General features: G+C 43.3%; 6 protein-coding genes across 10 annotated transcripts in view; 1 reads left to right on the top strand and 5 right to left on the bottom strand.

Moving 5' to 3' along the window:
- LOC106587536 (tubby protein homolog) overlaps positions 1-109,374 on the bottom strand; it is a 127,977-nt gene extending 18,603 nt beyond the window's left edge. Inside the window, exons 1-4 of one of the 2 annotated variants that reach the window (XM_045708687.2) lie at positions 109,104-109,374; positions 18,540-18,591; positions 10,921-11,083; positions 5,809-5,946 (exon numbers count right to left, since the gene is read on the bottom strand). In XM_045708687.2, coding sequence (XP_045564643.1) covers positions 5,809-5,946; positions 10,921-11,083; positions 18,540-18,591; positions 109,104-109,159 — 409 coding nt within the window. In that variant the 5' untranslated portion in view covers positions 109,160-109,374. Of the gene's footprint in view, positions 1-5,808; positions 5,947-10,920; positions 11,084-18,539; positions 18,592-32,814; positions 33,462-109,103 lie in introns of those variants that run through there. The other variant, XM_014176002.3, reaches the window with a different exon arrangement.
- Positions 109,375-113,910: 4,536 nt separating this feature from the next.
- Positions 113,911-159,765, bottom strand: rras2 (RAS related 2). 2 transcript variants are annotated; one of them, XM_014176001.3, is made up of 6 exons: positions 159,405-159,765; positions 124,073-124,160; positions 123,781-123,883; positions 119,488-119,596; positions 118,077-118,118; positions 113,911-116,141 (listed from the first exon to the last, which is right to left on the bottom strand). In XM_014176001.3, exons 1-6 carry the CDS (start codon positions 159,504-159,506, stop codon positions 115,995-115,997), a joined length of 591 nt encoding a protein of 196 aa, XP_014031476.1. In that variant the 5' UTR covers positions 159,507-159,765; the 3' UTR covers positions 113,911-115,994. The 2 variants fall into 2 exon arrangements, with proteins under 2 accessions (XP_014031476.1, XP_014031475.1); XM_014176000.3 differs by having other exon boundaries at positions 118,000-118,118; positions 159,405-159,762.
- A 3,392-nt stretch (positions 159,766-163,157) lies between these two features.
- On the bottom strand, positions 163,158-170,438 carry LOC106587500 (coatomer subunit beta). 3 transcript variants are annotated; one of them, XM_014175941.3, is made up of 22 exons: positions 170,245-170,438; positions 169,596-169,734; positions 169,237-169,466; positions 168,932-169,101; positions 168,715-168,829; positions 168,533-168,625; positions 167,894-168,031; positions 167,677-167,796; positions 167,450-167,557; positions 167,189-167,335; positions 166,949-167,094; positions 166,745-166,841; positions 166,489-166,649; positions 166,255-166,375; positions 165,906-166,133; positions 165,538-165,717; positions 164,994-165,138; positions 164,738-164,857; positions 164,486-164,631; positions 164,306-164,395; positions 163,713-163,868; positions 163,158-163,504 (listed from the first exon to the last, which is right to left on the bottom strand). In XM_014175941.3, exons 2-22 carry the CDS (start codon positions 169,684-169,686, stop codon positions 163,445-163,447), a joined length of 2,862 nt encoding a protein of 953 aa, XP_014031416.2. In that variant the 5' UTR covers positions 169,687-169,734; positions 170,245-170,438; the 3' UTR covers positions 163,158-163,444. The 3 variants fall into 3 exon arrangements, with proteins under 3 accessions (XP_014031416.2, XP_045564159.1, XP_045564160.1); XM_045708203.2 differs by having other exon boundaries at positions 169,596-169,749; positions 170,245-170,428; XM_045708204.2 differs by having other exon boundaries at positions 170,355-170,414.
- A 512-nt stretch (positions 170,439-170,950) lies between these two features.
- LOC106587501 (proteasome subunit alpha type-1) lies at positions 170,951-175,114 on the bottom strand. Its single transcript, XM_014175942.3, has 10 exons — positions 174,995-175,114; positions 174,246-174,290; positions 174,052-174,153; positions 173,844-173,947; positions 173,650-173,738; positions 173,461-173,531; positions 173,248-173,377; positions 173,097-173,176; positions 171,381-171,485; positions 170,951-171,223 (listed from the first exon to the last, which is right to left on the bottom strand). The coding sequence occupies exons 1-10, from the start codon at positions 174,995-174,997 to the stop codon at positions 171,164-171,166; spliced, it is 789 nt and encodes a 262-aa protein (XP_014031417.1). The 5' UTR covers positions 174,998-175,114; the 3' UTR covers positions 170,951-171,163.
- A 1,023-nt stretch (positions 175,115-176,137) lies between these two features.
- LOC106587530 (cGMP-inhibited 3',5'-cyclic phosphodiesterase 3B) lies at positions 176,138-268,559 on the top strand. Its single transcript, XM_045708936.2, has 16 exons — positions 176,138-177,208; positions 249,308-249,358; positions 251,607-251,855; positions 252,178-252,326; positions 254,732-254,835; positions 254,969-255,182; positions 255,328-255,425; positions 255,647-255,804; positions 256,891-257,019; positions 258,180-258,291; positions 259,141-259,254; positions 262,052-262,251; positions 263,440-263,643; positions 263,867-264,028; positions 265,294-265,534; positions 265,719-268,559. Exons 1-16 carry the CDS (start codon positions 176,318-176,320, stop codon positions 265,925-265,927), a joined length of 3,285 nt encoding a protein of 1,094 aa, XP_045564892.2. The 5' UTR covers positions 176,138-176,317; the 3' UTR covers positions 265,928-268,559.
- Positions 268,560-269,336: 777 nt separating this feature from the next.
- Positions 269,337-283,331, bottom strand: LOC106587531 (vitamin D 25-hydroxylase). The gene is made up of 5 exons (XM_014175997.3): positions 282,916-283,331; positions 281,949-282,090; positions 281,088-281,720; positions 271,745-272,074; positions 269,337-270,450 (listed from the first exon to the last, which is right to left on the bottom strand). Exons 1-5 carry the CDS (start codon positions 283,153-283,155, stop codon positions 270,269-270,271), a joined length of 1,527 nt encoding a protein of 508 aa, XP_014031472.1. The 5' UTR covers positions 283,156-283,331; the 3' UTR covers positions 269,337-270,268.
- Between the last annotated feature and the right edge of the window lie 5,027 nt (positions 283,332-288,358).

The raw sequence follows: 288,358 nt of genomic DNA, 5'->3' as shown, positions 1-288,358 counted from the left end.
TGTGGGAAGCTTGTGGAAGGCTACCCGAAACGTTTGACCCAAGTTAAACAATTTAAAGGCAATGCTACCAAATACTAATTGATGCTATGTAAACTTCTGACCCACTGGGAATGTGATGAAAGAAATAAAAGCTGAAAGAAATAATTCTCTCTACTATTATTCAGACATTTCACATTCTTAAAATAAATGTGGTGATCCTAACTGACCTAAGACAGGGAATTTTTACTAGGATTAAATGTCAGGAATTGTGAAAAACTAGGTTTAAATGCATTTGGCTAAGGTGTATGGCTAAGACTTCAACTGTATGTTAAACTGCAATCAAGATTAAAGACTAGTAAACTGAGGAACATTTTCTCTCTCGTGTCTCTCCGGCGCACAATGTCCATCTCTTAGCCTACCCACACCAGTGATAAACACACCACCACAATATGGGAGTGGTTCAATCCTATCAGATTTTGGAACCATTCCTATTGGACTCCTAAAGGATTCTATCCTATAGGATCCTACAGGATGGAACCCCCCCCCCCCCCAAAAAAACGATCATATTTTAGAACCCGTCCTATCGGATAAAATCCTCTAGGATAGGACCTATAGAATAAAATCCAATAGGGTAGATTCCAAAATGATTTTCTATTGGATAATAATATCTTTTTTAAAATTGGATTTGGGGGATTTTTGGACTGGGGTAGCCTTTTCAGAAATGACGCACAGATATTTAGTGTCAAATTTACACAACGGTTATAAATGAGGCCCCCTGGTCATTACTGCTTCAAAGCCACTGACATACTGTTTTTCCTCATCCTCTTCTGTCTCACCACCATAGCAGTGCAACAAGCGATTAAATGAGATGAGCCAGATGAAATCACGGCCGGTAAAACGCACATTCTGAAAGAGTGTTTTATTGCTCCCAACTGAATAAGTTACTGTCTTTTTAACACTGTGATTACACAAGAATTACTGCTGCTTTCAGAGGGAGATTGCAGCCCTTTGTTAGTGTGGTGTTAGCGACGAAGCTAACCCTCGTTTCAGAGAGCAGCTGAGTGTGTGTATGTGTGTGTGTGTGACGAGGTAAGCCATCATTCCGTAAGAAGAAAGGGGCCATATCGGTGTTGAATGACGTCGTGACTCTGGTCTGAATAATCACTAGCCCTAAGTGAATCACATTGGAGGACAAAACAATAACATTGAACAGATGAGTAAGGATTACAAAAGCATCCTGAGATGACTAACAGCCATGTTACCTACACTACCATTCAAAAGTTTGCGGTCACTTAGAAATGTCGCTGTTTTTGAAAGAAAAGCACATTTTGTGTTATTTTTAAAATATTGTCAAATTGATCAGAAATACAGTGTAGACATTGTTAATGTTGTAAATGACTATTGTAGCTGGAAACGGAAGATTTTTTTATAGAATATCTAATACCACAGTTGTCTACATCCCTCCACAAACCAACACCACTTTGGCACTCAACGAACTGTATGCTGCCATAAACAAACAAGAAACCACTCACCCAGAGACAGCGTTTCTGGTGGGCGGAGACTTTAACGCAGGGAGACAAAACAGTTCTACTTAGGGTTGCAAAATTCTGAAAACTTTCAGTAAATTCACTGTTTTTCCCCGAAATTCTTGTTGGAGGATTGTGGATTTCCTGCTTATTCCCTCCTGATTCCGGGAAACCTGAGCTACCGCTTACAAGGAATGGGACACATACATGGACGCATACAAGAAAGCCCGGTATGACCTCGGACGAGACATTGAACATGCAAAAGGACAATATAGGAGAATGGTGGAATTCTATTACACCGACTTCAACGCTTGTCGTATGTGGCAGGGCTTACAGACGATAACATATTACAAAGGGAAACCCAGTGAGATGCCCAGTGATGCAGAATGCCCAAACGAGCTAAATGCTTTTTATGCACACTTCGAAGAATACAACACTAAGTCTTGTGTGAAAATCCCAGTACTGAGTCGATGTGCAATAGTACAGGGTAATTGAGGTAAATGTACATATAGGTAGGGATAAAGGTACTAGGCAACAAGATAGATAATAAACAGTAGCAGCAGCGTTGTGATGAGTCAAAAGAGAGTGCAAAAAGGGTTCCAATCTCAATTACACTTCACAATGCCCTATCCTACCTGGACAAGAGGGAAAATAACTATGTGAGAATGCTGTTCATCGACTACAGCTCAGCGTTCAACATTATATTCCCCTCCAAGCTCATCACCAAGCTGGGAACCCTGGGACTGAACACCTCCATCTGCAACTGGATCCTGGAATTCCTGACGGGCCGGCCCCAGGTGGTGTGGGTAGGCAACAACACCTCCGCCACGTTGACCCTCAACACGGGGGCCCCTTAGGGGTGTGCACTTAGTCCCCTCCTATACTCCCTGTTCACCCTCGACTGCGTGGCCACGCACGACTCCAACACCATCATCAGGTTCGCTGACGACACAACGGTGATAGACCTAATCAGCCTACAGGGAGGTCAGACTTAGCAGTATGGTTCCAGAACAACAACCTCTCCTTCAACGTCAGTAAGACCAAGGAGCTGATCATGAACTACAGGACAGAGGTGAAAGCACACCCCCATCCACATCGACGAGGCTGTAATGTAGCAGGTTGAGAGCTTCATGTTCCTTGGCGTCCACATCACTAAGGACTTACCATGGTCCCACACACCCGCACATTTGTGAAGAGGGCATAACAATGCCTCTTCCCACTCAGGAAGCTAAAAAGATTTGGTATGGGCCCTCAGATCTTCAAGAAGTTCTATAGTTGCATCATCAAGAGCATCTTGACTGGCTGCATCACTGCTTGGTATGGCAAATGCACTGCCTTCGACCGCGAAGTGCTACAGAGGGTGGTGCTTATACCCCAGTACATCACTGGGGCTTAGCTCTCTGCCATCCAGGACCTCTATATCAGGCGGTGTGCGAGGAAAGCCCGAAAAATTGCCAAAGACTCCAGCTACCTTAGCCATAGACTGTTCACTCTGCCACCGTCTGGCAAACGGTACCAAAGCATCAGCTCTCAGACCAACAGGCTCTGAGACAACTTCTACCCCCAAGCCATAAGACTGCTAAATAGGCATAAGACTGCTAAATAGTTTATTAAATCGTTGCCCGGAATATCTGCTCTGACCCCATCCTGCACTGACTCTATGCACTCTCACATCTATGTACTGTATACACACTATATTCACGCTCACACACACTACACTGACACTCTCACACAAAACCCACACACATACACACACTTTTACACTCATCATATGCTGCTGCTACTCTGTTCTCTATTTTACTCTTATCTATCTGGATGACTAGTCACTTTATCCTGCCTTAATGTACATATTGACTTAAAATACCTCGTACCTCTCTGCACATTGATCTGGTACTTGTACTCCCTGTATATAAATTCTGCAAAAAAAAGAAACGTCCTCTCAAGTTCCCAGACATTTCTGGGGGGGAATAGCCCGAACCCTCACCCTCTGATCCAACAAGTCCCAGACATGCTCAATGGGACTGAGATCCGGGCTCTTCGCTGGCCATGGCAGAACACTGACATTCCTGTGTTGCAAGAAATTATGCACAGAACGAGCAGTATGGCTGGTGGCATTGTCATGTTGGAGGGTCATGTCAGGATGAGCCTGCAGGAAGGGTACCACATGAGGGAGGAGGAGGTCATCCCTGTAACGCAACAGCATTTAGATTGCCTGCAATGACAACAAGCTCAGTCCGATGATGCTGTGACACACCGCCCTAGACCATGACGGACCCTCCACCTCCAAATCGATCCCGCTCCAGAGTACAGGCCTCGGTGTAACGCTCAATCCTTCGACGATAAACGCGAATCCGACCATTACCCCTGGTGAGACAAAACCACGACTCGTCAGTGAAGAGCATTTTTGCCAGTCCTGTCTGGTCCAGCGACAGTGGGTTTGTGCCCATAGGTGACGTTGTTGCCGGTGATGTCTACTGAGGACCTGCCTTACATCAGGCCTACAAGCCCTCAGTCCAGCCTATTGCGGACAATCTGAGCACTGATGGAGGAATTGTGCGTTCCTGGTGTAACTCGGGCAGTTGTTGTTGCCATCCTGTACCTGTCCCACAGGTGTGATGTTTGGATGTACCGATCCTGTGCAGGTGTTGTTACACGTGGTCTGCCTCTGTGAGGACGATCAGCTGTCCATCCTGTCTCCCTGTAGCGCTGTCTTAGGCGTCTCACAGTACGGACATTGCAATTTATTGCCCTGGCCACATCTGCAGTCGCCATGCCTCCTTGCAGCATGCCTAAGGCATGTTCACACAGATGAGCAGGGACCCTGGGCATCTTTTTTTTGTGTTTTTCAGAGTCAGTAGAAAGGCCTCTTTAGTGTCCTAAGTTTTCATAACTGTGACCTTAAATTGCCTACCGTCCGTAAGCTGGTAGTGTCTTGACGGCCATCCACAGGTGCATGTCCATTAATTGTTTATGGTTCATTGAACAAGCATGGGAAACAGTGTTTAAACCCTTTACAATGAAGATCTGTGAGGTTATTTGGATTTTTACGAATTATCTTTGAAAGACAAGGTCCTGAAAAAGGGACATTTCTTTTTTTGCTGAGTTTAGCTCCATTATTGTGTATACTTATTCATCTTGTGTTACTATTTTTTTTTTTATAATAATATTTTAAAATATGTATTGTTGGGAATGGCTCATAAACAAGCATTTCAGACAGCCACTGGCAATTTATGTTATTTTTAAATTGTTTTTAAATTTAACTTGGCAAGTCAGTTAAGAACAAATTCGTATTTACAATGACGGCCTACACCGGTCAAACCCGGACAATGTTGGGCCAATTGTGTGCCACACTATGGGGCTCCCAATCACGGCTGGTTCTGATACAGCCTGGAATCAAACCAGGGTGTCTGTAGTGACGCCACAAGCACTGAGATGCAGTGCCTTAGACCGCTGCGCCACTCGGGAGCCCCGAAATACAGAAACTCAGAAGCTGAGAGAGACATCAAAGTGAGAGAGAGAGCACAATTTCACACTTCCATTTCAATTCATGCTGCTTACGTATGAAGTCTGTATCAAGGACAAGGAGCGTTTCAACAGCCGCTAAGGTGTTTATTTGGCAGGCAGAGAGGACCGACTTCTCTAACATCATTACTCAGATTAGATTTTGGACAGACTTAGCACCTGAGTGCACGCTTCACTTCTCTGTAAGGGCAGCTTGATTAGCTTTAGAATGCCACTATGTGCCACCAGAGACAGAAACATGAACAGAACCGAGTCCAATCCAGCTTGAGGAGGTTTGAAAGGATGAGTGTGTGAATGAGAGAGACGCATACAGCCAGGTACCTGATGGAGCATGGGGAAGAGGCATCTTAACATTGACTTTTTAGAGCTCAACTCGTTAAGACAATACAGCAATATAATACAGCTATCAAAGGAGATCAATTGGGAGACAAATACGTAGTCTGGTGGCCATGCAACTCATTTTACATGCAATCTGTTTTACTCTACATGATACAAAAGTGGTATCTCTTGCTCTGCACAACACTCTCACATGGTGCATTTCATTCTGGCACAAAAGATGAAACTTCCTCCTCATTGAAAACCTGAGGATTTCAATTGGATCGTTTCATTTCCATCACGGTAGGATACAGAGCTGAGCCAGACGGAGACGTGCTGTACGGTTGGCCAACAGACAGAGAGAGAGGACCATGCATGCTGCTGTAGCCCGTCTGTCTCTCTGTCTGTCTCTCTGTCTCTCTGTCTGTCTCTCTGTCTGTCTGGAGGCAGCAACAGCAAGCCTGACCTTTGTGCTTCCCCTTCCTCTCCTTCTTGCCGCTGCCTGTCTGCGGGGTGGAGCTGGTCGATGCCTTGCCCTTTTTGGCTGAGCGAGGAGCCTGGTTGTCCGCTACCACCTTCACCTCCTCATGTTCAGCTTCTTGCACTACGCACGGCACGGCAGGAGCCAGCGGACAGAGGACAGAGGGAGTTAGCAGGCAGGTGGGGGGAAATGATGAAGATACAAATGAAGCAAGAGACTACACAGAAGGGTACTGTCAGTTAAGGTTAGCCTATAGGGAAAGAGAAAGAACAGGTAAAGACAGAGTTAGCAGAGGACACTTTGCAAGGTTATAGGAAGCAGACACACAGCAGAGGCCTTTTTCTTGCCTGGGAGAGAACACTGTTTATCGCCTCATGTCAAACAGGTCATGAATGTGCTCGCTCTGTGAAAATTGCAAATGCACAGCGCATGCTCCTCCCAGCAACAACATGTTCCAGGATTAGATAATAACAAATGCATACTGTAGCTACAGTCCCTTGAAATTGGCACTTTGATTCTAACATGCTTATCTTAATTCTATCATCTGCTTGGTTGCCTTAGTATTTCCCCTACAGCCTCCTCTGTTTTGCAGTGTCAATGAATATCCAGTGGTGTGTCTCTATTCTCGTAAAAATTCAGAGCCTAGACCCGTCACCGCGGAGACATTCACAGTCTCATTGTGGGAACCCATTTCTCTTCCAATTATTCCAAACAGCTTCAAGGGGAATAATAGAGCAAATGCTTCAAAAGCTCAGAGCAGAGAGGGATGGAGAGACCTGTATTCTTGACCTAAAGTTACTGTTAGCATATATGGAAACTAACAACTGGTAGGTCTACATACTCTGTTTCAGATAAGCATGAGCCTGAAGTCAGTTTCTGAACTAGTTCAATTAAATCGGTTTAGTGCATTTAAATTATTCTGTTAACAATGTCACTCTATATTTGCGGCGGTCAATAATATACAAATATTTTCCAGGTTTTTCTGCTTTATGATTTATCTACTGGATGCTAATCTTATTTATAGCAGAAGAAACATGCTATTTACAGTGTCAAGAAAAAGTATGTGAACCATTTGGAATTACCTGGATTTCTGCATAAAATTGTCATAAAATGTTATCTGAGCTTCATCTAAGCCACAACAATAGACAAACACAGCCTGCTTAAACTAATAACACACAAACAATATGTTTTCATGTCTTTATTGAACACCCCATGTAAACATTCACAGTGCAGGATGGGAAAAGTATGTGAACCCTTGAATTTAATAACTGGTTGACCCTCCTTTTTGCAGCAATAATCTCAACAAAACATTTTCTGTAGTTGCGGATCAGACCTGCACAACGGTCAGGAGGAATTTTGGACCATTCCTCTTTACAAAACTATATCAGTTCGGCAATATTTTTGGGATGTCTGGTGTGAACCGCTCTCTCTCGAGGTCATGCCACAGCATCTCAAATCAGTGGTTGAGGTCAGGACTCTGACTGGGCCACTCCAGAAGGCGTATTTTCTTCTGTTGAAGCCATTCTGCTGTTGATTTAGTTGTGTTTTTAATCATTGTCCTGTTGCATCACGCAACTTTGGTTGAGCTTCAATTGGCGGACAGATAGCCTTACATTCTCCTGCAAAATGTCTTGATAAAACGTGGGAGTTCATTTTTCTGTCGATGATAGCAAGTTGTTCAGGCAGCAAAGGAGCCACAAACCATGATGCTCCCGCCACCATACTTTACAGTGGGGATGAGGTTTTGATGTTGGTGTGCTGTGCCTTTCTTTCTCCACACATAGGGTTGTGTGTTCCTCCCAAACAACTCGACTTTAGTTTCATCTGTCCACATAATATTTTGCCAGTAGCGCTGTGGAACATCCCAGACGTGCAGTAATGTTTTTTTTGAACAGCAGTGGCTTCTTCCGTGGTGTCCTCCCATGAACATCATTCTTGTTTAGTGTTTAACGTATCGTAGACTCGTCAACAGAGATGTTAGCATGTTCCAGAGATTTCTGTAAGTCTGACACTAGGATTCTTCTTAACCTCATTGAGCATTCTGCGCTGTGCTCTTGCAGTCATCTTTGCAGGACGGCCACTCCTAGGGAGAGTAGCAACAGTGCTGAACTTTTTCCAGTGGACTGATGAACGTCAAGGCTTTTAGAGATACTTTTGTAACTATTTCCAGCTTTATACAGGTCAACAATTCTTAATCTTAGGTCTATTGAGATCTCTTTAGTTCAAGGCATGGTTCACATCAGGCAATGCTTCTTGTGAATAGCAAACTCAAATGTTGTGTTTTTTATAGGGCAGGGCAGCTCTAACCAACATCTCCAATCTCGTCTCATTGATTGGACTCAAGGTTAGCTGACTCCTGACTCCAATTAGCTTTTGGAGAAGTCATTAGCCTAGGGGTTCACATACTTTTTCCAACCTACACTGTGAAAGTTTAAATGATGTATTCAATATAGACAAGAAAAATACAATAATTTCTGTGTTATTAGTTTAAGCACACTGTTTGTCTATGGTTGTGAGATCAGATCAAATTGTATGACCAATTTATGCTGAAATCCAGGTAATTCCAAAGGGTTCACATACTTTGTCTTGCCACTATACATGGTGTACTTTGAAATTACATACTACAGTACTTCTTAGAAAATTCCAGAAAGTACCACTTATAGTATAAGTACAATATGATTTTTCAATGAATCCAGATAGGGTACGTAAATAAAAGCTGGAATAGGACTGTATGAAACAGCATTTCCACTTAATACTGAACTTAACCTTTCATGGATATTATCTGAAGGATATACTGTAGATGCGGAAATGCATTCAGTTTAAGGTTAATCAGATGGAAATACGAAAGGTATAGAGAACACGTAATCCCTCTTAGTGAGTGCTGAATTGATTCTTAAAATAGAGCCAAGAAAACGTGAGTTCTAAAGCAAGAAAAGACAGGGATTAATCTAAGGATAGTGAAAAATAAGGACAGGAGAGAGAGGGGGGGGTTCTATTTTTATCAAGACCAAACAGTGCGTATGCTTCCTTCACTAACAGCGTAGTGCCATCTGTGTGTTGTTAAGCATAAGGTATGAATCAAGGGACTCTCTCCATATGTTTGCTGCTGTACTGAATGAGCTCAAAGGGATCTTTTTGGACATCTTTGGAAGGATGTGGCTGAGATTGCAACAGGAAATATTCGGAGAAGTTCAAAGCTTCCGTGTCTTCTGTGTATAGCAGGGGCTGTTTGACTAGTGTCAGAGGGGAATATTTTCATCAGGATGTACACTCACTGAAGGAAGATGAAACATATACTTTGTATTGACGTCACTCCACTCATATGCACTGAGCTGTTTCTGAAGCTTTCATATACAGTCATCTCCAAAATGATTGGCACCCTTTATAAAGATGAGGAAAAAAGACTATGAAATAAATACAAATACTGAGCTTTATTGTATGCAAAATAAGTTATTTAATAATAATACAATTGCTCAGAGAAAAATATTTTGTTTAACAAGTAATAAAAAAAATCTTAAAAAGATAGGGGTCGAAATTATTGGCACCACCTGTTTTCAATACTTTGCGAGGATAATGGCACTGAGCTTTCTTCTTTAATGTTTTATGAGATTGGAGAACATATTGGGAGGGATCTTAGACCATTCCTCCATACAGAATGTTTTCAGATCCTTGATATCCTTCGGTCTGTGCTTATGGACTGCTCTCTTCAATTCAAACCACAGGTTTTCAATGGGGTTCAAGTCACATCCCCATAACATCAAAGATCCACTACCATATTTTACAATAAGTATGAGGTTATTTTCTGCATACCTCTAGTGTGTGTGGCCAAAGAGCTCCTTCGTCTCATCTGACCATAGCACCTGGTTCCAATCCAAGTGGCAATGCCTTTAGCAAACTCCAGGCATTTGCATTTGTTGGTTGCTCTCAATAAAGGAATTTTTATGGCAACTCTTCCATATGGCCTATTGGCATGGAGGTGGCATCTAATTGTAGATTTGGAGACCCCAATATCCGACCAAGTTCTGTAATTGTCCAACTGTGACCCTTGGACTTTTCTGCCTACCGAACCGTCTTCCTCACTGTGCGTGGGGACAAGCTACACATTTCCTCTACCAGGCAAGTTTACCACAGTTCCAATGGTTTTAAACTTCTTAATTGTTGCCCTAATAGTGGTTAATGGTATATTTGGATTTTCAGTCATTTTTGTTGTACCCATTGCCTGATTTATGTTGTGTTGGGCATGGTCTTCCTCTACAGCAGCCAGCCATCCAGGGTGTGCTGTTTGGATGCATGGTCTGGAGCCCAGACTCAGTCACTCTGAGTCAGGGATTAAGACAGCAGCTAAAGTCCCTAGGTGGAGATAAGTGGCCCAATTGCCACAGCACTAACACCATCTCTGCTCTATCTGGAAGGACTACTGCAGAGCTCTGGCCACTAGAGTTTTATAGTTGAAAGGCATGTATTGGTTAATCCTGGAGTCTCTCTCACACAAAGACACAAAGTTATTTCATGAATAAAGTATTACATGTTTCTTTTGCCAACCTTGACATGGTATTAATAGATATCTCAGTATTGTACCTATGCAGAGCAGAAAGTAACACGAAAAAAGTCACTACAGTAGAAAAGTTTTCCTTTGGCCCAGGAACTAAGAATCAATAGACAAACTTGATCAAACAGTGAGCGGCACATAAGGACAAGAACATGGATACAGTAATTCAATCCGCCATCTTTCACAAGCACTCTATGTGAGTAACCTGGATCAATACCATCCTGTCATGGCTGTGAATAGCCCTTGAAAGGGCCCCCACGCCGGAGCGTTACTGGACATCTCTGTAATTGCCCGGCACCAATGGAGCAGCTTCCTCAGAGATGAAAGGAAGCAGGTTCCTATGGTAAACAGCTGTTGATAGGGTCCTGGGTTTCCAAAATGGCATCCTATTCCCTATATAGTGCACTATTTTTGGACAGAGCATATATAGTAGTAGTATACAGAGCCTAGCCAAAAGTAGTGCACTATATAGGGAATAGGGTGCCATTTGAGACACAGCCCTGGTAATAGGGTCCTGGTGGTGAAAGGATCCTGGCTGTCGCTCTTACCGTGGTAGATTGTGCTCCTGTTGCTGCTGAGGTAAGACTCTACCAGGGGAGCCTGCTCCTCACACTGCTTGGTCCTGCGGGCACGAGACCGCCCGTCCACGTTGGACTGCACCATCAGAGGCTCCTGCCGCTTCTTCTTCTGCTTTTGCTCTAGGAGAGCTCGCTGAAACACACACACCACACAGATTCTTCAATGGTGTTCAATTATTTTGGTATTATTGACACATGCACACACATATCTTCTAATATTGTGTCATATATAATACATTAACATGGATAGATATTTTCTAACACTGTTTTACCTTACACACACACACACACACACACACTTTTTCAACTAACCTTGCGGGGACACAAAATTCCATCCCATTCAAAATCCATTTTTCCCTAACCCCTAACCCTAACCTTAACCCTACCCCTAGCTCCTAAACTTAAATCCCCTAGAAATAGAATTTGACCTTGTGGGGAATAACAAAATGTCCCCAGATGGTCAATTCGTTCACCTGTAGGTGGGTGATTGCCTTCATTTGTTTTTGTTTTACCATTTCCTGAAGAGGAACCAGACTAGTTGACAGACGTGTCTTATAACAGTTCTATTTAAACGTTTACATGCTTTGCAAGAAGAAATGATTTCCCTAATAATCTTGTTTACCTGATGGGATTTTGATAAACACACAAAATCACCTTTCAAAATAAACATTCTACCACAGCAACCATGTTATTTTTGGGAAGCCTATTTGATTTTGAATTCGGACATATAAAGTTTGTGTGAAACTGAAACTACGCATCTTATAAATAGTTTTTCCGAACTCATTTTACTCATGCATTCGCATAGAGGGAGGCTTGGGCTGGTGAAACATGCACAGATCCAATACACCACTGCAGTTACATTTTAGTCATTTAGCAGACGCTCTTATCCAGAGCGACTTATAGTAGTGAGTGCATACATTTCATACATTTTTTCCCGTACTGGTCCCCCGTGGGAATTGAACCCACAACCCTGGCATTGCAAACACCATGCTCTACCAACTGAGCTACACAGACATAGCTGACATCGCCTCGCAAGCCAATCATAGAATGTGAAAACAAAACTGAAGTAAATCGTACAATCTGGCCAGGTGGAAGTCAGTGGTGGAAAAAGTGCCCAATTGTCATATTTGAGTAAAAGTAAAGATAACTTAATAGACAATTACTCAAGTTAAAGTCACCCAGTAAAATACTACTTCAGTAAGTCTTAAGTATATTTAAAACCAAATACTTTAAGTATCAAAAGTAAATGTAATTGCTAAAATACACTTAAGTATCAAAAGTAAAAGTATAAATCATTTCAAATTCCTTATATTAAGCAAACCAGATGGCATGATTTTCTTGTATTTTGAATTTACGTATAGCCAGGGGCACACCAACACTCAGACATAATTTACAAATGAAGCATTTGTGTTTAGTGAGTCCACCAGATCAGAGGCAGTAGGGATGACCAGGGATGTTCTCTTGAAGTGTGTAAGTGGGACCATTTTCCTGTCCTGCTAAGAATTCAAAATGTAACGAGTACTTTTGGGTGTCAGGGAAAATGTATGGAGTAAAAAGTACATTATTTTCTTTAGGAATGTAGTGGAGTAAAAGTTGTCAAAAATACAAACAGTAAAGTACAGATACCTAAAAAACAACTTAAGTAGTACTTTAAAGTATTTACTTATGTACTTTACACCACTGGTGGATATCAAGATTTTTATTTGGTAACGTCGCACAGTGTGACACGTAATATTCGTAAAAGACTGACTCCTATGTCCAGTGTGGGAAGGCCTTTAATCACACAACTGACCAAAGATAAGCCTGAACCTTCAGCTGCAGAAGTGACCAGTATATGAACTCTAACATCATTCACACACTGACACATACAAACCAAAAATTCATATCACACCTCTTCTTTTCTCACACAAATCCTTTATCCTTATCCGGTAGCTCAGTAGAATCTGTGTCATTGCACAGATTCATTATCCTACTTTCACACTAAATAATTACTTTCCTTTTCCCACATGAGCCAATTCAATTTACGTCATAATCCTAGTTGAGCAGTCACAAACCTTTTAACTTCCTGTAAAATTCAGCTCTCCTGAGGGCACAGAGTGTTAGACCTCCACACCCTCAGTTCAAAATATAGAAAGCTAGAGCAAAAAGACTTGCTTCAAACCTCCGCATAGCACCGTTTCAGAAACACCTCAGAGCCTGAAAAATAGAATGTCTTCTGCTTCTGTAATTAATGTTTCAGGACCACTGCCCCAATCCGTGTCTCCTCAGCTCTATCCCCCCTCTCTGGCAATGTGGAAATCTACATTAAGTATTACTACAGCTTTGGTATCCCTTCCATCCTGCTGCAGTCAGCAGTCATCTGAGATTATGCAAGCTTACAAACAGAGGGAGATCCCAAGGCTGGAAGCTCATCAAATATTGAGAGAATCTCTGATGAAGCAGGAACACCACTAGACTGTACTCTGCTGTACTGTTGTCTGCTGTACCAGTACAGAGTTCCCTTAATCTAAACCCATGGCTGTGTCCCACTTGTCCACCCCTTTCCCTAAGTGGGCACTTGCACACTTTCTGTAATGAATCTTAAAGTATTTGAATGGTGTTATCGTTGCTAGAGGGAGTTTCCATAATAGGAAGTGTGCAAGTGCACACTTTGGGAAAAGGGTGGAGAATTAGGATTGTGTCATTTAGCCCATCACTTCAGCCATGACCAGAACACAACATCTCAACACACTCTAGCAGTGAGTGTGGAGGAGGAGGAAGCCTGAACTAAGTTAACCAGGAGGAACAATGGAGGAGCTCTATGGCTGCCCAAAACATCACCAGTCACTGTACAGTGAAATAACCAACTAATAAGTTCTCTCTTTTTCCAACTCTGCCTCCTCTCTCTCCTCTAACAAGATGTCGTCCATGCCTGACAATGTGTGTACAGCCAGGAGGTTACCAAGCAATTCACAAGGTCACGTGTGGCTCAGTTGGTAGAGCATGGTGTTTGCAACGCCAGGGTTGTGGGTTCGATTCCCACGGGCGACCAGTACGGGAAACAAATGTATGAAATGTATGCATTCACTACTGTAAGTCGCTCTGGATAAGAGCGTCTACTAAAATGTAAATGTAAAAATGCATGTGAGGTGAATAACCAACATTGCATGTGCTACCTTTTGGACCTAAAAAAAATAATCGCTACACCATCAGGATTGGTTATGCAACTTGCTACAGTAACTCCTGACATTTCGATGAACAGACTTTTCAGGGTTGAAGCTGGATGTGAATGCTGCTTGGGTACCTGTCTCAGTAATACAGTATGAATATCCATACCCACTTTGATATTCAAATAGTGGCTTGTTCAGCAGGGACACCACACTAGGTGAAGAAAAAAAGAGAAAGTGTCTCTTTCTTTTGCATAGAATATCTTTATGATTTTTTTATGGTCTTTTGTGGAAAAGCAGTACATTTAATATTATGCTCTTTAACAAACAATTCCTTTAAAACAGATCTACTCTGAGAATAAAATGCAAAAGTGGTGTGGTTACAGCAGATGGACGGTTGGTTTGAGCTTTCCTTCAGTCTTCAGTGTTTGCCAAATTGATGCAATCACAGGCTCCTTAAGTACTATAGCAAGAAGACATGATGGACATGTCATGCTGAACAACCTTACAATGCATTTCCACATGACACAATAGGGCCGATGAAACAACAGAGCCCCATTCATTTTCAATGGAGGGAAGTGAAGTGGACGAGGGGAACGTTGGGCGATGCGAGCATGGGCGAGGGAGCATGAAGAGGGCGGGACCAAAGTTGGAGAAAGCTGAACTTTATGCAAATACTCTGTGATATCGCGACACTATGAACCAATCAAAGCTCACTATAGCTTCCAGCCCCTACTGGATTGGCTGTTGATACCTAGCACTACCTCGCCTGCTTGCTAGCACCCACATGAGGGAGAAGCTAGAGTAGATATCCAAATTATTGTGTTATGCGGAAATCCCCTCTTAGCCTCAGATCCTTCTGTCTTCATATGCAAAGCAGCTGAGCAATAATGGTAATTCTGTCCTCAGCTATTGAGTGACCAAGCCATGGCAGTTTCATGGATAATAGACTCGCAGTAAAGACAACCACATAACCAAAACCTCAAACTCAAGGCTCAAACCAATGCAACCGAAATCTATTTGACCAGTATGTCCCATTACTGTAACATGACAAATGGTTTTGCAAGAGGGACTTGGTCAATTCTGCAGAAAATCTACAGAGATACACAGACAAACAGAACCGTCTGCAGCACACCAGACCCCTGGTTCAGACTATAATACTGTCTCATCTCCTCTGTCACTAAAATCACACTGTGTGAACCCAACAGGAGCTCCCTGAGTGAATACCAGCAGGCCACTGCAGCGCTGCGGTGATCAGGATGGTTCTTACAAAGCTACAAATGCCCGGCCGTCCCGTCTTCAGTCAGCTGTTCATTCCACCCAAAAAAATAGAATACAATTTTTGGGACGGTTTTGAAGGTTATTTTATTTTCATGATGGTCTTCAGCCATAACTGTCAGTCACACAGTTTTACAGTAATTATGCCAGCCCTAAGCACAATACGGTATGAAAGTGATGCATAGTTTTCCAGGAAGTTGTTTTTGAACGGTGTTCAATGGGTAAAAACGTAGCACAATGGTCTTCAGCGCAAAAACATCATAAAAGGCCTCTCGCAGAAGTAAATTAATCCACAAACAGAAATATAACTTGATATACAGTGAGCTCCAAAATAATTGGTACAGTGTCAATTGTTGTTGTTGTTTGGCTCTGTACTCCATCCCTTTGGATTTGAAATGATACAATGACTATGAGGTTAACCTAGGTTCAAGTGCAGACTGTCAGCTTTAATTTGAGGGTATTTGCATCCATATCGGATGAACCGTTAAGAAATTACATAACTTTTTGTACATAGTCCCCCCATTTTAGGGGACCCAAAGTATTGAGACCTGAATGAATCACGAATAATTATGAGTGAGAAAGTTAGACGCACAATTTGCGTATCTGTAATTACCTCACTCATCATTATTCACGATTCATTCAGGATTATCCACAATCATGGTAGCATCCAGATTAATGTCTAAGTTTTTAGAAACATATTCTGTTCTTATTTACAATAAAAGTGACTCCAAAATGACACTACTTTATTTACCATTCATTTCTATTGGGCACAAAATAATCTGAAACACAACCAAAACAAACAGCAAATGCATCAACAAGTTTGTAGCGTCACAAGTTTAATGTAGTCATTGTGGGCTATGAAAATGGGACCAAATACTAAACGTTCTACTACTTTAATACACATAAGTGAATATGTCCCAATAATGTACAAAAAGTGGCGTAATTTATAAACGGTTCACACGATATGGATGAAAATACCCTCAAATTAATGCTGACAGTCTGCAGTTTAACCGCATAGTCATTGTATCATTTCAAATCCAAAGTGCTGGAGTACAAAACAACAAAAAATGTGTCCTTTTCACTCTATATCTGTTTTCACGAATTTGATGACATAATCAAACCCATTGAAGGATTAGGAGATAGGACCCGGAAGAATGACGTCGGATGACATAACTTGCACATCATATAGGTGAGAGAGTTTTGCAATGTTCATTAAAACCACTCCCATGTTTATCAGATCACTTAACAATTAGCATCTCCAACCATTTCCTGACTTTTAATCCTCTGAAAGTATTGCAGATTGATTTGTATAAGCAGTGTGGAGTAGTGTTATCTTAAATGCTTGAAAGTCTCTGCTGATTTGGTTTATGTTAATGTAGTATCGTAAACCCTAATCCTCTGTCGATCCTTTTAATCCACTACGATTAGCCTCAGATCATCATTTGGAAAATAATCTCCTGCAATTTGTTCCTACATTACATTTCAGGAAATGCAATAAATGTAATGTGTAAGGAGAGGTTGCTGATGTAACCCAGGGGTTGCTGATGTAACCCAGTATCTTGATGGAATTACACAGGGCTGATGAAAATGTTAATCAATGAGTCTCTTGAGTGTGTCTGTCACGGTTGTTGAAAGGAGGAGCGGACCAAAGTGCAGTGTGTGTGTCGTTCCACATTTTATTTACACTGTGAAACTATGCAATACATAAATAAACTGAATAACAAAAACAACAAACCGTGACGCAGAGGTGAAACATACACTGACTCAAAGATAATCTCCCACAAACCCAGGTGGAAAAAAAAACCCTACTTAAGTATGATCTCCAATTAGAGACAACGAGGACCAGCTGCCTCTAATTGGAGATCATCCCAAACAAAACCCCACATAGAAATGCAAAACTAGAACATGAACATAGAAATAGAAAACATAGAAAAACACCCCCTGTCACGCCCTGACCTACTCTACCATAGAAAATAACATCTTACTATGGTCAGGACGTGACAGTGTCACTGCTGTCGACGCCATTTTCTACGCTGGTCAGGTCTGAGACATCACTTTGCTAAACATCTTTATCATGTATCATGGACAGCAAAACAGCACACAAATGACAAAGGCTGATTGGCATAATACACTTCTGATAGCGCATTATTACACATTATGCACTGGGTGGTTTGAGCCCTGAATGCTGATTGGCTGAAAGCCATAGTATATCAGACCCTATACCACGGGTATGAAAAAAATATTGTTTACTGTTCTAATTACGTTGGTAACCAGTTTATAATAGCAATAAGGCACCTCGGGGGTTTGTGGTATATGGCCAATATACCACAGCTAATAGCTGTATACCACACCTCCTCTGGCCTTATTGCTTAAGTATAACACTGATCTCCTTAAAAAACAATTAGCCAGATTAGCTGGCTTTGATCCCTGCCTAATGTTTTAAAAAATATATATTTCACCATTATTTAACCAGGTAGGCCAGTTGAGAACAAGTTCTCATTTACAACTGCGACCTGGCCAAGATAAAGCAAACCCGTGCGACAAAAACAACAACACAGAGTTACACATAAACAAACGTATAGTCAATAACACAATAGAAAAATATATGTACAGTGTGTGCAAATGTAGAAGAGTAGGGAGGTAAGGCAATAAATAGGCCATCGAGGCGAAATAATTACAATTTAGTATTAACACTGGAGTGATAGATGTGCAGATGATGATGTGTAAGTAGAGATACTGGGGTGCAAAAGAGCAAGAGGATAAGTAACAATATGGGGATGAGGTACTTGGGTGTGCTATTTACAGATTGGCTGTGTACCGGTACAGTGATCGGTAAGCTGCTCTGACAGCTGATGCTTAAAGTTAGAGTGGGAGATATAAGACTCCAGCTTCAGTGATTTTTGCAATTCGTTCCAGTCATTGGGAGCAGAGAACTGGAAGGAAAGGAATAATCAGAGAGAGATGGAATTATTTTCTACCATGAAAATCAGGTGTGAACTTTCTAGTTCACAGAAATTGAGCAATTATTGTGCAACCCTGCTGTAGAGTATATTTTTCCTCACACTACAGTCTCCTCTACCAGCCAAGAAACAACAGAAGAGGTTCATATCAATAAGTGGCTGAGCTGCTCTACTCTGGTACAGTACAGGGACATGGGAGACTTACCTGTCTGTCTAGCTTCTGTTGGCGGAGGTTGCTGCCCTCATCGTCCAAGGTACTGCAGAGAGCAAGAGAGAAACACAGAGAGAGAGAGAAACAGAGAGAGAGAGAGAGAGAGAGAGAGAGAGAGAGAGAGAGAGGGCGAGAGAAACAGAGAGAAACAGAGAGAGAAACAGAGAGAGAAACAGAGAGAGAGAGAGAGAGAGAGAGAGAGAGAGAGAGAGAGAGAGAGAGAGAGAGAGAGAGAGAGAGGGGTTAAAACAAAGGCTCTTTCCATTTCTTTGACATTCTACAGAACAGACACACACTCCAGATAGGAAAAACATGAGTTTCCTCTCCTGTTTGATACACTGCGAGAACCACTTGGAAATGATGGGAAAAGGTGATACATTAATCTCTCTCATGAAGCTTTCCTGTGAAGCAGAAAACAACAGGTGATCTCTTGAAAATGCAGTGTCTGTCACTGGAGGAGACGCAGGAGTTATTGGGAGTGACATGTCATGTAGCCTACGGAGTGACACATAACTCTTAAGATTACATTACAAAATGTGTAGAATGACATCATACAGAAATCAGTCAAAACAGCATGTATATAAAGTACTAGGGAAAATTCAAATCATAATCGCAATTGGAAATTGATCTAACGTTTTTATCCTGTGTGATCGGACTATAAAGGCAATGGTAACGCTCTGTCTCAGCCAGTCGCCATCTTTCCCATCCCTCCCACCCCCAAACACACACAACCTCTAAATCAGCAATGACACACTCCCTGATTGCCCATTCACTCTGTGTTGCTTGGCATTGCCCAGACCATTTAAACGAAAGGGTTCTTCATTAAAGATAATAAGAGGAAGGGGAACAGTGCTTCCTTCAGTTGGGGGGGGGGTGGAGCAGAACCAGGGGGGTTCAATAATATGTCTGTTTGTGGTTAGTGTGTGTGTGTGTGCCACATCTCCCTTTCTGAAACACACATAGAAAAACACTCACTAGCGACAGTCAGCAATCAAGTGTGTGAATGTGTTTCAGACAGGTAGATAATGACATAAACAGAGCTGTTAAAATGAGGGTCAACTACCGCATTACAATAGAGAAGATATGTTAATTGGTCTGGATCAGTGGTAAGCTAGAATGTGCATTAGACACCTCCACTCTTATTGCCCCCACCCACCCCCATTGATGTCAATAACAACGTAGTCTGAATAGTACCCATTGACCCCCCAACAATCATGTATTAATGCTGTCCCTATTGGAAACACAGTGCTGGTGAAGTGCCTAGTGAGTGTTTTATGTGTTTTACCTGCAGTGCTGAGGGATGTCTTAGCAGATATTCTATTTTGATGTTCCCTCCACAGAATAGAGTTAGAATGTTGTGCTGTCTACCAGCATCACATGAATAATCAATGAGGGTTGTCGCCGTAAAGAAAACAATTAGCTCAAATGCCTTACATTACGTTTTACATAATAAAACAGGGACATATTTTTCACTGGGACATATTTTTCACACTCTTGACTAATAAACTCAATATGATACAGGTTTTCAATGGCATTTCTCTGAAATCATGCCAATTACACAATTTCTGTTGCCAAGTCCTTGATGCAATTTATGCTGTTTTTTCCTTCGTTTAAATATCGAACATTTTCATAGAAATTGGTGATGTATGATTGTTGTGCAAGCACTTGCACTATATTCAAGAAGCCTGTGTGTGTACAGTATGCGTATACATGTCTCTTAGTATGCACAATACAGTACGTGGCCCACATTTAAAGTTTGTGTACTTTAAAGTGTTAGGCACTTTTTACAGTAGGTAGATATGTAATTGTTAGCTTCTGTGCACAGTAGGAACAGTATAGGTAGCCTGGCATCCCTCCCTGGCAGTGCTGTGTGTAGTGCTATGTGTGTTTGGCTGTGACCTGCCGGAGCCAGAGTGAGTCTGATAGTCTGGGCTGGCTCAGAGCTCGCTCACATGGGATTAAATGAGAGGCCACAGAGGTGCAGCTGAGTCCCCGGGTCGCCTCCCCTTGTCTCGCCACCAGGCCCCATACATACATTTTTCATGGAAGGCACCAGGCAGGCTCCATCTGATGGGAGTAACTGCTTATCGCTCTGAGAAACCATCCATGAAGGGCTGGCCAGGCCTCTAAGTTGAGAGGAACACCCGCTCTCTGCCTGTTCCCCCCTCAGCTCCCCTCCCATATCAATCTCCCACAGGTAAGCAATGTGATTCCGTGGCAGTGCCAGAGCATGTCAGTGTAGTGTGTTGTTTAAGGGCTCTTGTCCCTGAGGACAGTTATTGAAGAGGACACTGCGTCACCTAATATGTCATCCTGTCTATTACCTTTAACACCTAGGCCTACAACATCAATATTGCCTTTACTATCTACATTACTAATGTCATTGACTAATGCCATATCACTCTTATCATCCTAATCACATCTTAATATAGCAAATATATAACAAACAGATTTTTTGATGAGTTCTCTTCACACAGTCATGTCATAGAGCACTTAACGATGAACACGCTTAACAAGAAACTACACAGAAAAAAGTTAAAATACAAAAGCTAATTTAATTTAATTTTCAATTATTATTTCTATGAGGATATTTTATTTAATGAAAGGAACTTATTAGTTCCCTAGATTGACTGAAATGATAACAGATATTTTGAACGAATGTTCCTGGTAGGCTCATATTGAACCAATCCCTATGGTTGCTCTTCCTAGACCCTGCCAAATACAACTCCAGGACACTCAAGCGTATGTGTTTAATATTGGTGTGTGTCTGTGTGTGCGCGCATTCTTAGAAGCAGCAACATGAGTACGTGTACGTACACACAGATCTATCACTACCTTTATTGCTCCATTATAGGAGGCCAGCTCTCTTGACGCAATCTCTCAATGAGATTCATGGCAAGACAGCTCCGTAACTTATAGCAACGAGGAGCCAATAGGAGCAGAGGAAGCCGTGCAACCATGGCAATGGAGCTTCTCTTGGAGGCAACAGCAGCAGCAGTAGCAACAGCAGCAGTAGTAATGCCATCGAGAGCAGACAAAAGTCTTTATTTCACCCCAAAAAAAGCTAACTGATAAATAACACTGACATTATTAACAATTCGGGGTAGATTGTGACTCGAGAATGCCGATAATCAGAAGAATGCATTACCAATGTATGGGGAGAAACATGCAGGGGTCACACAGAGTTTAAGGTTATAAAAAAAAGTGGGTCAATAAATACACTACAAAGACAGGTCCAAAATATTTTCACATGAATAACCAGTCATAACTACTACAGTTATTATAAAGCACGAAGAGATACAGTGAGGCTGTCATCATTATTGAAAGACAAAACCAAAGAAACATCAATTAGATCCTACCACACACCAATGACCTACGCTAAGCCCTGCCCCCCTTGGTTACTGTTGCAACCTCAGACATCATTTTCCAGGGAAGCCCAATTCCCCCTTCTAACCACTGGTGAAATCCCCTAACAATGATCTCAAACTGTGTTTTTAATACCCAATGAAATTAAACACAGACTACTACCCTTTACTAACCAGGAAACTCTGGTATGTTGTGGTAGATTGTCATTACAATTGCTTCATGGGAACCTGATAAAATTATGTTTAAAACGTGGCTAGCCACTGAATGGCTCTGAATTAAAGAGATTCTCCGGTACACTAGTATATTTTTAGCCAGTAGTTCACGAGCAGTGGCGACACCTTCACCCCAAAAAATTTAAAAATGTATTACTAAACTCAGCAAAAAAAAGAAACGTCTTCTCACTGTCAACTACGTTTATTTTCAGCAAACTTAACATGTGTAAACATTTGTATGAACATAACAAGATTCAACAATTGAGACATAACCTGAACACATTCCACAGACATGTGACTAACAGAAATGGAATAATGTGTCCCTGAACAAAGGGGGGGTCAAAATCAAAAGTAACAGTCAGTATCTGGTGTGACCACCAACTGCATTAAGTACTGCAGTGCATCTCCTCCTCATGGACTGTACCAGATTTTCCAGTTCTTGCTGTGAAATGTTACCCCATTCTTCCACCAAGGCACCTGCAAGTTCCCGGACATTTCTGGGGGGGAATGGCCATAGCCCTCACCTTCTGATCCAACAGGTCCCAGACGTGCTCAATGGGATTGAGATCCAGGGTCTTCACTGGCCATGGTAGAACACTGACATTTCTCTATTGCAGGAAATCACGCACAGAACGAGCAGTATGGCTGGTGGCATTGTCATGCTGGAGGGTCATGTCAGGATGAGCCTGCAGGAAAGGTACCACATGAGGGAGGAGGAGGTCTTCCCTGTAACGCACAGCATTGAGATTGCCTGCAATGAAAACAAGCTCAGTCCGATGATGCTGTGACACACCGCCCTAGACCATGAGGGACCCTCCACCTCCAAATCAATCCCGCTCCAGAGTACAGGCCTCGGTGTAACGCTCATTCCTTCGACAATAAACGCCAATCCGACCATCACCCCTGGTGAGACAAGACTGCGACTCGTCAGTGAAGAGACCTTTTTGCCAGTCCTGTCTGGTCCAGTGACGGTGGGTTTGTTCCCATATGCGACGTTGTTGCCGGTGATGTCTTGTGAGGACCTGCCTTACATCAGGCCTACAAGCCCCCAGTCCAGCCTCTCTCAGCCTATTGTGGACAGTCTGAGCACTGATGGAGGAATTGTGCGTTCCTGGTGTAACTCAGGCAGTTGTTGTTGCCATCCTGTACCTGTCCCGCAGGTGTGATGTTTCAATGTACCGATCCTGTGCAGGTGTTGTTACACGCGGACTGCCACTGAGAGGATGCTCAGCTGTCCGTCCTGTCTCCCTGTAGTGCTGTCTTAGGCGTCTCACAGTATGGACATTGCAATTTATTGCCCTGGCCACATCTGCAGTCCTCATGCCTCCTTGCAGCGTGCCTAAGGCACATTCACGCAGATTCTTTGGTGTTTTTCAAAGTCAGTAGAAAGGCCTCTTCAGTGTCCTAAGTTTTCATAACTGTAACCTTAATTACCTACTGTCTGTAAACTGTTAGTGTCTCAACGACCATTCCACAGGTGCATGTTCATTAATTGTTTATGGTTCATTGAACAAGCATGGGAAACAGTGTTTAAACCCTTTACAATGAAGATCTGTGAAGTTATTTGGGTCCTGAAAAAGGGACTTTTCTTTTTTGCTGAGTTTATATATACACACACTACATGGAGACAGGAAGGACAGCTGATCGTCCTCGCAGTGGCAGACCACGTGTAACAACACCTGCACAGGATCGGCACATCTGAACATCACACCTGCGGGACAGGTACAGGATGGCAACAAACACTGCCTGAGTTAAGCAAGGAACGCACAATCCCTCCATCAGTGCTCAGACTGTCCGCAATAGGCTGAGAGAGGCTGGACTGAGGGCTTGAGGACAATGACACATCAGGCCTACACCAGACATCACCGGCAACAACGTTGACTACGGGCACAAACCCTCCGTCGCTGGACCAGACAGGACTGGCAAAAAGAGCTCTTCACTGACGAGTCGCGGTCTTGTCTCACCAGGGGCGACGGTCAGATTCGCGTTTATCGTAGATGGAATGAGCGTTACACCGAGGCCTGTACTCTGGAGTGGGATTGATTTGGAGGTGGAGGGTCCGTCATGTTCTGGGGCGGTGTGTCACAGCATCATCGGACTGAGCTTGTCATTGCAGGCAATCTCAACGCTGTGCGTTACAGAGAAGACATCCTCCTCCTTCATGTGGTACCCTTCCTGCAGGCTCATCCTTACATTACCATCCAGCATGACAATGCCACCAGCCATGCTACTCGTTCTGTACGTGATTTCCTCCAAGACAGGAATGTCAGTGTTCTGTCATGGCCAGCGAAGAGCCCGGATCTCAATCCCATTGAGCACGTCTGGGACCTGTTGGATCGGAGGGTGAGGGCTATGGCCATTCCCACCAGAAATGTCCAGGAACTTGCAGGTGCCTTGGTGGAAGAGTAACGTAACATCTCACAGCAAGAACTGGCAAATCTGGTGCAGTTCATGAGGAGGGGATGCACTGCAGAACTTAATGCAGCTGGTGGTCACACCACACTGTTACTTTTGACTTTGACCCCCCCCCCCCCCCCCCCCGTTCAGGGACACATTATTCCATTTCTGTCAGTCACATGTCCTGCAGCACTAATTGCAAAAAGTTCTGGGACACTGTAAAGTCCATGGAGAATAAGAGTACCTCCTTCCAGCTGCCCACTGCACTGAGACTAGGAAACACTGTCACCACTGATAAATCCACAATAATTGACAATTTCAAGAAGCATTTCTCTACTGCTGGCCATGCATTCCACCTGGCTACCCCATCCCCAGCCAACAGCTCTGCACCCCCTGCAGCAACTGGCCTAAGCCCCCCCGCCCCGCTTCTCCTTCACCCAAATCCAGACAGCTGATGTTCTGAAAGAGCTGCAAAATCTGGATCCCTACAAATCGGCTGGGCTAGACAATCTGGACACTCTCTTCCTAAAATTATCCGCCGCTATTCTTGCAACCCCTATTACTAGTCTGTTCAACCTCTCTTTCGTATCGTCTGAGATTCCTAAAGATTGGAAAGCAGCCACAGTCATCCCCCTCTTCAAAGGGGGAGACACTCTAGACCCAAACTGCTACAGACCTATATCCATCCTGCCTTTCTAAAGTCTTCGAAAGCCAAGTGAACAAACAGATCACCAACAATTTCGAATCCCATCGTACCTTCTCCGCTATGCAATCTGGTTTCTGAGCTGGTCACGGGTGCACCTCAGCCACGCTCAAGGTCCTAAACGATATCATAACCGCCATCGATAAAAGACAGTACTGTGCAGCAGTCTTCATCGACCTGGCCAAGGCTTTCGACTCTGTCAATCACCATGTTCTTATCGGCAGACTCAACAGCCTTGGTTTCTCTAATGACTGCCTCGCCTGGTTCACTAACTACTTTTCAGAGAGTTCAGTGAGTCAAATCGGAGGGCCTGTTGTCCGGAACTCTGGCAGTCTCTGGGGGTGCCACAGGGTTCAATTCTCGGGGCGACTCTTTTCTCTTTATATGTCAATGATGTCGCTCTTGCTGCGGGTGATTCTTTGATCCACCTCTACACAGACGAGATCATTCTGTATACATCTGGTCCTTCTTTGGACACTGTGTTAACAAACCTCTAAACGAGCCTCAACGCCATACAACACATCCTCCCGTGGCCACCAACTGCTCTTAAATGCTAGTAAAACTAAATGCATGCTCTTCAACCGATCGATGCCCGCAACCGCCTGCCCGACTAGCATCACTACTCTGGACGGTTCTGACTTAGAATATGTGGACAACTATAAATACCTAGATGTCTGGCTAGACTGTAAACTCTCCTTCCAGACTCACATTAAGCATCTCCAATCCAAAATTAAATCTAGAATCGGCTTCCTATTTCGCAACAAAGCCTCCTTCACTCATGCTGCCAAACATACCCTCGTAAAACTGACTATCCTATCAATCCTTGATTTCGGCGATGTGATTTACAAAATAGCCTCCAACACTCTACTCAGTGAATTGGATGTGGTCTATCACAGTGCCATCCGTTTTGTCACCAAAGCCCCATATACTACCCACCACTGTGACCTGTATGCTCTCGTTGGCTGGTCCTCGCTACATATTCGTCGCCAAACCCACTGGCTCCAGGTCATCTATAACTCCTTGCTAGGTAAAGCTCCGCCTTATCTCAGCTCATTGGTCACCATAGCAAGACCCGCCCGTAGCACACGCTCCAGCAGGTATATTTCACTGGTCATCCCCAAAGCCAACACCTCCTTTGGCTGCCTTTCCTTCCAATTATCTGCTGCCAATGACTGGAACGAATTGCAAAAATCACTGAAGCTGGAGACTTATATCTCCCTCACTAACTTTAAGCGTCAGCTGTCAGAGCAGCTTACCGATCGCTGCAGCTGTACCCAGCCCATTTGTAAATAGTCCATCCATCCAACCAACTTCCTACCTCATCCCCATATTTGTTTTTGTTTTTCTGCTCTTTTGCACACCAGTATTTCTACCAGTATTTCTACTTGCACATCCTCATCTGCACATATCACTCCGGTGTAAATTGCTAAATTGTAATTACTTCGCCACTGTTGGCCTATTTATTGCCTTACCTCCGTACTTCATTTACACACACTGTATACAGATTTTTTTATTGTGTTATTGACTGTACGATTGTTTATCCCATGTGTAACTCTGTTGTTTTTGTCGCACTGCTTTTCTTTATCTTGGCCAGGTCGCAGTTGTAAATGAGAACTTGTTCCCAACTGGCCTACCTGGTTAAATAAAGGTGAAATTAAATAAAATGTCTGTGGAACTTGTTCAGTTTATGTCTCAGTTGTTGAATCTTGTTATGTTCATACAAATATTTACACATTTTAAGTTTGCTGAAAATAAATGCAGTTGACAGTGAGAGGATGTTTCTTTTTTTGCTGAGTTTAAAGTAAAAGTTTATGAATAGATGTAAATTCAGAAGTTTTTCTCTAAATTGTAAAAGTATTTTGTGTTTTTTTCACCTTCCTCCAACCATCTCCTTCTTGATCTTACAAATTCCCCTTTTGCTCTCTCTTCATACATTCGGTCCATTTCTAGTAGTAAAGAAAATAACTGACCCTTTCCTTCTTCATCAAGGTCCTCCATAGAGATTAGTGAAAGTATTTCCTTAACAAGTTTATCTTCACTCAATCTTGAAGTTCAGCAATTTCTTCACCGCTCTTCATGGATGTTTGTTTTATTTCATACTTCATTAATTCACAATATTTTCCATAAGACTTAAATAGTTGGGGTTTCCTCCCATTTTCTTGTATAATATCTTTGGCATCCATCTTGAAATGATCAACTTCCAACAGTCTACTATAGAGTTTCCAATAACTCTGATTCGGTTTATTAACTTCAGATCCATTAATATTTAAAGATAAGAATATAACTTTATGATCAGTAGGAATTGATGGTTCAATGGATACCTTGACTACAGTATTATCTAATGAATTAGAAATCAACCAGAAGTCAATTCTTGACTGTCTGGAAATGTCCTTGTTACTCCAAGGGAAGTCCTTTTTAATCAGGATATTTAGATCTCCAAATATCGACTAATCCAAGACCAAGACATAGGTTATTAAACTCAGGATTAACAATGCTGGATCTGTTAGGAGAGGGATATCTGTCAATCACATTAGATACAAAATTAAAATCTCCACATAAGATAATTTTGATATCCTGAAATACACCTTTAACTTTATTAATCTCTTCAAATTCTTAAAATAATATCCTGTTGTTTTGTTTGTTGTTGGATCCATAAATATTCCCTAATAAAAACATTTCACTGTTGAAATTCACGGTTAAAATTAACCAACGTCCAGAGTCTTACTACTGATGCACCTGCTACAGCAACAGAGTGGTTGTTGCCATATGATAACCAGATATTGTTACCCCATTGATTTTTCCATAAAGCTAAATCGGAAGAACAAGCATGAGTCTCTTGTAGAAAGAACCGTTTGCAATACAGGAAAATAGCCATACATTTGAGTAAATTACGAATACCCCTGACATTAATTGAACAAAGAGATAGACAAACTTCAACCAACAACCTTGTTATGCTAATATGAGCTTTTCCTAAGGATATGTAACTCAAAAGGATTTCCATCCCATTATTAACCTCTCCAACAAAAAAACAAACAAATACTGGTCATAAAGTTACCAAAGTATTCTTACTCCCACAAGGGGGAGAAACTGTGTAGACTTTACAATAAGCAGTTACTCACCCAGAGTTAGTGTTTAGTTTACCAGTTCTCAAGTCAGCCTTTTCTCATTCAAGTGTTTGTGTACATTTTTATATTAAAAGCCTGCTTTTCACCTAGAAATTAGGCCGTTTTTAGGCCTACCAGTTCTGTCTGACTGACTCTCTTTCAAATGTTCTGATTTGGCTGCATTTCTTTCCCATCGATGATCACTCTTGCACCAACAAAAAAATTACGTTCTCTCTGCCTTTCGAGCTGCAGCCACCATCGACCACAGTTTCTCTCATGTCACTTTGTCCGCTGAGGTCAGATCCTCAGTGAACCTCATTTTTTGCTTGATGAGGAACTCACAATTCTTTGCTCGCCTCCAGAGATGATCCCGTGTAGATCTGTTGGTGAATCGGATGATGGTTGTCCTCGGTCTCTTGTCTTGATTCTTGAGTCTTCCCAAACAATGAACGATGTCCACATTTTCCTGAAGTTTGGCTTTTGATTCGGGAATGACAGCTCCACAGATGTCAACAACTCTGCATTTGATGTCCTCACCCGCTTGCTCTGGAATTCCATGGAGCCTCAGGTTCCACCTGCGCTGGCATCTCTCCGCCTCATTCACCTTTTGCTCGAGTTCAGCCACCTTCTTTTCATTTTCCTGGCAGATAACTTTCCCTTTCTGGAGCAGTCAATTGGAGGTGTACCTGTGGATGTATTTCAAGACCTACCTTCAAACTCAGTGCCTCTTTGCTTGACATCATGGGAAAATCAAAAGAAATCAGACAAGACCTCAGAAAAAAAAATTGTAGACCTTCACAAGTCTGGTTCCTCCTTGGGAGCAATTTTCCAAATGCCTGAAGGTACCATGTTCATCTGTACAAACAATAGTACGCAAGTATAAACACCACGGGACCACGCACCCGTCATACCGCTCAGGAAGGAGACGCGTTCTGTCTCCTAGAGATGAATGTACTTGCAAAAAGTTCAAATCAATCCCAGAACAACAGCAAAGGACCTTGTGAAGATGCTGGAGGAAACAGGTACAAAAATATCTATATCCACAGTAAAACGAGTCCTATATCGACATAACCTGAAAGGCCGCTCAGCAAGGAAGAATCCACTGCTCCAAAACTGCCATAAAAAAGCCAGACTACGGTTTGCAACTGCATATGGGGACAAAGATTGTACTTTTTGGAGAAATGTCCTCTGGTCTGCTGAAACAAAAATGGAACTGTTTGGCCATAATGACCATCGTTATGTTTGGAGGAAAAAGGGGGAGACTTCCAAGCCGAAGAACACCATCCCAACCGTGAAGCACAGGGGTGAAATTAACCCAACTTATTGTGGGAAGCTTGTGGAAGGCTACCAGAAACGTTTAAATAGTTTGAGGCATTGCTACCAAATACTAATTGAGTGTATGTAAACTTCTGACCCACTGGGAATGCGATGAAAGAAAAAAAAACTGAAATAAATCACTCTCTCTACTATTACTCTGACAGTTCACATTCTTAAAATAAAGTGGTGATCCTAACTGACCTAAGACAGGGAATTTTTACTCGAGTGTTGCTTTAGCAGTATTTGTCCTGCTGGAAGGTGAACCTCCGTCCCAGTTGCAAATCTCTGGAAGACAAACAGGTTTCCTTCAAGAATTTCCCTGTATTTAGTGCCATCCATCATTCCTTCAATTCTGACCAGTTTCCCAGTCCCTGCCAATGAAAAACATCCCCACAGCATGATGCTGCCACCACCATGCTTCACTGTGGGGATAGTGTTCTTGGGGTGATGAGAGGTGTTGGGTTTGTGCCAGACATAGCGTTTTCCTTGATTGCTAAAAAGTACCTTCTTCCATATGTTTAGGGAGTCTCCCACATGCCTTTTGGCGAACACCAAATGTGTTTGCTTATTTTTTTCTTTAAGTAATGGCTTTTTTCTGGCCACTCTTCTGTAAAGCCCAGCTCTGTGGAGAGTACGGCTTAAAGTGGTCCTATGGACAGATACTCCAATCTCCGCTGTGGAGCTTTGCAGCTCCTTCAGGGTTATCTTGGTCTCTTTGTTGCCTCTGATTAATGCCCTCCTTGCCTGGTCTGTGAGTTTTGGTGGGCGGCCCTCTCTTGGCAGGTTTGTTGTGGTGCCATATTCTTTCAATTTTTTAATAATGGATTTAATGGTGCTCCGTGGGATGTTCAAAGTTTCAGATATTTTTTATAACCCAACCCTGATCTGTATTTCTACACAACTTTGTCCCTGACCTGTTTGGAGAGCTCATTGGTCTTCATGGTGCCCCTTGCTTAGTGGTGTTGCAGACTCTGGGGCCTTTCAGAATAAGTGTATATCTACTGAGATCATGTGACAGATCATGTGACACAGATTGCACACAGGTGGACTTTATTTAATAAATGATGTGACTTCTGAAGGTAATTGGTTGCACCAGATCTTATTTAGGGGCTTCATAGCAAAGGGGGTGAATACATATGCACGCACCACTTTTCCATATTTTCTTTTTTGTTGCATTTTTTGAAACAAGTTCTTTTTTTCCATTTCACTTCACCAATTTGGACTATTTTGTGTATGTCCATTACATGAAATCCAAATACAAATCTATTTAAATTAGAGGTTGTAATGCAACAAAATAGGAAAAAACGCCAAGGGGGTGAATACTTTTACAAGGCACTGTATCTACCTCAAATATCTCATACCGGTGCACCTGGCACCTACTACCATACCCCATTCAAAGGCACTTTAATATTTTGTCTTGCCCATTCACCCTCAATGACACACATACACAATCCATGTTTCAATTTTCTAAGGGCTTAAAAATCCTTCTTTAACCTGTCTCCTTCCCTTCATCTACACTGATTGAAGTGGATTTAATAAGTGACATCAATAAGAGATCATAGCTTTCCCCTAGATTCACCTGATCAGTCTATGTCTTGGAAAGAGCAGGTGTTTTTAATGTTTTGTATACTCAGTGTAATTTAGGCTTGCCAAACAAAACTGCTCAATTTTCTATGCACATTGGCACATCCAGCCCAAAGCAGTCGGTTTAAAAATACTTAATAGTTGCCAAAGTTCCAGAGCAAGTCTTTAACTGTCAGCATGCAGTCAAAGCTACTAGCTAACAACTTTTGGCAAGTATGGGTAGCTGCAGCCCAATATGGCGACCAGAGTATAGGCGAGTTGTTGTGTCGAAAGTAGTGGGTGTATGGAAAGCAAATCAGGTAATTGGGCAGATTTGTTGCCACTCAAGACCATGTTGCATGGCTGATTGGACTGTACCACGTGTTGATAACCGCCGGCGGTAGCTAACCTGGCCATTTTTTTCTCTCACATGATTTTATATCAATTAGGATAGCAGCCTATATTGATAACCATCTAGATACATACATAATGTACATACAGTCTACTACTCAATGGGGAGGGCATGAACGGCAACACCAGGACACAGTGCCCTTTGCTCCCGCTTGACAAGCACTACTGTCCGGCAACAGGGTGTGAAGTAGCTAACTAGTAGCCAATATCAGGGTGACAGTCATAGGAAGCACATACATACAACGCATGAAGCAACAGTACAACCATCATCAATACATTTAATCAAAAATAAACAATCATCAGTTTTATAACTGAAAATGTACAACTATTTGTATAAAATTTACAGTGAAATATGACTCAGGTTAATCCTCTGGCTTAAAAACAAAAGTCCAAACTATCGCGGTACGGTAGCTCAACATGCGGTAATTGTATGAAAAAAAAAAAAAAACTCACTACCAATCAAAACCGTCTAACCTATAGCAGAGCGCTTTCGACACACCCACTCCTTTCCACACGTCCACTACATTCCCTTCGACTCACCCACTCGCCCATACTCTGGACCACATATTGGGATGCAGGTCACTTTTGGAGCTAAACTAGCTAGTGCTCTCAAATCGTATCCTGATGTTGATTGCAGTTGGGAGTTGTATTAACAACATGGCTAACTTTGCTAGCTAACATACATTTAGAGAAAACAAGTTATATTAAGTGGCTAGCTAGTTAGCGTTAGCAATATTTTGTGGTCAATGAGACATAACTAACCAGCTAAGCAAGCAAACAAATAATTTCAGATTCGAAAAATACTCCATCAAGAGGCTCTGCATTTCAGGAATCATAGTAGCTAGTACTATCCCTTGTGCACTGTTCAATTATTTAAACATTTAAACAATTTATATGTGAAAGAAAACTATTTTTCCTGTGAGCTTGACTGAGGTGTCAGACTCAAGGAGAGTTGCTATGCATTGGAGCACTGCGATTGGTTGCCCAAAATTCTGAGGCGGGTCTTAGCGAAGGGTCAATCGATGTCAACAATCTAAACTTCGAAGCACGCACCCAAGTGTTATCCTTAATTCTCTCTATCCTTAATAGTGCTGGAACATGCATAGCTATTCACACTTGTACACACAAACATCCACATACTCCCTTCTCTTGTGGTCTGTGGAGTCTTGACTGGCACCCAGAGGACTGTACTGTACCTGTAGGGGATCCAGTCGGAAGAGTGCTTGGAGCTCATCTCTCTACCACTGACTGCTGATGTCCTCCGAGTGCTGGGCTGAGGGGGGGCCTGCGATAGCAGCCGAGCGAGGCAGAGGCAGCTGAGGGGTCTGGCGACAGCGATCACGGCGACAGAGCCCACGCAGCCAGCACATCCTCTGCACAGCCCTCTCAAAGTCCACCAGCCTCTGTCTGTCCCTGTGTTCCTCAGTCAGTACAGCCTATGGAGCACAGAGCCCAGCTCTGGGGCTGGAGATGACTAACGATCCAGGCAGGAAGGCTTCTCAGTCATGCACACGAGCAGCACACATAAAACAACCCCCTTCTCTCAGTCTCCTCTCCTTCATGTGCGCGTTCTCTCTGGTTCTCGTGCTCTCTTGCTCACACCCTGCTCTGCTCTCACTCCCGCTCTCAGTGCTCTCTCACTTCTCTCCTCCACCTCTCTATCGCTCTCTCTATCCCTCGCACTCTGGCTCTCTCACACTATCTCTCCGTGAGCATCAGTTAAGAGTGGGATCGAGCACCAAGCCGCAAAGCAGAGGAAACAGGTACCAGAGATTCTCTTTTGTCTTGCTGCTTTAATGTTTCAGCCATAGTGTTCCAGTCCGGTCCCCCCTCCCACACACACACACTCCTAGCTGCTAAAGCATGGACTCAGATGTGTTTTCTGAGACATGATTTATTCATTCTCTGAGAGTGAATGTCATTAACATATGATTGTACATAGTAGTTGTAATAGTCATTTAACATGCTCCGGACAGACACACGGTCTGTCTGTGATAATGACTGCCTCAGTCTCTCTCTCTCCCGCTCTCACTCACACACACACACACACACACACACACACACACACACACACACACACACACACACACACACACACACACACACACACACACACACACACACACACACACACACACACACACACACACACACACATCTGCTGGCCCCCATCCCACCCACCCCTGGTGTGATCTGATGGTTATTACTAAACATTAAATCAATCAAATATATTTCCCTTAAAACTGCTTATTGATGCAATTCCATGTTGGCTTAATCAGCAATCTGAAAAATGTATTTAAAAAAATGTAAATCAGATGTGTTTAATAAACATTTAATTTCAAAATAGAATATATAAACTATTAATCTGGTCCACCAGCCTGCTCTCTCTGTCAAACCTATACTGAGTGTAGAACACCTGCCATTTCCATGACAGAGACTGACCAGGTGAATATTCGGTTTTATATGGTTAAAAAATGCCCTTCCGTATACTGTATTTTCACAACAACATCCCCAGGTTTTAACTGTATTTCATCATGGGGATGTTGTGCTCTTTCCTGCTCATCTCTATCACGGTCACATTCAGTCACTTTTATTTAGTGTACATTCAGTGAACCTGGCCATTGTTTCTAATATTCAGCACCGCTGACAGACATTTTGCTGAACCACTCAGCACACACACACCATCTTAGGGATGTGTTATGCTGAGGCATGTGTGATGCTTGGGGAAACATGCATGTATTTTCCCCAACAAGGTCAGAGCGCTGCAGATGAGACTGTTGTTTTGATACAGATACCGTGCACATAAATTATGGCATGATATACTGTCATCTGCTTTCTTTTCACTGCATATTATTCACGATAGCACACAATGCTAGTCAAATAAAAGTCACTGGAGTCATGTGACAGATTAACACGTCAGAGGCGGTGCAGGCAGTATTGAGGGCGCTTCAGCATTTTCTCTCAATTATTTACGGTATGCCTCAACGACAGGCATCACTGATCTGCAGGTTACTGTTCATTGGTACACTGGTGTATTGGGAAACACAGAACTGACAACACATCCAGGCTTCAGCAACAAATATAAAACGGAGGTAAATAACAGTCATGGTAAAATAAATTCAGTGAAATAAGCCGATCCAGAGAAATCCTGGGCCCTGGGGGAGTTAGGACCAGCATATTGTCAGTGAAATGCCTTTCTTGCAGCTCTAACCCCAACAATGCAGTAATCAACAACAGTGTAATACTAAAAATAACAAGGTAGAACAAAAACACGAGATATAAAAATAAGAACACGATAAATTACGTAAGCATACTATGGTGGATACAGGGTCAGTTCCAGAACCCTATTTATAATGTGCAGGGATACTAAGTAAGTACATGTTCTGTCTCTCCTGTACTGTATAGCATGAGATCCACATACTCTGATCTTCTGTGGGCTTGGCTGCTCCATATGACAACTCTCGCTAGGCAACAGCGCTAATAAGAAAGGTGCCTCTGACATATTGGCTCGTTGAAAATAAGCTAAATCTTCATCTCCACTATCATCACCATCCTCACAGTTATCACATTATCATCATCAAGCTCAGCCATAATAGTCTGTCTGCACCACTGGACTGTAATTCAACACTAAACATAGGCTAAGAAATCTGCAGCACAGTGATAAAACACTGTGAACACATTTCTAAATGCATGACAGTAAAGTGGGACTGTCATAGTAAGCCTTGACATTACTATCAGTCCACCAGAGTGAGAGCTGTTCTTTATTAGTGTGTGATGTCTGAGAGCACAGACAGACGAGTTACTCTCCTCTCGTCTTCTCAGAGCAGGTGTAAGCACAGCAGGCTGGTAAATATTTGATGGCAGAGGGGGAGCCCTTTGAAGTTGGTGCTGATCTGGTCAGGTAGATGACAGACAGCAGGGTGCCCCTTTAGTTCCATCATCATCCTCACTGTGCCTCCTGTACCAGACTCCCTCCCTGGTCTCTCCCTCCCTCTCTCTCTGATTGCCCTCCCTCCCTGATCAACCTCCCTCCCTCCCTGATTGCCCTCCATCCCTGATTGCCCTCCATCCCTGCTAGCCATCACATCATCATCATAATTCTCACTGTGCCCCTGCTACCAGACTCCCTTCCCTTCTTGTTTACCCTCACATACACTTTCCATGGACTGAAATGTAATATACTGCAGTATATGGCCAACAAGCCCTGGACAGAATCAATTAAATGAAAAAAAGTTTCAGGCACTGTCTCATATCATGGTTATATCATTAAAGGACTAACACTATAAACTACCCAGAGCAATTAGATTGTTCCAAAACAGACCTGTGTGAGAGGCTTGTCCAGAGGCATTGTGGAAACTGGAGGATGGCAGGATCAGTGATTGTGATAATGGTCCTGTGCCCTGGACCCTTGCTGATGTGATTTCCTTTGAAAATGGGTAAAACATGCATGGTCTCTTAAAATATCTGGTCCAGTCAGACAGTCAGTGTGATGCACAGCTGCAGAGCTTAGTTCTGGAGCAGAGGAGCCACACTGTTAATAATACATCTGTCTGATCAGGCATGCAGGACATGCCATGCACGCTCTCTGATGAACCACTTTTACCATTGTCAATGTGTCTGTGCGCACACACGTGTGTGTGTTTGTTTTGTTGTGTAATTGGAAAACAGCATGTGACCAACCTGTTTATCCAACTGATTGAAGAATAAGACATTTCAAAATCTAACTAATTAATCTTGCTAAGAGAGACAAGTATTACACTACTCTGAAGGAATTAGACACAAAGCTTGTTGATAATACCTTTTCACACCTGGAAAACACAATAGCATTATGTTTCTGAAGACACAGCCTCTTAAAATCCCACTGATTACATTACGTATTCCAACCAGAGCTGTCGACCCGCCACCGTCTGCTTTAAAACAAATCCCTGGATTTCTGTCTCAATCAGGTATCAATTGATTGTTCAGTTCTGCCCAGCACCAACCAGCCAGGACAAGGCCCTTTAATGGGTCCAGGGATTACTTTAGAACTAAAAACATCCCTATATACCGGTCATAGAATTAGCCCCCCACTAATATATGTAGAATTAAACACAAACACAGCTAATGGCCACAGAAATGCTCTCAGGCTTGAGTACTTGGTCTTGAATCATTGATTAAGTAAGATAAGTATTATGATCATCCTGATATCAGTCTGCATACCCCCTGCACAGTTTTCATATTTTTCTGCCATCTAAGAAGGGATTAAATTGGATTCAAAGTTAGAAAATTGTAAATGAACCAAAAATTATATATAACATTTTCCAAACTAATAAAATGTAGATATATTGATTGCATATGTATTCACACCCCAGTTAATACTTGGTGGAAGCACCTTTGGCAGTCATTACAGCTGTGAATAACTTTTAATAACTTTGAATAAGATTCTACCAATATTGCAAAACTTTTAGAGCAAGAAATATCCATTGTTTTTGTAAAAATTGCTCAAGCTCAGTAAATTTGATTGGGAATCATTGATGTACAGCAATATTCAAACCTTGTCTGATTTTCAAGCAGATTTAAGTCAGGACTGTGACTGAACCATTCAGGAACACTCAACACCTTTTGGCAAGCCATTCTGGTGTGTCTTTGGCATTAAAATGTCTGTAATTGCACCCCTGAAAAAAATGAACTATCCCAGGGTTAAGTACTCAGAAGACTACAGTATGGCAGGTCTAACTTTTTACTTGGACTTTGCTCTTTTTATATTTATTTTGATCTTGACAAAACACTCCAGTCCCTGCCGGTGACAAGTATGCACATAACATGATGCTGCCACCACAATACTTGAAAATACAGGAGGGTTTGACAACATTATATTCACGCCACATTACCGGCCTGAATGACAAAATGAAAGGAAGAAAGCATGTGTTACCAAATCCATTCTAAATCATCCATTACGTTTTCAACAAGGCCCTTAATTAATACTGCAAGACAATAAGGCAAAGAAATGTAATTTTCGTCTTAAATTAAAAACTTCCTGTTTTGGTCAAATCCAATACATCACAGATTGCAACCCTCTATTTTCAGGTATTTTGGTGGCAGCATCATGTTATGGGTATGTATTTTTTGTCAACAGCATCATGTTATGGGTATATTTGTTGCTGGCAGGGGTTGTAACCTAAATTATTGTCCAATCATTTTGTTCTGAACAGAACCATTATTTTTTTTGTTCCGCTCCACTGTTCCGACCAGCAAAATAAAGTTTTGAACTGGTTCGAACCAAATAAAGTACAGATTTATGTCGTTCTTTTCTGTTCCTTTTTAAACCTCTGAAATCATAATTTCAAAAAAATACATTTAGCTCAACATTAAATTACTTCACCAATCAGTGCGGATAAAGCAGCTTGCTATGGAGCGGGTTAGCAATTTAATCTGTGTAGGAAAGTCGTTAACAGCAAATTGTATTTTTCAGTAACAGCGTGGTTTAACCATAATGAAAGACAAAACACACACAGTGTCAAAGTGTAGAGTGTGAGATGCAACTGACATTTTGAAGGGGAGGAAATAAGATGGAAGAAGCTTGCCTTGAAGCGCTGGGAATCTTGTTATGACATGTATTATCTGAATTTGGCCCACAGAATTATACCAACAGAGGAGCGGCTTCTATGAAGGAACTTTGAATGTCTTTGAACTTCTGAGTTGGTTTATGTTGGACCAGAGAAAATGTTGGGTAACTAGCTAGCTAGCGAAAAAGTGTGTGTGTGCAGAGCAGTGTATGTGAGCAGAGTTGAGCATTGCTCATGGAGCTCTGCTTCAGCTCCAGCACTCCACCTCCTTTCCAACGGCTTCACTAAAAACCACTCCGCACTCACAATTTAACCAACACCCATCCATTGTTGTGACTACCTGGACCTACCATTTTGTTTTGAAGTATAGAAACCAAACCATATGATTTGAATGATATGTATTTTAATAAACATTAATAGGTAAATGTAAAGAAGCACTCATTATTTCAAATAGGCAAAAGTCATATTAAACAGCATATAAACACTAAATAGGTCAGGAGCCAGACAGAGAGCCTAAGAAAATTAATTATTTAGGCTATATTATTTCAATTATAGCCTACAAAGTAATACATTGTGAAGCATTTGCGAGTGCGACACACAAGGCTGGTAGGGAGTCAGGGATGTTAAGCGCTCAGCAATTAAACATATCGTTGTATTAAATCATTATAGTCTATAAACTGCGCCTATATGCTGGGAGACTTACAGTACTTAGAAATAAATACAAATTTAACAAAAAATGCCTTATTAGGCTAAGACTACAGTGCCTTTGAAATAATTTTTAGAAACGAGTTTGGACAAAGTCTGTGGCTTCAGGCTCATGTGATGGTGCCTAGAGAGCAGGCCAGCAACGGAGAATATCCTCTCCGCGCTTGCAGAGCTACTGGGCATACTAAACACCGTTTGGCCACTCTTGTCAGGGATGCAGAGATTTTGTTTTGTTCTACAGTTAGGCCTAAAGAGTGAGGGCTTTTCATAGGCGCTTTGTTGCGATTCTTGTGGGACTGGAAAGAAATGTCCGGAGCATAAAATAACGTTATTAACCGGTTCCCATGCTTTTAAAACAAAGGTTCTGTTCCGGAACAGTATAGATCACTTTCGTTTCTGGTTTGGTTTCTGTACCTCAAATAATTTAGTTATTTTCCGGTTTTCGATTCTGTTCCCTGAACCGGTTTCATCCCTTGGTCACTGGCAGTTTGTCAGGATCAAAATAAATATGAATGTAGCAAAGCCCAGGTAAAAAGTTAGAGGAAAACCTGTTGTAGTCATCTGAATACCTAACCGAATAGAGTTCTATTTTTCAACCAGACAATTACACATATTTTTATGCCAAAGACACCAGAATGGCTTTCCAAGCAGTGTTAAGTGTTCCTGAGGGGTCCAGTCTCAGTCCTACTTGAAAATTAGAGACAAGGTTTGAATATTGCTGTCCATCAACAATTTCCAACCAAATTTACTGAGCTTGAGCAATTTTGATAAAAACAATGCATATACAGTATGTTGCCCTAAGAGTGGTGCAAAGTTGGCAGTATTAGTCAAAGTATTCACAGTTGTAATCACTGTCAAAGGTGCTTCAACCAAGTACTAATGCAATCAAGACATCATCGTTTCTATTTTTAATTCATTTAGAAAATGTTCTATTATCTTTATTTTAAAATGTGGAGTAGGTTATGTAGATCTGTTGAAAAAAAATCAAATTAAATCCCGTTTTAAATGTAATTTTAAGGCAGCAAAATGTGAAAACTGTGCAACGGGTGTGTAGACTTTCACTAGGCACTGTAGCTAGATGTCATATGCCTCTAATTACCACCAAGTACAGCAGCCAGAGGAGGATTCAGCTGGATTCTGCATGCGCGTTCATTAGAACATATATTGTACATGCAAATATTATCCAGCAGAAATCGAATCGGCAGTGATGGGGTGGTGGCAGAGACCCAAGAGGCAGTTTCAGAGTGTGCCTGTGAGAGATTTGTACAAACAGAGGCTTCCTTATTTCAGGCTGAGTACTACATCTCTCAGCTTTACAACAGTGTGTGTGTGTGTGTGTGTGTGTGTGTGTGTGTGAGTTCTACAGGAAGTGAATGGGGGCATTGGCTGCTTCCCAGTATTGATTGGGTCTAATGTGACTGTGTTCAGTTCGAGGACTGACATTCAAATCTCATTCACACTTTTATGGTGCACTCCTCAAAGGGGGGAGAATGGCAGGGGGGGGGGGGGGGGGGCACACGCATAAAAAGTCCACAAAGCTTCTACTGTGTGACACAAACGTCTGTGTGCTTTTTACTGAAACTGACTGTTATGTCTTGACTTATACATCTGCAGTCTATTTGCACCCAGCCCTGTCCTCCACTTCTCATCAGATAGCATCTGCCAAAAGGAACAAATGAGGTCAAGGAAACTGTAGTAATGTCTGTTCATCAACACAAGGTGTTTGTCATCACAGCCAAGAGTAGGATTTAGTTCGGGTTTGTGTGGGGCTTCATAGATCAAGACGTGACAGACTAGTGTCATTCAGCTACATAAGGCGTTGCAACAAATCAAATCACATTTTATTGGTCACATACACGTGTTTAGCAGATGTTATTGTGGGTGTAGCGAAATGTTTGTGTTTCTAGTGCCGACAGAGCAGTAATAGCTAACAAGTAATATCTAACAATTTCACAACATACACCCAATACACAAACATCTAAGTAAAGGAATGGCATTAAGAATATAAATTCAGCAAAAAAATAAACGTCCTCACTGTCAACTGCGTTTATTTTCAGCAAACGTGTAAATATTTGTATGAACATAACAAGATTCAACAACTGAGACATAAACTGAAGAAGTTCCACAGACATGTAACAGTCAGTATCTGGTGTGGCCACCAGCTGCATTAAGTACTGCAGTGCATCTCCTCCTCATGGACTGTACCAGATTTGCCAGTTCTTGCTGTGAAATGTTACCCCACTCTTCCTCCAAGGCACCTGCAAGTTCCCGGACATTTCTGGGGGGAATGGCCCTAGCCCTCACCCTCCGATCCAACAGGTCCCAGACGTGCTCAATGGGATTGAGATCTGGGCTCTTCGCTGGCCGTGGCAGAACACTGACATTACTTTCTTGCAGGAAATCACGCACAGAACGAGCAGTATGGCTGGTGGCATTGTCATGCTGGAGGGTAATGTCAGGATGAGCCTGCAGGAAGGGTACCACATGAGGGAGGAGGATGTCTTCTCTGTAACGCACAGCATTGAGATTGCCTGCAATGACAAGCTCAGTCCGATGATGCTGTCACACACCACCCCAGACCATGACGGACCCTCCACCTCGATCCTGCTCCAGAGTACAGGCCTCGGTGTAATGCTCATTCCTTCAACGATAAACGTGAATACAGTCATCACCTCTGGTGAGACAAAACCGCGACTAGTCAGTGAAGAGCACTTTTGACCAGTCCTGTCATGTCTAGCAATGGTGGGTTTGTGCCCATTGGTGACGTTGTTGCCGGTGATGTCTGATGAGGACAATGACTTACATCAGGCCTACATGCCCTCAGTCCAGCCTCTCTCAGCCTATTGCGGACAGTCTGAGCACTGATGGAGGGATTGTGCGTTCCTGGTTTAACTCAGGCAGTTGTTTTTGCCATCCTGTACCTTTCCTGCAGGTGTGATGTTCGGATGTACCGATCCTGTGCAGGTGTTGTTTCACGTGGTCTGCCACTGCGAGGACAATCAGCTGGCCGTCCTGTCTCCCTGTAGCACTGTCTTAGGCGTCTCACAGTATGGACATTGCAATTTATTGCCCTGGCCACATCTGCAGCCCTCATGGCTCCTTGCAGCATGCCTAAAGCACGTTCACGCAGATGAGCAGGGACCCTGGGCATCTTTCTTTTGGTGTTTTTCAGAGTCAGTAGTAAGGCCTCTTCAGTGTCCTAAGTGACATCTCTAGGAGACAGAACGTGTCTCCTTCCTAAGAGGTATGACGGCTGCGTGGTCCCATGGTGTTTATACTTATGTACTATTGTTTGTACAGATGAACATGGTACCTTCAGGCGTTTGGAAATTGCTCCCAAGGATGAACCAGAATTATGGAGGTCTACAATTTCTGAGGTCTTGGTTGATTTCTTTTGATTTTCCCATGTCAAGCAGAGGCACTGAGTTTGAAGGTAGGTCTTGAAATACATCCACAGGTACACCTCCAAATGACTCAAACGATGTCAATTAGCCTATCAGAAGCTTCTAAAGCCATGACATTTTCTGGAATTTTCCAAGCTGTTTAAAAGGCACAGTCCACTTAGTGTATGTAAACTTTTGACCCACTGGAATTGTGAAACAGTGATTTATAAGTGAAATAATCTCTCTGTAAACAATTGTTGGAAAGATTACTTGTGTCATGCACAAAGTAGATGTTCTAACCAACTTGCCAAAACTATAGTTTGTTAACAAGAAATTTGTGGAGTGGTTGAACGAGTTTTAATGACTCCAACATAAGTGTATGTAAACTTCCAACTTCAACTGTAGGTAGCAGCCTATATGTGTTAGTGATGGCTGTTAAACGGTCTGATGGCCTTGCGATAGAAGCTGTTTTTCAGTCTCTCTGTCCCAGCTGTACTGACCTCACCTTCTGGATGCTAGCTGAGTGAACAAGCAGTGGCTTGGGTGGTTTTTGGGCTTCCTGTGACATCGGGTGCTGTAGGTGTCCTGGAGGGCAGGTAGTTTGCCCCCGGAGATGCGTTTCCTGAAGTTCACGATCATCTCCTTTGTTTTGTTGACGTTGAGTGAGAGGTTATTTTCCTGGTACCACATTCCCAGAGCCCTCACCTCCTCCCTGTAGTCTGACTCGTCATTGTTGGTAATAAAGTCTACTACTGTTGTGTCATCTGCAAACTTGATGATTGAGTTGGTGGCGTGCCTGGTCACTCAGTCATGGGTGAACAGTGAGTACAGGAGGGGAATGAGCACACACCCTTGTGGGGCCCCAGTGTTGAGGATAAGCAAAGTGGAGGTGTTGTTTCCTACCTTCACTACCTGGGGGCGGCCCATCAGGAAGTCCAGGACCCAGTTGCAAAGGGTTGGGTTCAGACCCAGGCCCTCGAACTTGATGATGACCTTGGAGGGTACTATGGTGTTGAATGCCGAGCTATAGTCAATGAACACCATTCTTACATAGGTATTCCGCTTATCCAGATGGGATAGGGCAGTGTGCAGTGTTATGCGACTGCATCGTCTGTGGATCTATTGGGGCGGTAAGCAAATTGAAGAGGGTCTAGGGTGACAGGTAAGGTAGAGGGTGATATGATCCTTAACTAGTCTCTCAAATCACTTCATGATGACAGAAGTGAGTGCTACGGGGCGATAGTCAATTAGTTCAGTTACCTTTGCTTTCTTGGGTACAGGAACAATGGTGGCCATCTTGAAGCATGTGGGGACAGCAGACTGGGATAGGGAAGAGATTGAATACGTCTGTAAACACACCAGCTCGCTGATCTGCGCATGCTCTGAGGACACGGCTAGGGATGCCGTCTGGGCCGGCAGCCTCACGAGAGGGTTAACGCACTTAAACGTCTTACTCACGTCGGACACGGAGAAGGAGAGCCCACAGTCCTTGATAGCGGGCCGCGTTGGTGGCACTGTGTTATCCTCAAAATTATCTTGGGAGATAATACGGTCGGCATTTGATTTTGAGGTATTCTAGGTCGGGTGAACAAAAGGACTTGAGTTCCTGTATGTTATCACAATTAGACCATGAGTCATTAATCATGAAACATACACCCCCACCCTCCTTCTTCCCGGAGAGATATTTATTCCTGTCTGCGTGATGAACTGAGAACCTAACTGGCTTGACGGACTCAGACAGTATATCCCGAGAGAGCCATGTTTCTGTGAAACAGAGTATGTTACAATCCCTGATGTCTTTCTGGAAAGAAGCCCTCGCCCTGAGATCGTCAACTTTATTATCCAGAGACTGAACATTTGCGAGTAATATACTCGGAAGCGATGGGTGGTGTGTGCGCCTCCTAAGTAAGACTAGAGGACTGCTCTTAGTAACTCTCCTTCGCCGGCATGGTTTTGGGTCGGCTTCTGGAATCAGTTCAATCACCCTGGGGGTGCGAACAAAGGATTTTCTTCAGGAAATTCGTATTCCTGGTCATAATGCTGGTAGTGCTGGTGAGTTACCGCCGCTCTGATATCCAATAGTTCTTCCTGGCTGTATGTAATAACATCAAAAAAGTTCTGGGCTAACAATGTAATATATAAAAAAACAAAACTGCAAAGTTTCCTAAGAGCGATAAGCGAGGCAGCCCTCTCTGTCAGCACCATTCCATGTGTGATGTCAAGGCTAGTATTATTGATTTCTACCACTACACAATGGTCACAAACCATACTGCTCTATAATGATATACTGTGGTCTACACTGCTGTATGTTGACATGGTGGCATTAACCTGTTAGGTCTAGGGGGCAGTATTGACACGGCCGGATAAAAACCGTACCCGATTTAATCTGGTTACTACTCCTGCCCAGTAACTAGAATATGCATATAATTATTGGCTTTGGATAGAAAACACCCTAAAGTTTCTAAAACTGTTTGAATGGTGTCTGTGAGTATAACAGAACTCATATGGCAGGCAAAAACCTGAGAAGATTCCAAACAGGATGTTGTTCATCTTGGCTCTTTTTATTGAAGACTGAGGATCTTTGCCGTAACGTGACACTTCCTACGGCTCCCATAGGCTCTCAGAACCCGGGAAAAAGCTGAATGATATCGAGGCAGCCTCTGGCTGAAACACATTATCGCGTTTGGATAGTGGCTGGTCAGAGTACTCTGAGACTCACGCTCGTGCACGAGATGTATTTATTTTCTCTCTCTTTGTACGTATACAGGCTTTCCCGGTCGGAATATTATCGCTTTTTTACGAGAAAAATAGCATAAAAATTGATTTTAAACAGTGGTTGACATGCTTCGAAGTACGGTAATGGAATATTTAGAAATTTTTTGTCACGAAATGCGCCATGCTCGTCACCCTTATTTACCCTTTCGGATAGTGTCTTGAACGCACGAACAAAACGCCGCTATTTGGACATAACAATGGATTATTTGGGACCAAACCAACATTTTTTATTGAAGTAGAAGTCCTGGGAGTGCATTCTGACGAAGAACAGCAAAGGTAATAACATTTTTCTTATAGTAAATCTGACTTTGGTGAGTGCTAAACTTGCTGGGTGTCTAAATAGCTAGCCCTGTGATGCCGGGCTATCTACTGAGAATATAGCAAAATGTGCTTCCACCGAAAAGCTATTTTAAAATCGGACATATCGAGTGCATAGAGGAGTTCTGTATCTATAATTCTTAAAATAATTGTTATGTTTTTTGTGAATGTTTATCGTGAGTAATTTAGTAAATTCACCGGCAGTGTTCGGTGGGAATGCTAGTCACATGCTAGTTACATGCTAATGTAAAAAGCTGGTTTTTGATATAAATATGAACTTGATTGAACAAAACATGCATGTATTGTATAACATAATGTCCTAGGGTTGTCATCTGATGAAGATCATCAAAGGTTAGTGCTGCATTTAGCTGTGGTTTGGGTTTATGTGACATTATATGCTAGCTTGAAAAATGGGTGTCTGATTATTTCTGGCTGGGTACTCTGCTGACATAATCTAATGTTTTGCTTTCGTTGTAAAGCCTTTTTGAAATCGGACAGTGAGGTTAGATTAACGAGAGTCTTGTCTTTAAAATGGTGTAAAATAGTCATATGTTTGAAAAATTGAAGTTTTTGCATTTTTGAGGTATTTGAATATCGTGCCACGGGATTACACTGGCTGTTGAGTAGGTGGGACGCAAGCGTCCCACCTAGCCCATAGAAGTTAATAGAATTAATCCATCAGAATCAATGGTGTTTTCAACCACATGGGCTAAATGAGCACACTCGGAAAAGCTAAATCTGTTTGTATGTTTTTTAATGGAGGTGTCATGTAGGAGCTAAGCAACCGCTTCAACAATATAGGATCAGCTTGGTCAGTCAATCCCACCCCATTGTGATGGGGGGCTATTGCTTTTTATAGATTGCTTTTTACTCTACAACACAGAATCCAATGTAATCCCTTTATAGATTTAATTTTAAGGCAGCAAAATGTGAAAACTGTGCAAGGGGTGTGTAGACATTCACTAGGCACTGTAGCTAGATGTCATAATCCTCTACCACTAAGTACAGCAGCCGGAGGAGTATTCAGCTGGATTCTGCATGCGCTTTCATTAGAACAGGAATTGTACATGCAAATATTATCCAGCAGAAACCTAAATTGGCAGTGATGGGGTGGTGGCGGAGACACAAGAGGCAGTTTCAGAGTGTGCCTGTGAGGGATTTGTACAAACAGAGGCTTCCTTATTTCAAGCTGAGTACTACATCTCCGAGCTTTACAACTGTGTGTGTGTGTGTGTGTGTGTGTCACTTTCAATACGAAGACAAATGGGAGTGTTGGCTGCTACCGAGTATTGATTGTGTCTGATGGGGGGAGGGGGCACAGAGGCAGGCACACGCATGAAAAGTCCAAAAAGCTTCTACAGTGGCTTGCGAATGTATTCACCTCCCTTGGCAATTTTCCTATTTCGGTGCCTTACACCGAAATAGGGGGGGTTTGTATTATTTTATTTACACAACATGCCTACCACTTTAAAGATTCAAAATAGAGAAATAAGACAAAAAAAAAGAAAACTTGAGCGTGCATAACTCTTCACCCCCCGAAGTCAATACTTTGTGGAGCCACCTTTTGCAGCAATTACAGCTGCAAGTCTCTTGTGGTATGTCTCTATAAACTTTCTCTCAAGAATTTCCCTGTATTTAGCGCCATCCATCGTTCCTTCAATTCTGACCAGTTTCCCAGTCCCTGCCGATGGAAAAACATCCCCACAGCATGATGCTGCCACCACCATGCTTCACTGTGGGGATGGTGTACTCGGGGTGATGAGAGGTGTTGGGTTTGCACCAGACAGCGGTTTCCTTGATGGCCAAAAAGCTCAATTTTAGTCTCATCTGACCAGAGTACCTTCTTCCATATGTTTGGGGAGTCTTCCACATGCCTTTTGGCGAACACCAAATGTGTTTGCTTATTTTTTCTTTCATCAATGGCTTTTTTCTGGCCACTCTTCCGTAAAGCCCAGTTCTGTGGAGTGTACGGCTTAAAGTGGTCCTGTGGACAGATACTCCAATCTCCGCTTTGGAGATTGCAACTCCTTCAGGGTTATCTTTGCTCTCTTTGTTGCCTCTCTGATTAATGCCCTCCTTGCCTGGTACGTGAGTGGCCCTCTCTTGGCAGGTTTGTTGTGGTGCCATATTCTTAAAAATATATTTAATCAAGGATTTAATTGGTGCTCTGTGGGATGTTCAAAGTTTCAGATATTTTTTTATAACCGAACCCTGATCTGTACTTCTCTACAACTTTGTCCCTGACCTGTTTGGAGAGCTCATTGGTCTTCATGGTGCCGCTTGCTTAGTGGTGTTGCCCCTTGCTTAGTGGTGTTGCAGACTCTGGGGCCTTTCAGAACAGGTGTATATATACACTGAGATCATGTGACAGATCATGTGACACTTAAATAAAGTCCACCTGTGTGCAATCTAACTAATTATGTGACTTCTGAAGGTAATTGGTTGTACCAGATCTTATTTAGGGGCTTCATAGCAAAGGGGGTGAATACATATGCACGCACCGCACCACTTTTCCGTTTTTTTTTATATATATAATTTTTTTAAATAAGTTATTTTTTTCATTTCACTTCACCAATTTGGACTATTTTGTTTATGTCCATTACATGAAATCCAAATAAAAATCAATTTAAACTACAAGTTGTAATGCAACAAAATAGGAAAAACCCATGGGGATGAATACTTTTCCAAGGAACTGTATCTTGGTATTAAAATGAGCAAAGATCAGAAAGGGCCAACTTAAAATTTCTCTCCTATTGTAGAGAAAATTGGAAAGAGATTTCACTCCTGGTTATTAAGAGATCTTTCTTTATCTGGATGTGTACTTTTGTCAAAATCTGAAGGTCTGTCCAGATTAGTTTATACCTCCCTTGCCTTGGATGTTCCTTTGTCAGTAACTAAAATGGTTGATACTAAATTATTTAACTTCATATGGAGGAATAAACCTAATTATTTAAGAAAAGCGGTAATATGTAGCACCCAAAGTGAGGGAGGGTTGAATGCTCTGGATTTTAAAACCTCTAATATAATCTTTAAGATCAAATGGATACTAAACTATTTAAGAAATAAGGATTGCATTTAGAATATAATCCCTAATTTAATATTCCAACAGATTGGTGGTCTAGAATTCTTACTCAAATGCAACTTTGATTTTGGTAAAATCCCTATTAAGCTTGCTGACTTTCATAAACAAGTACTTATAACTTAGAACCTCATGTACAAACACAATTTTTCCACACATAGGTATACAATCTGGAATAATTGTATATCTAATAAGGTGAAAGAAGTATCATACAAACTCATTCATAGAATCTACCCTGTAAAGACCTTTATTATACACAGATTTAAAATAGCTATTGATTACAAATGTGTATTTTGTGGTTGTGACCCAGAAACTCTTGATCATATGTTTTGGGACTGTTCTTATGTCAGAAGATTGGAGTGAGTTAGAAGATTTTATTTGAAAAGAAACTACTATTAATGTTAATCTGAGAGACTCTGATATTATGTTTTATTTTGATCCAAATGATATGGACCCTGATTTAACTTTCATTGTTAATTTTTTTATTTTTCATGGAATATTCTTTATCCATAAAATGAAGTGGGCAGAGAACAAACCCCTCTTCACATTATTTAAGATAGAATTTAAATATTAAAAACAAAAAAGCAAACCGCACCATGAAACTTTTTGACAAATTGAAAATGTATTTGATATGTAATAGGTTTATGTACTCTTGTTTGTATATTTCTGTTTTTGTATTTGTTCATAATAAAATGTATGTATGTATGTATGTATGTATGTATGTATGTATGTATGTATGTATGTATGTATGTATGTATGTATGTATGTATGTGTGTGTGTTTGTGTTGTGTGTGCGTATGATGTGACTGTGCGTGGGTTTTGTGTTGGAGTGTAAATGTAGTGCGTGTGAGTGAGTGTATGAGTGTACATATAGTCTAGTGAGTGAGCAGAGTCAGTACAAGATGGAGTCAGTGCAGTTCGGGTGCCATTGATTGACTATTTAGCAGTCATGGCTTGGGGGCAGAAGCTATCTTGGAGCCTGTTGATCCGAGAGCCGATGCTCTGATACCGTTTGCCGGACGGTATTAGAGTGAACAATCCATGGCGTGAGTGGCTGCAGTCTTTTTCGGGCATTCCTCTGACATCGCCTGATATAGAAGTCCTGGATGGCAGGGAGCTCGGCCCAAGTAATGCACTGGGCTGTCAGCCCCACCTTCTGTAGCGCCTTGCGGTCGAGGGTGGTGCATTTGCCATACCAAGCAGTGATGCAGCCAGTCAATATGCTCTCGATGGTGCAGCTGTAGAACTTTTTGAGGATCTGAGGGACCATGACAAATCTTTTCAGCCGCCGTGCCCTCTTCAAAACTGTGTGGGTGTGTGTGGACCATGTTAAGTCCTTATGTGGATGCCAAGGAACTTGAAGCTCTCGACCCGCTCCACATCAGTCCTGTCAATGTGGATAGGGGAATGCTCTCCCTTCTTTCTCCTATAGTTCACGATTAGGTCCTTGGCCTTACTGACATTGAGGGAGAGGTTGTTGTCCCTTGCACCACACTGCTAAGTCTCTGACCTACTCCCTGTAGGATGACTCGTCGTGTCATCAGCAAACTTGATGATGGTGTTGGAGTCGTGCGTGGCCGCACAGTCATGGATGAACAGGGAGTACTAAGCACACACCCCTGAGGTGAATAATTTAAGAAGGGACTAAGCACACACCCCTGAGAGGCACCTGTGTTGAGGGTCAGCGTGGCGGAGGTGTTGTTGCCTAACCTCACCACCTGGGGCCGGCATATCAGGAAGTCCAGTTGCAGAGGGAAGGGTTCAGTCCCAAGGTCTCTAGTTTGGTCATGAGCTTGGAGGGGACTATGGTGTTGAAAGTAGTGATGCACCGATATGACGTTTTTGCCCAATACCGATATTTTCCTTGCCCCCCCCAAAAAACAGATACCGATAACCGATATTTAAAATTTGAGCTGCATTTTAAGCATTCTAGTACAGTTAAATAGTTAACACACACACGGACGCAGCGGTCTAATGCACTGCATCTCAGTGCAAGAGGCATCACTACAATCCCTGGTTAGAATCCAGGCTGTATCACATCCGGCTGTGATTGGGAGTCCCATAGGGCAGCGCACAATTGGCCCAGCGTCGTCTGGGTTTGGCCGGGGTAGATTGTCATTGTAAATAAGAATTTGTTCTTCACTGACTTGCCTAGTTAAATAACACACACACACACACACACCACTCTGACCAAAAAGTTATTTTGTTGGCATTTACATATGTCCCCATTACCAGTAAAACATAATCAAAACCTATTTCTTTCACTTGCTGTGCTGTTTCGTTTTTCATTTCTTCAGTCGTTTCATTCTCAACCAGGATTTCTATGGAGCGCTGTATGTGTCGTTGCGTGTCAAAAAAGATACTATTTGACGTGTCAAATAAGCTTGTTGACCAATCAGGACCTGAATATGACTGCACGTCACATAATCATTTAACGCGTTCATACATTTTTTCCGTAGTTATTACACATTGATTATACTATCACTCGTATTTCATATAACACAACGATTCATCGATACGTATGCTATGATGCAGGTAAAGTTGTCTCGTGCACCTACAGTGCTGGTCATAAAAGAAGCTAGCTAGCTCATGGTTAGCTAGCTAACTATATAGCTAGGTGTCATAATCTAAAATAAACCTAATTTACAAGACAGTTCTTTTTTGATTAATGGTGGTCGGACCCATCTATGTGAAGCTAGCCACAATAAGGATTAGCCACAATAGTGGACTTTGCGGTTACCCTTCAAAATAAAAGTATGGCATAATTCTACTATTTGTATTAATTTGCATCACTGTCAAATACATACTTTTATTTTGAAGGCAAACCGCGAATTCCACTATTGTGCCTAATCCTTATTGTGGCTAGCTTCACAACACATAAACGGTCTGGTCGAGCCTCACTAACCAGATGAAGCTAGCTTGCTGCTTATAACGTTAGCTTTGGGCAACAGGGTTAAGTAGCTGGCTAGCTATTTATTTTCATGAACTAAAATTCAATTTCAATAGGCGAACAACAATACTAACTCACAAGGATTCCTAAATCTTTGCTAAGAATAATGAAAATGACTGCTGTTTTTACTGGTCATTGTTTTCAGGCTGGTTGTATTGGTGCTAGCTAGGTACCAAGCTAAAGCTAGCTACCCCAGAAGTTGCAGTCGAACAAATTATGCTTTATTACCAACACGGTATTGTAAACACATCGTTCGTGGCCGGTGTTTGCTTGTTTGCTGACATTTTTGTACAGCAAAGACACAAACAGCGTTCCATAGTATGTATGTCGTGAAGCTAATAGCAGTGACGCTATTACTGTGTAACTCCGGTAGGGCAACATCGGAAAAATAGTGCACTTGGTAGTGTTAACCAGTGCTTGACCAGTTGGCGAAAGCCAACATCACCCACGTCAGAGAACAGTTGATTGTCAAGAGCAATGAATTCCATTATCTTGGCTTTAATGGTTTTAGCCTTAAAATTGTCTCGTTGAAATTTTGTTACTCTTTCAAATGACTGCTTGACTTGTTGACTGCTCGATCCACACAGCAGACATTGTGGGCTAGTTTAGGAGTGCTGTGTTGCACATATAGCGCAACATTTTACGTGGCGTCATTACGTCATGTACCTTCGTTATATAGGTATGCAGGTCAGCTTTGACATCAGTTTTGCACATTGGGCATTAAACTAGACATCGGCCGATACAGAAGTTGGCATTTTTAGCTAATATAGTCCGATATGTTCACCAAAATATTGTGCATCCATACTATTTACCAAGAGAGTTTTCATCTATATTTTTCGTAGCTGTCTATTTACCACCACATACCGATGCTGGCACTAAGACCGCACTCAACGAGCTGTATAAGGCCATAAGCGAACAAAAAATGCTCATCCAGAGGCGGAAATCCTAGTGGACGGGGACTTTAATGCAGGGAAACTTAAATCCGTTTGTCATTTCTACCAGCATGTTACATGTGCAACCAGAGGTAAAAAAGACCACCTTTACTCCATGCACAGAGATGTGTACAAAGCTCTCCTTCGTGCTCCATTTGGCAAATCTGACCATATTTCTATCCTCCTGATTCCTGCTTCCAAGCAAAAACAAAAAAAACTGTAGCCATGAAGTGCTTTGAAAGGCTGGTCATGGCTCACATCAACACCATCATCCCAGAAACCCTAGACCCACTCCAATTTGCATACCGCCTCAACAGATCCACAGATGATGCAATCTCTATTGCACTCCACACTGCCCTTTCCCACCTGGACAAAAGGAACACCTATGTGAGAATGCTATTCATTGACTACAGCTCAGCATCCAACACCTCAAAGATCATCACTAAGCCCTGGGACTAAAGGCCTCCCTCTGCAACTGGATCCTGGACTTCCTGACAGGCCGCCCACAGGTGGTAAGTGTAGGCAACGCATCTACCACGCTGATCCTCAACAAGGGGGCTACTCAGGGGTGCGTGCTTAGTCCCCTAGTGTACTCCCTCTTCACCCATGACTGCGTGGCCAAGCACGACTCCAACACCATCAATAAGTTTGCAGACAACAACGGTTGTAGGCCTGAACACCGACAACGATGAGACAGCCTATAGGGAGGTCAGAGACCTTTCAGTGTGGTACCAGGACAACAACCTCTCTCTCAACGTGTTCAAGACAAAGGAGATGATCGTGGACTACAGGAAAAGGAAGGCTAAGCACACCCCCATTCTCATCGACAGGGCTGTAGTGGAGCAGGTTGAGAGGTTCAAGTTCTTTGGTGTCCACATCACCAACAAACTCATAGTCCAAACACCAAAACAGTCGTGAAGAGGGCACAACGCCTATTCCCATTCAGGAGACAGTTATACAGCTGCACCATCGAGAGCATCCTGACTGGCTGCCTCACCGCCTGGCATGGCAACTGCACGGCCTCCGACTGTAAGGCACTACAGAGGGTTGTGCGTACGGCCAGTACATCACTGGGACCAAGCTTCCTGCCATCCAGGACCTCTACACCAGGCAGTGTCAGAGTAAGGCCCTGAAAATTGCCAAAGACTCCAGCCACCCTATTCATAGACTGTGATCTCTGCTACCACAAGCGGTACCGGAGTGCCAAGTCTAGGCCCAAAGGATTTTAAACAGCTTCTACCCCCAAGCCATAAGACTGCAAATGGCTACCCTGACGATTTGCATTGACCCCTTTTTTATTTGCACCGGCTCCACACACACACACACACACACACACACACACACACACACACACCACACACACACACACACACACACACACACACACACACACACACACACACCCCCCCCCCCCCCCCCGGGACAGGGCTAATATGTAAGCATTTTACAGTAAAGTCTACACCTGTTGTATTCGGCGCATGTGACAAATAAAATGTGATTTGAAGTCGGTGCACCAAATGTCAAGGCTGGCATTATTGCTTCCCACCACAACACAATGGCCACAAACTATACTGCTTTGTAGTGATGTACTATACTGTGGTCTGTAGTATGTTTCATGGAGCCATTAATTCATCAGAATCAATGGTGTTTTCACTCACATGGGCTAAATGAGCACACTAGGAAGAGCTAAATCTGTTTGTCTATTTTTGAATGGAGTGGTCATGTCAGAGCTAAGGAACCTTTTCAACAATATAGGACCAGCTTGATCAGTCAATCCCACCCAATGGTGATGTATGGTTATTGCTATTTATAGACTTCTTTTTACTCTGCAACACAGATCAATGCAATGGTAACACTAATAACATCCTTCCTATCTCCCTCTTCCCTAGATAGAACTAGGCTGGGGCTGTGTGTGTCACAGCTCACATGCACAACCTCCCTTCTATTCATATGCAAAAAATGCTTCAGGATAATGCATCTGAAAATAGCAATGTGTTCCATGGTTGTTACAGCAGGACAACCCCCCCCCCCCCCCCCCATCTCCCTCCCTGGGTGTTCACACTGTGTGCTGCCTGGGATAAACAGACTTGTGTGTTTGGGGTTCCAGCCCAGCGGTAGGTTAGGATAGGTTCTGTCCCTGTTTGGGTCTCACTGTCCCTTCTCCCAGTCCCCTATGGGGAATACTGCAGGCCAGGGTGAAGGAGAATCAGCCTGCCCAGAGCAGGTGTGTGTGTGTGTGTGTGTGTGTGTGTGTGTGGGGGGGGGGGGGGGGTATGGCAGGGATGCTGCTGCATCAGTGGAGTGTAACAGGACACCTGTGAAGGTCACAGAGATCCCCGGTAATGGCAACACACGCCTGCCAGCCGGCCAGCCAGCCTGCTGAGGTGTAGGGCAGCCATGTGGTACCAAGCCAGCTGGACCTCTGCATGCCAGGTCCTCCCCAGGAACACACAGCAGGAGAGAGAGATATATATATACAGAGAAAGGGATTAAGTGAGCACTCACACTTCACTCTTCTTTGTTGATAACCCCCCCTCAGCTCCAAACTCCACAGAGCAGGCTTTTACTGGGGCTTTGCATGAGACCATAACAGATGTACTGTCACAATGTGTGGGTGATACTGTAGATGAACAGAGTCCTACAGCAAAGAATATTTCTCCATCATCAGAGTAATGCCAATACGACCCCATCACCTGCAGAAAACATGTAGAAAATCTATCAATTACTGTAGCCAACCACATCTCCCTGTACTAACACTGATCAGCATGTTGCAGCGTGTGGTGTGAGTGTGTCGGCCTTTGTGCTCTCTCAGCCACTAAGCAGCATGGGAGCAGGCAGCCCAACCAGCAGGCTAGGCCTGAACGACAGTGTGTTTAGCAGGCCTGCGTGGGCAGAGTGGAGACATGGAGCGGAGAGATGCTCACTCTTATTAGAGGACGTTTTAACAGTCAGAACCTGGGCCTGCAGACCACACACACACACACACACACACACACACACACACACACACACACACACACACACACACACACACACCACACACACACATATATATAAAATGCGCACACCCACACTGGACGCCCTATATCAACACAGCCCCCCTACCTCATCTCTCAGTGCCAAACAGAAACATGCATAAAACATGATTTGGATTAGGAAATGTCAGGCTGGATGAAACAGTGTCCCCACATCCCAGTGAGGCTGGAGATGGACTGCCTCTCTACTCCAACGGTCCCCTGGATCATTCCAGAGATATTTGTATTTATTATGGATCAAACAGACAGCTCGGTGCATTCAACATGTCAATACCTCTCATAAATACAAGCAGTGATGAAGTCAATCTCTCCTCCACTTTGAGCCAGGAGAGATTGACATACATATTATTAACATTAGCTCTCTGTGTACATCCAAGGGCCAGCCGTGCTGCCCTGTTCTGAACCAATTGCAATTTTCCTAAGTCCTTTTTTGCAGCACCTGACCACACGACTGAACAGTAGTCCAGGTGTGACAAAACTAGGGCCTGTAGGACCTGCCTTGTTGACAGTGCTGTCAAGAAGGTAGAGCAGCGCCTTATCATAGACATACTTCTCCCCATCTTAGCTACTGTTGTATCAATATGTTTTGACCATGACAGTTTACAATCCAGGGTTACTCCAAGCAGTTTAGTCACCTCAACTTGCTCAATTTCCACATTATTCATTACAAGATTTAGTTGAGGTTTAGGGTTTAGCGAATGATTTGTCCCAAATAGTTTTAGAAATATTTAGGACTAACTAATTCCTTGCCACCCACTCTGAAACTAACTGCAACTCTTTGTTAAGTGTTGCAGTCATTTCAGTCGCTGTAGTAGCTGACATGTATCATGTTGATTCATCCGCATACATAGACACTCTGGCTTTCCTCAAAGCCAGTGGCAATTCATTAGTAAAGATTGAAAAAAGTAAATGGGCCTAGACAGCTGCCTTGGGGAATTCCTGATTCTACCTGGATTATGTTGGAGAGGCTTCCATTAAAGAACACGCTCTGTGTTCTGTTAGACAGGTAACTCTTTATCCAGAGGGTAAAGCCATAACACATAAGTTTTGCCAGCAGCAGACAATGATCGATAATGTCAAAGGCCACACTGAAGTCTAACAAAACAGCCCCCCCAATATTTTTATCATCAATTTCTCTCAGCCAATCATCAGTAATTTGTGTAAGTGCTGTGCTTTTTGAAAGTGCTTTTTATAAGCATGCTGAAAATTTGTTGTCAATTTGTTTACTGTAAAATAGCATTGTATCTGGTCAAACACTATTCTTAGGTAGCGGAATGACTTTTGCTTCCCTCCAAGCCTTAGGGCACAGACTTTCTAGTAGGCTTAAAATGAAGATGTGGCAAATTGGAGTGGCAATATCATCCGCTATTATCCTCAGTAATTTTCCATCCAAGTTGTCAGACCCCGGTGGCTTGTCATTGTTGATAGACAACAATAATTTTTTTCACTACTTCCACACTAACTTTACAGAATTTAAAATTACAATGCTTGTCTTCATTTTGTCAGATATACTTGGATGTGTAGTGTCAACATTTGTTGCTGACATGTTATGCCTAAATGTGCTAATCTTGCTGCCAATGAAAAAATCATTAAAGTAGTTAGCAGTATCAGTTGGTTTTGTGATGAACGAGCCATCTGTTTAAATGAATGATGAAGCTGAGTTTGCCTTTTTTACTAGAATTTAATTTAAGGTGCTCCAAAGCTTTTTACGATCATTCTAAATTTAATTTATCTTGGTTTCATAGTGTAGTTTCTTCTTCTTTTTATTCAGTTTAGTCACATGATTTCTCAATTTGCAATACGTTTGCCAATCGTTTGTGCAGCCAGACATATTTGCCATTCCTTTTGCCTCATCCCTCTCAACCATACAATTTTTAAATTCCTCATCAATCCCCCGGGATTTAACAGTTTTTAGTCATTTTCTTAATGGGTGCATGCTTATTAACAACTGGAATAAGCAATTTCATAAATGTGTCAAGTGCAGTGTCTGTTTGCTCATTACACAACACGGGCCAACAGATATTCTTTACATCAATAACATAGGAATCACTTCAAAACTTCTTGCATGACCTCTTATACACTATATTAGTGAAGATATTTACTGCAATAGGATAAATAATAACAGGGATATACAGAGAAAACCAAGGATGTGGAGCAAACAACAAGCTACAGGTAATGTTGCTACGGCTTGCTAAGGATGGCAGGTGCATACATTTGATTCCTCAATTTGTTGGGTTCTGCAGCTTAGCTGAAGCAGGTACAAAAGGTGGATTCTCACGGTTCATTTCTGGGTTGTTTTTGACACTAGTTTATGAGTAGATCAAGCAGTCTGTTTTCAGAGACAAGGTGCAGCTAGTTCTCTTATCACCAGCTGCCATCTCAGCCACTCAGGGGGTGCATCTCAAGCGCTGACAGACAGATTGCTGCTCCAGATCACACTCACACCTCTCGCCCTGCAGACAGACAGACGAGGGGTGTAAAAACTGAGGGTGCCATTTTGACAAGTGGTATACAGTATCTCTGCCCTATGTTTATCTTTAGAGGGCATTACACGAACGTCGCACACTTTCTCAGCTGATCCAGACAATTTTATTCCCACTGTTTCATCGTCGTGGTTTCCAATTTCCCTCTAATCTTTCTCCAGAACTGAACCGGTCTACAGTCTACATCACATTCTAAATGGCAAATCTACTAATGTCTGGGGAACCAACAGGGAAGAAACACCACAAATGACATGGATGTCGACTGACCACCATCTTGTTTCTCAGATGGGAGAGAAAAAGGCAAAACTGTGTATATGGCGGAGTATTTTACTTTCCTTATTTTGTAATTATCAATATTTTTTGTTTAAGTCTACAAAAGAGTGAACAGTACATCTTCCACTTGGTGAATAAAATGTTTTTGATGCATGTATTTCTGTTGTAACTGTTCATGTTATCTCATGTCAACACACCCTTGCTGAACGTGTATTCAGATATGTAAACAAAGCATTCATTGTTTATAAAGTTCTAACTTTCCGTTGGAGAGCATTACGCACAAGATGCTTTTTCCTAGATATGTGGCAGCAGTTTCCATGGTAGCAAACAAAGTTGCATGGTTGTTAAGGCAATGTCATTAAATATGAGACACCCATAGATAATATGAAGATAAATACTTAATTCTACTCTCTCACAGACTATCAAATCGTGACCGTCTTACATTAGGCCAAATGACGCTCTCTATTTAGTAAGACTGAAGGAATAGTGTGAGTACCAGTGAAATGTATGTTGTTAGTCATAATGTCCTTCTTTTCGTCATTATGAATTCCAGTGCTGTTAGAAATGTAGAAATTATAAAATTGGGAGGCATATTTCCATTAAGGTAACATCAGTTCAGAAAACCTGCCTGCAGCAAAACCTCTCCACACCTCTAACACCATCTAGTGAAAAACTACAGTGTCAACTCCAACAGAAAAGGACAGACCCTAGGAGATTCTCAATTTGGTTTTCCTATCTCATCCGTCCTCTGTCCTCCCCTCTGCTCTTTTTGAAAAAGGTCATAGGTAATCGAGGAGAGGAGCAGAGAAAACGTGGAAACAAATGCGTTTGCAGGAAATTAGACTCCTCCACTCGCGCGTAATCATACAAATGACGTTTACAGTGGTGGAATCCAACAATAAATGTGTAAAGTAATAAAAATAAATGTGCAAGACATTTTATAGATAAAATGATAAGAAGCATAACGATTTTAAATGTTTGCATACGTTTCTCCTTTGAGAAAACAACAGCTGATTCAAAGGGGGTGTGGTGGATTATGAAACACATCGGCACTGCCTGCCAGGAGGATACTCTTGTGCATCCTCTGTCAAAGTACAGTGGCTTGTGAAAGTTTTCACCCCCCTTGGGATTTTTCCATTTTGTTGCCTTACAACCTGGAATTAAAATAGATTTTTTTGGGGGGGGTTGTATCACTTGATTTACACAACATGCCTACCACTTTGAAGAAACAAAGTATTTCTTATTGTGAAACAAACAAGAAATAAGACAAAAAAACTGAAAACATAACTATTCACCCCCCTAAAGTCAACACTTTGTAGAGCCACCTGTTGCAGCAATTACAGATGCACGTCTCTTGGGGTATGTCTCTATAAGCTTGGCACATCTAGCCACTGGGATTTTTGCCCAGTCTTCAAATCAAAACTGCTCCATCTCCTTCAAGTTGGATGGGTTCCGCTGGTGTACAGCAATCTTTAAGTCAGACCTCTGGCAGTCTCTATGGGGGTGCCACAGGGTTCAGTTCTTGGGCCGACTCTTTTGTCTGTATACATCAATGATGTCGCTCTTGCTGCTGGTGAGTCTCTGCGCAGACAACACCATTCTGTATATTTCTGGCCCTTCTTTGGACACTGTGCTAACAACCCTCCAGACAAGCTTCAATGCATTTACATTTTAGTCATTTTAGGCATTTACATTTTAGTCATTTAGCAGATGCTCTTATCCAGAGCGACTTACAGTAGTGAATGCATACATTTCATAATTTTTTCCCCCCATACTGGTCCCCCGTGGGAATCGAACCCACAACCCTGGTGTTGCAAACACCATGCTCTACCAACTGCGTTGCAAACACCATGCTCTACCAACTGAGCCACACGGGGCCATACAACTCTCCTTCCGTGGCCTCCAACTGCTCTTAAAGGCAAGTAAAACTAAATGCATGCTCTTCAACCGATCGCTGCCTGCACCCGCACGCTCGTACAGCATCACTATCTGGACGGTTCTGACTTAGAATATGTGGACAACTACAAATACCTAGGTGTCTGGTTAGACTGTAAACTCTCCTTCCAGACTCACATCTCCAATCCAAAGTTAAATCTAGAATTGGCATCCTATTTCGCAACAAAGCATCCTTCACTCATGCTGCCAAACATACCCTCGTAAAACTAACCATCCTACCGATCCTCGACTTCGGCGATGTCATTTACAAAATAGCCTCCAATACCCTACTCAATAAATTGGATGCAGTCTATCACAGTGCCATCCGTTTTGTCGCCAAAGCCCCATATACTACCCACCACTGCGACCTGTACGCTCTCGTTGGCTGGCCCTCGCTTCATACTCGTCGTCAAACCCACTGGCTCCAGGTCATCTGCAAGACCCTGCTAAGTAAAGTCCCCCGATATCTCAGCTCGCTGGTCACCATAGCAGCACCCACCTGTAGCACACGCTCCAGCAGGTATATCTCACTGGTCACCCCCAAAGCCAATTCCTCCTTCGGCCACCTCTCCTTCCAGTTCTCTGCTGCCAATGACTGGAACGAACTACACAAATCTCTGAAACGGGAAACACTTATCTCCCTCACTAGCTTTAAGCACCAGCTGTCAGAACAGCTCACAGATTACTGCACCTGTACATAGCCCATCTATAATTTAGCCCAAACAACTACCTCTTCCCCTACTGTATTTATTTTGCTCCTTTGCACCCCATTATTTCTATTTCTACTTTGCACTTTCTTCCACTGCAAATCTACCATTCCAGTGTTTAACTTGCTATATTGTATGTACTTCACCACCATGGCCTTTTTTTGCCTTTACCTCCCTTATCTCACCTCATTTGCTCACATTGTATATAGACTTATTTTTCAACTGTATTATTGACAGTATGTTTGTTTTACTCCATGTGTAACTCTGTGTTGTTGTATGTGTCAAACTGCTTTGCTTTATGTTGGCCAGGTCGCAATTGTAAATGAGAACTTGTTCTCAACTTGCCTACCTGGTTAAATAAAGGTGAAATAAAATAAAAAGTCACACCACAGATTCTCAATTGGATTGAGGTCTGGGCTTTTGTCACGTCCTGGCCAGTATAAGGTTAATTGTTTTTGTAGTTTGGTCAGGACGTGGCAATTTGTTTTATGTGGTTCGGGGTGGTGTGTTTGTGTAAAGGGTGTTTGATTTAGTATTTCCGGGTTTTTGGTTGATGGTCTATGTGTTTGTATTCTATGGTTAGTCTGGTGTGTGTGTTTCTATGTTTGGTTAATTGGGGTTGGGACTCTCAGTTGAAGGCAGGTGTTGTCTATCTGCCTTTGATTGAGAGTCCCATATATTAGGGTGTGTTTGTGTGTGTGATTTGTGGGTGATTGTTCTGTGTTGAGCTTTGCTTTGCCAGACTGTTTGTTAGTTGTTCGTTTTTCGGTTTTGTTATTTTGTATGTTCATTTTTGAAGATAATTAAAAATCAAGATGAGCATTCACGTACCTGCTGCGTTTTGGTCCTCATTCACCGACAACAACCGTGACAGAATCACCCACCACTCAAGGACCAAGCAGCAGAAGAAGGAGCAGAGGGAATTCGAGTTGGACTGGCGGGAGAAATGGACCTGGGAGGAAGTTCTGGACGGGGCCGGACCTTGGCACCAGGCTGGGGATTATCGACGCCCGCAGTGGGAAATTGAGGCAGCCAAGGCAGAGAGGCGGTGGTACGAGGCCAAGTACGCGCTGAAGGAGAAGCACGAGAGGCACCCCCAAGAAAATTTTTTGGGGGGGGCACACGGGTAGTTTGGCTAGGCGTAAGAAGAGCCGGAAGCCAGCTACCCGTGGTTATATGGAGGAGCGTATGGGGTGGAGAGCGCTATGTTTCGCTGAGGAGCGCACTCTCACCCATACGCACGCACAGTCCGGTGCGCGTTATTCCAGCCCCTCGCAGGTGCCGTGCTAGAGCGGGCATCCAGCCTGGTAGGAGGATGCCTGCGCAGCGCATCTGGTCGCCGGTACGCCTCCGAGGACCAGGCTACCCAACTCCCGCTCTACGCACGGCTACCATCAGGCCCCTGCACAGCCCAGTCTGCCCTGTACGAGCACCCCGCTCGTACAGGGCTACTAGTTCCATCCAGCCAAGACGGGTTGTGCAGGAGGTAAGATCGAGACCGACTGTGCGCCTCCATAGCCCTGGGTTTCCAGCTCCTGTCTCTCGTGCGGACCCGGAAGTGCGTCAACCCAGTCCGACTCGTCCTGTTCCCGCTCCCCGCACTAGCCTGGAGGTGCGTGTACATAATCTGGTAAGCCCAGTACCAGCACCACGCACCAGGCTACAAGTGCGTCAACCCAGCCACGCCAGTCAACAGTCACCAGAGCTGCCCGCCAGTCAACAGTCGTCACCAGAGCTGCCCGCCAGTCAACAGACGTCACCAGAGCTGCCCGCCAGTCAACAGTCGTCACCAGAGCTGCCCGCCAGTCAACAGTCGTCACCAGAGCTGCCCGCCAGTCAACAGTCGTCACCAGAGCTGCCCGCCAGTCAACAGTCGTCACCAGAGCTGCCCGCCAGTCAACAGTCGTCACCAGAGCTGCCCGCCAGTCAACAGTCGTCACCAGAGCTGCCCGCCAGTCAACAGTCGTCAGAGCTGCCCGCCAGTCAACAGTCGCCAGAGTGGCCAGACTGCGCTGAACTGCCGGAGTGGCCAGACTGCGCTGAACTGCCGGAGTGGCCAGACTGCGCTGAACTGCCGGAGTGGCCAGACTGCGCTGAACTGCCGGAGTGGCCAGACTGCGCTGAACTGCCGGAGTGGCCAGACTGCGCTGAACTGCCCGAGTTGCCAGACTGCCCAGACTGTCCCGAGTGGCCAGACTGTCCCGAGTGGCCAGACTGTCCCGAACTGCCAGACTGCCCAGACTGTCCCGAACTGCCAGACTGCCCAGACTGTCCCGAACTGCCAGACTGCCCAGACTGTCCCGAACTGCCAGACTGCCCAGACTGTCCCCCGGCGATGCCAGACTGGCCCAGACTGTCCCCCGGCGATGCCAGACTGGCCCGACTGCCCCCCGGCGATGCCAGACTGGCCCGACTGCCCCTCGGCGATGCCAGAGTGGCCCGACAGCCTGGAACGGCCGGAACCAGAGCCACCTCCAGAAATAGGTGGGTTGGGGAGGGGGGGGTGTAGCACAGTGCCGTCGTTGACGGCAGCCACCCTCCCTTCCCTCCCTTTAGAAAAGGGGAATTTTTTTTGGTGTTGCTTGGGGTTATTTTTTAAGGTGCTTCTGGGGTAGCACCTTTAAGGGGGGGTACTGTCATGTCCTGGCCAGTATAAGGTTAATTGTTTTTGTAGTTTGGTCAGGACGTGGCAATTTGTTTTATGTGGTTCGGGGTGGTGTGTTTGTGTAAAGGGTGTTTGATTTAGTATTTCCGGGTTTTTGGTTGATGGTCTATGTGTTTGTATTCTATGGTTAGTCTGGTGTGTGTGTTTCTATGTTTGGTTAATTGGGGTTGGGACTCTCAGTTGAAGGCAGGTGTTGTCTATCTGCCTTTGATTGAGAGTCCCATATATTAGGGTGTGTTTGTGTGTGTGATTTGTGGGTGATTGTTCTGTGTTGAGCTTTGCTTTGCCAGACTGTTTGTTAGTTGTTAGTTTTTCGGTTTTGGTATTTTGTATGTTCATTTTTGAAGATAATTAAAAATCAAGATGAGCATTCACGTACCTGCTGCGTTTTGGTCCTCATTCACCGACAACAACCGTGACAGCTTTAACTAGGCCATTCCAAGATATTTAAATGTTTCCCCTTAAACCACTCGAGCGTTGCTTTAGCAGTATGCTTAGGGTCATTGTCCTGCTGGAAGGTGAACCTCCATCCCAGTTTCAAATCTTTGGAAGACTGAAACAGCTTTCCCTCAAGAATTTCCCTGTATTTAGCGTCATCTATCATTCCTTCAATTCTGACCAGTTTCCCAGTCCCTGCCGAGGAAAAACATGGATGGTGGTCTCGGGGTGATGAGAGATGTTGGGTTTGCTCCAGACATATCATGTTCCTTGATGGCCAAAAAGCTCCATTTTAGTCTCATCTGACCAGAGTACCTTCTTCCATATGTTTGGGGAGTCTTCCACATGCCTTTTGGCAAACACCAAACGTGTTTGCTTATTTTTTTCTTTCAGCAATGGCTGCTTATTTCTGGCCACTCTTCCGTAAATTTCAGCTCTGTGGAGTGTATGGCTTAAAGTGGTCCTAAGGACAGAAACTCCAATCTCCGCTGTGGAGCTTTGCAGCTCCATCAGGGTTATCTTTGATCTCTTTGTTGCCTCTCTGATTAATGCCCTCCTTGCCTGGTCCATGAGTTTCGGTGGGCGGCCCTCGCATGGCAGGTTTGTTGTGGTGCCATATTCTTTCCATTCTTTAATAATGGATTTAAATGGTGCTCTGTGGGATGTTCATGTTTTTTTATAACCCAACTCTGATCTGTACTTCTCCAAAACTTTGTCCCTGACCTGTTTGGAGAGCTCCTTGGTCTTCATGGTGCCCCTTGCTTAGTGGTATTGCAGACTCCGGGGCCATTCAGAACAGGTGTATATATACTGAGATCATGTGACAGATCAAGTGACACTTAAATAAAAAAATCCACCTGTTCTAACTATTTATATGACTTATGAAGGTAATTGGTTGCACCAGATCTTATTAAGGGGCTTCATAGATAAGGGGGTGAATACATATGCACTCACCACTTTTCTGTTTTTTAATTTTTGTAAATTTTTTGAATCAAGTAATTTTTTTCATTTCACTTCACCAAATAGGAAAACACGCCAAGGGGGATGAATACTTTTGCAAGGCACAGTAGATAATCAAGGAGGGGCGCAGCCTGCTTCATTCGCCTACTAACAAATTAACACTCTCATCGACCACTTATCGGTTTCCGAGTCACGGAGGGGAGAGGACAAGAGGACAGTATTTAGTCCAAATCTGAATCTCCCCCTGGCTGTGTCTCTGTCCTTCGCTCCATGATCATCACTGATCTGGCAGGACACGACAGGAAACAAAATAAAGGAAACCAACTATGAGCGTGTGTTTATGCGTGCATGCAATCATCCCATACATCATTTAATTAAAAGGGCAGTAAATTAACGTACGTCTTATCTCCATGTCTTTAGACAGCATAGCTGCGCTGGGTTGCTCGTGACCATGGCAACCACAGACTACCCTGACACCTAGTGGTAGTCCGCCCAAAACAGATACTGCACCAAGCAATATGTCAACCGCACACATCACATAATACCATGACCTAAGTGATTGATTACATCTTATTCATGTTATGATGTTTAAGACTGAAATATAATCGAAAGGAGGCTGGTGATGGGAAGAGGTCTCATAGAAATGACTGGAATTAAGTGAATGTAATAGTATCAAACAGAAGGAAACCATGTGTTTGATGTTGACACCATTCCATTCATTCTGTTCCATTCTCCCCTATTAAAAGGTTCCACCAGCCGCCTGTGAGAGACTGACATACAAGCAATATCTCGTAGGCTACTTTGCTGCAATTTAAGATGAACTGAGGGAAAGATTAGGGTAAGATTATTTATTTTCTTGACTACTAGCAGGTGATCATAAATTAAACTCACTCAGGTTCACACTGTAGAGTCTATATGAGTTCTATCATAATTTACATTTCTATGGTAAGAATATCCTCCTACCCATGATAGTGTAGATAACTGCTTTACTCAGCATTCTACCCTGACACCTAGTGGTAGTCCAGAAACACAACGTTTATGACCACTATACTACCAAATTTAACTTGTACATGTGCTTATTCCCTTCAACCACAGGAGGGAACACAAACACCAGGAAGTTAGAGAATCATGTGATCCACTCCAGACATTGTTCCATCATCACATGGTGGTGCTGTTCAGGATCAGATATGACCAGAGATGTACAGTAGTACTCCCTCAATCATTGAGCTTTTGAACAACCACATGTGGTATCCTTCACTAGAATCTGGGAGACTTTCACCACCATTTCAGGGGATGTACAGTATGTATCAAGCATCTCAGAACAGGAGTGCTGATCTGGGATGACCATATAACATTTTTTATTGTGATCTAAAAAGCTAAACTGATATACAAATCAGCACTCGTCACTCTGATACACACGGTCTCTGTCTCTTAGAAGTGTTCTGTACAAAAGTCAATTAGCATGCTCTGATCAGAATGACATAACATATACTGTATGGTGAAGGATGATAACTCTATGCAACATCATGAGTCTATCATTGTACTCTTTAAAATTCCCTCCCACTACCCTCTAAGTTAATCAGTTCCTTTCAATGTAATCACTGTCTTCTAGTCCATAACACATCAGCTGTCTCAATGATTACACAAATGCATGTTTACATGTGATTATACAAGGCCACAAGACAGTAGTCATGGACATGCTTGGACTGCTTGGACATTTTAGTCATTTATCAGATGTTCATATCCAGAGAAACTTACAGTCATTGCATTTAACTGAGGTAGTCGGTATGACAAACACATATCACAACCATTTCAAGTAAAACCGTCCTCAAAAACAGCAGCTATCACAACATCTTTCACACAGCCATTTCAGATGAAGAATAAGTGATGTATTTTACTGTCAATGCTGTTAAGTAATGCATCTACAGTGAGGGGAAAAAAGTATTTGATCCCCTGCTGATTTTGTACGTTTGCCCACTGACAAAGAAATTATCGGTCTATAATTTTAATGGTAGGTTTATTTGAACAGTGAGAGACAGAATAACTACCAAAAAAATCGAGAAAAACACATGTCAAAAATGTTATAAAATGATTTGCATTTTAATGAGGGAAATAAGTATTTGACCCCTCTGCAAAACATGACTTAGTACTTGGTGGCAAAATCCTTGTTGGCAATCACAGAGGTCAGACGTTTCTTGTAGTTGGCCACCAGGTTTGCACACATCTCAAGAGGGATTTTGTCCCACTCCTCTTTGCAGATCTTCTCCAAGTCAGTAAGGTTTCGAGGCTGACGTTTGGCAACTCGACCTTCAGCTCCCTCCACAGATTTTCTATGGGATTAAGGTCTGGAGACTGGCTAGGCCACTCCAGTACCTTAATGTGCTTCTTCTTGAGCCACTCCTTTGTTGCCTTGGCCATGTGTTTTGGGTCATTGTCATGCTGGAATACCCATCCACGACCCATTTTCAATGTCCTGGCTGAGGGAAGGAGGTTTTCACCCAAGATTTGACAGTACATGGCCCCGTCCATCGTCCCTTTGATGCGGTGAAGTTGTCCTGTCACCTTAGCAGAAAAACACCCCCAAAGCATAATGTTTCCACCTCCATGTTTGACGGTGGGGATGGTGTTCTTGGGGTCATAGGCAGCATTCCTCCTCCTCCAAACACGGCGAGTTGAGTTGATGCCAAAGAGCTCCATTTTGGTCTCATCTGACCACAACACTTTCACCAGTTGTCCTCTGAGTCATTCAGATGTTCATTGGCAAACTTCAGACGGGCATGTATATGTGCTTTCTTGAGCAGGGGGACCTTGCGGGCGCTGCAGGATTTCAGTCCTTCACGGCGTAGTGTTACACCAGTTGTTTTCTTGGTGACTATGGTCCCAGCTGCCTTGAGATCATTGACAAGATCCTCCCATGTAGTTCTGGGCTGATTCCTCACCGTTCTCATGATCATTGCAACTCCACGAGGTGAGATCTTGCATGGAGCCCCAGGCCGAGGGAGATTGACAGTTCTTTTGTGTTTCTTCCATTTGCGAATAGTCGCACCAACTGTTGTCACCTTCTCACCAAGCTGCTTGGTGTCATGACGTTGCCCTCTTTGGGTTTTCTATGTACCATCCCCCTACCTCCCCCGACTCAGGCCCTGTTTGAGCGGTCGTAAATTCCTAAGAAAATGTCCTGCCTCATGGCCACAGTTTAAAGAGACAGAGTGTTTTCATAGAGAGACAAAGGAATTCTTCCACCTCACAGAATTGGAGGACCGAACGACATTTATGTTCTGGAGAAGGTATAAAGGTCAGTGAAGAATCCAGCTACGAACTAGTCCGTTTGGTACAATTTTGTGAAACTCATGAGAGACAATACGGCCATATTACCATAATAATGTTTATATACTAGCCTCAGCTATGAGACTTACATCTAAATGGTTGTATAAAATTAATGAATAAGGATAGAAATGTTTGTGATATTGTGCAATGTGATTTTTGACTGTTAATGAAGGAAACTCCAATTCCCTTTGGAGTCTTAGCTAAGTCATCGGCACGCCCCCAGGGACACAGACAGGACCTGGCGTCATGTGACAGCCTTTTATACGTTCAGTATATAAACCCCCACCCAGGGTTTCTTTCCTTAGACCAGGCCTCCACTCCATTACGAGTTGGCTAATAGGTTTGACCATGCATCCCTGTACTGAACTTTAACCATACTACGTGGTTAAACTATTAGACTATCGATACAGAATAAGAACAAGTCTTTGATATTAATTACTAGTCTGCAGCTTGGAATTCGGTATCATTGAACACGAAGACCTACGAAACATCCATTCTATAACGACATGAATGAATGTCACTCTGAACTATCCATCCTAACCACGAGAGAGAGAGAGCGCGGAAAACTCTCCAACAGAAAGAACTTTTCAACAAAGATCCCGACGACACACTGAGCGTAAATATATATTGATTGCAATTGTTCCCGAATGAGTGAGCGTTCATGTGCAAAGGTTTAGCATTTCAATTGTTAATATTTATCAACTCTGTAGCGCCTTCTCAGCTGACCAACACTCCCCTTTTGTCTAACAAGCCGCCATGCCGGTTTAGCCCACTAGGGCACATTCCTCTACCATTGCTTTGTAACGATACCTACTGTTTTGTATGCCTTTCTGTGAATTACTTAGTTTAGTAAATAAATGATTTTAAGACAATTGACGTATGGATGACTCACAGTGAAGACTGGGTTCGTGCAGATAACCAACAATTTACGACGTTTGGAATGAGACTGACGAGGTAAAAATACATCATTAAATCAGAAGACTAATCGATCAGATATTATAATATCTGAAAGTTATATTAGGAAAATTATAACTTTGTAATCTGAATATTTTCCTTGGTGCCCCGACCTCCTAGTTAATTACAGTTACACGATTAATCAGTTAATCGCATAATAATAATTACAGAGAGTTATTTGATAAACATGTCTTCAGTTTAATGATGCCAAAGACACGACATTGGCGATGGTCTTGTAGCCAATCCCAGCCTTGTGTAGGTCTACAATCTTGTCCCTGACATCCTTGGAGAGCTCTTTGGTCTTGGCCATGGTGGAGAGTTTGGAATCTGATTGATTGCTTCTGTGGACAGGTGTCTTTTATACAGGTAACGAGCTGAGATTAGGAGCACACTCTTAAAGGGAGTGCTCCTAATCCCAGCTCGTTACCTGTATAAAAGACACCTGGGAGCCATAAATCTTTCTGATTGAGAGGGGGTCAAATACTTATTTCCCTCATTAAAATGCAAATCAATTTATAACATTTTTGACATGCGTTTTTCTGGATTATTTTGTTGTTAATCTGTCTCTCACTGTTGAAATAAACCTACCATTAAAATTATGCACTGATCATTTCTTTGTCAGTGGGCAAACTTACAAAATCAGCAGCGGATCAAATACTTTTTTCCCTCACTGTATTAACTAAACACATTTGGAACAGGAAAGTCCTCTGTGATAACTAATCATGGCCATTATCAAAATAGGTGATTTTGAATATTACTGGTCGTCTCTTCAGATCGTTGGCTCTCTCACACTGCCATATGAATTATTAATAGTAAATGCAGCATGAAATCATGCTGCTATAGATTCCAGACACAGCATGCAGACAGAGGTATAGAGTATCCATCTCATTATTTTCATGTGATAGAGAGAGAGAGTCAGGAACAGTAAGAGGTAAGAGAGCGAGAAGGAGAGAGAAGGAGAGGGCTTAGCAAGTTTCCACATCCAGTCTGCTCTCCTCTTCAAAAAGAAGACGCGGGAAGTAATTATGCAGCACATACAATCTGATGTCAGTGGATCCTCCTGTCAGTTCCCCTATTCCAGTATCACTGTTCACCATAGCAACAGGCTCCATGACTACCAGTAGGTTACCCCCCCCCCCCCCCCCCCCCAACACACACAGGTGTGATGATGGGAAGGAGGGTCCAGGAGGAGGTAGAAAGTAGAAGAGGGCAGTAGGAAGAGGAGAACAAAGACAGTACAGTATGAAGGCAGACTCTCAGATCACACTTGTAGATGACATCATGGCGACGTTGGCTAGCTACGCTCATGCACAGAAACACGTCATCGGGTCTAACGGCCGTGTTGCGCCGAACTGCGCAGGAGCAGGCCATCAAATGACAGGCACTCCAACATAAAGTTGTTTTTGACAAAAATGAAAACATGTCAGTTTGTCGCTTTCACGAAGTTGAAAGTAATGACAGGTTCAGCTACTTAAGACATTGGCTCAAATCTAGGTTTTGCCTTTAGAATTCAAGAAAATTAACAACTAAGGATACATTTTTCACTTTTCCCAGTGACTTCCCAAACCCCAGTCTGGTCTGTCGAGTTTGCTTCGCGACGCATTCCTGGAATTATTGAGATGTTGCGCTCTGGGTTTGAAAACTCTGTGAGGAGGAGGAGGAAGTGGAAGAGATGGAGGTGGAGTAATATGGAGTAGGAGAGATGATATTTACCACCTAGGGTTAGAGGACTACCACCCAGGGTTAGGGTGGACTGCCACGCAGTGCTAGGGTTAGGGTGGACTGCCACGCAGTGCTAGGGTTAGGGTGGACTGCCACGCAGTGCTAGGGTTAGAGAGGACTGCCACGCAGTGCTAGGGTTAGAGAGGACTGCCACGCAGTGCTAGGGTTAGAGAGGACTGCCACCCAGTGCTAGACAGGTCTACCACCCAGGGCTAGACAGGTCTACCACCCGGGGATAGACAGGTCTACCACCCGGGGCTAGACAGGTCTACCACCCGGGGCTAGACAGGTCTACCACCCGGGGCTAGACAGGTCTACCACCCGGGGATAGACAGGTCTACCACCCGGGGCTAGACAAGTCTACCACCCGGGGCTAGACAGGTCTACCACCCGGGGCTAGACAGGTCTACCACCCGGGGTTAGACAGGTCCACCACCCGGGGTTAGACAGGTCCACCACCCGGGGTTAGACAGGTCCACCACCCGGGGTTAGACAGGTCCACCACCCGGGGTTAGACAGGTCTACCACCCGGGGTTAGACAGGTCTACCACCCGGGGTTAGACAGGTCTACCACCCGGGGTTAGACAGGTCTACCACCCGGGGTTAGACAGGTCTACCACCCGGCGTTAGGGTTAGAGAGGTCTACAGTTCAGTAACAGGTTCTGAATTGGTATATGTCTGCTCCTGCCCCCCTGAAGTCTCTCATGAGGAATACCTGATGACTGATTAAGTGTGGTAGGCTGGTAGCACATAGCAGTGTGTGTGTGTGTGTGTGTGTGTGTGTGTGTGTGTGTGCGCGCACATGGTCTGTGTGTGCATCAGGTAGCATGCGTCAGCTACAGCAGCCAGTACCACTAACTCACACTCTCTATCACTCATCTCCAGTCAGATAGGGTAAATAGAGCACATCACATGCTGTGTTGTTGGGAGAATAAGGGAGAGCAACAGATGGCTGCTTTGTGATTCTTCAGATGCAGAAGAAGAGAAGATTGGGTCTTAGCTCAGAGCTTCAGACTACAGGGGGCAGAGAGACGTGTCAACCACACAAATTGACCTTTGAAACACAAGCTCTTCACTTTTATTAGAGAAGGCCATGTATCGAGTGTATTGAGCAGGTGAAAAGGTTTGTCTTTTATACTACCTTGTGAAAGTGTGTTCTAGGCTTGAACAATGAGAACTCTATCCCTCAGCATCTTCACCACTTACAGTGATTCAATTCCCACTTTTACTGAGGTGAGAGTTCTGTTGTTCTCTGTTTATCTACACTGGCTGCACACCTCTGGAGTTCTCTACTGTTGCACTGGGGAACCAGTGACTGTGTCAAAAGATAGCATGTAGTGTTGTCACAGTGGGGAAAGAACCTTTTATACAAACACGCTCTCTCACGCACTCATACTCACATAAATGACAGACAATGCTGAAGAAAAGATACTAAGTCCACTGAGAAATCTGCTTCTTTGCTTCACTCCATTTCCTAAAATTCCTCATGCCAGACTGTGAAGTCTACCACTAATGTTGTTATAGGGGAGATGAGGAAACCTATTAAATAAGGAGATACTATTTGATAAGGTTGCACCAACACAGTTAACTTCATCTTCATTTAAATACCTCCATGTCTACTGTGTGTCTCAGACCATTTCCTCCCTCGGGGACATTAAAGCCCCTATTCTAGAAAGGGAAGAAACCAAGACAAAAGGTGAACACAGGAAACCACACACCCTCAGGGAGGGGACCAACAGGCGCTCTCTCTCTCTGGTGTCAGTCAGAGTCCCTCTGAGACAGAGTGTGATGTAAATCTGTCCTCCTGAAAAGGCCTCATCTCATGTCTGTCAGCCATAGATGTCAGGCTGCTGTAGGACTAAATCTCAGCAGACCCAGGGAGGCAATAATGTAGGCACGACAGATTTACTGTTATCACGCTAAATACTTACCCACCGCATGAGAGAGGTGAATAACTCAGAAAGACAGAGGTTGTGATAGATTTGGACATCTGCCATTTGTATTACTTTTATGAATGCAATAAATAGATTTAAAGCTAACATGCTATAACACAAGGGAATGGATGCAACCAGCTGCAATTTATGCATCTAAGATACTGAACAAAGCATCATGTATTTTCTTTTTTTATTGAAATAAAATGGGCATGAAATAGAATGTTGTAATTTTGAATATTCTTCCACTACCAACCATTACTGCTGACCTGCATGTTCTGTAGTACCAGGGGATAGCACACAGGATCATCAGGGCACAGCTGGGTTGTCATGTGTGCACTCTGCATCAAAGTCCTCCTACACCTGGTAGTATGACAGTACACTGTGGGCTATCTGACAGTAATGTGTTGTTACGTGGTGGCTAACCTACTACCTCACTTGGTTTAAGACAGGCATGTGCAGCTCAGGCTTTCAAATAGGGCCTCTGGGACATCCTCATAGGGGTGGCAGGTAGCCTAATGGTTAGAGCATTGGGCCAGTAACCAAAAGGTTGTTGGAGCGAATCCCCGAGCTGACGAGGTAAAAATCTGTTGTTCTGCTCCTGAGCAAGGCAGTTAACCCACTGTTGCCCGGGCGCCGAAGACGTGGATGTCGATTAAGGCAGCCCCCCGCACCTCTCTGATTCAGCAGGGTTGGGTTAAATGTGGAAGACACATATCAGTTGAATGCATTCAGTTGTATAACTGACTAGGTATCCCCCCTTTCCCTCCACAGTACTCCTCCTTCAGTCCCATTTCTGTCCACTTCTTTCAACTGTTGTGATAATAGCCACGCATTCAATAATTACACGACGATGCGATGGCACACTGATTGCAATCTGCTGTTGTCCTGAGTGATTCACTGCTGATTCAAGCGTTGTTACTCAATGCTGGTGTGTCACTGAGATGATGATTTTTCTCTAAAGCCTTCATTTAACTATAATTTCCCAAGATAATAAGAAAAATATAAAAACACAGTTTAGTAGGACTAAGCACATATTCTACCTAGATATAATGTTACCAAACGGGGAGGGAGGCGATGCAACCGTAACAGTGCAGGGACAGAACAAATGTAAGAAATAAAACATACTTTTATGTTTTCGTAACATCTAGGAAAAACACTTGCACATCTGAGGTTGCTTGTTGCAGGTGCATGGGAATAAAAATAACATTTAAGATAACATTCAACTACAAGTATGTAGGAGGACAGCCTTAACAATCTGTTTGCTTCATTGAGGAGTAATTTATCATTATCCCTGAGCCAGTGTCACAATGGCCATGCTCACCTTGAGGCATCATCAGCCAAGTCTGCTGATACATTCCTGAAAAACCCCAGGCTGCCTGCTGCTGGACTGATGATCTATTTACTTTCTTATTACTTTTTCTGCTGAAACTTGTCAATAAAGTGATTCATTACATCCAGGAGAAATGGCTCAGAGAGAGCGAGAGAGAGAGAGAAAAAGAGCATCCAGCTAGATGATCTGTGGTCCATAGCGTGATGAGATAATGTGGTATCCATCCCACACAATGGCCTACTCCATGTCAACTAGGAGCCTGCAATCAGCCAGCCAGTTTAATGAATGGTTTCCCATGGACTCCCGTCTGTGGACGTTGAGCTCGTCTACAGCTATATGACTAATCCAGTCCATAGGGCTTTGTTCTCTCCAACCTCTCCCACCTCCAGAGTAGAGGAGTCAGAGTGCCTCATTGACTCAACACTGCATTCAGCTGTGCAGAGCGAGGAGCAGCAGCACATGTTTTTTAATTGCCGTGAGCATTTCCAAGAATGTCCACATGAAAGAAACATGTCAAAGGCTGAAGTATTAAGACAGTTAATCAGTGTGTGATCAATGTAAGGACCAATGATTTATATATACACTAGATGACTGGCAAGGGGCGCTGTTTTGAAGCAACACGACTCCATCTTGGCACTCCCCACCATTGTAAACAATATTTTGGAAGCTGTAGAAATTAATTTACTAATGTGAACATTTGTTTTTGCTATGTTTATTCTCTTACAGTCACCTTAATGCATACATTTAAATTATATTATGTGAGCTAAACAGAAAAACATAACATTTTCCTTAGAGTATAATTTCAAAAGTATTAATGTTACTGTCCCCACTAAAACAAAATAATACATTTTAATTTGTCCTTAAAACATTTGAATTAAATGCTTTTCTGAGGAGTGCCAATATGCCCGACGGGTGACTTGAAAGCCTCTCCATGGCCAAAACATAGCATCAGCTATGCAGGGTTTATATACGTCATTGGTAAGGACCTTGGACAGTTCCCCTGTCTATGATGTGGGAGATTGCCACTGACCGCTTACTCTGGCCATTGGCCAGCGTACTGGAACAAAGAGGCCTCACTCTGTGAAAAGAGTGGGATGGTTGGGGTCTTTCCTTACATATCAGATATGTTCAAAACGCCTTCAGAGACCACACAGTAATTATCAGAGAATTTACTGGTTGTATTCTGTTGTTCTGCTCATTCACAAGCAGAGCGGAGCATGATGACTGATAGAAAATTATAAGACAAAAGAATACTCTGGGTGTTCCCTGCATGGCCAATCTACAGTACCTGTCCACTGTATACCTCTACAGACACTAAGCACTCCATTTCATGGTTAGAGGGTCAGCAAAAAACATCTATTGAGAGGTACCTCCAACTCCAACATCATTTATAATACCGATACTATGTAGAATCATACACTAAGTGTACAAGACATTAGGAAGAGCTTCTTAATATTGAGCTGCACCCCCTTTTGCCCTCAGAACAGCTTCAATTCTACAAGGTGTCCAAAGTGTTTGACAGGGATGCTGGCCCATGTTGACTCCAATGCCTTCCACAGTGTCAAGTTGGCTGGTGGACCATTCTTGATACACATGGGAAACTGTTGAAAATGAAAAACCCAGTAGTGTTGCAGTTCTAGACAGACTCAAACTGGTGCTCCTGGCACCTACTACCATACCCCGTTCAAAGGCACTAAAATATTTTGTCTTGCCCATTCACACTCTGAATGGCACACACACAATCCATGTCTCAATTGTCTCAAGGCTTAACAATCCTTCTTTAACCTGTCTCCTCCCCTTCATCTACACTGATTGAAGTGGATTTAACAAGTGACATCAATCAGGGATCACATCTTTCATCTGGATTCAACCTGGTCAGTCTATGTCATGGAAAGAGCAGGTGTCCTTATGTGTTGTACACACAGTGTATAAAGGCCTAACCATAACTACTGGTAATTGCCCATTTTCCCTTCAATGCAGAACCATCTATTCATCACAACACAAGGCTTCTTTACACAAACACAAGCCCCTTCCATACCTACAAAACATAAGCAGTGAAATTGGCTATTTACTTATCCAGCTCAGATATTCTTTAGAGTCTAGCTATATCATTATATATGTTGCATTCACTGTGATTGTCTGTCGCAGGCAGGCAGCTACCAACTCTAATTGCTGTCTTTGCAGTTGACCCAGCACACTTTGGCTTTGACAAGAGGTGCTTCACACTTCCCGTAATTATCTCTACAGCACAGGCAGTGCACGTGATGCAGTCCTCCACTATTAATTCAGCACTGCAGAGCTCTCCCTATCCTATCCTATGCCGTGCCTTGATTGTATTACTGTTGATGCTATCTGGAGATGTGCATGTACACCCTGGCTCATCTACTGTTGCTAGCCCCAATTCTTACTTGTGCTCCGATTATCTGCTTCACTGATTTCGGCTCTCATAAAAGCCTGGGTTTTCTGCACGTTAACACGAGAAGCTTATTATCTGTAACGTCTTGTCTGTAGTGTGGCGGAAAGAAGCGCAGGAAGCAGCGAACACTGTGTGGTAATTTTAATGGAACCACCTGTACAAAATAAAAGGTCTCCCAACAACAGGGAAAAATACAATAGACAAGCACAGTCGAACAAACGCAGTCGACGCACAGAAAAACAATCCCGCACAATAGGGTGCGGGCCAGCTGAACTAAATAGCCCTCTTAATTGCCTAACTCAGGGCAGGTGAGAAAACATAAAAAAAGGGAAAAACAAAAAGGGAATCGGTGGTAGCTAATAGGCCGGTGACGACGACCGCCGAGCGCCACCCGAGCAGGAGGGGGCGCCACCGTCGGTAGGAATCGTGACAGTACCCCCCTCCTGACGCGCGGCCCCTGCAGCGCGCCGACACCGGCCTCGAGGCCGACCCGGAGGACGAGGCGCAGGGCGATCCGGACGGAGGCGGTGGAACTCCTTCAACATGGATGGGTCCAAGACGTCCTCCGCCGGCACCCAGCACCTCTCCTCCGGACCGTACCCCTCCCAGTCCACAAGGTACTGCAGGCCCCCCGCCCGGCGTCTCGAGTCCAGAATGGCCCTTACGCTGTACGCCGGGGACCCCCCGATGTCCAGGGGGGGTGGAGGGACCTCCGGCACCTCATCTTCTTGTAGGGGACCAGCCACCACCGGCCTGAGGAGAGACACATGAAACGAGGGGTTAATACGGTAATAGGAAGGGAGTTGCAACCGATAACACACCTCGTTTATCCTCCTCAGGACTTTGAAGGGCCCCACACACTGCGGCCCCAGCTTCCGGCAGGGCACGCGGAGAGACAGGTTCCGGGTCGAGAGCCAGACCCTGTCACCCGGTGCGAACACCGGCGCCTCACTGCGGTGGCGGTCAGCACTCCTTTTCTGCCTAGCACTGGCCTCCTTCAGTGAGTCCTGTACTGCTTTCCAGGTCTCCTTGGAGTGCTGAACCCAGTCCTCCACCGCAGGAGCCTCGGTCTGGCTCTGGTGCCATGGGGCCAGGACCGGCTGGTACCCTAGCACACACTGGAAGGGTGACATGTTAGTAGAGGAGTGGCGAAGTGAGTTCTGGGCTAACTCTGCCCAAGGAATATACCTCGCCCACTCCCCTGGCTGGTCCCGGCAATACGACCTCAGGAACCTGCCCACCTCCTGGTTCACCCTCTCCGCCTGCCCATTGCTCTCGGGGTGATAACCGGAGGTTAAACTGACCGAGACCCCCAGCCGCTCCATAAACGCCTTCCAGACCCTGGATGTGAACTGGGAACCCCGATCAGAGACAATATCCTCCGGCACCCCGTAGTGCCGGAAGACGTGGGTAAATAGGGCCTCCGCAGTCTGCAGGGCCGTAGGGAGACCGGGCAAGGGGAGGAGACGGCAGGACTTAGAAAACCGATCCACAACCACCAGAATCGCAGTGTTCCCCTGAGAGGGGGGAAGATCTGTCAGGAAGTCGATAGACAGGTGCGACCATGGCCGTTGCGGAACGGGGAGGGGCTGTAACTTCCCTCTCGGTAAATGCCTAGGAGCCTTACTCTGGGCACAGACCGAACAGGAAGAGACATATGACCTCACGTCCTTAGCCAAGGTGGGCCACCAATACTTCCCCCTTAGACTCCGCCCTGTCCTCTCTACACCAGGATGACCCGCCGCAGGTAGCGTGTGCGCCCACCGAATCAACCGATCGCGAACATCGAGCGGCACATACATGCGCCCCACGGGCACCTGCGCTGGCGCAGGATCCAACACCAGTGCCCGCTCGATGTCCGCGTCCACCTCCCACACCACTGGTGCCACCAGCCTAGACGCTGGAATGATGGGAGTTGGATCGATGGGGCGGTCATCCGTGTCATACAGACGGGACAGCGCGTCGGCTTTAGTATTAAGGGAACCCGGTCTATATGAGATGGTAAACCTAAACCGGGCGAAGAACATGGCCCACCTTGCCTGACGTGGATTCAGTCTCCTCGCTGCCCGGATGTACTCCAGGTTTCGGTGGTCGGTCCAGATGAGAAAGGGGTGCTTAGCCCCCTCAAGCCAGTGTCGCCACACCCTCAAGGCTTTGACTACCGCTAGCAACTCCCTGTCCCCCACATCGTAGTTACGCTCCGCCGAACTGAGCTTCCCTGAGAAGAAAGCGCAGGGGCGGAGTTTCGGTGGCGCACCCGAGCGCTGTGATAGCACGGCACCCACCCCAGCCTCGGATGCGTCCACCTCTACTACGAACGCTAAAGACGGGTCCGGGTGCGCCAACACGGGCGCGTCGGTGAACAGGGTCTTCAACTTCTTGAAGGCTCCGTCCGCCTCCGTCGACCATCTCAAACGCGCCGGCCCCCCCTTCAGCAGTGAGGTAATGGGAGCCGCTACCTGGCCAAACCCCCGGATAAACCTCCGGTAGTAGTTGGCAAAGCCCAAGAACCGCTGCACTTCCTTCACCGTGGTTGGAGTCGGCCAATTACGCACGGCCTTAACGCGGTCACACTCCATCACCACCCCCGTGGTGGAAATGCGATAACCCAGAAAGGAGACGGCTCGTTTGAAAAACTCACACTTCTCAGCCTTAACGTATAGGTCATGCTCCAGCAGTCTACCAAGCACCCTGCGCACCAGGGACACATGCGCGGAGCGGGTGGCGGAATATATCAGAATGTCATCGATATAGACAATCACGCCCTGCCCGTGCAGGTCCCTGAGAATCTCGTCAACAAAGGATTGAAAGACGGCTGGAGCATTTTTCAACCCATACGGCATGACGAGGTACTCATAATGGCCTGATGTGGTACTAAAGGCGGTTTTCCACTCATCTCCCTTCTTGATACGCACCAGGTTATACGCGCTCCTGAGATCCAATTTTGTGAAGAACTGTGCTCCGTGAAATGATTCCACCGCCGTAGCGATAAGAGGTAGTGGGTAACTAAACCCCACCGTGATCGCGTTTAGACCTCTATAATCAATGCACGGACGCAGACCTCCCTCCTTTTTCTTCACAAAAAAGAAACTCGAGGAAGCGGGTGAGATGGAGGGCCGAATGTACCCCTGTCCCAAGGATTCCGTGACGTATGTCTCCATAGCCGCCGTCTCCTCTTGTGACAAGGGGTACACGTGACTCCTGGGAAGCGCAGCGTTAACCTGGAGATCTATCGCACAATCCCCTTGTCGATGAGGTGGTAATTTAGTCGCTCTCTTTTTACAAAAAGCGGTCGCCAAATCGGTGTATTCAGGGGGAATGCGCACGGTGGACACCTGGTCTGGACTCTCCACCGACGTGGCACCTATGGAAACTCCTAGACACCTCCCTGAACACTCCTCCGACCACCCCTGGAGAACCCCCTGTTTCCATGAAATGAGGGGATTGTGACCAGCCAGCCAGGGGACCCCCAGCACCACTGGAAGCGCAGGTGAATCAATAAGGAAAAAGTTAATGCTTTCCTTATGATTCCCCAGCGTTACCATGTCCAGCGGCACCGTAGACTCCCTGACTAGCCCTGACCCTAATGGTCGGCTATCTAAGGAGTGCACGGGGAAGGGGGAATCTATCGGCACCCGTGGAATGCCCAGCTTAATGGCAAGTCCACGGTCCATAAAGTTCCCAGCTGCGCCTGAATCGACTAGCGCCCTATGCTGGGAAGAGGGAAAAAATTTAGAAAATGAAACAGGCAAAAACACATGACCAACAGGGGGTTCTGGGCGAATCTGGTGCTGACTCACCTGAGGTGACCGAGAAGTGTTCTGCCTGCCTTCTCGACTCCCAGACTGGCTCCTCCAGCACCGGTCGGCCGTGTGTCCTCTCCGACCACAGCTGGTGCAGGAGGAGCCACCTCCTCCGGTGCCCCTTGGCACGGCCCCCCCTACCTCCATAGGGGTAGGGGCGGGGGTGCACGGGGGTGGAACGGGCAGGACCCTCTCCGAACGCCCGCGGGCAGCCAGCAAATTGTCCAACCGTATGGACATGTCAATGAGTTCGTCCAGGGATAGATTGGTGTCCCTACAGGCCAGCTCCCTGCGGACGTCCGCCCGGAGACTACACCGGTAGTGGTCTATGAGGGCCCTGTCATTCCACCCCGCTCCAGCAGCCAAGGTCCTAAACTCCAGCGCGAAGTCTTGAGCGCTCCTCGTCTCCTGCCTGAGGTGGAACAGCCGTTCACCCGCCGCTTTACCTTCGGGGGGGGTGGTCGAAAACAGCCCGAAAGCGGCGGGTGAATTCTGGGTAGTGGTCCCTCGCCGAGTCTGGAGCGTTCCAGACCGCATTAGCCCACTCCAGAGCTCGGCCCGTCAGGCAGGAAACGAGGGCACTTACGCTCTCCTCTCCTGTAGGAGCAGGTCTGACGGTGGCCAGGTACAACTCTAGCTGGAGAAGAAACCCCTTGCACCCAGCCGCCGTCCCATCGTACTCCCTCGGGAGTGCCAGGCGAAGCGCGCCAGAGCCAGACGTCGTAGGAGGAGGAGATGGTTGTATCGGGGGGGGTGTAGGTGGAGAGAGGATACCACTCCTCTCCCATCGGTCCATCCTCTCCATCATCTGGTCCATGGCGGATCCGATGCGATGCAGGACCGATGTATTGTGCTGGACACGTTCCTCCATTGAGGGTAGTGGAGTGCCCGCTGCTCCCGCTGATTCCATGCTCCTTCTGGTGGTGCGGGATTCTGTAACGTCTTGTCTGTAGTGTGGCGGAAAGAAGCGCAGGAAGCAGCGAACACTGTGTGGTAATTTTAATGGAACCACCTGTACAAAATAAAAGGTCTCCCAACAACAGGGAAAAATACAATAGACAAGCACAGTCGAACAAACGCAGTCGACACACAGAAAAACAATCCCGCACAATAGGGTGCGGGCCAGCTGAACTAAATAGCCCTCTTAATTGCCTAACTCAGGGCAGGTGAGAAAACATAAAAAAAGGGAAAAACAAAAAGGGAATCGGTGGTAGCTAATAGGCCGGTGACGACGACCGCCGAGCGCCACCCGAGCAGGAGGGGGCGCCACCGTCGGTAGGAATCGTGACATTATCTAAAATGGATCAATTGAAAGTGTGGGTTCACAGCTCCAATCCACATGTGTTGGTCATTACTGAGACGTGGTTAAGGAAGAGTGTTTTGAATACTGATGTTATCCTTTCTGGTTATAACGTTTTTTTGGCATGACAGATCTTCCAAAGGTGGGGGAGTGGCAATCTTTACCAAGGATCACCTTCACTGCTCTGTTGCCTCCACCAAGTCTGTCCCCAAACAATTTGATTTGCTGGTTTTAAGCATTACATTTTCAAATGGATCTTTGTTGACTGTTGCTGGGTGCTATCGTCCTCCATCAGCACCAGCCTGTACCCTACCTGCCCTAAAATCTCTCCTGGCCCCTTACACTAAGTCTGAATTTGTCATGCTAGGTGACCTAAACTTGGAAATGCTTGAACCACCTGACCAAGTACTAAAGCAAGGGGACTCCCTAAATATTTCTCAGATTATTACCAATCCCACAAGGTATGACTCCAAACACCCAGAAAAGGCTACTCTCCTCTATGTTATCCTCACAAATAATACTGATAGGTATCAGTCTGGTGTTTTCTTTAATGACCTTAATGATCACTGTTTTACAGCCTGTGTTCGTAATGGCTGCTCAATGAAACGACCTGTCCTTAATTTGTCATAGATGCTTGCTAAAAAACTTGAATGAGCAAGCCTTCCTTCATGAACTAGCCTCCGTAAAATGGCACAGAATCAGCCTGATCCCCTCTGTTGAAGACGATTGGACCTTCTTTTTTGATATTTTCAGTGGTATTGTTAACAAACACGCCCCCATGAAGAAAATGAGAATTAAAAACAGGTTCAGCCCCTGGTTCGACCGTGATCTTGCAGAGTTACTCCACCTCAAGAATTGCATTTGGTGAAAGGCTCGGCACACGTATACTCAGGATGACTGGCTATCGTTCAGGCAAATGAGAAATAAGTGCACTCAGGCTATCTGCAAGGCCAAAGTTAGTTACTTTAAGGAGCAGTTCTCTCTCAGTGGGTCTAACCTCAAGATGTTCTGGAAAACGGTTAAAGACTGTAGTGTGAGGAGAATAAACCCTCCTCACAGCTGCCCATGTCCTTAATGTTGATGATGTGGTTGTTACTGAGAAGAAGCACATGGCTGAGCTCTTTAATCACCACTTCATTAAATCAGGATTCCTATTTGACTCCTTGCCCATCCAACATGTCCTCATCTCCCACCCCTTCTAATGCGACTATCCCTGATGCTTCTCCCTCTTTTTCACCTGCCCTGCTACAAAGTCTCTCCCTGCAGGCAGTCACTGAGTTCGAGGTGCTAAAAGAGCTCCTTAAACTTGACCCCAAAAAAATCATTAGGGTCAGATGGTTTTGACCCTTTCTTCTTTAAGATTTCTGCCCCTATCATCGCCAAGCCTGTCTCTCCTTTTTTGGAAGGCAGCCACAGTTCGTCCTTTATTTAAAGGGGGAGATCAAGCTGATCCTAACTGTTATAGGCCTATTTCTATTTTTCCCTGTTTATTAAAATTGTTGGAAAAACTTGTCAATAATCAACTGACTGGCTTTCTTGATGTCTATAGTATTCTCTCAGGTATGCAATCTGGTTTCCGCTCAGGTTATGGATGTGTCACAGCAACCTTAAAGGTCCTCAATGATGTCACCATTGCCCTTGATTCTAAGCAATATTGTGCTGCTATTTTTATTGACTTGGCCAAAGCTTTTAATAGGGTAGACCATTCCATTCTTGTGGGCCGGCTAAGGAGTATTGGTGTCTCCAAGGGGTCTTTGGCCTGGTTTGCTAACTACCTCTCTCAAAGAGTGCGGTGTATAAAGTCAGAAAATCTGCTGTCTCAGCCATTGCCTGTCACCAAGGGAGTACCCTAAGGCTCGATCCTAGGCCCCACGCTCTTCTCAATTTACATCAACAACATGTCTCAGGCAGTAGGAAGCTCTCTCATCCATTTATATGGAGATGATACAGTCTTATACTCAGCTGGCCCCTCCCTGGATTTTGTGCTAAATGCTCTACAACAAAGCTTTCTTAGTATCCAAAAAGCTTTCTCTACCCTTAACCTTGTTCTGAACACCTCCAAAACAAAGGTCATATGGTTTGGTAAGAAGAATGCCCCTCTTCCCAAAGGAGTTATTACTACCTCTGAGGGTTTAGAGCTGACAGTGCACTGTGACACGATCATGACATCACAACATATAAACACTGAGTATAGCAGTGTAGGAGAGTTAGACTCAGTCACTGCCACTCTCACAGTCAGTGGTCCGCAATACTCCCATACAGTAATACCAACATGTCTCAATGAATAAGACACAGTATAGTCATCATTTTTAAACTTGGACCAGAATCTCGCCCAATAATGAACCAAATGAAATTGACAATGAAACCTGCTGTAGAGCCAGTAGAGACATCTCATGCATTATTCTGGCCGTGAATTATAGATACGGTAGTTTCCAACAGACAGTCAGCGCGCCGAGGGTTATAATAATAATCACATTTATTTCTACAGTAAGAAAACCCTATCAACACTGAAAAAGAGTCTGACTGTCTCCATAGTACCCACTATTACCAGTGTTTGACTTGGACTGAAATAGGGTCCGGTTCTCATTTTGGGTGCCGGTACTGTTTATATTTATGTGCAGGAGCTCCACAATACTTTTGATCTAACATTCTATAAGAGGAACAGGAGCTCAAGCAGTAGAAGATTTGAGGTGCCAGTACTCAGATCCAGTGAGCTCCTGCCCAAGTCAAGCACTGACTATTACTTTAAAATATGATTAGCATTCCACACAGCATACCAGAGGTCAACCTTCTCTGCGTAAGATCAATTATTTAAAAGAGAGGTTTAGCATACAGTTAACTGAGAGACCAGTCTATGTCTCTTAATCTGAACTCAGGAAAGAATATGTAGTGCACTACTTTTGACCAGGAACAATAGGGTGTCATTTAGGATGCATTTGGGACGCAAACCCGAGTGTACATTTCTGTCTAAATACAGGCCAGAATAGAGATTGCCTCATCTTCTTTGTTGATATTGAAAATCCATTTCAGTTACAGAAACATTCCATTTCGAATGACATAAGCAGCCACTTGTATTTTCATGGTATTTTCATTGGAAAATGTAATTACATTTTCTTTGCATACTGCACAATTATGCTTTGAAAAGAAGATTGTTTACCAATTAAATAAGCTCTCCATTGTGACGAAACTCAATATTCTTCAGCAGTGCAGCTTCTGATCATTAAATAGCAGCCTGTTTGGAAGTGGATGTGAACACGTGGATGAGAACACTGTAATAACATCTCCATATACTGTACACCAGCCCAGTCACAGCCAAGGGGTAGGATACAGTACATCCTCCATAATCCTAACAACACACACTCTCAAGTGCTCAAAAGCTGCAGGTGGGCTACCACACCAGTGTGATGTTTTCACATGGAGAGACTTGGGAACCAGCACAGCGCAGCACAGCGTCATAACCTATGGATCACAAGGAACAAGTGAAAATAAATCCAGATGAGGCTTTCAAATCAAAACAAAGTGTATTGGTTGCATACAGAGTTTTGCAGGTGTTATCACAGATGCAGCGAAATGCTTGTGTTTCCAGCTCCAACAGTGCAGTAATATCTAGCAATACAATAACAATACACATCCAAAATATAATAATAAATAAATATCAGAACGAGCAATGTCAGAGTCCGGAATACAAACACAGTCTAGATGGATATACAGTTGAAGTCGGAAGTTTACATACACTTAGGTTGGAGTCATGAAAACTTGTTTTTCAACCACTCCACAAATTTCTTGTTAACAAAGTATAGTTTTAGCAAGTCGGTTAGGACATCTACTTTGTGCATGACACAAGTAATTTTTCCAACAATTGTTTACAGACAGATTATTTCACTGTATCACAATTCCAGTGGGTGAGAAGTTTACATACACTAAGTTGACTGTGCTTTTAAACAGCTTGGAAAATTCATGGCTTTAGAAGCTTCTGATAGGCTAATTGACATCATTTGAGTCAATTGGAGGTGTACCTGTGGATGTATTTCAAGGCCTACCTTCAAACTCAGTGCCTCTTTGCTTGACATCATGGGAAAATCAAAAGAAACCAGCCAAGACCGCAGAAAAAATTGTAGACCTCCACAAGTCTGGTTCATCCTTGGGAGCAATTTCCAAATGCCTGAAGGTACCACGTTCACCTGTACAAACAATACTATTGTTGTGTGAATTTCATTATCAATGGTTCATAAACTTCAATTCATCTACTCAGTCTGCAACCCAGAGTTTGTAAGATTCTGGTTGAATGAAACAGATGAGAGTCCCAGTTTACAATACACAAAATGTTTATTCACGAGGGTACTCTGAAGTCCATAATACAAAGACATCCATTTCATAGTTCACTCCTTACTTACACACATACATCCACACAAACAGTAGATATCCGACGCACATACATACACACACACGAAGAGTAGGTGGGTTGTGTCCCTCTCCAGAGTTCTCACCACTGTTTATCACGACCCAGCGCTGTCCGTTCCATTCCCCCGAGATTAGAGAAACCTTGAGAAGTACTCCCTGTCCTATCATAAGTTTCTCAGAGTTCTAGCTAGGTCGAGTCAAACACAGTTTTAATTGTTCTCTGTATTTTCTTCGGCACACACATTTATCTCCTTCCCAGTCCAACCTAGTTGGACTTATGTTTAATACTTTAATTATTCCTTATACATGCTACATAAACTATAATCCCTAATGGTTACGTTTCAGGGTAGAATTATTTAATCATTATCTTTAAACATATATATTATTTTATCAACTACGCAAGTATAAACACCACGGGACCACGCAGCCGTCATACCGCTCAGGAAGGAGAGGTGTTCTGTCTCCTAGAGATGAACGTACTTTGGTGCGAATAGTGCAAATCAATCCCAGAACAACAGCAAAGGACCTTGTGAAGATGCTGGAGGAAGCAGGTACAAAAGTATCTATATCCACAATAAAACGAGTCCTATATCAACATAACCTGAAAGGCCGCTCAGCAAGGAAGAAGCCACTGCTCCAAAACCGCCATAAAAAAGCCAGACTACGGTTTGCAACTGCACATGGGGACAAAGATTGTACTTTTTGGAGAAATGTCCTCTGGTCTGATGAAACAAAAATAGAACTGTTTGGCCATAATGACCATCGTTATCTTTGGAGGAAGAAGGGGGATGCTTGCAAGCTGAAGAACACCATCCCAACCGTGAAGCACGGGGTGGCAGCATCATGTTGTGGGGTTGCTTTGCTGCAGGTGGGACTGGTGCACTTCACAAAATAGATGGCATCATGAGGTAGGACAAATTATGTGGATATATTGAAGCAACATCTCAAGACATCAGTCAGGAAGTTAAAGCTCGGTCACAAATGGGTCTTCCAAATGGACAATGACCCCAAGCATACTTCCAAAGTTGTGGCAAAATGGCTTAAGGACAACAAAGTCAAGGTATTGGAGTGGCCATCACAAAGCCCTGACCTCAATCCTAGAGAACGATTTGTGGGAAGAACTGAAAAAGCGTGTGCGAGCAAGGAGGCCTACAAACCTGATTCAGTTACATCAGCTCTGTCAGGGGGAATGGGCCAAAATTCACCCAATTTATTATGGGAAGCTTGTGGAAGGCTACCCGAAACGTTTGACCCAAGTTAAACAATTTAAAGGCAATGCTACCAAATACTAATTGAGTGTATGTAAACTTCTGACCCACTGGGAATGTGATGAAAGAAATAAAAGCTGAAATAAATCTCTCTCTAATATTATTCTGACATTTCACATTCTTAAAATAAAGTGGTGATCCTAAATGACCTATGACAGGGTATTTTTTACTAGGATTAAATGTCAGGGATTGTGAAAAACTGAGTTTAAATGTATTTGGCTAAGGTGTATGTAAACTTCCGACTTCAACTGTGTATGTATGTATGTATGTATGTATGTATGTATGTATGTATGTATGTATGTATGTATGTATGTATGTATGTATGTATGTATGTATGTATGTATGTATGTATGTATGCATGCATGCATGCATGCATGCATATATGTATGACACACACTCACACACCTTCATCATCATGTTCAACCTCCTTATGTCCTTATTTTTTAAAGAAAAGTACATTTCTTTTGTCCATTAAAATAACATCAAATTGATCAGAAATACAGTGTAGACATTAACAACATTAACAATGACTATTGTAGATGGAAATGGCTGATTTTCAATGGAATATCTACAAAGGCGTATAGAGGCCCATTATCAGCAACAATCGCTCCTGTGTTCCAATGGCACGTTGTGTTAGCTAATCCAAGTTTATCAGTTTTCGCACAGCTGAAAACTGTTGCGACTCTGGGATGCTGAGGCGACTCCGGGATGCTGGCCCTCTAGGCAGAGTTCCTCTGTCCAGTGTCTGTGTTCTTTTGCCCATCTTAATTTTTTATTGGCCAGTCTGAGATTTGTCTTTTTCTTTGCAACTCTACCTAGAAGGCCAGCATCCCGGAGTCGCCTCGTCACTGTTGACGTTGAGACTGGTGTTTTGTGGGTACTATTTAATGAAGCTGCCAGTTGAGGACTTGTGAGGCGTCGGTTTCTCAAACTAGACACTCTAATGTACTTGTCCTCTTGCTCAGTTGTGTACCGGGGCCTCCCACTCCTCTTTCTATTCTGGTTAGAGCCAGTTCTGGTTAGAGCCCTTCTGTGAAGGGAGTAGTACACAGCGTTGTACAGTTTTATTGCTTCTTTAAATCAGGACAACCGTTTTCAGCTGTGCTAACATAATTGCAAAAGGGTTTTCTAATGATCAATTAGACTTTTAAAATGATAAACTTGGATTAGCTAACACAACGTGCCATTAGAACACAGGGTTAATGGGTGCTGATAATGGGCCTCTGTACGCCAATGTAGATAGTCAGTTTCTGGCTACATTAGTCATTAACAACATTAACAATGTCTACACTGTATTTCTGATCAATTTGATGTTATTTTAATTGACTTTTTTTTGTTTCTTTTCTTTCAAAAACAACAAACACATTTCTAAGTGACCCCAAACTTTTGAACGGTAGTGTATATTGCAGTCAATGCACATCATTCAAACACTTGCATTCAGCTGATAAGTAATAATAAAACTATAATCATGTGATATACAGTAGCCAGATTCTAGGTGATAGCACCTATTGAACACAGTCTGGGGCACTTTAAAGGGAATAGGGTTCCATTAGGAACACAACTAGGACATCTCAAGTAGAGGTCGACCGATTAATCGGAATGGCCAATTAAATAAGGCCGATTTCAAGTTTTCATAACAATCGGTAATCGGTATTTTTGGCCACCGATTTGCCGATTTTTTTCTTATTTATTTTTGTATTTTCTTTTACACCTTTATTTAACTAGGCAAGTCAGATTAAGAACACATTCTTATTTTCAATGACGGCCTAGGAACGGGGGTTAACTGCCTTGTTCAGGGGGGATTCGGGGATTCGTTATTGCAACCTTCCGGTTACTAGTCCAACGCTCTAACCACCTGCCTTGCATTGCACTCCACGAGGAGCCTGCATGGCAGGCTGACTACCTGTTACGCGAGGGCAGCAAGAAGCCAAGGTAAGTTGCTAGCTAGCATTAAACTTATCTTATAAAAAACTATCAATCTTAACATAATCACTAGTTAACTACACATGGTTGATGATATTACTAGTTTATCTAACGTGTCCTTCGTTGCATATAATCGATGCGGTGCCTGTTAATTTCTCATCAAATCACAGCCTACTTCGACAAACGGGTGATGACTTAACAAGCGCATTTGTAAAAAAAGCACTGTCGTTGCACCAATGTACCTAACCATAAACATCAATGCCATTCTTTAAAATCAATACACAAGTAAATATTTTTAAACCTGCATATTGAGTTAATATTGCCGGCTAACATGAAATTGTGTCACATCTCTAGCGTTCATTGCACGCAGAGTTAGGGTATATGCAACAGTTTGGGCTGCCTGGCTCGTTGCGAACTAATTTGCCAGAATTTTACATAATTATGACATAACATTGAAGGTTGTGCAATGTAACAGGAATATTTAGACTTAGGGATGCCACCGTTAGATAAAATACGGAACGGTTCCGTACTTCACTGAAAGAAAAAACGAGATGATAGTTTCCGGTTTGAGATGATAGTTTCCGATTGAACCATATTAATGACCTAAGGCTCGTATTTCTGTGTGTTTATTATATTATAATTAAGTCTATGATTTGATAGAGCAGTCTGACTGACTGGTGGTAGGCACCAGCAGGCTCGTAAGCATTCATTCAAACAGCACTTTCGTGCGTTTTTCCAGCAGCTCTTCGCTGTGCTTCAAGCATTGCGCTGTTTATGACTTCAAGCCTATCAAACATAATTTAATATAATTTGTGGAACGTTTCAACAGGAATCTATTACAAAAACGTCGTAAATAACAAGATTGCCAAAAAGCAACGCATACAAAGTTGAATAGCGGCAGAATAAGATACCGGGTAGGGAGTGGTCTATTTCATTGCGTTTTTCACTCATCACTCATCGTCTATTGCGAAAAATGTCTGTCCTCACTCTGGTTGCCTATGGACAAACATTAAGAATAAGCTACGTGGTGAGTTGATGCCTATTCGGCAGCTAGTTAGCTAGTATGCGTTGCTACTTTGTATGCGTTGTTGGTTGGCAACCTTTTACTTCACATTTTTTGGAACAGATTCCTGTTGGAACGTTCCACAAATTATACCCACCCCTTCAAGCCTATCAACTCCCAAGATTAGGCTGGTGTAACCGATGTGAAATGGCTAGCTAGTTAGCGGGTGCGCACTAATAGCGTTTCAAACGTCACTCGCTCTGAGACTTGGAGTAGTTGTTCACCTTGCTCTGCATGGGTAACACTGCTTCGAGGGTGGCTGTTGTCGATGTGTTCCTGGTTCGAGCCCAGGTAGGAGCGAGGAGAGGGACGGAAGCTATACTGTTACACTGGCAATACTAAAGTGCCTATAAGAACATCCAATAGTCAAAGGTATATGAAATACAAATCGTATAGAGAGAAATAGTCCTATAATTCCTATAATAACTACAACCTAAAACTTCTTACCTGGGAATATTGAAGACTCATGTTAAAAGGAACCACCAGCTTTCATATGTTCCCATGTTCTGAGCAAGGAACTTAAACGTTAGCTTTCTTACATGGCACATATTGCACTTTTACTTTCTTCTCCAACACTTTGTTTTCCATTATTTAAACCAAATTGAACATGTTTCATTATTTATTTGAGGCTAAATTGTCACGTCCTGGCCAGTATATAAGGTTAATTGTTTTGTAGTTTGGTCAGGGCGTGGCAGGGGGTATTTGTTTTCTGTGGTTCGGGGTGGTGTGTTTTGTGTAAAGGGTGTTTGATTTAGTAATTCCGGGTTTTGGTTTATGTTTAGTAATTCTATGGTTAGTCTAGGTTGTGTGTTTCTATGTTTGGTTGATTGGGGTTGGGACTCTCAGTTGAAGGCAGGTGTTGTCTATCTGCCTTTGATTGAGAGTTCCATATATTAGGGTGTGTTTGTATGTGTGAGGTGTGGGTGATTGTTCTGTGTTTCGCCTTGTGCCTTACCAGACTGTTTTTGTTGATCGTTCGTGTTTTTGTTATTTTGTATGTTCGTTTTGAAAGATAATTAAAAATCAAGATGAGCATTCACGTACCTGCTGCGTTTTGGTCCTCATTCACCGACAACAATCATGACAGAATCACCCACCACCAAAGGACCAAGCAGCAGAGGAAGGAGCAGACGGAGTTCGAGTTGGACTGGCGGGAGAAGTGGACTTGGGAGGAAGGTCTGGACGGGGCCGGACCCTGGCATCAGGCTGGGGATTATCGACGCCCGCAGGGGGAAATTGAGGCAGCCAAGGCAGAGAGGCGGTGGTACGAGGCCAAGTACGCGCTGAAGGAGAAGCACGAGAGGCACCCCCAAGAAAATTTTGGGGGGGGGCACACGGGTAGTTTGGCTAGGCGTAAGAAGAGCCGGAAGCCAGCTACTCGTGGTTATATGGAGGAGCGTATGGGGTGGAGAGCGCTATGTTTCGCTGAGGAGCGCACTATCTCACCCATACGCACGCACAGTCCGGTGCGCGTTATTCCAGCCCCTCGCAGGTGCCGTGCTAGAGCGGGCATCCAGCCTGGTAGGAGGATGCCTGCGCAGCGCATCTGGTCGCCGGTACGCCTCCGAGGACCAGGCTACCCAACTCCCGCTCTACGCACGGCTACCATCAGGCCCCTGCACAGCCCAGTCTGCCCTGTACGAGCACCCCGCTCGTACAGGGCTACTAGTTCCATCCAGCCAAGGCGGGTTGTGCAGGAGGTAAGATCTAGACCGGCTGTGCGCCTCCATAGCCCTGGGTTTCCAGCTCCTGTCTCTCGTGCGGACCCGGAAGTGCGTCAACCCAGTCCGACTCGTCCTGTTCCCGCTCCCCGCACTAGCCTGGAGGTGCGTGTACATAATCTGGTAATCCCAGTACCAGCACCACGCACCAGGCTACAAGTGCGTCAACCCAGCCTCGCCAGTCAACAGTCATCATCAGAGCTGCCCGCCAGTCAACAGTCATCGTCAGAGCTGCCCGCCAGTCAACAGTCATCGTCAGAGCTGCCCGCCAGTCAACAGTCATCGTCAGAGCTGCCCGCCAGTCAACAGTCATCGTCAGAGCTGCCCGCCAGTCAACAGTCATCGTCAGAGCTGCCCGCCAGTCAACAGTCATCGTCAGAGCTGCCCGCCAGTCAACAGTCATCGTCAGAGCTGCCCGCCAGTCAACAGTCATCGTCAGAGCTGCCCGCCAGTCAACAGTCATCGTCAGAGCTGCCCGCCAGTCAACAGTCATCGTCAGAGCTGCCCGCCAGTCAACAGTCATCGTCAGAGCTGCCCGCCAGTCAACAGTCATCGTCAGAACTGCCCGCCAGTCAACAGTCATCGTCAGAGCTGCCCGCCAGTCAACAGTCATCGTCAGAGCTGCCCGCCAGTCAACAGTCATCGTCAGAGCTGCCCGCCAGTCAACAGTCATCGTCAGAGCTGCCCGCCGGCCAACAGTCATCGTCAGAGCTGCCCGCCAGTCAACAGTCGCCAGAGAGGCCAGACTGCCCCGAACTGCCGGAGTGGCCAGACTGCCCCGAACTGCCGGAGTGGCCAGACTGCCCCGAACTGCCGGAGTGGCCAGACTGCCCCGAACTGCCGGAGTGGCCAGACTGCCCCGAACTGCCGGAGTGGCCAGACTGCCCCGAACTGCCGGAGTGGCCAGACTGCCCCGAACTGCCGGAGTGGCCAGACTGCCCCGAACTGCCGGAGTGGCCAGACTGCCCCGAACTGCCGGAGTGGCCAGACTGCCCCGAACTGCCGGAGTGGCCAGACTGCCCCGAACTGCCGGAGTGGCCAGACTGCCCCGAACTGCCGGAGTGGCCAGACTGCCCCGAACTGCCGGAGTGGCCAGACTGCCCCGAACGGCCGGACTGCCCCGACAGCCTGGAACGGCCGGAGCCAGAGCCACCTCCAGAAATAGGTGGGTTGGGGAGGGGGGGTGTAGCACAGTGCCGTCGTTGACGGCAGCCACCCTCCCTTCCCTCCCTTTAGAAAAGGGGACTTTTTGTTGGTGTTGCTTGGGGTTATTTTTTGTTAAGGTGCTTCTGGGGTAGCACCTTTAAGGGGGGGGTACTGTCACGTCCTGGCCAGTATATAAGGTTAATTGTTTTGTAGTTTGGTCAGGGCGTGGCAGGGGGTATTTGTTTTCTGTGGTTCGGGGTGGTGTGTTTTGTGTAAAGGGTGTTTGATTTAGTAATTCCGGGTTTTGGTTTATGTTTAGTAATTCTATGGTTAGTCTAGGTTGTGTGTTTCTATGTTTGGTTGATTGGGGTTGGGACTCTCAGTTGAAGGCAGGTGTTGTCTATCTGCCTTTGATTGAGAGTTCCATATATTAGGGTGTGTTTGTATGTGTGAGGTGTGGGTGATTGTTCTGTGTTTCGCCTTGTGCCTTACCAGACTGTTTTTGTTGATCGTTCGTGTTTTTGTTATTTTGTATGTTCGTTTTGAAAGATAATTAAAAATCAAGATGAGCATTCACGTACCTGCTGCGTTTTGGTCCTCCTTCACCGACAACAATCATGACATAAATTGATTTTATTGATGCATTATATTAAATTAAAATAAGTGTTAATTCAGTATTGTTGTAATTGTCATTATTACAAATAAATAAATAAATAAAATAAACAAAAATAGGCCGATTAATCGGTATCGGCTTTTTTTGGTCCTCCAATTATCGGTATTGGCGTTGAAAAATCATAATCGGTCGACCTCTAATCTCAAGTAAAGGACCAAACAGAACAATGACTTCCTTTCTACCATGCCACCAGATTGATATCAATGTATGTTTTGAGGTTGGGAAAGTGAGATAGTGTATGAGAGTATGAGACTATAAGCGTATGAGAGTATCACAATACAGTCAGATGGAGGATGATTGGGAAACATTCAAACCCTGTGGAAAGATCCTAGAAAACAGACATACATTCATCTCCTAAAGCACATCAGCCCTTCAGTCGTGGTCATAGTCCTGTCACACAGGTAAGATATGAAGGTCTGTCAGACTGTCCTTGTCTCGGCCTGCTTCTCCTGCCGGCAGCATCTTAGAGCTGCTAGGGAAACGGAGTTAAGCATCACTTAAATCCCACTCCTCTTAGAGGCTGACACATAAAAACACATACAGCTACCCAGGAATTCTAATATATTTTGATAGCTGCTGGCAAGATGCTGCATTTAAAAAACATTCATCATATGAATGTACTGCCAACCAGACCAGTCTGGAGCTGTGCTCTACAGCCAGCTGGGTGAATCTTCATCTTAGACTGTAAAATTAGGTTGTGAGGATAGAAACATTACTGTAGTTTTGCATGTAAAAGATAAATAGGATATTTCAGACCTTATTGATAAACCATAGTTTAAACTGAAATACAGTGCCGTTTTATAAAAGCCAAAGGCAAAGTCTGTGAACATGGTTGTCTCCAGCTGCTTATTAGATCCACATTTGAATATTTAATTAATCTAATATATGCAGTGTTCCTCCCTAAACAATACATTGGTAAAAAGCATTTCCACTTCAACCACCACTATCTGATTGGGAGATATAGTTACTGATAGTTACTGTAGCGCACTCCTCAGAGCATAGCAGCAGTTCCCAGAACAGTCTCAGTGGTAATGCTTCTTATTCACACTAGCTATCTAGTAGAAAGACAGGTGATAGCAGACAGCTGCTCACCTCAGTGGTATCTTGGTCTCAAAATTCATTACTTCCGGAACAATAACTTTGCTGACGACAAGCCCTCTCTCCCCTTCCAATAGATTCATCAGACGGGATCCAATTAGAGGTAATAGAGGGTAGGAGGATAGGCTTCAATTAACTACTGATAGACAATGACCCAAACATTATACAGCTTTATGCTCTGAGGAAATCATATCCAAACCTCATGGACTTTGTGTTAACCCAACTAAACTCAGAAAGCATATGGTTACAGGAGCTTAAAACTATACATTCCTGGGGGGCTGTGTTTTGAAGCCTTGAAGATTGCAACTGGAAATGATTGATCATCAATGCTATGACCCTTGATGTGAAGCCTCAGGGAACTGGATTAAGACCTATTGAGTGCTCTATATACTGCTAGGGCCAGTTACTGGAACAGTTCTCAACATAGGACCTACATTGAGACATTGATATTACAACCACCAGATATTATCCATCAGTGATGTGTTTGCAATCAAAACCCTAGCTAATGGCCCCAGCAGAGCCCTGACCTCACTCTCACAAACAGACACACAATACTCGGGCCGACTCTTTTCTCTGTATACATCAATGATGTCGCTCTTGCTGCTGCTGCTGATTCTCTGATCCACCTCTATGCAGACGACACCATTCTGTATACTTCTGGCCCTTCTTTGGACACTGTGTTACCAAACCTCCAGATGAGCTTCAATGCCATACAACTTTCCTTCCGTGGCCTTTAACTGCTCTTAAATGCAAGTAAAACTAAATGCATGCTCTTCAACCGATCGCTGCCCGCACCTGCCCGCCCATCCAGCATCACTACTCTGGACGGTTCTGACTTAGAATATGTGGACAACTACAAATACCTAGGTGTCTGGTTAGACTGTAAACTCTCCTTTCAGACTCACATTAAGCATCTACAATCCAAAATTAAATCTAGAATCAGATTCCTATTTCGCAACAAAGCATCTTTCACTCATGCTGCCAAACATACCCTCGCAAAACTGACTATCCTACCGATCCTTGACTTCGGCGATGTCATTTACAAAATAGCCTCCAACACTCTACTCAGCAAATTGGATGCAGTCTATCACAGTGCCATCCGTTTTGTCACCAAAGCCCCATATACCATCCACCACTGCGACCTGTATGCTCTCGTTGGCTGGCCCTCGCTTCATATTCGTCGCCAAACACACTGGCTCCAGATCATCTATAAGTCTTTGCTAGGTAAAGCCCCGCCTTATCTCAGCTCACTGGTCATCATAGCAGCACCCACCCGTAGCACACGCTCCAGCAGGTATATTTCACTGCTCACCCCCAAAGCCAACTCCTCCTTTGGCTGCCTTTCCTTCCAGTTCTCTGCTGCCAATGACTGGAACGAATTGCAAAAATCTGTGAAGCTGGAGACTCATATCGCCCTCACTAACTTTAAGCATCAGCTGTCAGAGCAGCTTACAGATCATTGCACCTGTACATAGCCAATCTGTAAATAGCTCCTTTGCACGCCAGTATCTCTACTTGCACATTCATCTTCTGCACATCTATCACTCCAGTGTTTAATTGCTAAATTGTAATTATTTTGCCACTATGGCCTATTTATTGCCTTACCTCCCTAATCTTACTTAATTTGCACACACTGTATATAAACTTTTCTATTGTGTTATTGACTGTACGTTTGTTTATTCCATGTGTAACTCTGTGTTGTTGTTTGTGTCGCATTGCTTTGCTTTATCTTGGCCAGGTCGCAGTTGTAAATGAGAACTTGTTCTCAAATGGCCTACCTGGTTAAATAAAGGTGAAATAAAAAAAATACAATAATAACACACACCGACCTGTGTATGGCACTGACAGAGCAGAATTCAGTCTGGGCCTTGCAGCAGCAGCAGAGGGAATATTTTGAAAACAGTCTCTAATATGTAACCCCTATAAATCTGCCCGCTTGTGTCCAAACCCAGCCCCTTCTATCTCCCTCACTCTCTGTTCAACCCATGCCCCCTCTCTCCGACCTAGGCCGCCTCTCTCCCTAACCCAGGCCCACTGTCTCCAACCCAGGCCCCCTCTCTCCGACCTAGGCCGCCTCTCTCCCTAACCCAGGCCCACTGTCTCCAACCCAGGCCCCCTCTCTCCGACCTAGGCCACCTCCCTCCCTAACCCAGGCCCACTCTCTCCAACCCAGGCCCCCTCAAAATTCAATTCAAGGGGCTTTATTGGCATGGGAAACATATGTTAACATTGCCAAAGCAAGTAAAGTAGAAAATATACAAGAGTGAAATAAACAAAAATGAACAGTAAACATTACACTCACAGAAGTTCCAAAATAATAAAAGACATTACAAATGTCATATTATGTATATATACAGTGTTGTAACGATGTACAAATGGTTAAAGTACAAAAGGGAAAATAAATAAGCATAAATATGGGTTGTATTTACAATGATGTTTGTTCTTCACTGGTTGACCTTATCTTGTGGCAACACATCTTGCTGCTGTGATGGCACACTGTGGTATTTCACCCAGTAGATATGGGAGTTCATCAAAATTGGATTTGTTGTTTTTGAATTCTTTGTGGATCTGTGTAATCTGAGAGAAATAAGGGTCTCTAATATGGTCATACATTAGACATGAGGTTAGGAAGTGCAGCTCAGTTTCCACCTCATTTTGTGGGCAGTGTGCACATAGCCTGTCTTCTCTTGAGAGCCAGGTCTGCCTACGGCGACCGTTCTCAATAGCAAGGCTATGCTCACTGAGTCTGTACAAGGTCAAAGCGTTCATTAAGTTTGGGTCAGTCACAGGGGTCAGGTATTCTGCCACTGTGTACTCTCTGTTTATGGCCAAATAGCATTCTAGTTTGCTGTTCTTTTGTTAATTCATTCCAATGTGTCAAGTAATTATCTTTTTGTTTTCTCATTATTTGGTTGGGTCTAATTGTGTTGCTGTCCTGGGGCTCTGTTTGTGTTTGTGAACAGAGCCCCAGGACCAGCTTGCTTAGGGGACTCTTCTCCAGGTTCATCTCTCTGTAGGTGATGGCTTTGTTATGGAAGGTTTGGGAATCGCTTCCTTTTAGGTGGATGTAGAATTTAACGGCTCTTTTCTGGATTTTGATAATTAGCGGGAATCGGCCTAATTCTGCTCTGCATGCATTATTTGGTGTTCTACATTGTACACGGAGGATATTTTTACAGAATTCTGCATGCAATTTGGTGTTTGTCCCATTTTGTGAATTCTTAGTTGGTGAGCGGACCCCAGACCTCATAACCATAAATGGCAATGGCTTCTATAACTGATTCAAGTAGTTTTAGCAAGATCCTAATTGGTATGTCGAATTTTATGTTCCTTTTGATGGCATAGAATGCCCTTCTTGCCTTGTCTCTCAGATCGTTCACAGCTTTGTGGAAGTTACCTGTGGCGCTGATGTTTAGTCCAAGATATGCATAGTTTTTTGTGTGCTCTAGGGCAACGGTGTCTAGATGGAATTTGTATTTGTGGTCCTGGCGACTGAACCTTTTTTGGAACACCATTACTTTGGTCTTAGAGATTTACTGTCAGGACCCAGGTCTGACAGAATCTGTGCAGAAGATCTAGGTGCTGCTATAGGCCCTCTTTGGTTGGTGACAGAAGCACCAGATGATCAGCAAACAGTAGACATTTTACTTCAGATTCTAGTAGGGTGAGGCCGGGTGCTGCAGATTTTTCTAGTGCCCTCGTCAATTAATTGATATACATGTTGAAGAGGGTGGGGCTTAAGCTGCATCCCTGTCTCACCCTAAGGCCCTGTGGGAAGAAATGTTTGTGTTTTTTGCCTATTTTAACCGCACACTTGTTTGTGTACATGGATTTTATAATGGTGTATGTTTTTCCCCCAACACCACTTTCCATCAATTTGAATAGCAGACCCTCATGCCAAATTGAGTTGAAGGCTTTTTTGAAATTGTAACGGCTGTCTTCTGTGGAAATGGACCAAGGCGCAGCAGGTATGTGAATACTCATCTTTAATAAAAATAAAGGAGTAGAGCATCCACTTAACAATACAAACAAAATATAAGACAGGAACAGTTTTGCAGGCACATAACACGCAGTGCAAAAACAACTACCCACCAAACCAAGTGACAAACATACTCCTACATATATGACTCCCAATCAGGAACAACGATCCCCAGCTGTTCCTGATCAGGAGTCACAAGACCAACACAGAACAATCACACACACAAGACTGCCACGTCCTGACCCCAAAACTACAACAACAGCTCCATCTGCTGGTCAGGACGTGACAGAAATCAACAAAGCATGAGAAGACTTTGCCTTTGTTTTGGTTTGTTTGTTTGTCAATTAGGGTGTGCAGGGCGAATACATGGTCTGTCGTACGATAATTTAGTAAAAAGCAAATTTGACATTTGCTCAGTACATTGTTTTCACTGAGGAAATGTACGAGTCTGCTGTTAATGATAATGCAGAGGATTTTCCCAAGGTTGCTGTTGACGCATAGCCAACTGTAGTTATTGGGGTCAAATGTGTCTCCACTTTTGTGGATTGGGGTGATCAGTCCCTTGGTTCCAAATATTGGGGAAGATGCCAGAGCTAAGGATGATGTTAGAGTTTTAGTATAGCCAATTGGAATTTGTTGTCTGTATATTTGATAATTTCATTGAGGATACCATCAACACCACAGGCCTTTTTGGGTTGGAGGGTTTTTTATTTTGTCCTGTAGTTCATTCAAGGTAATTTGAGAATTTAAGGTAATTGGATTAGTCTTTAATAGTTGATTCTAAGATTTGTATTTGATCATGTATATGTTTTTGCTGTTTGTTCTTAGTTATAGAGCCAAAAAGATTGGAGAAGTGGTTTACCCATACATCTCCATTTTGGATAGATAATTATTTGTGTTGTTGTTTGTTTAGTGTTTTCCAATTTTCCCAGAAGTGGATAGAGTCTATGGATTCTTCAATTTACATTGAGCTGATTTCTGACGTGATGTTCCTTCTTTTTTCCGTAGTGTATTTCTGCATTGTTTTAGTGATTCACCATAGGCCCCCTCTCTCCCCAACCCAGGCACCCCTCTCTTCCCAACCCAGGCACCCCTCTCTCCCCAACCCAGGCACCCCTCTCTCCCCAACCCAGGCACCCCTCTCTCCCCCTCTGCCTCTTATCGACTCAGAGTGGAACAGACAGACACTTATTTACTTAGACGCATATAAATTCAGCGATAGGGAGGAGGACGTGGAAGATAAACTGTCGACCTTCGCAGGTGATCCATAGTGTCAAAACTCACATCTGATACAGCAGAGGCCTCTAATTACTTGTGGGCAATTCCACTGTAACTACATTTTTCACTTAAAATGTATGCCAAAACAAACCATTGATTTAAAAGTTTAAACCATACACCTCTATGCACAATGACTACTTTGACCAATTTACACTGAACATTTTACAAAAACGAATTTAGTGAAAGAACTGTGCAGATAGAAAGTTTCAGTAAATTCTCTAAAAGTTTATGTCCACGTTAGTTAAATATCTGCTCCAAATGATTCAACATGTCTGCAGATAGAATGGTGTCAGCTATGACATCACACATTGGCTTTAAAAAAATCTATTTTGGTTATTGTACTACAGTAAGTGAAGTGGATTTACATCTGGTACTGGAATTGCAGTAACAGAATTTCATCATTGGTCCCTGATCTGTACGACACAGAAATGCATAATTATGGCTATGAATGTTATTCTCTTCATGGTGATCTATCCTAAATAGGTACATTTTACATTACATTTTAGTCATTTAGCAGACGCTCTTATCCAGAGCGACTTACAGTAGTGAATGCATACATTTAATTTCATGCATTTTTTTTGGTTTTGTTTTGTACTGGCCCCCCGTGGGAATCGAGCCCACAACTCTGGCGTTGCACACACCATGCTGGCGTTGCAAACACCATGCTCTACCAACTGAGCCACAGGGAAGACAGGTAGACAAAATGTATAAATAAATATACAATATCCTCCTTTGCATATTTGGGTATTATTCTACACACTGGCTATTATTTTAACAAGCTCTGCCCCCAAACAAGACCAAATTTGGTTGGTCCGGACCAAATCTGAACCAATCCTAGATATCTATGTTTCACAAGTTTGGACATCAAGTACATCACAGTAGAGCTCAGAAGAGTACAATAGAGTACAGCACAGCAGAGTAGAGTTCAGTACAGTTCAGTATAATAGTGTACTGAACTCTAGTTAATCTACTGTGTACTGTACTAAACTCTACAGTACTGTACTTTTATTTTCTGAACTGTCCAAACTAGAGGTCGACCGATTATGATTTTTTTCAACGCCGATACCAACCAAAAAAAGCTGGTACCGATTAAATCGGACGATTTTTATATATTTGTAATAAATGACAATTACAACAACACTGAATTAACAATGAACGCTTATTTTAACTTAATATAATACATAAAGAAAATCAATTTAGTCTCAAATAAATAATGAAACATGTTCAATTTGGTTTAAATAATGCAAAAACACACTGTTGGAGAAGAAAGTAAACGTGCAATGTGTGCCATGTAAAAAAGCTAACATTTAAGATCCTTGCTCAGAACATGAGAACATATGAAAGCTGGTGGTTCCTTTTAACATGAGTCTTCAATATTCCCAGTTAAGAAGTTGTAGGTTGTAGTTATTATAGGACTATTTCTCTCTATACCATTTGTATTTCATATACGTTTGAGTATTGGATGTTCTTATAAGCACTTTGGTATTGCCAGCCTAATCTCAGGGGTTGATAGGCTTGAGCTCGCGCTGGCACCCGCTGCAGGCTGCGGAGAGCTCGGCCTGCTGCGCCACCCCGCTCAGCAGACTGCCATCACGACTTAATTATAATACAATAAACACACAGAAATACAAGCCTTTGGTCATTAATATGGTCAAATCCGTAAACTATAGTTTCGAAAACAAAACGTTTATTCTTTCAGTGAAATACGGAACCGTTACGTATTTTATCTAACGGGTGGCCTCCCTAAGTCTAAATATTGCTGTTACATTGCACAACCTACAATGTGATGTCATAATTATGTAAAATTCTGGCAAATTAATTACAGTCTTTGTTAGGAATAAATGGCCTTTCAACAGTTGGCAACGAGTCAGGCAGCCCAAACTGCTGCATATAGCCTGACTCTGCTTGCACTGAACGCAAGAGAAGTGACACAATTTCCCTAGTTAATATTGCCTGCTAACATGAATTTCTTTTAACTACATATGCAGGTTTAAAAAATATATACTTGTGTATTGATTTTAAGACAGGCATTGATGTTTATGGTTGGGTACATTATTGCAACAATTGTGCTTTATTTCGCAAATGCGCTTTTGTTAAATCATCAAGTTGAAGAAGGCTGTGATTCGATGATAAATTAACAGGCACCACATTGATTATATGCAATGCAGAACAAGCTAGTTAACCTAGCAATATCATCAACCATGTGTAGTTAACTAGTGATTATGTGAAGATTGATTGATTGTTTTTTTTATAAGATAAGTTCAATGCTAGCTAGCAACTTACCTTGGCTCCTTGCATCCACAAGGTCCTTTTGATGCTGCACTCGCGTAACAGGTGGTCAGCCTGCCATGCAGTCTCCTAGTGGATTGCAATGTAATCGGCGTCCAAAAAGGCCGATTACCGATTGTTATGAAAACTTGAAATCGGCCGAATAAAAATATATATATAATAAAAAATATATATAAAAAAAAAAGAAAAAAGAAAATCGGACATCGGTCAACCTCTAGTCCAAACTTGTGAACCCAACTGTGGTTTATGACTACTATGATTTCCCATTGTAGTCAATTCAATCCGATTTGGTAACTAAATTGAGTTTTAATCACTTAATAATTCAGAAACAAAATTGATATCAGTAAAAACACTATCTAATTGATAGGTCTACCTTTACTTCTGTGAACTTTCATTATCATCCCTCCTCATGATGGAGAGAAATTAGAAAATATCTTAAAGATACCAAAAACCCACATGCTGTAATGGAATTTCAAGCCACAAGGCAAAGTTTCTTAAACTTACAGAAGGCAGAAAAATGTATCCAACATTAAATATGTGTTGATATTAGTTGGTAAGGGTCTTTGATATATTTGGTAAAACCTTTTAGGACTTTTTCTGGTAGATGTATTCTAAGACCCCTTCTCCATCTGTTTGACCAGAAATCAAAGCCTTTGCTTATTCCAAATTTTTAGGATGAAAAAAGGGTTGAAAGATTCAAGTAAATGGTGCTTCCGGTCTTTAGATCAGTCTCGACATAGCATATGAACTTGTACCAAAGTGTATATGTTAGTACACACAGTAATATGTATGTGCATGTGTTTGTGTATTTAATGTACTATGCACAGTAAGTCATTATTGACGTTACAACATATAACTTATGGCTGTTAATATTTTATGTCTGCCTAGCCTAGTGCCCACAGTGTCTCTCTCTGTGTGTGTGTGTGTGTGTGTGTGTGTGTGTGTGTGTGTGGTGTGTGTGTGTGTGTTTATCCTTCCCCTCCACTACACAGCTTATGGATGTGAGATCTCACACATTGGTACCCCGTGTCATCACCCATTCATCTGTGACGCAGGAGCAGGTGTGCAGCGTGGACCATCCATTCTCCAACAGTGCATTAACCCCCAGAGATGTTCTCAGAAATACAATGGCAGCACACACAGAAAATGGCCACTCTCACCAACACTACTCACTAACCCAAAAAACATAAAATGATTACTTAAAGTTTGCCCCTGCAGTAATGCACTTTATTGCAGTCCTGGCTTCATTATTGGATTAAATAATTGATATGTAATTGCTTCCTTCTGTAAAGAAGGAATTGTTAGAGGTCCATAAAGAAGTGCTGTAAAACTGCAATGTACCATGTGAGGCGATACCAAATCAGAGACTAATGAGATCTCCTGGCATTTATGTAGATTATTTCAACAGACACACAATAATTATTAAAACACGATCTGTGAGAATGTGATCCCCTCCTCTCGTTGAATATTATCTCTCTATGTCTCTGTGGTTGCTGTGTTTACTGGCTGCCTGGCCTGTTGAACTAACACAATGTGAGTGCACTGCTCCTACCTTCGCAGGCACAGCCATGAATTACAATGCCTGAACAAACACACACCTGGTCCATGAGCAGAGCATATTCAAACCATAGTAGCACCTTCGAGTCTGCATGAGGCCCAGAAACATTTTCTAATGAACCTGAGACCAGCCGGAGGGAACTCATAAATTGGAATGAAAAATGTAAGCATTTTGAATCGGGACCAAATTCTCTCCTAACAGTGAGAGATGCACTGCATAGAAGCTGGAGCAATCATTACTTACATATAACATACCATACCCATAGTATCGTAGCCAGAATAAATTCACATTCAATCTACTGTACATACAAGAGCTGCTGTTTAGTTTGTAAGTGGGTTATTAACTGTGGATGTTGATGTTTGTTGTTTGTGTCAGCTGCTTTTTTATGACTGTATCGCAAGTGTCAAACTCGTGTGACACATGTCTGTATGGAGTGCCATTTCATGTGTACTGCATACAGATATCACTAGCGTGTCAAACATGGATCAAGCACTACAGTAATGAATGGCTTCTGGCATCTCTCCACACAACAAACCATTACATCTCTCTGTCACATTTTAGGAGCAGAGCAACCTGCCTCTATTCCTTTGCATGTCATTACAGTACCTACTCATTCAAAGGTTTTTATTTATTTGTACTATTTTCTACATTGTAGAATAATAGTGATGACATCAAAACTATGAAATAACACATGGAATCATGTAACCAAAAATGGATTAAACAAATCAAAATATAATAGCCCTTACACAGCCTGGAGGTGTGTGTTGGGTCATTGTCCAGTTGAAAAACAAATGGTAGTCCCACTAAACCCAAACCAGATGGGATGGCGCATCGCTGCAGAATGCTGTGGTAGCCATGCTGGTTAAGTGTGCCTTGAATTCTAAATAAATCAGACAGTGTCACCAGCAAAGCACCCCCACACCATCACACTTCCTCCTCCATGCTTCATGGTGGGAACCACACATGTGGAGATCATCTGTTCACCTACTCTGCGTCTCACAAAGACACGGCAGTTGGAACCAAAAATCTCACATTTGGACTCATCAGACCAAAGAACAGATTTCCATCGGCCTGATGTCCATTGCTCGTGTTTCTTGGCCCAAGCAAGTTTCTTCTTATTATTGGTATCCTTTAGTAGTGGTTTCTTAGCAGTAATTCGACCATGAAGGCCTGATTCACGCAGTCTCCTCTGAACAGGTGATGTTGATGTGTTGATGTGATGTGATGTGATGTCTGTTACTTGAACTCTGTGAAGCATTTATTTAATAAACTTATCCTCTGTAGCAGAGGTAACTCTGGGTCTTCCTTTACTGTGGCGGTCCTCATGAGAGCCTGTTTCATCATCGCGCTTGATGGTTTCTGCGACTGCACTTGAAGAAACATTCAAAGTTCTTGACATTTTCCACATTGACTGACCTTCATGTCTTAAAGTATCTCTTAAGGATCTGCCCCTTTTTTTAAATTTTCGCCTAAAATGATATACGCAAATCTAACTGCCTGTAGCTCAGGCCCTGAAGCAAGGATATGCATTTTATTGGTACCATTTGAAAGAAAACACTTTGAAGTTTGTGGAAATGTTCAAGGAATGTAGGAGAATAAACACATTAGATCTGGTAAAAGATAATACAAAGGGGGAAAAAAACTTTTTTTTTGTACCATCATCTTTGAAATGCAAGAGAAAGGCCATAATGTATTATTTCAGCCCAGGCACAATTTAGACTTTGGCCACTAGATTCCAGCAGTGTATGTGCAACTTTTTGACTGATCCAATGAACCATTGCATTTCTGTTAAAAATTTGTATGAAGACTGCCCAATGTGCCTAATTTGTTTATTAATAACTTTCTGTTCAAAATTGTGCACTCTCCTCAAACAATAGCATGGTATTATTTCCCTGTAATAGCTACTGTAAATTGGACAGTGCAGTTAGATTAACAAGAATTTAAGCTTTCTGACAATATCTGATATGTCTGTGTCCTGGGAAATGTTCTTGTTACTTACAACCTCATGCTAATCGCATTAGCCTACGTTAGCTCAACCGTCCAGTGGAAGGGACACCGATCCCGAAGAAGGTTTACAATAATGATGGACTGTCATTTCTCTTTGATTTTTTGAGCTGTTCTTGCCATAATATGGACTTGGTCTTTTACTAAATAGAGCTATCTTCTGTATACCCCCTACCCTGTGACAACACAACTGATTGGCTCAAATGAACTTTTAATAAGCCACACCTGTTAATTGAAATGCATTCCAGGTGACTACCTCATGAAGCTGGTTGAGAGAATGCCAAGAGTGTGCAAAGCTGTCATCATGGAAAAGGGTGGCTACTTTGAAGAATCTCAAATATAAAATAGAATTTTGATTTGGTTAACACTTTTTGGGTTACCACATGATTCCATATGTGTGATTTCATAGTTTTGATGTGTTCATTATTATTCTACAATGTAGAAAATAGTACAACTAAAGAAAATAAAAAACCTGGAATGAGTAGGTGTGTCCAAACTTTTGACTGGTATTGTATATCATGAACACAAAAACATCAAACATCAAGAATGTGTTACTGCCTAGGAGACGTGCTGAGAGGCTTCATCTCCCCCCAGCACAGCGCTGAGAGAAATTGTATGAAGATCTACGAGACCCAGAAGCTCTCGCTGCAATCTCAGCGCAGTTACGGTGTCTAGAAAACAAATCACACTGTAAGAGCTTATGAGAACCTGGCCACAAGGATCCCACTGTGCACAGACGTAAATTCAACGTCTATTCCATGTTGGTTGAACATCATTTCATTGAAATGGAAACAATGTTGATATAACCAGTGTGTGCCCAGTGGGATGTTGCTTACTGACTGACTGTGTGTGCTCATGTCTGCTGACCAATAAGGAAAGACCTTATAGTCAGAACATAAAGACTAGCAAGCATTGCTCTGTACTGTAGTTGGTTGATGCAGAAATTAAACGAGAAGCTATTTCCCCACTTACTGTACGAGTGCTGATAAAGCGTACTACAACTCAAATACACTGAAATCTGTTTCATCTGACCACAGTTAAAAAAGGAAAATAAAAAACAGAAAATGTAAGTTACAGAATGTACAGCCTTCTAGGATCCTTCACACTGTATTCGTTTCAGGAAATCAACATTGACCGGAAGCAATATTGTTGTAGTATCACAGACAAATCACTGCTTCGACACACACACACACACACATACACACACCAGGGGCGGAAATCCCGGGGGGGACGGGGGGGACACGACCCCCCCATCCTGGGAAAAATATGATTTGTCCCCCCCAATATATCACTGAAACATAACTATGTAATTTAAATAATATTAATAATACGCAATGAAAGCAATTGTGCTGATTATAGACACTTAATAGCGCGTTTTTAAGTTTCAAAAGATTGCAACCCCCCCACCCTTTGCCTCACAATGGTTTGATCCACTGCCAGTTCCTTAGCTTGCTAGGTAACAGAGAGGTCGTATCTACTGTCTGAAAGGCACTCAATGCACGTAACTGATGTGAGGTTAATCCAGTCAATCGCGCACACACACTAGCTGAATATGCAGAGCTAGCGCGCAAATATTAACTATTAAGCTAGCTAGTACCTATTCCATTTATGTGGCGTCGTCAAAGATGGAATCAGCATGCAGATGATGTCAGTTAGTGCTTCAAAGTCCCTGTGATAAGGTTAGCGATAAACTGAAATCCAAACTGAACAGAACTACACTCTCTTCTACCATTGTCTTAAATATATTTAATGGTCTCGTTGCAAAAGCTAAATTGTCGCAAGGGAACTTTTATTTATTTATTTTATTTCACCTTTATTTAACCCGGGTAGCAAAGATTATAGCAAACACCACTGAAACTGAATTGGTGCTCGCTAGCTTTGCAAATTCAGCTATTGTTGGAAGCCAGCCAATATGAAACAAACTATTAAAATTACAAAAGGTTGCAGCATATGTTGTGTAAATGGTGAACTCATACAGCTGTCAACTCTTGTCATTTTAATCCGTTTCACATTTGCTAGCTACCTTTTACATCGAAGCCCAACTAGAATGATTGAAGATGATAGAAGCCCATCTCCTACTGTAAATAACCTACACACTGTGTGTGTAGCCAGCCAGCCAGCCAGACAGCCAGGTAGAAAAATGGCAGAAAAATAATAGACGGACATCAGAGTATTTTTCAATACACCAAAACGCATAGTAAAAACCCTAGTAGCCTAATATCTCAAAGACTAGTTGATAAAATGTTCATAAGAAAGAAATTAAATTCTAATGGAAATGTTTCACAATGATGTCATTAGGCAGAGCAGGCAACAGATGGCACACAGACAGCAGAGTTGGGGACAGATATGCAGGGACAGACTGGCAGAGACAGGGAGTCTCAGGTAAGTTTGTTGAGTCTTTGTTTGGCAACATTATGAAAGGTTCTCAATTTTTTTGACTTGTAAAATAGGAACATAATTGGGAAATGCCATGGATACCCCCACTCTCAACTTAAACTGGTGACTGAACTAAGATTTGTTAAAGGCAATGGTATTGCTGTTGTGATTAGTTGTGTAGTTTTGGGTACCGGTAGTTAGGAGTACGGCAAACACCTTATTTCTTTGGTTCCTCAATATACATTTACCATATTACAATGTAGGCTATGTGTTACAGCACTACTTTTGGTGTCCCCCTCAGGAATTGCTCTTGAGAAAATTTCATGTAATTGTCCCCTCCAAAGTTGATATCAGATTTTCGCCCCTGACACACACACACACACACACACACACACACACACACACACTTATCTAAGTCAAATTAATTTGTCATGCCAATGTCAAAATGCCTCATGATGACAACTGATTTACAGTGTAGAGTGCATGACAGCCTGATACATATTCTATCAATATTAGGATGGCACCCAATTACAGCGCCTGCCAATTTATTTATACATATGTCTAGACTAGGCTACTGTATTTAATTGGTTCTGTAGGTTGGTTAATCAATCACAACCAACTTCTGATTAGATATGACAATAGTAGCCTACTAAACAAAGGCAAAGGAGCGGTTCTGCTAGCAAGTTGGTGATATCAGCTCGCATAACAAGGTAAATGTTGACAAATGATAAGCGCTTACCTGTCATAACTCCATCGACTGTATGACATGCTCCTGTTGCTGCTGACTCCTTCCATGACTTCTACGGGGTGTTGCTAAATAGGGTTCAACGTGACACGAAAATAAAACCTGGGTTTAGATGCCACGACGATATTTCCCACCAGTTCTAGCATTTACTCCTCGAACGAATGGGAGTTGAGATGTGGTGCACATCGATTCAGGGACTCACTTTCTATAGCCTATACCATTTGGAATGTGAAGGGAAAAAATCAGTGCGCGCAAATTGACTGGTTTGTCAATAATTTCACGAATGCATGGGTTGCTCCATTGGTTGCGCGCACGCAGCCATGTATTTAGATTAAATACATCATCGCGTAATTTTCACATCACAACGAGCAAAAACATCAAATTTTATGAAAATATGTATAATCTCCACCCTCTGTAACAGTGTCCCCCAGATTGTAACGCCCGTTGGTCTCATCTGGTGATGATGTTGGAAAGGTGTAGCATTGTAATTTGAATTATTAAATCCATTTGTTGGCATGCCATTTATACCATCATTATTTAATTATTAATGGATAGTATTGAACTCTATCTCCTTGGGCATGATAGATAGCCTACACATGCTTACATATTCATGTTTTTTGTCTGGTTGCACTGTGAATGAAATATCATTTTCAGGCATATACAAGCAGACAGAGCTACCTGTTGTTGTTTCTTGGCCTTGTATACCTATGTATTCTGGGGAGACATACCTTTTGTAAAACTGTCTTTGCTTCAGAAAATCAACATTGACCAAAAGCAATGCCTTAATAACACAGAGAAATCACTGCTTCTGTACGTACACACACACACACACACACACACACACACACACACACACACACACACACACACACACACACACACACACACACACACACACACACACACACACACACACACACACACACACACACACACACACACACTGTTCTAGCAAAATCAAATATATTTATTAACACTGATTGACAACATAAACCAATTACAGAAAGCATGGGTTTAATCTTTTTGGGTTGCGTCTGGAGGTGTTTGTCACATAGGCTTATTATTGCCTTTAATACAACCTGTTGACCCTGAATCCCTTAAACTCTCCTTGACAGCTCAGAGGGGGAGAGAGAGAGAGAGATGTGATGAATGCCTGACAGCCAATGTCCCTTAGGATTGGCCTTGAAGGTCGCTAAGCAAAGGCATTTACAAAGCAGATTGACAGCTGAGAATTCGTAGCAGTCATATAGTTCAAACTAGAACATAATTATACTGAACAAAAATATAAATGCAACATGCAGCAATTTCAAAGATTTTACTGAGTTACAGTTCATATAAGGAAATCATTCAATTGAAATAAATTCATTAGGCCTTAATCTATGTATTTCACATAAATGGGCAGCCAATCAGAATTAGTTTTTCCCCACAAAAGGGCTTTATTACAGGCAGACATTCTCCTCAACATTTCTAACAGCACAGCAGGATTGAAAGAGAGTGTGCGGATGAATAAAGGGGTCCCTCATTATGAGGTACATTGAAAGTTCACACAAAAATCTGTGTCAGTGACAAGAATGTGGTAAACACATATAATTGTCATCAGATTTTCTAAAGCAGCTGGTTTGGATACCTGCCTTCCGGACTGTGACTTTGAGCCAAATGCAAAGGGAGCTCTTTCATTGGGACATTGAGAGGGATTCGCCTAGGAAGTGTGGATGAGTGGGCACACTCCCTCCCTTTCTCCTGCCAAACCCCAGTGTCAATGGATAGACGCTATGAGGGGGTGGCGGTGGACCTTGGCAGTCTCAATAGGGGTCCCTCAGAGGCATGTTGAATCCGACCCAAGCTCAATAGAAAAGGGGTTGACTCCCTGACAACTGGGACAGGCAGCTCAGATAAACCGTGAGAGTTTGGGGATGTGCAGTAGCCCACTGAGTCATGACTTTAAAAAACACGAGCCAGCTGGGAAATTGTGTCCCAGTGAACAGTTGAGATTATACAATGCCATGTAACAATTATACAATGTCTTGTAACCTTTCCAAATAAATCTCCCACTCCCTCCAGAGAAACTCAGCATGACTGCTGATTGATGATGGTGCTGGCGAACGAGGAACAGAATTCCCTTTGATTTAATTAGGTGATTTGCAGTAATAAAGGGTGCCATTGAAATCCTTGTCCTTATTAGTGCCCACATTTTAGGCTTTTGAATACAGTAGAGTGAGTCAGCAAAACACAGGTGGAGGATATGAAACCAAGTGGTAACCAAGGGGATGCAGAAATCCATTAAGAGAGTCACTCAAACATAAAATACCTACAACAACATGATATTTGTGTATTTTGTTGCCAGTTGATGTGTGGTCTTTCATTACTATTCAATTCTGAGTTTTCAAGTTTCAACCATGTTAAAAGACAAGGAATATCCTCCACCATCATCATTGATACATCCAATCGACAGTTTTACGACTTTAAGAGGCACTGCACTACCCAACATATATCCTATCTCAGCTCCTTCTAGTGTAGACAGTGAGAGAGAACAAATTAAGGAACAGTAGAGAGGGAGAGAGATGACGTGCCATAAGGTAATAGTGGTAAGTTCATCTCTCTCTAAAAAAGCTCTGAAGAAACCACAAAGCTCATATGTATGAGATGACTACCACCAAGCTTAAACTCTCAGTGAAAGGATGGTAATATCCTGGTATTTTAACAGAGAAGGAATAATGAAAATTCATTACAGCGCGTAAGGGAATTGTGCCCTCCCAACACTTAATATTTTCTCTGTATCCCATTCCCTTAATCTGAAATGAGAAACTGTAGTATAGTTATGCTCCGACCCTCTCACCTTTCATGGAGCTGATAATCCCTGCAGCAGATAGTAGCTGGACACCACTGAGCACACACACAACTGTCAGTGTCACACCTTCCGATGATCCCTATGAATGTGTGTGCATAAGCACAGTGCTAGCAGTTGTGTGTCCATGTAGGAGAGATGCAGCATAGGTCACTGTGTGTTCATCTCTACAATGGAACCCCTGAGGGAAAAACAGACTGTAATGTCCGTGATACTTCGGTGAGAAGAACTGGAGTTATTCACCCAGAATTGCTGCATTGTCAGAGATCTCTACTCCTCTTCCTACTTCAGTATTGCACCCTCAGAGCCCTGTACATCCTCTTCTCTGAGTACATTACCTGTGTGCCTCTGACTGGAGTATAAATGTGGTTGAGAGAGAAGCTAGGTGGATGTAGTATACTGTACAGTAGTATGCATCAGGAGGGTCCATCTCTCTGTGCATCCATAGCGGCTCTGTATCAAAGTAACAAGGATACTGTTGTATGGTCTCCCTTCCTTCCCTCTGTGTATTTTGATTAAAAGCCTGCAGTTGATTGGAGGTCTATAGCCAACTGAGACATATCTCCAGACACAGTCTTTAATGCATTATTTATCTGAGAATTAAGGAGGAAATGTCTCGTGAGCCCAACTGCTGCCATGGTGCCTGGTCAAAGCCTTGCTTTCATTTCTGCCAGCAGAAATCTAGTTGATGGAAATAATGTCCTCTTCGTGACTTTTTAGGAGCCATTACAGATCAAACCTAACTCCACAAATATCACCGGAGCTTATATCTGAGAAATGATTTGACAGCGGTGGGGTACAGAGGCCCAGCAGTGACACATTTGTGTCCCCTGTGTCTTTCTAGGTACAGAAGCCCTGGCCTGCAGTGACAAAACTGTCTCTGACTTGTGTAGTGACAGTAGATTGCTACAGCTGTAATGAATGAGTCCAAGCATAATGTGATTGGATTGCCAAAGCCATCTGTTCCCCAGTCAATACAATTATTTAGATAATGTAGAACCAGTCAAAGGACTTACTACTACAGCTCATCTTGATTTCCAGTAGCCTACACAGTAGACGTTCAGAGGCTATGTATTCAGACTCATGCACCACATCACGTAAGGATTTCTCCAGTAAACAGCCGTAGCAGTCAATGATACATTGTACGGTTATTTGCTGACAAAGCCAGGTAGAATGGTAATAGCATTTAAATGACTGTGCTTGACTTGAGTGCACTACACAGGGTATTGTTTCCAGCCCAGCAACACCATGCAGATGACTCAGAGTCAAGGCCACCGAGAACACACAGCCAATAGTAGGAATTATCTTCAAGGGTTCTTTTCAAACCAAATCTCAGTGATCCTCTGTTGATTTATGAGACATTTGTGCAGGGTGCTATGGCAACCATGGCCCTGTCCTGCTATCTCCACTCCAGAGTTGTGTTCTACAGTCTGGAGACGGCCAATCAGATGTGAAGAACTGAAGTGCTGCCTGGCGTCTGACCCCATATTTCTGCTGTGATGATGGATATGACTGGAATAACATGACCATCAGCCATAGGTGAGCCACACGGGTACACTTACCCTCCATACAAGAACACATTTGTTCCTGTAAGACAGATTTATCCAGCTGGAAGACAATAAGCTATAGTAGAATGAGTTACATCGCTAATAAGACAGACGTTTTCACGCAGACAGTTCAGAGGTGGTGTCAATGTTGGAATGTTATTAGTGAAGACAGTGGTCCATCCTCATTATGACAACAGGTGTTCAGTGGGTATAAAATAATGGAATCTTCTCATCTTATTCCTCTTTGATTGATACATCCATTTTCTCAAAGCAAAAATCTCAAAGCAATATCTGTCAACACAACTGTTATTGTTCCACCTCACTTCACAATACAAGGTCAACAAAATATGAAGTTCACCAAATACAGGACTTCTCAAAAAAAAGAAAAACAAAAGGAATATTCTCTATATAGTTGGCTGAATGACAGATTTTATTATAGCACCAGAAGCTATACATGGGGCAAGGGGCATGGACGTGAAAAGAAAAAAATATATGTGAATTGAATGTACTGTACATAAAGTTTGCCAAAAGAGAGGAGGTGGTACTTACAGACTCCACCATTGAGCAGAACACATGAATCTGTGACCCAAACCTTGACCTAGAGAACAGTGAAGAGAAGAGTGAACGGCCTACCCACAATCCACCCTGCTAGTAGGTCAGGTGGGCTGAGTGGAGGCGCTCAACCAACACATTGGTTGACATTTGCAGTATAGGCATTGGGCAAGGTAGTGGGGAATGGTCAAGGAAAATGTGTCACCGACACCAAGAACTCTTGGAAGATTTGTCCAAATGAGAACTAATCAAATCAAATCAAAACCACAAGAGGAGGAAAGGTCCTGGACCACAGGTTGATCAAGAACCAATGTAGGCCTACAGTCTTCTTCAGTTCAAAACCAGCTAAGGGAATTATACATTCCTCTTTACATATACACACAGCTGAGCTGTGAGAGCATATTCACTTACAAACATATAAAAATACTTGTCAACTAGTTTGATAAGAAAATAATGTATAAAAGTATAAAGTAAAAACATTTAATCAAGTCCATCAAATAATCACTTTCATGTTTCTTTTTGTCTTATATTACATGATGATATAACAACACTACAATAGTTGGTTTCTATTAAGCAGAAATACAGATCATATTGAAAAGGATGACAAGACAACAGAATGTGTGAATTGTCTTGATGTTAACTTTAAAGGTGAGAGGTCAATGATGGCAATGATGTAACCTCCATGTGACTGTGGGAGTCATGGAAACAGCTCCATCCTGGCCCAGAGTCACATCAATAACCTTGGAGAGAACATGAACACATCTCCAAGAATAATTGAAGGTGGTGTGTAACAAACAACCATGTCATTGAAATGAAGTTACAGTTTGTTTATGAGTGAGCTTCAACAGCTCAATACCTCTGTCTACTTTAAGTAATAACTACGTCCCAAAAGAGAGCCAAATAGATGGTACAAAAATCAATGTTCAAACTGAAAGGGATTGATTTTAAAAGATATGTCAGAGAGGAGCATTTCTGAAACTGGTCTGCTATTAACATCATCATTATCAGTGAGGTACATAAATACTACCCATGGTCTCTTCTGCACTGCTTGTCAAAGATTACAAATATAAAGAGTTTAAAATATTTAATTCTGATTAGGCCAACCTGACTCTGAGATAGTCAACAACAACAGGTAAGAGTCAGAGAAGAGTTGTACAACTAAATAAATAAAACAGGTTTGATATCATGTTATTAGAAGCCTAAAGTCAATGACCCTTACAATGCAAATACAGTAAACATTCCATATTTGGCCAGTGAGATGAGTGCAGAATCCATAGACATAGAAATGGATCCGCTGACCACGCTGGAAAGTGAAGTTGTCATAATAACTTTAGGGCTATCTAGGTTTATACTGTACAGCGTACATACTTGTATACATGTTATGTTCATAGAAGTCAAACCAAACTCATCAACCTTACACGCTGTACTGTGGCGATTTAATAAGTCATTAGAAATGCGCTTTCAAAATCACAACAAATTTCACTTATGTACAGTAGCGGATTAGCACATGGAAGTAAAAACGGATATGGCATGACATACACAAAGCTTCATAAGATCATCTCTCTATTCTGATGAGAAACTGGTAACTAAAACCTCTCATTGACATTCTGCATATATATATATATATATATTTCTCATTCAATCTCGGCAAAAAGTACAAATGTCACTGCAAGGCAAGAAAAAGTCCTTCAGAATACAAAAAATGATATTGTTTAGCTGATTTAAGAGGCAATGTTTAGTGTTAGGACTTTCTCATATGAATTTGATTATTGTTGAAGGTCAAGAGGAGTTTAACATTTGGCGTTGTCAGTTTCTTCTAGAAGTGAAGTCTGGGGGCGAGGGGGGGAGGGGGCAGCAGTTCCTGGTAGCTACCACAGGAACCTCTGGTGAAGTCATGCACGTGGAGAAGGCAGCGCTCAGTCATCCATACAGGATGTCATGTCAGGCAGGAGGCGGGGACTGGTGACAGCAGCTGGGTGACTGACAGTGATAAGGCCCACTCAGACGATCACACAATGGCAGCCACTCTTGTCCTTTTCTTTCCGCGTGGGTTCTGGCGAAGGCGGGCATTCCTGTTCCTGGAATTTCCTGTGAGGAGAAAGTGCATTATTACGTTATGAGTAAGCAGAGATAGGATTCTAACAAAATAATCTGACTCATTCAAGCAACAATTGTTTTGTTCTGGCTTTGACTGTAGATGAGATCACATCCTGTAGTTGTCTTCATAGAAATGGCATTCCTTTACTTCTACAGATATATCATTGACATTAGGGCATTCTCACATATGAAATTCAGTACCCTGGTTCAGTTTTCTGGAGCGTTTGTGAAAATTCCACAGAATACATTTTGATTTCACAAGACCTGAAAATAACAGTTTCAGGGTGCAATTAGCAAGACACACATTCTACATCATTGTTTTCCAACTCTGGTCCTCCAGTACCCCCAACAGTACACATTGTTATTGTAACCCTGGAAAGCACACCTGATTCAACTTGTTAACTAATCATCAAGCCCTCAATGAGTTGAATGAGGTGTGTTTGTCCAGGGCTACAATGAAACGGTGTAATGTTGGGGGTACTGGAGGACCAGGGTTGGGAAACACTGTTGTACATGACGTTAGCAAGCTAGCTTGTTCACATGGGCAAAAATGTTCCACGCATCTCGCACTGCCACGTCAATACTTGGTACTCTAGTCCTAGATCTTGAACCCGCTACTCACGCAGGACCAGGATTCGTTTCAGCTAGGGTTCGTTTATGTTTAAACATGCTTTTGTCACACCCTGATCTGTTTCACCTGTCCTCGTGATTGTCTCCACCCCTTCCAGGTGTCGCTTATTTTCCCTGGTGTATTTATCTCTGTGTTTCCTGTCTCTCTGTGCCAGTTCGTCTTGTATGTCTTTCAAGTCAACCAGCATGTTTTCCCATACTCCTGCTTCTATTCTCTTTTTGCTAATCCTCCTGCCTGTTTTCTGGACTCTGTACCCACCTGCCTGACCATTCTGCCTGCCCTGACCTCGAGCCTGCCTGCCACTCTGTACCTCCTGGACTCTGAACTGGTTTTGACCTTTTGCCTGTCCACGACCATTCTCTTGCCTTCTCCTTTTGGATTATTAATAAATATCAAAGACTCAAACCATCTGCCTCCCGTGTCTGCATCTGGGTCTCGCCTTGTGCCATTACAGCTTTATAGCTCAGATCAGGGTACCACATGGTCCAGATCATAAGGGGATATGTGAAAGTGCCCTTAGTGACATCCCAAGTGGAAGTATTGCATAAAGCACCTTTCAAATGTACTTGAGAAAGACAGACTAGTGCCAGTGAAGGAACAAAAGTTGGAACTACTTCTTTCCCTCAACCCATTGCCACTGTATTCAGGGAGGTATAGTGGGGTTGTGGTGCCACCCACCTGATTACTCTAACCAACTCTACAGTCAGTAATGAATCCACCCACCTGACTACTCTAACCAACTCTACAGTCAGTAATGAATCCACACACCTGATTACTCTAACCAACTCTACAGTCAGTAATGAATCCACCCACCTGATTACTCTAACCAACTCTACAGTCAGTAATGAATCCACCCACCTGACTACTCTAACCAACTCTACAGTCAGTAATGAATCCACACACCTGATTACTCTAACCAACTCTACAGTCAGTAATGAATCCACCCACCTGATTACTCTAACCAACTCTACAGTCAGTAATGAATCCACCCACCTGATTACTCTAACCAACTCTACAGTCAGTAATGAATCCACCCACCTGATTACTCTAACCAACTCTACAGTCAGTAATGAATCCACCCACCTGACTACTCTAACCAACTCTACAGTCAGTAATGAATCCACACACCTGATTACTCTAACCAACTCTACAGTCAGTAATGAATCCACCCACCTGATTACTCTAACCAACTCTACAGTCAGTAATGAATCCACCCACCTGATTACTCTAACCAGCTCGTGGAAAGCCTGGTCTACATTCATACGGATTTTGGCTGAGGCCTCCATATACGTCACCTTGAGTTGTCTGGCCAGCTGCTGGCCCTCCTCCTGGGTCACCTGAAGGGATGAAACAGGGATAGATCTTAGATAAATAGCAAGTGCTCTTTTGCATCACCCTGTGCCCTAGCTGGGTGAAGATTTCACTTTAGGACCAATTGAACGGTTTCAAATGATCAAACTCTGCCCACCAGGCAATCCAAAACAAAAGCACCCATACATTTTATCACACAGTCGCAGAGAGAGCGAGAACCACCCTGTAACACATGACCATTGATAAAGCACAAGAATCAGGAAACTAGTGACATCTGCTGGTGAGGTTGAGAAACACATGGTTCAGAGGGTTCACATCCAAGAGTTACATTTTTTTATTTAGTCTTTATTTAACTAGGCAAGTCAGTTAAGAACAAATTCTTATTTTCAATGACGGCCTAGGAACAGTGGGTTAACTGCCTTGTTTAGGGGGAGAACGACAGATTTGTACCTTGTCAGCTCGGGGATTTGAACGTGTAACCTTTCAGTTGCTAGTCCAACACTCTAACCACTAGGCTACGCTGCCGCCCCAGCATGTAAACAATACAGCAAATTACATTTTACATTCAAATAGCACCTGATTTCTATGTGCTTAGCTAGAATACTGTTGCTTCCTGTCCATCTTAAACTATTACAACAAGATTAGAGACCAGGCCCCGTATACACAAAGTGTCTCTGTGTAGGAGTGCAGATCTAGGATCAGTTTTGCCTTTTAGTTCATAATAAATAAGATTGTATGGACAGATCCTAGATTAGCACTCCTACTCTAAGACACTTTGTGGATACGGGCCCAGACCTCATTGCAAAATCATATATTCTACTGTCCTAAAACAGCTGAACCCATTGAGTTGGCTGTAATGGGTAGAATTGAATCATACTCCTCAACCAATTTGTTAAATCCCACATTTAGACTAATTAATTTGGATGAATCATATTGAGTTATCAATTCTAACAGAGGCCCCACATTATATTCAGCTAATTAAAATAATTATAACAGTAATTGATGTGATAAATGCATTTACATTTGATCAGATGAGAGAATGTGTTTTATTGCAGCAGATGACAGTGTGGAATCATGTGGGAAAGTGAACTGCAGCTGAATGCCAATAAAGGCCACGGAATGAGCCCTCTCCTTATCATACCCTCCCTCCCTCCTCTTTTCCTCTGTCCCACAATGTTTTTGTTGGTCATATTTTCTTTCTCTCTTTTTCTCACTCCCTTTTTGTCTACCCAAATAGCTCCCGCCACCACTATCCATTTTCACATTTAAAAATATAAATTAGAAATTACACATTTTTAAAGATTGTTGCTTTATATTTACTTTCCTCACATCACCCTAACATGTATGTGTATTTGAGCTGTAGGCCTCTGGGCCATTAGGAGGACTGCTACTCACCTGTCTCTGAAGCTCCAGGTCTGCTTTATTGCCTACAAGGATCATGGGAAATTCATCCCGGTCTTTGACTCTGAGGATCTGTCTTTGAAATTTGTAGATTTCTTCAAAGCTGTGAAACATAAAGCACACAACATCACTCGATGCCCCCAGTAAAGCTCAGACATAAAGATAAAGCTAAGATAAAGCTGGTGCCTCTGTGGACCTCCCAGGAATGTTGTCTCACAGACACAAAAATTAACCCCCCTGCCCTCCCTTCCCCCACGGCACCCAGGCAGATGGGATTGGCGTCTCTATCAAAATCAAATAAAATCTTATTTGTCACATACACATGGTTAGCAGATGTTAATGCGAGTGTAGCGACTTCTAGTTCCGACAGTGCAGTAATATCTAACAAGTAATCTAACTATTCCCCAACAACAACCTAATACATACAAATCTAAAGGGGTGAATGAGAATATGTACATATAAGTATATGGATGAGCGATGGCCCGAGCGGCATAGGCAAGGAGCGATAGATGGTATAAATACAGTATACACATGTGGTATGAGTAATGTAAGATATGTAAACATTATTTAGAGTGGCATTATTGAGAGTGGCATTGTATAAAGTGACTAGTGATCCATTTATTATAGTGGCCAGTGATTGGGTCTCAAAGTAGGCAGCAGCCTCTCTGATTTAGTGATTGCTGTTTAACAGTCTGATGGCCTTGAGATAGAAGCTGTTTTTGAGTCTCTCGGTCCCAGCTTTGATGTACCTGTACTGACCTCAAATTTCTTCAGCCTCCTGAGGTTGAAGAGGCGCTGTTGTGCCTTCTTCACGACACTGTATGTGTGGGTGGACCATCTCAGTTTGTCTGTGATGTGTACGCCTAGGAATTTAAAACTTTCCACCTTCTCCACTGCTGTCCCGTCGATGTGGATAGGGGGGTGCTCCCTCTTCTGTTTCCTGAAGTCCACAATAATTTCCTTTGTTTTGTTGATGTTGACTGAGAGGTTGTTTCCTGACACCACCTCCTCCCTGTAGGCTGTCTCGTCGTTGTTGGTAATCAAGCCCACTACTGTTGTGTCATGTGCAAACTTGATGATTGAGTTGGAGGCGTGCATGGCCACGCAGTCGTGGGTGAACAGGGAGTACAGGAGGGGGCTGAGCACGCACCCTTGTGGGGCCCCAGTGTTGAGGGTTAGCGAAATGGAGATGTTGTTTCCTACCTTCACCACCTGGGGTCAGCCCGTCAAAGTCCAGGACCTAATTGCACAGGGCAGTGTTGAGACCCAGGGCCTCCAGCTTGATGATGAGCTTGGAGGGTATTATGGTGTTGAATGCTGAGCTGTAGTCAATGAACAGCATTCTTACATAGGTATTCCTTTTGTCCAGATGGGATAGGGCAGTGTGCAGTGTGATGTCGATTGCATCATCTGTGGACCTGTTGGGGCAGTATGCAAACTGAAGTGGGTCTAGAGCGGCCGGTAATGTGGAGGTGATATGATCCTTTACTAGGTCTCTCAAAGCACTTCATGATGACAGAAGTGAGTGCTACGGGGCGGTAGTCATTTAGTTCAGTTATCTTTGCCTTCTTTGGTACAGGAACAATGGTAGCCATCTTGAAGCATGTGGGGACAACAGACTGGAATAGGGAGCGATTGAATATGTCCATAAACACACCAGCCAGCTGGTCTACGCATGCTCTGAGGACGAGGCTAGGGATGCCGTCTGGGCGAGCAGCCTTGCGAGGGTTAACACGTTTAAATGTTTTACTCACGTCAGCCATGGAGAAGAAGGGGGGCACAGTCCTTGTTAGCGGACCGCAACGGTGGCACTGTATTATCCCCAAAGCGGGCAAAGAAGGTGTTTAGTTTGTCTGGAAGCGTGACATCGGTGTCCGTGACGTGGCTGGTTTTCTTTTTGTAGTCTGTGATTTCCTGTAGACCCTGCCACGTACGTCTCGTGTCTGAGCCGTTGAATTGCGACTCCACCTTGGCCCTGTACTGGCATTTCGCTTGTTTGATTGCCTTGCAGAGGGAATAACTACACTGTTTATATTCAGTCATATTCCCAGACCTCTTTCCATGGTTAAATGCGGTGGATCGCGCTTTCAGTTGTGTGCGAATGCATCCACGGTTTCTGGTTAGGGTAGGTTTTAATAGTCACAGTGGGTACACCATCTCCAATGCACTTCTTTATAAACGCACTCACCGAGTCAGCGTATAGGTCGATGTTGTTCTCTGAGGCAGACCGGAACATATTCCAGTCCGTGTGATCAAAACAATCTTGAAGCATGGCTTCTGATTGTTCGGACCAGCGTTGAATGGTTCTAGTCACTGGTACATCCTGTTTGAGCTTCTGCCTATAGGACGGTAGGAGCAAGATGGCACCGTGGTTGGATTTGCCGAAGGGAGGGCGGGGGAGGGCTTTGTATGCATCGCGGAAGTTAGAGTAGCAGTGGTCGAGGGTCTTGCCCATGCGTGTAGTGCAATCAATATGCTGGTAAAATTTAGGTAGCCTTGTTCTCAAATTTGCTTTGTTAAAATCCCCAGCTACAATAAATGCAGCCTCAGGATATATGGTTTCCAGTTTGCATATAGTCCAGTGAAGTTCCTTGATGGCCGTCTTGGTGTCTGCTTGAGGGGGAATGTACACAGCTGTGACTATAACTGACGAGAATTCTCTTAGTAGGTAAAATGGCCTGCAATTGATTGTAAGGAATTCTAGGTCGGGTGAGCAGAATGACTTGAGTTCCTGTATGTTCTTATGATTACACCATGAGACATTAATCATGAAGCATACACCCCCGCCCTTCCTCTTCCCAGTCAGGGGTTTATCTCTGTCGGTGCGATGCATGGAGAAGCCCAGTGGCTGAACCGATTCCCATAACTTATGCAGAGAGAGCCATGTTTCCATGAAACAGGGAATGTTACAATCTCTGATGTCTCTCTGGAAGGCAACCCTTGCTTGAATTTCGTCTACCTTGTTGTCAAGAGACTGGACATTGGCTAGTAGTATACTCGGGAGCGGTGGGCGATGTGCACGTCTACGAAGTCTGACTAGATGAAAACTTTGTCTGCCCCTTCTGCGGCGCCGTTGTTTTGGGTCGACTACTGGAATTAGATCCATTGTCCTGGGTGGTGGTCGTATTCCTGGTCGTAATGTTGGTAAGTTGACGTATCCAATAGTTCTTCCCGGCTGTATGTAGTAAGACTTAAGATTTCCTGGGGTAACAATGTGAGAAATAATACATAAAAAAGACAAAATACTGCATAGTTTCCTAAGAACTCTAAGTGAGTCGGCGCCATCATTTGTGAATCAGACAGGGTGGGTGAAGGGTGAAGGGTGAAGGTGGGTACTCCAGAGCAGACAGAGAAGTCAATGAACTCCTGTGGTACTGCATGCCTCAATGTTCCAGAAATGTTTCCTTGAGCATTGCAGTAAAGCCTTGGTGAACTTGTGAGCAGCCTCAGTACAGGCTTGCCTGCTTTCCATTGACCAGGGAGGGGTAGCCCTAAGCAGGTCTGTCCCTTTAACCAGAGCTTTGCTCCCCGTTGACTTGAAAGGCTTTTAGTGTAATACAAATATCATGCTAACTGTTTGAACCAAACAGCATACATAAAAATATCCCCCAGAGAGAAAGGGAAACAGAATGTAACCACAAACCCAGGAGTGCATTCTAGTGAATGGCCGCCGGCGGGCAGCTTAACGAGCGCATAGTAAATCTGGAGAGCCTTGACTCACGTAAACGGAGGAAGGAAAGACTGTTTACAGCATACACACAGGGAGAGAGGGGACTCTGAGGGGTGGGTTGAGACACGTCACCACCACATTGCTGTACAGCGACCAGAGGGGTGACAAGGGCCCAAAGACTGCCCACCACAGCACTACAGGACAGCACATATAGAGGGGATGCATTCATTCTTATGCAGGTGATTTAATGCAGGGTTTTTACACAAAAAACCAAAGCCTTTGTAAAGAGGTGGATGTTGAAAGAGAGGTATATGAGAGAGGAAGAAGAGGAGAACAAAAGAGAATGACAACACAGGTTGGCGAGAACGGAAGTGTGGGAGAACAAGAGAGCGTGAGTGAGAGAGATGTATGTGTTTAGCATGAGAGGAGAGAGAAGCAGGCAGACAGAGGGAGAAAAAAAGATAGAGAGAGAGAAGCGCAGACCAAGATAGGCACAGATAGAGAGACGCGCAGAGAGAGAGTGAGAGAGAGAAAAGCGCAAACAGAGATTGGTGCAGACAGAGAGAGGCACAGACAGATAGAGAGGCAGCGTGGGGGCGACACGGGTTGTCACTCACCTTCCTCTGTCAGTGACTGAGAAGACAAGCAGGAAGCCCTCCCCTGTCCTCATGTATTGTTCTCTCATGGCTCCAAACTCTTCCTGTCCGGCCGTGTCCAGGACTAACAAACACAGGCACAGACACGTTAGACACACACACACAGTAGCACCTCTCCTGAAAAAGGTGCTGTACAAAACTAAACCCTCCAATAAGAACAGTAATCTCCTGTGAAGGCTGGAATTTCTCAATGAACATTAGTGTTGTGGTCAGATTTCTCCTGTTTGTTTACAGGCTGAGGGTCTATACTTACTGTCAAGCCGGGCCGCCCTCTCGTCAATGACACACTGCTTCGTATACGAGTCTTCAATCGTGGGATCATAGTCAGTGACAAAGTAGGACTGGAGAGAGAAAGAGGGAGAGAGAAAGAGGGAGAGTGAACATGGTGTACAGTAAGGACTGAGGGGACATACAGCAGAGAAGGCATTGAGATAAACATCCGGCTTTGGCTCGGTCTTCTAGAGAGTAAACACTCCATCCACTTGTGTTGTTGAGTAACTCGTTGACCTCTACACTACTATGCAGCATGCAGGAGGTAAACACATAATCCTGACCCGTGTGTTGTGAAAGCCAGGGTAAATATGGACTCACATAACATAACCACTCCACTGTTTCTGAGGGCCACAGGAAAACGAGGTCATCTGGAGTGTTCATGACCAAAACACTGCTAATGTCACTGGCACTTCTGTCGCCACTATTCCAACAATGACACTAATTAGCCATCTTCCAGAGGCTGGTAATGAAGCAGTGACTGGGACTGCCTGTCTGTCTCCAATGTGAGCAGGATGCTCGGAGTAGGTAGAGACGAGGCTTGAAGCTGTGCATTTTATTACATTTTCTCTGCATGTTTTGTAGGCCTCTCCTGTGGGACTAGTTAAGTGACAGCTGAGAACGACATACAAAGCATGTCCTATATCAGAGTGGAACACAGTGCACTGACTCCATGTGGACAGGAGGGGTGGACTCACCGCTGAGCATAACATTATGTCACTACAGGTAAAAATACATTTACATTTGAGTCATTTAGCAGACGCTCTTATCTAGAGAAACTTACAGGAGCAATTAGGGTTAAGTGCCTTGCTCAAGGGCACATCAACAGATTTTTCACCTAGTCGGCTCAGGGATTCGAACGACAGACCTTTCGGTTACTGGCCCAACAGTCTTAACCGCTAGGTTACCATGAATAAAACAGTCTAAGTGTGTTTCAATGCATGAATCATCTTTCCATTTTCCTTTTAAACAAATGATTGTGCAGGAGTGGATCTAATCTGGTACTGGATTAAATCAGTGTATGTGTATTGATTCATGGCCACCTGTTTGACTGTTAAAATATGCATTGTCTTTTTCAGTTAATCCACCGACGCAGATGGAAATATACTGCCTTCTCTCCCTCAATATACCCCTCTTTCTTACTACCTACTCCACACACTCTCCAACTCTCTCACACTTGCATTATTTCATACAAATTCCCTTTTCTCTCCATATTTCTCTGTTGCACATATAAATGCGCACCTTCCCATACTATCTCTCTCCCTCACCTGAGCTCGTTCCTTCTCTCTCCCCATGCCTCTCCCTTTCTCCCCATGCCTCTCCCTTTCTCCCCATGCCTCTCCCTCTCTCCCCATGCCTCTCCCTCTCTCCCCATGCCTCTCCCTCTCTCCCCATGCCTCTCCCTCTCTCCCCATGCCTCTCCCTTTCTCCCCATGCCTCTCTCCCCATGCCTCTCCCTTTCTCCACATGCCTCTCCCTTTCTCCCCATGCCTCTCCCTCTCTCCCCATGCCTCTCCCTTTCTCCACATGCCTCTCCCTCTCTCCCCATGCCTCTCCCTCTCTCCCCATGCCTCTCCCTCTCTCCCCATGCCTCTCCCTTTCTCCCCATGCCTCTCCCTCTCTCCCCATGCCTCTCCCTTTCTCCCCATGCCTCTCCCTCTCTCCCCATGCCTCTCCCTTTCTCCCCATGCCTCTCTCCCCATGCCTCTCCCTCTCTCCCCATGCCTCTCCCTTTCTCCCCATGCCTCTCTCCCCATGCCTCTCCCTTTCTCCCCATGCCTCTCCCTCTCTCCCCATGCCTCTCCCTTTCTCCCCATGCCTCTCTCCCCATGCCTCTCCCTCTCTCCCCATGCCTCTCCCTTTCTCCCCATGCCTCTCTCCCCATGCCTCTCCCTCTCTCCCCATGCCTCTCCCTCTCTCCCCATGCCTCTCCCTCTCTCCCCATGCCTCTCCCTCTCTCCCCATGCCTCTCCCTCTCTCCCCATGCCTCTCCCTCTCTCCCCATGCCTCTCCCTTTCTCCCCATGCCTCTCCCTTTCTCCCCATGCCTCTCCCTTTCTCCCCATGCCTCTCCCTTTCTCCCCATGCCTCTCCCTTTCTCCCCATGCCTCTCCCTCTCTCCCCATGCCTCTCTCCCCATGCCTCTCCCTCTCTCCCCATGCCTCTCCCTCTCTCCCCATGCCTCTCCCTCTCTCCCCATGCCTCTCCCTCTCTCCCCATGCCTCTCTCCCCATGCCTCTCCCTTTCTCCCCATGCCTCTCCCTTTCTCCCCATGCCTCTCCCTCTCTCCCCATGCCTCTCCCTCTCTCCCCATGCCTCTCTCCCCATGCCTCTCCCTTTCTCCCCATGCCTCTCCCTTTCTCCCCATGCCTCTCCCTCTCTCCCCATGCCTCTCCCTCTCTCCCCATGCCTCTCCCTCTCTCCCCATGCCTCTCTCCCCATGCCTCTCCCTTTCTCCCCATGCCTCTCCCTCTCTCCCCATGCCTCTCTCCCCATGCCTCTCCCTTTCTCCCCATGCCTCTCCCTCTCTCCCCATGCCTCTCCCTCTCTCCCCATGCCTCTCCCTCTCTCCCCATGCCTCTCCCTTTCTCCCCATGCCTCTCCCTCTCTCCCCATGCCTCTCCCTTTCTCCCCATGCCTCTCCCTTTCTCCCCATGCCTCTCCCTTTCTCCCCATGCCTCTCCCTCTCTCCCCATGCCTCTCCCTTTCTCCCCATGCCTCTCCCTTTCTCCCCATGCCTCTCCCTCTCTCCCCATGCCTCTCCCTCTCTCCCCATGCCTCTCCCTTTCTCCCCATGCCTCTCCCTCTCTCCCCATGCCTCTCCCTTTCTCCCCATGCCTCTCCCTTTCTCCCCATGCCTCTCCCTTTCTCCCCATGCCTCTCCCTTTCTCCCCATGCCTCTCCCTTTCTCCCCATGCCTCTCCCTCTCTCCCCATGCCTCTCCCTCTCTCCCCATGCCTCTCTCCCCATGCCTCTCCCTTTCTCCCCATGCCTCTCCCTCTCTCCCCATGCCTCTCCCTCTCTCCCCATGCCTCTCCCTCTCTCCCCATGCCTCTCCCTCTCTCCCCATGCCTCTCTCCCCATGCCTCTCCCTTTCTCCCCATGCCTCTCCCTTTCTCCCCATGCCTCTCCCTTTCTCCCCATGCCTCTCCCTCTCTCCCCATGCCTCTCCCTCTCTCCCCATGCCTCTCCCTCTCTCCCCATGCCTCTCCCTCTCTCCCCATGCCTCTCCCTTTCTCCCCATGCCTCTCCCTTTCTCCCCATGCCTCTCCCTCTCTCCCCATGCCTCTCCCTCTCTCCCCATGCCTCTCCCTCTCTCCCCATGCCTCTCCCTCTCTCCCCATGCCTCTCTCCCCATGCCTCTCCCTCTCTCCCCATGCCTCTCCCTTTCTCCCCATGCCTCTCCCTTTCTCCCCATGCCTCTCCCTCTCTCCCCATGCCTCTCCCTCTCTCCCCATGCCTCTCTCCCCATGCCTCTCCCTCTCTCCCCATGCCTCTCCCTCTCTCCCCATGCCTCTCTCCACATGCCTCTCCCTCTCTCCCCATGCCTCTCCCTTTCTCCCAATGCCTCTCTCCCCATGCCTCTCCCTCTCTCCCCATGCCTCTCCCTCTCTCCCCATGCCTCTCCCTCTCTCCCCATGCCTCTCTCCACATGCCTCTCCCTCTCTCCCCATGCCTCTCCCTTTCTCCCAATGCCTCTCTCCCCATGCCTCTCCCTCTCTCCCCATGCCTCTCCCTTTCTCCCCATGCCTCTCTCCCCATGCCTCTCCCTCTCTCCCCATGCCTCTCCCTCTCTCCCCATGCCTCTCCCTCTCTCCCCATGCCTCTCTGTATGCGCTGCATGCATGCCGACATCACGTCCACTTGGCACTGTTCAATAATTCATCAGCGGTCCTGCATATGTATGCAGCCTGCTCTGCTGCTCCACTGCACTGCACTACACTGCACTACACTACTACACGACACTGCTGACCATGTGCCTGCAGAGAGAGCGAGAGAGAGAGAAGAGTCTACTTACTGCTCACACTGTCTCATTTCTAACCTCCAGAACTTGAGGTTCATGCTCTCTAGTCTCCACAGCCTCAGCTATAACATCAGAGTCCCTCTCTCTCTCAGTCTCCAAGAGCTCTACTCTCAGTGAGCCTGTTAACCAGCAGAGACTGACTGTTGCTCTGCCGCTCTCTCCGTGCTGGTTCCCCTGATTGATGAGGCTGCAGTACAGTGAAGTGCAGGCTGAGAGAGAGAGAGAGAGAGAAATAGAGAGAGAGAGAGAGAGAGAGAAATAGAGAGAGAAATAGAAAGAGAAATAGAGAGAGAAAGAGAGAGAGAGAAATAGAGAGAGAGAGAGAGAGAGAGAGAGAGAGAGAGAGAGAGAGAGAGAGAGAGAGAGAGAGAGAGAGAAATAGAGAGAGAGAGAGAGAGTGTATATCCAGAAACAGCCCTGGCTGTGTCCAATAATATATGTGATGGATCCTCATATGGCTCATTGGGTACATCACCATTAACTCCATATTCAACACAGGATGACTCCCACTGTGGGGTGGCTGACTAACTGGGACAACACAACCACAACAGCCTCCCAGGGTGGGAAGGAGCTTAGCTCACTGTTCTTCCCAGCACCATTCAGTCTTCACTGTATGTACAATTGTGTTTGTGCTATCATGCCAACTCCTTGTCACTCCTTGTCATGCTTGGTTTAACAAGGACAGCAATTGAGTTGGCAAGAGCACAAACAGATCTGGGACCAGGCTACTGAACTTCTATTGTGCAGCCTCACACCACCGTCTCCATGACAACACTGGACAGCCATCACTGCACAGACAGCTGATCCTGTCCAGAGTCCAGACTGACTAGTCGCTCAATCTGCAGGGGGTCTAAAGTCTGGTCTGCTTGTACCCCCTCCCCACACACACCTAGCCACCGACCCCCCCACACAGTGGACTCTCTTTGCACGGTGAAGTGTCCTGACCTTCAGTCGCACCTTAACACAGATGCCAGTGGGAACTGGAAAAAAACACTCCCTGTTCAAACACTCCTGAAATGCAAATATTCTCCTCTCAAGTGAATTAACCAATTGCTGCAATGGTAGCTGAGCCTTTTTCATAGAATTACATTTCATTTGAATTAAAAGCAGCTCTGCAGCAGTAACTTGGAGAGCAGCTGAGGTTAAATCCCTCTTTAACAAAACAGAGTGCTCCTGTAGTCTGACAGAGTTCAGCCAACCTTTCCATAAATTACCTCTGTTCCTGTGTGCACCAATTAGACAGCCTTAGACACACATCCATATGAGCACCAGTGTGTGTGTGTGTGTGTGTGTGTGTGTGTGTGTGTGTGTGTGTGTGTATTGTGTAGAGCAGAGTATAGTGTAGAGCAGAGTATAGTGTAGAGCAGAGTATAGAGCATGGTGTAGAGTAAAGTATAGAGTGGAGCAGTATAGAGCAGAGTACAGAGTAGAGTATAGGGTATAGAGTAGAGTATAGAGTAGAGCAGAGTATAGAGCAGAGTATAAAGTAGAGCATAGAGTAGAGTATAGAGTAGTGCTGAGTATAGAGCAGAGTATAAAGTAGAGCAGAGTATAGAGCAGAGTATAAAGTAGAGCAGAGTATAAAGTAGTGCAGAGTATAGAGCAGAGTATAAAGTAGAGCAGAGTATAGAGCAGAGTATAAAGTAGAGCAGAGTATAGAGCAGAGTATAAAGTAGAGCAGAGTATAGAGCGGAGTATAAAGTACTGCAGAATATAGAGCAGAGTTTAGAGCAGTGGAGAGTATAGGGAGAGTATAGAGTAGAACAGAGTATAGAGTAGAGCAGAGTATAGAGTAGAACATAGTATAAAGTATATAGTAAAGTATAGAGTAAAGCGGTGTATAGAGTAGAACATAGTATATAGTAGAGTATAGAGGTGTATAGAGTAGAACATAGTATAGAGTATATAGTAGAGCGGTGTATAGAGTATAGCAGGGTATAGAGCAGAGCAGAGTATAGAGTAGAGTATAGAGCAGAGTACAGAGTAGAGCAGAGTATAGAGCAGAGCATAACATTTTATTTTATTTGTGTATATAGTAGAGTATAGAGTATATAGTATAGAGTAGAGCGGTGTATAAAGTAGAGTAGAGAAAAGCATAGAGTAGAGCAGAGTATAGAGTAGAGTGGTATATAGAGTATAGCAGAGTATAAAGCAGAACATAGTATAGAGTAGAGTATAGAGCAGAGTATAGAGTAGAGCAGAGTATAGAGCAGAGTATAGAGTAGAGCAGAGTATAGAGCAAAGTATAACATTTGATTTAATTTGAGTATACAGTAGAGTATAGAGTAGAGTATATACAGTTGAAGTCGGAAGTTTAAACTCAGTTTTTCACATTCCCTGACATTTAATCCTAGTAACAATTCCCTGTCAGTTAGGATCACCACTTTATTTTAAGAATGTGAAATGTCAGAATAATAGTAGAGAATTATTTATTTCAGCTTTTATTTCTTTCATCACATTCCCAGTGGGTCAGACGTTTACATACACTCAATTAGTATTTCGTAGCATTGCCTTTAAATTGTTTAACTTGGGTCAAACGTTTTGGGTAGCCTTCCACAAGCTTCCCACAATAAATTGGGTGAATTTTGGCCCATTCCTCCTGACAGAGCTGGTGTAACTGATTCAGGTTTTTAGGCCTCCTTGCTCGAACACGTTTTTTTCAGTTCTGCCCACAAATGTTCTATAGGATTGAGGTCAGGGCTTTGTGATGGCCACTCCAATACCTTGACTTTGTTGTCCTTAAGCCATTTTGCCACAACTTTGGAAGTATGCTTGGGGTCATTGTCCATTTGGAAGACCCATTTGCAACCAAACTTTAACTTCCTGACTGATGTTGCTTCAATATATCCACATAATTTTCCTCCCTCATGATGCCATCTATTTTGTGAAGTGCACCAGTCCCTCCTGCAGCAAAGCACCCCCACAACATGATGCTGCCACCCCCGTGCTTCAGGGTTGGGATGGTGTTCTTCGGCTTGCAAGCCTCCCCCTTTTTCCTCCAAACATAACGATGGTCATTATGGCCAAAAAGTTATATTTTTGTTTCATCAGACCAGAGGACATTTCTCCAAAAAGTATGATCTTTGTCCCCATGTGCAGTTGCAAACCATAGTCTGGCTTTTTTATGACGGTTTTGGAGCAGTGGCTTCTTCCTTGCTGAGCGGCCTTTCAGGTTATGTCGATATAGGACTCGTTTTACTGTGGATATAGAAACTTTCTACATGTTTCCTCCAGCATCTTCACAAGGTCCTTTGCTGTTGTTCTGGGATTGATTTGCACTTTTCGCACCAAAGTATGTTCATCTCTAGGAGACAGAACACCTCTCCTTCCTTAGCGGTATGACAGCTGCGTGGTACCATGGTGTTTATACTTGCGTACTATTGTTTGTACAGATGAACGTGGTACCTTCAGGCGTTTGGAAATTGCTCCCAAGGATGTACCAGACTTGTGGAGGTCCACAAAATTTTTTTCTGAGGTTTCGGCTGATTTCTTTTGATTTTTCCATGATGTCAAGCAAAGAAGCACTGAGTTTGAAGGTATACCTTGAAATACATCCACAGGTACACCTCCAATTGACTCAAATGATGTCAATTAGCCTATCAGAAGCTTCTAAAGCCATGACACAATTTTCTGGAATTTTCCAAGCTGTTTAAAGGCACAGTCAACTTAGTGTATGTAAACTTCTGACCCACTGGAATTGTGATACAGTGAATTATAAGTGAAATAATCTGTCTGTAAACAATTGTTGGAAAAGTTACTTGTGTCATGCACAAAGTAGATGTCCTAACCGACTTGCCAAAACTATAGTTTGTTAACAAGAAATTTGTGGAGTGGTTGAAAAACGAGTTTTAATGACTCCAACCTAAGTGTATGTAAACTTCCGACTTCAACTGCAGTAGAGTATAGAGTAGAGCGGTGTATAGAGTATATAGTAGAGCGGTATATAGAGTAGAGTAGAGCAGAGTATAAAGTAGAGCAGAGTATAGAGTAGAGTATAGAGTAGAGCAGAGTATAGAGTATATAATACAGTATAGAGTAGAGTGGTGTATAGAGTAGAGTATACAGTAGAGTATAGAGTATAGGGGTGTATAGAGTAGAGTAGAGCAGATTAGAGTAGAGTATAGAGCAGAGAAGAGTATAGAGTAGAGCATACGGTAGAGCATAGCAAAGCAGAGCAGTGTATAGAGTAGAGTAGAGCAGAGTACAGAGTAGTGTAGAGCAGAGTATAGAGTAGAGCAGAGTAAAGAGGAGTATAGAGTAGAGTGGAGTATAGAGTAGAGCAGAGAGCAGAGTAAAGAGTAGAGTAGAGCGGAGTATTGAGTAGAGCAGAGTAAAGCATAGAGCCGAGTAGAGCGGAGTATTGAGTTGAGTAGAGTAAAGCATAGAGCAGAGTAGAGCCGAGTATAGAGTAGAGTAGAGTGGAGTATAGAGTAGAGTGGAGTGGAGTATAGAGTAGAGCAGTGCAGAGTGGAGTAGAGAGTAGAGCAGAGCCCTCCACTCCACTCAGCCCCAGCCACTCAGCCAGAGGGAAGGAAACTAAACCTACACACCAGAACAGCCGGCCCAGGCCAGCAAAGCCCTCTGATGTCACAGAGGAGATGTTCCCCAATCCCCACCTACCTACCCACCCACTAACCCACCCATCCACCCACCCACCGCCACTCATTTCCACTGCTGCCTTTCAGCTCCACCACCCCACCCACTCCACACCATGACAACATTAGCAGTCTGTTCACCATGAAAAGAGGGTCAGTGGATCCAGTCTCTCTCTCAGCTGCAGCCTCTGTACAGATTTAGTTAGCCTACATTGTGCTGCAGCCTCTGTACTGATTTAGTTAGCCTACATTGTGCTGCAGCCTCTGTACTGATTTAGTTAGCCTACATTGTGCTGCAGCCTCTGTACTGATTTAGTTAGCCTACATTGTGCTGCAGCCTCTGTACTGATTTAGTTAGCCTACATTGTGCTGCAGCCTCTGTACTGATTTAGTTAGCCTACATTGTGCGGCAGCCTCTGTACTGATTTAGTTAGCCTACATTGTGCTGCAGCCTCTGTACTGATTTAGTTAGCCTACATTGTGCTGCAGCTCTGAGGAGTCGTCTCCCTAGTCGGCAGCTGCTATACTAACCCTGTCTGTCTCTGACTCTCTGATAGACAATCTAACAGATCCTGTATTACGACTGCTGGCTGCCAGCTTCATCTCCACCAACGGGAAAACAAGGATACGTGGAGGCGTGCAATAAACGCCATGCACCCACAAATGCACCCACTTCCTCACCACACAAACAGCTTACCGTGCTATATATAGATACACTCCTTTCTATCTGAGACAGCCATCCCACTCGTTTGGGTAGCAGGAGTCTCACGTAGATTACCGTTATAGCTGATCCAGCATGAAGATAAACAGCCAGAGTAGATCTCAGCAATGGATTCACCAACCAGTTCTGTGGATGGAGGGAGGCCAGAGATTTCTCTCCAAAATACTCTAGGCGATTAATTAACAAAAACACAAATTTTTGAGGAAAATGGTATGCCTGCCTACTGGATCATAATAAGTGTGAACACAGCAGACTAAGAGGAAACGGCAGAGTTAATTGCCTTCCATACGTGCCCATAATGCCCTATGAGGATTCAGAGACCTTGACTTCCAAATCAAGAGCTTGAGCTTCTCTAATGACAAAATGTAGATTAAATGGTAGGAAAACTTAGAAAAATGATGCAAATATCTGCAACTTCATAATATCCCCCAATCCCAATACAGCTCCCCTCTCAGCCAAGCCTGACCAATTCCAGCACCTGGTTGCGCTGACACAGCGTTAGAGAGACACATACTACGGCTGGGCCCAAGGTAGGGTAGGACCGGGACACTGTGGAGGAGAGGTCCAGTAAGGGGTAGGGGGTAGTAGGGGTAGGGAAGTACGGGACAGGGTAGGGGGGTAGTAGAGTCCCAGGTCCAAGTGCAGCCATTTCAATTAACAATACCGTTAAACTCAGGCCAGACCACCTACTGTAGACTCTAGAAATAACCAAGTACCACCCTGTCAGTGGTCAACACCCCAGTCCTGCCTGCCAACCCTTGATAAAGATGTATGAACCAGCCACCACCACAACTTTACCTTAATTTACAGTACCTGCACAACAGCAGTCAGCCATAACACAAATAACTGCTAATCTTACATGTTTTGGAAGTATGCAGGACTTGATGACTGCATACAAATACAGGTGATGAACTGAACTGCCTTTTCATGTGCATTGATTTATGGGAGAGTTGAACCAGTGCCAGCTCAAAGCAGATCCCAGTGAGGCCCGGTGCTTTAACTCCAGACCTGCTTAAGCCCTCTCATTTGTTTCTAGAAGTGCAGCAACAGAACTCCACCCTTGAAGTAGAGCTGTTCCGGGGATTTGCATAGTCAGGCTTTCCCTAGATTCTCCTTCATTCCCCAGCTTATCATGGATGTGAATGTGGAACTGGACTGGCCCATTATACTGGCTGTTATAGGGGTAGTCTACACTATCATACTGGTCACTGCTTCGATTATTGGTGTTAGGTACAGTCATGTTGAGAGTTCACTAGGATGAGAGTCACTAGCCACAGTTGGGCATTCAAAAAAATGGGCCCACAAACATCCAGCTTTGTTGTCTCTTCAGGGTCAAAGTCCATTGATAAGGTTGTGTGTAAAGCACATGGTGTACTTTTCAGAATATAGTCCATCTGAGTTCATCTTATCTCTGTCCCCAACCAAAGTTTTTACACTGAGCCGTCCTCTAAAACAGCCTCACTTCTGGAACTGCTCAGAGTAAATAAACACCTGTGAACATTGAGTTTCATTTGTGTCAGTCAGGCAGCTGTATAAATAAATACCTTGAGGAAAATATTTCAGAGGCGTGCAGTTAATGTTTACTGACCGTTAAGACTTAAAAAAGCTGCTTAAAAACGTTATTGGCAAACGAACCGTATACTCTTTTTTGATACATTATGAATATGGTATTCAGGTGAGGTTGTCTATGAGATTATGTGTTTACTGTTGTGCGCATTAGCCATCCCCTTCCTGTTCCCCTGCCCTCCCTTGTCCTACAGAGTTAACCTCTGCTGAACCTGGGGGACTGTCCAGGAGCCGTCTGGCCTCCAGCAGCCGTCAGTAATCAACCATCACCCAGCACAAATAGCCACCATTAAGGGTTAACATGAAGCAGATGGGGGCGTAGGGGTTCTGCTTGTCCAATACTAGCGTCTGCTCTACTCCATCCCTCTCCTCACCTTCAATATGTGACTTCATCCCACTGGAGAGTTCCAGCCAAGAACACAATTACAATTTGTTGTGTGTGGGAGTAAATGAGAGAAAGAGAAGGAGAGAGGGAGAGAGAGAAAGAGAGGGAGATAGAGAGGGAGAGGTATAGAGAAAGAGAGCGAGAGAGCGAGAGTGAGCACAAGAGAAAGAGAGTGAAAGGCCTCCACTTCCTGGGGAAAAACCCACTTGTCCCATGAGCTCATGCAAACCAGAAAGGTCAAATATTCAATAACTAATACACATGAAGAGGGAGAGCACAGCAGCACACAATGGGTCCACCGCCTTAAAAGGGCGCCAGGGACCTCACCCCTCAGGCTGAAGGAAGCCTCTATCACTCTACTGTAAATGCTATTACACTGCTTCAATAGAATAAAACATCACGTTGAAATCTTTTAGGTGTACTGAAAACGCTTCTACTATTCCTCATAAATAATCATCACATCTCACCACATTTGAGGTGGTGGCTAGGGCTTTAGCATCTGAATTTATTTCATCTGATTGAATTCTTCCATGGTCTCAGTGAGCAGAAACTAGTGCCAATGTCCAGCATTACCTGTTGTTTTATCATATCTCAAAACTCATATCTAACCCGACTGAGCAAAGAGAGGAAAGGTCCAGAATGATTCTGAACAAATGAAGCGATGAAATGAAGTATCCTCAACACCCCCAGCCTGTCATCCTCCCAATGGCCAGATAGAACAGATCGCCTGGCCCCGGCCCCTGCCAGAGCCTCTCATTCAGCCGCCCACACCCATGCCCCACCCCAGCAGAGGAGCCCTCCACCTCAGATACCAAAATCTATTTAGCTCCCAAATAGATGTTCTCACTGCACTGGAGCCAGGGCTCAGCCATGGGCCATGGTACAAAACATCACCAGGGAACGACTAGCTAGCTGGCTCTCCATAGTTAGAGCCTTCTTCACCCCTCTGCTCAGGTCTCATACTGTGTACATATACAATTACACAGCAGCCCTCTGTCAGTCTACTGAAGCCTCTGCTCTGGTCTCACCCCGCAAACAGCTCTGGACTGGATAATAGTGAGGTTACCATCAATTAGAGAATCATCTTAGATTAGCTTCATTTAGAGTCTGAGAGGCTGAATGGCCTCCTGTAGGCCAGGACTAGGTCAGGTTGCCTGGGGGCTCTCTGGAACAGGAGTCATGACTTTTCACCAAACGGAAAAGAACACAGACACACACAAACACACATGCCACAGCAGTAGCAACGTTTCACCTCAAACATGAGACAGAGTAGCTTTATGGCATGAAACTACATGGGTAACAAAATCATATGTTCTGGCCTTGATCTGAAAGTCCTATTTGGTCCTGGTACTGTACACCATAAAGAGCATAGCAACAAGGAGAGTGTTCCTGCTGAGTTTAAAGCAGGGAGGGAAATGTTGATCAAGTCCGCTGAGCCAACCAGGCGCTCCCCTGCCCTCCGTGGCATTATAACTTCAATCGGCAGGCTAAATATCACTGTGTGCTGGACTTTCACTGCTTTTGAACCCACTCAAAGGGCGCCATCAAAGAGGAGCCAGTAAAAGGTCTTTCTTCCCCGGCTGGTCACCAGAGCTCAAAGCATCCAGAACCCGCAGCCAACTTAACATGCTCACTGGGACCAGACCACACCACTACCTCATCTCTTTCTTAACCCCAGTTTCTGGTCATGTCTTCTCATCACATGGCACCATTTTAGATACAGTAGAAAGCCACAGAGTTATTCGAGCAGACAGTGTGCAGTAAAATAGCTGTGTGAACGAGCCTAGTTTCTGTTCCAGCAGGTCATGTGATGTTACCAATGTCCCCTTCCCCCCATTAAGCTAGCTTTAAGCCTAACCATTGTGGTGATGTTGATGTAGCCTTCTCTGTGGCCTTCGGTAGTTTGCTATGAGGGGCAGAAAAAACTAATTGATATTTGTGCATCTGTAACTTTCTCACTCATCATTATTCACGATTCATTCAGGATTATCCGTAATCATGGTAGCATCCACATTAATGTAGAAGTTTTTAGAAACATGTTCTATTCTTATTTACAATGAAACTAATGCCAAAGTGGCACAATACATTATTTACCATTATTTTCTGTTGGGCACAAAATAATCTGAAACACAACCAAAACAAACAGCAAATGCATCAAACAAGTTTGTAGAGTCATAAGCTTGATGTAATCATTGCGTGCTAGGAATATGGGACCAAATACTCAACTTGACTACTTTAATACACATAAGTGGATTTGTCCCAATACTTTTACAAAAAGTGCTGTAATTTCTAAACGGTTAACCTGATATGGATGAAAATACCCTCAAATTAAAGTGGACAGTCTGCACTTTAACCTGTATCATTTCAAATCCACAGTTCTGGAGTACAGAGCCAAAACAACAACAAACTGTCACTGTCCCAATACTTTTAGAGATCACTGTATGTGGTGGCTGAAACAAAGCACTAACAGAAGAGAGTGGGGTGATAGCTGGCTCTGAAGTTAGAGCAACTCGGCGAGAGATGGCCACGATAGGCTATTGTTGTCTCTATGAAGAACCTGTACCACAGTTCTGCCACAGGTCTGGTATGAGATGAGGACACTAGGGAAAGAAAAGGGGGATACAACTGAATGCCTTCAACTGAAATGTGTCTTCCGCATTTAACCCAACCCCCCTGACTAGGCCTGTTTATTATGAGTGAGATATGGGTCCAGAGATTTGAGATGGGTACATAATACTGATAAGCCCTCATAAAGCTGCATCTGATAGGACAGAGGGTTGTTTTCCCACTACAGGAAGTAGGACAGTCTATGAGCTTAAGCGTTGCTGTAGAAGAGATGCACAGAGAGTCAGGGGTCAGTTATGGCCAGTCAGCCATGTCGTGAGTAAAAACCATGACTGGGACGCAGGACAGGGCCTCTCCTGACCACCCCAGATCAAACACACATCGCCTCCTGTGTCCTCCACCTAGCACCTAACCACCCACGTTGTTCTTATTCCACTTTCATTTACTAGTAGTAATAGCATGTATGACATGTATCCGACTTTACAGTACACCTCATTACAGATTCATCTCCCTCCATCTGCTGTAGTAGCACTCCATGTATTTGCATTAGTGGTGTTTCTCCAGATGGTAAGCTTTGCAGAGGGTGATATGTCAGAAGGAATAAGGCCTCTCCTTGGCAGCGTGTCAGAAACGCAGCACCATTACCGTTTTAGGCCACCAGTCACACAACACAGACAGTGGAAATGTTATTACCTCAGCAGGCAGCTCCTCATAAATAAGAGCTAATGGACGTCACTCTCCTGCTCCCAGCCCCAAGGCCCAGGGCAGACAGACAGGCAGGCCTCCCCGCATACACCTAGCCCAGCCGCCCACCGGCCTCACAAGCCCTTACGTAAAACATGATAAATATAGGTGATATATTTCACTTCCACAAACCGTTCCCAGTGAGGGAAGTGGATATGGCTTGAGCTAAATCAAACAAAGAAGTGAGGCCCTCAAGTCCCTTTTAGCCATGTTTAAATCCAGAAACAATTAGCTTGATTGCCATCAGGGCTGTTTGTTGTAGTAAGACTAAGACTCTCAGGTCTTCAACTTAGCCACTTTAAATTGCGTCTGGAGTCAGGTTGAGGGCAGGATAAAGGAACATGTTGCGGTTACACATACCAAACATTTATGAAACACACTTGTTAGACGGCTGTTAACTTGGTGTGCGCTTGCTTGTGCCAACTAAACATTCTCGTTAATTTGTGTTCGTTGAGACCAACTGGTGCTGAGTACATATTAGGAGCCATAACCAGTGATCCTGTCTCTCTTAGCAGCCACAGAGCAGCAGCTGAGCCTCCCACTAGCCCCCACTGCCATTTCTTTCTATCTACCCCTTGGAAACTGATTACAGATCAGCTCTCCATATCCCATCTGGAACCTTAACCATTAACCTAAACCACAAGATAGGCCCAGGACCAGTTGTTTGTTAGGGGCATAATGAGGCCACACGCCTGCTCACCCACTGTCATCAGCACAGATGGGGAGTCATTCATGCTGCACTCCTCACCTGTTGAGGGGTTGTTCCATTCCCGTCCCCTCCCCTTCCCTTCCCTCTCTCCTCTCCTCTCCTCTCTCCCCCTGTTGGACAGCAGGTGCCCAGCAGTAATGAGTCAGTCTCAGCTCAGCCTCTGCTGTCTGCAGACAGCAAGCAGCCTGCCCAGACAGTGCCAACTGTCAGCCAGCCCAGAGCCTGCCTAAGCCTAGCCAAGGCCCCAGGGTAGAGCAGCCAGTGACGGGACGTCCCAGAACCAGGCTCTCAGTGACACACCATCAGTCTGCCTGGCCGTCCCCATCCCCCTAGGAACAGATTCAGAGGTTTTAGTTCCAGGAGTGGACAGACACGTTCTAACAGACAAGCCTTTGGTTTGGTCAGCTAGCTGCATTCTGTCTGACACAGCTCCTCACTTCTCTAGCTCTACACAGACATTGATTTTCTAACACCCACATGGGAAACGGACTGTAGAGAGGCACGGTGAAATCACTCTCTCTACAATGTCTAGATGGGAAATAACAGTGATGCAGGAGTGACATGGCACTCTCTCTACAATACCCACAGTGACAAATAACTTCTATAGAGACATGATAATGAGGACAAATGGCACGTGGATTCTGAGAAACAATACCTAAACAAATTGACTAAGGAGTATCCTCTGTGCCTAGTATAAAAGCCTTTTAGTCAGATTGGCTGCATGGGGTTGAGAGATATGGGGGCATGAGCTTCACAGCATGGCATTTTCCCATAGTCATCTTGTTGTTATATGAATCTCCGATGCGAGGAATGATACGGTCACAGTGAAACAGGCCTCAGCAGTGGAATGAATAGAGAAGGAGATTATCAAAGACAACACGCACAGCTTCCCAAGTACCCCCACTTCCCTTCTCTCTGTCAGTCTCTCTCACCTGGGTGACAGGCAGCCTGCAGGGACAGCCTGAGATGATCTGTGATTCAGACAGGAGGTGCATTTGACAAGCCTAACTCAATGTGATAAGCAAACTATTAATAATTCAATTAACAGATCCTCTGACTGCACGAGAGTCGGGAAGAGGGCTGTCTGGAGTGAGGAGTGATTTGAGTAAACACTTGTTTCGATTTTAGTCAAATTGCAGTGTTGGGCTGGAGGGAGTATGTTTCAGCATGCTCTGCAGTATTGCCTCTGACACTGCAGCAGACATTACATTAGTTCTCAACAGCACACATAAAGCAAGCAAACATCAGAAGGAATGCTAGGAATTCCTCCTATTGTGATCAATGAGTATCATGATTAGCCCTGTCCACATTTGTTCGGATAGGGACCGATCCAATTATTGTTTTGACGATTGCTGTGCCTTTTTAATGCCCATTTGGGATTGTATCAGTAATGCAAACCGTTACTCATATATTGGGGGACCAAACTGAACAACCCTACATCAAGGCTCTAGCATCTTTTATTTTGTAAACAACAAAGAGAGCTTGCTCCGGTGAATTCCTGAAACAGTCATTATGCCTAATCCACGGTGACATTGTCCCAGAGAGACAGAGTACAGCAGAGGTTGGGGAGAGAAAATGAAATCAAAACAAACAGGAGGGATAATAGATGCTGTGGGTTCTTCTCCTTTCTCTAACTGCCACTGCTGTTTGTTGTTGGAGCCATGCGTTACACGATGTCTCCAGGCCACTGTTGTCTCAGACACTCAGTAACACAGTCAGTCATGAATAGGATGCCATTTGGGACCCAGATCAGATCTATCCAAATCAAACAAACAGAACCAGTATAACGTGCTGTGGTGAGATCAGGGACCAGACTGACTGGAATGCTGTGGTACTGTTGACACAAGGCATTTTAGGCAGATCAGATCATGATTTTGCAAGATGATAGTCAAATGTTATGGCAACAATAGCCTGTGGCTAGTGTGGACAACTATGGCCTGTACGGACAGATTTGAGAAGAAAACAAAAGCCATGTCTAATTTAATGTTTCTTAGAACCAACCCACTCAGGGCATCCCCAGTGAGCGCAAATTAAACGTGTCAATATATCATATAACTAAACGAATGGACTGCAGTAGCTGCAGTATAGCCTACCAAACAGCCTGGCAGATCTGACACTAAATCTTTGTTGAGAGTAAATAAAAGGGAGAGACATACAGGGAGACAGACAGACAAATATTTGATGCTCTAACAGATCAGGGGGGGGGGGGGGGGGGGGTGAGACCAGTTGCCTCTCTCTGGATCAGGCAGAAGCCATGGGCTCTACGTCATACCATAGAGTCTAGACCAGGGATGGGCAACTCCAGTCCTCTGAGGCCTGATTGGTGTCACACTTTTGCCCCAGTCCCAGCTAACACACCCAGTTCCAATAATCAACTAATCATTATCTTCAGATTACAACGCAATTAGTTTAAATCAGATGTGTTTGCTAGGGATGGGGGAAAAGTGTGACACAACTCCGGCCCCCGGGGACTGACATAGACAGCCATTGAATCAGCCACTCAACAACACACAGACAGACCCCAGACCTATCACTATATCTAACACATGCTCTAGATTTGGTCTTTTTTTCACCTTTATTTAACCAGGTAGACCAGTTGAGAACAAGTTCTCATTTACAACTGCGACCTGGCCAAGATAAAGCAAAGCAGTGCGACACAAACAACACAGTTACACATGGAATAAACAAACATACAGTCAATAATACAGTAGAAAAAGTCTATATACAGTGTGTGCAAATGAGGTAAGATAAGGGAGGTAAGGAAATAAATAGGCCATGGTGGTGAAGTAATTACAATATACCAATTAAACACTGGAGTGATAGATATGCAGAAGATGAATGTGCAAGTAGAGATACTGGGGTGCAAAGGTGCAAGATAAATAAATAAAGACAGTATGGGGATGAGGTAGTTGTATGGGATATTTACAGATGGGCTATGTACAGGTGCAGTGATCTGTGAGCTGCTCTGACAGCTGGTGCTTAAAGCTAGTGAGGGAGATATGAGTCTCCAGCTTCAGGATTTTTTCAGTTCGTTCCAGTCATTGGCAGCAGAGAACTGGAAGGAAAGGCGGCCGGAGGATCAGTAGATCAGTGGTTCCCAAACTTCTTATAGTCCCGTACCCCTTCAAACATTCCTCCAGCTGTGTACCTCCTCTAGCACCAGGGTCAGCGCACTCTCAAATGTTGTTTTTTGCCATCATTGTAAGCCTGCCACACACACACACTATACGATACATATATTAAACATAAGAATGAGTGTGAGTTTTTGTCACAACCTGGCTCGTGGGAAGTAACAAAGAGCTCTTACAGGACCAGGGCATAAATAATAATAATCAATAATTTTGCTCTTTATTTAACCATCTTACATATAAAACCTTATTTGCTCATCGAAAATTGTGAATAACTCACCACAGGTTAATAAGAAGGGTGTGCTTGAAAGGATACACAGAACTCTGCAATGTTGGGTTGTATTTAAGTCTCAGTCTTAAATCATTTTCCACACACAGTCTGCGCCAGTATTTAGTTTTCATGCTAGTGAGGGCCGAGAATCCACTCTCACATAGGTACATGGCATCAGTGTCTTAATAGTGCGATTTGCCAAGGCAGGATACTCTGAGCGCAGCCCAATCCAGAAATCTGGCAGTGGCTTCTGATTAAATAAAATTTTCACAGAACCGCTTGTTGCACTTTCGATGAGGCTCTCTTGTTCAGATATTGGTATGTGGACTGGAGGCAGGGCATGAAAGGGATAACAAATCCAGTTGTTTGTGTCGTCCGTTTCTGGAAAGTACCTGCGTAATGCGCACCCAGCTCACTCAGGTGCTTCGCTATATCACATTTGACGTTGTTCGTAAGCTTGAGTTTATTTGCACACAAATTATGGAAATGATGGAAAGACCTATGTGTTGTCCTTGTGCAGACAGAGAAGAGCTCAAACTTCTTAATCATTGCCTCAATTTTATCCTGCACATTGAATATAGTTGAGAGTCCCTGTAATCCTAGATTCAGATCATTCAGGCGAGAAAAACATCACCCAGATAGGCCAGTCGTGTGAGAAACCAGTCATCATGCAAGCGTCAGACAAGTGAAAATTATGATCAGTAAAGAAAACTTTAAGCGTGTCTCTCAATTCAAAAAAACGCGTCAATACTTTGCCCCTTGATAACCAGCGCAATTCTGTATGCTGTAAAAGCGTTACATGGTCGCTGCCCATATCATTTCATAATGCAGAAAATACACAAGAGTTCAGGGGCCTTGCTTTAACAAAGGTAACCATTTTCACTGTAGTGTCCAAAACGTCTTTCAAGCTGTCAGGCATTCCCTTGGCAGCAAGAGCCTCTCGGTGGATGCTGCAGTGTACCCAAGTGGTGTCGGGAGCAACTGCTTGCACCCACGTTACCACTCCACTATGTCTCCCTGTCATGGCTTTTGCGCCATCAGTACAGATACCAGCATGAGCAGCCACTACGTTCAGCTATAAATATAAATGGACTGTTTAAAAATGTGAATCACATTTTATTTAGCGTAAACCCGACGCCATGGCGCATACCCCAGTTTGGGAATACCTGCTCTAGATAGCTAATGTCCTAGGAGGGGTTGCTGCTGAGAAATCATTTTAAACCAATGCCTGTCTGGGGAAGTGCTGTGTCACACATGATCACACACCCACAGCCTCATCATGTCATATACTGAACAAAAATATAAAAATGCAACATGCAACAGTTACAGTTCATATAAGGAAATCAGTCAATTGAAATCAATTCATTAGGACCTAATCTATGGATTTCACATGACTGGGCAGGGGCGCAGCCATGGGTGGGCCTGGGAGGGCATAGGCCCACCCACTGGGGAGCCAGGCCCAGCCAATCAGAATGAGTTTTTCCCCACTAAAGGGCTTTATTACTGACAGAAATACTCCTCAGTTTCATCCAATGTCCGGGTGGCTGGTCTCAGACGATCCAGCAGGTGAAGAAGCCTGATTTGGAGGTCCTGGGCTGAAGTGGTTACACGTGGTCTGTGGTTGTGAGGCCGGTTGGACGTACTGACAAATTCTCTAAAATTATGTTGGAGGCAGCTTATGGTAGAGAAATTAACATTCAATTCTCTGGCATCAGGTTTGGTGGACATTCCTGCAGTCAGCATGCCCATTGCACGCTCCCTCAAAACTTGGGACATCTGTGGCATTGTAGCATCTGTGGCACTGCATATTTTAGAGTGGCCTTTTATTGTCATCAGCACAAGGTGCATCTGTGTAATGATCATGCTGTTTAATCAGCTACTTGATTTACCACACCTGTCAAGTGGATGGATTATCTTGCCAAAGGAGAAATGCTCTCTAACAGGGATGTAAACAAATTTGTGCACCCAAATTGAGAGAAATAAGCTTTTTGTGTGTATGGGAAATTTCTGGGATCTTTTATTTCAGATTATGAAACATGGGACCAACACTCTACATGCTGCGTTGATATTTGTGTTCAGTATTGATCAGGGGTAGACAACCCTGGTCCTGGAGGACCACAGGAACTTCATGTATTTGATTTAATTGACCTGGAAAACTAGGTGTGTTGAATTTAGGCACTGAACTGTTTAATTAGCTTAGTTGGTCAGGTGTGGTGCCTAGTTGGAACAATATCTTGCCGTACCTGCGGGACTACAGGAACAGGGCTGTAGATGTCATAGATGATAGAGGTCTGAGAGGGGCCCATGCCTCCATATCTTATGTGAACAGTCAACCAAGTCAAAGCTCAATATGTGAGAAAGTTACAGTTACAGACCAAATTTCACACAAAGCAGATCATGTTAAAGATGATGTGACACGTTACTTTTCCTCTTGTCACTCTTTGATATTCCCTGTTTCAATGTGACTCTATGGATCGGGCCAAATGAGGGGAGGCTGGTAAGCATAAGCGACAGATCCTCCAGCAGATGTCATTTGTGTGAGCTTGAAGATGGGAGGCATATGTTCCCTGTGTCCGTGCAGACCATGAACATTTACACAGCCCCAGGCCAGGCAGACGTATTCTAATCTGTTCCTGTTCATGGTAGGAAGTGATTATCTGAACAGAAACACATGCACTCTCTGGATCCTCTCCCCTGCTGTCCCTGTGAACATAGAGAATCACAGTCACTGCATGCTAAACCCACAGATGAATTGGAAATTGTTTTTTTTACTGTGACTGCATGAAAAAGGGGATAGAAATAGAAACTGAATTCTACCCGAAGAAATTCAGTGGCTTAGTGGAAACAACAACTCTTATCCTCTGCAAGGTGAGAGGTAGAATCCATTGTTGTGGGGTTTTTGACTAACTGTCAGCCCAGCCTTGTTTTCTTGTGTGTGTTAGTGTGTGTGTGTGTGTGTGTGTGTGTGTGTGTGTGTGTGTGTGTGTGTGTGTGTGTGTGTGTGTGTGTGTGTGTGTGTGTGTGTGTGTGTGTGTGTGTGTGTGTGTGTGTGTGTGTGTCAGCTCATGCCCTGCCAGACATGGTTTCTACAAGCAGTTGATTCAGGTAAACAGGATACCTAAAGTAGAGGCAGGGCCTTTGAAAAGCCACAGGAGTAAATACATGCCCTGATGTGAGACCAAAGGGGGGAGAGAGAGAGAGAGAGAGAGAGAGAGAGAGAGAGAGAGAGAGAGAGAGAGAGAGAGAGAGAGAGAGAGAGAGACAGAGAGAGAGAGGAGGCCCTGTGGTGAATCGAGGGGGGAGGGGTAAAAACATACCTACTGCTTTTCTCTAACCATCACTTGTTTCCCTCAACACCTGTCTATCATCTCCTCTCCTCTATGATTAGCCATGACCCTGTTAGAGCAACAACAAAAACCCTTTGCTGTGGCACTCAAGTATAGTGAAACTCAACAGGGAGGAACATTCCACCTGACCATACATTATCAACATTAATATCCATCAAATATACAGGAATAACACAGTAGTAAGCTCTCTGATTGGTGGTAGCATTTCTACATGGGGGGGCAATCAGTGTCACCGACTCCCCCTGTCTCTAGTCTCTGTCTGTCTAAGACTCAGGCTCAATTAGACACTGATAATAGTAGTGATGGGAAGATTTGCCTTCAGTGGAAGCCTTCAGTAATGCAGTTTATTCACTAGGAGCCAATGGAAAGGCCTGCCCTCAGTGAACGTGGACCACACCACCCACTAGAGGTATTCACGGGTCACGGGTCCATCCCAACCTGAATACCGAGACCCTAACCTGAATACCCGAGACCCGACCAGGTCCAAAGTTCTAACCTTTCCCTCGGGTGGGTCCTGTTTGATTGTCAGTGGGTCTCAGGTCTATGTTACTACAGCTGATAGACCAGACTACACCAGACCACTGCTTTGCATAGGCTATAGCATATTTATTTTACGCTAATAAAGGTGAATTTGTTAACTTATAGAAGGCCTAGCCAAAATTTAAAGATGTATTTGTTAATCAGAAGAGCAATTTGGCAAAACATTTTGTCACTCGGTTCCAATCGGGTCTGGTCTAGACCCGGACCTGTTAAGGTACGAATTGGGTCTAGGTCTTTTTGTCATCGGGTCCATTCGGGTTTGGGTATGCTTGTTCTCGGGTCTGTTCTGGTCCGGGCCCAAAAAGATCTCTTCTACCCACTGCATGCAGATGCGCAGGGGTGTCCTGTCCATTCAAATCCCAGTCCCATTATAATTTTTTATTTATCTTTACATTTTTGTCGTTTAGCAGACTTACAGACTTAAAATTAATGCATTAATCTTAAACCTAAAATCACCAACAGGGGTCAAAAACATTATCTATTTTGTATACTAGTGGTGCATGGCTAAGCTGAAAATGTGGACTCAATCGTAAAATTTGTGATAAAAGCACCAATTTTGGCACAGGTGTAGATGTATGTACCCTGAAAAGATATACAGTGCATTTGGAAAGCATTTGGAAAGTATTCAGACTCCTTGACTTTTTCCACATTTTGTTACGTTACAGCCTTATTCTAAATTGTATTAAATCCTATTTTTTCTCATCAATCTACACACAATGCACCATAATGACAAAGCAATAACAGTACATTTTTTCTTTTTGCAAATGTATAAAATACAAAAAAATTAAATGTCACATTTACATAAGTATTCTGACCCTTTACTCAGTACTTTGTTGAAGCACCTTGGGCAGTGATTATAGCCTCAAGTCTTGTTGGGTATGACTCTACAAGCTTGGCACACCTGTATTTGGGGAATTTCTCCCATTCTTCTCTGCAGATCCTCTTAAGCTCTGTCAGGTTGGATGGGGAGTGTCGCTGCACAGCTATTTTCAGGTCTCTCCAGAGATGTTCGATCGGGTTCAAGTCCGGGCTCTGCCTGGGTCACTCAAGGACATTCAGAGACTTGTCCCAAAGCCACTCCTGCGTTGTCTTGGCTGTGTGCTTAGGGTCGTTGTCCTGTTGGAAGGTGAACATTTGCCCCTGTCTGAGGTCCTGAGCGCTCTGGAACAGGTTTTCATCAAGGATCTCGCTGTACTTTGCTCCGTTCATCTTTCCTTCGATCCTGTCTAGTCTCCCAGTCCCTGCTGCTGAAAAACATCCCCACAGCATGATGCTGCCACCACCATGCTTCACCGTAGAGACGGTGCCAGGTTTCCTCCAGATGTGACGCTTGGCATTCAGGCCAAAGAGTTCAATCTTTGTTTTATCAGACCAAAGAAACTTGTTTCTCATGTTCTGAGAGTCTTTTAGCTGTCATTTGGCAAACTCCAAGCGGGCTGTCATGTGCCTTTTACTGAGGAGTGGCTTCCATCTTGCCACTTTACCATAAATGCCTGATTGGTGGAGTACTGCAGAGATGGTTGTCCTTCTGGAAGGTTCTCCCATCTCCACAGAGGAACTCTGGAGTTCTGTCAGAGTGACCATCGGTTGTTGGTCACCTACCTGACCAAGGCCTTTCTCCCCCATTGTTCAGTTTGGCCAGGCGGCCAGCTCTAGAAGATTCTTGGTGGTTCCAAACTTCTTCCATTTAAGAATGATGGAGGCCACTGTGTTCTTGGGGACCTTCAATGCTGCAGAAATGTTTTGGTGCCCTGCACCAGATCTGTGCCGACACAATTTTGTCTCAGAGCTCTACGGACAGTTCGTTCATCCTCATGGCTTGGTTTTTGCTCTGACATGCACTGTCAACTGTGGGACCTTATATAGACAGGTGTGTGCCATTCCAAATCATGTCCAATCAATTGAATTTACCACAGGTGGACTCCAAACATGTTGCAGAAACATCTCAAGGATGATCAATGGAAACAGGATGCACCTGAGTTCAATTTCAAGTCTCATAGCAAAGGGTCTGAAAACTTATGTAAATAAGGTATTTCTAAAAAACTGTTTTCGCTTTGTAAATATGGGGTATTGTTTGTAGATTGATGAGGAAAAAAAATATTAAATCAATTTTAGAATAAGGCTGTAACGTAACAAAATGTGGAAAAAGTCAAGGGGTCTGAATACTTTCTGAATGCACTGTAGATATGAGGCCACCGCAGATGTGGTCCCTGGGGGGTGTGGCAGCCAGTAAAACAAATAAATAAACATTTAATTACATTTAGATTCCAGTCAATGTCTCTATATCAACTTGAGAGTCATCTTTCAGATGCAATTGGAAATGTGTTTATAGCCCACAGCGTTCCAAAGTTAGACCTAAAAGTCTGATGACTCCTGTGACCATATCGCCTATAACACCCATCTCGGTGGCTATCTTAGGTCATACCGGTATGTCAGATTACCAGTCACATTCTGTTAACCTCTTATGGCTAGGGGGCAGTATTTTCACAGCTGGATAAAAAACGTACCCGATTTAATCTGGTTACTAATCCTACCCAGTAACTAGAATATGCATATACTTATTATATATGGATAGAAAACACCCTAAAGTTTCTAAAACTGTTTGAATGGTGTCTGTGAGTATAACAGAACTCAAATGGCAGGTCAAAACCTGAGAGATTCCTTTACAGGAAGTGGCCTGTCTGACCATTTCTGGAACTTCTTTGCCATCTCTATCTTTTACTAAGGATCTCTGCTCTAACGTGACACTTCCTACGTCGTCCATAGGCGCTCAGAGCCCGGGAAAAACCTGAATGTCGTCATCCCAGCCCCAGGCTGAAACACATTATCGCCTTTCTCAAGTGGCCGATCAAGGGACTGTGAGCTTAGGCGCGTGACCTGACCCCGTCTTTGTGATTTTTTTCCTCTGTTTGCCGAAAAGGAGATTCCCGGTCGGAATATTATCGCTTTTCTACGAGAAAAATGGCATAAAAATTGATTTTAAACAGCGGTTGACATGCTTCGAAGTACGGTAATGGAATATTTAGAATTTTTTTGTCACGAATTGCGCCATGCGCGCGACCCTTCTTTACCATTTCGGATAGTGTCTGGAACGCACAAACAAAACGCCGCTATTCGGATATAACGATGGATTATTTTGGACCAAACCAACATTTGTTATTGAAGTAGCAGTCCTGGGAGTGCATTCTGACGAAGACAACAAAGGTAATGAAACTTTAGTAATAGTAAATCGGAGTTTGATCAGGGCTAAACTTGGTCGGTGTCTAAATGGCTAGCCGTGATGGCTGGGCTATCTACTGAGAATATTGCAAAATGTGCTTTCACCGAAAAGCTATTTTAAAATCGGACATATCGAGTGCATAGAGAGTTCTGTATCTATAATTCTTAAAATAATTGTTATGTTTTTTGTGAACGTTTATCGTGAGTAATTTAGTAAATTCACCGGATGTTTGCGGGGGTTATGCTAGTTCTGAACGTCACATGCTAATGTAAAAAGCTGGTTTTTGATATAAATATGAACTTGATTGAACAAAACATGCATCCATTGTATAACATAATGTCCTAGGGTTGTCATCTGATGAAGATCATCAAAGGTTAGTGCTGTATTTAGCTGTGGTTTTGTTTTTTTGTGACATTATATGCTAGCTTGAAAAATGGGTGTCTGATTATTTCTGGTTTGGTACTCTGCTGACATAATCTAATGTTTTGCTTTCGCTGTAAAGCCTTTTTGAAATCGGACAGTGTGGTTAGATAAAGGAGAGTCTTGTCTTTAAAATGCTGTGAAATAGTCATATGTTTGAAAAATTGAAGTTTTTGTATTTTTGAGGAATTTGTAATTCGCGCCACGCCTATCATTGGATATTGGAGCAGGTGTTCCGCTAGCGGAACGTCTAGATGTAAGAGGTTAAGGTCCCCAAAGCACACACATCCCTGGGTCGCTCGTCTTTTCAGTTCGCTGCAGCTAGCGACTGGAAAGAGCTGCAACAAAACACTCAAACTGGACAGTTTTATCTCAACATCTTCATTCAAAGACTCAATCGTGGACAGTCTTACTGACAGTTGTGGCTGCTTTGTGTGATGTATTGTTGTATCTACCTTCTTCTACCTTCGGGGTGGCAGGTAGCCTAGTGGTTAGAGCGTTGGACTTGTAACTGAAAGGTTGCAAGATCGAATCCCCAAGCTGACAAAGTAAAAATCAGTCATTCTGCCCCTGAACAAGGCAGTTAACCCACTGTTCCTAGGACGTCAAATAAGAATTTGTTCTTAACTGACTTGCCTAGTTAAATAAAGGTAAAAAATAAATAAAAATGATTGCCCTTTGTGCTGTTGTCTGTTCCTAACAATGTTTCTGAGTATCACAGAAACACCACACTTTGAATTAATAACTTGACTAGAAATGTGTGAAAGTTTAAAAATATATGCTTATTTTGGGGCATTTAAACCATTTACTTGTGTTAGAAAAGGTTAATAAAATAAGGAGTGTTACTGTTTGACAGAAAGTGTCATTTTGCCATCATTTCCAATTGTGTAAAAAAATTACTCCTTTTGGTGCTTTTAGGGGTCGAAATACATTATGTTGGTGCTTTTAGTGTGAGCTAGACGAGACAACCACATATCACAGTCATGGCAAGTACATTTTCCCTCAATAAAGCAGTTATCAGCAAAGTCCGTGCTAGTCGACACCCTGCTCAGGGAGTGAGAATTGTTGTTGGTCTGACCCATGGCACTATGCCAGGTTCTGGTCTGTTACCCAGGCAACAAGGAAGTGGTCCTCTATAAACTTTTTAAAAGAGCATAGTCAGAGTTGGTCTCCTGCCTTATTCTTTACCACAGGGACCACGGACAGTGAGTTTATCTTTGATCTGATCTTATTGAAATGTACTATGTTATGATCAGCACTACTATGTAACCATGTTCTGCCTATTGAGGTACAAATGTTAGATGTTTGGACAGAAAACAAAGATAGTAGAGAAACCTGACTCCACCCAGTCTAATGATACATCAATAATAAACCTGATCTTTGCTCAGAATAACATCACATCAGTCTCTGGGTACACAGACACCAACTGCAAGACCTGCTGAATGGGTTTTATTGTGATTAGATCCCCATAGGGTTTTTATTCAGACTCAATCTAATATCAAGTTACAGACTGGTATTACATCATTCCTTATTCTTTAGGGCAGGGATCTCAAATAGGCGGACCGCGGGCCAAATACGGACGATTTTATTTGGCCCCCTAAGTTCTGAGCAAAGAATAAACACATTACTGTAAAATCACCAGGAAATCAGCTCAAAGTGATTTTAAATGATTTATAATGATGTTCCGGCCCCCCAACCCTCCACTCAAGAACAAAATAGGCCCACGGCTGAATCTAATTGGGAACCCCTGCTTTAGGGTAAGAGACCATCACAGACTTGTGTCATTGAAAACCAAAATAATTTCAACGTTATCTCTTAACCCTTGAGTCGAAGCCTTTAAGAACTAAACATGATTACAATGTTGCGCAAACATTGTGCTGCATCATGCACTCAAAACTATCATACAAATACATTCATAGGAATGTGTATGGTCATTATAACATGTTCATCAAATTATAACATTTAGGTTAAAGGGAAATGTATGAATTTCTGACAACACCCATATGGAATTGGAAAAATGACTTCTACAGGACTTTTTTGCTCCGTAAGCAGGAGAGTTGTTGTTTTAATAGCTCAGAATGAAGTGCTGTGAAAATTACTTCCCTGCTATGAGCTCAGAGTGGTTCACTTCACAGGAACGCTCAGTCAATGTGTCACGTCCTGACCATAGTAAGAGGTTATTTTCTATGGTAGAGTAGGTCAGGGCGTGACAGGGGATGTTTTGTGTTTTTCTGTTTTAGTTGTAGTTTTTCTATTTCTATGTTTTTTGGGGGGAGGTTGATCTCCAATTGGAGGCAGCTGGTCCTCGTTACCTCTGATTGGAGATCATATTTAAGTAGGGGTTTTTCTTCCTGGGTTTTGTGGGTGATTATATTTTGAGTAGTGTTTGTTTCTCCTCTGCTTCACGGTTTGTTGTTTTGTCAAATTCAGTTATTTATGTTTTGAAAGGTTTCACGGATTTAATAAAATGTGGAACTACAAACACGCTGCACCTTGGTCCGCTCCTTTTGACAGCCGTGACAGAATCACCCACCAAAAAAGGACCAAGCAGCGTGCCCAGGAGGAGCAGGGATCCTGGGCTCGGGAGAAGAGGGAATGGAGGACGTCCTGGACCTGGGAGGAGGTAATGGCAGGGGACAAGACCCTGCCATGGAAGCAGGTGGAAACGGCGCAAGCGGAACGGCGATGCTATGAGGAGCTAGCCCAACGACGGAAGCCCGAGAGGCACCCCCCAAAAAAATTGGGGGGGGGGGGCACACAGGGAGTTTGGCAGAGTCAGGGTGGAGACCTGAGCCAACTCCCCGTGCTTACCGTAGGGAGCAAGTGACGGGGCAAGCACCGTGTTATGCGGTGATGCGCACTGTGTCGTCAGGGCGCACTCACAGGCCGGTGCGATCTGTGCCCGCGCCTTGCAGTTGTCAAGCTGGGTTGAGCATCCAGCAAAGACGGGTTGTGCCAGCCATAAGCTCCAGACCTCCAGTGCGCCTCCACGGCCCAGTATATCCTGTGCCTCCTCTCCGCACTCGCCCTGAGGTACGTGTCATCAGCCCGGTGCCACCTGTATCGGTCCCACGCATCAGACCTCCAGTGCGCCTCCACAGCCCAGTACGTCCTGTGCCTCCTCCCCGCACTCGACCTGAGGTGCGTGTTACCAGTCTGGCGCCACCTATGCCAACCCACACATCAGACCTCCAGCGACGCTCCCCAGTCCAGAGCCTCCAGCGATGGCCTACAGTCCGGAACCTCCTGAGAAGTTCCCCTGCCCGGTACCTCCAGCGGCGGCCTGCAGCCCAGAACCTCCAGCAATGATCTACAGTCCAGAGTTACTGTCACGTCCTGACCATAGTAAGAGGTTATTTTCTATGGTAGAGTAGGTCAGGGTGTGACAGGGGGTGTTTTGTGTTTTTCTATGTTTTAGTTCTAGTTTTTCTATTTCAGTTTTTTTGGGGGTTGATCTCCAATTGGAGGCAGCTGGTCCTCGTTACCTCTGATTGGAGATCATATTTAAGTAAGGGTTTTTCTTCCTGGGTTTTGTGGGTGATTATATTTGGAGTAGTGTTTGTTTCTCCTCTGCTTCACGGTTTGTTGTTTTGTCAAATTCAGTTATTTATGTTTTGAAAGGTTTCACGGATTTAATAAAATGTGGAACTACAAACACCCTGCACCTTGGTCCGCTCCTTTTGACAGCCGTGACACAATGAGCCAGCTCTGTGAGAAATCAACAGGTGACCCTCCTGGAGAACAAAACCAACAATGTTCCCTCATCACCCACCATGGCAGCACTACCACACACACACACAGCTGAATGTGTGGGGTTACCAACTCCCTCAAAAGAATTTAAAAACCAGCTCAAACCAAAATGAATCAGTGGTAAATGGTATGTGATGTATCACCAAGCTAGATAGAATGCTACAACACTGACTATGTCCAAAAATAGTTTTAAAGTGTGCTGGTCGTGGTCAGTTTCCACACCGCCTGGTACTCAGCCACCTTGCCCTGGGTGTGTGGGAATTGCACACCCCCATCACCACTGCTGCAACACTTTACTTAGCCCGCTGCGTCTATTTCAGAAAAATGTGCATGAAACAATCCCCCAACCCCCATCTCTCACACACACACCTTGCCTGCAAATGCCCAGGAAAGAACGCCTACATGCTTAATCTGTATTTATTCAATTAGAACCCAGAGCAGCAGCATTTCTCCTAAATGACCTCATCTCAGTAATCAAAACCGTGCTCAGAATGTAAGAGAGGAGAGAGGGGGTAGAGAGGGCAAAAAAGAAAGAGCACTTAAGTACTCACTGTTTAGGTGTCTTTAACCTCTGATCATACTGGTCTGTATCTAATCCTTCATGACTCTATCAGGCTGGATACCGTGCTCTCCCACTGAATCACACAGCAGGGAGTCAACTCCAGCAGAAATGAAAGAGTCAGTGATAAGGGCTAATATTAGCAGCTGTGTGTTCATGCAACACCATGCTTTACTACTGTCATCCAGTCTGGCGAGAAGATAACATTTCACTCCCACAGGTGCCATGGTTGCTAATGATAACTTCCACAAAGGAACCATAGCAGAAATGTTGTTCATACCATCGGCCAAACAAATGAGTGACATTAGATATGAGATCAAATGGCTCGAACCCCACCACCCCACATTGAGTCATGTTTTCCATCTGTTGAATAACACTCTGTGTCCCAAAACTTGTCAGATGACTCAATGTTATGTCACCTTTCTGCCATTCTACTCACTGGCTTGGCTTGGCTGTGTCTTTACTTCAACTACTCCCAGTGATGATGACCTGTTATTGTAGAGAGTGACATCATCCTCCCTGCACTGTAAAAGGACCCTCACTTCAGCCATTGTGTGACTAGTCTAGTATACACTACAACGGTTTCAGTAACTAGGTTTCCATCCAATTGGTGACAGATTTTCATGAGAATATTCTAAAGTACAGTGGTGTGTTTCCACCAAATTGACTTGTTTCAGATAAAATCAGTGCGTGATGACATAGTGCACGCTTAAGTTTTCATGTACCGAATAGAAATCTAAATGTTTGCATCACATTTTCAACTCTACCTATAGTTTTGTCACAAAAAAACGATTGTGTTAAATTCAAAAATGTGTCTACTCTGGTCTTGACATGTGCGCTCTATCCAACAGCTCACAGATACAGTACGGGTAGACTGTGCAGGGGGGCTAGTCTATATGATGAGATTATTATGGATAAGAGCGGGAATGTTTGTATTGTCAAAACGGCAGTCAAGCATCGATCACCAGAATCAGACCCTCGATATTTATTGGAAAGGAGCATCAAGATCATTGTGCACTTTCACCACCCTGTGAAGTTCATCATTTATTTAATCTGTAGCCTAATAAACTGCATATTTGCGCATAAAGGTATTTTCACCTCCATTTCTCGCATTATTAATTTTGCCGACACAAAAAGATCCCACCAAGTCGAACGAACTATTGATCTGTCGACATTTATAAAACTTCCTGTTTCCATCACAGCTGTCGTGATTTTTTTTATAAGGTATGATTTTACTCGCATAAAAACTGTGGATGGAAACATGGTTACTGAGCCAAGAAAGTTTTTTTGTTGTTCATCCCACTCAAATTGGGCCAAGACAGTATGCTTAATAGGATAGAGGCTTTACATTTCTCTATAGATTCAAATGTATCTCTGTAATCCCTTTACTGTAAAAAGGGCATCAGGTTTTTTTTCACCAATAAATCTTATCTAATTCCATCAAGTGCACACTATAACACACACAATCACACCCACAAGCCACGTCAGTTGGGCAGGCTGGGGCTCATGTTTTCCTTTACAAATCTAGGAGGTCCATAGAAAATGAACAGGAGTGGAGGGACTTCCTTTTCCAAAGGCGCTGATTCCGGCTGTTCCATGGTCATTAACCCAACATGACTCAGACAACACTCCGTCCCCCACCCCAACTGACCCTCCACCCCCTCCACAGATCTGGATGGGAAAGTCTGGACTCAACAGCCAGCTGTGAGGCTTTCCCCCTGGAAGCCGACTTCTAGAAAACTCTAATAGGATGTAGGCGCTTTCCATGATGTCAACATTCTACACATTATCAAATTCCTTTTTTCCCCCCTTTACATCCACAGACATATACAAAATAAATAAGAAAAGGAATGCAGTCAACGCACCAACTACAATTTTGACTAGATCTTGCCTACAAGGTGAATAGCAAAGTGACAACCAAATGGTTGGCATAAAACACTGTAATGGTGCTCAGCCAAGTATAGAACTTCCTTTGCCTTTTTAGGGGCTATGAATCACCCAGTAATAGATGAATGATATTGGTTACTAAGCTCAAGCACTTGTTTGGCCAGCTGCAATGGTGCACAAATAAAACAGAAGAAACCTAAATGCTGCAGGGCCAGGCAGTGTGTCACTGAGTCCCCCACACACACTGCCCAGGATATTAACCTGCTGTAACATTCTGCTAAAGTATGTGTGTTCTCCCAAAAGCACTGTCTGAAAGACCCCTGGCCCTCTCTCTCTCAGCTCAGGGCTCTGGCTGGGCCATCGGTGAGTGACATCCCATCCCACCCTCCAACTTCTGTGGTTTAGATCTTGGATCAGATTGCTTGGGCTGGGTGAGGATCCAGAGTCTATGACCAGGGATCATCAACTAGATTCAGTCACGGGACAATTTTGTCTTGAGCGGATGGTCAGGGGGCCAGAGCATAGTTAGAAACAATTTGTAGAATGCAGATTGACCGCAAGAGGCCAAACAGCTATAATATTTGACAAAAAAATATATATATATTTCAAGCGTTGCTTACATTTGTATACAATCACATAGATCTCTCTATTATGTGTGAGAATACTTTGGAAAATATTTCCAAAATTAAAATCACTTGGAGCTGATTCCTGGTGTTTTTACAGTATTTTATGTCCAACAAGCGGCGCCACTAGTTGGGGAACCCTGCTATAGACTACGTATGCAGAGCATATAGGCCTTTAATACTGCACTCATTTCTCACAGATTTGACATTCTGTATATATTGGGAATTCCTTTGCATTTTGGATGTCAAGGGACAAATAAGAGGTTAATGCTCATCTAAAAGATATGGTTGCACATTATTATGTTATACTGCTATTCACAATGAACACAGTTGTGGTATGGTTATTATAAAGAGGAATAAAGAGTGTTGATCAAGACTGGATTGGACATATTCTGAAATGCTAAGTGCATACAAAAAAAGAGTCTTATTTCCCAAATGAATGTTCTTTAGTGAGTGCGGACTGACCTGCAAATTTCAACTAAAGGCTCCAAAGGCACCGTTGCCATGACAAAGTAATCATCCAGAAAATATTTGTGAACTGCTGATCGCTGAGCTGCATACAGTCTTCTTCTACCTACCCTATATTCTACTCATCTTGTTAACAAACAACAATCTTGTTGCTTAAACAAAATGTAATAACCAGTCTATTATCTTGGTGTTACTGTCCTATCAGTATTATTAGTTTCATATCACATGGTAATTAATCACATTACTGACTCATTACACTGTAATAAGGAACTTGTACTGCGGTTTACTGTTCCCTATCCCTACTGGAACAAGTCAACACTGCATGTTTCCTTGTTTGGACCAAAACGCAAGTTTTTGCTAAAAATACTAAAGGACTTTGAAGTGTTTATACAATACTTAGCCTACTGTTCCATTCCAAAGAAGAATAGGGTCAGAATGGCTGAACCGTGGTACAGTAATCTGATCTGACCAATATCCATGGTATACATTTAATGAGCTTTCTGAAACCTTATTAGACCTTCAGATCACAACAAAATCCCCAAGCAGCACTTGCTGCCCCACTATTGTCTCAGTCACTTTAGACATGCAGCTGCCCACCTCCAGGCTAGTCTCCTGGAATTAGGACCTGGCATTATAGACTCCTGAAGACACAAAGAGGATTCCAAAGCGTGTCCACTCATTCTCAGTTACACTTTTATGAGCACCTTCACCAAGAAACTAACTGTGAATATAAAGGTTTTGATAGTGAAAGGGGACAAAGAGTTAAAAGTGTGGGTACCTATGGACAACACACTGTGTGTGTTGGAATGCCATTGACAAGGCTATAAAGGACAACTGTGGCTGGGCAATGGCTGCTTGGGCCACTGGCTTTAACAACAACTGTCTTTAGCAGCAGCTGTCATTGCTCTGCAACTGTTTGAGCAACAAAAGGGATTGATCAAGATTCACACATGATATCAATGTTAGAGAAAGGCATACATGTAGGGATATTCTCTGTAATTAATATGCTTACAGTTATGGATGTGTAGGAATTTCTTTATATCATAGTCTGATTCACTTAGATTTTTTTGGATCCAAATGAAGGTTAATTAGTCTGTTGGCTAAACCGTTATTAGGCCAATAGGCATATTCATTGTCTGATAATGAACATTGTCTACACGAATAAAAATGGTAGGCAATACCTAATGGGTATGATGGAAAATGCGTTCAATGTGAGTTTACATAGGGGTTTTGTTTCAGATTTATGCTTTCAAGTACAGCAGGCCCAGAAATGCTGAAAGACGTGTTATATTGTAGCCAACAATTATAGACTGATATAGCGCTGCACCGGGCAGGACGATCCACCCAAATATAGATACAAAACAAGAGAGATGTTGACAACTCAACTTTGCAAATAAGTATTTTTTACAGATTGTACAGGTAGCCGAATATTATAATACTTAGGTTATACAGTTTTAAATCAGAGTTCAGCCTAAATCACAATTGTGAGACTATTTATTGCACAGTTACTTTCCATAGCCCAGCGAGATTACGTTGCCAATCGGCGTTATTCATTGTACTGACAAATAGGCTTAAAGTAAAAATTGTATCTAACACAATTTCAAGTGTTTTTACAGAATATGTTCTGTGCTAAACAGGCCTCAGCGAATGTAGCCCACTATTGCGAGAAGAAAATGAACTAAACCCCAGCATACACTTGTGGGATCCCCATTCGCAACACCTCAGCCAGCCTCCCTCCAGATTCCCAAACATTCCGTGCAAAGTGGCTGGAGAAACGGCCGACTATTTACTAACCTGGATAAATTGTATAGTTAGGGCTGACTTTCCGACACCACCACCTCCAACCACAACCAGTCGATACTTCTCCTGCACCGAGCCGTCCTTCCACCCTGCCATCGAGGACACACTTCTGCACTCGCCGCTGTCTGAACACCAGTACTGAGGAGACACCCACTTTTCAGTGAAAGGCCTTCAGTTGAAAAATGGAACGAAGGAAAATCGCGAGCCTAAATAGACTGAAATGATAACTGCGTCTACAATCCGTTCCAGACTAGAGGAATTAACGGTGCTGCTCACTGAGCTACGGGCGACCGAGTCCATACGCTCTCAACAGCGTTGCTAACCACTGCGTTTTTAAGATGTGAAACAGAAAGGAGTAATCAGTTAGTCCAGTACAAATGTCCGTCGCTAGGGGCACTTTACTTCTCATGAGTAGCATCGACTAAAGGGGTATTTAAATACTACCATTGTAGAATACTCACTTTACGACTTATGTTCCTTTCAGTTAGGGCTTACCATTGTTTTCTTTACCATTGTTTTCTTTATGTGCTGTGCCAATAAGAACATTTATAAGCATTCATTTTGGCCTTGCACAGACTATCCTCAGTAGGCTACAATGAGGTCATGCAGTATTAATGTCCATGTTAGCGTAATTAACAGTATCCACCATCCAGCCCACACATGGATGGATGGTGATTGTAATGGATTTCATACTTTCAGCTATCATTAATCTGTGATGGTCTGGATGATCAATAAGCCTATCTTCCAAGTAGCACATCATTGTTAGTGGGAAAGACACGTTTAGTCTGGCCTGGAGGGATGGCTTTTGGCTAATTTCCATGTATTACCTTAAAAAATGGGAAGATATGCTGCTGCTTGACACTGTCTGTTTTCCACAGCTGTGGAGCGCTATCCTCACAGACAGCTTTGGCCAATATCAAGGCCCCCAGAGTGAGAGCTTTCACACAAAGGCACGTTGTCCACATATTTATATGTTCTTAATTCCATTCCTTTACTTAGATGTGTGTGTATTGGGTATATGTTGTGAAATTGTTAGATATTACTGCACTGTCGGAGCTAAGAACACAAGCATTTTGCTACACCCGCAACAACATCTGTTAAACACGTGTATGTGAATAATTAAATGTGATTTGATTTGATTTGACTTCAAGTGTGTGTGTGTGTGTGTGTGTGTGTGTGTGTGTGTGTGTGCGTGTGCGTGTGTGTGTGTGTGTGTGTGTGTGTGTGTGTGTGTGTGTGTGTGTGCGTGTGCGTGTGCGTGTGTGTGTGTGTGTGTGTGTGTGTGTGTGTGTGTGTGTGTGTGTTTGTTAGGGCTGTCAGGGCTGACTGAGTTCTTCTATTCTGTAGCAATGGCATGCATGCGTGACCACAGTGATCTTGGTGACGCACACAAGTGGGTTTATATCTGAGTTTCTGGAAGGACCTAAATGTTATATAGCCCCCAGCCAGCGTATAGCAATACTTTATGCAATACTGGTGCATGTGTTTACATATCTACACTAAACAGAAATATAAACGCAACAAGGTGTTGGTCCCATGTGTCATGAGCTAAAATAAAAGATCCCAGAAATTGTCCATAAGCACAAAAAGCTGATTTCTCTCAAATGTTGTGCACACATTTGTTTACATCCCTGTTAGTGGGCATTTTATAATTTGTCAAAATAATCCATCCAACTGACAGGTGTGGCATGTCAAGAAGCTGATTAAACAGCATGATCATTACACAGGTGCACCTTGTCCTGGGTAGAATAAAAGGCCACTCTAAAATGTGCAGTTTTTTCACAACACAATGCCACAGATGTCTCAAGTTTTGAGGGAGTGTGCAATTTCCATGTTGACTACAGGAATGGTCCACCTGAGCTTTTGGTAGAGAATGTAATGCTTATTCCTCTACCATAAGACACCTCCAATGTTGTTTTAGAAAATTGTAGAGACCACGTGTCACGACGCCAGCCCAGGACCTCCACATCCGGCTTCTTCACGGGATCGTCAGAGGAGGGGAGGGGGATGCTGAAGAGTATCTCTGTCTGTAATAATTCTGATTGGCTGGGGGGGCTTATGCCCCCCCAGGCCCACCGATTGCTGCGCCCCTGCCCAGTCATGTGAAATCCATAGATTAGGGCCTAATTCATTGATTTCAATTGACTGATTTCCTTATATGAACTGTAACTCAGCAAAATCTTTGAACAGTAGATATGATTTTCCTTCATTTTCCCTCTGTCTACTCCCAGGAGGGCTATTCAGCAAGATGTTGTATTTTAGACTCCTGAATGAACAAATTCCAATTGACTCCCACTCTGCAATGTAGTGCCAGAGGCATTTGAGGAATTTAAATGAACTGCTGAAATCACAGTCCACACAGCCTGTGGGGTAGCTGAGGAACAACAGGGGCGGTGCACGAGTCCCACTCTTCAGGAAATATGGCTTGTTAAGTATGTTTCAGTAGGTCACTTAATGGCTCTGTACCTATGTTATATTTACAGCTCTGAAATCCTTATGTCGACAAAGTTAAAACGGTGAGGCTAAAGGGGAGTTCTGGGTTGAAAAAGGGGAGAGATATTTGTAATGGAAGAACTCTTGTTGATTTACTGCATTGTTTGGGTCTCTTTTTTCCATTCAGTCATTGTGATACCACACAAGCAGGGAAGTTCAACAAAAATATGTGAATCACTGAAAAATGTGAGTCATTCATAATTTCTCTCCGATAACTATACTGTGTAGTGTCGTATGTCTGCAGATTTTAGGGTGAGATGAGGACTTGAGAGGAAAGGGACTTAATGATTCATCATGGGTTTTGTTTGTTACTGTCTGAACTCTTCACTATAGGCCTAAAATCGTGTTTTTCAAACTCTTTTCTTACAAGCAATCATAATTTCACAGTAATGATGCCTTTAAACATGCCTCTCAATATGAGAATCTAATGGAAATGTGGTCATCAAATTCAGAAGACGTGCGTCAAAGTCAGAAAATGTGCGTGAAGTGCTCACATTCTAAATCTTTCCATACAAGGCAAAACGTGATGTAATTTCCTTTCCAAGAAGCGAGGGAAATTTTGAGTGTCTATTCCACTGGAGAAGTTTTATATAATGGTGAGGTGGGAAAGGCAGTCAAAGCAATGTAAATGTATGTGACTGCGATTAGAAATTGACAAGGGATTTGGATTTCATGCTGATCTTTCACCATTTCAATACATGGCAAAGACTGATCTCACACAGCACGTTGATTGTGTTCACTCCACATTTGTATGACTTGAAATTTGGGACTGGCACAAACATACATTTTCACTTCATTGATGCAATTACTTGCAATTTACAGAAGCAATAACTTTTTTCCACAAACCTTTAAGTTTTACTTTCAAGGAATTTGCATGCATCGGATACAATAACCACTTCGATGAGTCATTATCTGTAGTATAAAGACAATAATGGGACATGAGATCAGCTAAGCTGCTTATTCACAGGCAGCCCAATTCAGATCATTTGTTTGGTCAAATGACCAATTAGTGGTAAAAACATAAGAATTGGGCTGCCTATGTAAACACAGCCGTAGTGGATGGAATGTGAATTCAAACTGCATCCATATTTCATGATTTAGTCTATGACATTTCATGTAACTTTACTGTCATAACATTTGGCAACAGCGTAGTTAAGGGATGGTGGATCGGAAGTTTTTCCTACCTCGCGTTCCTTTAGTGTGAGTAAAGAACGACTGAATACGCAAACAGAACATCGTCTGAAATGTTGGGAGTATGTTTTGTTATATATGTAATGTTTATTGAAAATGAAAGAAAGGCCAGGGATATCACTTGGAGGACAATAAGAGGGAGTTTCTTCCTGACACAGGAGGTGTAAAACCATTTCTCATACACACATAGAACAGTACTTAATCAAAATGGCCATCAAAAAAATATTGTAGCGCTTTATGGCCAGAGACAGACGAGAATAGAGAGGACTAGCAGAAAGCACATTTCTTTGCAGATGAATCTTGTCCAGTGATGTGGAGTTCTCAGTTGGACCGCTGGTTTTCAGTTCACTTTATACAGATGTTTTTTTCTGGGAAAGGTTGATCTTGTCACCCAGACTCAACGCCATACCCTGTAGAGAGAAGGGAAGTGTTACTTGCAATGTATAAACTTTAATAAACAATTCCACCCCGATGTTTGCATTATTCTATCATTACTACTTGCACTACGTTTGAAAAATGTTTGCATCCCAAATGGCAACCCATTTGCAAAAGTAGTACACTATATAGGGAATAGGGTGCATTTTGGGATGTAGTCTGAGTGTGGAGTGAGTTTCTCACCTGGCTCTTGGCCCGGATGCGGATGTGTCCGTTGACAGGGGCATCAGGACCCAGGTGGATGGGCTTCTCAATGCTGACGTTGGCCAGGGCGTCTTCACCGAAGATGGAGCGGGCATACAGGTTGGCAGCCATGAAGCCACAGAAGCCAGAAAGTGCCTGGTTGTAAGGACAGACAAGGTTGTGTGAGTGAGCATCACATGCATTACTACCTATTTGACCCAGTAGTATGAAATGTGCTGAGTTTGCTGAAGATAGGGCTATGACAAGAGAGAGTCAAGCTCATCTTAACTGTCTAAATCCATCAGTGGATTGATGAAGAACTTGAAACAAAAGAAATAGGTACATATTGCCTGTATCTCGCAAGGGGCCCTTTTCTTTTTAAACGGATTGATTCAATCAGATAATTATAAAAAGACATTTAGAAATCAAATCCTAACACTGTAAAAAAGGTAGCAGCAGCAGAAAAGTTCGACGCTCTGACAACTTCCACTCATTAGCCTTCCCATTTGCCAGGTATTCTGTTCTACACATTATCATCATCATCATCGTCCTATTGATGTAGTTCAAACGGCAATATTCCACGACTACTGTACCTTCTCTGGGGTCAGGCACTTCATGTTGGTGGAGCTGAGGATGTGGTGGAGGTACTCGTTCAGGTCTGCAATGTTGGTGTTCACTGTCACCTAGAATAAACAGTGTTATTACGATCATCCACTGAACACACTAACAAAACAAAACCAAATATGGACAGTTCTCTTATCTAGCGGTAGTACCTTATTCTCCCACTCAAACTCAGCCCACATCTGTCTGAACTCTGCGTCTGTGCACGAGGCTGGCTGGATGTAGTCCATGATGTCAATGTGGATGTCACTGAGGACCACGCAGTTCCTGTCGCTGGCAGCTCCTGATACGTCATACACTGAGACAGAGAGACATTAGAACTGATGTCGTACACGTGGAGTGGAGGCTGGCATCAGATTATTCATGACAAGTACTCTGACAGAAGTTAGAAGTGATCCTCTTACCTATGTTGCCAAATATGATGCCATTCTCTGTGGATGCCACTTTGACGTTAGCCTTGATGTTGGCAAAGTCATGGGGTGCCAGAGTGAGAGGAGAAGGCTTCTCAACCAGCTTGAGGTCACCTGTTGGATTGAAAGGTTGATATCAGCATTAGACATACATCACCTATGGTAAACAACAGAGATTGCCCTGAAACAACCCTTAGTAAGGATGTATGACTCTCCATATAGTCATATGAACTATAGACTAGAACCTCACCCAATGTCGCCAGCTCCAGGGTGCAATTCTGAAGGGTGTCGTTGGTTTGGTTGACGACCAGCACGTCCAGCACAATGTCATACTGGTTGACATGGACATAGGCCTCAGCATAGACTGGGTCTGAGAAACCAGTCAGCTGGGTAACCTGCAATACATCATACACTCCGAATGACATGGTCCTCACCAACCTGTTATTATACAACGGAGCACCTGTCAATAACTACCTCAACAGCACTAATAGCTTAGATGAAAACGTAGATTTCTGAATAGGATCCTGATACAATCCATAGCCTGAACCTAGAAATGTTATATTCATTCCCTCTTTCATAGTCGTTCCTGTGAAACAGACCTAGAAAACACTGATTTCTCTGTTGCTATGACTCACTGTCACGTTAGAAACACAATGCCACCTGCTGGCAACTTGAGGTACATCACACACATCTACTATCCAAAAAGGCACATGACCATGTGATTTCACAAGCACACAATTTTGTAATTCTGTAACAGAACAGTGTGTGTGTCTACTGGGTCCTTGTAGGTGTACCTTGTTGAGTTTGGAAGCCATGGGGTCGTTAGCCTCCTTCTTAAGAGTGGTTCCCATGGCAGCCAGTAAACTGAGCTGGAACTGGTCCTCCTTGGAGGTCGTCTCGTTCTTGGCCGTCAGTTGCATAAAGGAAATGGGGTCGTCTGCCTGCACCAGCACGTTCCGCTTCTCTGACTCTTTCTGTGGATAAGAGCACAGAACACCATCAGCACATAGCAATACAATCCAGCAGTGTCCAAATGGATAAGCAGGCAAGTGAAGGGAGAACTAAAGTATAGCTGACTGAACTGGGAGAAGGCAGTGGTTTAGTGAGAAGAGTGGACTGGAAGCTATGGCCTAGTAATCTAGCAGCCAGCGCTGCTCCTTACCTTCTGAGATAGCTTCTCCTCCTCCAGCCTGACAGTGAGCATGTGAGAAAGGGACTTGCGGCACTCCTTATTAAAGATGTTGTTCATGAGGGGCGAGCACTCGGACAGCACCTTGAGGCACAGCGAGATGCGGTCCACATCGTCGTCTGTGATGGGCTTCTTGGGCAGAGAGGACTTGCCCAAGTGGAGGATGGTGGCCATGATCAGCATAGACTCAGCCACAAAGGACTGAAGGGGAGACGGTGATAGAGCATTATAATCACTTCATGACTTTCAATGGACAGTGAACATGGAACACCTAAATCACAAATTGTTCCACAACTGTTTCAGAAGAGGTTCTATACTTTACATTCTGTCTCTTTCTGTCTTGAACTATGGTGACATATCGCAGGGCCACTTTGGTCAGGGTTGTGGCTAAAGAGGCTGCCACATAGAAGTCTCCGTCCATCAAGAAGCCCCTGAGAGGAGGCCTACAGGGAAAGGGACGACAGTTTCATTGAGTGACATTTCATCCACTTCTGAAAGACAATCACTGCAAGCTAAGAAACTATGTATTTTAGACACAAAAGGTGATTTATTTTACCTGTCTTCTTCCTTCTTTGAGGGTCGGGAGGAGCTGAGGGCGCTCTGCGTGACGTAGGTGCCCATCTCTGTCACCAGTTTGGCTGCTGGCGCTGCGCTCACCTCTTCTTCTGTCTTCCCCTCCCCAGCCTCTTTCTTGATCTCGTTCTCTACTATGGGGATCTGAAAAGGGGACAGACATGAGCCACTGGCATCAAGTATCACTCTGGTATTGAATGCTGAAAGTGAATGAATAATCCATAAGCACACATACATACCTCTCCAAGCGACCTTCGCACTTCTGTCATCACACTCTGAATGTCCTCTTTAGTGCTGCAGTACTCTCCCAGGATCCAAAGCGCTCCTCTGTAGATCCTAACACAGTTTAAAAGATTGGATGTCAGCATAAAAAAAATCTGTAATTCTCCAAAAGCATCCTGTGATTGTCTATTTATATGCAAGCTTGTCAGTCCTGGTCTTACTTGACAGTCCTGATGGCGTGGAAGACTTCCAGCATCTTCTCGATGATGAGGGGCCTCAGGTTGTCGAACCTCTGAATGGCCTCCCTCACAAACTCCAGCACATCAGCCGCCGCTGCCTCGTTAGTGTCACTCAGGAACTCCATCAGCTGAGTGACACACGTATGTCATTTAGAATACATCACAGAGGGCAGAATGACCCTAGCTGTGTTTGATTTCAGTGTGTGAACAGGGTAGACTCACCACAGGAATGACATTGGCCGCCATGTCAGGGAAGCGTACACTGCATGAGTGGAGGGTGCGCACCAGCAGCTGCCTGAATTTATCAGTGTCCTCATGCTCCGTCACGTTGTTGGTCTTAATCACCTCCTTCTTCAGAACTATCACCAACTGGAACACAAACACATAAACACCTTAGTTAGAATAATCATCCTTTTACAAAATAGACAGGAGAGGCGAGTCCACAGAGACAGGAGAGGAGAGTCCTGAGGATGACACCCCCACCTCCTCTACGTTCCGGGATGAGACTAGGTCCAAGGCCAGCTGCAGGGTCTTCTTCCGGACCTCGAGGTCAGGCGTGCTCAAAACACGCAGAATGTCCATCACCAGGTCCTGGGTGGACAGAGAACAGACATGTTAACCAGGTTATTATTACACTTCAAAGACTTACTGGTACCCAACATGGAGCCTGTTCACCAGGAGCAACATTAATGAAAGTGAAGTCGGAGTACCTGGAGAACACGTTCATGAGTGGGATGCTCCTTCAGCTCTATCAGACGATCCAGGACGATCAGCTTCACGTTGTTGTCACTCTCCTTGATGATCAGGTCAATGTAGCACTGGGCAGCAGCCTAGAACAAACACACAAATGCCATTGAAAGACACACAATGCCAGACTAAAATCCACAGCAGTGCCGTGTTGTGTTGTAGATAAGTGAGAGGGGGTACCTTGATGGCAGTGGGTGCGCTGGACAGCGTGACAAGAGTGCCAGCTGCCTCGTACTTGACGGCTGGGCTGGAGGACTGCAACAGGTTGTAGATGCAACGGATGAAGCGGGCACGCTCAGACGGGTTAGCGTGGCACACCTAAACATGGAGGAAACGGAGACATGACAAATAAAAAATGCCAGTACTTACGTGGATATAATCTTCAATAGAAGCGTTGTTTTTTTTTTTACCCTTTTTTCTCCCCAATTTCGTGGTATCCAATTGGTAGTTAGTCTTGTCTCATCGCTGCAACTCCCATACGGACTCGGGAGAGGCGAAGGTCTAGTCGTGTGTCCTCCGAAACACAGCCCAACCAAGCCTCACTACTTCTTGACACAATGCCCACTTAACCCGGAAGCCAGCCGCACCAATGTGTCGGAGGAAACACCGTACACCTGGCAACCATGTCAGCGTGTACGACGCCTGGCTCGCCACAGGAGTCGCTAGTGCGCGATGAGACAAGGACATCCCTGCCGGCCAAACCCTCCCCTAACCCAAACGACGGGTTGGGCCTATTGTGCGCCGTCCCATGGATTCTTTACATATTTCTCAAGAGAGATATCTGGAGGTTTCTAGTGGGAAAATGTCTGAAGGACTCACCTTGTAAATCAACTCCACAATGACCAACTGGAGAATATCTCCAAATGTATGCACTTGATCAATGCAGGTGCTGAGGTAATCCAGAGCTCTGTCCTGCACAGTGGAAATGACCAGTGTTAGTCCCAGACACAGAAAAATGTTGGTGAGCAGTCTCTACTAAAAAAAGTGAAGATGCAATTGACCTGGTCTGCGTGAATGAGCATCATGAAAGCATTTCTCTTGCAGCTGGCATCTTTTTCATTCACAAGGAAATCATGGATCAACTCAGGGGCATCTGGGATAAGATTTTCAAAGTTCCTGAGATGAAAATAAAATTGCTCAAGTAAATGCCATGTTCTCCATTAAGGGTCATAAACAGTCATACGGGACTTCCATATTGTACCACTACAGTAAGTGTACCTGTAGATGGTGTAGATGGCCAGTACAGCATTGCGGCGAACGTAGCTGTGGCGGTGCTCCAGGCAGGCGCGGATGGCGGGCATGAGGGGCTCCAGCAGCTCAGACTCCTTCAACTTGCACAGAAAGCGCAGGGTGGATCCACGGATGAACTCGTTGGGGTGCTGCAAGTCCTGAAACAGACAAACATAACCTTGAATAAGAGTCATTAAATGTAGTCACACGTTATACTTTCTTGTGCTAATTATATAACGTATCTAACATTCAGACATACAGTGACAGTACACTTGTGTAGTATGCTACCATACCTTTCTGTAGGCATCACAGACCAGGATCATCTCCTGAAGCAGCTTGCCATCTGGAGTCGTTTTGGGGACAATCTCCCAGAAGACTAGCAGAAGCTTTTTAATGGTGTGGTCTTGAAGTGGGAGGACAAATCGGATGATGGTCATCAGTAGGCCTGGCAGCTTCTCTCCATTCAGTATCATGATGATTACCTTCTTCAGGGCCTCTGTCTTTGCCTTGATCTCTCCTTTTTCTGATATCAGGAAAAAATAACATTGTATTACTCTTAAAGTCACACTAATCCCAGATCATTCACACTAATAGTTTAGGGGCAGTTAGGTGCCTATTGCCAATGCAGATAGGGTCAACAGAGGATACTTACCCAAGTCTGCTTTGAGACTGACTTCCGATGGAGGTTCGGAGTCATTTGGAACATTGATCAAAGTGTAACAAACGTTCTCTGCGGCTGTCATTTTGCCGGATGGATCGTCTTTCCTCTTGCAGCACCCCAATCAACAAAACTGTTAAGATGATTCCTATTTAGTACCCATCAAGTAATGTTAATGCATAATCCGACAAATGTAAACATAGCTGCTATTACACATAAGTTATTGAACACGATTCGTGCTTTCTAATACTGCACTGCTGTAGTTAAGAAATATGTGGTAGTTAGTCGACACATTCACGTAGACAAGTCAGTTAGCTAGCTTGTACTATAGTAGCTAGTATTTATTTTTATTTTTTTGGAGATAGTAAATGTTATTCATTAACACAGGCCGCCTCGGCTGTTAGTTAGCTAGTATGCTAGTTATTGACAAGTCAATGGCCTAACGAATTATGCAGCTCAATCAGTGATATTCACAAAAAAAAACTGAAATGCAATATGCCAGTAACACTTCACAGAGCCTAGTAAACTAGTCAGACGTTTTGATAACGCAAATAGAGCAAACTCAAAAGCTTGCCGTCCATGACAGCTAGCGTTAGCTTGCAAATGGTGGATGGATACCATAACATATTTGGAATACAATTACCCAAACCAATCTTTCCGCACTTGGTCACGATAGAGAAATAAGCACGTAGCTGCCTTACTGCACGTTTACTATATTTCAAAATAGCCTCAGATGTCGCGTCTGTTATTTACTTGGGCATCTATAAATTGCTCAGATCTTCTCGAGCTGTCCGTTCCCCACTTCCCTGTGACGTGGAAGACTAGCTACTTTCTGAGCCACATCACTGATACAGCAAGTGAAAAGGGACAAATAACCCGGATGTCTAGTCGCGAAGACGAAATTCTAATTATGAGTGTTGCCCAATGTAACAATATTCTATATTGCCTCCATTTATGTACTGATCTGATGCTTTACATGTTTTTGCTACACGTATTTTATACATTTGCCATTTATGGAATATTGAATTGTAGATTTTGTTTATAATTGACCCATCCCCCCATCACTTGGTATGGTCCAATCCAGAAGGTTGACCAAACCACATTATATAAAGCTACCATTTCAGTTGGGTTTGTAAGTAGGTTGTTTTACCAGTGATTATGATTCAATAAATCCATAGTAATCCTGGGTTAGTCATGATGTTTAAACATCTATGTTTTAATTTTTTTGTTCAAAGTTCCTTTTCTTTGAAAACATCCCCCACAAGTGGCCACATAAGAACATAGAATGACAATGCAGTAATGAGAAAAGATAAACGTGATGTTACATTTCTTTTAACTAACCAGACAAGTTCAGAAAAAGTTTGTCTTTAATGACAAAAAAATGAATGCAAACATTGAACCGCTAACAAAAATCATAGATAGTCGACTTGAACATTCACAAGTATAATGGTAATTGTTCTCCATGTTGATACAGGTACAAGTGAGTGTGGGTGGAAATTTGACTGAAGGAATCAGGGATAAGAGCTTTGTCATCTTCACACTGTGTGGGACACACTTTAATCTCAGAGCTCCATGGGCTCTTCTGGCTTCTCTGCTGCCGGCTCGTCGTCTGGCTGGGCAACCTGCAGCAGAACAAGAGGAAAAGGCATGAGCATGGTCAGGTATGGAGATAACTGAATAATGTACCGCCAAGAAACTTATTAAGGCAATAACCGTTCCTCTTGACAAGTTTCCTCAGAGAAAATATTTGTATTCAACATTTGCCAAGTTGTTCTTTACCCTTCTCTGTGGCCTCTCCTCAAGACCTTCAAGGAATGATGCCACATCGCCATCATCGTAGATGGTGAACTCCATGTCCTTGCCAACAATCCCGACAGACACATTCTAAAAGGGCAGACAGTAAGTTGTCAATCTGTGAATTAACTTGTGTAATGAACCCCTACCCTTCTCTCTGAACCCCTCATGAATTTAAAAACACTGGATTAGTGTAAGAATGGCTAGGTGTTTTCACATAGTAGTTATACCAGTCCATCCCATCAGGGGGAGCGAATGAGAGCCCACTTCAGGGTGAGGAGTAGATAATTGGACAGTAGCCTGATGTTAAAGTCTTAAGGTTACTACAAACTTCACTCCGTTGATCTACGTGCATGTGGGTGGAGTGGGATTTTTGGAGCAGGGGATACGTTTTGGTAGCATGATATCCTTGCCGGTCCCACTCCCATTCAAATAAAATCTAATTTAATTTGTCACATACGCCAAATAGAACGGGTGTAGACCTTAGTGAAATGTTTACTTACAAGCCCTTAACCAACAATGCAGTTAAGAAAAATACGTGTTAAGAAAGTATTTACTAAAATAAACTGAAGTAAAAAAATAAAAGAATAGAAAAAAAATAATAAAATAACAGTAACGAGGCTATATACAGGGAGTACCGGTACAGAGTCAATATGCGGGGGCACAAGTTAGTCGAGGTAATTGAGGAAATATTTACATATAGGTAGAGGTAAAGTGACTCACAAGGGGGTGATAGCAAAGTTTTGTAATATTTTATTAGTAGCTAGCTGGCAGCCTGGCTAGCTGGCTTTAAACATAGGAAGCTAGCTAGCTTTTTTAACTTCCCACATCTATCTCCTTATGAAATAAATCAGATTTATAATTAAAACATATGCACTGGCAAATATTCGTATACTTGCAGGTTTAACTACTGATGGGGAAACAAAGCTTCCTGAAGCTGAGGTTTCCAAGACAATTGTGTCAAATAGGTTCATTACTCAAGGCTTTAATCAACAGTGTACACTAGTTACGTCTGCTGTTCAAAAATAATTTATAGCATCCAAATGAGCGTGTGCTTAGCGTTTCCTTTTTGTCTTCTACCAAACCAATCAGGTGGTTATTCGACGAAACGAAGCTTCATGTCATTAATCACGTGCTTCTGATTCGTGATACAGGCATTTACACTGCTTCGAAGTACACTTCTAAGCGATTTTGACGTATGCCTCAGAGTTCAGGCATCAAACGTAACATCACTAAGTGTAACCCAAAACATTATCCCAGTTTGATATGCTGCTTGTGTATTAATTCCCATATCAGCTAAAAACAGATTATCATCATGTATTGCTCACAGAGAAAAAAAATCACATGGCTAGCTAGTTGGCTATAGCAGGTTATACCATTTCACACTAGCCTGATAGTTATAACTTCTAAACAAAATACCTTTTTTGGGTGGATTCTTGTTGTTTGATTATCAATGCAAAATAGGCTACTTTGATGAATAGCCTATAGATCGGATCGATGGAACCAAGTGACAACACTGCCCCCACGGCTGCGGAAAGAATGATACGGGGCGTCTCAATGTTCAGGTAGTAGAAAAGCATGTTGAATGCCGGATGGTATTACAAGAAGCCGCCCCTTTTGTGACAAAAAACGGCATTCCAACATTGCGCTATGCTCTGAATCTTGCGTCTCCATAGAGCTTGCAGTAAGCTTAAGGTTTACCTTTGTGGTAAGATCTTGTTCTGCAGGTAGAGTTTCTCTCAGTCCCCGGAGGCCATGTTGAACTAGGTCATTCAGTTCACCTACAAGACAAAATGAAAGCTTACAACGTGCTTACATCAGAAGCAGAGAAGAAAAGGCATAAAATACTCACAGTCGAGAAAAGTGTCCATATGTCTTTCCAGGTAGGTACGTGCAGACTGGGAGCGGGCCCCTATGGACATGGCCTTGCAATCAAAGTAGTTGGCAGAGGGGCAGGTCTGGAAAATGTGTGGCCCCATATCCTAGAAAAGACAGACAATATTAGATATGACATACTACTCCACTAATATTTATAGAGGGACAAACCAACCAATACATATCTTACATCATATCCTGCGATGAGTAATCCCACACCATAAGGCCTTCTTCCATATCTCTGTGTAGGGATCTGGGTTTCTGAGTGCTAGGTCAAGGTGGATTGTCTTAGTTGCAACGGTATAATAACTTTTCAAATGATCAATACAGACAATTCATGTTGAGCATCATAAAAACTACATTTGTGGTAAAAGGATACTGCTTCCAATTAGTGTGACCAAGCGGGACACAGGGAGAGGCCGATCAAACACGAACCTGGAGTCCAGGCACTCCTGACGCATAAAGTTGCTTTAGGTGTATGATGGAAGAGAGAAGTGTTAACCCCAGTCAGAAGAACACTGTCTAATTATCTTCAAGAATATGAACAACCATGCACGTAAGATCCTCTCTTACCAGAGTAGCCTTGCATCAGCAGTGAGGCCAGCAATGGAGATGCCAATATGGCTGTCGACGTGTAGAATTTTCTTCTGATGGGCAGCCAACTCGGACTGAGCTCTCTGGACAAGAACACAAAATTAGGATTAAAAATAAGACTACTTTTACACTGCTTTTCATATAAGCATGTTCTTGAATGCAAATGTAAAATCAATGTAAATTGTACCTTCAGAGCCACAAGTACAGCATGACTGCGAGATTTCAGACCCACTGTGGCAGATCCTTGTTTCACTGCTTCCATAGCATATTCAATCTGATGAATACGCCCCTGAAACACAAGACAGTGACCTGTTATGAGAGTCACAAATATTGCAGCTGAAATTGCTAATTGTTAAGTTACTTGTATTTGCAGACTCTTACCTGTGGACTCCAAACTGTGACATCATTGTCATACTGGTTGCGGAACTAAGAAAAATACAAAAATGAGTCTTACAATCTAGAAACCTACATATTGCTGTCGTCATAGTACAATATGTCATCATTGATTCCATAATAGAAATCAAGTTCATTTGCATGTGAAAATGTTATCATGGAATCCATTATTGCTCCATTGTTTATATTGGCTGCCCAAAGCCCACTTTAATGGTAACAGTTACTTCTTACGTATCTTTAACAAGGCAATGACTCAGCTAAAACAGATCTGATTTAACTAGCTAGCTAGCAACACAGCTTGGTCTTCACACAGTGAAGTTTGACTTCAAGTTGTGAACAAGTAATCTAGGTAGCTAGCTAGCTGAATGGATAACATTAGCTAGCTAGTTAGCTACCATTGATTAAAATGTTAGCTATGTCCAATAACATTAAGCAAGAAGTTAGCTACTACTATCATATTCTACACAAAATATGGGATAGTCACAGGTTAGGGATGCAGCCACAGCATTTGTTGTTAGCCTAGCCAGCTATTATATTTCATTACCTTTTTCTTTACCGGTAAGTTACAGTAGCGTGGCTAGTAAGCTTAACTAAATGCTTACTCATTGCTATGGATAGCTAGCTAGGTAGCCTTTCCATCCAACTAAAGGTAACAGACATTTCTGGTGCATGTAATTATTACGTTTGCATTCACTTTTGATATATCGTACATATTATATTATTTCTTCCAAGCTTACCATGATGATAGAGCTTTCAACCAACAAGCGCCTCAGATAACCGATTAGTGCTTGATTACTTTTCCTATTGACGTCTGCGCAAAGGGAAACAAGTAGATTACAGAGAGGGGGATCCGAGTTCTGTATTTTTCTCTCTGCCAGATGTGATGTGAAATTCTTCACCAGACACTGCTGAAGAAATCAGAAACCACCCACAAAACACAAAGTAAAAGCGTGCAATTACTCAATACACCTAATGTTAAACATAATCTACAATCTCGTCGAAATCAATTATTTATCCCTGAAAATTTCGATTTTAAAGGTGCGTTCCTTATTCTTACATAAATATCACTTGCTTTAGCCAAATAGAGTTCTCTGATATATGTAGTGCTCTAAAGATGCGATTCCGTGGAGGAGCAATGCTTTCATTTACAAAGTATCATTAGAACACATAAAATAGGTATTCTAAGATTAATCATATTTTCAAAAATGAAGTGGTAGATTTCGTTAGTTGAACATATTTGGAAATCTTTCAATATCACAGGCCTGCCAGAGTAACCAGGACTAGATAGTGGTACAATAGCCTGGCTATGTAATTACACTAGAAAAAAAGGTGTAATAATAATAGTAATACTACTACTATTATTACTACTACTACTTCTACTACCACTAATAATAATGGCTAAACCTTCAAATAATGGGCCTTATTTTTGGCCAACATGTACTTTACCAATCCTAAAATCCCAAACAAACAGATCAAGTTGCATATCTGTTTGAAAGCAAGATCAATTGACGTTTGGATTTTGTCCAAAGTAACGGTAACCAAAATTTGGTAAATTGATAAACGCACACTTTCTTTAACTTCACTGTCAACATGTTGACGTTGTGTGGTTGTTTTTAGCTGTATATATTATCTATTTTTGAGGTTTTCAGTGTATTTTGAACGCGTTTAGACAATGCAATTAATTGTGATTTAAAAAATGCGTGCACTAAAATTACAAAAAGTTAACTCGAGCTGATTAACTCTGACAGTCTTAGTTTTTATATAGCAGCACTCTTCTTCTGACCGACCATGAGAGTGCACGGTTTGTTTTTAGTGCTGCAGAGCGCGTGCCTGTGTCGATCTGTAGTTTTTGTAGCGGATTGTCACATCTAGGCGGCGACACAGAGTCCCTTTTCTCTAAAAACAACAACATTTCACCTTCTCTTTCTTTTAGTCAAAATGCTTGAGCACGTTTGAGTGACCATGGAGTGCGTTTGCCGTCAGGTAGTTGAGAGTTAATACGGCGAGAATATTGGGAGAAGGAAACTTTTGAAGGAATCCAAGGAGCTACAGTTGAAAACATGGCTGTTCGCGAAGAAGGAGAGGTTTTACACAGTAAAATCAGGCACCACGATGGGGTTGCCAATGCAAACAGCACAGAGAGCTTCAGGAACGGCTATGTGAAGAGCTGCGTCACCCCTTTAAAACAAGACCATCAAAGGGGATTTTTGTTTAACGTCTGTAGGTTTTGTAATGAGGACATTCTGAATTCAAAAATATTTCGAATTTCTGGCCTATACCTGGGTGCATTCGCAATATTTGCAGTTTCGTTGCTTATTTCCAGGAGCTTGCAAAGTGACTTCAGCTTTTGGGATTTGCGGACTTTTCTGTCGGGCTTCTCTCAGTCCATCAGCCCTCTCTTTAGCATAGGCTGTGCATTCTTCTTTTTGACATTTTATTTAAGGAGGAAAAAGAGGGAAAGTAATAAATGTTGGCTTGTGTCACTGCCAGCATCATGTTACTTAGGGGATTTTTTAGTTTTGCGGTTTTTGCAGTGGGGAGAGGACCAACACCAGATGCAAATGATTGGCAGGTTGTTATTCGTGTTGGGGTGTGTGGGTCTCCTAACGCTTATCCCCACTTTGAAACTCAAACACAGTGTTCTGATCCTGGTGTTTGCCAGTGTTGTGTGGTTGGTGTCTTTCACCAGTCTGAGCTGTCTGCCTGCACTCCTGAGACCCGTGTTTGCGTGTTTGGCGGGTGTCTCAGGCTCGCTCTTGTCCCTCTGTTTTGACCATTATTACCCGTCAAGGGAAACGCCGAATAGGATCTCCAGCAGCGAGGAGAAAGTCCCTGTGATCAGACCCAGGAGAAGGTCCAGTTGTGTTTCTTTGGGGGAAACGTCGACCAGCTATTATGGCAGCTGTAAAATGCCTCGCAGACCTTCGTTACCGTGCATATCCAGAGAACAGGTAGGTCATGGGCTGGCGTAATGTTCATCATTGCCTTCATTCATTTGTGCAAAAAGTATCACTGACTGCTCAGAGTGAGCACACGTGCGCAAGAGTACACAACCTTGAACCTGTGGTCTCCAGCAAGGAGGCAATTAAACCCCACATCCAGAGTGCATAGGTCAGTAGTCCAGACGGACAATCACCCCTACACTGCTGAACTATTCACCATCCAGGTCATTAACCTCAACTCACACCAAATAATCGTCTCTTGAAATAAACTACTCTGATAGTCCTGCAATAATTAAACCCATATGACTATAACATGCAGCACACACGCACCAGAAAGTTAATTTACCTAAGTGACATTCAGACATCCTATCCCATTCTTGTTTGTTGAGAGAGTTGTGTTGACGACAGGAAAACCTGTCAAACAAGTTAAAGCGTGATCACTTATGGTAGAGTAATCAATGCATTATTTATTAATTCACTTACAGGCATACTTTTCATATAGGCTTAGAAAATAAGTTGGTAGTGCTACATATTCACTAATATCTGAAGTGCTTTATAAGGTTATTATTTCACTGTAGTTAGGATACCCTGCTGTGAGGCCACTGCAATGGAAAGTGTGAGTAGCATCAAGTGTATTTATTTGGCTTCAACACTCACTGTATTCCAGGCAATGTATTGTGACCATGGAGGATATTCATTCCCCAATAGTTCAAGATGGAAGACCCCCCCCAATAGTCAAACATCCTGTTCACACTTACATTTGATTGTAACAAACAACATCACTGTGGCCCAGCTGAGCAAGGGCCACAGTGTATTTATACTAAAAAATGTACCCTTGATTTTATGAAGAAGACAACTTGATGAAATGGCCTATTATTACTTTCTTACGCAGGCCCAATCATAACATTCTTTGCAGGGATGTGAAATATTGCTACCTTGCTTACATTTTCAACATCTGAGCTCAGAAAGAAGCTGTTTTTGGAAGGACCGGGCCGTCCACTCTGACAGTGAAAATACATCAGGCTTTAGCAGCAAATGATGTTCCGTATTTTAAAACCCTAAAGGAATGTAATTCCTTGAAAGATTTATAATAACAAGCTATTTGTGTGTAGAAACTTTATGGATTGCAGTCTGCCTTTATTTTATTATAAGTGATGGTAGCAGATTCGAGTTTATTTGTTATTTGTGAAATATTTAGGCAAAATGTCACACATTAATAAGAGTTTTCAAATCCAACGAGGGCAATATGTTCAGCTGACATTTTAGTATGTGCCCTGCCCTCTCTGACCATATTAGATTAGCCTATCATATTGTTCATTGTCAATTAGATTTATCCAAATTTAGTTTTGCCTCTCTGATTCTGTCTATGAACCTGTGACGTTTTCTAAAAGTGACCTGCCAAATATTGTTTCAGCAATAGCCTTTGTTGTAAACTGGACTACCTTAAAGATGAAGATTATAATGAAAAGATAAGACGCAGAAGCTGCATAAAGGATGTTTTATTACGGTGTTGTAATAGCACACTTCACTCATACAACACAACATTCAATGTGTTGTTTGTTCATTTAACTCATTGTCCTGCAGTGGATGTTGTGTCAGGAATAGATTGCAGGCTCAAGTCTGGATACTACCATACAGGTCTGGTCTAGCGTTAATGTTGTCAGGCAGTGAGGGGCATTGGTGGTAGACCACTATTGATCAGTGAAATAAAGATGTCACTACTTGTTGTCCAACTGTATTGATTTAACAAGAGAGGATAGGAGTGCCAGCATCACCCAAGACACGCTACTGTCCTAACTGAAGGACTATATCTGAGTATCACAGGCAAGGACTTTAAGAGTGTGATGATGTGCACGTCAGGTTCAGTGTCCACAGTCAAGTCCTGTATGTGACACTTTGTCATGATGTAGTGTAGACTAATAGTAATTAAGCCTAGCTCAAATGTGGTCTTAGCAGACACATTCAGTTTGGAACTCAAAGGACGAACTCAAACGTAATACTAACCATAAATCATACTTGTCATCCACACATGCATAGATTACTGGACTTCTTTGGTCACACATTAAATGGCGCCTCATATATCATGACATTACAGGATTTGCTGGTCATTGATTCATCAGAAAATATATAGTAAAATAATTTATATTTTTGGGGGTCAGCACATGATGCTTATGACAAATGCTGTGTGGAATGTGGAAAAGACTAACTCATGTCACTTGAAAAAAATAATGATTTTGATTGTGTCTTGCAACATTGGCAATAAATTACACAATTTATATAATAACGTTTTCCACAAATTAATATTTACAAATTAACAACACCACCATATACGATCAGTGGTCAACCATATTTGGGTTTGCATGCAAAGTTTAGACACGATCCTTGCTTTTGTCCTGAAGCTCTGTTGGTATTGACATGATGGTATGCTGTGTGTCCTGTTCTGCATTAGATCCATTTGTTGCCAGCTAGTGATGCATTTAGACCTTGTTTGTTAATTGTTTCTAGTTTCCACACAACAAAAGTTCAGTGTTTGCTGCCAGACACGTATCAACACAACACCTTTTGATATGAGACCATGTGCAGCTGAAATCAAAATCATTTAAAGTCTTTGAAAGACAACTCTGTTTTAATAGGCCTGTCTCTGGCTGGAACTCTCACATGATAGCTATGTACACCTTGTTATGGAGCACTATCACATTCTGCTCAGGGCTCTACAGTGACCTTTTTCACAAGGAGCATGTGTGCGCCTAAGTTGAAAAATGTAGGAGCATACAAAGAAATTTAGGAGCACAATGAAAAATATTTGAGGTAACAAGCCAGGTTCTTTGTAGTAATGGTGCAAGCATGCCGGTCATGAATCTGAGCTCAGTGTATTCTCCACGGCACTTGGGGGGCTGCGGTACAGTGACGTAATCATTGCAACAATTATCATCTGGGTGATTTTTTTGTTGTTGAGGGGGGGGGGGGGGGGGGTGGGGGGGGTGGCGCATGGGTGCTCCTAAATTAAAATTCAAGGTTGCACAGCACAATATTTAGGCGCATATGGAAGTAAAATGGTTGCACTGTAGAGCCCTGCTGCTACAATTCACTATGTTGTTTTTTAAATGTGGAACACAAAGTTACACAATGCTCTTTTTGTATGTAGGCCTACATACTGTGCTTGACACTCCTTTGTACACCTACTAATACAGTTAAAATAGCTATGATATAGGTCTACTTCATTATGAATTATATAGGTCAACAAAGGCATGACTAAGGAGGACCATAATGCAGAGAAGAGAAAGTTTTACATATCATTTGCATGTCTATCACCTCACTTTGTGTCGTGTATTCTGAAATCTCTGGTATTAGGTTAGACGTTCTGAAACCTCTGGTATTAGGTTAGACGTTCTGAAACCTCTGGTATTAGGTTAGACGTTCTGAAACCTCTGGTATTAGGTTAGACGTTCTGAAACCTCTGGTATTAGGTTAGACGTTCTGAAACCTCTGGTATTAGGTTAGACGTTCTGAGCATAAGACTTAGTGTCCCAGTGATGATCAGTGATGAATGATGAATGATCAGTGATGAATGATCAGTGATGAATGATCAGTGATGAATGATCAGTGATGGGCCATAAGCACTGATACACTATTTCTTATTTTGGACTCTGATACCTTACATTTTTAAAGTTTGGTTTACATTGGCACATCAGTCATGTTTTTCTTAAAGATACTGAAGTTTGGATTTCAGCTTGATAGTTCATGCTAAAAAGCAATGAATACTACAGCCAAAACAGTCAGGCAGAAGAAGTCCAGATGTAGGCTAGTTTGGCTCTTAAGTGTTGGACACACAGTTGGACAAACGTCTTACATTTCAAATCAGATCAAATCATTACATAATCATCAGTGTGTTATCTTATTTATTGTGTTGTTTTCACGATTACTTGACATTCTTTGAAATTTATTGCAGTTTGACTTTAAGGGTGACATCTGTCCGCAAAACAATCCTCGCAGAGCGCAAATAGGCCTAGACCATAATACATGCAGTCGCAGTAGCCTTCTTTTTACAATGTCTGTGGGAAGGTAGTGATAATTTATGAAGAGTTCAAGTAAACAGTGTAAAAGTGCTTTGCACACGACATTGCAAGCAGCATTAGGCCTATTGCAAACTATTTAAAATGTAACTTTTCTTGGGCATTTTTGCTTACATTGTATTTCGGACAGACGATGTAGCTCATTATCTTGTAATAGTACCCTCCCTCATATAGATAGTACAATTGTCATACTTTCAGGGGATGTTACTGAGGAAAGGTACATTGAACCTGTATTCTTTGCTGACTAGCAAATGGCTGTGAATGTGTTGTGTATGGAAAGCGACGTTAAGCTTATGAGCTTCTTACTTGGTTGAGATAAAGGCGCAACACTCTGTCCTGTGATCTTATGACCTAGCTAATACACCGCAACACCTCAGCCTCTCCTGCACTTCCTGATTCTCTTTGGAAACTTAGTCATCATATATTACGCGTGCACTTTTCAAGTGTTTTAGCCATTTGGTAGCCATCAGACCCTGTTGTGGTTCCTAAACTGATGGACTGGCCAGCTACAGTGATAATCAGTGCAAAGTGTTGTGGGAATATCTCTTTGATGCGCTGTCTCATGTCATGTCTGGCCTCATGGCTTCTCCACCTGATGAGCCCAGCTAACAGGCCCTCTCCCTGGCCCCTGTCTGAGTCACAGCCTTCCTTCCCACAGTGTAATGGCTCTGTGCTCGTCATCAGCGCAGCCTTCTACGTCTTTAAACCCAACTACAGTGGCATGGACCAGAAGGTGCGTCTAGTGCTGCTTGATATCTGTTTGACGTCTTGTGCATCGTCTGTTTGGCATTGAATTATTAGTTTGCGTTGCACAAACTCAAAAGAAAGCAAAACCTAACCTGAAACTGAACAAGGGCCTACAGTAAAACAGGTGTAAAATCCTGGCCCCAGTGGTGGAGCCTTCTCTACCTGAAATGCAATTTTGGTAACAGAAAACAGGAGATTGACAAACACATTTTCAGTGCACGGTCCTTTGAAAAAGAATACAATGAACAGTGTGCCAGTATTCCACATTATACTATAAGAGCAGTCAATAGAACAATGAAACAATTGAGTTCACACAGTGAGTCAGGTTTTGAACTTGTAATTGTATTAAATGCTTGATTTCTGTAGCAAGATGGATAGCTTACATGATTAGGCAGTATTATATAGGGTAGTATTATTCCTGCAGTATTACACTGTTGTTATCATGTTCTTTTTGTCAGTGATAGAATAATGGTAAAATACTGCACACATGAGAACGGTAGAAAGACCATACAGTGCTTTTAGCTGTATAGGTTACATTTCTCACAGAATAAAAAAGTCCTACATTTGTAGCAATGTTTTCATGGAAACAGACATGTTGGCCCCACACTTCCTGAAGAGTTCACACAAATGAAAAACAGTCACTTCGTCTAGGCATAGCCCAAAGTCGTTGCATGTCTTTTGGGAAAATACATCCATGATTTGGTAGCAGACCGTTTTTTTTTTGGGTGGTGTTTGGACTATCATGACAAAATCAGAATTTGTTTGTCTATTGTTTGACATGTGTGTCATTCCTGCAAAAGGGGCAGGTTGGACATCCTGTGTAGTGTACTGACATCCTGTGTCACATCACTATACCTTGTGGCATATTGGTAGGCTAGATATGAGGATAAATATAAAGTATTTAAAAAGAAAGTGATCCAAGGTTAATTAGTGACTCAAAGAACTTGTGTCCTACACACACACACTCACACACACACACAGCAATGTGTTCCTTCGACTAGGGAAACTGATTTGCTGTCTTTTGGTAACTGAGCTTTATGTTCTGTCTCTCCTGGTGTGAGTCTATGGGCAGTTGTGGCTTTATCGGTTTATCTTGAACTCATGAGGAAGTTTGTCTGTGGGTTTGGCATTGTGCAGCTGGAGGCAAGTGGGTCGGTGTGGTGGGCGGGCGTTGAGGCTTGCTGAGGGCCTGTTATCGCAGGTGTTTGGCTTCTCAGCACATGACTGCTTTTGCTCTCTGAAAAGGACATGGCTGCATGGGCTCCAACAACGCCCTCAATCACCTCCCTACTGCTCATTCAGTCCTATCGCCTCTCCAAATTGATTCTTAGATGTTTAAAGCTCTTTATTTGTACTCTCTCTAGCTCTGATTTGAGCCATTGATTGGGAATATTATAGCTTTGGAAACAAAAAATATATATATTGTCAACATGTACGTTACTATTCAGGTGGAAAATCTGGTCTTTCTCCATCTCAAACAGGAACTTTTCAGTTCAGCAGTTGTTGAATTGAAATAAATACTGTTAACAATACACATGTTGTCCTATGTCATTTCTGATCCACATTAACACAGCAAGGTGTAGAACAAGTTACAACAACCTGTCAATGAATGGGCAGCATTCCTATGCTGCTTTCCATAGTCTGACTTAAATGCTTCTGAAAGTGTCAAAATAGCCTTTTGTGTTTACTAGAAAACTGATCGCAAAGTTTTCAAAACAATATGCCGTGGCGCTGTGTTCATGTGACCTACCGGTCGGTATGTCCTGCAGTGCGGCTGCATGCTGACGACCTCTGTGTGGAGTGAAAACATCTGTCTGTTGTTGGTGAGATCCTTCAATGTGTCAGGCGGTCTGGGAGGGAAAGTCCTATGCAACACGGATGCTGCTGCTGCCATTTTAGAGATCTCACTGTGAACATAATGTATTAATGAAGTGATGGCGAGACTACTGATTCATAATTCATGGAGCAGGATGGGAGGGATTTGTGTTTTTGTCTCAGCGAAGGTGTTCGTATGATTAAAAATGAAGTATCAGCAGAACAAAGTGAAAACATTTCCCCCCAAGAATATGGATAGGCAAAGTCACCAAGTCATAGGATTTCCCACAAATGTCCTCAATGTTTTCCTTTTCCAAAATAATTTATATCAGAAATCCGCGGGAACTATTATCCACACCAATTAAAGTCCTGAAAACAACCCCCAAACCATCTAGCTATAGTAGGGATGTGCTAATATAGACATTCTGGGCCGACCTGATATATTAAAAAGTCTTAATTTGTATTGAAGAATTAAGTGCTTATATTGGTATCTGAAACAATCATCCTCCTCTCCACTCTCTGCTAGCTGTCATTTTTTTAAAGATAGAATTGTAGAAATACACTTTTAAAAAGAATCCTGACCTTAATAATTGATAAATTATTAAAATGTCAGTTGTTGGTATAAGTGTGTAACCCCCAGATGTATTGCAATGCTGTTGCACTCTTTTTTTCTTCATCCTCATCTGGTCCGTAATAAAAGATGGAGGAAATGCTGGCCCCTGACTGAGGAAGCCCAGGCCCCTTGCCTGGATGTGACCCGCCTACAGTGTCTGTCTCATATAGAGGTCGACCGATTATGATTTGTCAACACCGATACCGATTGTTGGAGGACCAAAAAAAAGCCCATACCGATTAATCGTCCGATTTTTATACATATATTTGTAGTAATGACAATTACAACAATACTGAATGAACACTTTTATTTTAACTTAATATAATATATCAATATAATCAATTTAGTCTCAAATAAATAATGAAACATGTTCAATTTGGTTTAAATAATTCAAAAACAAAGTGTTGGAGAAGAAAGTAAAAGTGCAATATTTGCCATGTAAAAAAGCTAACGTTTAAGTTCCTTGCTCAGAACATGAGAACATATGAAAGCTGGTGGTTCCTTTGAACATGAGTCTTCAATATTCCCAGGTAAGAAGTTGTAGGTTGTAGTTACTATAGGACTATTTCTCTCTATACCATTTGTATTTCATAAACCTTTGACTATTGGATGTTCTTATAGGCACTATAGTATTGCCAGCCTAATCTCGGGAGTTGATAGGCTTGAACAGTGCAATGCTTGAAGCAAAGCGAAGAGCTGCTGGCAAATCCAGGAAAGTGCTGTTTGAATGAACGCTTATGAGCCTGCTGCTGCCTACCACCACTCAGTCAGACTGCTCTATCAAATCATAGACTTAATTATAATAAAATAACACACAGAAATACGAGCCTTAGGTCATTAATATGGTAAAATCTGTAAACTATCATTTCGAAAACAAAACGTTTTTCCTTTCAGTGAAATACGGAACCGTTCCGTATTTTATCTAACGGGTGGCCTCCCTAAGTCTAAATATTGCTGTTACATTGAACAACCTTCAATGTTATGTCATAATTATGTACAATTCTGGCAAATTAATTATGGTCTTTGTTAGGAAGAAATGGTCTTCACACAGTTGGCAACGAGCCAGGCGGCCCAAACAGCTGCATATACCCTGACTCTGCTTGCACACAACGCAAGAGAAGTGACACAATTTCCCTAGTTAAAAGTAATTCATGTTAGCAGGCAATGTTAACTAAATATGCAAGTTTAAAAATATATACTTGTGTATTGATTTTAAGAAAGGCATTGATGTTTATGGTTAGGTACATATTGGTGCAACGACACCAGTGCGAATGCACTTTTGTTAAATCATCACCCGTTTGGCGAAGTAGGCTGTGATTCGATGAGAAATTAACAGGCACCGCATCGATTATATGCAACGCAGGACAAGTTAGATAAACTAGTAATATCATCAACCATGTGTAGTTAACTAGTGATTATGTTAAGATTGATTGTTTTTTATAAGATAAGTTTAATGCTAGCTAGCAACTTACCTTGGCTCCTTGCTGCACTTGCATAACAGGTAGTCAGCCTGCCACACAGTCTCCTCGTGGAGTGCGATGTAATCGGCCATAATCGGTGTCCAAAAATGGCGATTACGGATTGTTATGAAACTTGAAATCGGCCCTAATCAATCGGCCATTCCGATTAATCGGTCGACCTATAGACTCTCATATGACCCTCTTATAAAGCACTACTCTTTTTTTATATTTTATTTTTATTTCACTTAAGCAGATAGGTCAGTTGAGAACAAGTTCTCCTTTACAACTGCGACCTGGCCAAGATAAAGCAAAGCAGTTTGACACGTTCAACAACACAGAGTTACACATGGAATAAACAAGCATACAGTAGAAAAAGTCTATATACAGTGTGTGCAAATGAGGTAAGATAAGGGAGGTAAGGCAATAAATAGGCCACGGTGGCGAAGTAATTACAATATACCAATTCAACACTGGAGTGATAGATGTGCAGAAGATGAATGTGCAAGTAGAGATACTGGGGTGCAAAGGAGCAAGATAAATAAATAAATACAGTACGGTGATGAGGAAGTTGGATAGGCTATTTACAGATGTGCTATGTACAGGTGCAGTGATCTGTGAGCTGCTCTGACAGTTGGTGCTTAAAGTTAGTGAGGGAGATATGAGTCTCCAGCTTCAGTGATTTTTGCTGTTCGTTCCAGTCATTGGCAGCAGAGAACTGGAAGGAAAGGCGGCCAAAGCAGGAATTGGCTTTAGGGGTGACCAGTGAAATATACCTCCTGGAGCGCGTGCTACGGGTCGGTGTTGCTATGGTGACCAGTGAGCTGAGATAAGGCGGGGTTTTACCTAGCAGAGACTTGCAGATGACCTGGAGCCAGTGGGTTTGGCGGCGAGTATGAAGCGAGGGCCAGCCAACGAGAGCATACAGGTCGCAGTGGTGGGTAGTATATGGGGCTTTGGTGACAAAACGGATGGCACTGTGATAGACTGCATCCAATTTGTTGAGTAGAGTGTTGGAGGATATTTTGTAAATGACATCACCGAAATCGAGGATCGGTAGGATGATCAGTTTTATGAGGGTATGTTTGGCAGCATGAGTGAAGGATGCTTTGTTGCGAAATAAGAAGCCGATTCTAGATTACATTTTTGATTGGAGGTGCTTAATGTGAGTCTGGAAGGAGAGTTTACAGTCTAACCAGACGCCTAGGTATTTGTAGTTGTCCATATATTCTAAGTCAGAACTGCCCAGAGTAGTGATGCTGGATGGGCGGGCAGGTTCAGGCAGCTATCGGTTGAAGAGCATGCATTTAGTTTTACTTGCATTTAAGAGCAGTTGGAGGCCACGGAAGGAGAGTTGTATGGCATTGAAGCTCGTCTGGAGGTTAGTTAACACAGTGTCCAAAGAAGGGCCAGAAGTATACAGAATGGTGTCATCTGCGTAGATGTGGATCAGAGAATCAGCAGCAGCAAGAGCGACATCATTGATGTATACAGAGAAGAGAGTCGGCCCGAGAATTTAACCCTGTGGCACCCCCATAGAGACTGCCAGAGGTCCGGACAACAGGCCCTCCGATTTGACACACTGAACTCTATCAGAGAATTAGTTGGTGAAGACAGTCAGTCATTTGAGAAAACAAGGCTATTGAGTCTGCTGATAAGAATGTGGTGATTGACAGAGTCGAAAGCCTTGGCCAGGTCGATGAATACGGCTGCACAGTATTGTCTCTTATCGATGGCGGTTATGATATTGTTTAGGACCTTGAGCGTGGCTGAGGTGCACCATGACCAGCTCTGAAACCAGATTGCATAGCGGAGAAGGTACGGTGGGATTCGAAATGGTCGGTAATCTGTTTGTTAACTTGGCTTTCGAAGACCTTAAAGGCAGGGTAGGATAGATATAGGTCTGTTGCAGTTTGGGTCTGGAGTGTCTCCCCCTTTGAAGAGGGGGATGACCACGGCAGCATTCCAATCTTTGGGAATCTCCAGCTTTCTGGATTTGGGTGAAGGAGAAATGGGGGAGGCTTGGGCGAGTTGCTGTGGGGGGTGCAGGGCTGTTGACCGGGGTAGGGGTAGCCAGGTGGAAAGCAAGGCCAGCTGTAAAAAAATGCTTATTGAAATGTGCAATTATAGTGGATTTATCGGTGGTGACATTGTTTCCTAGCCTCAGTGCAGTGGGCAGCTGGGAGGAGGTGCTCTTATTCTCTATGGACTTTATAGTGTCCCAGAACCTTTTTGAGTTAGTACTACTGGATGCAAATTTCAGTTTTAAAAAGCTAGCCTTAGCTTTTCTAACTGCCTGTGTATAGACTTCCCTGAAAAGTTGCATATCACAGGGGCTATTCGATGCTAATGCAGTACGCCACAGGATGTTTTTGTGCAGTCAGGTCTGAAGTGAACCAAGGGCTATATCTGTTCCTGGTTGTAATTTTTTTTGAATGGGGCATGCTTATTTAAGATTGCGAGGAAGGCACTTTTAAAGAATAACCAGGCATCCTCTACTGACGGGATGAGGTCAATATCCTTCCAGGATACCCGGACCAGGACGATTAGACAGGCCTGCTTGCTGAAGTGTTTTAGGGAGCGTTTGACAGTGATGAGGTGTGGTCGTTTGATCGCAGACCCATTACAGATGCAGGCAATGAGGCAGTGATCGCTGAGATCTTGGTTGAAGACAGCAGAGATGTATTTGGAGGGCAAGTTGGCAATTTGGAGGGCAAGTCTTTATGCTACATGCTATCTTACACTTGACACCCCTCTCCCCATCAGGCCCTTTGAGTCTGCTTTCTCTCGGCCCCTGTCCCACAATGTCCGCCAGCCACATTTTAAGAATAGGAGTAACTGTATTGAAAGAAATGACAGGCACAATTAATAAAAATAATATCTCACCTAAATCATGCTCTATGGCAAGGTTCCTCATCTTTTTTTAATGGTTGGACATAAGACTGTAAAAACATCAGCAAATCTTAATTTGGAAAAGTATTCCCACACAATAGAGATAATAGTGAAGACATCAAAACTATGAAATAACTTTAAGACATGAAGGTCAGTCAATCTGAAAATGTCAAGAACTTTTAAAGTTTCTTCAAGTGCAGTTGCAAAAACATCAAGCGCTATGATGAAACTGGCTCATATGAGGACCGCCACAGGAAAGGAAGACCCAGAGTTACCTCTGCTACAGAGGATAAGTTCATTAGAGATACTAGTCTCATAAATCGGCAATTAACTGCACCTCAGATTGTACCTCACAGAGTTCAAGTAACAGACGCATCTTAACATCAACTTTTCAGAGGAGACTGTGTGAATCAGGCCTTCATGGTCGAATTGCTGCTAAGAAACCACTACTAAAGGACACCAATAATAAGAAGAAGTTACTAACTTTGGCCAAAAAACACGAGCAATGGACATTAGACAGGTGGAAATCTGTCCTTTGGTCTGATGAGTCCATATTGAGATTTTTGGTTCCAAGCGCCGTGTCTTTGTGAGACGCATAAGTAGGTGAACGGATGATCTCTGCATGTGTGGTTCCCACCGTGAAGCATGGAGGAGGAGGTGTGGGGGTGCTTTGTTGGTGACACTGTCTGTGATTTATTTTGAATTCAAGGCACACTTAACCAGCATGGCTACCACAGCATTCTGCAGCGATACACCATCCCATCTGGTTTGCGCTTAGTGGGAATAACATTTGTTTTTCAACAGGACAATAACCCAAAACACACCTTCAGGCTGTGTAAGGGCTATTTTACCAAAAAGCAGAGTGATGGAGTGCTGCATCATATGACCTGGCCTCCACAACCACCCGACCTCAACTCAATTGAGATGGTTTGGGATGAGGTGGACTGCAGAGTGAAGGAAAAGCAGCCAAAATGTGCTCAGCATATGTGGGAACTCCTTCAACACTGTTGGAAAAGCATTCCAGGTGACTACCTCATGAAGCTCGTTGAGAGAATGCAAAGCTGTCATCAAGGCAAAGGCTGGTCTACTTTGAAGGATCTCAAATATAAAATATATTTTGTTTAACACTTTTTTGGTTACTACACGATTCTAAATGTGTTATTTCATAGTTTTGAATTCTACTATTATAATACAATGTATAAAATATTAAAAATAAATAAAAACCATTGAATGAATAGGTGTGTCCAAACTTTTGACTGGTACTGTATATATGCAAGCAAGATTTGAAATTATTATGTTTTAGTCAAACATTATTGTATGTCTGTTTTGGGCATCTTACGCTCAATTTGCAGTCTACAAATGATTTGTAATTATGTTCCGCCCCCCTTTTTTACTTTTTTATTTTACCTTTATTTATCTAGGCAAGTCAATTAAGAACAAATTCTTATTTTCAATGACGGCCTAGGAACAGTGGGTTAACTGCCTTGTTCAGGGGCAGAACGACGAGCTCCTGACCATTTGCTCGTGGCTGAATCTAGTTGATGATCCCTGCACTATGGATTTGTTTTGCCTTGCTGTAAGATATTCCAAATATGATCTCTACAATCTCCTGCAATATAACTTCAGTCACAAAAACTGTCAAATTATGATGTTCCGCTTTGTGCCATTACAGAAGCATTTCTACTCAGTTCTGATGGACAGACCCGTAATTATGCTGTCATTATCCTTCTGTTTTCCACATCCTACTTTGAGTACAAGTCATGTGTTGACCAGGTCCTCTCTGCAATTCAGGGCAAAAGTACTGTTTCTATAATAATCTAATTAACCACCGTTATTTAAATGAGCATAGTATGAGCATAGTATGTCGTATGAAGGATGGCGTTTCAATGTAACATTCTAAAATATCCTGTAAGAACAGTTGTGATGTTCCTTGTCCGTATGGAGAGAGGGAAGGGTGGTTTAAACCTGGTCAGGCAAGGCTGAACCATAGATGGAACCCTGTTTGTGTGGTGTTAGTGCTCCTGGGTGTTTTGGGAGCCAGGCAGGGGTAAATAATGCTCTTAACTAACTCTTAACTATACACATGAGGACAGTGCAGCAGGCTGCATATAGAGAAAGCGATAGAGAGAGGGGGTGGGAGGGAGGGAGAGCAAGGCAGCGGAAAAGCAGAGCGCCTCTCAGCTGTCACGTTCTCTTGCTGTAAAGCCATGTGGAATGATATAACATTGACGTCACTACTCAGTGACGTACGAGTGTGACTGAAAAAAAAAAAAAAAAAAAGCGAAGTTTTACTAATCGGCCTGTAGAATTTAGTGACTGCCTCTAGCTTCTGATGAGAAGGGGAGAGAATGCACGGAGGAAAATGCAAATACTATTCAACGTTGTATGTAGGATTGTTTAAATTAGTCAAATAAAATGTATAATTTATCATAATGTTTTACATTATTCTTGAGAAACCAAGGCGATTTTTCTTTTTTTTTCTCACATTGAATTCTGTTTTTGTTGTTGTTTTTTGTAAATATTTTTATGAAGATGAACATTAATTGAATAGAGGTAAAGTGTTGGTAGTTGGTCATTATATTTAGCCTAAACTGATTGTAAAATTGCTTTAGTGAATTTAACAAATTAGTGCTTTGATTTGACAGATGATGGATGACAGGTGTAATATCTTAAGTACCCTATATTTTCAGACAGTTCATGTTTTTCTATATAGTAAGAGAATATGTAATTTGCGTGCATGTTTCTGGAATATGGAACATAGTTATTTTATTAAATATTAAAATAAGGCTACATCATGTCTTTAGTCATTCTTTTGATAATTTCTAGCAATTCTGTGATTCTTGACTAAGGAAAAAATATATAGACCTACTTGTTGTTGTCTTTGGTCCATCCAACTTATTTAGTCTATCTCCTCAACTCATTTATTTCTGCGTAGTCTCAGTACATTAGCTCCTCTTGTGCTCAGCTGTAGTGGGCCCAGAGATAAGCTAGTGTATATTGCTTATTGTGTTGAATTACATTTTCTATAATACCAAATACACATATTAACCGTTCACTGTCAATACCATTAAGACATTGTGAACAGAAATCCACAAAGACAAATATTGTAGCCTAACATTTGTTTGATAACAATGTAACATGGTTCTCTCTTTTTTGGAATAGTAAACGTTATTTTATTTTTTTACTGATGTAAAATGTTGGACTAAGGAAGTGAGTCACTCCTGCCTTGCACAAGTAAATGCATGAGCGATAATCAAATTAGACCTTAAATTAAGGCCACGACACTACTCAGGCCTTTTCACATCACACATGGTCAGGACACTGCTGCTGCACGCAAACACACACACACGCACGCACATGCAGCAGGCAGGGCCTCTCCAATAAGGGCAGTAGACATACATAGGCCTGCCAGACACAAGTCCTCAAAGCTTCCTATAGTCAATTTAGAAATATACATTACTGACTTATGCAAAACATATAAAGCAATACATGGTAAAAGGAACAGATTTTACCCTTTGAAATGTAACATTTATATTATTGTTACATTAATCATATTTGAACTAGATAGGTAATAAAGGTAGCACACCTCTTCCAGCGGCTATGAGTGAACAGATCTATCCAATATTCACAGTTCTTGACACATGTATATCTGTTCAGTGTGACTCTTAACCAGAATATTCAGATCTCGGTGTGTGAGCTTGACAGTTAAATCCAAAATGTAGTTTGCATTGTTACTTCAATTTAATGATACATAGAGTGCAGCCCAGCTATCGTTGCTGTCTGTTTTATTTTTTCACTATTAGATTAATAATACTTAAAAATATTCATAAAATACCCCACAATGATCAGTCATGTTTTAATACAAGAATATTTTATTAGGCTAATATTTTGTTATTATCTTGTTGTACTTCAGCTCAAATTAAGACAAAACTCCTCATTTATATACAGTTGAAGTCGGAAGTTCACATACACCTTAGTCAAATACATTTAAACTCAGTTTTTCACAATTCCTGACATTTAATCCTAGTAAAAATTCTGTCTTAGGTCAGTTAGGATCACCACTTTATTTTAAGAATGTGAAATGCCAGAATAATAGTAGAGAGAATGATTTAGTTCAACTTTTATTTCTTTCATTACATTCCCAGTGGGTCAGAAGTTTACATACACTCAATTAGTATTTGGTAGCATTGCCTTTAAATTGTTTAACTTGGGTCAAACATTTTGGGTAGCCCTCCACAAGCTTCCCACAATAAGTTGGGTGAATTTTGGCCCATTCCTCCTAACGGAGCTGGTGTAACTGAGTCAGGTTTGTAGGCCTCCTTGCTCGCACACGCTTTTTCAATTCTGCCCCAAAAATTTCTATAGGATTGAGGTCAGGGCTTTGTGATGGCCACTCCAATACCTTGACTTTGTTGTCCTTAAGCCATTTTGCCACAACTTTGAAAGTATGCTTGGGGTCATTGTCCGTTTGGAAGACCAATTTGCGACCAAGCATTAACTTCCTGACTTATGTCTTGAGATGTTGCTTCAATATATCCACATCATTTTTCCTACCTCATGATGCCATCTATTTTGTGAAGTGCACCAGTCCCTCCTGCAGCAAAGCACCCCCACAACATGATGTTGCCACCACCGTGCTTCACAGTTGGGATGGTGTTCTTCGGCTTGCAAGCCTCACCTTTTTCCTCCAAACATAACGATGGTCATTATGACCAAACAGTTCCATTTTTGTTTTATCAGACCAGAGGACATTTCTCCAAAAAGTACAATCTTTGTCCCCATGTGCAGTTGCAAACTGTAGTCTGGCTTTTTTATGGCGGTTTTGGAGCAGTGGCTATAATTCTTTTTCTGAGGTCTTGGTTGATTTCTTTTGATTTTTCCCATGATCAAGCAAAGAGGCACTGAGTTTGAAGGTAGGCCTTGAAATACATCCACAGGTACACCTCCAATTGACTCAAATTATTCAATTATTCCATCAGAAGCTTCTAAAGCCATGACATAATTTTCTGGAATTTTCCAAGCTGTTTAAAGGCACAGTCAACTTAGTGTATGTAAACTTCTGACCCACTGGAATTGTGATACATTGAATTATGAAATAATATGAAAATATCTGTCTGTAAACATTTGTTGAAAAAATTACTTGTGACCTGCACAAAGTAGATGTCCTAACCGACTTGCCAAAACTATGGTTTGTTAACAAGAAATTTGTGGAGTGGTTGAAAAACTAGTTTTAATGACTCCAACCAAATGTATATAAACTTCCAACTTGAACTGTAGATTAAATATACACAGGTATCAGGTATTCTAGCAGCTATTATTTCTTTCCTAGTTAAATTTAATGTTGTCTTTTTTTAAATCTTTTTTATTTTTTCAATGTTCTCTGTCAGTGGTTTGGTGTTAATTTTATACTTGGCAGCAGACATCAGGACTTGTTGAATGAAAGGGTTAACAGCAGCAGCAGCGAGGGAGTCAGCCGAGCGAGGTGCTCTGTGTGTTTGGCTGACTGCAGAGTGAAACAGGATGCAGCGACTGCATTGTCAGCCTGCTGGTGTGAGTGCAAACAGATGAGGAAATGCTGGAGCGGGTACTCCAAAACTTGGGTTACCTTGGAAACGGTTTGCGTCATGATCACCAGCAATTAGCTTGCAGCTCTTTAGTTTTCAAGATATGTCTACTAGGGCTTAGTCCAATGGCTGTTGCTAACAGCGAAAGGAATTGTCCTCCAAACATCGCTAGGAAATAATTTATGCTTTTTACCTATATTTTGTAATGTAATTTTTTTATTGTTTTCAAAGATAAACTTTAATTATCTTATTTCATATGTTACATTTTTTCACAGAATGTATATATTTTGAAAGTGACCTAAAGAGTGGTGTTTATTATAAAAGTGAGATGACGAGGCAGAGGAAGTTCCCATTAAATGCTCTTCTAATGAGCCCTGATTGACGATCTTCTCTTATCTGACCGTGTGTGTGTGTGTTATGTGGTCGAAGCACATGGAGCGGTGCAAAAAAGTTCCAGAGTGGTCATTCGGTGATGAGTAGTAGTATTTAATGGTTATATTTGAGAGTTAAGAGGCTTCTCTCTCTGGGCCTGTGTTGAGTCTGTGGACACACAAACCAACTGCCATTTTTACACCTCCACTGATCACAGGGAGAGAACGCCTACTCTGCTCAACCCAGGGCGCAGATTGTTAGAACTTTATTAGCCATATACTCAGCACCTCTCATTTGTTTCAAGAGGAGCAGGGATTTTCTGCATGGCTCATCTGGAAAGGATTATTGCACCATAAGGTTCCCAATAGTTCAAACATTTAAGGTGGCCTAGTAGCTTTTAAGTCGACATGGAGGTTGTTGAACCTTGCATGCATCCTGTGAAAAAAAGAAAGAAAAGAAGAAGCTGTTTGTTTAGCCCAGTGGCTGGGTTAGATAGGAGGGAGTGAGAGCAGGGGAGACCATAACGGGGTTGGGAGGAGGGGTGGTTAGGTGAGATCAGAGATCTAGTGACGTATGTGAAAGATCTCAGTTGAGTTAGTTGGCTCGCTGGGGGTTGGGGAGAATGTTGGAGGGATGGGACTGCGAGGATGGTTAGTTTGTATTTGCAGTGGTGTAAAAAGTACCCAATTGTCATACTTGAGTAAAAATAAAGATACCTTATTAGAAAATGACTCAAGTAAAAGTGAATGTCACCCAGTAAAATACTACTTGAGTAAAAGTATGTGGTTTGAAATATACTTAACTACCGAAAGTAAATGTAATTGCTCAAATATATTTAAATATCAAAAGTAAAAGTATAAATAATTAAAAATTCCTTAAATTAAGCAAAGCAGACGCCACCATTTTCTTCTTTCAAAAATGTACAGATAGCCAGGGGCACACTCCAACACTCAGACATAAGTTACAAATTATGCATTTGGGTTTGGTGAGTCTGTCAGATCATAGACAGTAGGGATGACCATGTGTTCTCTTGATAAGTGCATGAATTGGACCATTTTCCTGTCCTGCTAAGCATCCAAAATGTAACGAGTACTTTTGGGTGTCGGGGAAAATGTATGGAGTAAAAAGTACATTCTTTTATGTAGGAATTTAGTGAAGTAAAAGTTGTCAAGAAAATGTATAGTAAAGTACACATACCACAAAAAAACTACTTAAGTAGTACTTTGAAGTATTTTTACTTCAGTACTTTACACCAGTGCTTATTTGTGACTGAATAGCCCCAATAATCCTGCCTGTCAAATTCAAGATGGGAACTGAACTGTTCACTGTTCTGATGAAACGTTCGCTCGCTCTCTCTCTCTCTCGCTCTCTCTCTCAACTGAAAACAGTGTTAGCGCTGCCACTTTCACACCAAAAGGCTGTTGCTAGGTGACGGCTGACGTCAGTGGCAGCTACAGAGGAGGTCTTGTGTGTTTGGCTGCTGAGGGCAGACCCCACTGAAAAGGGCAAAACTATGAAGCACTATTAGTCATTGCAATAAAAACATAAACTTCAGTGTCCAAGGATAGCCACTCTAAATAATTGTGAGCATTTCATGCAGACACCCTCTGTAAACCTGTGATCAGGAATTACAAGGTAAAAGAAGAAGAAATGATCCTCTGTCAACCCTGCCAATACCCACCCCCTTTTATCTTTCTCTCTCCCTACTCCCTCGCTGTCTCCTTTTCTCTGACCCCCCCCCACACAGGCTCAAATACCAGTCCAGGAACCCCCTCCGTTTTCAGAGCACATGACGTAAGCAAGATTTTGTAGAGAGGGGGGAAGAATCAAGGTTGCCAAGGTTGCTCTGGAGCCTGCTTACCATTGTTTAGTGTAACCAATTCCCGGGAACCCGTATCTCTCTCTCTCGCTCTCTCTCGCTCTCTCTCGCTCTCTCTCGCTCTCTCTCGCTCTCTCTCGCTCTCTCTCGCTCTCTCTCGCTCTCTCTCGCTCTCTCTCGCTCTCTCTCGCTCTCTCTCGCTCTCTCTCGCTCTCTCTCGCTCTCTCTCTCTGGACTAGAACATCTGCCCTGCCCTATTGGACAGCACAGATCAACACCGCACTGTGCATAGCCTAAATAAATTACACAAAAGTTAGGCTTGGCATGTTTATTCATTTTAGTAAAGAAAGTTAACTATTCTGCTGAATGTAAGCAAAATAAATGACTAATTCACACAATATTTCTTTCACTTAGAAATTGTAGAGTAGGTTGTTTAGAAATAATTTAATGCATTGAAAGTTCTGTCTGTAAGGCAACAATGTGATAAATGGGTTGAATTGGGGGAACCAGGTTTCCGAGATTCACCGCCCAAACCCATTGTTCTTCTGCCCCTGAGCAAGGCAGTTAACACACTGTTCCCCGGGCGCCGAAGACGTGGATGTTGGTTAAGGCAGCCCTCCACACCTCTCTGATTCAGAGGGGTTGGGTTAAATGTGGAAGACACATTTCAGTTGAATGCATTCAGTTGTACAACTTTCCCTTTTCCTCTGGATGAATACAGTGCCTTCAGAAAGTATTCAGACTAGACTTGGGCAGTATACCGTGTATACCGGGGTATTTGGAAATAGCCACAAGAGGGTTTTTCAATACCGTATAATATAAAATAAAAATTCAATACATTTTAATATTTGTAGTTACAGACAATACATTTTAATATTTGGAATTACCGACAATACATTTTAATATTGGTAGTTACAGACAATACATTTTAATATTTGTAGTTACAGACAATACATTAGTGCAACACATACATTCGCCAGAAAATAACAGAAGTGCAACAACTATTTGGTTGGCAGCCACACAAGTAAATGTGCTCACAATAAAAAAAGCAAGAGTTTTTAGCAAAAAAAGACATGTATGGCCTTCATATTTCTAATGTTTTTCATAGAAAGAATGTAACCAGCTACATTTCCTAATGTTTTGCATAAAGTTAATCTTACTCTTATCTTAATCTTATTTTACCGGATAAAAGTACCTGAGAAAAGTAGCTACACATCACGGCTCCTGAGTGGCGCAGCGGTCTAAGGCACTGGATCTCAGTGCAAGAGGCGTCACTGCAGTCCCTGGTTCTAATCCAGGCTGCATCACATCTGGCCATGATTGGGTGGCCCATAATTGGTCCAGCGTTGTCCGGGTTTGGCCGGGGTAGGCCGTCATTGTAAATAAGAATTTGTTCTTAACTGACTTGTCTAGTTAAATAAAGGTTAAATAACAAAACAAAAGTCAGAATGCTGTCTTTTGATAGAATGCCTGTTCGTGAATTCTCATCCGAGTGCAGAAGTGCAACTGAAGCACAACATTTGTTTGATGCTGAGCAGAAATTACAATAAGAAGCTTTTTAGATTTGCGTTTTCAAAACGCAACAAGATATTTGTTATGCGTTTTAGTAATTATTTCCTGCGTAAAAAAAGTGAAGAATTCTGCGTTAGGGCGACCCCTAAGTTTACCTTGCTAGTTATCTAAGTAAGTGGCTGAATTAATAAGTTCCCAGGGCATCATATTGTGGTAGCTTTCCGCCGTGTTTGAGAAGTCCATGCCCTTTGGTTGAGTTTTCTGTAAAGCTGCCACTGCAGCTTTATTTCCTTGTGTTTTTTTTCTCATCTCCGTTCTAGGCCCATCTGCTCCTCCCCTATCTTCTCAGAGCAGAGCAGACAGGCTCATTGCCCTTTCCACTCCCGGACTCCACACTGACACGGTGTGTGTATACAGTACTGTTCTTCCTTCAGACAAGCATGCTTCAAAACTTTGTTCATTTACACAATGTCTCTCCTTCACATTCACTTGTAAATGTCCAAAAGAAATGAAACTCACCAAAAAGGACATTCGGTAACTCCTACCCATAGGAGCACTGTATATACATTATACAGTGCATTCAGAAAGTATTCAGACCGCTTGACGTTTTCCATATTTTGTTATGTTACAGCCTTATTCTAAAATGGATTACATAGTTTTTTTACTCATCAATCTACACACAATACCCCATAATGACAAAGCAAAAACAGGTTTTTAGGAAAAAAATATGACATTTGCATAAGTATTCATACCCTTTACTCAGTACTTTGTTGAAGCACCTTTGGTAGCGATTACAGCCTCTATTCTTCTTGGGTATGACGCTACAAGCTTGGCACACCTGTATTTGGGGAGTTTCTTCCATTCTTCTCTGCAGATCCTCTCAAGCTCTGTCAGGTTGGATGGAGAGCGTTGCTGCACAGCTATGGGACACTGGGACACTCAAGGACATTCAGAGACTTGTCCCGAAGCCACTCCTGCATTGTCTCTGAGGTCCTGAGCGCTCTGGAGCAGGTTTTCATCAAGGATCTCTCTCTGTACTTTGCTCCATTCATCTTTCCCTCGATCCTGACTAGTCTCCCTGTCCCTGCTGCTGAAAAACATCCCCACAGCATGATGCTGCCACCACCATGCTTCACAGTGGGGATGGTGCCAGGTTTCCTCCAGACGTGATGCTTGGCATTCAGGCCAAAGACTTCAATCTTGGTTTCCTCAGATGAGAGAAACTTGTTTCTCATGGTGTGAGAGTCTTTAGATGCCTTTTGGCAAACTCCAAGCAGGCTGTCATGTGCCTTTTACTGAGGAGTGGCTTCCGTCTGGCCACTCTACCATAAAGGCATGATTTGTGGCGTGCTGCAGAGATGGTTGTCCTTCTGGAAGGTTCTCCCATCCCCACAGAGGAACTCGGGAGCTCTGTCAGAGTGACCATCGGGATCTTGGTCCCCTCCCTGACCAAGGCCCTTGGTGCACTACGAACAATTCCTTTCACCTCATGGCTTGGTTTTTGTTCTGAAATGCACTGTTAATGGTGGTACCTTATATAGACAGGTGTGTGTGTGCCTTTCCAAATCATATCCAATCAATTGAATTTACCACAGGTGGACTCCAATCAACTTGTAGAACCATCTCAAGGATGATCAATGGAAACAGGATGTACCTGAGCTCAATTTCGAGTCTCATAGCAAAGGGTCTGAATACTTTTGTTTTTTATTTTTAATACTTTTGCAAAGATTTAAAAAAGTTTTTTGAAATGTTCTTTCATTGTGGGGTATTGTGTGTTAATTAATTTATGAATAAGGCTGTAACGTAACACAATGTGGAAAAATTGAAGTGGTCTGAATACTTTCCAAATGCACTGTATGTTTAACTTTATATGCAATTAGTTTATTTTAGTTTGCGCTCGTTAGCATATTTAGCTAGCAGCCTCCATGGGAATGTGCTATTACATGTGCTAATTTTGTTAGCATTCTGGTTATAGACACCCAATGGGCTTTTTTGGTGTCTGTTTGTGTAATACTGTAAATCCCAGTGTGAGAGAAGGGCTGTATGAGGATATGAAAATCTGGATACCTCCCGACTCTAATTCACACCCCTTAACTTTTTCCACATTTTGTTGTGTTACAGCCTGCATTTAAAATGGATTACGTTTAGATTTTTGGATCACTGCCCTACACACCATAATGTGAAAGTGGAATGACTTTTTTAGACAATTTTACAAATTAATAAAAGATGAAAAGCTGAAATTTCTTGAGTCAGTGAGCATGGTTACATGCACACAATAATGTGATTATTGTGGATAGTCAGGTTAATATACTACACTGAACAAAAATATAAATGCAATTTAAGCAACGTTTTAAACAATTTTCCTGAAATACAGTTCATTTTAGGAAATCAGTCAATTGAAATGAATTCATTAGTCCCTAATCAATGGATTTCACATGACTGGGAGTCAGTGGTGGTCAGTGCCATTTAAGATGAGGGAGGATTTGTATTATTTTTATTTTTTTATGAGCATGGCCTTATTTCTATTACAGCATATTGGATGAGTGAATATATTTAGTATAGTTTTATCTAAAAATTATTAAATTCACTGAGGAGGATGTTCCTCCCCTTCCTCCTCTGAGGAGCCTACATTGCTGGAAATACAGATATGCATCTGTTGGTCACAGACACCTTAAAAAAAAGTATGAGCGTGGATCAGAGAACCTGTCAGTATCTGGTGTGACCATAATTTGCCTCATGCAGCGCAACACATCTCCTTCGCATAGAGTTGATTTGGTTGTGGAATGTTGTCCCACTCTTCAATGGCTGTGCAAAGTTTCTGGATATTGGCGGGAACTTGAACACACTGTCGTACACGTCGATCCAGAGCATTCCAAACATGCTCAATGGATGACATGTCTGGTGAGTATGCAGGCCATGGAAAAATTAGGACATTTTCAGCTTCGAGGAATTGTGTACAGATCCTTGCGATATGGGGCCGTGCATAATCATGCTGCAACATGAGGTGATTGCGGCGGATGAATGGCACGACAATGGGCCTCAGGATCTCTTCATGGTATCTCTGTGCATTCAAATTGCCATCGATAAAATGCAATTGTGTTTGTTGTCCGTAGCTTATGCCTGCGAATACCACAACCACACCGCAACCATGGGGAACTCTGTTCATAACAGTAAACTGATCACCCACATGACACTATACACGCTGTCTGCCATCTGCCCAGTACGGTTGAAACCGGAATTTATCCGTGAAGAGCACACTTCTCCAGCGTGCCAGTGGCCATCGAAGGTGAGAATTTGCCGACTGAAGTCGGTTACGACGCGAAATTGCAGTCAGGTCCAGATCCCTAGTGAGGATGACGAGCATGCAGATGAGCTTCCCTGACAGTTTGTGCAGAAATTCTTCTGTTGTGCAAACCCAGTTTTATCAGCTGTCCAAGTGGCTGGTCTCAGACAATCCCGTAAGTGAATAAGTTAGATGTGGAGGTCCTGGGCTGGTGTGCTTACATGTGGTCTGCGGTTGTGAGGCTGGTTGGACTTACTGCCTAATTCTCTAAAACGTCTTTGGAGGCGGCTTATGGTATAGAAATTAACATTCAATTATCTTGCAACAGCTCTGGTGGACATTCCTGCAATCAGCATGCCAATTGAATGATCCCTCAAAACTTGAGACACCTGTGGCATTTTAGAGTGGCCTCTTTATTGCCCCCAGCACAAGGTGCACCTGTGTACCATGCTGTTTAATCAGCTTCTTGATATACCACACCTGTCAGGTGGATGGATTATCTTGGCAAAGGATAAATCCTCACTAACAGGGATGTAAACAAATTTGTGCACAAATATTTGAAAGAAATAAGCTTTTTGTGTATGGAACATTTCTGGGATCTTTAATTTGAGCTCATGAAACATGGAACTAACACTTTACATGTTGCATTTATATTTTTGTTTAGTATATATGCTTAAGAATCACACTTCTGGTTTTAGTGGGAAATAGTGGGTTACGCGGGAGAAAATAGATTTATTTCCGGGAGGGAACATTAAAAAACATTACCGGGAAAATATTCAACCCTAATAAATACTTTCTATAGGCAATGTATATATCTTACCCTCAGCAATACTTTGATGGAACTCCTCAAGGTTATTGATTATGTTTTTGCACAATTGCATTGCTTGTATTGTTGTTGCTGTTGTTTTCGTTATTTCTGCTGCTGCTTTGGATGTTGTCCCCAGTTCAAGTTCTCATCAGTTCTCCCCTACCAAGGAGAGTCAGACAAAACATTTTGTTGAAGAGTCTCGAGCTCCCAGAAGCCTGGCCATCTGACAGTGAAGAGAACCGCTCCCCTACCTGCATACGGGTATAACCAACCATCCATCCTAGACCCTTCCTCTGTGGTGTCTGGCTGCCTGACTCCCTCCCCTGGTGGTTAACACATCCCAGCCCTGCCTGTCTGTCTCATTATGTTCCAGCCCTCCAGTGTTCGAATGAACATCTCACCCCTGTCCTGTTACACTGTCTGAGGCGCTGGCAATGAAACGGCCTTTTTAACACCATGTTATAGTGTTCCTACTCTACTGAGGGGTGTATGTAGTGCTATTCACACGCTAAAGGTAAAAAAAATATTTGCCTATGGTTTTGTTCAAACTTTTGTCTATATTCTCATAGCTCTACATTCTCATAGCTCTACATTCTCATAGCTCTACATTCTCATAGCTCTACATTCTCATAGCTCTATATTCTCATAGCTCTTTTACATGCTTGGAAAGGAACAGAGGGTTTTGTGTTTCTGAGAAAGAAGAGAAATCACACTGATCATCCAGTAGTCTCTGTTTAAGATTGTTCTCTCCCAGGTGTCTGTCTATATCCTCAGTCACTGGGTTTCTTCACTCTCTGCCTTTCAATCAGACTCACTGTCACACACCAAACTACACAGCGGAGATAGCGATGGGCCTAGATGAAAACTATGTCAACACTTGGAAAGAAAAGAGAAAAAAGAACTTATGAAGACATCAGTAGCAAAACAAAAGCCACAACTGTAGTTGTGTGTGTCCACTCTCGCCTAGCTCTGCTTGAAGAAGTGCGTAAAGCCGCCTGTCTTTGGTGTGTCAGTTATGAATGACGTGTGCTGTCACTACAGATAAACCAGCCACTGTGTACTATGCCTGCTGTAAGGAGGGGGCAGAGAGAGAGGTGGATTGTGTACTGTCCACAGGACACAGTCACGTGGCCTGGTAGGGCTGGGCAATGTATCGCACTTATTTGATTCATTAGAATGTTTGATTTTGCGCGATATTCCAAATGCCTTTATCGAAAGAATCGAGTTCGTTATGATCGTTTATGTCTGCTTGTTCTCATGCTGTATTTTTGGTCTAATCTCTTTCGCTCCTCTGTGCTGTGTGCACCTTCCCATTTACACCAGAGATCTGTATATAATGAAGAGAGGCACGTCTCCACTCTAACAATGGGATTCGTTGTCCCAAAGGCGGAAAGGCAGGAGACCGGCTTAGTTCCAAAATAAGCCCAAAGAAACGCATTGGCCTTATTTTGGACAGATTTTAGCTAGAGTAAAACCTCTTGCTTCGCCCGCCCCCCCCGCCTCTCACTCCAACACAGTTCAGAGATGTCATCTTCCTATTTGCATTTGAGATTTGGTCCACCAAAACACATTGAGACATTATTTTACTGTAATAGAGGAGAAGTTAACTTTTCTAATGATACCCTTTTTAGGTCACAACTACTCATTGTGCGCAGAGCTACACTACTAAAACGAGAGTATCGATGAACATTGATTCTGGAAAATGAATGCTCAGTTTGTCCCACGCGGCATTGGGGTACCACGTACAGCTAGCAGCATTTTAGCCAAAGGCTGTTATACTAGCTGTCTAGTCTGTGTTTTATAAATGTGCAGTAAGCATAAAACACAATTATTTAAAGAATTGTCAACTCGTTCTCATTCTGAGAAATAAAGTAGGCCACTTGATTTCAACATCTGAACAAAGTGGACAGGCTAGCATGCTGTTCAAACTGTTGGAGACGGACAGAAGGGTCTGTTCATAACAATTCAACTGTTAGCTAGCAACCTTGTTAGCTAGCAAATTGATTCAAGTTGTCTAAACTTGAATATAAAGATTAGCTGGCTAATCACTAGCACGGGGGCTTGAGAGATTGTTGATGAGACCTGTGTTAATTTTCTATAGCCTGATGGCTGCTACAAGAAGTTAGTCGTTATTAGTGAATGTGCATTCTGCATGGTTCTGGTTACATTTGTAACAAAAAAGGGCATTATATAGACAGACTTTAAAGCCAGATTAGTGATTATTGCAATAAAAAGCAGGTTAAACTATTTTGATAAAATAATGTAATTATTAGTGGGTATGGTTATGGAAGCCTTATATTTGGCCTAGGTATAACTTCACAAGCCCTGAATTCATTAGATTATTGCTGATTGTTTGAAATGCAGTGTATTTTACCTTTAATTGTACAGCAACTCTTATTTCGAGAAAATATTTTTAAAAAATCGAGATATATATTGTGAATAAGTTTGAAAAGATCGAGATATGATTTTTAGGCCATATCGCCCAGCCTTATGGCCTGGACTCATAGCACAGAGGAGGTGATACTTGGGTGAGTTGTTAAGTGAACGTTCCAGCTGTGCCCAATTTGTGCTAGTAGATCAAATCAGAGCTGTGGCCCACCCAAACTGTCACAAATATCACACTCCTGCACCCAGAACACACAGTAAGAGCTGGGCCAGAAATAACAGACCGGCTACATGGATCTCTCGGAAATTCATTTATTTTAGGTGCAGGTAGGCATTTTTTACACCACCACCAGCCTGTACCGTTTACACCAGGCAGGAGCAAACCATTTTCGTGAACGGGGTGGTGTACCTAAAAACCTTGCCACTGAGTATATAGCACATATAACTAGGGATGCACATTGTCGGCAAAAAAATCGAATTGCGATTTTTGTTGTTGTAACTTTGTGATTGCGATTTGACTTGCGATAAAGATCAAAACCCTTGGGTGAACTGTTGGAATCATAGAAATGTAATGATTTAAATTAAAGGGGAAGCTTACCTAAAATCCAAAATGTCCCAAGTGATTCCGTACATTGATGTATCATGTGACTTGTGACTTGTTTTTGTGCCCTGCTAGCTATGCTCCGCTGTCAGTCAAAGAGCAGTTGAGAAATCTGTGAAATGTGGACATTCTTTCTTTTATTGAAAGCGCATGGCCGAATGAGTTCATATTTGGAACAATCTGTTGACTGCATTTGACCTAACAGAACAGCATGCAAACTTCTAGTGAATCTAACAGCGGGGAAGAGGACCTGCCTTTTCAGAATATTGCGATATGGATATCTCTTGCGATATGGATATCTCTTGCGATATGGATATCTCTTGCGATATGGATATCTCTTGCGATATGGATATCTCCTAGGATATGGATATCTCTTGCGATATGGTATTGCACATGTCAATATTGAAATTTTAAATGTGATTAATTGTGCAGCCCTACTATGAACCTAGGCAGAGCAGCCTAATACAGATCATTGTAGCAAAGTCCTTGGCTAATAATATTGAAATTGAAAATAATTTATTTCCCACTTCAGAAGTAGATTTTTTTCCTTTCTCTTGACATTGCAATTGGCTCACTGGTTTTGTGCAGTGGGTTGTGTTTCCCTGTGTGCAAAGTGAGATTGTGAGTGCAGTCTATTGCGGTTGGCTGCTTTCTGCTGTGTGTGGAATGATAGCAACAGCTGGTTTGTGTGTCTTTCTGTGGCCTGGCTCTCCTGTGCTGCTGCTGCTCCAGCAGAGGTTCTGTGGCTATGGGCTCCTGGTGCTATGGGCTCCTGGTGCTATGGGCCTTGGTATTGGGCAGCAGGGACAGAGAGCAGCAGGAGCTGGTTGGGGGTAGAGATGTACCAAGCATCGTGTGTCCCTCATATAGACAGGCCTACACTCTGACCAGACGGGGACATGACGTGACTACTATGGTACAGTAGCTAGCTAGGGTTATAAATAGGACAGTGAGAAAAGTCAGTGTTTGTTGACTGTGCCCAAAGTGATGTGATCTTATGTGCTTTGTTAAAATAACACTGTCCCATTACAGTGACAAAAGGATATGGGGCACAGTTCCAAGCTATTTAAAAAGTAATTTAAAGGCTAGCCTACAAGCTGTGGAATGTGCTTGATTTCTTTCAGATAACCTAAGACCCCTGAAAGCATGCAAATGTCATTTCTGCTTTTATTTCTACCTGTGCAGAGACTCTTGCAGCTGCTGGTCTAGGATCATTCATTACAGTTTTGATTGACCTATTATTCACCAGGCTTTCTTTCTGCTGTTGCTATTAGTCCTTTTTTCCCTTTAATCAATGTTCCAAGAGCCAGTGGGCCAGAATGAGATGTGGTGTCTCTGTCTGCTGCGCCGGCTGGAGAGGATGATGTGCAAATGGACGCCATGTGTGTCACTTTACTTTGGGGGGAGAGACAAGAGAAGACAAAGGGGGAATTCTAGTGTCTCTGAATGATCGATGGGGAAACCGAGAGAGACACATTCACGGCATCAATTCATCATTTCATTGAGACATCAGTCAGAAATATACACTATAATTTACTCAAGTGTAGACATTTCTTCAAGAGAGCACGGCACTATCTTGACGACATGAAATGCCAAGTTATGGGAAAAATGTGCTCCGGAGATACGTCATTTTTTTTCTTCCCCAGGTTCAAGCGATGTTGTGTATTTTCTCACAGCTCAGATGTAACATATACTATGCGTTCTTTACCAGTCTTCACAGTAAACCTGCTTCTACTGACACAGTAAACCTGCTTCTACTGACACAGTAAACCTGCTTCTACTGACACAGTAAACCTGCTTTACTGCTTCTACTGACACAGTAAACCTGCTTCTACTGACACAGTAAACCTGCTTCTACTGACACAGTAAACCTGCTTCTACTGACACAGTAAACCTGCTTCTACTGACACAGTAAACCTGCTTCTACTCACACAGTAAGCCTGCTTCTACTGACACAGTAAACCTGCTTCTACTGACACAGTAAGCCTGCTTCTACTGACACAGTAAACCTGCTTCTACTGACACAGTAAACCTGCTTCTACTGACACAGTAAGCCTGCTTCTGCTGACACAGTAAGCCTGCTTCTGCTGACACAGTAAGCCTGCTTCTGCTGACACAGTAAGCCTGCTTCTGCTGACACAGTAAACCTGCTTCTGCTGACACAGTAAACCTGCTTCTACTGACACAGTAAGCCTGCTTCTACTGCCACAGTAAGCCTGCTTCTACTGAGAGCGAGAGAGAAGTGTGAGTGTTTATGCGCCGTGCCGCGGTCTCTCTCTGGAGACAAAAGGCAGGGTTTGCCTTAGTCTGCTCTCATACTTGGATGTTGCTCGGGCCCTCACTGGGTTGTGCTGTGCTCCAGACTCTCTGCTCTGCTCAGAGTCAACCCTGGATGTTGATGCTCAGGGATCTTTTATGATGAACTAGTAATAGTAATGGAATCTCCCTTGCCTTCACATTCCAAAGATGTTACTTTTGTATCTCCACCCAAGGCATTTTCCCTTCATGTAACACCCTCCCTGCTTAACAGAGCAAGGTATGCCCAATGTTTACATCCCCAGGATATGGTATTGTTGAGAATATGAGTGTATTTCATCTAAGGCTGCAAAGGGAGGGTAGATTACTTGAAACCTTCTGAAGTTTACCAGTAAACTACAAGAATTTTGGTATCTTTCAAGGATTTTATGTACTCTATCATAAGACATCTAGGGGCATTTTTGGGTACTTCAGATTACCACAGGTGTCTGTAATTATCTCTAGCCCGCTTTGTAGCCTTATCACATGTAAAATATATGAAATAATTAAATAAGATGATTAAAAAAAAAATATATATATATATATATATATATATATATATATATATATATATATATATATATATATATATATATATAAAATAAATGAGAAGGCTGTAAAACTATCTTAAATATAAACTCATACCATTGGTGTTTAATATGAATATCCTTTAGACTTTTTTACACACTTATTTATTTTACTATGTCAATATGTTTTTGTTGTCAATGTTTTGACATCAAACTGGTGGCAGTTGTGAAAAAAGTCAATAGTTGGAATAGTTGCAGAGGTAATTGAAAACAATGCCATTGTTGATTAGATACTTTTTTCATTAATTAGGCTATTTTCTCTTGAACCATATGGTTCAACTCATGGACAATATGGACACAGATATAAAACGTTAATACTATATATGAATAATAAAAATAAAAAAATTACAAAGTTACGATAGATTGCCATAGATTCTGTTAATTACCAAAATTACTGAAGATTCTGATAAATTACATGTAGCTTTACAACTGTAATTACATCATGTTGAACTAGATGAACTTATCTTAGAACGTCCACTAACTCTTAATAAAACTAAGTTCACACCATGTCTGTTATCATAAACTGGCAAGACAATAACAAAGTTCCCTCTTCATTCAAGATTTATTGCAACAGTCATTGTTTGTATTTTACTTTTTTTGAAGTGCAATGACTAACACAAAGACATTTCAGGGGCTATTGTTGACCAAATGGATTGAAATCTGGAAATAAATAGTCAAGCAAACCAGTTAGCCTATCTGTTTTCACATTTTGAAATAGGCCAACTGTCAGTGATGAAAACTACTGAAAAGGCAGAACTATGTTATTGGAGCATCCTGTGCTGAAAGCCACACAAATATATTTTAGGAAATGGCATTTAATGTTACCATATTCTAGACCATTAGAGAGCGTGGGATTGTGGAGTCTCATTCATAACAGGAAATGACGTTGTCTCTTATTATTTTTCTGTCTGACTGAATCTAAAGGATTGTGAATAATACCAACTCATTCCCATAGACCAGGGGTGTCAAACTCATTCCCATAGACCAGGGGTGTCAAACTCATTCCCATAGACCAGGGGTGTCAAACTCATTCCCATAGACCAGGGCTGTCAAACTCATTCCCATAGACCAGGGGTGTCAAACTCATTCCCATAGACCAGGGGTGTCAAACTCATTCCCATAGACCAGGGGTGTCAAACTCATTCCCATAGACCAGGGGTGTCAAACTCATCCCATAGACCAGGGGTGTCAAACTCATTCCCATAGACCAGGGGTGTCAAACTCATTCCCATAGACCAGGGGTGTCAAACTCATTCCCATAGACCAGGGGTGTCAAACTCATTCCCATAGACCAGGGGTGTCAAACTCATTCCCATAGACCAGGGGTGTCAAACTCATTCCCATAGACCAGGGGTGTCAAACTCATTCCCATAGACCAGGGCTGTCAAACTCATTCCCATAGACCAGGGGTGTCAAACTCATTCCCATAGACCAGGGGTGTCAAACTCATTCCCATAGACCAGGGGTGTCAAACTCATCCCATAGACCAGGGGTGTCAAACTCATTCCCATAGACCAGGGGTGTCTAACTCATTCCCATAGACCAGGGGTGTCTAACTCATTCCCATAGACCAGGGGTGTCTAACTCATTCCCATAGACCAGGGGTGTCAAACTCATTCCCATAGACCAGGGGTGTCAAACTCATTCCACGGAGGGACGAGTGTCTGCAGGTCAATTAAGACCTAAACAACCAGGTGAGGGGAGTTCTTTACTAATTAGTGACAATAATTAATCAATCAAGTACAAAGGTGGAGCGAAAAACCCGCAGACACTCGACCCTCCATGGAATGAGTTAGACATGTGCCATAGACTGAGCTGTCAGATGATGGTGTTTGTGCCATTGTGAGTAAGAGTTAGGCTACCTCAGAGCACTGGTCTCGGATCAGATCAACCTTTCCTTCCTATGTCTGTTCTGATTTATGAAGTGAAATGTGCTCTGGCCTTGCTCTAAAGCCCTTCCAGTGAGTGATGCTGTGTTTGGTGATGAGTGTTCTTCTCCCTGTCTGTATGTATCCTTCCCACCCTGTCTGTCTCCCTCCCTCCCTGTCTGTCTGTCAGTCTGGCCTAGCGGCAGGGTCTCCGTGTTCTCGCCTGGTAGTGCATGGCACAGGGCACATGGCAAGGGACTCTCTTTTTCAGTTCAGTTCAGTTCATGACATGTGCTGTGCTGCTGAACACCAGGGACTCAACACTCCCTACCAGCCCAAGCCCCATTTTATTATTCTCAAACTTATTACTCTCACACTTGGCTACAAGAAGGCATTTTTTAGGTGTTTCGCAACATAGTTGTAAGATTCAAATTCAAACTGTTTTAAATCACATGGAGCAGCTCTGACTAAAGCTGATCTGATCTGCTGTTTCCACCGTATCCTATTGGGTTAGAAGGGAATGCTCCATAGCTTTGTGTTATAACTTCTCCCAGTGCCTGGAGGCCCAGGTTACAGGGCTGTGAGTTGTGCCCAGAGCCCAGACATCTTGTGTAGCGTACAACTATGGCATTTTGTACTGCTCACACAGCACTGTGGCAGGCAGCAGAGCTGACCTTTATTTCACTGATTCTAGAAGGGCCTTAGGGTTTCCTTATGAAATTCAGGTGAAGGTAACAAGCTATGGGGCCCATTGCTCTCATTGTGTAATGATGTGTGAGCATCATGAAAACAGGAGAAGTGTAAAGTTTGTTTTAGTGTTGTTTTTGGTCACTTCAGGGCCTGATGTTGGCACCCAGAATGAGATGCACATAGAGAGAAAGCTGGAGGCAAGTGACCGCTGAGATAATTGTAAAATAAAAACGTTGTGCCTGGGCCAGCGGTGGGCCCTTGTTTGTAAATAATTTACTTGACAACAGGCAATTTCTCTCCCTCATCTCTCTGTCTCTCTCTGTCTCTGTCTGTCTGTGTGTGTGTGTGATAGATGGTGGCTCTGTTCGCATGCTTGTTATTGGCCTGAGTTCCAGGGCTCAGGCGCTAGGCTTTGTTTATGAGAGAAGCCTGCTCTGATTCCATGATAAAGCCAGATGTTCCCTTACAAGGCCTCCAGCCTCCTCGATCTGGCACTCATGTCCATATCAGGTATAGTCTTCCTGTTGTACTCAAGCCTCCCAGGCTCAACACTAGCTGCTGTCTGGCCTTTAATTGGGCGCCTCAGTGCTTGGCTCTAACACAGCTGCATACGAAGGACACTAAGGGAAGTGTTTATACTTCAATATAACAGAGCCTTTTTAATATACAACGTGTCAATTCTACCCACCATGTATACTGCACAATGTAAAAAAGCCCTGTGTGTGAGTGCAGAGTAATAGGATTAACAGGGTTATTTTCCAAAAGAACGTAAGCAGATTCGTGAGGAACCGGAAAAATGGAGCCCCACTTTCATTAATGTGTCTAAGTGCCTAACTAGTGTGTAAATACCTATGCTGGATGTCCTTGTGAGCGATGTGCCCTACTTTCCCTGATCCATCTTCTAGATCAGCCTTTCTTAAAGTATGGGTCGCAACCCAAAGTCGGTCCCGGACCTGTTAATTGTGGGTCGCGACGTATCAGAGTAAATGTATAATTATTTTATTTATTACTGGAATTGATTTGGCCAAGTGCAACTGCGGTGTCCGTTCAGTACACTCTCTGTTTAGCAGCGGTCTCTGTTCAGTTTGGCAGCTGCGCTAGTGGGAGAGGGAGATGCCTGTGTGCTTCGTGGTTTACCAGCTCTTTTTTGTTGAAGATCACTCCGCAACACAGGCTGCGGGGCTGTCGTTCAGCAGAAGATGATGCACTGTCAGCTACTGACTTGTCCTTCCCACTCGCCATCACTCACCGCTGTCATCAAATGGACTCATGCTAGCAACAAGTTCTGGCTGAGCTCAATCGTCACAAAACGCAAACACACAGATGAGTTTCTCTCTCTTTCATACAAACTTAGAGAAATTACGAGGAGCGCCCACAATGTATTTTGTGCGGGGAAGTGCTTAGCAATGAGTCAATCAAAACAAACAAATGAATGTAACGACACGTCCTGACCAAACATCCACAGCATGATGGTAAACCCAGGGAGTTCTTTCAGAACAGGGCAGAATGCGTCAGGAAACAGTGCTTCGACAGTGGAAAAGTAAGTCAGCTAGCATGGTGTTGTTGTCATTTTATAACAGGTGATGATAAGCAGAAATAAGGGAGTACTATCTCTCATAGTAGTAGATGTGAGTTTGTCTTTCAAACAATCCCCTGGCTTTGTAACGTTGCTCAGCTAATAGCTAACGTTAGCCAAAGCAAGCTAGCTAGCTACTGATAGTGCAACTCTAAGTAATAGTACAGTAATAGATGAAAAATATCAGGCCTACTGTACATTTTACTGTAGAAATTATTGTTGAAAACAAGTCTAGGTTGGAACCGTTGCTATTAAAATACAAGTAAGATATGTTTTGAGGCAAACACACTCACGCAGTTCTGGGTTGCGGTTAGGCAGGAAGCGGTCTCCTGCCTAAATGAGAAAGCAGTAGATGTTCTGATCCAGTTTGTCACCACATACCTATGAGAGTTAGGGTTCTCAACACGCTGACATACTTAAAAAACAAGTACAAATTAAATTGTATTTGTCACATGCACCGAATACAAAAGGTGTAGGCCTTACAGTGAAATGCTTACTTACAAGCCCTTATCCAACAATGCAGTTCAAATATATATGCAACAATAAAATAACAGTAGCAAGGCTTTATACAGGGGGTTCCGGTACAGAGGGTTCTGGTACAGAGTCGATGTGCAGGGGGCACCGGTTAGTCGAGGTAATTGAGGTAAAATGTGCATGTAGGTAGAGGTAGAGTTACTATGCATGGATAATAAACAGAGAGTAGCAGCAGCGTAAAAATGAGGGGTGGGGACAATGCAAATAGTCCGGGTAGCCATTTGATTAACTGTTCAGGAGTCTTATGGCTTGGGGGTAGAAGCTGTTAACCTCTATGGGCTAGGTGGTACGCTTGCGTCCCACCTACTCAACAGCCAGTTGAATCCTGTGGCGCGTTATTCAAATACCTTAGATATGATATTACTTCAATTTTTCAAAAATATGACTATTTTACACCATTTTAAAGATAAGACTCTCGTTAATCTAACCACACTGTCCGATTTCAAAAAGGCTTTACAACGAAAACAAAACATTAGATTATGTCAGCAGAGTACCGAGCCAGAAATAATCAGACACCCATTTTTCAAGCTAGCATATAATGTCACATAAACCCAAACCACAGCTAAATGTAGCACTAACCTTTGATGATCTTCATCAGATGACAACCCTAGGACATTATGTTATACAATACATGCATGTTTTGTTCAATCAAGTTCATATTTATATCAAAAACCAGCTTTTTACATTAGCATGTGACTAGCATGTGACTAGCATTCCCACCGAACACTGCCGGTGAATTTACTAAATTACTCACGATAAACGTTCACAAAAAGCATAACAATTATTTTAAGAATTATAGATACAGAACTCCTCTATGCACTCGATATGTCCGATTTTAAAATAGCTTTTCGGTGAAAGCACATTTTGCAATATTCTCAGTAGATAGCCCGGCATCACAGGGCTAGCTATTTAGACACCGAGCAGGTTTAGCACTCATCAAAGTCAGATTTACTATAAGAAAAATGTTATTACCTTTGTTGTCTTCGTCAGAATGCACTCCCAGGACTTCTACTTCAATAACAAATGTTGGTTTGGTCCAAAATAATCCATCGTTATATCCAAACAGCGGCGTTTTGTTCGTGCGTTCTAGACACTATCCTAAAGGCTAAATAAGGGTGACGAGCATGGCGCAATTCGTGACAAAAGAATTCTAAATATTCCATTACCGTACTTCGAAGCATGTCAACCGCTGTTTAAAATCAATTTTTATGCCATTTTTCTCATAAAAAAACGATAATATTCCGACCGGGAATCTACGTTTAGATAAACAGACAAAGGAAAAGAAAGCATTCGGTCGAAGCGGGCACGCGCCTAAGCCCATAGTACTCTGAGTGGCCACTTGCCAAAAGCGATAAAGTGTTTCAGCCAGAGCCTGCCTCGATATCGTTCAACGTTTTCCCGGGCTCTGAGACCCTATGGAAGACGTAGGAGGTGTCACGTTATTGCACAGATCCTGAGTCTTCAATAAAAAGAGCCTAGATGAAACACTACTTCTCAGACAGGCCACTTCCTGCTTGAAATCTTCTCAGGTTTTGGCCTGCCATAGGAGTTCTGTTATACTCACAGACACCATTCAAACAGTTTTAGAAACTTTAGGGTGTTTTCTATCCAAAGCCGATAATTATATGCATATTCTAGTTACTGGGCAGGAGTAGTAACCAGATTAAATCGGGTACGTTTTTTATCCAGCCGTGTCAATACTGCCCCCTAGCCCTAACAGGTTAACCTGTCTGGGAACCTGGGACGCTTGCGTGCCACCCTAGTCAACAGCCAGTGGAATCGCGTCGCACAAAATACAAATACCTCATAAATGCTATAACTTCAATTTCTCAAACATATGACTATTTTACACCATTTTATAGATACACTTCTCCTGAATCGAACCACGTTGTCCGATTTCAAAAAGGCTTTACAGCAAAAGCAAAACATTAGATTATGTTAGGAGAGTACCCTGCCAAAAAAAATCACACTGCCATTTTCAAAGCAACTAGCATGCATCACAAATACTCAAAACACAGCTAAATGCAGCACTAACCTTTGACAATCTTCATCAGATGACACTCCTAGGACATCATGTTACACAATACATGCATTTTATGTTCGATAAAGTTCATATTTATATATAAAAGCAGCATTTTACATCGGCGCGTGACGTTCAGAAAATATTTTCCCTCAAATGCTTCCGGTGAATCAGTGCTACAATTTAGAAAATTACTATTCAAAAACATTGTTAAAATGTTGTCATTCAAAGAATTATAGATTAACATCTCGTGAATGCAACCGCATTGCCAGATTTCAAAATAACTTTACTGGGAAATCACACTTTGCAATAAACGAGGTGGTATGCTCAGAAAAATAGGCTAGGCGATGCATGTTAGGGCCATCTTGGAACCATCTAAAATCAAATATACTATTGTAAATATTCCCTTACCTTTGATTATCTTCATCAGAAGGCACTTCCAGGAATCCCAGGTCCACAACAAATGTAGTTTTGTTTGAAAAAGTTAATAATTAATGTCCCAATAGCTCCTTCTTGTTAGCGCGTTCCGAAGGCTACTCATAATGTACAAGGCGCGCTGGACTTGTCATCACGAATGTGCAAAAAATATATATTTACGTTCGTTCAAACATGTCAAACGTTGTATAACATAAATCTTTAGGGCCTTTTTCAACCAGAGCTTCAATAATATTCAAGGCGGACGATTGCATTGTCTTACTAAACGTTTCGGAACAAAAGGGTTCCCATGGGCGCCCGCGTCATAGTAGTAATGGCCCTCCCCCTGTGACCAACTTTCCAAGCCTCTCTTTCGGTCAGTTTCTACCGGAGAAGACTCCAACCACTTTGTAAAGACTGTTGACATCTAGTGGAAGCCTTAGGAAGTGCTAAATGAATCCTAACTCATGGTGTGTTTCAAAGGCAAAGTGTAGAAGGTGATTCCACAAATCAGATTTCCACTTCCTGCATGGAATCGTCTCAGGTTTTGGTCTGCCATATGAGTTCTGTTATACTCACAGACACCATTCAAACAGTTTTAGAAACTTTAGGGTGTTTTCTATCCAAATCTACAAATTATATGCATATTCTAGTTACTGGGCAGGAGTAGTAACCAGATTAAATCGGGTACGCTTTTTATCCAGACGTGCAAATACTGCCCCCTATCCCCAACAGGTTTTAAGGAGCCTTCTTGACCTAGACTTGGCGCTTCGGTACCGTTTGCCGTGCGTTAGCAGAGACAATAGTCTATCAACTCAAACCTTATTTGTCACATGCGCCGAATACAAGTGTAGACCTTACCGTGAAATGCTTACTTACAAGCCCTTAACCAACAGTGCAGTTCAAGAAGAGTTAAGAAAATATTTCCCAGATAAACTAAAGTCAAAAATTACAAAAAGTAACACAATAAAATAACAATAACGAGGCTATATACAGGTGGTAACGGTACCAGAGTCAGTGTGTGGGGGTACAGGTTTGTTGAGGTAAGCAGTGTACAAAACAAATGGAGGGTCAATGTAAATAGTCCGGTGGCCATTTGATTAATTGTTCTGCAGTCTTATGGCTTGGGGGTAGAAGCTGTTAACCTGTCTGGGCTAGGGGGCTGTATTTCCACGGCCAGATGAAAAACGTACCCAATTTAAACAGGTTACTACTCTGGCTCAGAAACTAGAATATGCATATTATTAGTAGATTTGGATAGAAAACACTCTGAAGTTTCTAAAACGGTTTGAATGGTGTCTGCGAGTATAACAGAACTCATATGGCAGGCAAAAACCTGAGAAAAAATCCAACCAGGAAGTGGATTGTAGTTTTTCAAGACTGGGCCTATTCAGGATATAGTGACTTAGGGTTCAATTTACACTTCCTAAGGCTTCCACTAGATGTCAACAGTCTTTAGAACGTGTTTCAGGCTTTTGCAGTCAACAGAGAGCGAACAAGACCTCCTGGAGTCTGATGACCGAGAGAATGACAGGCCACAATTATGCGCATTCACGTGAGGAGGTAGCTGTGTTCCAAAACGTTTTTCAAGACACTGGAATCGTCCGGTTGGAATATTGTTGAAGTTCTAAGTTAAAAGGGCCCTAAAGATTGATGCTTTACAACGTTTGACATGTTTCAACGAACGTAAATATAACTTTTTGTCGTGAAATTTTCGGCGCGCTTCCTACATTTGTAGTAGTTTACTGAACGCGCAAACAACAAGGAGTTATTTGGACATAAATTATGGACTTTATCGAAAAAAACAACATTTATTGTGGACCTGGGATACCTGGAAGTGCCCTCTGATGAAGATCATCAAAGGTAAGTGAATATTTCTAATGCTATTTATGATTTTAGATGACTCCAAAATGGCGGGTATCTGTATTGCCTGGTGTATTTTTCTGAGCGCAGTACTCAGATTATTGCAAAGTGTGCTTTCCCCGTGAAGCTTTTTTTAAATCTGTCACAGCGGTTGCATAAAGGAGATGTTCATCTATAATTCTTTGAATAACAGTTTAATACTTTATCAACATTTATGATGAGTATTTTTGTAAATTGTTGTGCTGATTCACCGGCAGTATTGGAGGCAAAATATTTTCTGAACGTCACGCGCCAATGTAAAATGCTGTTTTTGGATATAAATATGAACTTTATCGAACAAAACATACATGTATTGTGTAACAATGTCCTAGGAGTGTCATCTGATGAAGATCGTCAAAGGTTAGTCAAATCAAATCAAATTTATTTATATAGCCCTTCTTACATCAGCTGATATCTCAAAGTGCTGCACAGAAACACAGTTAGTGCTGCACAGAAACACAGTTAGTGCTTCATTTCGCTGTGTTTTGGGATTTATTGACACATGTCCTTGCTTGGAAAATGGCTGTGTGATTATTTTTGTCTATGTACTCTCCTAACATAATCTAATGTTTTGCTTTCGCTGTAAAGCCTTTTTGAAATCGGACAATGTGGTTACATCAAGGAGACGTGTATCTTTAAAATGGTGCAAAATAGTCGTATGTTTCAGAAAGTTGAATTATGACATTTTGTTGTTTTTCAATTTGCCGCCCTGATATTTCACTGGCTGTGTCCCGCAGGTGGGACGCTACCGTCCCACCTAGCCCATAGAAGTTAAGGAGCCTTTTGGTCCTAGACTTCGTGCTCTGGGACCGCTTGCCGTGCGGTAGCAGAGAAAACAGTCTATGACTTGGGTGACTGCAGTCTCTGACAATTTTATGGGCATTCCTCTGACATCGCCTATTATATAGGTCATGGATGGCAGGAAGCTTGGCCCCAGTGATGTACTGGGCCATACAAACTACCCTCTGATGTGCCTTACGGTCAGATGCCGAGCAGTTGCCATACCAGGCGGTGATGCAACTGGTTAGCATGCTCTCGATGGTGCAGCTGTAGAAGTTTTTGAGGATCTGGGCACCCATGACAAATCTTTTCAGTCTCCTGAGGGGGAAAAGGTTTTGTCGTGTCCGCTTCACGACTGTCTTGGTGTGTTTGGACCATGATAGTTTGTTGGTGATGTGGATACCAAGGAACTTGAAACTTTCGGCCTGCTCCACTACAGCCCCGTCAATGTTAATGGGGGCCTGTTTGGCCTGCCTTTTCCTGTACTCCATCATCATCTCCTTTGTCTTGCTCACATTGAGGGATAGGTTGTTGCCCTGTTTTCACACTGCCAGTTCTCTGACCTCCTCCCTATAGGCTGTCTCATTGTCGTCGGTGATCAGGCCTACCACTGTTGTGTCGTCAGCAAACTTAATGGTGTTGGAGTCGTGTTTGGCCACGCAGTCGTGGGTAAACAGGGAGTACAGGAGGAGACTATGTAGGGATAGGCGATATGGCCAAAATATTATATTACGGTATTTAAAAAAATGGACGGTATGACGATATTTGACAGTATTTTTAGTTTTTAATAATACAAGTTCTACAGTTGCTTTATGAGTAGTGAGTCATCCTAGGGTGGCAACACACACATTCTAAGTGATTTCAATGGGTCTTTCTCCATTCTGATTGTTTTATACTGTTCAATTCAAGTTCAATCAAAACAAATTTCAGCACTTTTATCATTTATGCATTTCCTGCACTCAATTGCAGTGGTGAAAAAAGTACCCAATTGTCATACTTGAGTAAAAGTAAAGATAAGTTAATAAAAAATTACTCAAGTAAAAGTGAAAGTCAACCTGTAAAATACTACTTGAGTAAAAGTCGAAAAGTATTTGGTTTTAAAAATACTCAGTATCAAAAGGAAATGTAATTGATAAAATGTACTTAAGTATCAATAGTAAAAGTTTAAATAATTTCAAATTCCTTATATTAAGCAATCCAGATGGCACCATTTTCTTGTTTTTTAAATTTACGGATAGCCAGGGGCACACCAACACTCAGACATAATTTACAAACAAAGCATTTGTGTTTATTGAGTCCAGTAGATGACCAGGGATGTTCTCAAGTGTGTGAATTGGACCATTTTCCTGTCCTGCTAAGCATTCAAAATGTAATGAGTACTTTTGGGTGTCAGGGAAAATGTATGGAGTTAAAAGTACAGTTTTTTTTCTGTAGGAATGTAGTGAAGTAAACATTGTCAAAAATAAAAACAGTAAAGTACAGATACCAAAAAAAAGACTTAAGTAGTACTTGAAAGTATTTTTAATTAAGTAGAATTTGAAAGTATTTTTTACTTAAGTACTTTACACCACTGCTCAATTGAGATCATTTCCACACGGCCACGTAGGGCTGCACGATATGTGCAAATAATCTAGGACTTATTTTTAACCCAATGTTGCAATTGCGATTTGACTTGCGAATTAGAGCAAAACTTTTAGAATCATGGAAATAGAATTACTATTCTTATTCCATAGTTAGAATATAATAGTGGGTACTTTGAATATAGTGTTGTTTGAGATGTCAACGGATAAAAATTCCAGGGCGGAGTTATTGTGCCAGGGTAGGAACTAAAGTGTTGATAAGTGTTTCCTAGGGGACCCTATAAGCTTTGGCAACATTGCATGTTCTCTCTTAGCTACTTCATGTAGCTAACATATTCTTGCTTTGCATATTCCTCTTTGATTTAGAAGATACTGTTGCACAAACAACATGCTGATTTAGGTCTACACCATCACTGGTATTATTAGGCTGTATTAGCTAGCTACGTTTGCTCTTACTCAGTACATTTATTAGCTAGCTAGCTAGCTAGCAATTAGCATTAACAATTAGCGTCTCACAAGATTTAGGGCAACTTGCTAAGAAAATATAAACTAGCTGTTTGCTGATGTTAGAAACCCAACTAATAGTGTCATTATAGAATGCTAGTGGATTTATATTAAGAAGCAAAGTGAAAACAGCATTGTTGTCATCAACATTGTTGCATGTGCTGCATTGACCATGCAGAAGGAACACAAATGTCTCGTGGTTGAGGAACATCAAATGCGATCCTTGAGTGGCAGGGGGCGTGGCTAGGTCTGTGTGGAAAGCATCACGGCGAGAAAGAGCAGAGAGAGTTGACTCAAGTAGTGAAGTAAACTATAAAAATTGACATTACACATGGCATATCACATTTAACAAACCAAACATTCAAATGCCGGTGTAGAAGGTAAAGTTAAAAACCCAAACCGGTCCCTGCATCAATACCGGTATATCATAAAATACGGTGTACCGCCCAGCCCTAGGACTAAGTACACACCCCTGAGGGGCCCCAGTGTTGAGGATCAGGGTGACAGATGTGTTGTTGCCTACCCTTACCACCTGGGGACGGTCCGTCAGGAAGTCCAGGATCCAGTTGCAGAGGGAGGTGTTTAGTCCCAGGGTCCTTAGCTTAGTGATGAGCTTCATGGGCACTATGGTGTTGAACACTGAGCTGCAGTCAATGAACAGCATTCTCACATAGGTGTTCCTATTGTCCAAGTGAGAAAGGTCAGTGTGGAGTGCGATTGAGATTGTGGATCTGTTGGGGCGGTATGCAAATTGGAGTGGGTCTAGGGTATCCGGGAGGAGGTTGTTGATGTGAGCCATGACCAGCCTTTCAAAGTACTTTATGGCTACCGACGTGAGTGCCATGGGGCGGTAATCATTTAGGCAGGTTACCTTCGCTTCCTTGGGCACGGGGACTATGGCGGTCTGCTTGAAACATGTAGGTGTTACAGACTCGGTCAGGGAGAGGTTGAAAATATCAGTGAAGACACTTGCCAGTTGGTCCGCGCATGCTTTCAGTACACATCCTGGTAATCCGTCTGGCCCCGCGGCTTTGTGAATGTTGACCTATTTAATGGTCATGCTCACATTGGCTACCCAGAGCATTATCACACAGTCATCCAGAACAGCTGGTGCTCCCGTGCATGCTTCAGTGTTGCTACCTCGAAGTGAGTATAAAAGGCATTTAGCTCGTCTGGTAGGCTCACGCCACTGGGCAGCTCACGTCTTGGTTTCCCTTTGTAGTCCGTAATCGTTTTCAAGCCCTGCCACATCTGACGAGCGTCAGAGCCGGTGTAGTAGGATTCAATCTTAATACTGTATTGACGCTTTGCTTGTTTGATGGTTTGTCTGAGGGCATAGCAGGATTTCTTGTAAGCGTCTGGATTAGTGTCCCGCTCCTTGAAAGTGGCAGCTCTAACCTTTAGCTCGATGTGGATGTTGCCTGTAATCCATGGCTTCTGGTTGGGATATGTACTAGAGGTCGACCGATTATAATTTTTTTCAACACCTATACCGATTATTGGAGGACCAAACAAGCCGGTGCCGATTAATCGGACGATTCTTTTGGGGGGGGGGGGGGGATTTTTCCGTCCCTCTCCTCGCTCCTACCTGGGCTCAAACCAGGAACACATCGACAACAGCCGCCCTCGAAGCAGCGTTACCCATGCAGAGCAAGGGGAACAACTACTCCAAGTCTCAGAGCGAGTGACGTTTGACACACTATTAGCGCGCACCCCGCTAACTAGCTAGCCATTTCACATCGGTTACACCAGCCTAATCTTGGGAGTTGATAGGCTTGAAGTCATAAACAGCGCAATGCTTGAAGTATTGCAAAGAGCTGCTGGCAAAACGCACAAAAGTGCTGTTTGAATGAATGCTTACGAGCCTGCTGGTGCCTACCACCGCTCAGTCAGACTGCTCTATCAAATCATAGACTTAATTATAATATAATAAACACACAGAAATACGAACCTTAGGTCATTAATATGGTCGAATCCGGAAACTACTTCGCCAAACGGGGGATTATTTAACAAAAGCGCATTTGCGAAAAAAGCACTGTCGTTGCACCAATGTACCTAACCATAAACATCAATGCCATTCTTCTATTGTCCCAGACCTGCTGGAACCCTGACCTATTCACCGGACGTGCTACCTGTCCCAGACCTGCTGTTTTCAACTCTCTAGAGACAGCAGGAGCGGTAGAGATACTCTCAAAGATCGGCTATGAAAAAGCCAACTGACACTTACTCTTGTGTTACTGACTTGTTGCACCCTCGACAACTACTATGATTATTATTATTTGACAATGCTGGTCATTTATGAACATTTGAACATCTAGGCCATGTGCTGTTATAATCTCCACCCGGCACAGCCAGAAGAGGACTGGCCACCCCTCATAGCCTGGTTCTTCTCTAGGTTTCTTCCTAGGTTTTGGCCTTTCTAGGGAGTTTTTCCTAGCCACCGTGCTTCTACACCTGCATTGCTTGCTGTTTGGGGTTTTAGGCTGGGTTTCTGTACAGCACTTTGTGATATCAGCAGATGTAAGAAGGGCTATATAAATTTGATTTGATTGCGAACTAATTTGCCAGAATTTTAAGTAATTATGACATAACATTGAAGGTTGTGCAATGTAACGGGAATATTTAGACTTAGGGATGCCACCCGTTAGATAAAATACGGAACGGTTCCGTATTTCACTGAAAAGAAAAAGGTTTTGTTTTCGAGATGATAGTTTCCGGATTCGACCATATTAATGACCAAAGGCTCGTATTTCTTTGTGTTATTATGTTATAATTAAGTCTATGATTTGATAGAGCAGTCTGACTGAGCGGTGGTAGGCACCAGCAGGCTTGTAAGCATTCATTCAAACAGCACTTTTGTGCGTTTTGCCAGCAGCTCTTCGCAAAGCATTGCGCTGTTTATGACTTCAAGCCTGTCAACTCCCAAGATTAGGCTGGTGTAACCGATGTGAAATGGCTAGCTAGTTAGCGGGTGCACGCTAATAGCGTTTCAAACGTCACTCGCTCAGAGACTTGGAGTAGTTGTTCCCCTTGCTCTGCATGGGTAACGCTGCTTCGAGGGCGGCTGTTGTCGATGTGTTCCTGGTTTGAGCCCAGGTAGGAGCGAGGAGAGGGACGGAAGCTATACTGTTACACTGGCAATACTAAAGTGCCTATAAGAACATCCAATAGTCAAAGGTATATGAAATACAAATCGTATAGAGAGAAATAGTCCTATAATAACTACAACCTAAAACTTCTTACCTGGGAATATTGAAGAGTCATGTTAAAAGGAACCACCAGCTTTCATATGTTCTCATGTTCTGAGCAAGGAACTTAAACGTTAACTTTCTTACATGGCACATATTGCACTTTTACTTTCTTCTCCAACACTTTGTTTTTGCATTATTTAAACCAAATTGAACATGTTTCATTATTTATTTGAGGCTAAATTGATTTTATAGATGTATTATATTAAGTTAAAATAAGTGTTCATTCAGCATTGTTGTAATTGTCATTATTACAAATAAATAAAAAAAATCGGTCGACTAATCTTTTAGGAGCCTTTTTTGGTCCTCCAATAATCGGCATCGGTATCGGCGTTGAAAAATCATAATCGGTCGACCTCTACTTTGTATGCTTCTCTGTTTGTGGAGTAAAGGTGGTCTAGAGTTTTTTTTTCTCCTTCTGGTTGCACATGTAACATGCTGGTAGAAATGAGGTAAAACGGAATTAAAAGTTTCCCTGCATTAAAGTCCCCAGCCACTAGGATGAGCATTTTCCTGTTTGTTTATGACCCTATATAGCTCATTGAGTGCCGTCTTAGTGGCAGCATCAGTTTGTGGTGGTAAATAGACAGCTACGGAAAGTATAGGTGAAAACTCTCTTGGTAAATAGTGTGGTCTACAGCTTATAATGAGATACTCCATCTCAGGCGAGCAAAACCTTGAGACTTCCTTAATATTAGATTTCGTGCTCCAGCTGTTATTTACAAATGGATACAGACCTCCACTCCTTGTCTTACCGGAGGCAGCTGTTCTATCTTGCCGATGGACCGGAAACCCCGCCAGTTGTAAGTTATTCATGTTGTTCTTCAGCCACGATTCGGTGAAACATAAGATATTACAGTTGATAATGTCCCATTGGTAGTGTCATGATGTGGCCCTTCCTGTGTATATATCATGGCATCCCTCTCTCTCTCCTACACCCAGGTTCTGTTATCTCAGGTCGTAAATTCCTAGAGGAGACTCTCCTCCTGGCCATGCAGTATATATAGAGAGAGAGAGTTTCACAGTAGAACAAAGGAACTTCTTCTACATCACAGAACTTGAGAACTGAACAATATCCAGGTTTTGGAAAATGTGTAAACGGATGGTGGAGAAGCCAGCTACGACCCGGTCCGTTTTGTTTCATGTTTGTGACCTCATGAAAGACAATACAGCCACATTACCATAACTCTGTTTATACAGGTGCCTCTGTTATGAGGTTTGCGTCTAATTATTGTATAAAATTAATGAGTAAAGATTAAACTATTTGTGAAATGATGTAATGTAATGTTAAACCGTTATTGTGAGAAAATTGTATTCCCTTTAAAGTTTAACTAAGTCATTGGCCCGCCCCCATGAGCACAGACATGATCTGTTACGAATAAAACCCCCACCTGAAGAAATCCTCTTCAGACCGTGCATACCTCGATCAGCTGAGGGGGCAAAGGTTTGAGTAGAGACCACAATAACCTCAGTTTAACCTAAGGTTGTAATGGTTGTTGAATTCCTAACCATACCACATGGAGCATTGGCTACACGGCGGGAAATGGTTAAACTCTGAGACTATCGATCCCGACAGAATAAGAGCAAATCTTAGATACTAATTACTAGTCTGCAGCTAGAAATTATGTCAACCTGGGATGCGAAGACCGACAACAGCCGAAACACCTATTCTATAAGAACATTTCTGAATGGTACTCTGAAGTATCCATTCTAACCACGAAAGACTTCAGGGAAGCAGAGAGACGCACGGATGAACTTTCCAACAGAAGGACTGACGATTCCAACAGAGATCACGACAACACACTGGGCGTAAATATACAGTGCTGTGAAAAGTATTTGCCCCCGCTCTTGGGGTAATTTTGGTAGGCCGGCCACTCCTGGAAAGGTTCACCACTGTTCCAAATTTTCTCCATTTGTGGATAATGGCTCTCACCGTGGTTCGCTGGAGTCCCAAAGCTTTAGAAATGGCTATGTAACCCTTTCCAGACTGATAGATGTCAATTACTTTGTTTCTCATCTGTTCCTGAATATCATTGGATCGCGGCATGATGTCTTGCTTTTTGAGATCTTTTGGCCTACTTCACTTTGTCAGACAGGTTCTATTTAAGTGATTTCTTGATTCAACAGGTCTGGCAGTAATCAGGCCTGGGTGTGGCTAGTGAAATTGATCTCAGCTTTCCAAAAAATGTGATTAACCGCAGTAAATTCATGATTTAACAAGGGGGGGGCAATTACTTTGTCACATAGGGCCATGAAGGTTCAGATAGCTTTTTTTCCCTTAATAAATAAAATGATCACTTAACTGCATTTTGTGTTTACTTGGGTTATCTTTGTGTAATATTAAAATTTGTTTGACGATCTGAAACATTTAAGTGTGACAAATGTGCGAAAAAATAAGAAATCAGGAAGGGGGCAAATACTTTTTCACAGCACTGTATATTGATTGAAATTATTCCCAAATGAGTGAGCGTTTATGTGCAAAGGATTAGCATTTCAATTAATATAATTATCAATTGTGTAGTGACTATTTTTGTCTTTCCCGCCCTTCTCAGTCCACACCCACTTCCCTTTGTCCACCAAGCCGTCATATCGGCTTAGCCCACTAGGGAACCTCCCCTATCATTTCCTTGTAACCATATCTACTGTTTGTTTGCTTATGCATTTCTGTGATTATTTAGTTAGTTATTAAATAAATGATTAAGACAATTGGTGTATGGATGATTCATAGTAAAGGCTGGGTTCGTGCAGATAACCAACAATTTACAATGTTTGGAATGAGACTAACGTGAGGTAAAGAATAATTCATTAATTAGAATACTAATTGATCAGATATTAAAATATCTGAAGAGTTATATTAGGAAAATTATAACTTTGTAATCTGAAGATTTTCTTTGGTGCCCCAACTTCCTAGTTAATTACATTTACATGATTAGTTTAATCACATAATAATAATTACAGAGAATTGATTTGATAAAATAACAGTCTTCAATTTAATGATGCCAAAGACACGACAGTAGGATATCCTTGATCGGAGCTCATCCATTTTGTTATCCAATGATTGTACGTTGCCTAATAGGACTGGTGGTGGGGGGGGTTTATTCACTAGCCTACAAACTCTCAGAAGGCAACTCGACCTCTCCTTTTCTTTATGCAAATTACGGGGATTTAGGCCCGTTCCCGAGAAAGCATTATATCCTTCGCGTCGGACTCGCTAAAGAAAAATCTTTGTTTAGTTCGAGGTGAGTGATCGCTGTTCTTCCGGCGCCATTTCAGGAAACAGTCTCAATGCTGAGCATGACCTCAGTGTTAGACTGTCAAAAACTGAGCCCAGAATAGACATGCTTATTGAAAACTTAAACCAGCCACACACCTCTCACTGGGTGTGTGTGTGTGTGTGTGTGTGTGTGTGTGTGTGTGTGTGTGTGTGTGTGTGTGTGTGTGCGCGTGTTTTCTGGTCTACATCCGTATGATGTGATCAATCAGTTTATTTCGGTTCAGAATAAAAAATATGTATTGTATTTTAACAGCAACAGTTCCAACCAAGACTTTTTTCAACAATAATTTCTACAGTAAAATGTACAATAGGCCTGACCATTTTTCATCTGTACTGTTACTTAAGGTTGCACTATCAAAAAGCCTGTGTGTGTGTTCTGTTATGCGATCAATCAGTTTATTCCAATTCAGAATGAAAATGATGTATTTTAACAGCAACAGTTCCAACCTATACAGATATGGGTTGTTAATGGGGGAAAACTAAACAGGAATAGATATTGCTATTTCATTGTTATTTGTTTTTGTCTATATTGTAGTTGTTTTAGGCATAAGGGCAATAAAATGTACCGATATTTACGTATAGTTGCATATTTTCCTAAGGTTGGGTCCCAGGAAAACACAGAATTTCTCATTTGGGTCCCAGGCTGAAGAAGTTGAAGAACCCCTGTTCTAGATTGTGATGATCATTTAGGTATGTTTTTAAATGGCCTGTCATGGAAATGTCAAAATACACTACAAGCTTGGTCTCTGAGTGTGTAAGGGCCACACCAGGCTGAAGTCAGCCAGCAGTAGGAGTTTTCTCTTGGTTTGTACAGTAGGCCAGGTTTCTGGATGTAACGTCACCCCTATGAGCTGTGAAGAGTACAAACCTCTAATCCTCTCCCCATCGTTCACAGTGTAATTACAGTATAAATGCCTGCCTGTAGGGAGGGACTGTTTACCATCTGTCCTCTCGAAAGTTACTTCCACAAAACACCAGTAGGCCTAGGCTACATTTTGACTTGGACATTAGTGAGCTAGGGAGGTTGGAATTTCAGGACAACAAGAGTTAGCATTGTTATTTTATAGTTCCTGTGTGTAAACACTTAAAAATGCCAAAAGATGTGCTGAAAATATTGTCAGCGAACATGTTCTTCCACACAGTTAGATCACCAAGAGAAAGAGGTTCTGTAAACAGAACTTCTGGCCAATGAAGAATCCAGGTTTGATGTTTCTACTGGACTCATGGGATGTTGAAAGGAGAATGGAACAGTCGAGCCACTCAGGAGAGGACCTACAAACTTATTTCACGTCCATAAATGATCTGTTCATAAATTTCAGGTGATATATAAAAGCTGGCGGGCTGTCGCACAAATCGTACATTTCGTGCGTCACTGGGTCAACATTCTCTTTCATAATTGCTTGTGTTAAAAGTAGATAAACCCGGGATCTTTTTATGAACACGCAGATCAGCAAATGAAAGTAAAGCAAAAAAGAGTGCTTATGATTGAGACGGACTATTCAAGGTATTTATGCTGCCAGGGCACCCTGCCAATACTCTCCACAGATCATGGATCCCTATTTGCTCTAAAGCCCGCTGGCTGGAGCATTGCTGAGGTCCAGGTCAAGGGGATGTTAAGCAAAGATGAAACTTAACGTGCACGAAACACAGCACACTGCCTACAACTATTTATAGGACGATGATTTACTGAGCGGTCGCCAATAAACTTTGGATCAAACTCCTCTCACTGAGATTAAATCCCTTTTACTGGGAATATGCATTGTGTTTTTATCTAAGAGATATAAATTGTATTATCAGGCCTTTCTTCTCGGAATTGTGGTGTTTTTGTTATTTGCTTGTTCATGACTATATAAATGGAACCTCCACATTTTGCCCCTAGGTTCTGTTTTGGATATTTCATGAAATTGAAAACAACATTTTTCCTTCTTGCGTTTTTCTAATCTTCCACATCATTGCTAATTTTTTATTTATTTTATTTTTATTTCACCTTTATTTAACCAGGTAGGCCAGTTGAGAACAAGTTCTTATTTACAACTGCGATCTGGCCAAGATAAAGCAAAGCAGTGCGACAAAAACAACAACACAGAGTTACACATAAACAAACGTACAGTAAATAACACAATAGAAAGTTCTATGTACAATGTGTGCAAATGTAGAAGATTAGGGAGGTAAGGCAATAAATAGGCCATAGAGGCGAAATAATTACAATTTAGTATTAACACTGGAGTGATAGATGTGCAGATGATGTGCAAGTAGAGATACAGGGGTGCAAAAGAGCAAGAAGATAAATAACAATATGAGGATGAGGTAGTTGGATGGGCTATTTACAGATGGGCTGTGTACAGGTGCAGTGATCGGTAAGCTGCTCTGACAGCTGATGCTTAAAGTTAGAGTGGGAGATTTAAGACTCCAGCTTCAGTGATTTTTGCAATTCGTTCCAGTCATTGGCAGTAGAGAACTGGAAGGAAAGGCGGCCAACGCAGGTGTTGGCTTTGGGGATGACCAGTGAAATATACCTGCTGGGGCGCGTGCTACGGGTGGGTGTTGCTATGGTGACCAGTGTGCTGAGATACCTAGCAAAGACTTATAGATGACCTAGAGTCAGTGGTTTGGCGACGAATAAGTAGCAAGGGCCAGTCAACGAGAGCATACAGGTCGCAGTGGTGGGTAGTATATGGGGCTTTGGTGACAAAACGGATGAAAGTGATAGACTACATCCAATTTGCTGAGTAGAGTGTTGGAGGCTATTTTAGAAATTACATCGTCGAAGTCAAGGATCGGTAGGATAGTCAGTTTTACCAGGGCATGTTTGGTAGCATGAGTGAAGGATGCTTTGTTGAGAAATAGGAAGCCGATTCTAGATTTCATTTTGGATTGGAGATGCTTAATGTGAGTCTGGAAGGAGAGTTTACAGTCTCTAACCAGACACCTAGGTATTTGTAGTTGTCCACATATTCTAAGTCAGAACCGTCCCGAGTAGTGATGCTAGACGCGCGAGCAGGTGCGGGCAGCAATCGGTTAGTTTTACTAGCATTTCAAAGCAGTTGGAGGCCTCGGAAGGAGTGTTGTATGGCATTGAAGCTCGTTTAGAGGTTTGTTAACACAGTGTCCAAAGAAGGGCCAGATGTATACAGAATGGTGTCGTCTGCGTAGAGGTGGATCAGAGAATCACCAGCAGCAAGAGCAACATCATTGATATATAAAGAGAAAAGAGTCGGCCTGAGAATTGCACCCTGTGCCACCCCCATAGAGACTGCCAGAGGCCCGGACAACAGGCCCTCCGATTTGACACACTGAACTCTATCTGAGAAGTAGTTGGTGAACCAAGCGAGGCAGTTGGTGAACCAAGCCAAGGCTATTGAGTCTGCCGATAAGAATGCGGTGATTGACAGAGTCAAAAGCCTTGGCCAGGTCGATGAAGATGGCTGCACAGTACTGTCTTTTATCGATGGCGGTTATGATATCGTTTAGGACCTTGAGCGTGGCTGAGGTGCACCCATGACCAGCTCGGAAACTAGATTGCATAGTGGAGAAGGTACGGTGGGATTCGAAATGGTCGGTGATCTGTTTGTTAACTTGGCTTTCAAAGATTTTCGAAAGCCAGGGCAGGATGGATATAGGTCTATAACAGTTTGGGTCTAGAGTGTCTCCCCCTTTGAAGAGGGAGATGACCCAGCTTTCCAATCTTTGGGGATCTCAGACGATACGAAAGAGAGGTTGAACAGGCTAGAAATAGGGGTTGCAACAATTTCGGCGGATAATTTTAGAAAGAGATTGTCCAGATTGTCTAGCCCAGCTGATTTGTAGGGATCCAGATTTTGCAGCTCTTTCAGAACATCAGCTGTCTGGATTTGGGTGAAGGAGAAGCGGGGGGCTTGGGCAAGTTGCTGCAGGGGGTGCAGAGATGTTGGCCGGGGTAGGGGTAGCCAGGTGGAAAGCAAGGTCAGCCATAGAAAAATGCTTTTTGAAATGATCAATTATCGTAGATTTATCGGTGGTGACAGTGTTTCCTAGCCTCAGTGCCGTGGGCAGCTGGGAGGAGATGCTCTTAATCTCCATGGACTTTACAGTGTCCCAAAACATTTGGGAATTAGTGCTACAGGATGCAAATTTCTGTTTGAAAAAGCTAGCCTTAGCTTTCCTAACTGACTGTGTATGTTGGTTCCTGACTTCTCTGAAAAGTTAACGCATAACGCCACAGGATGTTTTTGTGCTGGTCAAGGGCAGTCAAGTCTGGGGTTTGTCTGTTGATTGTCATTGATTGGCAACTGAAATCAATCAGCCTATAATAAATGATATGTGAATCAAAATATAAACTCACATACCATGTTAGAAAACAAAACCGTTTGTAGATTGAATTTATTTTCCTTTTTTAACCATGCTTGAGGAATGCTTTCATTGAAAAAAAGAGAATTGGCTCTCTGATCATGTACCATGGTTGTAGCTAATCTATTACGATATAGACCTAAAAAAATCCTAAATTGATTAGTGATTTTTCCAATAGAATCCTATAGGATTCACATATCATTTATTATAGGCTGATTTTGATTTCAGCATTTGTTGATAATAAAATCTGAAAATGCTCTAGATACATTTAGTAACATGATAAGAATATTCCAGGAAAATGTGGGGTAGGTGCAACATAAGACAGGGTTTGAGTGAGAGGAACCTGGTGTCTCCAAGAGACCACGCGTCTCTCCAAGGTGTGCAAACTTCCTAAGTCATTACAATGCACTTTTATGACTCAAAGAAGTGTCTTCACCTATAAAGAGTTGACATTTCCAACCCGTATATGGTTACGAGTGTAAAGGGCTACAGTGAAGACCTGGATGCCAACAGTGTGTTAGTGGTGCATTTGGGCAGAGCTGTGGCCTTTGCTTTGGCTTGGTGAGTAAAGGGAATAGCCTATATCTCACTCCTGTCCTGTGTGTGACGGCTGGACACTGCCAGTCACACAACCCCTAGAGCTCCTCGGCTTTCCAGGAAAGTCCCATCTGGAATGATCACCTAGTCTCCTGTAAATCATTTTGTTGTTGTAAAAGGTGGATGTTCCAGGGGAGCTTATCTGACAGATATTCCATCAGGCATTTTATATCCAAAAATATATCAGAAAACATGACAAACTTTCTCTGAAAAGCATACACTTTCTCTGAAACAGACCATTTCAAACCATAGTTTTAGATCCACAATTCTCAGACTTGCCTTTTAATCAACTTTGTGAACAAATGGTCCAATCAGGCGTTCTTTGTCTAAGCTGAGCTGTGGTGGCTGTACGTCTGTAGAGTTATGGTAGTGAGCACAGCAGAACTGTAATGGGCCATTTGAGACTGAAACATGCCATTGTGGGAAAAAGTTCATCATTGACGTAATATGGTTGACCTTACTCAGATTGTGGCATTTTTGTTGTTCCTGCAAAACACGTGTTTGTCATTAGGCAAGCTCCACTCCATCTGGCCTGCAGCCAGGAGCAAAACCTCAACTATGAGAAGCAGGGCTGACAGTTGAGCTGAGATTTTCTCCTCTAAGTAAGCTCCACATTACTGTTTCAACATAATACCCCGTCAATCACCTCATCAACTCCTTTTAGCCTAAATACTGGAGGGAAGTCTGTCTTACACACGTACATTCATAACATCAGAAGTATATTTATTTATCTCTCTGCTCTGTAAATTGTTTCACTGTCTTTTTCTGTTATTTTCTAATCCTAAACAAAACTAAACCAGGTTGATGGTCCTTCCCCTGCCCACCCTCCAAAACAACAGCCCTCTAGTTTTATTGTAGTAGAGACATATGAGAGGGCAGAGAGACTGCAGGTAGTAGAGTGAGGTAGAGACCTGCTAATAGGAGATGGGAAGTAAAACATCACCAGGAGAAGAAGGCTTCAGAGCTGGGGCTTCACAGCAGAACAGAGCAACAGCACAACACTTTCACTTTAGATTTACTGCTTGACTGGATTGAGTTTCTCGCCAGGCGCCACAAACACTCGCTGGGCGTCCTATCCCAGAGCCAGGCCCTGGAGGAGCAGGCCTCTGGTGACCTGTCTGGGCCCTGGCCCTGCTCTCTAGCCTTCTGGCCCATGCCCTGGGGCCGCCCCTGTTCCATAGCCGTCAAACCTCTGGAAGGACAGGGGCTGGAGCGGTGCCCCGGGCAGGGTCATTCCCTGGGGGAGCTTAACGTGGGAGTCTCTCTCTGTGGTTCATTAATTGCTGTGGTGTGGGGGTTGGGTAGTGGTTTGGGAGGAGAGGAGGGAGAGGGGGTGTTAGTGGTTAGGCTCCAGTGGGGGGAGACCTGGCCCTCTACAGGCCTGCGTCATCAGCATCTGTCTGAGCTGCGGGTTGTAGGCAGGTGGCCCCGGGCAGGAGAGACGTAAATCACTGAGCTGCAGCAGCTGGTCACGCTCCTGGACCGGGTACAGACGGGCTTTTCGGTGCCCCAGATGCACACACACACACACACACACACACACACACACACACACACACACACACACACACACACACACACACACACACACACACACACCGACTGACTCCAATCAAAACCATGTTGCTGTGTACAGGTATAATTTGGTGGCATTTGTATTTTTGTCAGGTTTATAATTTTTGTTGCCTAGTTAAAACCCATTGTGAATTGTTTGTAGTTATGCTCCTGTTCTCTGTGTTTCTATGCTGTGCCAAGAATGTGGAGGAGAGGCAGCTAAGGAGCAAGCTATGTGCAGAGGAAGTGCAGCCAAAACTTGGCGTGTCTGCCGTGACCCGAGGACGCCCACAGCCACAACGGGTCCTGTCTGGGTCAACCGAGTCCCGAGACATGGGACGCCGAGCCCATTGTCTCCCTCCTGGTCGCTCTCTATGTCCATGTCCAACTCCCCGTCCAAGCTCTGTCCCTGTCCCCATCCCATTCCCTGTTGCAGTCCCAGTTGCAGTCCACATCCCTCATCACAGTGCTGGGATCAGTTCCTGGCTCTGGCTCAGGACACACTTTTCCATCTACTTTTCAGGAGTTCCATGTTGCATGACCGTATTTCTTTCCCTTGGTGGTTTGTCTCTGGTGTTTCCCTGTGAGGGGCCACAGCTGGCCATCAGATCCACACACAGAGCCAGGAAACAGTGCAGAACCCCCAACCCTCCCCTCCAAAAGTAAAGTTGCCTTAAGTAGCCTTGTCTGAGCCAGAACAGCCCATAGGGCAGGAGCATGTCCCCTGTTTCTGTAGCGTGACACAGCTTGATGTACAAGGCCTAGACAGGAAGGCAGTCTATTGCAGGGTCAACAGTATGTGTTGCTGGCTGTATTTGGATGCCGTCATTGTGCTGCTGGTGGTGGTGTTTGGTTTGGTGTCCTGGATCTCTCTGTCCTCCATGTCCTGCAGCAGCAGGAGGATTTAACTGCTAGCTCATCTAGAGATGGTTGAATCCTTGAAACTTTTCAGAGTAATAGGGTCCTCAGCTAGTGTACAGACATAAGCCCTCTCTCTCTCTCTCTCCCTCTCACACACACACACACACACACACACACACACACACACACACACACACACACACACACACACACACACACACACACACACACACACACACCTATTGCCCCCAACTTTATTCATTTTGGGTTGATGAGATGGACAGTGCATTGTTCAATTTGAGTATAATCTGATGAAATGGACTTTGCTGGCAGATTTGCCTAAGAATTAGGACTCATTCATGGTAAGTTTGAGCGATCCTGTGACATACAGACATAATCACAATGAGACCTTGTGATTAAAGGCTTTTGTTGTCCAGCCAAATAAAGTCAACTCAGCACAACAGTGTATTTGAAGGAAATAAACAACTGTTTATTTTTAGCTGAATTATTTACCATAGGCTATATGCGCATACCCCTAAACATTTGAATGGTTTCTTTAGACATATTTCATATTGTAAGAATCCAGGTTAATATGATAATATCTCCATAGCTGGTGTTGTAGTCAGTGTGTGAGAGAGAGATAGAGAGAGAGGAGCCATGGGGGGACTGCCTGCTGGGTCTTGGTCTGGGGTATCACAGTGCAGCCCCAGATCAACACCTGAGAGGAGAAATGGTAGACGGGTGTGAAAAGTCAAAGATGACGCTGTCCTCCAACCCCATTCCCCACTCCAAGAATGTTCCATGGTCCTGCCAGGTCGCCCTGGCGACACGACTGAGGCTGACACCCCCGGCTGGTCCCCTGCGCCCTCCTCTACACCAGTCAGTCAGTCCCCCTGTCAAGGTTTTGGATTACAATCCAGGCCATCCGTACCAGGGGGGTAGAATAGAGCAGCAGAGACTGACTGTGATCTGCAATGATCTACTGACTGTGATCTAAAGTGATCTACTTAGCTAAGGACAGCTCTTTTCACAGCGATGCAGACTAAAGTGTAGAACCACCCTATGGATATATTTGTTCTTGTGTCTCCTTCTGCCATTTAGGCTACTCAGTGTCTCTTTTATTTTTGTATTGTGTGTGTGTGTGTGTGTGTGTGTGTGTGTGTGTGTGTGTGTGTGTGTGTGTGTGTGTGTGTGTGTGTGTGTGTGTGTGTGTGTGTGTGTGTGTGTGTGTGTGTGTGTGTGTGTGTGTGTGTGTGTGTGTGTGTGTGTGTGTCTAAAGAGGGCTGCTGACGCGCTGTGTGTCGCTAGCGGCTGACGTCAGCACTGACCTGCTCCTCTCCATACAAATCCCCAGCTGCCTGTGTCCCCCTTCTCTCAGTTCCCCTCGCACTCATTACCCTGCTTTTATGATTTCTACCCTGTCTGATCTGATCTCACACTCAGTGCTAGTGGAAGGGAAATATAACTAACAGGTTGGTGTAAGACTGAGTTGGACTGATTAGCAGCTCAAATAACTGCTGTATTTTAGGAGAATATTTAGGACTAAGTTATGATAAAGATTAACCCAGTAAGCAAAATGACATCTTTTAGACTTCTTCTCCAGACATCCTTTTCCAGACGTTGACGTCAGGTGCATTTTAGGTGCTGAATGAAAGGTGAAAATACTTATTTTCTGGACTTAATAAATATGTATTTTCGGCCTCCTGGGTGGCGCAGCGGTCTAAGTGCTTGAGGCGTAACTACAGATCCGGATTCGATCCCGGGCTGTGTGGCAGTCGGGCCGCGACCGGGAGACCCATGAGCGGCGCACAATTGGCTCAGAGTCGTTCGGGTTAGGGGAGGGTTTGGCCGGCTGGGATGTCCTTGTCCCATCGCGCTCTTGCGACTCCTATGGTGGGCCCGGGCGCATGCACGCTGACACGGTCGCCAGGTGTACAGTGTTTCCTCCGACACATTGGTACGCTGGCTTCCAGATTATAAGTGATCAGTGTGTCAAGAAGCAGTGAGGCTTGGCAGGTCGTGTTTTGGAGGACGCATGGTTCTAGACCTTAGCCTCTCCCGAGTCCGTACGGTAGTTGCAGCGATGGGACAAGACTGTAACTCCCAATTGGATGTCACGAAATTGGGGAGAAAAAGGGAGAAAAACTAAAAATATTCTGAATTTTCCAGACAATGAAAATACATAATTTACAGATGTTGAAAATACATCTTTCAGTCATTGATTCTATGGACACATTTTAACTGCACATACTCAATGAAGTAAACATTATATCACAATAATCATTCTTCAAGCCTCTTAATATAAGAAAGTGGAGCCAACTGAAGAGTGCACCAGAATATTTATTAATTCTCCCATCTGTCACGTGCCTTGATGGTAGCTTTTTCAAAAGCTTTAGAACTATCTGCAATGATGTTCAAAGTCATCCAACCTACAGAATAAACCAACAGACCACTTCAACGACAATAACATTAAAAATAATTTGTAGACTGCAAATTGACCGCAAGAAGCCCAAACACATATACTATTTGACTTAAACATAATCATTTCAAACCTTGCTTACATTTGTATATGATCACATACACTACATGACCAAAAGTATGTGATCACATGCTCATCGACCATCTCATTCCAAAATCATTGGCATTAATATGGAGTTGGTCCTCCCTTTGCTGCTATAACAGCCTCCACTCTTCTGGGAAGGCTTTCCACTAGATGTTGGAACATTGCTGCGGGGACTTGCTTCCATTCAGCCACAAGACTATTAGTGAGGTTGGGCACTGATGTTGGGCGATTAGGCCTGGCTTGCAGTCGGCTTTCCAATTCATCCCAAAGGTGTTTGATGGGGTTGAGGTCAGGGCTCTGTGCAGGCCAGTCAAGTTCTTCAACACCGATCTTGACAAAACATTTCTGTATGGACGTCACTTTGTGCACGGGGGCATTATCATGCTGAAACAGGAAAGGGCTTTCCCATTTTACATTTTTTTACATTTTAGTCATTTAGCAGACGCTCTTATCCAGAGCGACTTACAAATTGGTGCATTCACCTATAATATCCAGTGGAACAACCACTTTACAATAGTGCATCTAAATCTTTTAAGGGGGGGGTTAGAAGGATTACTTTATCCTATCCCAGGTATTCCTTGAAGAGGTGGGGTTTCAGGTGTCTCCGGAAGGTGGTGATTGACTCCGCTGTCCTGGCGTCGTGAGGGAGCTTGTTCCACCATTGGGGTGCCAGAGCAGCGAACAGTTTTGACTGGGCTGAGCGGGAACTGTGCTTCCTCAGAGGTAGGGAGGCGAGCAGGCCAGAGGTGGATGAACGGAGTGCCCTTGTTTGGGTGTAGGGCCTGATCAGAGCCTGAAGGTACGGAGGTGCCGTTCCCCTCACAGCTCCGTAGGCAAGCACCATGGTCTTGTAGCGGATGCGAGCTTCGACTGGAAGCCAGTGGAGAGAGCGGAGGAGCGGGGTGACGTGAGAGAACTTGGGAAGGTTGAACACCAGACGGGCTGCGGCGTTCTGGATGAGTTGTAGGGGTTTAATGGCACAGGCAGGGAGCCCAGCCAACAGCGAGTTGCAGTAATCCAGACGGGAGATGACAAGTGCCTGGATTAGGACCTGCGCCGCTTCCTGTGTGAGGCAGGGTCGTACTCTGCGAATGTTGTAGAGCATGAACCTACAGGATCGGGTCACCGCCTTGATGTTGGTGGAGAACGACAGGGTGTTGTCCAGGGTCACGCCAAGGCTCTTAGCACTCTGGGAGGAGGACACAAGGGAGTTGTCAACCGTGATGGCGAGATCATGGAACGGGCAGTCCTTCCCCGGGAGGAAGAGCAGCTCCGTCTTGCCGAGGTTCAGCTTGAGGTGGTGATCCGTCATCCACACTGATATGTCTGCCAGACATGCAGAGATGCGATTCGCCACCTGGTTGTCAGAAGGGGGAAAGGAGAAGATTAATTGTGTGTCATCTGCATAGCAATGATATGAGAGACCATGTGAGGATATGACAGAGCCAAGTGACTTGGTGTATAGCGAGAATAGGAGTGGGCCAAGAACAGAGCCCTGGGGGACACCAGTGGTGAGAGCACGTGGTGCGGAGACAGATTCTCGCCACGCCACCTGGTAGGAGCGACCTGTCAGGTAGGACGCAATCCAAGCGTGCGCGGTGCCGGAGATGCCCAGCTCGGAGAGGGTGGAGAGGAGGATCTGATGGTTCACGGTATCAAAGGCAGCAGATAGGTCTAGAAGGATGAGAGCAGAGGAGAGAGAGTTAGCTTTAGCAGTGCGGAGAGCCTCCGTGACACAGAGAAGAGCAGTCTCAGTTGAATGCCCAGTCTTGAAACCTGACTGATTAGGATCAAGAAGGTAATTCTGAGAGAGATAGCAAGAGAGCTGGCCAAGCACGGCGCGTTCAAGAGTTTTGGAGAGAAAGGAAAGAAGGGATACTGGCCTGTAGTTGTTGACATCGGAGGGATCGAGTGTAGGTTTTTTCAGAAGGGGTGCAACTCTCGCTCTCTTGAAGACGGAAGGGACGTAGCCAGCGGTCAAGGATGCGTTGATGAGCGAGGTGAGGTAGGGGAGAAGGTCTCCGGAAATGGTCTGGAGAAGAGAGGAGGGGATAGGGTCAAGTGGGCAGGTTGTTGGGCGGCCGGCCGTCACAAGACGCGAGATTTCATCTGGAGAGAGAGGGGAGAAAGAGGTCAAAGCACAGGGTAGGGCAGTGTGAGCAGGACCAGCAGTGTCGTTTGACTTAGCAAACGAGGATCGGATGTCGTCAACCTTCTTTTCAAAATGGTTGACGAAGTCATCCGCAGAGAGGGAGGAGGGGCGGGGAGGGGGAGGAGGATTCAGGAGGGAGGAGAAGGTAGCAAAGAGCTTCCTAGGGTTAGAGGCAGATGCTTGGAGTTTAGAGTGGTAGAAAGTGGCTTTAGCAGCAGAGACAGAAGAGGAAAATGTAGAGAGGAGGGAGTGAAAGGATGCCAGGTCCGCAGGGAGGCGAGTTTTCCTCCATTTCCGCTCGGCTGCCCGGAGCCCTGTTCTGTGAGCTCGCAGTGAGTCGTCGAGCCACGGAGCAGGAGGGGAGGACCGAGCCGGCCTGGAGGATAGGGGACAGAGGAAATCGAAGGATGCAGAGAGGGAGGAGAGGAGGGTTGAGGAGGCAGAATCAGGAGATAGGTTGGAGAAGGTTTGAGCAGAGGGAAGAGATGATAGGATGGAAGAGGAGAGAGTAGCGGGAGAGAGAGAGCGAAGGTTGGGACGGCGCAATACCATCCGAGTAGGGGGAGAGTGAGAAGTGTTGGATGAGAGCGAGAGGGAAAAGGATACAAGGTAGTGGTCGGAGACTTGGAGGGGAGTTGCAATGAGATTAGTGGAAGAACAGCATCTAGTAAAGATGAGGTCAAGCGTATTGCCTGCCTTGTGAGTAGGGGGGGAAGGTGAGAGGGTGAGGTCGAAAGAGGAGAGGAGTGGAAAGAAGGAGGCAGAGAGGAATGAGTCGAAGGTAGACGTGGGGAGGTTAAAGTCACCCAGAACTGTGAGAGGTGAGCCATCCTCAGGAAAGGAACTTATCAAGGCGTCAAGCTCATTGATGAACTCTCCAAGGGAACCTGGAGGGCGATAAATGATAAGGATGTTAAGCTTGAAAGGGCTGGTAACTGTGACAGCATGGAATTCAAATGAGGAGATAGACAGATGGGTCAGGGGAGAAAGAGAGAATGTCCACTTGGGAGAGATGAGGATTCCAGTGCCACCACCCCGCTGGCTCGATGCTCTAGGGGTATGCGAGAACACGTAGTCAGACGAGGAGAGAGCAGTAGGAGTAGCAGTGTTATCTGTGGTGATCCATGTTTCCGTCAGCGCCAGGAAGTCTAGGGACTGGAGGGTAGCATAGGCTGAGATGAACTCAGCCTTGTTGGCCGCAGACCGGCAGTTCCAGAGGCTGCCGGAGACCTGGAACTCCACGTGGGTCGTGCGCGCTGGGACCACCAGGTTAGAGTGGCAGCGGCCACGCGGTGTGGAGCGTTTGTATGGCCTGTGCAGAGGAGAGAGAACAGGGATAGGCAGACACATAGTAGACAAGCTACAGAAGAGGCTACGCTAATGCAAATGAGATTGGAGTGACAAGTGGACTACACGTCTCGAATGTTCAGGAAGTTAAGCTTACGTTGCAAAAATGTTATTGACTAAAATGATACAGTACTGCTGGCTGGTGGAGTAGGCTAGCTAGCAGTGGCTGCGTTGTTGACTTTGAACGTGTAGCTGGCTAGGTAACCTCGGTAGTTTCAGTACTACACCTTGTCATGATACAAAGCAACTTTGTAGCTAGCTAGCTAACATAACACTAATCAAGACGTTCCTTGTAGTGTATTTAGTTTCAACAATGCTGCTCGTCGGTAATAGTTGGCTAGGTTAGGAAAAATGGCGTCGCGGGGGACGGAAATAGCTGGCTAGCTAACCTCGATGGCTGGCTAGCTAACAATTATCAATTAACAATTATCAAGCTATGACAAAGACAACTAGGTAGCTAGCTAGGTAACACTGCACTAGTCAAATCGTTCCGTTGTGAAGTATTAGTAACTACAGCGCTGCTAGTCGGTAACGGATGGCTATCTGGCAGTGGGTTAATGATGACTAGGTGTGTTGAGTAAGTCTGGCGCCGCGTCGCGGCTGGCTAGCACACCTCGATAATACTCAAACTCAAACTACACAATTATCTTAGATACAGAGACAGCACAGACAACTATGTAGCTGGCTAACTAACACTAACACCACACTAATCAAGTCGTTGCGTTGTAGTGTAATAGTTTCTGCGGTGCTGCTAGTCGGTAGAAGTTGGCTAGCTAACAGTGATGACTAGCTAGCTAGCAGCTAGCAGTGTTGACTACGTTAGGAGGACGAAGATAGCTAGCCTCGATAATTACTCAGTTACTCTAAACTACACAATTATCTTTGATACAAAGACGGCTATGTAGCTAGCTAAGAAGAATTGCTCAGATCAAACAAATCAAGCCGTTGTAATGTAGCGAAGTGGAATATTACCTGTGGAGCGAAGCGTGGTGCGACTGCAAACTGTTGCCACAAAGTTGGAAGCACAGAATTGTCTAGAATGTCATTGTATGCTGTAGCGTTAAATGTCCCTTCACTGGAACTTAGGGGCCTAGCCCGAACCATGAAAAACAGCCCCAGACCATTATTCATCCTCCAACAAACTTTACAGTTGGCACTATGCATTGGGGCAGGTAGCGTTCGCCTGGCATCCACCAAACCCATATTTGTCCGTCGGACTGCCAGATGGTGAAGCGGGATTCATCACTCAAGAGAATGCGTTTCCACTGCTCCAGAGTCCAATGGCGGCGAGCTTTACACCACTCCAGCCGACACTTGGCATTGCGCATGGTGATTTTAGGCTTGTATGCGGCTGCTCGGCCATGGAAACCCATTTCGTGAAGCTCCCGAAGAACAGTTATTGTGCTGACATTGCTTCCAGAGGCAGTTTGGAACTCGGTAGTGTTGCAACAGACGACAGATGATTTTAAAGTGCTACGTGCTTCAGCACTGGCCGGTCTCATTCTGTGAGCTTGTGTGGCCTACCACTTCCCGGCTGTTTCCACTTCCCAATAACAGCAGTTACAGTTGAGCGGAGCAGCTCTAACATGCCAGAAATTTGACGAACTGACTTGTTGGAAAGGTGGCATCCTATGACTGTGCCATGTTGAAAGTCACTGAGTTCTTCAGTAAGGCCATTCTACTGCCAATTTTTGTCTATGGCAGTGGTTCCCAAACTTTTTATAGTCCCCTTCAAACATTCAACCTCAGCTGCGTACCCCCTCTAGCACCAGGGTCTGCGCACTTTCAAATGTTGTTTTTTGCCATCATTGTAAGCCTGCCACACACACTATACGATACATATATTAAACATAAGAATGAGTGTGAGTTTTTGTCACAACCTGGCTCGTGGGAAGTGACAAAGAGCTCTTATAGAACCAGGGCACAAATAATAATCAATAATTCTTGTCTTTATTTAACCATCTTACATATAAAACTGTATTTGTTCATAAAAAATTGTGAATAACTCACCACAGCTTAATGAGAAGGGTGTGCTTGAAAGGATGCACATAACTCTACAATGTTGGGTTGTATTGGAGAGAGTCTCAGTCTTATATCATTTTCCACACACAGTCTGTGCCTGTATTTAGTTTTCATGCTAGTGAGGGCCGAGAATCCACTCTCGCATAGGTACGCGTTTGCGAAGAGCATCAGTGTCTTAAAAGCGCGATTTGCCAAGGCAAGAAACTCTGAGCGCAGCACAATCCAGATATCTGGCAGTGGCTTCTGATTAAATTACATTTTCACAGAACCGCTTGTTGCACTTTCGATGAGGCTCTCTTGTTCAGATATTGGTAAGTGGACTGGAGGCAGGGCATGAAAGGGATAACAAATCCAGTTGTTTGTGTCGTCCGTTTCGGGAAAGTACCTGCGTAATTGCGCACCCAGCTCACTCAGGTGCTTCGCTATATCACATTTGACATTGTTCGTAAGCTTGAGATCATTTGTACACAAAAAATCATACAATGATGGAAAGACCTGTGTGTTGTCCTTGTTAATGCAGACAGAGAAGAGCACCGACTTTTTAATCATAGCCTCATATTTGTCCCGCACATTGAATATAGTTGCGGGGAGTCCCTGTAATCCTAGATTCAGATCATTCAGGCGAGGAAAAAACATCACCCAGATAGGCCAGTCGTGTGAGAAACCAGTCATCATGCAAGCGTCAGACAAGTGAAAATTATAGTCAGTAAAGAAAACTTTAAGCGTGTCTCTCAATTAAAAAAAACATGTCAATACTTTGCCCCTTGATAACCAGCGCATTTTTGTATGTTGTAAATGTGTTACATGGTCGCTGCCCATATCATTTCATAATGCAGAAAATACACAAGAGTTCAGGGGCCTTGCTTTAACAAAGGTAACCATTTTCACTGTAGTGTCCAAAACGTCTTTCAAGCTGTCAGGCATTCCCTTGGCAGCAAGAGCCTCTCGGTGGATGCTGCAGTGTACCCAAGTGGTGTCGGGAGCAACTGCTTGCATGCGCGTTACCACTCCACTATGTCTCCCTGTCATGGCTTTGCGCCATCAGTACAGATACCAACATGTTGACCACCAAAGTCCATTTGATGTCACAAAGCTGTCCAGTACTTAAAAAATATCCTCTCATGTTGTCCTGGTTTCCAGTGGTTTTCAGAAGAGGATGTCTTCCTTAATTGACCCCCTGAAAACGTAACGGACATATACCAGGAGCTGTGCCAGGCCCGCCACGTCTGTTGACTCATCCAGCTGTAACGCATATAATTCACTGGCTTGTATGCGAAGCAGTAATTGTTTCAAAACATCTCCTGCCATGTCACTGATGCGTCATGAAATGGTGTTGTTTGATGAAGACATTGTCTGTATAGTTTTTTTGGGCCTTTTCCCCCAGCATTGTCCCAGCCAAATCCGCTGCAGCAGGAATAATTAAGTCCTCCACAGTAGTTTGGGACTTGCCTGTTCTAGCAACTCGGTAGCTCACCATATAAGAAACTTCTAGCCCCTTCTTATTAATGGTATCTGTTGCTTTTATACATGTCTTACTACTCAAAAGTCGTCTTTATTCTCGCTCAAAAAACTCCTGTGGCTTATTTTTCAAATTGTCATGTTTCGTTTCTAAATGTCTGCGCAAGATTGAAGGTTTCCTGCCAGAGAGTAACGGTTAATGTGATTGGATGTTAATTATTTGACTAGGTTACCTGTATTTGACATTGTGTTGTTATTTCGCTGAACACTAGATGGTTTAATTTGATTTTTGCCAGTGAACCGAGGCTACTCAGGCGAGAAAAAAACCTCACCCAAATGTATAGCCCCGTTGGAAAATATAAATGTACTGTTTGAAAACATATATATATTTATTATTATTTATATATATATTTATTATTATTTATGTGAATCACATTTTTATTATTATTTATGTGAATCACATTTTTATTATTATTTATGTGAATCACATTTTTATTATGGTGTACCCTGACGGCATTGCGCGTACCCCTGGGGTGTGTGTGTGTGTGTGTGTGTGTGTGTGTGTGTGTGTGTGTGTGTGATATATATGTATGTATGTATGTATGTATGTATGTATGTATGTATACATACATACATATATATATATATACACACACACACACACACACACACACACACACATATTGTGACTATATTAGGCCCTATATTGTGACTATATTAGGCCCTATATTGTGACTATATTAGGCCCGATATTGTGACTATATTATGTCCTCTACTGTGACTGTATCAGGCCCTCTATTGTGACTATATCAGGCCATATATTGTTACTCTATTAGGCCCGATATAGTGAAAGGCAAAGGGTGGCTACTTTGAAGAATCTCAAATATAAAATATATTTTGATTTGTTTAACACTTTTTGGGTTACTACATGATTCCATATGTGTTATTTCATAGTTTTGATGTCCTCACTATTATTCTACAATGCAGAAAATAGTACAAAAAAAATAAAGAAAAACCTTGAATGAGTAGGTGTTCTAAACGTTTTGACCGGTAGTGTGTATTAGACCCGATATTGTGAATATATTAGGCTCTATATTGTGACTATATTAGGCTCTATATTGTGATTATATTAGACTCTATATTCTGACTATATTAGGCCCTATATTGTGACTATATTAGGTTCTATATTGTGATTATATTAGACTCTATATTGTGAATATGTTAGGCACAATATTGTGTCTATATTAGGCTCTATATTGTGACTATATTAGGTTCTATATTGTGACTATATTAGGCTCTATATTGTGACTATATTAGGCTCTATATTGTGACTATATTAGGTTCTATATTGTGACTATATTAGGCTCTATATTGTGACTATATTAGGCTCTATATTGTGACTATATTAGGCTCTATATTGTGACTATATTAGGTTCTATATTGTGGCTATATTAGGCTCTATATTGTGACTATATTAGGCTCTATATTGTGACTATATTAGGTTCTATATTGTGACTATATTAGGCCCTATATTGTGACTAAATTAGGCCCTATATTGTGACTAAATTAGGCCCTATATTGTGACTATATTAGGCCCTATATTGTGACTATATTAGGCCCTATATTGTGACTATATTAGGCCCTATATTTTGACTATACTGTGCCTATATCAGGCCCTATATTGTAATTATATTGTGACTATTGTGACTTTATCACGCCTCCATTGTGACCGTCTCATAAGAATGTCCCAGTATGTTTACCTCCATTTGAATTTACAAGTAGAGTTGTGTTAAAATAGGAGAGGATGTAGCATAGCTTGATTTACAATCCTCCATATTTGCATTGGAACTGTTGAACACAGTATTGTACCATGTTACATACGTGTGTGTTTATATGTGTAGCCTACTTGGATGTGTTCATCCTCATGACAATCCTTTTTCTTGTTAAGAATAACACATGATGCTCTCTTTTGACCTAAAAACTGGTGAATCTGTAATTAGGCAGGTGTGTGTGTGCATAATGTTGTTGTTACACACACAGTGGCTAGCTAACAGGCCTGTGTATTGTGGCCATTGAACTCTGCTGTTGACCCACATTCCCCTGTCTCTGGAACTGTGTTACATTCACTGTCAAATCATGTGTGAACAGAGCTTGGCATTTTTTGTGTGAGACTACATGTTGAGGTGAAGAAGAACATGGAGTGTACAGAGAGATACGAACAGGCCGTACGTGTTTGTGTGTGTGTGTGCGTGCGTGCTCACAGAGGTGTGAACAAAGCGTCAGAGGGACACACGTGTCTGAGGAACACACTCCCTAGCTCCAGTCTGACAGCTAGGCCAGCAGCACGTCTCGACTGCGTCATCCACTACACTCCATGGCAGCCTCGCATTCTCCCTCCCTCTCTCTACCTCTCCCTCTTTGTCACTCCCTCTCTCTCGTCTCGCCCTCTCTCCTCACACTCTCCCTCCCTCCGACCCATCTCTCTCTCTCCTCCGCCCCGCTCTCTCTGTAAACAAGCAGACGCCCGACAGATCTTTCCTCCGGCCCTCTCCCGCCATCCCGTCGCCATGGCGTTTGGAGCATTGTTTGCTGGCCTCTGTTGAGTTGCCATGGCAGTGCTTATTTGCTGTACTAAATGTTTGGCTGCGTTGTACAGATTCTGATGACAAACACGGAGCGTCCCGGTCTGATCAATGAAACTGTCTCTGATTGGAGAGGAAGGAACGAGGCCTCTCATAGACGCGCAGCACAGATACATTTGTCATCCAATCTAACCTATTTAATGGCCTCGTATTCTTTGTGTCTGGTGTCTTTTGATGCAGATAAAATATGTTTTGGGATGACATTCCCTTGAGATAAATGCTTTGGTTTCTGTGTTCATTCAGAGGATCTCTGGTCGCAATTCTTGGTCTCTGATGCTCAATTATTATTTAGAACAACACTGGTATCACTCACACTGCCAGGGTGCATCACTCCTCACTACACCTGCTCTCACACTCTGTAGCAGTCTACTACTGAACACACAACCTAGACTAAGGGTCTTGTGCAATCACAAAGATATCCTTATTTACTCCGTTAGGTAAAGCTAAGAAACAAATGTCTTTGAGGATTACATGTTGGATTAATGTGATTCATGTCAACGTTTACAATTATGTGAAACAAAGAGAACTGGGTAATAAATGCTTTCTTACATTGCAGAAAGGAGGTTGTTTTCATATCCCTGCACTACGTTCCAGTGCATTGGGGACCAGTGAACTAACACTTAAGCATCAAAGATGCACCAATGATTTATAGTGTAATTATATGATATGCCAATGTTCTAATGTTCTCTCAGACAGTTGAGCTTAGTGCATACTGGTCTACTTCAATCTTACATAATGACTAGGCTTATACTGCCTGGGATTGGGCTTTGTGTCTATTTAGATGTGAATTGCTGTGTGTTTTTGTGTTTAAGTCTGAGAGGTGGTCTTTGACTAAAGACTAGAGAGAGCAGAGGCCTTGAAGTGTGTCCATCCATCCACATGCCTCTAGCACACCCCCTTGTGGCCAGTAGAAAGACTACATGCTCTCTGAGTCTTGAGGGAATGAGTGTTTGCTCTCTGGGTTTAACATGACGACTAACCTGTGTGTTCCTTCCTCCCTGAGAGGACATGTATAGACCTAATGATCACCCAGTATGATGGCAAACTGCTCCTAAGACACACTTACTTCAGGACAGACGGTTCTTCTCTGTCTAGACTATAGATCATTCACAGATACTGTTGGGTGTTTGTTACTGTTATTTTATTCTTCCCAGAAGTGGTAGTTTGACAATTTAAACAAATTTATATGCAATATCCTATTTAAAATGTTTTATTGGAGTGTAAATACTGTCCAAAATGTAGCCAGACCAGTGAATTAAATAATATCAACAAATGGCAAAAATGGTATCGTTAGCGTTCATTTCTAGAGGTTGTACTGCAGATCTAGGCCTATCTAAACCAATTCACACCTACTGTAGATCTAGTTGTTGCAGTGTGTAGTAAGTAAACCTACGACCCAGTATGTGACAACGGAAGTTTAACACTCGTGGCATAGTAGCAGTTTGTCTGTGTGAGACTGAGCTCCTGTTTGGTGACTTTTCTCTGACAGATCATGTGGAAATGCTGGTCATTGACGTAATGGGGGCTAGATAATATCTGAGAGCAACATTGTTGACGTTTCATTGTGGTCGGCTGGTCGCGGTGGTTTGCTTTTTGTGTTTTTCCTTTCTACAAAAGGCATAAGTTAGACACAATAGCTCTCTCTGTGTATGTAGGCCTAAATAACACTACAGTAGTTGAAAGTCCACAGTTTGGTAATTCGTCTATATAAGCTGTTTGACCTGATTCTATCATACCCTCATGTGTTTACTTTAGGTTAACTGCTAGAGGTGAATAAAGTAACAACACTATCTCGTTGACCTTTTTAATATGCTACAACAGTTACACTATGTCTAATGTTGTAAAATAGACTGTTTCTCATTGACCTATTTAATATGCTACAACAGTTACACTATGTCTAATGTTGTAAAATAGACTGTTTCTCATTGTGGACCTATTTAATATGCTACAACAGTTACACTATGTCTAATGTTGTAAAATAGACTGTTTCTCATTGTGGACCTATTTAATATGCTACAACAGTTACACTATGTCTAATGTTGTAAAATAGACTGTTTCTCATTGACCTATTTAATATGCTACAACAGTTACACTATGTCTAATGTTGTAAAATAGACTGTTCCTCATTGACCTATTTAATATGCTACAACAGTTACACTATGTCTAATGTTGTAAAATAGACTTTCTCATTGTGGACCTATTTAATATGCTACAACAGTTACACTATGTCTAATGTTGTAAAATAGACTGTTTCTCATTGTGGACCTATTTAATATGCTACAACAGTTACACTATGTCTAATGTTGTAAAATAGACTGTTCCTCATTGACCTATTTAATATGCTACAACAGTTACACTATGTCTAATGTTGTAAAATAGACTGTTCCTCATTGACCTATTTAATATGCTACAACAGTTACACTATGTCTAATGCTGTAAAATAGACTGTTCCTCATTGTGGACCTATTTAATATGCTACAACAGTTACACTATGTCTAATGTTGTAAAATAGACTGTTCCTCATTGTGGACCTATTTAATATGCTACAACAGTTACACTATGTCTAATGTTGTAAAATAGACTGTTTCTCATTGACCTATTTAATATGCTACAACAGTTACACTATGTCTAATGTTGTAAAATAGACTGTTCCTCATTGACCTATTTAATATGCTACAACAGTTACACTATGTCTAATGTTGTAAAATAGACTGTTCCTCATTGTGGACCTATTTAATATGCTACAACAGTTACACTATGTCTAATGTTGTAAAATAGACTGTTTCTCATTGTGGACCTATTTAATATGCTACAACAGTTACACTATGTCTAATGTTGTAAAATAGACTGTTCCTCATTGTGGACCTATTGTATTAGAACTGATGCATGTGTTGAAGTACTTCACCTCTTATGATAAAACAACAATAGTTCGACTATTTGCATTATGTGCCCCCCCAACCCCTTTTTTACGCTGCTGCTACTCTCTGTTTATCATATATGCATAGTCACTTTAACTATACATTCATGTACATACTACCTCAATTGGGCCGACCAACCACTGCTCCCCCACATTGGCTAACTTTTCACTTTTCTATCTGCATTGTGTCCCACCCACCACCCGCCAACCCCTCTTTTACGCTACTGCTACTCTCTGTTCATCATATATGCAAAGTCACTTTAACCATATCTACATGTACTACATACTACCTCAATCAGCCTGACTAACCGGTGTCTGTATGTAGCCTCGCTACTTTTATAGCCTCGCTACTGTGTGTGTGTGTGTGTGTGTGTGTGTGTGTGTGTGTGTGTGTGGTATATATATATATATCACACACAAGGCCTCCTGACTGATGTGTGTGTTTCTCTCTTTCAGATGATTCTATGGGACTGGGACCTGAAGCAGTGGTACAAGCCCCAGTATCAGGTTAGTGTTTTCTCTGACTGACTGACTGACTGACTGACTGACTGACTGACTGACTGAATATAGTCATCTGGCTGGATACTGGTACAGTATATCATATACTCATCTGGATACTGGCTACAGTATATCACTGTTAGAACACATGTGCAGTCTATCATCTATTAGGGTTGGGGATCATTTCCTATTTTACTTTCAATCCATCCATGGACTGAATTGGAATAACATGAATACAACTATAGATCATCAACCCTCATAGGGTAACAAGAATCCTCACAAGTGAATTAGATTTCCCAGAGAGGGCATTGAATTGACAAAATGTAGGTAAAAGAGGATACTGAATAAAAATGGTATTAGTGTAGCTCACTGTAATTTAGTCATATTTCAAAGAATTGAGGCTGGAATTAATAAGTAGAGGGGTGCATTTTTTTTAGTAACTCCAACCTTTTAGGAAATCAGATGTATCTCGATACATTTTGGAGAGCCTCCATTTAATCTTTCTAATCTAGTATACTGGCCTTGTGTTCCAATTTATTGTCAAATCGCTGTGTTTTTTGTAAGCTTGTGTGTGTGTGTGTGTGTGTGTGTGTGTGTGTGTGTGTGTAGATGTTTGGACTGTGTGTGTGTGTGTGTGTGTGTTGTCATCCTGTTGGGGTCCACAGTGTTTTGCAGACACGCTGTACAGGTAGATCAACAGGAAGCTGTGCTCCTCTGACTGACGTCTGCCCCACTCATCACTCACCACTCATTGTGGCCACAGAGCCGGGCCTTCAAAGGGCAGCCTAGTTCTCCAAACCCTCTAGTATTTTACATGGGGTCTATCAGCACAGCAGCAGTCAGTAGGATAGGCAGGGTGAAGAGGGGTAGGGGTGCAGGCAGGATCTCCGTCAGCGTCATGACATACACACAACCTCCTAGCTGTCGTCACTGGGCCAGGGAAGTGCTAGCGCTGCACTTTTACTCCACACACAGCCACACACACCAGCACCATGCCCTGCCAGCACCATGCCCAGCCAGCACCATGCCCAGCCAGCACCATGCCCAGCCAGCACCATGCCCTGCCAGCACCATGCCCTGCCAGCACCATGCCCAGCCAGCACCATGCCCAGCCAGCACCATGCCCAGCCAGCACCATGCCCTGCCAGCACCATGCCCAGCCAGCACCATGCCCAGCCAGCACCATGCCCAGCCAGCACCATGCCCAGCCAGCACCATGCCCTGCCAGCACCATGCCCTGCCAGCACCATGCCCAGCCAGCACCATGCCCAGCCAGCACCACTCCCCTTTATTACTGACATCACTGGTCCAAATAGCCTTTCAATTACCCAGCATCAATGCCATGAGCTCAGCACCCGAGCCTGTCTGCCCTTCACACTACCCTCCACTGCTGTATTAAGAGGAGTGACAAATACAGCCCCATCACAATGAGGCCAGCAGTGTCCTGTTACAGCTATCTGACAGTCTACCTGCGTATGTGTGATACCGGTAGATGTCCTGGGCCCAGATTCACTAAACACTTTTTACGCAAAAACTTAAGAAGCTTCTTCTTAATAAGAAAAAGAAGTTCATTGGTGCAGATCCTCAAAAATGTCTTAAGAATTCATGATTTTTCTCATGAACTTCTCAGATGTCTTCTTACGAACTTCTTAACTATCTTAAGATGATTGTCGTTAGGCAACCCATCCAGCTAGCTGTCTATCTAGCAATGGCAATCATGTTAGCATATTTATAATTGGGATTAATGGTCTAAAATATGTTATTGGCTTAAAAACAATTAACACTGAAACTTTCAGATTAAGTTTGTGAGTCAATTGAACATGTTTAATAGCTTTCATTAGCATATTCTTTCACTGCCATGTGTTTAAGACAGGGGTTTAGCTATCTGGGAATTCCAAGAAATTAAATGACTTTATTTTCAAGCATCTCATTTCTACTTCATTTTTTGCTTAAGGAGAAACATAAGAAGAAACATAAAAACATTTCCAAGAACCTTCTGGAGGAATAGCAACTTCGCTTAACTTTCTTCATAAGTCCATAGTTAAGGAAAAAATGGCAATTAAGAAGGAGTTTCTTCTTCAGAAGCTTTTGTGTTTGGTCATTTAAATCCAATCTGGGTTCATTAGAAACAGTGTAAAGGAATGAGGGAAGGACACCAGGCTCTCTTTAGTACAGTATCTACTGTATGTTTGTGTTGTGCTCTGCTAAATGAGGCATCTCTCTGACATGTGTCCCCTTGTCTCCTCCATGTCCCCAGGGAGCGGTAAGCGGTAACGGAGTGGACCTGTCGGTCATCAACGAGGCCAGGAACATGGTGTCTGACCTGCTGATGGACTCGTCCCTGTCGCCACACACCGTCTCGTCCCTGCGCAGCGTCAGCAGCCTCATGGGGACCTTCTCTGGCTCCTGTCGGCCCAGGGTCAACCCCTTCACCCCCTTCCCAGGTTTCTACCCCTGTACCGAGGTGGAGGACCCTGCAGAGAGGGGCGACAGGAAGCCCCTGAAGGTGGGCCCTCCAGCAACCTTCTGAATGTGATACTAGCAGGTCATAACTAACACACAGACAGCAGCCTGCTGAGACTAGCAGGCCAACACATTATCCACTAACACATTATCCACTTATACATGGTATCTTATCCTCATAATGAATGTTCCTCTTCTATGTGTTCACCAGTGTTACGTAGACTTAGTTTTGTTGTTTTTAGTTGTACACCTGCTCTACTCTATGTAACCTGGTGGTGCGCTGAATATAGATCTGCCTTTGACTGTGTTATAGCATCATTGACCATAATGTAATAATGTCTCCCTCCTCCCCTCCACACACCTAGGGTCTTAGCAGCAGGAACAGCCTACCAACCCCCCAACTCCGCCGCGGCTCCACCTCCTCCCCTCTCCCCCCTCTGGAGTCGGCCTCCTCCCGCTGGGAACGCAACAACGGCAAGAGACCGGGACCCCACCCTGACCTCAATATGACCAGGTACGACCACACACACCCTGACCTCAATATGACCAGGTACGACCACACACACCCTGACCTCAATATGACCAGGTACGACCACACACACCCTGACCTCAATATGACCAGGTACGACCACACACACCCTGACCTCAATATGACCAGGTACGACCACACACCCCCTGACCTCAATATGACCAGGTACGACCACACACACACTGACCTCAATATGACCAGGTACGACCACACACACCCTGACCTCAATATGACCAGGTACGACCACACACACACACCCTGACCTCAATATGACCAGGTACGACCACACACACACACCCTGACCTCAATATGACCAGGTACGACCACACACACACACCCTGACCTCAATATGACCAGGTACGATCACACACACCTTGACCTCAATATGACCAGGTACTAGCGCACACACACACACACACCCTGATACAAATATGACCAGGTACGACCACACACACCTTGACCTCAATATGACCAGGTACGATCACACACACACACCCTGATCCAAATATGACCAGGTACGACCACACACACCTTGACCTCAATATGACCAGGTACTAGCACACACACACCCTGATCCAAATATGACCAGGTACGATCACACACACACCCTGATCCAAATATGACCAGGTACGATCACACACACACCCTGATCCAAATATGACCAGGTACTAGCACACACACACCCTGATCCAAATATGACCAGGTACGATCACACACACACCCTGATCCAAATATGACCAGGTACTAGCACACACACACCCTGATCCAAATATGACCAGGTACGATCACACACACCCTGATCCAAATTTGACCAGGTACGACCACACACACCTTGACCTCAATATGACCAGGTACTAGCACACACACACACACACCCTGATCCAAATATGACCAGGTACTAGCACACACACACCCTGATCCAAATATGACCAGGTACGATCACACACACACACCCTGATCCAAATATGACCAGGTACTAGCACACACACACCCTGATCCAAATATGACCAGGTACTAGCACACACACACCCTGATCCAAATATGACCAGGTACTAGCACACACACACCCTGATCCAAATATGACCAGGTACTAGCACACACACCCTGATGCAAATATGACCAGGTACGATCACACACACCCTGATCCAAATATGACCAGGTACGACCACACACACCTTGACCTCAATATGACCAGGTACGATCACACACACCTTGACCTCAATATGACCAGGTACTAGCACACACACACACACACACCCTGATCCAAATATGACCAGGTACTAGCACACACACACCCTGATCCAAATATGACCAGGTACTAGCACACACACACCCTGATCCAAATATGACCAGGTACGATCACACACACACACCCTGATCCAAATATGACCAGGTACTAGCACACACAGGTGGGACTTCAGAGTTCAGACACCAGGTTAAAGGTTAAAGACATGCCCCGGTAATTTGCCGACTAATAAGTATTTTTTAAACCTCACGCTTTCAGCTGGATGTGTCAATGTGTAGTTCATACATGCATAATCTATGAGCAGAATTACTGTCTTACCTCAATTAGCCATGAAATCCCTAGTTTGAAAGCGACTTTCATCTGGAAGCTGTGCGGCGCCATTTTCCCTACATTTACCCCTATGTGGGCTAGCCCATTAGCAATTACAGTTTTAGCAAATGAGCTTCAGCCCCTCACCATTTGAGTGACAGCTAGCAAGACACTCACACAGTACAGAGAGAAAGGGAGTAATGACGTGGTGCACATATCTGCACATTTGCGAGGTAGTACAGAGTTTTCGGGGACCACTTTTTGCTCGCGGGCACTACTTTCAGAACTACTGGCCTAAAAGGTATATAAAAGTACTGGAGAATATCTTTCAAGGTCAAGTCATTTTCAACATGGCACACTCCCCATCTTTACCCTGATATGAACAAGCAGGCCCTCCCTCAGCATCACTTTCTTTGTTACCATCTGTCTTTGATTAAACTCCTTGAAGATGTGGTTCCCCTTTATATCCACTGGAGGGCAGTAGTGGTCAAGCTCTGTAAGCTGATATGCCTAACAGATAATGACCATAACATTCCTTCATTCTCTTTGTTCCAACTCTGTTTAGATGACTCACTTGATCTTTTAGGGATCTTTGTCTTCTTCAAGGATACATTTTCAACGTCTTACTTTGAGCAACAAATGAGTCATATAATTAGTGTTACTGTATGCTATGTAACATTTCTTTAAGTTCATCTTTATACATAAGAGCAGGTGTGAAAAAGTTACTTTATAATAGTGTAGATTGAATATGAAAGCGTTTTAACTGATGTTGTCTCATTAGTTCTAGCATTAAGTGGCATGGTTTTTTTGGTGTGTGTGTGTGTGTGTGTTCCAGCACGGGGTCTCTGTCCAATGGGCCCAATGCTAACCTGTTGACCATCCCTAAGCAGAGGTCCTCCTCTGTGACCCTGACCTACCATGCCGGGCCCAGGAGAGCAGGTGAGACCATGAGGATTTACTGTACACACAGGTCTGATACACTGTGTGGAAGTGGAATGTGTTTTTAAGTTGTTTGACTATCTATCTCTCTCTCTCTCTCTCTCATTTCTCTCCTATCTCTCTCGCTCTACAGGTGCGTCCCCCAGTCTAAGTCCTGTCAGCTCCCCCAGCCACAGTCCTCAAGCGGGAGGTCTCTCCTCCCAGGTCACGCGCCCCCCGGTGGAGTTCCCCGACACAGCTGACTTCCTCACCAAGCCCAGCGTCAACCTGCACAAGCCCCTGGGCTACATCCTCAGCTCCCCTGACTTCCAGGGGCCGTACCGCAGCCCCGCGGCCATGTGCACCAGGTAGGGCAATCTACTACCCCCTCTCCCTATCTCCTCCATTATCTCCTGGTGTTGTAGAGCCAGTTCAGCTGTAGAGTGGAGTTGCATTTCACCATGTATGTTGATGATGATGACGGCTGTGTTTGTCCCTCTGCTCACCCTGTAGCTGTGGTCGTCAGATGCTGAAAAACATGCCCAGTATGGAGGCGGGGGAGGGACACCTGCCATTCACTGGTCATGCTGAGGCCCAGCGCAGACGCTCAGGTATGACACCTGCTGGAATGTAGCCTCACTCTGTACAGACATAGGCTGCACAGTGTTTTTGGGCACACACCCATGGCTTAGCTTACTGTTTCCACTCTTAAATGACTGAAAACCATTTGGACATGCTGTACCAGAGAGTCAATTCATTAGAATAATGCTTCCCACCGAAATGCGAAATCAGTGGTCAACTCACTGTGATTTGCAATGTGTCTCCTCCACAGCAGGTGAGGGGTCAGAGTTCATGGGGGAGGCACTGATCAGGGAGGAGAGTGTGGAGGCCGAGTCGATGGGGGACAGGAGTCCAGACGCAGGGAGCTGGGGCCAGACAGACGAGGAGGAGCAGAGCCCCACCACAGATCAGCAGACTCAGGAAACAGAGGTACGCAGTGCTACAGTATGCTAAGGGTGCATTCCCACACAAGCTAATGGAGGAGTATGAGCTATGTACCTTTTTGAGAGTGTTTTGGTAGTGTGTTGTTTAGCACAACCTCATGCAACCTGACACGCCTCCCCTCCGCTACTCCAACGCTCCTTTCCCATTGAAATACATTGTGTTGGCTCTGTCATTTTACTCTGTGTTGCCCTGTGTGAATGCACCCTACTGCTAGGCTAACATCCCCGCGCTGCAGACTTAAGAAGCAAAGGTAGGCTATGCTGTTACTTAACAGTAGCTTTGAAGGGATATGTCTCAGTCAATGCTAACACCTTACAGCGTTCGTTAGCCTTCCTGTGTGTAGCATTGCTGCTGCTAAACTATCCCAACCAGGAGAACCCCCCATGAGTGAGATAACACACTCAGGCCAACACATGTAACAGAGTAGCTAGCTATAGGATGTGTCCTCTAGTTAGTTCTGGGAACACAGTAAAGGTTTTCCTCAGACACTCATTGGGTGCATGTCTTTCAGTCTGTTGTGATGTATCTAACAGCCGTGTAAATCCAGTGTGATGGGGGGTAGTGTTGATCTGGCTCTGTCCTGGAATGCCCCCGCCGTTTACTTGGGCTGTGCTCTCACTTACTTTATTGGACAAACCAAGCCTTGTTAAATCAAGCCAGCTGTTAAGACAACTGTGTAGGGTTCATCTGAGGATTCTGTGGGGTAATTCAAAAGTTAATTATTCAAAAGCAACTCATACATAGTCAGTCTGGAGCCTGCTTTCATCCCCTTAACAGAGGAATGAGATTCATAAGATTTACGATGTGGTGTTTTGGATAGTCTGGTTGTCTACGGGCCTGTGTGTGTTTTAATGTGTGTTTGTGTGTGTTGATGGGTGTGTATATCTGTGTGCGTTAATGTAAGTGTGTGTTAATGACGCGTGTGTCTTTGTGTTTTAATATGTATGTATGTGTGTGTGTGTGTGTGTGTGCGTGCCTGCCTGCATGCCTGCATGTGTGTATGTGTGTGTTTATCTAAACGTGTGTGTGTGTTTAAAATGTGTGTGTGCTGTGGTCCTCTCCTGCCTGTAGGGTGAGTTCAGACTAGACCCCCTGCTGGAGAACCACGCTGACCTCATGGAGAAGATCAACAGCTGGAACTTCCAGATCTTTGACCTGATGGACAGAACAGGAGGGAAGACAGGAAGAATACTCAGCTACGTCAGTACAACCACATACCAACCATATAGCAACCATCTATCTGTCATTACGCCATGATCTGTTACATCAGGTATTCCCAAACTGGGGCAATGCCGTCGGGGGTACGCCAAATAAAAATATGATTCACATGTCATTTTTTATTTTCTTTTTGAATTGTATTTAAAAAAAAATTATCTTCACATTTTCAAACAGTCCATTTTCCAACGGGGCTATACATTTGGGTGAGGTTTTTTTCTCGCCTGAGTAGCCTCGGTTCACTGACAAAAATCAAATTAAACCATCTAGTGTTCAGCGAAATAACAACACAATGTCAAATACAGGTAACCTAGTCAAATAATTAACATCCAATCACATTAACCGTTACTCTCTCGCGGGAATTCCACTAATGGTCCATATGTAGCCAAACGTAGCTGCTGCTCATGTTTGTATCTGTACTGATGGCGCAAAAGCCATGACAGGGAGACATAGTGGAGTGGTAACGTGGGTGCAAGCAGTTGCTCCCGACACCACTTGGGTACACTGCAGCATCCACCGAGAGGCTCTTGCTGCCAAGGTAATGCCTGACAGCTTGAAAGACGAGCCGGGTTGTGACAAACTCACACTCATTCTTATGATTAATAAATGTATCGTATAGTGTGTGTGGCAGGCTTACAATGATGGCAAAAAACAACATTTGAGAGTGCACGGACCGTGGTGCTAGAGGGGGTACGCAGCTGAGGTTGAATGTTTGAAGGGGTACGGGACTATACAAAGTTTGGGAACCACTGTGAAACATCAATTAATATTTGAATAAACAACACCTGGGTTGTATCCCAAATGGCACACTATTCCCTATATAGTGCACAGATTTAGACCAGGACCCATAGGGCTAAGAGTAGTTTTGTGAAGCAGCCATTGAATGTATTTATTTGGAGAAACTCACTTGAATGATTGGTTTAAATGTTGAGAACGGTATGATCCCAATTACTGATATTTGACTGAATGATGTCCCGAATGCTCATGGTGTTCTTGGGGATTTCTCTATGTGCTGTTTTGAGTACACTGTTCTCCCAGTGTCTCACTGTCTGTGTCTGAGGGGAATGACTTGGTTAATGTAAAAAAAAAAATGTATTTGGGTTTTAAATGAACCTAGGTGTTTTATTTGTTGTCTTTCTCCCCAGGTGACCTACACTCTGTTTCAGGACACTTGTCTGTTTGAGATGTTTAAGATCCCTGTGAGGGAGTTCATGTCCTATTTCTGTGCTCTGGAGAACGGCTACAGGGATATTCCCTGTGAGTATAGTGCTGCCTATGCTTTCTTCAGTCCAGGCACAAAGCCCATATTAACACTTTGTGTATTGTCTACTCAGATGTAGAAATGATCAGACCTGGGTGAAAAACATGAAGGTATAAGCCTCCCGAGTGGCGCAGCAGTCTAAGGCACTTCATCGCAGTGCTTGAGGCGTCACTACAGACCTGGGTTCGATCCCAGGCTTTGTCACAACCGGCCGTGACCGGGAGTCCCATAAGGCGGCGCACAATTGGCCCAGTGGTGTCCGGGTTAGGGGAGGGTTTGGCTGGGGGGGCTTTACTTGGCTCATCGCGCTCTAGCAACTCCTTGTGGCGGGCCGGGCACCTGCAGGCTGACTTCGGTCGTCAGTTGAACGGTGTTTCCTCCGACGCATTGGTGCGGCTGGCTTCCAGGTTAAGCAGGCGGGTGTTAAGGAGCGCGGTTTGGCGGGTCATGTTTCGGAGGACGCATGGCTCGACCTTCGCCTCTCCCGAGCTCATTGGGGAGTTGCAGCGATGAGACAAGATCGTAATTGGATATTACAAAATTGGGGAGAAAAAGGGAGGTAAAAATAAATAAGAAATAACATTAAGGTATTAATTTAGCTTAATTACGCCAGTTTAGACTATTCCAGGCAGCTAAATCATGTCCACTTCAAGTATTATTTGAAATGATTCACCCAGGTCTAGAAACCAACCATAGGGTTGTCATGAAGTAGAAATGAATCCCCATAATAGGCCTACAGTTCACTACATACAGCAGGACACTATACAGACATGCACCATCATATGTAATATTAGCTTCTACCTCATGTACATGATATGGTGAACTATTACTCTGCCTGTACTCAGATCATAACCGGGTCCATGCTACTGACGTGCTCCATGCTGTCTGGTACCTGACTACCCGGCCTGTCCCAGGATTCCAGCAGATCCACAACGAGCATGTGACAGGAAGTGACACAGGTAGCACTGTTTCTGTTCCCTTTATTTCATTTTGCCTCAGTAGGTATAGCTCTTGACTTCCCCAAGCCCTCATTTTTTACCATAATATGCCACATATTTATTAGCATAATTAGTGTGCTTGCTGAAGACAAGACCACTCTAGATTTCATACATACTTCTTATTATTAGTGTGCTTGCTGACGGCAAGACCACTCTAGATTTCATACATACTTCCTATTATTAGTGTGCTTGCTGAAGGCAAGACCGTTCTAGATTTCTTACATAGTCATATTATTGGATTTCTTCTGCACGCTCTAGAGCTTAAACGATTGAAGCCTTTTAACACGAAACCAACTTCCAAATGTGCAAACTGCCCCAACTTAGATTTCTTGACAAAATATTTGTTATATCATTTATAATTTTTTCAACTACAACAATATTTAAAATAACCTCCAAATGCATGTCAATGGCAAACATTTGAGACCTATCTCCTCTTTCACCGTTTAAGCTATCAATGCTAAACCAATGTTGAGATGTTCAGACTGACCCTACTTAGATTTTATACAGATTCTTTATAAGATTCATACCTTTTCAATTATAACAAATTAATCTACAAGACCAACTTTAAAATGTTCAGACTTCTTTAAAACCTTTATAAACTAGAAACCATTTTAATTTGCATAGATTTACAAAACATTGATTCATTGTCAACCATAGTAACACAGTGGTAGACATTTTAAATGCTACTGCTTTTTAACCATTTCAAGTATAAACATTAAAACAACTTAAACATTTTCCAAGCGAACTATTTAATTTAGCGACATTAGTTTAAAATAGCCCACCAACAGCGATGGCTTGTGGGAGGAGCTATAGGAGGACGGGCTCATTGTAATAGCTGGAATGGAATAAATCGAACGGTATCAAACACATCACATATATGGCAACCACATGTTTATTTCACCATTATTTAACCAGGTAGGCCAGTTGAGAACGAGTTCTCATTTACAACTGTGACCTGGCCAAGATAAAGCAAAGCAGTGCGACAAAAACAACACAGAGTTACACATGGGATAAACAAACGTACAGTCAATAACACAATCGAAAAATCTATGTACAGTGTGTGCAAATGTAGTAAGGTTAGGGAGGTAAGGCAAAAAAATAGGCCATAGTGGCAAAATAATTACAATTCAGCATCAACACTAGAGTGATAGATGTGCAGATGATGATGTGCAAGTAGAGATACTTGGGAGCAAAAGAGCAACAAACAAAAAAATAACAATATGGGGATGAGGTAGTCGAGTGTGCTATTTACAGATGGGCTGTGTACAGGTATAGGGATCGGTAAGCTGCTCTGACAGCTGATGCTTAAAGTTAGTGAGGGAGATATAAGTCTCCAAAAAGAACAGTAGCATTTGAAATGAATACCACTGTATTATCATGGTTGAAATTGAATCCATTAAGTGTTATGCTAATTTTTATACATAAAAATTGTTTACAGCTGGTCTTGTAACTTAATTTTGCTACCAGTGTATTTCTATTGTTCTCATTCAAACCCCATGTTAATTATTTCAGTTGAATAAGTATAGATGGATGGAAAGATTGATTGAGACAAGCTGGAGGAGGAGGGGCTATAGGAGGACAGTAGGAGGAGCTATAGGAGAATGGGCTCATTGTAATGGCTGTAATGAAATTCATGGAACGGAGTCAAACACGGGGCGGCAGGTAGCCTAGTGGTTAGAGCGTTGGACTAGTAACTGAAAGGTTGCAAGATTGAATTCCCGAGCGGACAAGGTAAAAAATCTGTCGTTCTGCCCCTGAACAAGGCAGTTAACCCACTGTTCCTAGGCCGTCATTGAAAATAAGAATTTGTTCTTAACTGACTTGCCTAGTTAAATAAAGGTGAAATAAAAAACATTAAAAAAAAAATACTATTACAGCTACATACATTAAAACAACTTCAAAACTTTGTAAACTATAACAATTCAAATGAGCAGAAATTGGCATTTAATAACCCACCAACAATAATAGTAACTCTTGAACTGTTCAAGCCTGAGACACCAAACCAACATTCACATGTTCAGGGTCGGCTATTCAATCAATCATTCAATTCTCCCATCGAGCTACTTTTTCTACTTTAACCAGTCAGTACCATTAGTATTGTATTCACTATAACTACTTATTTCACAACCATAAATACTTTAAGACATGCTAGCAAGCACACATTTTCTTTAGGAAAGGGACTTTTCTAGTTCTATGATAGCCTCTTGATGTACCAGTGTAGGCATTCCTGTAGTGTTTGGCCTTTTCTCGGCAGACACCAGATGGTTTAGTTTAAAATGCCAGGATCCCCACTCCCGTCCCTGCTAATTATATTTTATGTACTGCATCTTTGATCCATCGGAAATGATTTAAGGCTCGCTGGCTGACTGATCCTTCAGTAGCTGCCAGAGGAGCAGCTGCCTTCTGATAAAGAGAGGGGGGGGGAGGGTGGAGAAACAGAGAGAGGGGGGAGATGGGGTGGTGAGCAAGCCTCTGTCGTGATAGAGATCTGTCTGTGCTGAGCTCAGCGTGTTTAGGGCTTATTTTGGCCCTTTTCATTTTTCAAATGGAGTGCAGTAGTCTGAGTCACTGGGCCACCAGCTTAACCTGCCTGTAGAATTCCTTCTCTACATACTTTGTTCTTAATGTGACACTAGTTCCCTGTTTTCACTTTATAACACAGTCAAGTCTTCTCCAGTCAACTCCAGTTATGATGTAGTTCCAGTGTGAGGTCCCAGTATGTCGTTGCTGAAAGCTGCTGTCTGTGTCTTCTCTCTAGATTCAGACAGTGGGATCTCGCCGGGCCGGGTATCTTACGCCTCCTCCAAGAGCTCGTCCATCTCTGACGACAACTACGGCTGCCTGGCGTGGAACATCCCTGCTCTGGAACTCATGGCACTATATGTAGCAGCTGCCATGCATGACTATGACCACCCCGGTCGCACAAACGCCTTCCTCGTAGCCACTAACGCAGCTCAGGTAAGTGTTATTATCCCCAAAGCCACTGCTCTACCATCTCAGTTAGCAAACCCACACCTGTTCAACAGTAAAACCTGTATCAGGAAGAGAAAGTTCAACCTATCCCGTCACTTCAGTAAGTGTTCCCATTTGTGTTCCCCCACGCTGTTAAGTCCCAGGAAAGGGGAAGTGTTGTGCTTGTGTCTCAGACAGCATTCATTTGGTCCCTGTGACTCATAGATGAGATCTTTATTGGCCTTAAAGCTTCTACATAGACAGGTTCTAATCAGCCTTGGATCTCATGGTAAAAGCAATGAAGAGAGGGACTGGTAGAATATTACCCTTAGTTCACATGTCAGGGAAAGTTTCCCACAAATCCTAAGAATTCAGCGAATTCCTTTTCTTGCTACAACATTACGGCCAAGGTTGGCAAACAAACTATACCACTGTATAAATAGTGTTTTGCACAGCCATGACCTATTATTGCACTGTGCATACTGTCTAGGTTGTGTTTTCCAACCCTTGTCCTCCAGTACCCCCAACAGTACACATTGTTATTGTAACCCTGGAAAGCACACCTGATTCAACTTGTTAACTAATCATCAAGCCCTCAATGAGTTGAATGAGGTGTGTTTGTCCAGGGCTACAATGAAACTGTGTAATATTGGGGGTACTGGAGGACCAGGGTTGGGAAACACTGGGCCATGTGATATGTGAAGCAACAGTTCTGGGTAGGCTATGTGATATGTGAAGCAACAGTTCTGGGTAGGATATGTGATATGTGAAGCATCAGTTCCAGGTAGGCTATGTGATACTGTATAACAGTGCCATGTAATGCATGGCATTGCATTTCATTGCTAACCTGACATGTGGGCCATGCCTTCCTCGTAGCCACTAACGCGGCTCAACCCTGACATATTGATTAACAGTATGTTGACAGTCAGTCAATCACCCACCTGTCCACCATGTCTAGACCAGCTGCATTATTTAGTCTGAAGCACACTGACCCCAATTCCTCTCCCCTGCTCACCCCTCCCTCTTTTACCGTTCCCTTCTTCAACCTCCTCTTTCCTATTTTACCTTCTCCTTTCTTCTTCTTGTCCTCTGACCCACCCGCATCCCTCTCCACTCGACCTACCCTTCCTCCTACTCACTCTTCTTCCCTCATCCACTTCTCCTCTACCGCCGTCTCATCCCTCTGTTCCCCAGGCGGTGTTGTATAATGACCGTTCGGTCCTGGAGAACCACCACGCTGCTTCGGCCTGGAGCCTCTACCTGTCCCGGCCAGAGTTCAATTTCCTGGCCAACCTGGACCACGTGGAGTTCAAACGTTTTCGCTTCCTGGTCATCGAGGCCATCCTCGCCACAGACCTGAAGAAGCACTTTGACTTCCTCGCTGAGTTCAATTCAAAGGTTTGAGATGATGATGACGAACCTCACATTTTCAGAAAATCTGTTTCCATTCTGTTGATACTTTGTTTTTCCGGTCATTTCGATACTGGCAAAGGCAATAACAATACGTCTTATCTTTATGGCTAATAGAGTTGATCCTTAAAGGAACATGCTGGATCTCTGTTAGAAATGAGGAGCCTGGCAGTCATAATCACTGTATGAATGTTTGTGTTGCTATAAATAGGTGAATGATGTGAACAGTCCAGGAATCGACTGGACTAATGAGAATGACCGGCTGCTGGTGTGCCAAGTCTGCATTAAGCTGGCAGACATCAACGGGCCCGCCAAAGGACGCGATCTGCACCTCAAGTGGACAGAAGGCATTGTCAATGAGTTTTATGAGCAGGTATGGAACCCCTCCACTCAGCATGGCCCACATGTCAGGTTAGCAATGTAATGCCATGCCATGCTGTTATACAGTATCACATACCTGGAACTGATGCTTCACATATCACATATCCTACCCAGAACTGATGCTTCACATATCACATATCCTACCCAGAACTGATGCTTCACATATCACATAGCGTACCCAGAACTGTTGCTTCACATATCACATATCCTACCCAGAACTGTTGCTTCACATATCACATAGCGTACCCAGAACTGATGCTTCACATATCACATAGCGTACCCAGAACTGTTGCTTCACATATCACATATCCTACCCAGAACTGTTGCTTCACATATCACATATCCTACCTGGAACTGATGCTTCACATATCACATATCCTACCCAGAACTGTTGCTTCACATATCACATAGCCTACCCAGAACTGATGCTTCACATATCACATATCCTACCCAGAACTGATGCTTCACATATCACATATCCTACCTGGAACTGATGCTTCACATATCACATATCCTACCCAGAACTGATGCTTCACATATCACATATCCTACCCAGAACTGTTGCTTCACATATCACATAGCCTACCCAGAACTGATGCTTCACATATCACATATCCTACCCAGAACTGTTGCTTCACATATCACATATCCTACCCAGAACTGTTGCTTCACATATCACATAGCCTACCCAGAACTGTTGCTTCACATATCACATATCCTACCCAGAACTGTTGCTTCACATATCACATAGCCTACCCAGAACTGTTGCTTCACATATCACATATCCTACCCAGAACTGTTGCTTCACATATCACATAGCCTACCCAGAACTGTTGCTTCACATATCACATAGCCTACCCAGAACTGTTGCTTCACATATCACATGGCCCAGTGTTTCCCAACCCTGGTCCTCCAGTACCCCCAATATTACACAGTTTCATTGTAGCCCTGGACAAACACACCTCATTCAACTCATTGAGGGCTTGATGATTAGTTAACAAGTTGAATCAGGTGTGCTTTCCAGGGTTACAATAACAATGTGTACTGTTGGGGGTACTGGAGGACCAGGGTTGGAAAACACTGACATAGCCTACCCAGAACTGTTGCTTCATTTTCTGCTGTCTGTTACTGCTAGAATCAACACAATGGCACATTTATCCCTTTACGAAGTGAAGTTAAATTAGATTAATGAATAAAACAATCTTAATTGACAAATTAGTGAAAATGTTTGTCTGCCTGTCTGTCGATCATCTACAGGGGGATGAGGAAGCCACTTTGGGATTACCCATCAGCCCCTTCATGGACCGCTCCTCTCCCCAGCTGGCCAAGCTGCAGGAGTCCTTCATCACACACATCGTGGGGCCGCTCTGCAACTCATACGACGCCGCTGGCCTGCTCCCTGGCTACTGGATCGACGAGGAGCGCTCTGAGGATGAGGAAGAGCAGGTGGAGGACACAGAGACTGATGAAGACGAGCTGGAGGAGGAGCTCGAACCAAGTAAGACGTCATTTTCTACCCTTCTATCATTCTGAATTGATATATGATCATGAGATGATACATTTATAATTTTAACATTGAGCATTTAACATTTCCATCAAGAGCAGAAGTTTTTTGGATCATTGCTATTGCGACTAAAAAGCTATGGGATGTTAAATCCTTATTTGTATGTTGTCCCATGCAGAAAGGCGAAACGGCCGGCGTCGGCTGTTCTGCAACATCATGCAGCACCTGACAGAGAACCACAAGGTGTGGAAGAAGACCATCGAGGAGGAGGAGAAGAGCAAGGAGAAGCAGCAGGCCGACAGCCTGCCTCCCAGCCTGTCCCCTTCGCCGTCTGACGACCAGATCCAGGTCATTCAGGAGGAGGAGGAAGGAGAGGAGCGCCAGTAGCAGGAGGAAGGTGAAGAGGAGGAAGAGGAGGGACAGAGCCAGGATGCTCGGGAAGGGTGGAACAGTGAAGGAGAAAGTCCAACTCCTCCCTCTTACACGCTCACACACACACACACACACACACACACACACACACACACACACACACACACACACACACACACACACACACACACACACACAAACATTTATACACAACACATACGTACACACACATACTATAGACATACACACACAGGATGACCCTGCTGGATCTCCACACGTTGAAATTGTCACTGTGCCGACACGCTAATGCAGTCATGTTGTTTTGAAAAAAGGCCTTACTACTGTGAGGGGATTCCTGCTGCAATGGTGGGAACCCCACTCCTATGCACTTTCACCCCATGGAGAGTAGACCAAGAACAAACACCAGAGCTGAGGACACTGGTGTGGAGAGGAAGAGAGGAAAAGGATCTGGATGTGCCCTCCATGGTGATCTGGCTGTAATGCTGCCTTGAACGCAGAGCACTTAACTCTCCCTTAGGTACTAAAACAAATCCTATGATTTAAAATGAAAGGAAAAGAAAAAACACCTTGACGTGGTTGACATCCGTTACCAAAGCGAACAGTTCAAACGTGGAAAGACAAGAGACTGAGACTGTTTCAGGCTCACTGTCAGGAATATTCTAGATCTATATATCAAATGTGCCTGTCTGAACCTTTACTGAGTCCCCTGGTCCAGACCCTAGGTTGGTCTGTGCAGTCCTCTCCCCTTGCTGGCGACACGAAACACTGTATCACTGACTCAGTCACAGAGACATTGTGGAAATGTTGACTGAAAATGAGCATTATACCTGCATCGTTTTTGATGCCTTTTATTCATGTACCACCTGCCTTCTATGTTTCCTTCTTTTTTGTTGTTGGTTTAATTTAGTTGGTGTGAGCGTGTGTATGTGTGTTTTCTTCAGGAACGCTTGGTCGCCAGTCATTGAAATGTTATCTGAGATGAGATGTTCTCTGCTGTTCCAATTGAAGGGATGTTTTTTTTTCTTTTGATTATATCAATTTTTTCACGGCTACTCAGGATTCTCGTGAAGTTGAATAATTATTTTGTAAGAATTTAAGTAATTGACTTTAAAACAAAATCTCGGTGATTGAAATAGTTTTTAAGCTTTGTATGAACAACTTGAAAAACAAACACATTCAAGCAATTGAACTGCTCCTCTGTGATAGAGCAAAGTATGTCCTGTGTTTCTGTCAAACTCCGCTGCCCCGCTGGCGGCGCCGTTGGCTTGATCTTCTAAAGACCTCACTGTAGAATTGGGATCCTTGATTGTCAGTTGACTGCAAAAGACCTGTTTGCAGCAAGGCAACATTTTGTACAGTAAAATCCCATGATTATTCATGTACCAGTATAGGTAAAGGTGTTTTTGAGTGCATTGCTGTTGGCATTGTTTTTACACATACTCTGTCTAGCTAACCTTTTCATTTCATTTCAGTCATTCTACAGACACTGATGTTTCGACAAAAACAAAACTATAGATCTTTGCCAAACCCACAACCAGGCCAGTGCATAAAGGAGTTAAGTTATCCAGGGTTTCACCTTCACTTTGGTTTTGTTTTTATATTGTCTTATTCTCTGTACCATAAGACGGTTTAATACTAATAGTTCTATATTTCTGTCTGCAAAAACTCTAGGCATTCCACTAGAAAAAGAGTTTAATGTAAGAGATGGCAGACCTGCAAGCCAAACTCACTTATCACCCTATCAAGTCATTTTCTCTGGAGAAGGAAGTTCTCAAGTAGGCAGTGTAAATCAACCTAGTATATTTAAAGACAAAAAATATATATATACATGTCCACATTTTACTACCAAACAAGTGTTTAGCCTCTGCACAAAAAAAGAATATCTGCATATAAATATACTGTATAAATATATTATATTTTTTAATTAATCAACAGAATGCATCTGTTTTCTACACACAGCTGACATATATTGTACAGTGAGACCCTGTAATTATCATCCTGTTTCCAGAGTTTTTATCTAATACTACAGATGTTGAACTGTGGGGTTTGGTGTTTTTCTTTTGGGTTCAGCGTCTCCCTGCTCCTTATCATAACCACTTCCTCTCTCTTGGTAATCTCTATTAACTCTTGTGTTGTCCACCCAACCAGTGCCAAACTGTCCCTGCTCACTGTCCAACCTCTGGGCCCTCATACACTGGGCTTGTTATGGTTGGCCCCAGAGGTCTCTCTGAGCTCCATGTCCCACAGCAGGCTCAGAGTGATGCAGGTGAAGCCCAGCCCATGTGTTGTGGAGGAGAGCTCACGACTCCTAATCGTGGCCCTTCAGTCCGTTCGGGTTGAGCAACACTGCGTCTCTTAAGTTCTGATGGTGAATTGTGATGCCTCCTCCCCCCACATTTTATGGCTCATTATGTTGTAAAAGTTTGTTTGTTGGCTTGTCACTGTGCAGTCTCACGAACCACAGTGTCCTCTAATGTTCTTGTCATAAAAGCGTCTATGAATGGCTGTTACCCTTATGTAGCATTGAGATATCTATGTCTGTTGTAACTGTTCAACCATATCAAAATTGTGGGGGAAACTGATTTTTGTTATTTATAGCTGTCATAAAACACCATCCCTAAAATAACTGTTCTCTCAATTGATTTTATTGATACACACACACACACACACATTTGAGTAGGTGTGTGTGTGTGTGTGTGTGTGTGTGTGTGTGTGTGTGTGTGTGTGTGTGTGTGTGTGTGTGTGTGTGGTGTGTGTGTGTGTGTGTGGTGTGTGTGTGTGTGTGTGGGTGTGGGGCATAAGAATCCCCTTGAATGTAACTGTACTATAACTTTGCCCTTAAAGTGTTTAGATCCTCCTGCCGACAACCACAGTTGGAACACTGATGTTTGCTGAAATGACTGCAATGTTAGTTTCAATATTTCCAATGCACACAGACAAGGCGCTTATCCAGGCGAATTGGCAGTGCCTGTCTACCTCAGCATAACTTTCTGAGAAGTGCAGTTAGTAGTTAATAGAGGTATGCTGGGTGCCAAAAATAGCCAGAGACATTACATCAATATGAAATATTACCCAGTAAGTCTGATGTATGCACAGCACAGCATTGCAATGCATTGACGTTTTTTTCTAGCCCTTTGGTCTGTTGAGTAGAAGTGAGAGGTCACTTAAGGAAATGGGTGACACCCCCCCAGGCTCAGCTCCAACCACATGAAGATTATTTATAGTGTCTGTGTATCCCTGGACGACCCAGTCTGGACACATTCTGCCGGCTCACTGCAAAAGTCCATGTCTGACTAGTCCTGTACTGTAGTTTAGATAGGAAACTTTTTTGGAGAGAAAACATAGACCAATAACCTATTGAGAGAAATACTGTCAGCATGTTGAAGAAAAAGAACAAGCGGCATAAAACATATGTAACTTGAATTTGTCTTAGGGAAGGCACACCATAAGCATTGTAAAAAAGGTAAGTGGAGCACCAAAATGGAGTTCTTATTACAAAGTATGACCATAATAGACAAAAGTAAAATTGACTTAAATCACAAAGGACAGCATCACAAAGACATTTTCAATGGATATTGCAGTAGCTTTCTGAGAGAAGGCTTTTCCATGGAAGAATCCCTAGAGATCGGGTTCATTGTTAGTTCAGACTGCTTGATATGGCGCTGATCCAGACTAAACACCATGTCCAGAGCCTTCTAGGAAAGGCTGGCTGCTAGTCTACTTATTTTCACTGTGCTGTAGAAACAGCTGAAACTACCCACTGGGAACAGACATCAATTCAATGTCTATTCCACGTAGGTTCATTGAAATGACATGGAAACAACAATGATTCAACCAGTGTGTGCCCAGTGGGTAATGTTCCCATTTCTCATTTAGGCAGGCTGAGAGAGAAGACAGGGCTGTGAACCATCATAGAGGTCCATCCTGTCAATCATTGACGTAATCCCGCAGGGAAGATGAGACATTTGATTATAAGGACACAGATAAAAAGTCAATTCTAATTCAAGGTTAATTCATAGTATATGTGTGCGTCTATTGTTTAAATATTCACACTTCTTATCTTCTCGATTAAACTTACTGAGAAGTTCCACCTGATATTTCAGGATCTTGCCAGTAACATTTCTGGTGATCCTGTGACTTTGCAAATGGTGCTGTGCAAACATGCAATTGCTCAGAAACAACCATCGGCTGATGTTTAGAATTCTAGCAGTTCTGTGTAAAACACGAGTTCAGACCCTGGAGGTCAGGGTAGGAGTCCAAGCTCTAGACCCCTGTTCTGTTCTGACTAAACCCCCAACCCCCCCACCCCTTCGGGCTGTGCAGTCTGAGAATCTGTCACTGCTGCCTGCGGACGGCGCAGATGGAGTAAGGCAGCGGCTGCAGGGTCATGCCCAGTTTGGGGGTGAGGCTTGGCACTGTACCAGGGGGGAACTGCAGGTGGAAGCGCTGCAGCATGGTGGTGAAGAACAGGAACATCTCCATCCTGGCCAGATGCTCGCCCAAACAGTGACGCTTCCCTGAGGACAAACCACACAACATGGATTGAGTTTTGTGAAGATCATGTCATACTTTGTATCATCTACTCTACTCAGAGGAGGCTGGTGAAGGGAGGATGGCTCGTAGTAATGGCTGACATGAAATCAACGGAACGGTATCAAACCATTCCATTCCAGCCATTACAATGAGCCGTCAGCCGATTTAGTGACACCAGCTACTACTGAATACTGTTTTTCAGTGAACATTCAACCAATACAACATATCTACTGTACTCAATGTATCTGTTAAGTGATAGTAAAGATCCTTTACTATCGCTGTTTAGTGTTTACCTTATTAGGATATAGGTTATGGCTGGGAAAAGGTTTACACTTGCATACACAGCGCAACTTGAGCAATAGAGGGAACCACATGTATGGGTGGTATGACTGAGAGAATTTGTTTTGTTTGAACTGACATGGTGGTGTTTTTCTGTCTTAACAGTACTTTCCTTTATTAATGGCAGCATTGTAGTCTGCAATAGCCCCAGGGACTGGCTTGCTCACCAGTCTATTAATTAAGTGCTCAAATAGATTACTGGGCCTTCATACCCGTAAGGTTGTAACACTGGAGAGGCTCTAGCTTTTATTACATTTGACTCATTGTAGGTAAAATGAAATGAGATCATAGCTGGGGTATACAGTTAAAGACATGCTCCGGTACTTTGGCGATTAAGAAAGTATTTTTCAATGTGTAGTTCATACATGCATAATCTATGAGCAGAATTACTGTCTTACCTCAATTAGACACGAAATCCCTAGTTTGAAAGCGACTGTTTTATTGAAGCTGTGCTACGTTATTTTCCCTCCATTTCCCTCCATGTGGGCCAGCCACCTAGCAATTTGAGTTATAGCCAATGAGCTTCAGCCTCTCATATTTGAGTGACAGGTAGCAAGAGGCCTGCCCAGCATTATCCAATGAGGTTGCAGGGCGGGCCCAGCTCGGTGGACACAGTACAGAGAGAGAGAGAGAGAGAGAGCAATGATGTGGTGCACATATCTGCACATATGTGACGTAGTATGCAATTTTCGGGGACCATTTTTGGCTCATGAGTGCTACTTTCAGAACTACTGCCTAAAAAGTATACAAACATACAGAAGAATCTCTAATATATTGGAATTTCATGCCCATGATGACTATTAACCCTGTATTTAAGCATTACCATTTAGATTAGGCAAGAGGAGAGGCATTCAAGTGAGAGGGTGTGTACAGCATGTGTGTGTGGGAGTCTGTGCTACTCTCTTTGGGGGCCTAAGAGTGGAAAGAAGCCAGACTCACCCAGAGAGAAGGGTAGGAAAGCTTCCCGTCGGACAAAGTTTCCATTGCTGTCCAGGAAGCGATGTGGTGAGAAGGTTCCAGGGTCGCACCAGTACTTCTCATCAAAGTGCACAGAGTACAGGTTGGTGATGACCATGGTGCCTTTGGGGATGTTGTAGCCGCTCACCAGTGTGTCCTGAGTGGTGGCGCGGAAGATGCCCAGGGGCACGATGTTACAGAAACGCAGGACCTCATGTAGCACCGCTTCCACATAGGGCATCCTCTTTTTGTCCGCCAGCGAGGGGGACTGCCCACTTCCCAGCACACTGTCCAGCTCCTTATGCACCTTCTCTACACAGAGGAAACATCAGCAGCAAACTGTCAATACCTTTTCATCACAATGTCCTTTCTGCTTGCTAAACTCTTATCTAGTATCTACAGAAATACACTGAGTGTACAAAACATTAAGAAAACCTTCTTAATATTGAGTTGCACCCCCTTTTGCCCTCAGCCTCAATTTGTCGAGGCATGGACTCTACAATGTGTTGAAAGCGTTCCACAGGGATACTGGCCCATGTTGACTCCAATCCATAATAAAGCGCTGCTCTGCCTTCTTAACAACACTATCAACAAGGCAGTTCCTACAGGTCTTAGTTTTGTCGCACCTAGACTACTGTTCAGTAGTGTGGTCAGGAGCCACAAAGAGAGACTTAGAAAAATTGCAGTTGGCTCAGAACAGGGCAGCACAGCTGGCCCTTAAAAGTACACAGAGAGCTAACATTAATTACAGGCATGTCCTTTTCTCATGGCTCAAAGCGGAAGAGAGATTGACTTCATCACTATTTGTTTTTGTAAGAGGTGTTGACAAGCTGAATGTACCGGGCTGTCTGTTTAAAATACTAGCACACAGCTCGGACACCCATGCATACCCCACAAGAAATGCCACCAGAGGTCTCTTCACAGTCCCCAAGTCCAGAACAGACTATGGGAGGCGCACAGTACTACATAGAGCCATGACTACATGGAACTCTATTCCACATCAGCTAACTGATGCAAGCAGTACAATCAGATTTTTTTTTTAAACAGGTAAAAATACACCTTATGGAACAACAGGGACTGTGAAGAGCACACACAAAGGTACAAACACATGCATATGAATACATTGTGATATTGTTGTATGGTGGTATTAAACATTTTGTATTGTACATATGTAGTGGTGTAATAATGTTATATGATGTACTGTTTTATCTTTTATTTTATATGTATTGTAAGTGCTTTAATATGTTTGCACCCCAGGAAGAGTAGCTGCTGCCAAGGGGATCCCTAATAAATACAAATACAATTCCTTCCCACAGTTGTGTCAAGTTGGCTGGATGTCCTTTGGGTGGTGGATCATTCCTAAAATACACGGGAAACTGTTGAGCGTGAAAACCCCAGCAGCGTTGCAGTTCTTGGTACAAACCGGTGCGCCTGGCACCTACTACCATACCCTGTTTAAAGGCATTTCAATCTTCTGTCTTGCCCATTCACCCTCTGAATGGCACACATATATAATCCATGTCTCAATTGTCTCAAGGCTTAAAAATCTTTCTTTAACCTGTCCCCTATCCTTGTTAAATTTAGTTTATTAATTCGACCATTTAAAAAACAAGTACACACAAAAGTTGACAAACCCATACATGCACATGAGTAAAATCATGGAGGATAACACACAATGGAGTCTGGGACTTATTTTCATTGTGGTCCTCTTGAGACAAGATGGCTAGGCAAGATCGAACACGGTTGAACACAGTATGGCATTGAGATAATAAAACATAAAACAAAGAAGAAGAACATCTATCTCATCATTGCAGTTACATTGTAGGGGTTATTCATATGGGCACAGAGGACATCAAACTTATTTTTACTTCATTTTTAAAGCTGCCCAGAGAGGAAAGTGTTTTTATGGGCAGAGGCAACTCATTCCATTCTGAGGCTTCAGAATACAAGAAAGTTCTACGCTGTTCTACACTGAATAGTGTCCAGCTGCCTAATGGACCCTATTCTGACTACACTACTGAAAGAGCTACTTCCTGTGCTTGGCCCTGCTATGTTGATCATAATAAACGGCTCCCTATCCTCCGGATGTGTACCAAACTAACTAAAAATGGCAGTAATAAAGCCTTTCCTGAAAATGCCAAACCTTGACACGGAAAATTTAAAAAACTAATCGGCCTATATCAAATCTCCCATTCCTCTCAACATTTTTACAAAAAGCTGTTGCGCAGCAACTCACTGCCTTCCTGAAGACAAATAATGTATACAAAACACTCCAGTCTGGTTTTAGACCCGATCATAGTACTGAGACGGCACTCGTGAAGGTGGTAAATTACCTTTTAATGGCGTCAGACCAAAGGCTCTGCATCTGTCATCGTGCTCCTAGACCTTAGTGCCGTTTTTGACACCAGTGATCACCACATTCTTTTTAAGAGATTGGAAACCCTCTTTGGTCTACACGGACAAGTTCTTGCCTGGTTTAGATCTTATCTGTTGGAAAATATAGAATTGACTCTCTTTGGATGGTTTGCCCTTTCACAAATCAATCAAATAAAAAGTTTCGGTGTTCCTCAAGGTTCCATTTTAGGACCACTATTGTTTTCACTATATATTCTACCTCTTGTTGATGTCATTCGGAAACACAATGTCAACTTTCACTGCTATGCGGATGACCCACAGCTGAACATTTCGATTAAACATGGTGAAGCCCCAAAATTGCCTACCCTGGAAGCCTGTGTTTCAGACATAAGGAAGTGGATGGAGGAAAATGTTTTACTTTTAAACTCGGACAAAACAGAGATGTTTGTGCTAGGTCCCAAGAAACAAAGAGATCTGCTGTTTGATCTGAAAATGAATGTTGATGGTTGTACAGTCGTCTCAAATAAAACTGTGAAGGACCTCTGCATTGCTCTGGACTATCTTTTGACGAACATATCAAGAATATTTCAAGGGCAGCTTTTTTCCATCTTTGTAACATTGCACAAATCTGAAACTTTGTACAAAAATGATGCAGTAAAGCTAATTTGCTTTTGTAACTTTTAGATTAGACTACTGCAATGCTCTACTCTCTGGCTACCCGGATAAAGCAATAAATAAAATTCAGTTAGTGATAAATACAGAACACCATAGTGCCTGTGCCCAAGAACACTAAGGTAACCTGCCTAAATTACTACCGACCCGTAGCACTCACGTCTGTAGCCATAAAGTGCTTTGAAGGGCTGGTCATGGCTCACATCAACACCATTATCCCAGGAACCCTAGACCCACTCCAATTTGCATACCGCCCCAACAGATCCACAGATAATGCAATCTCTATTGCACTCCACACTGCCCATTCCCACCTGGACAAAAGGAACACCTATGTGAGAATACTATTCAATGACTACAGCAGCATTCAACACCATAGTGCTTTCAAAGCTCATCAATAAGCTAAGGACCCTGGGACTAAACACCTCCCTCTGCAACTGGATCCTGGACTTCCTGATGGGCCGCCCCCAGGTGGTAAGGGTAGGTACAACACATCCGCCATGCTGATCCTCAACACAGTGGACCCTCAGGGGTGAGTGCACAGTCCACTCCTGTACTCCCTGTTCACTCATGACTGCATGGCCAGGCGCAACTCCGACACCATCATTAAGTTTGCTGATGACACACCAGTGGTAGGCCTGATCACCGACAACGACGAGACAGCCTATAGGGAGGAGGTCAGAGACATGGCCGGGTGGTGCCAGACGTAACCAAGACTAAGGAGATTATTGTGGACTACAGGAAAAGGAGGACCGAGCACGCCCCCATTCTCATCAACGGGGCTGTAGTGGAGCAGGTTGAGAGCTTCAAGTTCCTTGGTGTCCACATCAACAACAAACTAGAATGGTCCAAACACACCAAGACAGTCGTGAAGAGGGCACGACAAAGCCTATTCCCCCTCAGGAGATCTGAAAATATGTGGCATGGGTCCTGAGATCCTCAAAAGGTTCTACAGCTGCAACATCGAGAGCATCCTGACTGGTTGCATCACTGACTGGTACGGCAATTGCTCGGCCTCTGACCGCAAGGCACTACAGAGGGTAGTGCGTACGGCCCAGTACATCACTGGGGCTAAGCTGCCTGTCCAGGACCTCTACACCAGGTGGTGTCAGAGGAAGGCCCTAAAAATTGTCAAAGACCCCAGCCACCCCAGTCATAGACTGTTCTCTTTACTACCGCATGGCAAGCGGTACCGGAGTGCTAAGTCTAGGACAAAAAGGATTTTCAACAGTTTTTACCCCCAAGCCATAAGACTCCTGAACAGGTAATCAAATGGCAACCCGGACTATCTGCATTGTGTCCCACCCACCACCCGCTAACCCCTCTTTTACGCTACTGCTACTCTCTGTTCATCATATATGCATAGTCACTTTAACCATATCTACATGTACATACTACCTCAATCAGCCTGACTAACCGGTGTCTGTATGTAGCCTCGCTACTTCTATAGCCTCGCTACTGTATATAGCCTGTCTTTTTACTGTTGTTTTATTTCTTTACCTACCTATTGTTCACCCAATACCTTTTTTTGCACTATTGGTTAGAGCCTGCAAGTAAGCATTTCACTGTAAGGTCTACACCTGTTGTATTCAGCGCATGTGACAAATCAACTTTGATTTGATTTAGTAAACTGGTGGTCTGTTGATATCCCTCTAGTGGTGTGGGGGCTGTGCGTTGGCAAAGTGAGTGGGGTGATATCCTGCCTGGTTGGCCCTGTCCGGGGGTATCGTCAGACATGGTATCGTCAGGTATCGTCAGACATGGCCACAGTGTCCCCTGACCCCCCCCCCCCCCCCCCAGTCTCTCAGCCTCCAGTATTTATGCTCCCATCTCTCTCTCGGAGGAGGACCGGAGCCCTAGGACCATACCTCAGGATTACCTGGGCTGATGACTCCTGGCTGTCCCCAGTTCACCTGGTCGTGCTGCTCATCCAGTTTCTGCTGTTTTGCCTGTGGCTATGGAACACTGACCTCTTCACCAGATGTTGTTTTCGACCCCCTCCCTCCCTCCATCTCTCTCTCTCTAACTCACCTGCTGTCTCGACCTCTGAAAGCTCGACTACATAAAGCCAACAGACATTTACTCCTGACGTGCCGACCTGTTGAACCCTCTATAACGGGCCTGGGAAAAGGCCGTCCCGGGGGCCGTACGCAGCCCGCGACCTGATTCAATACAATTCAATACAATTCAATTCAATACCCCGGAATCATGCTCAGATCACATAAAGAATTTGAGATAGTGAAAGTTTGGAAAAACGTATTTGTGATTCAAATTAAAAACCCAATGGATACTCGCCTTTGTGTAATGATTTAACTCCCACCGCTTGTGGAACATTTATTTTGAAGGTACTTATAAGTAACAACTGCACGAGGACAGACAGTGACTGACAGGCTGATACACACGTCACAGTTACAAATAGTAGCTAGCTAGAAATTGTGCAAAAATTTGTTTTTCAAAGAAAAGGAATGTAGACAATGAATGTAGGGTGTTCCAGCAAGAGTGGACATTGAAATATTTATTTATTGAGGTATCAGGGAAAGCTGTGTGCTTAGTGTGCAAAGAGAACATCTCTGTCTTGAAAGACTACAACTTGTCCCGACACTTCCAGACGAAGCATGCAGAGAAATATAGGAATATGTCTTCTGAGCAGAGGGCAAGTACATCGAAAGAGTTGCTTTCTCAGTTGCAAAAGTAGCAAGGACTTTTCACAAAACTGCATTCAGCAAACGAATGCAGCTAGCTTTGTACTGTCCCACAAAATGGCTAAACATAGCAAGACATTCGCTGAGGGCAAATTCATTAAAGAATGTTTAATTGACTCTGCAGCAATACCTTGCCCCGACAAGAAAGAGCTGTTTGAAAATGTTTCCCTGCCAAGACAAAAAGTGACACGGTGTGTTGAGAACATCGCAGAGAATATGGAACAACATTTGAAAGACAAGGTAAAGGAATTCACCTATTTCTCCAAACTACAAGGGAAGGGCCTTTTTGCACATCAGATGTACAGCCTTGTCAAAGCCTTCAAGGGAAAATTACTCCTCCTGACCCGCTAAGTAAAAGCCAACAATCTCACCCACCTTCTGACACTACTAGTCTGTTCCCTATCAGATGACCAGCAGGAGAAGTATACATCGCTGCTGCGTGCTTTGAACGGTGAGTTTTCTCATCATTTTGAGGATTTCAAAGTGTTGGAAAATGACATGCTGTTGGTTTCCTCTCCTTTCACCTTCAATGTGGATAACACTCCCACTGACCTGCAACTTGAGCTTATCCATCTTCAGTCTGATGCAGTGATTGGAGAACTACTCAAAACAATGTCACTGACGAGGTTCTATGCATCTCTCAATGAACAAAACTTTCCAAAGATTAGGAGTCATGCTCAGAAGATGTTTGTACTGTTTGGGTCAACCTGTGTATGTGGACAGACATTTTCAGTGATGAAATATAACAAGTCAAGGCACAGATCATCTCTTACTGACTTTCACCTCCCAGCAAATTTGCGCATAGCGACTCAAAACTATACCTGACTTCACTGCTCTAGTCAATGCCCATCAGAGACTTCACTCCTCACACTGATTGAGTAGTTTAAATGTAATGTTGAGCTCTTTCTTTCTTGTGTTTTTGTGCATACCCGTTAACAAGAGTTCTGTCCGTGGTGCTGAATGTACAGTGTACTTTTCCCTCCGTGTAGTTCATTGCATGTTTAACAATGAAAATACCAAAAGGAGAACATGGATGTGGTTTATTTCTGTGCATGTTAACATTTTTTTCAAATAAGTAGCACATCTGGATATGATTTACAGTAGATACATCTGTCAACACAGTCATACACATGATGTATAATCCAGAAAATATGATTCTGGCCCATGATGGCAAAAATATATTCTAATGTAACCCTCCATGGAAAATAATTGCCCTGCTCTAAAACCACTGGGATTATTATTTGAGCCTGCTGGTCATCTATGAACGTTTGATCTTGAAAAACGATCTGGCCTTAATGGCCATGTACATTTATACATTTTTGTCATTTAGCAGACGCTCTTATCCAGAGTGACTTACAGTAGTGAGTGCATACATTTTCGTACACGTATAATCTCGACCCGGCACATCCAGAAGAGGACTGGCCACCCCTCAGATCCTGGTTCCTCTCTAGGTTTCTTCCTAGGTTCCTGCATTTCTAGGGAGTTTTTACTAGCCACCGTGCTTCTACACCTGAATTGCCTGCTGTTTGGGGTTTAAGGCTGGGTTTCTGTACAGCACTTTGTGACATCAGCTGATGTAAAAAGGGCTTTATAAATAAAATTGATTTAATTGATTGAAGTGGATTTAACAAGTGACATCAATAACCTGGTCAGTCTGTCATTGAAAGAGCATAATGTTTTGTACACTCAGCGTGTACCTTAGTAGAGAAATAGTTGAAACAAAAATCTACAAAAAAAAGTTAACACAGTAATCAACCCAACCTTAGACACTATGCAAATGAAAGTTACTTACTCAACTATTATTGATTACCTACAAACAAACACTCCCCTCCGTATGTATTTGGACAGTGAAGCTAAAATTGTAAATTTGGCTCTATACTCCAGCATTTTCGGTTTGTTATCAAATGTTTCATATGAGGCGAAGGTACAGAATGTCACCTTTCATTTGAGGGTATTTTCATTTATATCTGTTTTAACGTTTAGAAATGAAAGCACTTTACATATCTAGTCCTCCCATTTGAAGATGTCATATGTATTTGGACACATTCACTTATAGTGTATTAAAGCGGTCTAATGTTTAGTATTTGGTCCCATATTTCTAGCACGCAATGACTACATCAAGCTTGTGACTACACACTCGTTGGATGCATTTGGAGTTTGTGATGGATGATGACTGGAGTAATTTTATTTCCAATTCATGACATCCCTAATCATGGTAGCATCCACATTAATGTAGCTGTGTTCAAAAACACATTTTATTCTTACTTACAATACAAGTGTGTACAAAATATTACAATACATTGTCCACCATTCACTTCCTATTGGGCCAAGCATTATCTGAAACACAACCAAAACGAGCAGTAAATGAATCCAACAAGTTTTTAAAGTCAGCTTGATGTAGTCATTGTGTGCAAGGAATATGGGACCAAATACTACATTTTTTACTACTTTAAAACACTAAGTGAACTTGTCCAAATACTTATGATGTCTTCAAATGGGGGGGTTAAATACATTAACTACATGCTTTCAATTTTAAACGGTAAAACAGATATACATTATATCTATAAAAATACCCTCAAATAAAAGGAACATTCTGTCCTGTCACCTAATATAAAATATTTGATATCAAATCTAAAATTGTGAAGTATAGAGACACATTTACAATTGTAGCTTCACTGTCCGAGGGGAGGGAGTGTATAACCTTGTACAGTTTAAAGAAAAAAATCATACCTTAGTTATCTAATGTATGCAAATAAAAGTTGCTGTATATTTTGGCTTGGATAAAGGTTAAATAAGGACGAGGCAAGTCCCTTTACTGGACACCAGAGGAGAAGAGGAGAAAGAAAGACCAAGGATGACCTGTTAGCGAACCGTTGAAACTGAGCTTAATACCGGAATAGGCCTCATCTGAAAAGAGATGAATAGAACAGGACAGGAGGAGATGGAGGGACGTTGTGGAGGTCTTATGCACCACTTGACATAATGAGGCCTGAGTAAGGACAAGGCAGGGTGCTATGAGGCCTGAGTAAGGACAAGGCATGGTGCTAAGAGGCCTGATTAAGGACAAGGCATGGTGCTAAGAGGCCTGATTAAGGACAAGGCATGGTGCTAAGAGGCCTGATTAAGGACAAGGCATGGTGCTAAGAGGCCTGATTAAGGATAAGGCATGGTGCTAAGAGGCCTGATTAAGGACAAGGCAGGGTGCTAAGAGGCCTGATTAAGGACAAGGCATGGTGCTAAGAGGCCTGATTAAGGACAAGGCAGGGTGCTAAGAGGCCTGATTAAGGACAAGGCAGGGTGCTAAGAGGCCTGATTAAGGACAAGGCATGGTGCTAAGAGGCCTGATTAAGGACAAGGCATGGTGCTAAGAGGCCTGATTAAGGACAAGGCATGGTGCTAAGAGGCCTGATTAAGGACAAGGCATGGTGCTAAGAGGCCTGATTAAGGACAAGGCAGGGTGCTAAGAGGCCTGATTAAGGACAAGGCATGGTGCTAAGAGGCCTGATTAAGGACAAGGCATGGTGCTATGAGGCCTGAGTTGAGGACAAGGCAGGGGACTTGGTGCTGAGGCCTACTGTGCTATAAGGCAGAACACTGACCTTGAATGTTGGGGTAGAGGGCCATGTAGAGCATAGCCCAGCGTAGGGTGTTGGTGGTGGTCTCCGTGCCTGCGATGATGAGCTCGCCCACAGAGTAGATTAGGTTCTCCCTGGAATACGGGGTGCCCAAGTCTCCAGCACTCTTGTCCAACTTGTTCAGGTAGTCATCGATGTAGTGGCGTGGGAAGTTGCACACTCTGCCCTCCGAGAAGCGCTTGATGATCTGCTCCAGGAAGTTATAGACCTTGGCTGCGTTGCGGAACAGCTTCTGGTGCTTTCCGAAGGGGAGGTACTCGATCCATGGGAAGGCGTTGTAAAGGAAGGCCCAGCCACTGACGGCCAGCTCCACATTCTCACTGAAGATCTCGATCATATGCTGGAAGTCACAGTTGTCGTACGTGAAACGCTCGCCGAACATGATGAGGTTGGTGATGTTGGACACAGCATTGGTCACCAGGTGCTTTGGGTTAAAGGGTTTCCCTTTGTGTTCGTCGATGGCATCCACAAAAAACATGCACTCTTCCAGGATCTTCTGATCGAGGGGCTTTTGAAAACTGCCAAAGTAACGAAAGGAGTTGCTGGCCAGTTGACGATGTTCAATCCATCCGTTGCCAAATTTAGCATTCAGAAGTCCTGAGAAGGAAGATATTGAGATTAGAGCTGACATAATGAGACCTTACTGAGCATGTGTGAAGATACTAAATATTCTTCTCACGATAGGTGGACCTATTTTCATCTCAATACCATAAAATAGCCTAGAGTTCGATAACACCAAGCTTGTATTTGCATGTAATATCTAATAACAATATACCAATGTCATAATGTGCATATTTCAGAATACATTATAACTGACTTTCTTACCTCCCATTTTTGTCATTTTCATAAATAAAGGCAGCGATGGCCGGTCAGAAAAGACATCACCCTGGTGGTACAGGCATTCTCTGATGGCATCATATCCATTCAGAACCACTGCTGAGTAGCCTCCCAAATCAAGACTGAAAATCTGAGATAAAATACTTGAATAAATAGACATCCAAAATAATATGCATTTGTTTTCCCAAAATATGTTTCATTTTTTATTTTCTTTGAAAAAGTATGACATAACATCTAAATAGCAAATGATCTATTAGGCTAGTTTAGAGGTAGCCCTGTAGTCTGGCTCTATTTGCCGAGGCATGCTGACTAAGCGTACCTTCGCCATTTTTCGAAACCCTGCAAGCGCAGCTGGAGTCTGCCAACACTTAGCAAATAGCGAGCCTCTTTTGTTCCGTTTTCTGAGTTTTTTTGCAAGATATAGGGACAAGATTGGAGCGTCCACCCTAACTAACATTTTGACACACTAAGGAATTGTGGTGTGTGTGTGCCGGATGATTAAAACATGTATTTTTTACCTTTAGGCAAGTCAGTTAAGAACAAATTATTACTTACAAAGACGGCCTAACGGGGAACAATGTATTGACTGCCTTGTTCAGGGGCAGAGTGACAGATTTTTACTCTGGCAGCTCGGGATTCGATCTAGCAACCTTTCGGTTACTGGCCCAATGCGCTAACCACTAGGCTACCTGCAAACTTTATTTCACTCTGTTTTTTCACGAATGAAATGAAAGCGACTGAGATTCTGTTTGTAATGAAAAGCGCTATATAATATACATATATTGTTATGCAAAAATCCAAATTCATAAATTAACACTCAATAGGCTAAACCGCAAGAGTTAAACCGGTTTGAGCACAAGAAGACTAGCCTATATGGGGGTGCACACAAGTAGCCAACACAAAAAATGCCTAGGTTTAGTCAAGCCACTTTGACACAATAAGGTAAGTACCGTACCTGCCCATGGATTTCACTCTGTTTCTTCATAAAGACGTGCGGTTCTGTTGCTAGAGACATAATGTTCCCTATGACAGGGATAGGTGACGGTCCAGGAGGGAATCCTCGGGGTCTCCTCTGCTTCACAAGCTGCCGGATCAGCAAAAGAACAATAAGGGAAATAAGTAAACTACACAGACCTAAGAAAGCCTGTCCATGCGACACTTCTGAGACTAGAGATGATAACTGAATTAATACCATTTTTCTCTCTCTAACTTTGCTGTCTGTACTAAGCTCTCCTCTGTGAAAGAGTTATGTAGGCTATATCATCTTGCACATATTTCTATCCCCTGCCTCTACCCAATAGGATACTTCTCCCTCTACAAGGCTAAGATTGGCTGGAAGTTTAGCTGTGATGACTATCGATGAACTTTGATCAGCCTTCGATTAATTCTAGCAATCAACAAGTCGTGATTCTGCTATTTCTGAGGATTTGATTTCCCAATGATGATTTCTGGCAATTTGTTGACATGCAGCATAACTTGCCGGCCAGCTGGCTCCACACAGATCAAGTTGGTAAAAAAAAGCTACATTTTGTCACCGCTGAGTCAGCCTGTACTCAGACTAGACATAACATAGTAAACGAAACTTCGGGACACTCAATTTAGCATGATATATTACATTTGTTATGGTTACATAAGACAGAATGTTACTAAAGGCAAAAACAAAAGGCAGGTGGATAATTAGCAACTTTGCAACTACTTACTACTTTTTAGCTACTTTGCAACTAGCATGTTAGCTAACCCTTCCCCTTAACCCTAAACCCAATAACCCTTTAATCTAACTCCTAACCCTAACTTCTAACGTTGGCATTAGCCACCTAGATAAAGTTAGCCACAACAAATTGAAATTCATAACATATCATATGTATTGAAAATTCGTAGCATATTGTATGAATTGTAATTCATAACATATGATACAAATTTTAATTCGTAACATATCATACGAATTGTAATTTGTAACATATCATATGAAATGGATGGACAGTCACAAATTAATAGATACCATACCAAACCTAACATACTAATTTGAGTGTCTTGGAATATGGATTCTTTTTACTCTTTTTTTACGTCTACCCCTGAGTCCAAATTAGCTGATCCCATTGTCATAGCATACTTTCTATGTGAGTGTTGTTTAGCCTGTCTTATATCTAGACAAATTGACATAATGCAGCAAAAGCAAGGTTCATGTTTGATTGATTCAAGAGAGCTATTTCTATAAAATACAATATTTATTTCAAATTCATGTGATATAACACATAGGCCTAACCTATAACACCATTTTAAAATACCTAGGTCATGGGGTAAAACATGTCCTTGTCTGCATTAGGATATAAATGTCGCCCTATACTGTGTTGTTGCATTAGGATATAAACTTCGCCCTATACTGTGTTGTTGGAACACCCTACAATCAGTAGGATACAAGAATAGATCGATCACTTTCTTCACAATTGTGCCATTCTGTCTGGGCTGTATTCTTTTTGGTAGGCTACACCAGCACCAACATGCAGTCTGGGTTGTACATTAACGGTATTACAATATAAAGATGATTATCTTTACCCAAGTGTCACACTTTAGTGTCAATCATTAATGCAAACAACTTGCAAGCAAATGTGTAGAATGTCTGTCTATAAGGGCACAAGGCAAGACCCAGATGCAGACACAGGAGGCAGATGGTTTGAGTCCTTGTGGTTTATTTATAATCCAAAAGGAGAAGGCAAGAGAATGGTCGTGGACAGGCAAAAGGTCAAAACCAGATTCTGAGTCCAAGAGGTAAAGTGTGGCAGACAGGCTCGATGACAGGGCAGACAGAAGGGGTAGGCAGGCGGGTACGGAGACCAGAAAAAACAGCCAAGGGTCAAAACCGTGAAGACTGGAAAAAGAGAATAGAAAAGAGGAGCACGGGAAAACACGCTGGTTGACTTGAAAACATATAAGACGAACTGGCACAGAGAGACAGGAAACACTGGGATAAATACACTGGGGAAAATAAGCGACACCTGGAGGAGGTGGAGACAATCACAAGAACAGCTGAAACAGATCAGGGCATGACAATGTCATATCATGTAAACAATCACAAATTATTACAATAGCAATGCTCACGCTATATGGCATATTTCTTCCTACATTAACCTCCTGAGTGGCTCTATGCACTATAATGAACCTTGTCACAGCTCTTTGGAGCGTCGAGAGAACCAGAGGACATCATTCAGATCAGAAACTGACCCAGGGTATATCAAGTCTCCAGTGGTGTAAAGTAATTAAGTGAAATACTTTAAAGTACTACTTACTGTAAGTAGTTGTTTTGGGTATCTGTACTTTACTTTACTATTACTTTTCTATTTTTGACAACTTTTACTTCACTACATTCCTAAAGAAAATGTTGTACTTTTTACTCCATTCATTTTCCCTGACAACCGAAAGTACTCGTTACATTTTGAATGCTTAGCAGGACAGGAAAATTGTCTAATTCATGCACTTATCAAGAGAACACGTGGTCATCCCTACTGCCTATGGTCTGGCGGACTCACTAAACACCAATGTATCTTTTGTAAGTAATGTGTGAGTGTTGGCTATCCCCCCTGGCTATCCATACATTTTCAAAACAAGAAAATGGTGCCGTCTGCTTTGCTTAATATAAGGAATTTGAAATTATTTATACTTTTACTTCTACTTTTGATACTTAAGTATATTTTAGCAGTTACATTTACTTTTTATACTTAAGTATATTTAAAACCAAATACTTTTAGACTTTTACTCAAGTAGTATTTTACTGGGTGACTTTCACTTTTACTTGAGTAACTTTCTGTGAAGGTATCTTTACTTTTACTCAATTATGATAATTGGGTACTTTTTCCACCACTGCAAGTCTCCAATAGGTTACGTTGGGGTGTGGAAGGAAAGCCTACTCAGCCATTTCAATTAAGTACTGTACCACACATTTCTCCAGTAGTGTGTCTTACACAGAACCCAAATCGGCTGTGCGCAAGCGCCGTCGTGCATAAATGTATTTTGTCCCCCCACACCAAACGCGATCACGTCACGCAGATTAAAATATCAAAACAAACTCTGAACCAATTACATTAATTTGGGGAAAGGTCAAACAGCATTAAACCTTTATGGCAAGGTAGCTAGCATGCACTTGCTAACTAATTGGTCCTATTTAGCTAGCTAATTTGTCCTGGGATATAAACATTGAGTTGTTATTTTACCTGAAATGCACAAGGTCCTCAACTCCGACAATTAATCCACACATTAAACGGTCAAACGAATCGTTTCTAGTCATCTCTCTTCCTTCCAGGCTTTTTCTTCTCTTGACTTTGCAATTGGCAACTTTCATAAATTAAGTGCATTACCGCCACCGACCTCGTTCGTCTTTCAGTCACCCACGTGGGTATACCTGCTTCTATAAATCAATGAGGAGATGGGAGAGGCAGGACTTGCAGCGCGATCTGCGTCAGAAATAGAACTGACTTCTATTTTAGCCCTTGACAATGCAGACGCTCGTTGGAGCGCGAGCAGTGTGGGTGCAATAATTGAATAATATAGATTTCTAAATGTATTTTTGCAAGCGGTGTAGTCAGCCTGTTAGGCCCTGCAGATAGCAGTATAGGTGGAGTAGAGGTTATGAAAGGGTCTGTCTGGGTCGAGAACGTATACAAAAACCTTCCTGCAACCACCATGGTGCTATTGTGATGGCTAAGGGAATCACAGGTTACATCCCAAATGGCACCCTATTCCTTTTATAGTGCACTACTTTTGAGCAGTGGTCTGGTTAAAAGTAGTGCACTATATAGGGAATATGGTGCCATTTGGAAAGAAGCACAGTGTCTGAGGTGGATTCAGAACATCTCTGCCTGGTGGCATCAGACAGAACAGGACTGACTAGTCAGGACTGGTTCAGGATTGTCACAGTCATCTTAGCATGGGAATAATTGAAACCCCCTTAAAGAGTTACCCTCTCAAGCATTATGCTGCACAAACTTTCCTCTTCCAGTTGTAGTTGACCTGGTTTGATTTGACTCACATTTGTGCTCTGTCCATAGGTTACTGGCGGAAATGAAGGAAATTAATAATGGGATCATTTATTAAGCTGTGCCTGTTCACTAACCACACACCTAAACACAGATCTGGGCCTGTATATATAAAGCATCTCAGAGTAGGAGTGCCGATCCAGGATCAGGTCCCTCCTGTCTATGTCAAAACCAACCCTAGATCAGCACTCTGGTATGCTTTATGAATATGGGCCCAAATCTGGATCAAATAGTAATGTGCCCGTTGATTCTGGAGGTCCTCTGTATCGACTGCCTGTCCACTCAGTGGGTGGTGACTTGCTCCTCATTAGTACCAGTGATGTCTGTTTACCCAGCCAGACATTCCTTCTTGCTGAGGCAGCTGGCAGAGATGCTTATTTTTTTCTCCAAATGTAACAAACCCGTCTCCCCAGACCTCGCCCAGTGATTTGGATTTGTTATCGCGATTTAATCAGGACATTCAAGGAAACTTATTTTCTACTTCCTGTCAGCCCCCCAGATACAACAAACTATCCAGGAAGCATTTTATACATCAATCAAAGACATCATTGAATTAACTTGTTCTCACTGTTGAATGGAAACGTCCACTTGTGACTGTGTTGGGAAGGGCTGACCAACAGACCTGGTGCTTACTGGAAATCAGCCCTACTACTTGAATACTGTAGGCACAACGTCAAATCGGTTGACAAACCCTTAAAATGTCAGCTGCTAATGTAACCGATGTGAAATGGCTAGTTAGTTAGCGGTGATGCGCGCTAATAGCATTTCAATCAGTGACGTCACTCGCTCTGAGACTTGAAGTAGGGTTTCCCCTTGCGTTGCAAGGGCCGCGGCTTTTGTGGTGCGATGGGTAACGATGCTTCGTGGGGTGTCAGTTGTTGATGTGTGCAAGGGTCCCTGGTTCGAGCCCAGGTTGGGGCGAAGAGAGGGACGGAACCTACACAGTTACACTAATTTTCAGATTTACACCACATAAACACAGCCATTTTCACTGGACTATCTGTTGCTGTCAAGTCATTATTTCCCTGGCTTAGCCTTGCAATAACCAAGTGGTGAGACACATAGCCCTCTATATTTAAATGTTTCAGGTACACTCCGATAGGTGTCTGCGTCACATACAGTATCTTCTATTGACATTATCTTCTATTGTTTGTCCTCATGTATCTGTTTTTCAGCTTAAAGTATTCTGTAGCCACTTGATGATTATGATGACTGACCGTGTTAGAATAATAAAAAAAAGGCTTAATCATGCTCTCTCTCTATCCTTGTCTGCAGGTATGTTTTGATGTCAGAGAGGAAGCCAGTCCCGTCATCGCCACCTCACCCACTCTTAAGATAACCTTTGGGCCAACTGGGGGCCCAAGGCTGGTT

This window comes from Salmo salar, chromosome 26, assembly GCF_965601325.2.
Source record: "Salmo salar chromosome 26, fSalSal1, whole genome shotgun sequence".
In the NCBI taxonomy this organism is placed as follows: Eukaryota; Metazoa; Chordata; class Actinopteri; order Salmoniformes; family Salmonidae; genus Salmo; species Salmo salar.
This window is presented reverse-complemented; position numbering and strand designations above follow the sequence as displayed.

Excerpts from the sequence above, each read along its gene's own strand:
- LOC106587530 (XM_045708936.2), top strand. The coding sequence starts at position 176,318 with ATGGCTGTTCGCGAAGAAGGAGAGGTTTTACACAGTAAAATCAGGCAC. Across the intron at positions 249,359-251,606 it reads GGTACAAGCCCCAGTATCAG|GGAGCGGTAAGCGGTAACGG; the intron begins GTTAGTGTTTTC and ends CCATGTCCCCAG. Across the intron at positions 255,805-256,890 it reads AGCAGACTCAGGAAACAGAG|GGTGAGTTCAGACTAGACCC; the intron begins GTACGCAGTGCT and ends TCCTGCCTGTAG.
- LOC106587501 (XM_014175942.3), bottom strand. Across the intron at positions 173,378-173,460 it reads TACTCATCGCAGGATATGAT|GATATGGGGCCACACATTTT; the intron begins GTAAGATATGTA and ends TGTCTTTTCTAG. Across the intron at positions 171,486-173,096 it reads AACAAGATCTTACCACAAAG|AATGTGTCTGTCGGGATTGT; the intron begins GTAAACCTTAAG and ends CTGCCCTTTTAG.
- LOC106587531 (XM_014175997.3), bottom strand. The coding sequence starts at position 283,155 with ATGGTATTAATTCAGTTATCATCTCTAGTCTCAGAAGTGTCGCATGGA. Across the intron at positions 281,721-281,948 it reads GAAAATGACAAAAATGGGAG|GACTTCTGAATGCTAAATTT; the intron begins GTAAGAAAGTCA and ends CTTCCTTCTCAG. Across the intron at positions 272,075-281,087 it reads CCTCTACCCCAACATTCAAG|AGAAGGTGCATAAGGAGCTG; the intron begins GTCAGTGTTCTG and ends TCCTCTGTGTAG.
- LOC106587500 (XM_014175941.3), bottom strand. The coding sequence starts at position 169,686 with ATGACAGCCGCAGAGAACGTTTGTTACACTTTGATCAATGTTCCAAAT. Across the intron at positions 166,134-166,254 it reads AAGACAGAAAGAGACAGAAT|TCCTTTGTGGCTGAGTCTAT; the intron begins GTAAAGTATAGA and ends TCTCCCCTTCAG. Across the intron at positions 163,505-163,712 it reads GCATCCGGGCCAAGAGCCAG|GGTATGGCGTTGAGTCTGGG; the intron begins GTGAGAAACTCA and ends TTCTCTCTACAG.
- rras2 (XM_014176000.3), bottom strand. The coding sequence starts at position 159,506 with ATGGCAGGGTGGAAGGACGGCTCGGTGCAGGAGAAGTATCGACTGGTT. Across the intron at positions 124,161-159,404 it reads TAACTATACAATTTATCCAG|TCCTACTTTGTCACTGACTA; the intron begins GTTAGTAAATAG and ends TTCTCTCTCCAG. Across the intron at positions 118,119-119,487 it reads ACCTGGAGCTTCAGAGACAG|GTGACCCAGGAGGAGGGCCA; the intron begins GTGAGTAGCAGT and ends TCATCCCTTCAG.